General features: G+C 43.5%; 1 protein-coding gene and 1 non-coding gene across 2 annotated transcripts; one reads left to right on the top strand and one right to left on the bottom strand.

Moving 5' to 3' along the window:
- The first annotated feature begins 77,289 nt into the window (after positions 1-77,289).
- Positions 77,290-239,294, top strand: LOC120838549. The gene is made up of 2 exons (XM_040208531.1): positions 77,290-79,923; positions 239,226-239,294. Exons 1-2 carry the CDS (start codon positions 77,290-77,292, stop codon positions 239,292-239,294), a joined length of 2,703 nt encoding a protein of 900 aa, XP_040064465.1.
- On the bottom strand, positions 220,073-220,153 carry Trnas-aga. Its single transcript has one exon. It is a non-coding gene; the product is annotated as a tRNA-Ser (tRNA).
- Positions 239,295-288,358: the final 49,064 nt, after the last annotated feature.

The raw sequence follows: 288,358 nt of genomic DNA, 5'->3' as shown, positions 1-288,358 counted from the left end.
GCAATGGACGTTCATCAGAAGTTGTTTGCTTTCCCAGCAGACGACAGCCGGTTCCAGCGGGTGGTCCTTGCATATGGCGTGGTGACACGAAAGCTCCTGTGACGTGCTGCCACGTGCCTCGCTCCGACGTTCTTACTGGATCGCAGGAGCCGGAGCCTCCACAGTTCGCCAAGTTATGGTGAAACGGAGTAGAGAGTAAGTTGTCTGCTGGTGAAAGTAGCTTTGCCAGCATCCTATATTATGTATGAAACAGGGCACTTCAAGAAAACAAATAAAGCCATTGAACCTTTCTCGTGAATGTGTTTTTTCATTAGTAAAATATAGTTCAGTGGACTTATTTCATTCTATCATTAGCATGGACATGACAGACTCAGGAAGTTAGGGTGAATTACAAGTATTTCAGAGCAGTCCAAACAGTTTCCAAGTGACTCATGCAGAGCAGCTGACATGGTACCCCCCCCCCCCCCCCCCCCCCCCGGAAAGAGACGAGACATCCTTCACGAATTTACTTCAGCGAAAAGCACACCAAACCGAATAGTTCCATGGACACCACGAAAAGCTTTGGTATGAGGGTGAGCCCTATCTGTAGCAAAACCACTGAAGCCACGCACGACACCGTCACTAACACACGCGAGTTGCCACTCAGTGGCTCGCATACTTATGCATTGATAAAGCAAGCAAAGATCGCCCATAAGTGGACTAGAAATGTGGATCAAAATGGGACTGTCTTGACATTCTTCACAATAGCTACACTCTAAAAAAGAAGCCCGTGCGTCTGCTTTTCCGCACAACACTCGTAGAGCCAATCACCGCGACTTACAAAGGCAGCTCGGAGAATGACGATGCCGAAGCATATGTTTAGACCAAAAAACACAGGCTGAGTTGTGACATTAAGCAAAACGTCACGCCTGCATTGCTTAATGTCACAACTCTTTCTTGCTTTCCCAGCAGACGACAGCCGGTTCCAGCGGGTGGTCCTTGCATCTGGCGTGGTGACAGGAAAGCTCCTGTGAGGTGCTGCCACGTGCTTCGCTCCGACGTTCTTACTGGATCGCAGGAGCCTTAGCCTCCACAGTTCGCTAAGTTATGGTGAAACGGAGTAGAGAGTAAGTTTTCTGCTGGTGAAAGTACCTTTGCCAACATCATGTATTATGTATAAAATAAAGTACTTCAAGAAAACTAATAAAGCCATCCAACGTTTCTACTGAATGTGTTTGTTCATAAGATAGTTCAGTGTACTTATTTCATTTTATCACTAGTATGGACATTACAGACTCAGGAAGTTAAGGGTAATTACAAGTATTTCACAGCAGTCCAAACAGTTTCCAAGTGGCTCATGCAGAGCAGCTGACATGGTACCCCCCCCCCCCTCCCCCGCCGGGAAAGAGACGAGGCATCCTTCACAAATGTACTTCAGCCGCAAAGCACACCAAAATAAATATTGGCGTTTCTAGGAAAGTGGAATCAACCAAATAGTTCCACGGACACCACGAAGAGTTTTGGTATGAGGGTGAGGCCTATCTGTAGCGACAACACTGAAACCTCGCACGACACCGTCGCTAACACATACGAGTTGTCACTCAGTGGCTGGCATAGTTATGCATTGATGAAGCAATAAAAAGATCGCCAATAAGTGAACTAGAAATGTGGATCAAAATGGGACTGTCTTGACATTCTTCACAATAGCTACACTCTAAAAAAGAAGCCCGTGCGTCTGCTTTTCCGCACAACACTCGTAGAGCCAATCACCGCAACTTACAAAGGCAGCTCAGAGAATGACGATGCCGAAGCATATGTTTAGACCAAAAAACACAGGCTGAGTTGTGACATTAAGCAAAACGTCACGCCTGCATTGCTTAATGCCACAACTCAGACTGCGTTTTTTGGTCTAAACATATATTTCGGCATCGTCATTCGCTGAGTTGCCGCCGCAAGTTGCGGTGATTGGCTCTTCGAGTGTTGTGGGGGAAAGCCGATACATGGTTTTTTTTTAGAATGTATTTGACCACCATCTGTTGGAGCGTGTTTCTGGATGTAAACAGCCCGTCTGAGACCTAGAAATGACGAATGATGTCAGAAAGTTTGTCACTTGCACACTGGCTTTTGTTTGCTCTAGTCTGCTCAGCGAACAAAACAAAAATACATATATATTAGTCATTGTTTACTCCCGTGTCAATTCCATGGGGCGTTCATTAGCCAGGCTTGGATTGTGCGCAATCTCCGAATGTTAGCTCGATATGTGTGGTTCGAAGACACACAGCGCGACACATTTTGCAGAGAGACGGCATCGGTACTTTTTTGGCTATTCACTCGTACTGCTTAATGCGAAACTACAAATTTAAACTGTACGAGTTGGTTCACTGTATTTCACGTAAGAACTGTTGAAATTTCTTTCCTGAAAAAAAAAAAGAAAAAAGTGAAAGCCGCTTACAACTCCCTGTAACGCCGAATTAGAGCGCAGCTCTTGAGGAGGAGGAGGGAAGGGCACTGGGGGTGGGGTTCAACTAACCAGGGGGGTCACGTGACCTTGGGGGTCACGTGACCCCCAAATGCCGATGATGTCATCACTGACGTCACTGATGACGTCATCAGTGACGATGACGATGCGGATACCGATGACGTCATTAGTGACGTCACTGATGACTTCACCAGTGATGATGACGATGACGATGCGAATGTCGGCAACGTCATCAGTGACGTCACTGATGACGTAATCAGTGATGATGACGATGACGATGCGGATGCCGGTGACTACATCCGTGACGTCACTGATGACGTCATCAGTGATGATGCCGATGACGATGCGGATGTAGGTAACGCCATCAGTGATGATGACGATGACGATGCGGATGCCGGTGGCGTCATTAGAGAGTTTTAGGGAACCGTTCTTGCACATCCGATACGGTACGATGGGCCCTCCGGTACGAACTGCGCATGCGCCTGTCTTCTGCGATCTTACCGTAATGCGGTGTTGGAACCGTAAGGCACGACCGGCACGACCAATGGCCGACATGGACAGTCTCGCTTCGTTAGCAAAACGGCTATTTCGCTGGCGGAGAGAGCGTGCCGGGGCTCCAAACATGAATAAAATAAATCGTGGCAGTGCCTGGCAGGAGCGCCTTGTGTGACAGAGAGTCCATAAAGTTTGTGTCAGCAAAAAAGAAAAAGAATACAGAACAAAACGCAATAGGACTTTTTTTAATAGAAATAAATTTGTGTTTAGCGGAATCGGAAATCGTCTGCTCGGTAGCTTAGTGGATTGGAGCGTCGATTTTTTGAGCTCGTAGAGGACCGGTAGTGGAGAGTTCGAATCCCGCTGGCCCAAATGCCGTTTTTTTTTTTGTTTTTTTTTTTTACATATTATAAGTTTTTTTTTTTTTTTCTACAAACATTGGATGTGCATTTTGAGCACTTACCACCCGTTTTTTACAGCTGCTGTTATGACAGGATTATATGTAGTGGCAACAGAGTGTGCAATAGCCTTCTGCATCAAGGCTCTGGATACTTTCTAGTTTAAAAATGTTGCATGAATTAAAAATTTCTGTACCAATGCTATTCACATATATCCTATAAAACGAGCCCTTTGAATATTTGGTGATAGTTTTAATAAGTGCACAGCAGTGAAGTTACAGGTTTTCCTTTATATTTTCTTCGTGATCGTACCGTACACGGCGCAACGATCGGCACACGGGCGTACGACCGTGATCGTCTGCTACCTGTACCGTAAGAGAGCAACATGAGCGCCGCATCTACCTCCGTCCCTCCGCCTCCTCCTCGCAAGCGATTTACAGTAGTAGACAACATCTTTCTACTTCAGGAGCTGCTAGGCGCTACTTCTTTTTCGCTCCAGCACTTTGGAATGACGCAGCGTTGAAAAAGAACTTCTCGTTGCGAGGAGCGAAGGAACGGATTGACCTCCTCGTAAATAAAAATAGAGATTTAAGACGTACTGAAAGATACGTCATTTCAAAAATATACACACTGTATGGAAAGTAACGAATTCCCAGAGTCCCTTATGAATATAGAATCCACTAGGGTACTAAAAAGGAAACTAAGGAATTGGTGTCAAGCATTTGAGCTGTAGATATCGTAGCCTAACCGTTGGAGATATTTCGCACTTTTATTTCATGGTTGCGTGAGTAGACTTGGCTATAAACACCTATATTTCATGCTCTAAAGTGTTCCTTTTTGTATTTATTTGTGCTGCTAATTTTGTGTTCCTTTCATTTTTTTTTTGTGCTGCGGAGTGTTTTCTTTTTTTTTTTGTAACAACATGTATTGTAGTTGGTCGCCTGGCCCCACATACAAACAGAATGCTGCTTTTGTGGGCCAGCTCTTTATTTTGTATGACTTGATCTTAAAATAAAAATTGAATTAAATTGAAAATTGAATTGAATTAGCTTTGTACAAGAAAAGTGACCGCATCAACTTGAGAAAGTGAGTATATTTTGGTTATTTTTGTATTTTCTTCGAGATTTAATATTTCTAGTTTTATTTGTCCATAGCTTTCTTAATACTCGATCCTGCACTGGGCCTCGAGGGAAAAAGACAGGATCGCTAGCAGACGACTTCGAATGTTGATGATAAGCGCGCGCGAGCGTGTTCTTGTGCCAAATCGAGTTTGCTTTCGGCAACGTTTCAGCATATCAGGACGTGGTTGGTGTAAACATCATATTTGTTGATGTAAAACACCGAAGCTTGCCCGCTGAGAACGGATGATTTTTTAGAAAACAAGTTACCATGTACGGTCGAGGCATTATTTTATTCCCCAAGTATATAAATCTGGTAAACTGAAAGAAAAAAAAATACGCTGGCACATCATTCGTGGTATCCGCACATCATTCCTGGTATCACAACTTTTTTGTTTACTCAAAAGCTACGCCAAGTTGAACGTCCTATGCCTTGCCGCCAACAAGCGCCTTCTCTTAGTGTATCGGTGCTCGGTGGCACCCGAAAGAAATGCGACTGACTCCGTGTCACGGCAAACCAAAAAGAATGTTTATTCCCTCGTGCCCCTGCACAAGTCACGGGCCCCACGGCACGCGCGTGCGTGCCTCGCTTATAGAAAGCGGGAAGTTCAAAAGAGACTCACGCCACACTTAGTGCGCAGACAGTCGTACAAGATCACTTTTTCTAAATTTCTTTCGCTGAATAGAGCCAACTCCAAGTCATGGTCAAAAATATCGAGCGCCACTGTTGTCGGAAAGCTCGTCTGCTTCTTAGCAGACGAACAATTTAGAACTTCGCTGTGCTAGGGGCGACACGCCGTGGTGCGCCAGTTTTTGTATTACGGAAGCGCATTCATTCCAGTAAAAAAACGAGACGAACTATAAGTAGGTATACTATTTTTTTGGTTCTCTATATATTTAGGGTGCGATCTTTATTTACTTGAGTTTCTGCGATTTGTACAAACAAACGCAAATTTGTCTTTTCTCGATGAGGCGGATGCAGGTTTCCGTTGCCAGGGGGCGCGACCTGTACCGATCGTCTGCTATCGTCTGCAAATACGGTTCCCCCAAAGCCGTTTCAAGGCACACGATCGGTCCACACGCCCGATCCAAGGTATCGATCGTTTTTGTTTATCGATCGTATTTTGTTCCGGTTCCCTAAAACTCTCTATTAGTGATGATGACGATGACGATGTGGATGCCGGTGACGACATCAATGATGATGACGATGACGATGCGGATGCCGGTGACGTCATCAGTGATGATGACGATGACGATGTGGATGCCGGTGACGTCATCAGTGATGATGACGATGACGATGTGGATGCCGGTGACGTCATCAGTGATGATGACGGTGACGATGCGGATGCCGGTGACGTCATCAGTGATGATGACGATGACGATGCGGATGCCGGTGACGACATCAGTGACGTCACTGATGACGTCATCAGTGATGATGATGATGCGGATGTCGGTAACGTCCTCAGTGATGATGACGTGATGCGGATGCCGGTGACGTCATCAGTGATGATGACGATGACGATGTGGATGCCGGTGACGTCGTTAGTGATGATGACGATGACGATGCGGATGCCGGTGACGACATCAGTGATGATGACGATGACGATGTGGATGCCGGTGACGTCATCAGTGATGATGACGTCATCAGTGATGATGACGATGACGATGTGAATGCCGGTGACGTCATCAGTGACGATGACGTCATCGGGGGTCACGCAACATCGGCAGGGGTCACGTGACCCCTCCCCGAGGTCACGTGACCTCGAGGAGGGGGTCACGTCGGGGGGGTCACGTGTCCCCCCACAAGGTCACGTGACCCCGGTGGGGGGCTCGCGCGGTGCATAATGGGAAATTTCCCATGATGCACCGCGCGGTTACGCCGACGGCGACGGCGACGCCGATGCCGCTCAAGCCCGAAACGGGCCCCTAAGAGCTGCGCTCTAAAAAGATCGCGTTTTTGTGGTATGATTTGAGCTCTGTGCCTTTCTAGTGCCATGATTACAACCGTAGACTACAACTACCATACCAAATACTAAATATGACTATCCTTCGTCTCAACTAAGTGCGAACGAAGCGAAAATTGCAAGCACGAGGATGTGACCAGCGCTTGCACTGTATCGCACATTCATGGCAGCTATGATCAGAGCTCGTGACTCGCCCATGTATATTTAACTTCAATCGCATTTAAAATGAAACTGACCATAGTTTATACGGCCTCCATGCAGTTTCGAGTCAAAATAGTGAGTATGTATTCTTAAATATCACCTGCGAAGATGGGATTTCGAGGATCGCCAATACGCTACCTTCTCAGTTGTTTTCAAATAGCCCAAGCAGCTCAGAGTTGGCCAAGCAATGGCCAATGGCTGGCAATGGTCATTTTTCAAGTGGCGAGCCAGTCGCCAGAGATTGCCCGATGACTGGCCTTTCTCTGGCCATTGGCCAATGGCCACTGGCCATCAGCCTTTGGCCAAGCATTGGCAAATGAATGGTCACTCTTTGGCCACTGGCTACAAGACCATCCCTAGCCATTGGCCATTGCTTGGCCAAAATCCGTACAGCTTGGAGCCTATCGACAGCGCGATACAAGGTTTATAAAGACCTGCTAGAAGGCGATATCCGTTGTGTTCGTAAAGAAAGCACAAGATAAAAGGCAACTTACCGGCACAATTCGACGGTGGTCTCGTGGTGACCGGCGCAACCGGCGTTTCAATCGTAAGGCCAGGCCAGCGCCTTCTTTTTGATAATCCTCGCCTTCCTTATCTTAGAATCTTCAAAATGCCTCGAGCAGTCGACGGAGGAGTAATACGGGGCACAAAGCTGATCGATCTTGTGAATTCTGCAGATTTTAACAGGGCTACAGTAAACAAACAACTCACAGTCACCGCTAAAGCACGGCCGTCATTACCGACGCCGATGTTTATTTCCCACAGCGTCCCTCCCGACGTGTGCGAGGAAGGAGCTTAGTCGGAATCGTCATCAACCTCTTCTCCCGCCTTCGTGCCTCCTTTCCTATGGGCAGAACACAAAAATTAACCCATTTGCGATTCGTATACGCGAGGGAAATTTCCTGAGATTGGAGGATAAGGCCTTTTCCTAGCACGAGATAAATCGCGCAAATTGCAGCAATCCTAGCGAGCCCACGACTCCCAAGGCAACGTGGCGCTAGAATTAACAATTAACTATGCGCGGTGCACCGAAAAGATTAGCCTGATTTCGATCAGAGTTCTAGAAAACTTTGGAAGGCTCTAAAATCTGAACTAGAACAACTCAGTGACGTATATTTTGCTGCATCTTTAAAAAGGTAGGGAGTACAGTTTGATGCAAAAATCGCGAATGAGATAACTACCATAAGTAGCTGAACGGTGTGTCAACTTCCAATTGTTTTTTCTGCGTTTCTACGCTAAAAATTGTCGCGATGCCAGCTAATATTTTTAAACCACATTCCTAAAGATGCTGCTGTCTCACAGCGGAAGCAATATTTTTAACTGTTAAGAGCACTATGGTTTCAGGAAGGTGTCTCCGACTGGTGTGTTTCCCGCGCTCAAAAAAGTGATCTCTCGATTTCTGATCGATGACGTCATAAAAGTGTCACGCTGTCGCCGCCCGTGATCCTGGCGGTGTCCCAGCAGCGGTGGTGGATTTGGCATACGCCAGCTCTCCTGTAGGTGGCTCTTCGTCGTGGCAGTTCAAGGAAGCTGTGGCAGCCAGGAGTTGGGACGCTGTGACGGCAGCGACACTCTCGTTCGCTCGTGCTTTTCGCCAGCAGTTCTACGACCAACCGCCCAGGATAGGGACATCCAACAGCATGACACTCCGGTTGCTCTGACGTCATTTGTTGCCGCTTTTGGACCACTTTCGACACATGGGTAGAATACGACGCTAAGCACATTAGTTGGAACGCGTTCCAGGCACCATATTAGCACAAAAACGACCCCCCCCCCCCCCCTCCAAAAAACAAAAAAAGATTAAATGTGTTATTTTATAATTCCCCTTTAATGCCCACCGTATCATGCGCGCTACGAGAAATTCTCAAATTAAAATAAGTTTTGGTTTGCATTTCTAACCAACCAACACCCACTGTATCTCTACAATGGCATGAAGGCGGTAGTGTAGTTACCGCGTAGCCTCCACCATACATCGGGAACTGCCGCTCCTTGGAAGACGGTGTAGGTGGCGCTTCGATCCGCAGCTCCGTTAGGGTGCCTCCATCGGCCGGCAGATAGAGGCACCCTAGGGCACTTCATGACTAATATAAATACCTTAAAAACAATTATTTGTTTCCAGTGAACTTCCAAGGAAATGGTTTGTGTTTGTAGGTAAATTAAAATGTGACACTAACAGAGGATAGTGTAGTCGACAGCTGCGAATCGGCCATAGCTGGCCGGAGCAAGGAGATTAGAAGGGCCGGAGCCAACGTTACTAAAACGATCAGTTGGGAAACTCCCATAGAGACAGCCCTAAAAATATGGCCCCAATCTGTCTCCGAGCATCGAGCTAATGACGAACACAACGCCACCATTTCTCCCGCAGCGGCCACTCGAGAAACTGCACGTGGCTTCTATTTTTGGCTTAGAGAGGGGTGAACCCCCGTCTCCCCGGCGGACGCGCCGCGTCGAACTAATGAAGTTAAAATGCACCTAGGTCGGGACGCGCTACCTGAAAGGCCCGCTGAGGCATGGTTTTATAAAAACAATATTAATTGTTCCGCACAACCTTGCGAACTAAAGATGATAAAAACATCACGCGCCCATCATTTGGTACTAAACTCCAATAAATTTAATACAAAAAGAGTCTTTTCCGTTTGTTTTTACGCAAAAACAGGCTTTCAAAAAGCTCAAGGTGATTACAGTACAGACAAACGAAAAAGAGTGGCGCTGTTGTCGCATTTAGCTCGGTCTCGGTGGACGCCAGCGGCCCAGGTTTCGACGGCGAGTTTCCCAACTGAGTGTTTTAGTAACGTTGGCCGGAGCCAAGCTTATCCAAGCGGCCTAGCCGGAGCCATAGCCGGAACGACGGTGTTGCAAGCGCCAGCGCCACCCGCGGCCGGCTTCCAACGCTGTGCCACTTCTCAGGTTTCGTTCGTTACCCTTTAAGCCACTGTAGTATCGGTGATAATACACATCTCCCAAGATTTCGGTTATTTGTAGTTCGAGTATTGCCCACGAGGGGGCTTTACGGCGTATTTGAAAATGGCGGAGCCTAGCGGCAGCAGGATGGCGATTAGAACGCGTACTTTCTACGGCTGTTCTCCAAAAAAAAAGGTACGAACATCGTTTTTTGTGTACTTTGTAAACTAGGTCAGTTTTTGTAGTCTTTGTACCACCTTCATTTGCGTTTATATCCAGGTAGTGCGCAAAAAATATTTCTTGCCTATCACTGGGCATTTGATATCCTCAGCGACGTTCGTATCCTATATGCTACGAATCAAAATTTGGCGCCACTACATGAACTGTGATTTACATTTGCAGCCCAGTCACCCCGAGGCATTCTGAGATGCATGGCATCGGGCGATGAGAGTGACTTCGGGGGGTTTAGGTGACACTGAATACGTCATAGAGGCTAGTAGTCTCCCTCCTGATCCCGCCGAGCTTTCTAAAGATGACTCTTCCGAGGATGAAATGGACGGTAGCAGCTGCTCACACTGCGGTACAGGCTCCATTGACAGGGGCCATTAGAAAATTAACCTGCTGGACTATGCCATTCGAACGTTCAGTGAAGTTTTTACCATGCCAGTGACAGTAGCACCCGCTCTGACCTACTTCCGGAAGTTTATAAGTACAGAAATGATCGCACCCCTCCCTGAAGAGACTAACCTGCACAGTACCCAGTCTACTGGATATTCACTGAACGTCGCAGAGGTTGAACTGGAGCAATACAATGGGATATACCTGATGGGGCCTCTTCAAATGCCCAGCGTGCGATGTTACTGGGAAAATGGGAGGAGATCTCCCGTGGTCGCTGATGTAAGGCCACGTAACAGATTTGAGAAACTGATCAGGCTCATACACTTCACTGACAACCATCAGGCCACAAAAGACACGAAACGTGACAAAGCTTGGAAAATCCGAACGTGGTTAAATTTACGACAAGAAAACCTCCAGTCGGTCGAGCAAAAGAGCTGAACAGTGTGGGCGAAATGATGATTTCCTTCACTGGGAGGTGCCCCATGAAGCAACACATGACCGCGAAACCCAACTCCCGGGACATAAAACTGTGGGGTCGAGCTGGCTTGTCTGGTTTTCTTTATCAGTTCGACGTCTTCCACGGCCAAGCGAAACAAAACTACCGGTTTTGGTTGGGTGGTGACATCACACTTAGGATGTGCGAGTTCCTTCCACAGCAGAATGGTTACAAAATAGCTGCTGACAATTTCTTCACCAGCTTAGATCTTGGGATTGAGTTGTCGAAGAGAGGTCTGTGGTTTGTAGGAACGATCTGAAGAAATCGGCTGAAGGGCTGCCGACTAAAGTAAGAAAACAACCTGAAGAAGGAGGGACGTGGTGCGTTCGATTATCCGGTCGACAATCTATCAATTATAGCAGTTGTAAGTTGGTACGATAATAGAGCCTTGACATTCGTCTCCAACTATGTGTCTTCTGAACCAGTCGGAGCTGTGCGAAGATGGCAGAAGGAAAAAAAGTTTATTCCAGTGCCACAACCGGGAATTGTAGCGACATACAGCCACTTCATAGGAGGTGTGGATCTCCTCAACTATTATATGGAACCTTACAAGTTCCCCATAAAGTCTCGGAGATGGTATCTGTACCTATTGTATACACTGTGATGAACGCTAAAATAAATGCTTGACTTTTGTACCGGCGGCACTACTACCACTTGAATGACAAGCCTGTCGACCTCTGGCGATTTCAGGAAAGCATCGCGGAGTGTTTTGTCGCGGTATGAAAAAAGAAATCAGTCAGGAGGCCATTTTCAATGACCCCGCCTGGGAAAAACGCAATGTCGGTGGATGTGCTCCCCAGGATGATGTGCGGCTGAATGGGGCCGGTCACATGCCACGGTGTAAGATACACTCTTTAGGTGAGGACACGGCGGGGCTGAACGCGCGGCGCGAGAAATCAGATAGTGTTCGTTCGACGGGCATCCGAAAGGCTGCATTATTCCGCGGCCACCGTGCCCGCGGCTGACAGTGTCGCCAGCGGCCAAACAGCGAAAGTGTGTGAGAGCGAAAAAAAGTATCTCGTTGCCATGACACCCCGGTACACCGTGGGCTTTCTGCACGAGCGACAACCTCGCTGGATCTCTGCGGGTGTGGAGCATGAGGCGGCACGAGCCGTCTTTGCCGTGCCCACGGGTCGACGAGTCATCTGCTGGCGCCGCTTGAAACCATAGTGAGAGAGAGAAAGAGAGAGAGTGAAAAGCGAACTTTATCTGCACTGCGCGAGGAGCGCGCTGTCCTCACCTGAAGAGTATTATCTTCCACTGTGTCACATGCCCACCTGGGGCAGCAGCAGGTTGCGATCCAAGTCTTGTCTGCCGGCGCAGAACAGCTTTTCTTACACCTACTGCTGCAAGTGTAATGCAAACCTATGCTAAAACAAATTATCGTAATTGTCTTTTTGCCTACCACGGGTGAAAACGTCATTATGGTCTTGGGACTAATGCCCGCAGCATCATTAATGATACAGGATGTATCATGAGGAAATAATATGCAAATAAAATAAAACTTGCTTTCGGTGAAACCTGACACGTATTTTGAGAATTACAGAATTTTTTTAATGTTCCACAAATCACTGGGCATTAGAAGGTTTAACGTGATTAACGAGAATATAATTATAACAGACTTCCAACCAAGTCCCAAAGCTCACCGACCCAATGTTTCAATCGAGGCGTACTCTGCCATTTCTTTTTATTTCTATGGACATTGACGTGCATTATTTGCAGTCTTTTCTTTCTGCCATCTTAAACTTTTTTTTTTCTAATATGGCGAAACCTTTCGGGGAAACGGATGACAAAGTGCCGAGGAATTCCCTGCGCGGATTGCACCGATGCATGCCCCATGTTATTACGGGAAGACAATACTATCTTCGAGGCACTTGAGCAGAAGAAACAAAAATAAAACACTACGCGATGCGACGGTAGCATTCCCAATGGCAGAATCCCCCTTCTCTCCCAAGCATGTATGATTGTGTTACGGCACCTGGGCACTCGAGGCGCTTACACTTAGGGGGGGGGGGGGGGGGGGGGGGAAGAAGAGGGCGGTGTGTTCATGACACGCTACCTACCGGTATTCGCACCGGGGGTCGAGCGACGGGAGCGTCCGGTCTTCCCAGTGGATCCGGAAATAGACGCACTCGCGGCACGACGTCTTCGCCAACGCCGCCGAGTCTGCGCCGCAGAGTGGGCAGAGAGAGGCCCCCTTTTGCCCACATCCGCAGGCACAACGCTGGGGCTCCCGGAATGGTCTTGTTGTTGTCGGTCGTGCTTCGGTTACTTTGAGGATAACCAGTTTGAAGGGGAGAAAAACATCTGGGCAGCCATGCGCTCTTACGCCAGCTGTAGGGATGTGTTCACTGCTTGGTATCTTTAAGGCACCAAATTTACGTTACAGGGGTTATGCAAACGTACGATTTGGAGTAGCCAAGGCAGGTGACGCGAGTGAGGTCACCTTTAATCTTATTACTGGGTCTAAACTTTTTGTTCAAAAGGCCATAATCTTTATTTTGACATGGTTCTATGCAGACTTAGGAAGTAATCCGTTACAAGTAACGAAATACTTGTAATCTGTTACTTTTCCAAGTAATTTGGTAATTGCCAAGTTAATTTCTTTCGGAATTAATTTGTAATGTAATTTTTTTTACAAAATATTGGTAACGGATGACTTTAATTGCTCATTACTTTTTAAAAATACGAGCATAATACAGTAACTTGAGAAATACGAGCAGAACATTTAGCAGGATAAAGAGAGCAAGTTCAATAAGATAGAAGTTATCACGAAGGGTAAAATAGCTGCAAATAAAACACGATTTTATGTCTGACTGGTCAAGAACCACTAGGAAAATGGGCAAGGCATGTACAAATGTACGCAACACAAAGATCAAGCTAGACAACGTCGAGTAGGATCTCCGTCGCCTTTATTCGTGTTTTTCTTCGAAGTGAACTGTTTAGTAAAACGGGATTTACGCTAGACTGCAATACAGGCTCCAATGGGCTATATATATATATATATATTAGAGTAATTCTCAGCTGAGAGTTTCTTTATGTTGCCTTAGCCGACCCTACAGTTGCGCATTCGGCTTGAGTCATGACACGAGGGCGCCACATTACTACCTGTCCCAGTAGATTTCCGGTGCGGCGCTTAATAATTAAATGTAAAGCGATTATAGAAGATGGTTGATTTAGTGACTAATAGTTGTATTACGAACACTTCGTTATTTAATAAATGAACGCCGAACGAAAGTAAAGTAGTATTATGCGGCCTCTGACAGTGTTTTCTGACAAAACGTATATTGAGGTTTTGCTACATGGCTCTTTCATGTCTGGTGACAGATATTTTGTTATGTTAATTTCAAAGGCTTGTAGAATACTGCGTCATGTTGAGAAACAAATCCCAACATAGAAAAGAAAAACGGCGATTTATTGCCATTGCAGCGACAGTCGGTGATCGTTCCGGTCACGTGCTTCCGGTGCATCGCGTGCCTGGGTAGGAAGTCGTCTTCTTCAAGCTACGCAGTCTGCTCATAGAGTAGGTCTGCTTTTATATTTTCCTACCACCGGAGAAGGAACATACGTAAGCGGCAGTAGACGATGACACTGTGGTGGTTGTGTTCCTTATCGGCCACGCAGTGTAGCGCGCGGCTGTGCTTCGCCGGAGTAGACGACGACGAGGGCAAGGCTGCGCCAAAATGGTGGGGATAGTGCGTCCCCACAGGCTGATATGTTTTTCCACTTTTACAAAATTAAAAAAAATGAAACAGACTATTGCTATTAAAAAAAATGACCGCATCTCCACGTGCTGAATGATGTTGGTTGGGGCGAAGCTCTAGTGGTGCTGATGATACTGATTTTATAGTTCATAGGGAGTGCTGATGGTGCTGATTTTTTTTATTGCTCATAGGTAGTCTTGTGTTCCGGGTTGCGTTGGTATGGAATGTGTGGTATGAAACGTGGTTATATACGCACTTGAGCATTTGACAGCAGTGCCCTATCGTCTATAAACGTTGAGCCAATGCATGCAAGGTTTAACCCGATTATATACGCATTTGACCGCAGCGCCCTAGTCGTCCCGCAGTCGTGGCCGAGTGGTTAAGGCGATGGACTAGAAACCCATTGGGGTCTCCCCACAAAGGTTCGAATCCTGTCGACTGCGCAAACATTTTTTTTTCTTCTCTTTTTAAGAAGACAGATGGGATGGGCAATCGATGTGAGCACGGACGCCGGACAGACAAGGCTAGACCCTAAGGAGCTTCACCCATAAAAGTAATGATCTAAAGAAAGAAATAATGAAGAAGAATGTCGAGAGCTCAGGGATCCGATATTAATTGGCGATACTGAGCTTGGTTATAAACAAAGCACCAGAGAATATTCGCAGCGAAGCCATCTGGCCTATTTTGTAAAGAACTGTGAATTTCCTAAATGCTTGTGTGTTAATACAATAAATAATCTCGTGACATCAGTGAATGTATTTATTCCGAAACTAAGGTTTGCCGTTTAAAAAAAACAAGAGCAGTGAGAACCTTACTTAATAATTCACCTATTTATTTTTCACCTCGACTCGAAGGCATTACATAAATATGTAATACAAAAAGAAACAAGACATAGATACAAAAACACAGGCTAGGTAAAACACAACGTTAAACGAAATGTAATATCATGTTGTTAGTCACCTTTTGGCGGACAAGAATAGGCTGATTTAGAGAGACGATGGATTCAAGAATGCTATTCGATGTAATAACCGTACTAAAAAAATGAACTGGGGAATCCGAGAGTTTTTTCTTGTAGACCTTTCAAATTACGGCCATGGTTGAAGCGCGAAGATGACTTATAAGCCTTTGGTTGAACGGCATGATAGGTGCGAGTTGTTTTGTTATAAAATTTATGGACAAGGCATAAGCGCGCCTTGGTCATACCGTAGACCGCCACCATGTCGGTTCTTTTATGAAGTACAATGCAACTAATATACAGCGATGCTTCTGCGCGAAAAAGATAATATTAAAATAAAATAATATAAAACTAATTTATTGTCAAACGTTTAGGTACGAAAAATTAACTGCTAATATTTTGGCCCGTCGTTCAGCACGGGTTAAACATGATCAAAATGGCGTAATCATATTTTGCTGAATAATGCGCTTAGCGCCATCTACCGCTTTATAGTGCTTTTTTTATCGAATATACATAAAATAAAAACTGAACCACCCTGCAACTTTTACGCCGTTGCTTAGATTCCACGCCTGCCTTTCCAGGTAATACCGGCGCCATAAAACGTCGACTCAACTGTGTGTTCCTTTTAAACACAGAAAAACAAAGGTCGCAGTGGCACTTAACGAAATACTAGCGTACAACATCACCGTACCTTTTTTTTTTTAAGAAGGGGGGAGGGGGCGGAGTACGGGACGGAGTATACTTTCAGTCAGCGCGAGGACATGCTAAAAACGACACAACCGCATCATTAAACTTTCATAGACCGCGCAGGGATGTTCAGGGTAAAGTTAAGCTGGTAAACACAGAAGCCAGCGTTGAATGTCTTGCTCCAGGCGCCGCGTACATCGAAGAGAAAAATAAAAACGGAGCTTTTTGGGGGCTTTTGGGCGTGCCTCAAAGAGGTATAAGAGATTGATGCGTCTCCAAGGGCTTGTTGGCTTCGTGTTACACCAGGCGACATTTGGCCGCAGCGCGCGTTTTGGGGGGTCGTTGCGTAGAAGAGTGCCTCGGCTTCGATACTTTTACTATTGAAATGCCAGCCATGCTTCTACCAGTAATTAGAAAAGACTGGTGGAAGTAGTACGTATGCAGTTACTAAATGTACAAGTACTGTTTAAAAAAACACAAAATACGTTTTCTCACAACAAGCCGTTTTTTCTACTTTCTTTTTTTTTTTTAATGGGGGAGAGCTTTAATAGACACGTCTTCACGGTTTTCTAGATTTTGAACTACAACTGCTAAGTTTAAGCAAACAGTTTTAACAAGCGATTTTCTTAGTCCTGAGACGGCTATGGGTTCACGAATTAAGACGAGCTTGGAACATTAAGACAATAGTTTAAACGGCTATGGTAGCTGTACACGCTGGCTGTATACGTCAGAGTAACCCTTTAGGCTACTCAAACGAGTTAAACGTGGTTATTTAAGCGAGGATACGCGCTGCGGTGGTCCACATCGTTTTAGGTTTAGCAGCGTTCTCGTGTAAGATTTGGCGTGCTAGCAAGACATCGAATGCGTGAGCGAACAAGTGATATACCGCGGAATTGTTTACCAGAACTGGTGTTTTGGTGCTCCTTTCAGTTTACACGTTCGATCTTTTATTGGTAAAGATATATCGCATTTTAACCAACCCCATCCTCCTACTTTCTTCATCTCCGACAAGCTTGTTTAGAAATACAGATCTCTTGTTTGTTAGTAGGAGCGGGACACGGATTCCTTCACTCTCGGTCTTAAACAGCTTTCCTCCCTGAATTTATTCCACGGTGCCCTTTACTGGGATATGCTTAAGCTACGAGTAGTCGCTGAGGCACATTAGAGTTCATCGCTGAGTTCACGTGTGTACAATGCTGCCCGAGTTCATCGGGGCTGTGATTGAATACTGGAAATGTGCGTTCTTCTGCGTCATTTGACCTGCTTAGCGTTTTTCTTCGTTACTTGCAAGATGCCGCCCAAGGCTGTTCTCGCAAAGAAAACATCATTATTGTTTTCTTTGAGACTTTGCTTTATTATTGCAACGAAGATGGGCGCAATCCGAACCTCGTGCCGCATAACCGGGCACCACGATGTCCGCCAGTTTCTCGACTTTTTCGATGCTTCTCTCAAAGCGATGTCTCATGCGGCTGTCACCTCTAACGTGATGGTAAACAATTACTATTTTAGCGCCGCCCTCATATTCTTACCTCGCACTCAGGTTTACAGGACGACGAGATCGACGACTTCCACACTTCGACGAGCTCGGCCTCACCGGCGACGTTAATTTTTTCTGGAGTGTAGAAGATCCGCCAATTATCTTGGTCACATTGGTATCGCGCAGTCGCACATGCGTCGTAATAGCGGCTCGGTTTCGTTGTTTTGTGTTGTTTTTTCGCTTCCTTTTTCTCTCCTTCGTGACGGATCGCTCCATGTTTTGAGTTGCATGTACCCTATTCTAGTGACCCTATTGGAATGCCGCGGCGACAGGGACACTCACCTTCCTTCAATCTTTTTTTGTTTTTGTTTTACAAGATTTTTAGGCCCAACCTCCAGAATTGCAAAAACAAATAATGACACTTTTTTTTTGTGACGTTATTTGTTTGCCACTTCGAGCCACTTTCGGTGCATGGGTAGAATAGGACGCTCAACACGCCAGCCGGAGACGTGTTGCAGGCAACTCATATAATCGTGTGATGTGATCATTGAAAATAGATTGCGTACGATTTGTTTTCGCTTCCTAGTGAGATTTCCTGGGGCACACACGTGACGCGCTTTTGTGCGCAGATTGCGACGGTACCAAATGCCAACTCCTGCATCAGCGTAGCCCGAGGCTCTTATAAAATAAAATGTGGGGATAGAAATTGGTAGGTGCTTAGGTGTACAATGCTGCTGCATAAATGTCCGTTGAACTACGTGTGGGTGGCACAAGAAATGAGAAGGGGGGGGAGGGGGGGCGGAAGGGCTCATATAAGAGATTCCGTGCCTTGTCCACTCGTCCCATATATGTCGTTTGTGGCTGCTTAAGATACATTCACGGACTCTTGCCGCATGACGATGGCGGGTTCGCAAGAAGAGAATGCCCGTTGCTCGGAGTTCCGTGTAAGTGATGTTGCCGCCCCCCGAGCTGTCATCTCCGAGTTGTATATGCGGAATTGCGTGGCGAAGTAAGCCGACCGAGAAACCCTGGGGCCGTGAACTCGTCAAACTCAAAGTGGGAGACGAGTGTTCGCGGAGTGCGTCGATTGGACGTCGGCGAAAAAAACGCGAAGTCATCGTCGTCAACTTCGTCCCCAACTTTGTGTTCGACGAGTTTAGGTCGCCTAGGCGCGCTATTGGGCCATTCGAAACACGCGATACGAAGTTGATTGTTGTGGTTTTTTCCCGGAAGAAGCAGACACGGATGAAAGGAATAGACGGCGCCTCCTTGCCGGTCGCAATAGCATGTTCGCTTCGCCGCGTCATTGGTGTAACCGCGGCGCGAGGAGCGCATCGTCACGCGTGAGAGCTCCCAGGTTTCTTTGTGTTTTCTTATTTACGCGTTCAAAATAGCCTCAAAATTATTTTGACGTACGCGACGTCACTTCCGTCACCAAGTCTCGTGAGATTCCGTGATCCAATTTCCGTAACATCAACTTCTACACTTTGCACCCTCTTCCAAGTGCAGAGGAAAACGCAGTTTCGCGTTCGAAGGAAAAAAATAAATAAGAAAAGCGGACAAAGGTTAGTAGAAAATCAACTTCAATTACCGCAGTTGGAAAAAAACCAAAAAGGTATAGGAAATTTAAGCTAGAGGTAAGATGGGGTAAAAAATCTGGTGGCGCGGGGTTTGAGAGTTTATTGGTAAGCAAAAGGGTTTGGAAGGAGGGCTAGCTTTTTCGGGGGAGCTGTCGAATGTCGTAGCTTATTATGCTCTTAGCAATCAGTGTTGGTCCTCAATAACCACCTAATTTTACTCAAAGGTTCTCCCTAAGTTTGTTTCTAAGTCATACGTTTTTTTTGTTTTTCCCAAGTGAATTTATTATTACCTAGCGGGTCATGTTAATTTTACTCAAACGTTTCCCCTAAGTTTGTTTCTGAGTAATACGTTTTTTTTTCTCCCCAAATAAATTTATGATTACCTAGCGCGTTATGTTAATTAGGCCTCGCACTTCAGTAAAATATAATAGCTTCGATGATTACTATAGTTTGTAAAAAAAAGGAAATTAATCAATAGGATCTAATTTCGCCGTGCAGTGCACACACAGAAAAAAAAAAACAACGGAGAGAGCAAGGCAAAACAAATATTTAAAGAAATATTTATTTAGCTGTAATTCTGAAGGTGAAATAAATTTATTGAAGAATGAACAAATAGTTGCAACAAAGTTCAAGCACCGGCTCGCGCGCTTCAGGCGACTAGTTCACGTGTCCGGAAATACAAGTCTTTATGCATAACGCATATGCGGAAAAAAACGATGTCGGCATTCGCGCCAATATGTGCAAGAAGAACAAACACTCCCAAACCAGTCTTTGAACTATGCACCGATGAACAAAGGGAGAGGAGGAGACAAATGCAGCTGTAGCTTCGCGTGTACCTCCTAATCCGTCCAATCGGAGCTCGGCATTTTGAAGTCCCCTCTTGTCTCCTCCTCTCCCTCAATTTCTCGGTGCATTTTCAGCGATAGTTTAAAAAACGCGCGGCGTGGCTTATGATTGCCACGATCTTATTGGCTGCGGATCAATAATTAGATGCCTAGTTTTGTAAACGTTTACTTATTCCCGTGACTCCTCTTTCCCTCTTTCTCTATCTTTATATATATATATAATAAAAGCAAATACTAAAATGAAACCGAAAGAAAGCGAAATACTACGCACAGAAAAAAAGAAAAAAGACGAGCCATTTTCCGATGGATATTCGGAATTCGATCAAAGGACGAGGTTTGCCGGACGAGACTGACTTCCAGAGACAACCGTGCTGAGTAAATGCCCGGAGGAAGTCGATATGGTGGAAATAGCTTGAGCAGCCGATGGCTCGCGGGGAAATTGACTTAGAAGTAGACCGGTTCGGTTAACAATCCGACTCTGCTGGGCGCGATCCCTCGGCTGTTTGCTTATCTGTTTGGGTACGCTTGTCCCTATCTGAGAGCCCATCGCAAGAGGATCTACGGCGTCAAGCGCGCCCTATCCTGCGCCGACGACAAGCTGCGCGGCGTAAACACGCCTGAGTATGTTTGTTCAGGACAGGCTAGCTCTTTTCTTGGCTAGAACCACGTTTCTTCGAGAAATTCGAGGTAATATTTTTTCTCCTAATTTGTAGTTTCTAGAAATGACATCTGTATTTCTCGAGGGTTGTTGTTGTTTTTGCTCCTATGACAAAAAGCTTAAGAACGTGCTAGCGTTTTTTATTGTCATTTTTGTTTTTGTTTTTGCTGAATGTGAATTGTGCATTGATCGTGAAAGCTGCCGCTATGCTGCTTTGTCGAGAACCGTCCACCATTGTACGCCTTCCAATATTTCCAGGTCCTCAGCCCAGCGTGCGATCTCCTTATCCCAGTACGCTCATGTTCGTCGATTCGGAAAGCGAGCAAATCACACTCCATTTGAGCAAACACTGAAAATGGAACGGGCATGGAGCCCGTTTATGGAAAGGTCTATAAGGGGTATTTCCTGGATACCATATTCCAGGACGATGTTTACAGTGCATACTCAGAACGAGCTCACATTAGTAGACTGCTAAGACCTTCAATTTCGATGACGCGGAATACAGGTTGCAAAAGAGCTTCGAAATCTCGCCGTCAGCACGCGCTCAGCAGTCGCGCACACAGCTACGGCCGCCAGTGAACACTCCCTATACACGTTCGTAAGAAAGGCTCCTGTGCGCTGCCATTTTGAGCGTGGCTGACGCCGCGTAACGTTTCCGCCATGCTGGGGTGCGCCAGGGGAACGTCACTGGGGTGCGCGATGACAAGATGGCAGCGTCTGGTGTATCGCCGAGAGGCAGCGTTAGCAACACACTGTTTCGGAACGCAGGAGGAAGTATACACACAGAATCCTAGCATCAAATATCGTAGGATGGGGCAATCTAAAGGATAGTAGATGACTTTATAACGATCGCAGCCACTGTTCCAACACGTCGTGACAGCCAAAGCTGCCGCCAGCGCAGCCATCGTTGATACAACGGCCATGCGCCCTCTGGCGCATTCTGATAAGCGCGTTGAGACTTTAAATATTTTAAAACATTTTCGATTTGTTACTGGTTCGGGTATTTTATTTAATTGTTAGTGCTCTTTCGCGATCAAAAACAAATTAGTATGCTTGTAATTTTTAGAGCGCAGCTCTTAGGCGCCCGTTTTCAGGTTGAGCGGCGTCGCCGTCGCCGTCGGCGTAACCACGCGGTGCATTATGGGTAAATTTCCCCGCTAAATCTAGCGGAAAAATTTCCCCGCTAAATCTAACGGAAAAATTTCCCCGCTAAATAGCAGAAAAATTATCCCGCTAAATCTAGCGGACAAACTTCCCCGCTAAATTTAGCGGAGAAATTTCCCCGCTAAATCTAGCGGAAAAATTTCCCCACTAAATCTAGCGGAAAAATTTTCCCGCTAAATTTAGCGGAAAAATTTCTCCGCTAAGTCTAGCGGAAAAATTTCCCCGCTAAATCCAGCGGAAAAATTTCCCCGCTAAATCTAGCGGGAAAATTTCTTCACGTGACCCCCCAGGTCACGTGAACCCCACGTGACCTTGGGAAGGGGGTCATGTGACCCCCCTCCCCCCCTCAGAGCAAGTGAACCTCAGTACCCTTCCCTCCCCCTTCTCAAGAGCTGCGCTCTAATTCGGAGTTACAGGGAGTTCAACGGCTTTCATTTTTTTTTAATTTCTTTCGGTGCTCAGTGGTGTGCGCCTCAGCAAGAGACGCTTGGCAACATTCTACGACAAGGAGCGAACGTCCTGGTTGGTAGTAGGTCCGCCTCACCTCGGCGAGCGGTTGAAGGTTAAGCCGGAATCCCACTTGCAATGGTGTACACGCTTGGACAATTTTCTGTTTCCATGCAGTCAAAGCTATAGGCGGATAGGCGCTCGAGCACACTGAACGCCGACCTAAGCTGTGCACGAGCACTCGTTACTTCAGCTTGTAAGATAGGCTACTGCGCGCTCCCATTTTGAACGATACTGGTACGGCTGGCACAGCGTAACATGTTCACCATATTGGGGTGTTCCAGGGGCACGCCATTGGGGTGCGCTAATGGGGACCAACCAGGAAATGCAGTAGTTTTGACGAGAGCTGCGATGTATGGGCGTGTGAGTGAGAAAGACGCTATTCTCCGTTTCGGGTGAACACTGGTTGGTGGCAATGGGGGTCGGGAAGAAGCTTCTGGCTCATTCTGATATGCGCCTTTGAAGTTTTAGTAGATATTTTTATAATTTTTTGTTCGTTACTGGTTCGGGTATTCTATTTAATTCTTCGCACACTCTCGGTGGAAGACAACACCTGTCGGCTATGTTTCATAAATATATTGAAAGACTCTGTCCACCCACAGTGGTGTCTGCTTCAACAAGAGACACCTGGCAACGTTCTACGACGTGCAGCGAACGTCCTGGTTGGAGAGTAGGTATCCCCCTCACCTTAACTCGGCGCGCGGTTCGAAGTTAAGCTGGAATATTAAACTGGCAAAGGTGGCGGCCATAGCTGAGTGCGTAACTGCTCAGAGCGGGATGACAGGGAGAAAGCTTCCTGTCATCACGCTCTGAGCCGTGCTTTTGCAATGCGCATTCCACATCATTGAGATCGCCGGTCTTGGGGACCTATGAGTGTGAGTTCGTGCTGAGTATTCCAAATGAAGAGTACACTCAAAAATGACGTCCAGTGAATCTTGAGCGATGCTGGTACGGCTGGCACTGCGTCACGTCCTTATCATGTTGGGGTGTTCTAGGGGCACGTGACATTGCGGTGTTGTCCCCTATTGGCGAGGAGATCAAACTAGGGGGGGGGGGGGGCGCTATGTCCAGCTTGTTTTCTCCGGAATTTTGTGTTTACCAATACAAGGACTGTGCACGGGATTGTACACATCATCCTTCTCGATTGAGCGCAAAGCAAAAATTGGTCACCACTCGTGCCCAATATTTCCACGCGCTCACTCGATGAAGGTGAAGTCAAAAGAATCACGAATGGTGCGTCCGCGTTTGGCTTCACTGATTCAATACGGGCACCGGTCGAACGCGGACGCAACTTTCGGCTACGCGGGCAGAGCGATGCGGAAAAACACAAACGAGTCATCTGTGTTGTTGCGGTCCCCATCGGCGTAGTTCTCCATTTAGCTGCTAGGGGCGCGATGGTCAATTGGATATTCTTTCGCACTGCCTGCTCTTTTTACTCTGCTTTAGGTAAGCTTGTGGTGACTCCATGCTGTCGGGCCTCTCGGCAAGCTGTTCTAGTTCAGCATCTGCCGCTTGCAGGTGCAAGCGATAACCGATTTTCCTGATTCATTCCCTTGGGGCGCGGTAGGCTCTCAATAAAAACGGCTAAGGAAGCAGCAGCCGAAGGGGACCTAATAGTCATCGAGGAAGTGAGAACGGCGGAAAGGAGCTTCAGTCATCCCGCCTCCAACGCGAGCTTCCTACTGTCGACAACGCTTCGCCGTCCCATGCTTCTCGAGCGCACGCGCGAAGCCATATGCTCGGCGGGAGACATGGAGCGCTCGATGGAAACCGGACGTTCAAAAGAGACACGCTGTCTTTCTTATTTTGTTAGTGTTTATTGTTAAATAAATTAAACTTTAGTGGAAATATATGAGCTGCTACCACGTCGTTCTGTAAAGCCTTTGTTCGGCCAGGAGCGTATTTCTAAATCAGGCTCGGAGAGACGTTTTCTCGGGGAAGGTGGTTTTGCAGAGCGATACGAGGTTATGGAGAGATATAATGTCAGGAACGAATGTGACGTCGAGGAAAAATTTGATGTGCCGAGAAACTAAGGGAGAGGAGGAGGCGAGAGGGGACGTCAGAATGCCGAGCTCCGATTCGAAACGATTAGGGGGTGGGTCTAATGCTAACTGCCTTTGTCTCCGCTGCACTCGTCAAACGCGTTCGAATGCGAATGCAAAACACCGGACGCCGGCGTTCTGCGTTCTAATGAATTCCTTGAGTCCAGTGGGGACAAAGGCTGCTAGCTTTAGGTCTACCCACTAATCCTTCCAACCAGAGCTCGGCTTTCTGGCGTCCCCTCTTGTCTCCTCCTCTCCCTCTGGTTTGCGGCGCATTGCCATTTCATCAAAAACGAAGCATTCCTCTTTTAAACTAAACCAGTGTACGCTCTTTTATTAAAAATAAAGTCTCCCTATGGTACTGATGTAGGGGGGGGGGGGGGGGGGGTCGAAAACCGGACGTTTGTATTTTAATACGTGTTCCGTTTTAATTGACAAACACCGCTATCAATTATTGAATTGACAGATCATTAAGAAGCAATGTACACCACCATAAATTTAAGCAGCCCTCTTTATTTATAATCTATTTAACACTTGCGCCTTGTAGCCAGGCATTTAAAGCTTATAGAAATATGCGACGGTCAAGTGAATGATGCGTTTTACTTTACAAGATGGGCGATGTTGAAACCATCCTGCAGAAACACTGACCTGCTTATCGTATTCATACCGCTTCGCGTTTTCGTTTTTTTTTTTTTTGGCTGCCTTTTTTTTTTAAACTTCGTTATAACATATGAGTGCTTCTCAATTCGCAATGATTAAAGTAACTGCCATGTTTTTAAATGATCACCGATGTTTCATCCCTTAAGCTGTAAAAAATAAACGCACAAAGCTGGACTTAACGCTTGATTTTTTGTCTGTTCAACGTATCCACGACACTGTTGAGGACTGGTGGTCAAGATCAGTGACCCCTGGACCTCTCGGTCGACTGAGTTATTAAAATTGTTGAAGTGTGACGCGTAAGGAACCCGGTCCGGCGATACTTCATTGGCTGTCACCCAGGAGCTGTGAATGATTGATGAAGAGCGTTCAAAGACCGTCCTGTGGAGTCCCCGCGAGACTCCAGCGCCGCGTTACGGTTTTCTGTGAGAGCTGCCGTAGTGGAAGCGTCTACCTTTCAGCCAAATGAAGCGTTCAATTTGCCGTCAAAACAAACTCAATAACGTTGCTCAAAAGGGTTCAAAAGGGTTCCCTCGCGCATCGAAATGCAAGGAGGGGCACACAAATCAAGGGGAAACATGGAGAGCGCGCGGGGAGCACACGTCGTCATTGTTCGAGAATAAGCAAGAACAGGTGTGTGAGTGTTTAGGGAGTAAAGAAGTTCACCTGGTGCGCTAGAAGCAGATGAACTTACACGCAGTATGCACCTTAGAGGGAGTCGCTGACCTTCATAATATTCACACTGTCACTGGTGTTTGTTTTTTAGTCGATATCAAAAAAAGAAATTAAAAAAAATGGGGAGGAGTTATAGCCTTGATTCCTGAAAACATTCTGGTAGACATTTTCTAGTTCCTTACACTATGCCTCGGTGTGAATGGATGTAGCATATAGCGCCGGTATCAGATGGTAAAAAAGTAAAAGGACAGTGGCGTAGGGGTGAGAAACAAGCACCATTGGCAGGCACAAAAATATCTGCGTGGGAGAGAACAAAAACAAAACGCCCTGTTGTTACTTTAAAGAATCAAAACTCATAACGCGTGATCACTTTCGCGTGGTTACGGTATTTATAAAGTTGTACGAGCCAAGAATTCGTATTTTCTAGGTTCCAGAGTCACTGCAAAGAAGACCCTAAGGTGCAGATTTGAATGTTCTCAAAATCGTTGAGAATGTCGGAATCAGAGACGTCAGCAAAATGTTTTAATCATACCGTCAGGAGAAGCAATGACGCATAGAAATGGCACAATAAGAAATTATAAAAAAAGACATGTGACATCATTACAAGTGTCGCTCCGCTTGAAAGGTGGGCGTTTTAGAATTATTCATATTGGTGCGTATGTTTTAAAACCTATACGTCGAAAAACTCTGCGGCCTTAATTATCAGATTGCGTGGGGTTCGAAAGGCAGTTCTTGTATCGACTTATTTTTGCCGGACCTCTGTTATACACCACCACAAAAAGCTTCGCCTTTAAAGGGTCCCTGCAATGACTTCTTTACTAATTTTTAATTTGCACCGAACCTGAGCGCACTGAACGTAGTAACTTAGTGAAACTTTTCTTTTCTCGAAATTCGCTTTATTTGAAAAGTTATAGGCAAATTAAAATCACAAAAACAAGCAAGAAATAACCCCCCTCATGACGTCCTTGGTTGCTTGAGAGTGGCCGTGAACTAGAGGAGGGATAGTGAGCTCATCGAGCGCTCACGGTTGCCGCACTCGTGTCGACGGCGCGAGAGGGCGCCGTCGACAGCGTGTTCTGGATAGGCTGTATGCAGCGGGCAGCCAGAGCGACTCTCATTGCATTTGCTGCGTGACTAAATACTAATTCGGCATGACACTTCATTGGCCACAAACGACAGCAAACACGGGGTAACGATCAGTACAGAATGGGAGCTACTTTGCGCTGCCATACCGCGAAACGGCCGAACCACAAAACAGAGCTTCTCGTTGAAGGCCTTCGGAACGCTCGGAGCCGGTCGGATCCTCCTGCCCATACGACCGCAGCGCCGCCGCGTACATCCGGGACCTTTCCGTGTCGGCGCCTGATCCCACTACTCCTTTCTAGTATGCGCCGCCTTTTCCACCGCCTGGTGGCGGGTATGTCGACGGGTCATTTCTTGTTTCCGTACTTTATGAACTGCATTCGTTTCTTTTTTTATCTAAAATACTGAACAAAGACTACTATTATAAATAATTGAAACGTTTCACGCCACTCATATTTTGTATTTCGGCTAAAAAGAAGCTTTCAGCAGCTTTGACCAGTAGTAAGCCCAGGACCAAAGACGTCACGTTTTCCGCGTTTTCGGTACCGCGGGTCGCCCTCGTCGGTGGCCCGCGGTACCGAAAACGGAAAACGTTTCCGCGTCGTCCGGTTAAAATATGACGCACTGATATTTAGTTACTCTCTCCGTACCCGCTGGCTTGCCCGAACCCCAAGAGACGTGGAAACCGCAAAAAGGTAGACTCTCAAATATGATTGCAGGGCCCCTTTAAGAGTTGAACGTGATAGCGTTACCGCGCTCCTTTCGCATCGGCTTTCCAATCGCTTCTCGTGCTCTTCCTGCCAGTGAGCAGAAACTACGGCAGACATGGCCAGATTCTGCTTCCGGCCACCGCCGCAAACGACGCAAAATGTCCAGCTCCATCGGAGCGGCGGTAACGACCCTGTCGGGCCGTGGCGATGACGTACCCTTTGCTAAGTCGGACTTTTCTGCACATCTGCCGACAGGACCAACTGGACCAACTGTCTTAAATTCTGTTTCTTCACGGGGACATTACAAAACGTCCGTACCGAGTCGAAGACTTCCGCGATGCGTTGAGCCAAGCGGGACTGCTGGCCAACGGACTGTAATGAACGATGAAAATAATCCCTAGAGAAGGGGAACAAGAGGGACAAGGGACAAACATAAATCTGTCCAGCTCGCTTGTCCCTTTGCATTTAATTGCATATAATTGTAATGAACGCCGTCCTAGAGACCCACAGGCGTCCAACAACCATCCAGGAAGCCAACACACATGGGAAAACGTCCAGGCATTCTACGTTCCAAGAACACACAGGGCTCCAGGAAGCCCAAGAACCGGCGTCCGTGGCGAGAAGAAAAGGCTGGTGAGCGACCTTACAAGAGGCCCGCCGACGTGGGAAGAAGACCAGCCGCTCTGCCTTCCAAGAATCCGACAGTGGCCCACGAGGTCAATGCATCCTTTCCCGCACTTTCCGGGCGGACCCCTCCTGTCGGGCGCCCCGCACCCAATTACCTGCCCTTCGGAAGAGGGAGCCGACCCCACGGGGGACAAGCGGACACGTCTTTGGGACAGCTAATCTGCCTGGTGTTGGTGGCGTATGGGGGTGAAGACGGGGGAGTGTCGCTGTGTGTGGGGGAGGAGCTGACATACCCAGCCGAAATCCCAACGTGGGGAATGTAGGGAAGAGCGTCCCGTTAAAAGAAGCGGACTTCTTCGGGACTTCTGTCTTCTGATGTTGCTTTTCGACCCTGTACAAATGTAAAAGAAACCCGTTGTCAAAAGCGGCCCTGCTTCCGAGCTCCTTCTGCCTGATGTACTGGTCGGCGCCTGGCTTCCGCGGAGCCCGACAACAAGGAAGACCCCGGAGCTGTTACAGTACTTTATCTGGGCTCGTACCAGATGAACAACCTGTGGCTTACGACATTCAAAAACGACGAGAGTAAGAGGAAGCTGGCCGAAGCACGGGAAATCCTTGTGAAGGAAGGACGCTGCTGCGTGTTCGACCCGAACGATTAGGATGTACGTCTGAAAATCTACCCACTTCCTGGCGACCAGGTATGTACGTAAGACTCTGGCGCTAAATATAAACGTGACCGAAATTTCGAATGAAAAGTGGCTCGTACCAGATTGTGAGGCCATCGAGTCGAACACACGATCAGTTCTCGTCACCATGAAAGCAAATCTGTCACCATGGGGGACTTACCGTATCAGGCGCAGATTTCTGGCGCATTGATGCTGGTGGTGGCACCTGTCCGGGCCTCACTCTGCCTCAGAGGAAACCGTACGGGTCACATTCGGCCCGAGTGCCAAGTTCTTTGCTGCAACCAGCGTCGTCGGTTCGGTCACGTGGAGCCAGTCTGTAAGAACCTAGGCGGCAGTGGCTGGGCCCGTACGCGATGAAGACGAGGCGGAGTTATTCTGGAAGCTACAGAGGCCGCTGAGACTGGGGCCAGCAAGGATGCGGTCTTTGAAAGGACGCCGAGTGTGACAAATGTGAGGCCGGCAGCAGTATTCGGTGCCAATATTAGCTAAACCGGAGCGACGGCTCCAATCGATTGTTTGACTGGCAGCGACGGCCGCCAGGCTGCTGCAACGCCGGAACAACGGAAAAAAGGCATTTGTCCGGCCACTGAGGAAACCAGAACGGATATCACCATGGCTATCGCAAGCGCCCAAGCCCTTAAAAGGACGCACGAGAACGTCAAGGAGGTGACAAACGACGCCAGTGAGACCGGTGTGGCGGAACCACCGTAGAAAACAGTACCAGGCTGGTCTGCCCGTGTCGGACCAGTGCCGAAGGTCATTACCCTCAGAGACTGTATTTGGTGAGGGTTCTGTTTGTAATGCAGCGAAGATGTCACAGCTCGTTGAAGCAGCCGAATTGGGGACTCTGAATGTTCGTGGCCTTTCTACGAGGCGCGAGCAGTACCAGCTACGGAGGGTCCTTGGAGACAACAATCTTTTTACATCTTTTCTGTACAAGAATCAAAATAGAAAGTGAGAAAACGACCAAGCGGTTATTAAAGCTTTTCCGCGACAATATATGTGTTTGTAGAAATAATGCAAACAGCACGTCGGGGGGTTGCTTGTAATTTATTAGAAGAGGGTTAAATCTTCATGACTATGTTTTAACTAAAAATTATAACGGTAGGCCTATTTTGCCTGATTTTGTAATGCACAATATAAGTTGGAGAGTTGTTTGTGTTTACTGCCCTAACGAGGTACGAAATTGCTTTATTTCTGCGTGGTGCTAAAGGACTGAAAAAAAAAGGTTGACATCGGAAATCGGTTAGATTCTACGTCGCAAGACAATCGAAGGTGCAATATTCATGGCATCACCGCTAGGGTGCGCGTCTCTTATCTCTGTGTGGTGACGTCAGAACATGTGACGTCCCAACGCTCTTTTCTTTTTCTCCCCTTTTTACTTTGGAACGCGTGAAACGGTGTCTCTTGGTTCTTGCTCTTAGCGTCTTAGCTTTGACGTGTGCTTCGAATGCGTTTCGAATTTTTGTTGTTTCTTGGCATTTTCGTCGTTATCTCGCGTTCCGCACCAGAGCAGGCATGCTTCTGCATGTATTGCAGTTTGAGACGCTTAAGTTCGTACTACCCCAACCAGTCATTACAAGTCCCTTTTCCCAGCGCCCCCTGGGCAACGCAGGATGTCTATGGCGCTGTCCTGTGCGTTTGAAGCGAAACGTGTACAGTGTAGTGTTCGTTCTCGTCTGAGCTCTTCAATCAAATTTCCTGCCCTATGGCCACCCTTTTTTGTTTTCATTAAAGTTATTTTCTGCGTTCCGAGCGGTGCGTGACTTGCTCCGCGCTGTCTCGTCTCTCTCTTTCTCGTCTTGAGACACATCGAAGTCGAGTGTTGGGTTTATCGTCGGAGGCGTAGAGTTTGAAACGCAACGCAAGCGGAACCCGAGCGAACAAACGAGCCGGGAATATTCTTTCGAGAATCTGGTTAGCGGCCTGTGATATAATAAAAAAACTAGAGAAAATCGACACAGCTTCCGTTCGGTCCTAACTCATTGATACCCAGAGCTCCCACCACCCCTGGGAACGCTTAAACGTTTTATACACGTTTTGTGTTGTTCTGGGCCGATCTTGAAAATGTCATACTGATAACTTTCGCCACGGCCTAAACCAGCCAATCAGAACTGGACTTTGCGGGATTAGCTTCCGGTAAGCCGACTGAATGGAATTCGGTACTCTGGGAACATTCTGTGTCTCTAGTTTACAGGTAATGGATAGCATAATTAAGACTTTGGTTTGAGCTAGTTGGTCCAGGATGATTGAAAAGGTTAAAAACGCAAAACAAAAAAGACGAAGAAGAAAACACACACGGCGCAAACAGGCGCCAACATTCTATTCAGACAAACCAGCGCACATGCGCGAACAAATTCACCACGTGTCCAAAAAAAACATCTCTTTGCTACTCAGGCCCAGTGACGTTTGGCTTACGCAGTTCGCGCCGGCTTTGATGACTGCATGCGCCTCTAAAATTTCTCTATTCACTCTTTCCTTACCATTGCCAATGATACTAGTCTTACTGAAGATAGGTTTGCACTCACAACCATGACAATGCAATGGCAAATGCCCCCCTACAGCTCCAACCACAGATCGCAACGACAAGTCATGCTGACAAGTCATGTGACGTGGGCGGAGTTGCTGTTTTCTTTATTTTGTTTCCTTGTGATTAAATTTCAGTTGAGAGTCAGCGCTTGTCCTGTCTGCACTTCCTCTAGTCCCCGTTTTCTGCGCGCTGTTTGCCTTTTCGGCGAACAAAGTTGCCACTCATGCCTCCAATTCAGATTAAAAACTACAAACTACAAAGTTTTACACACGTGTCCAAATCCCAAGAGTCATACACTGTAGACGAAAAAGTCTAAAACAACCTCTAGCTCTGTCACTAAGGGCAATAGATGGCGTGCTCTCGCAGTTGTCACACGATGTTCTGATAAAAAGCGCCTCAACTATCTCTCTTTCCGTCTTGTTGCGGGCTCTTTTCACATACTTTGGTTGTTCTAAAAGTGGTTCACATCCGCAACGCTTCATTTTCCCCACTAAATTTAGCGAAGATAATGACGTCACATGACTTCGTGTCGCCTCATCAGTGAAAAGATTCAGTTTCTTGGCTTGGTTTACCGGGAAAATTGATGTCACGTGGCCTCAACACCAATTCAATTTCTTGCTATATTCAGCGGGGCGGTTACGCTGACGTTGACGATGACGGCGATGGGGCCGCCGACGCCGCTCTACGTGGAAACGCGTGTCTAAGAGCTGCGCTCTAAAAAAAAATTTTTCCCTATATGTAGCGGAAAAATTTCCCCGCTTACTTTAGCGGGTAAACATCTCATAATGCAACGCCCGCGGTTACGACGACGGCGACGCTGACGCCGACGCCGCCCAGGCCGGAAACGGGAGCCTAAGAGCTGCGCTGTAAAAGCTCAGCGAGGTCGCCGGAAGCACCGCCAGGCCCAATGAGCTTATCTAACCCAGACAGAGGGCGACACAGTTCTTTTCAAAGCTTTAGCACAGGAGACATTTGTAGCGTCTTCGTCGCTGCCAGCAGGTCGCATATGCGATGCAAGCGTCTAAAAACGAGCAGCACTGCTGGAAAGTTGCGACACAGATAGGTGGGTGTTTCCCGCTTCGTTACGCAGCCACTTCTCACCCCGGCCTGTCTTAGCGATTGCATGACCTGCGCACATTTACGATCGAGAAGCCGCCTGCAGGCGTGCTCTAAATTGACTGTTTGCCAAGGCGCCCTAAACACCTCATGAAATACTGTCTGTCCGACAGGTGGTCAGGTTGATGGAGGCTGCTACTGCGCCGTAGCGATGTAATCTCCACTCGCCTTTCGACTTAATCAAGAGGATGCTACTCGCGATGTCTTTTGTCGGCGACATCTTGAGACTTCTGAAACCAGTCTTTTTCGACACATTTCACAGTTCCAAGTGTGCTTATTTGACGACTCAATGCCTCGAACTTGTTTTTCCCATATATGGTGTATGTATACTTTTGCAACGTTGAAGTGAATTGCAGCAACAAATTCCCAGTCAAGACGGGCAGTGAGTGTTTTGATCTTTTTCGCTTCGTCTTAAGCAACGCCTTGATGTTGTGATGCAGTCTTGTGTTTTGGTTGTGTTATCCTTGTCTGTTTAAAAAAAGGGGCTTCTTGCATATAATAAAGAAAAAATCCGCGTTATCGTAACACCAGTTTTGTGGATGCTCCAGAGTGAAAATTTTAGCTCACTCCCACACATCACACGTGCTTTAAGTCTACCTAAAAGTGACTAGTAGGACACTTCAATGACACTCAGCAAGTTTTAGTCATAACCATATATTTTTTTAAATGTTTAAAAGTTAATTAATAACTTTTATTACAATTTTTAGCTGTTACTTGGGCTGTGTTCTTGCAATCCCCAACGTAGTCCGTGGTCGACGGTTCATTTCCGAAAATATGTATCGTTTTCATCGCCCATTCGATTGGTAGGAATTTTTGAAATTCTTCGCTGAAATACCCCGTATATTTTTTTAATGTGTGGCAAGTTCTGACTCACACACTACAATCTGATCTAAGCCCACCCACTCGGCAGGATAGACGGTGAAGTAAAGTGGGAAGGAATTTCGTCGTGTTTGAATCCCTGTCAGGATTTATAACAAAGCATGCAAAACAGGGCCGGTTTGCTAAAAACACCGTCTCAGAACAAACTGGGAAAAAGAAAGCGGTGCCAAAGGCAGCGCACGAGCTGAGCGGCACTCAAGACTCTCGCGCGCCCCAGCTTTTGTAGTGCTTTCTTTCACCCAGTTTCAGCTGAGACGCTATACAATATCCAGAGACCATCCTTAGGAGCAGTTTACTCAGTCACTCCACGCCGCGCCGGGGGAGTTACGGGAGCGGTTCGTATGGACGGCACCTGGGGATTATCTAGAGTCCCCAAGGACCGCGCTGCGTATCCCTACCACGCAGTCCAGTTGCGTCGTGGCCGTTCCAATTAGGGAAAGGATGATTAGGTGCCGGCTACTCGGAATTCGTCAGGCCTGGCGGGACCATGAGAGCTTCGTGAGCCTATGCCTTCGACGTCGGTCACGTTCATTATCCGAGTGCTTTAATCGTAGCGCTTGCATCGAAATGCCCTCTAAGCGTAGGGATTCATATTCCGTAATGGCTGCCTTTAAAGTTTCGATAACAGCTGCGGCCGCTGTTACTTCAACTCGAGATAAGGCAGGTCAGAGGGGCCTGTTGACGACGCGGCAAGTTTATTGTAAGCGCGAAAATAATAAAAATGAACGTCGTTTACAATCCCCTGTAACGCCGAATTAGAGCGCAGCTGTTGAGGGAGAGGAGGGGAAGGAACAGAGAGGAGGGTATGCCCCTCCTCCTCATCCGTACCCTCCCATCCTCGTTTCCTGCTCCCTTCCCATTTCGAGGGGCAATTTACGCTAAATTGCCCGCTAAATTGAGCGGGGAAGTTTTTCTGCTAAGTCTAACGGGGGAAATTTCCCGTTAAAGTATACGGGGAAACTTCCCATAACATGTAGCTGAAAAATTCCCCGCTAAACTTAGCGGGAAAAATGTTCCGCTAAGTTTAGTGGAGAAATCCTTCCGCTAAATCTAGTGGGGAATTTTTTTCGTTAAATAAAGCAGGCAATTTTTCCCTCTAGATTTAGCGGGGAAATTTTCCCGCTAAATTTAGCGTGGAATTTTTTTCTCTAAATTTAGGTAATTTTTATGGTTAATTTCGGGGGAATTTTTTTTCCGCTAAATTTCGCGGGGAACATTTTTTCGCTTAATTTAGCGTGGAAATTTATCCATCATGCAACGCGCGGTGACGTCACGAGTGACGTTGATGATGTCGCGTGTCACGTCATTATGGGAAACGTCCCGTAATGCAACGCGCGGTTACGCCGACGCCGACGTCGACGCCGCTCAAGCCGGAAACGGGCGCCTTAAAGATGCGCTCTAAAACTATAAATTGAACGATTGTTGAGACCTCGATCTTTCAATTTCACGATTACTCTTTAAACATTAGCGTAGCACACCCGAATATTGCATCTAGAAGTATTGTTTATCTATAATCAACATGAGGAATACCAACATAGATGCACAATGCCTATAGTCAGTGATAGCTTATTAAACGTGCGGGTTATTGCGTGCAGGCTTTTTCCTCCCTGATTCGTTCTTCGACCTTGTTATTGGCCGATTCTGAAAATTCATTGGCTCTAAAGCGACCAACAAATTCTATCAAGCCGCACCCTATGTTCCTTAAAGGAGCGGTGCAACGATTTTTGTATTTTACGCAAATACCGCTTAGAACATATGCCTGACGTTAATGCACTGTAAAATACCCGTTGGTTTTTTACACACGCAATCGAAGTCGCAGAAAAAAAAAAAAAAAAAAAGAGCAGAGTTCCCCCCTCAACTCGCAGCCAGAACAAGCGGCCACGTGATCTGGAGCCGATTATATGCCGCCAATGTTGATCAGGCACGCGCTAGGGTTGGCAAGGCACAGGACACGTGCTGAGTTCCAGACATGTTATGGTTCGGCTGTTGGCGTCATTGCAGCGGTTGGACACAGGACACTACCAGAATGCTTCTCGAGCTGCTATCGATTATCACGAGCCCAAATCGAGTGTCCACGCCATGCTCGGGTCCAATTTATGAGCCGCATTCAAATATCGTCACTTGGCGGTACTGCTACCGCCCAGCTACGTCATCAGGTTTTGCGAAGGAGAGATTGAATCAAAACACTCGATTTTGTCCTCGAAATTAGAGCGCAACAAAGGAGTTTCTTGGTCAGTGGCGTTGCATGCGAGTATCCTTGAGTCCCACTAGTGCCAGTAAGCTCGTGTAAAGTGAAAAAGATTCCAATTGAATATCGTTTCACCGCCCCTTTAAGTTTTCACTGACCATCGCACGTGTTTTTACCGTTCTTAGAACCTGCCCTAATACATGCCACCGTGTTCAGGTAATATGTGTTCAGATTCTAATGGCGACGAAAGTCCTAGGGAAAACAATGATTCATTTTTTGGGGAAATCACCTGCCATCCGGTGCTTCGTTGTGAAATCTTCATTTATAAAATTTCGCCCGTTCACGTGGTTCCCAAACGACCCATGATGGCGGAACATTACACTTGGAAACGATTTCTCGTCAGAAGCGCTTGAACGACCGGAACATTCGTGCTTGTGGCAGAAATTCAGCGTAATGTTATTACTTTTTAATGCTTCACAAAAAAAAAAAACGACAGGAAAGACGCGTAGGTGTTTTCATTTTCGGCCTATCATTAGCGTCACAGTAACCCCATAAAAATGTCGTTTGACTGGCGTAAAATCCCGGTAGACGGAGCTAACGACCCGGAACCAACATGTTCCGGAAGTCTCGCAGGAACAGACCGGATTTACGTCGGACGCGTGGCTCAGTCGGAGGGCACCGAACGTTGTCTGTTACGCCGTCAGTGGGCGCACTATATTGCCTTAATGGACCGCTTACGTATCGCCGTCACAGCGCCATATGGGCCAGTTTGACACAGAGAGCCTAGCTGTTAAAGAGGGAACAACTCAAACCGGATGGCGTGCACTTTAATGGCGCACGCCATCCGAGTGGATCGGTCTCTAGTGCGCATGCGTTGCCCTGTCGTGCGGAAATAAGGAGAGCGGCGACAAATGTAGAGACGCTCGCAGACGACCAACGCGTGCGTTGGTCGTCTGCGAGCGTCCTCGCAGACGACCTCCTCGCAGCGCGGATTGCTAAAGCTGCCCATATGCCACGTGAACCCGATAGAGGAGTTGGAAACACTCTTCAAATCCAGGCACTCCGGTTTTACGAAACGCCTTTTTCACTTTCAAGAAGCAGCGTTCTCTCGTGTTGATGAACGGCATCCATCACTTTCCCCCTTATTTTGAGTGCAGACGATTAGCGGTTTTTTTGTGCGTCGTATTAAGTGTTGGTGAAACGCGCAAGCCCTGCGGGTGGCTCCGTCCACGAAACAAATAAATAGGTTCCATTAAGGACGTATTTGTGCCGCAGAAAGTCACACTTTGTATCCGCCAACAAACTGAGGGAGAGGAGGAGACAAGAGGGACGTCGAAACGCCGAGCTCTGGTTGGAGTGGTTAATGGGTCGAACTCAAGCTAGCTGTCTTTGTTTACACTGCACTCATGGAACGCGTTCGAATGCGAAAGCCAAACACCGGCCGCCAACGTTCCGCGTTCTAAAGCGTTCGACGAGTGCAGTGAAGACAAAGGCAGCTAGCATTTAGGTGTACCCATTAATCCTTCCAACCAGAAGCTCGGCGTTCTGATATCCCTCTCTTTCTCCTCCACTCCGTAAGTTTCTTGGCGCATACTTCCTTCTGTTTCGTAGTAGTTCCGGAGGCATCAAATGAGGCCATTTTGGCCGAAGACAGTTCGTCCTCTCAAACGCCGGCTCGTCTGCAGCTTGAATAAATACCAGCAAACACAAAAGGAAGTCGAGAATCAGACGACGGCCCTTTCTGTCGCTGACTACTCGAGCAGACACCGCGGATTGCGTCGCGTAAGAGCCTCTACCCATAGAAAAGAGTGTTAAACTTTGGTAACATGGCGCCCGGCGAGATTTCATGTTGAAACTACGTCACGCGAAACCACTCTGTAAAGTCCTAGCGCAGTACCGCGATGTAATGCTTCTTCGAATTGGAAATCTCGCCTGCCTCCATGTCGGTGACGTTCGTCTGCTTTCGTCCTATGTCCTTTTATACACGGTGGCAGTAGTTTCTAGATCGCTCGAGTTATTTCATGTATTGTGCGGCGGCGCCAGCCTGAGCAGTAGGGAACATAAATATGCATTGGCTGGTGCTGGAGGCATATACATACATGTCTTTATTTATTGGGTTTAAGGCGAGCTGGCGTTAGCAATGTATACTTGTGGGCGGTCAAATTGGCGCCCGCAGACCTTCCGCCAGGCGCGTCTCCGTAAAGGGAAAAAGGGACTAGGCCTGGGCCTAAAAACAACCCCGCTCGTAGTTTGTTGGTTTTCTCATCGATGGAACCATCCGCTTGTTTCTTCGTTCTATCAACACAAAAAAATGACAATAATGACGAATTGCTTACGTGAAAACGTTGGTCCAAACGAATGATAAAAATGGCGGCGGATGATAACGGCCGGTGTAGTCCACCGAAAGCTACTATCACTACGGTAGTGGTTATTGCGAACGCCGAAATTACCACGGTAGCTATTTTGACATACGCAAATACCACTACTGTAGTCTTTTCCGCGTATCACAAATTCACTACCTTCACGCCAAATTCAATACCACTAAACATTTTGGGTTGACTTAATTTCGTGCCAACTAGCAAAAAAACACTCCTCAGTCAACCGCCATGATCGAAATGGGTGCGTACACGGCGGCCTGCGAAGGCAGAAATGTCTTTTCAGCTGTGGTGCAATTACAGGCGACAGTGTGGTGGTTCAAACAGCTCAAACGCGACAGGCAGTCAATGTCATTCTTGCGATCGAGTGACCGTGGTTTGGGCGATCGGGTTTCATATCGTTTTAGAAAAACACGTTTGAGAGGCACCCGTTTCATCAGCACTGACGTTTTGTGAACAATTGCTTCGTAATCCGAACGCTGCCACAACGTTTAGGTTGCTTCACTTCGCTTGTGGCCGTAGTTGTACCAGTAATCAGGGGTTCTCGCCGCCATGGGTTGCTTCTCTGTGGCGCCCGCGGGTCGCGGCGCTCGTCCTAGGCCAGAACCACGAATGATCTAAGTTCGGCTTACAACAGGCCGTGCTCTGCGTGGTTACCTCTCGCTGAACCACGCTCGAGAAGTTTTAGTATAATGTCGGGCTCCAGCATTTGGCAAGCAATCGAAACCCTCAGAGTTCGGCAAGCGATCATTTGGAAAAAAAGGTTTTGATGAAACGTCGCAGGCTCCGTCGATTTAACGAACTGACTCGTTTTGGTTAGGCGATTTGTTTATAAAACTTTTAGCAGTGTCGACAAAATTATCTCTCAAATAAATGTCTTTCGACAAACTGATTGCCACTGAAAAGTTCATGCATGCTACAGTAGTCCAAATAAATGTGTTTTGAATAATTTTTTTTCACGTTTACACAAGGAGTAGACTCGGCGACGGGCAGTACGTTACTCTTCTTAGTCGTCGTTCGCTCTTTACTGAGTAGTGGGTAGTAACTTCTGCTAGAAAGTAGTGGTTTGAAAGTACCCGAAAAGAACAAATAGCTACCGTAGTTGCTTTTGCGTACTCCGGGACTAGGTAGGGGTTTAGGTGTACGCAATAATGACTACCGCAGTGTTACTGGTGGAGTAGTTGGATTAGCGTACTACACCAGCATAACAACTTAACAGATAACTCGTGCAGAAGTCAGGGATCCTGGGTTAAGTATCCGCTCCTGCCCTTTTCGATCTGGACGAGCTTCAGACTGGACGTGTGGTCGCCTATCACTACTGCCTGATACTCGCTAAAGATTCCAGGCTAGCGGTTGTACTGCACTGGGTAAATTTCTTATCTACACCTGAGATAACAGACGCTCATTGTGGCTAACTATTGTCCGGCTTTCTGAACATACAAGCAACACAAACACTTTTTTTTTTAGAAAATGTGCTTGACTAGGTAAGGTAATGTGAGACTAGGTTTGAAATAAATAAATACTACCAAGGCAGAACCAAGTGGGCCGCATTTCCCGCTTTACAGAAAGTTGTTATACAAACAATATGTGGCAGGGTGGCATTTTTAACGACAGTTTCTTGACTGTGAGAAACAAATGAGCCTTTTGCTGGTTATATTTTAGCCCTTTTAATTTTTCTAGCGTCACGTGTATGTGGGTTTTCTGTGATGGTGGAAGATTGAATCCGGGCGATGCCATTTACGATGATGAATTTGGTTTCGGGTTGTTTGCTTAGGACTAAATATAAAATTCGCCGATAACGGTGTCGTCTTTCTTCTTGTGCGCTCCGGGAGATCTTGGTGTATTTGATTTCGCCAATTTAAATCCTAACGGGTGTAGCAAGAACAAAGTTCCAATTAAAAACAAAACCTTTGGAAGATGACGAAACTTGTCACGTTGACGGTGTAATTCGCTACCCCTTGAGAAAATTACTATTCACGAAACGTCGTAGGTTTTCTTATTAGTCGAGGCAATCTTCGTTCGACCTCGGCGAGACTATTTTGCTGTATTAAAATAGAACAGGATTTTGTTACCCCTTACTAAATAAAATAATGTTTTAACACGGAATAAGTTGGCACATCACGCGGGCGTCGTTTGTTTTGTACAATAGAGCCATTTTTTAATTTGTATTATACATATTAAAAATATGTACCCTTTGAGGACCATAAGGAGCGGTGATAACAAGAAAATCTTAGTTTACTTCCATTTTTTGATGCTCAAAATAAAAAATAATATAATAAAACTATTTTTTTTCACGAATGTCCGTAATATTGCAGACATTCGTGAACTCAATGATTATGTACACAAATAACGATTTATTTATTTCAGTGCATATTTTTAATCCTCTCGTTTTTATAATTTTGTGACTGTTGATGACCTGCTGGACCCGGACCCGCTGCTTATTAAGAACATAGATTAAAAAGTATGCGTAGTCTTTCGAATGCACGAAACACCGGACACATTATATTGTTTTGGTATACGTTTCATATAGTGTCTTAAAGACCTGTGTCTAACAAGTATGATAATATTATGTTTCTTGCGTTTACGGTGATGTTTGTTTTGCTTTTGCATTTGTTAGATTGACTAATACTGTAGTTTGATATGACTTACATCACTGATTACCTGGTGCTGCACAAGGTATTTCAGCTTGCTGTTTATAAAATGCAAAGATGTATCTGTTATAAATCAATAGGCACATTGAAAAACATACTTCTTGAATAAATATTCATTTTTATTCCGATATGAATCTATGAGTTTATTCCGATATGAGACCGACATGAGTCACTCCAAGGATTTTATCGAGTCTATGGAATAATTTGCCCTTTTTCATTTCACTTGCTCGCGCAGTCGTCGGGCGTTGATCATATTGCTAGATAACAAACAATCTTTGAGTGGAAGACAAAGCTGTTGGAATATAATTTTTTTTTGTTGCTAACAATTTATTATGTTTTGTGAGAAATTATATCCTATACGTTTACATTAAAATGTATAATAAGGCACGAAAACACAGCTGTAGCAGGTAAATATAAATTAGGTGCTATTGGCAACTTGTTAAAATAGGTAAGGCTAGTATTGTTACGATTAGTGTGAAAGTGCATTGAAAAGAACAGAAAGCTAGTATAGGGCGTCATTAGTATATTTATATAGCGAAAGCGGCGTTTCAGGCTGACAAATCAGGGATACACTTTAAGTTCACGACACAAGTCAGTTTGTTTGCATGGTCACAGTAGATCCTTCCAAGATTAGAACACAGGCTGGGTTACGTTTCCTGCAGTAGGACGACTCTGTTCCATCAAAATTGTCAAACCACCTGTACGTTGTAAGGCTTCGTTTGTGTTGTGACTTACACCTACTTTAACAATAAAAGAGAGCTGTAGGCCCGTCATGGTGGCTTTGACAACCATTTGCTCCAGGAGCCCGGAATATTTGTCTAAATAAATGTCATTCATCTAAAACAAAACACGCACAAACAACAATTTGGGAGTAAGTTTGACAATCTCCTTACGCTTCAGATATGTTTCTTTTTTACGTCTGACAATGGCGCAGTGAGATACAGTTTCTAAAAACCAACAGCAAATGCGTGATGTTTGTTCTGCTGATGCCAACCAAGCTAGAAGAAAACTGTCATTCTTTTGTCTCGATGTCACTTGCTTGAGTCAGTTTCGTTCTGTACTTGACACCCAATTTAATGCTTCAAGTCTTTTGCTTCAGAATGAAGGGCAAGAAATAAATTGTCCTCATAGTTTCCGATCCAGCGCTGAACGACTGCCAGAATGTAGAACTTGTTTAAGGGGAAGCTGAAGAAGTTCTTAAAAACAACGAGTTAGAAGTGAATTTTAGCGTATTTTTGTCTCGTGAATTTGAATATTACGTTCGTTTTCTCGGAATATCTTACAAAATGCCAGAAAACACATACTTTTAATCAGTGGCTACGTCATACCCAGGACTTTTGGCCGCCAAGCGCGTGTCACTCGAGTGGACAACGCGTGCAATTGCAAGCTTGCAAAGTGTATTGCCCTGCACTGACACCAGTGGTTACGTCTCTTACTGACCTTTTTAAAAATAGCAACAGTGCTTGTGCATAGATTTGATAGGCGCTGACGATGCGCGATAGCGGAGATTTCGAAAATTCTGAATACGACATTACGAGGCGGGAAGGAGAAGTTTCCGCAGTACTTTAAAAAACATTTTCTGCTGCCTTCTTGCACCAAATTGAAAAAAAAAACAACAAATATATAGGTATTCATGATCCTGGAAGCCAAATAAATACAATATAAGTGTTTTCCTCAAATAAAGGCCCGCTTCAGTTCCCCTTTTACGGAATGTGTAGCCAGCATCTAATGGATGCTTGAATATGACAAGTCTGAAGAACGCGCATGACTTCGTCATCGGAGGTTTATCGGGGAGAGTACAGACACATCGATTGTTTCAAGATTATATATACGAACATATTTCTTGTCGAAGCATAATATTGTTTTTCAATGAGCAAAGGAAAGCTTAGAGTGGTGCCTCGAAACAGCTCACCTGTACACATGACCACCACGTTAACCAATCTACTTTGAGCTCTTCACTCCTCTTCTTCAACCCGTCAAGCAATCAGTGTCGAGCCTCGCGGCCATGTTTTTATCTGGGCTTCATGAAATGGCGAACATCTAGCAAAAGAAGGTTTCGCCTTAATGAATTATGTCCAGTTATCTATCTTTATATTTCATGTTATTGAGGAGCACTTGTCTTTGCAGGAAGTGATGTACCGGGCGTCCGTGCGAAAATCCCACCATGCATAAACTATATCATATAAACCATACTACAGGGTGTCACAAATGAAAATTTACACGGTCTTTTTTACCGCAAAAATAAACAAGGCATCGCCGAACGCTCATTCTCCGCACAAAGGTAGAGCTAGAGGTCATAACCAGATGCCAAAGTTTCAGCCCGATCCGATTACTTAATCAAGAGTTATAACTGATTTTCTGAAAATTTCGATGGGAAAATGGAGCCCATTTTTGCTCGTTTTCGGTTTCTGGTGCCATAGAGCCCCATGTGTTCGAAAACTCCGTCGGCCACCATTTTCCCATTGAAATTTTCAGAAAATCATTTATAACTTTTGATTAAGTTATCGGATCGGGCTGAAACTTTGGCATCTGGTTGTGACCTCTAGCTCTACCTTTGGGCGGAGAATGAGCGTTCGGCGATGCCTAGTTTATTTTTGCGGTAAAAAAGACAGTGTAAATTTTCTTTTGTGACACCCTGTATATTGGAACCTTGGCAACTTTGGAAAGAAAAAAAATGCTTTCCAAAATCAAAATAAAATTGAACTCCAGAATTTATTCATAACATATACCGGGCGTCACCGACAATGCCCAACCCTCTTTTTCGCACCGCAAAAATAAACTAGACATCGCGGGGTGCTCAAACTTCGCCAGAACGTAGCCTCAGTCGTTCGAGCAAGATGCCAAGGTTTCAACACTTAACAATATGGGATATAAAAGTTAGAAGTGAAAAACTGACTTCGTCTATAATAAGACGCCGGCCTGAGAAGCAGCGGACGGAATGCCGCTGTTTGTGACCGCATCTCATAGATGGAGTCACCTGCCCTCGAGGCTTCCCTCAATACCGGGCTTGTCTAACCCGAACGATTGGCATTAAAATTATAATGCATGACAAAAGTATCGTATCTTTGTTCACAACTTTTTCGGTTGTTCATAAAAGGAAGCAAAATTAAATACAGAATTTGAAATTGTTTTAACTCGTTTTTTTATAAGAAGTCATCCCGAAAAACACCGAAGCAGACGCTGTCTGCTTCTGTCTTTACGAACGCCGACAGTCATCTACGCGGAACTGCATCGATTGTTTAAGCTTAGTTTTATCTTATTATCAACTTTTGTTGCTTAAAGGGCAGTTAAGGTGCAGACAACGAAGTGAGGTCGTACTGTGGTACGCTGAACTGGATAGTTTTAAAAAGCCAAGCACAAGGTCTTCTTGGTGCTCCGCTTACGGCCATCTTTCAAGTCGGTAATCTGGACTTGGGCCCGGCGCTTTGCAGATTTAAGTAGCGTCAATAACAAAGCGCACGTCTTCCTCCTTCCTCCTCAGAAGGAAGAGCTCCGCTTCGCCATCGTCGGTGCCTTCGAGGCAGATCTCCATTTCTTTTTGCGAAGAGCCGCACCTTCGTTCGGTGTCTTCAAGCACACCATGCGCAGAGCTATCCATGAGATGCGCCCCTTCAAGCTTTGCCTGATTCATAATTTATTGCCCAGTGACTACGAGAAGCGACTCGATTTTCGCCGGGACGAGCTCCTCAGGACTGCACAAGATTCATAACATCTGCAGTTTTTTCTTTTAGTGATCGGGCGACATTTCACCTGGACGGGTATGTCAACACCCAGAACTTCCGCTATTGGAGCTTGACGAATCCGCACAGGACGCTCGACGGTGCTTTGCAGACACCGAAAGGAACATTCTGGTACGCAATCTGGACAGAGGGCGTCTTTGGCCAATTTTCTTCGACTGCAACGTGTCTGGAGACACCTACATGCAGATGATGCAGGATGCGTTTCTACCCAAGTTATAGGCATTGCACATGTAGCGGGACGTGTGTATTTTTATGCAAGATGGGGCGCCACCCCGCTGGGCGACAAGTGTAAGGCACTGGCTGGACACCATCTTCCCAGGCCTCCGGATGGGCTGGGGATCGCCGAACATGCCGTGGCCGCCCCGATCGCCAGACCTTACAACATGTGACTTTTTCATTTGGGGGTTTCTGAAGTCCCTGGTGTACAAGAGCCATATCCCCACACTCGGCGCCTTAAAGCAGCGCGTCGTCTCCAACCAGTGAGAAAGATATAACATTAACTAGCTAAGCATATGGACAAGTACCGTATTGTGATCTTAGTATTTCGCGTACACGATGCCTTCTCCGCAACGAAGGATATGATATCCGTTTTCTGAAGAATGACAGGAATACCCGGTGCCCGAGCGCCAGCCCTAGTTTTGTTGCAAGATACTTTATTCGGATCCTTAGTTGGCAGTGATTGGCTTTCTGTGTACTTAGCGGAGAAGTAGACGCGCGGGCATTTTTCAGAGCGGGAGCAGAAACAGACGCCGAAAACTTTAAAGAAATTCCCACGGATATAGTTGCGCACGGAACATGAGAAAATAACAAAACAATTTGTGCGATGAACTAAAATAAGAAGTCCGAAACAACATATTTATATTTATTGGTATCTGCTCTTTTAACTTGTGCATTTTGTTTTACTTGCTGATTGACCCCACGCAGAGGAAACATATGACTCGGAACATGGGGGTCATATTTGTTTTTTAAACTGCATCTGAACTCGCAGCTACCGCGTGTAAAAGAAGAAAACAAGAAGGAACATGCTGAACTGTTTTTTTTTTAATTATTTTGTTAAATTTTGATTTTGATTTTGACTGGCACGAACAATTGAGTAAAAAAATATAGACGTAACAATGAACGAAAAATATTGATTTTCGAGAAGAATCGAACCATTTCACCAGGGCAATATCAATTTTACGTAAGTCAATCTGAATTGTACTTCACGTTGCCCATATTTTATTTATATTTATTTGCTGACAATTTATAAATTGTTTTTATGATTATTGACTGTTTTTTTGTTTGGATGTCAGTCCTAGTTCCTTGCTCAGAGTTGTCACTCGAGTGAGGGATTTCAGGACGTTATTGTTCCTCGAGGGAGCGTCTGGTGAGCACAGATAGCGCTTGCCTTCTTTCTTGCGTCTGACGCACATTGTTTACCCGCTCACTTTGCGAAGCTCGACTGCCACGACTCAACCACTGCTCGAACAGATCGCTTCTGTGAGGCCATGCTTTCAAACGTTTGGGGCTTCTTTGAGGCTGCGGGGGAAAGAATAGCTTTGCAAGAGGAGCGACGCAACTTCAATCCGAAAGGTTGACGTCGAATTAAAAAAATATATAGTAATTAAAATGTTAATATTTTTTATATATATTACAATGACGTACTTGAAAAAAAAACATTAGTGTGCGATTCTGTCCTTTTTGTTCGTTTAGTTTTTCAGAGTCTCTCTCTAAGGCACTATGGCTAGATAAAAATAATCAGCACACATTTCTGTTCCAAGAAAATAAGAAACCCCTCAAACGGTCTTTGGGGTTTTTGATATTTATCTAAAAAGAAAAGATGATAGTGTTAAAGTTTGAATCTGCGGTCTGTCAAAATGAAAAAAAAAAAAAAAAACGTGCTATCAGAATATAAGAATGCGAGAAGTAAATGGAATTTTTTAATTAAATATCATAATAAGAGCTATGAAAAAAGTCTAGTATTATTAAAAGAACAAATCGAACATTGCTTTCAAAGTTGAAGCCGCGTACTTTAGGATAAACCGCGTTCCACGTTTTTTCTTATTTGTATGTTTATTAATATCCCCTCTACGACCGACACGCAGAAAAGTCGTATGGCACGTCATTGAAAGTTTTGTAACTGCGAAACAAGCTTAATACGCTATATTTCAGTGCCTGAGAAACGGAAAAAAAAGGTTGATTTCAAAAAACATGAGGCGAGCAGCGACATTGCAAACGTTAATGAAATATTACATGGAACGTATAATTTCAAAGGATGGAGCGCGCTAAACATGTAAATTTTGTGGTACCTGATAATATTTCTAGCCCTAAATTCAGAAATTGAAACTTTGAGGCGTCGTTTCCTCGAATATTTATTTAACAAGTAGCAAACACCCGCGTCTTTTAACTTGTAATATACAAGTAATATTACTTAGGGTACCATTATCAATTTCCCACCAATAAAAAAAAGTCATTTTCATTGTTTGTTTATAATAAATGATTTGTGTAAATGCGTTATTGGGAACAAAATACACAAACAAGTGTTAGAAAAAAAAGGAAAATCCAAGCAAAGCAATGTTTATGTTTCTGAAAACTTTAGTTGTATGTAAGCGCATCAGTTTTTTTTTTTTTATATTCAGCTTATTTAATACGAAACCCGCGAATGGAGAAAGGGTGTGTTTAGAGCGCTGCGGGAGATACTTTAGTATTGATTTTATAATTTTATAATATTTGTTTTCGCGTTTCCAGAACCAAAATTTAACGGCTGTGTGCCGAGAGGACCCGGTAAAATTCAAACTGCTGTGTAAATGCTTATAATTTATTTGTCAGCATCACTGGGAATAATGTCTGTGCTGCAAAGGGCCAATTTCTGTATTTATTCACACAAGAAATATGAGAACGAATCCTCAAGGACAGTCAATTTGGACTCGATTCTTATTGGTAATAGCCGATGCTAGTCATTTTTGAAGCATTCAAAGACACAGGGATAGTTCCTTTTTTATTGTTGTCGAACTTGCTTCGCACTGGATAAAAAGCACACAAAAAAAGAAAAGAAACAAGAATAGCCTTTTGTATTGCCTAATGCCAAAATACATCTCCGGTGTGCCGATCGTCCGGGCACAAGAAGGTTTCACAACGCAACATCCATAGACAATGATCCCTCATCCAATGATTTCGCCACGCCTTCGAATCCACAATACACAACACCTTGCGAGGGAAACAGTGGGGAGACATTTCTCAAGTAGTTGGCAACTGGGATGGACGGGTTTTGGTTTTCTTATTTAATGTTCTCTGCGAGCATTACTGAGACTCTTGCGTATGTTGTACAGCATAAGCACGGACAACAACGTCGAGAAAGTTTCACAGTGTTTCCTGACTCATGTAATGAATGCATATACCAAGGCATATGCCATCGGTACTCATTGTTAGCAGTTTCTGAATATAAACACCAGAAACTTATGTGTTCAAGTGTAGTAATGTTTGGAGGTGGGCTAGTCGGTGATGCATTGTAAACATAGAAATAAAACAGCGCAAACGAACACAAGGACAAGTAGAAGAAGGGACACAGAGACAGTGCTGACTCACGGCTTACTTTCTTTCTCATCTTTTTAAAACATCATGATAAGAAAACAAGAAATGAAAAATAAAGGAAGAAGAATCCAGCATGTAGGACATCCTGTCTGTCATATGCCATCTGAGGAATTTTTTACACAAACTATACATTATATACCATTACAAAAAAAAAAAAAAATTAGAAAAAGCCAAAAACCACAGCGCGAGCCCTAATGCTCTGTGCTTCCGACATACCAAGAGTCCGCGTGCAAGACAGGTACGCACAGAGCATTAGGGCTCGCGCTGTGGTTTTTGGCTTTTTTTAATTTTTTTTTTTTTTTGTGATGGTATATAATGTATAGTTTGTGTAAAAAATTCCTCAGATGGCATATGACCGACAGGATGTCCTACATGCTGGATTCTTCTTCTTTTATTTTTCATTTCTTGTTTTCTTAAGTTGATATGTTTTAAAAAGATGAGAAAGAAAGTAAGTCGTGAGTCAGCGCTGTGTCTGTGTCCCTTCTTCTGCTTGTCCTTGTGTTCGTTTGCGCTGTTTTATTTCTATGTTCAAGTGTGTAGAATACTTAAAGTCTCGATGTGAAATGATATCGAGAATCTCTTTCATGAACCTAGATTTGTTCCGTCAGCATGTTAGACAAAAACACTACCCGAAAAAAGCACTCGATGCGTACCCCTAATTATGTAATAACCTGGTTTTATGGAAACCCTGAATATAAAACTTTCACTTTCATGTGAGCACATAAAAACAGGTTTAATTACAATTAAAATAAAACTGCAATAAACAAGTTATTTTAAGGGGCGCAGATAAAACACGTAATTTTAAACTTTTACTCAACATTTACGGTGTTAGACGCAATTTAGTTGCATAAGGTGGAAGTCGCAGCCCGCTGAACCCGTCCCCGTGCTTATATCTCTCAATGGCTGGAGAGATGATTGACGGGTGAAAGGTTGGTTGTAACCTTGTTTCTCCTTGCCGTAATAGTATTTTTATTGACTATTGGTTTTATGCTTAAGATACAAATAATCAAGATATAGTCATTATTGTTTTCAAAGTCGTCCCGAGATTGCTTCTCCCGCTTTGATTTGAAACCCTAACAAACACGGCTGCCGGCGTCTTGGGGGTGTCGAACTTCAATTTTTATGAGTGCGAGTGGTTTTAAGTTTACGGAGGTGTTTGAGGAAGATCTTATCGGCCGACATAGTGCGCAGCAAATAACTGTCGCAAGTACGCTGCTTCGGAAGTACTGTTTGGGTCCGTGTTCCCGTAGCAGGACTGGGCAAAGCCTAGCTTACCAGATCAACAATTTGGATTGATCTGGCTTGATTTCTTTGATGATAATGCAATTAATGAACAGGTACAAGCAAAATGGACAAGAATAACAATAATAATTGCTAGAGAAGGGCAAAAAGGGGGACAAAGGACGAACACAAATCTCCAAACACGGCTACGTGACTTGTGCGCAGCTGAAAAAATCCGCCTGGTCCCGGTATTGAATCAGGGACCCCTCCATTTCCAGTGGAGCGTTCCTCTAACTGATTTAACCAGGAATTAGATGTCAGTTGGCAAACGGGTTTCAACAGCTGCCACCAGTTTAACACCAAGAAGGGCGAACTGCCTGTATTTTAAATGTATGATATCAAGGCAATTATTGCAAATTTGCGAGTGAGCTGGACAACAATAACGCGTATAATGGATTATTATCACAACCTTAATATGCAAGCAGTTCAGCCTTGTTGGTGCTAATCTGAGGGAAGCTTTTAAAACCCGTTTGCTCGACTGACGTTTAACTCCTCGTTAGCTCAGTTCGTTGAGTGTTCTACTGCAAAGGGAAAGTTCCCTGGTTTGACATCCGGGACAAGCGGATTTTTGTTCAGTCCTGCACCAGTCACTTAACTGTGTTTGGAGATTTGTGCCTTTGTACTTTGTCTCCTTCGCTCCCCTTCTTCAGGGGTTATTATCGTTATTCTTGTCCAGCTCACTTATACCTTTGCGTTAATTGTAATATTATCGTAACCATAAAATACAGGTAGTTCACCCTTGGAGGTGTTAGCCTAGCGGCAGCTTTTAAAACCCGTTTGCTTTATTAACATCTAACTCCCGCTTAGCTCAGCTAGTAGAGGGCTTCACTGGAAATCGAGATGTTCCTGGTTTAATACGAGGACCAGGGAAATTTTTTCAGTCGCGCACCAGTCACTTAAGTGTGTTTCGAGATTTGTGTTTCTCCTTTGTTCCTCTTGTTCCCCTTCTCCTGGGATTATTACCGTTATCCTTGTCCAGCTCGCTTGCACCCTTGCATTAATTGCATTCTATTATAAACGTAAAATGCAGGCAGTTCACCCTTGTTGGTGTTAGATCTGGTAAAACCCGTCTGCTCTACTGAAGTCCAACTCCTGACCAGCTCAGCTGTAGAGTGCTCCACTAGAAATCAAGAGGTCCCTGGTTCGATACCAGGAGCAGGCGGATATTTCAGTTGCGCACCAGTCAACTTGCTGTATTTGAAAATGCGTGATTGTCTTTGGCCCCCTTGTTCCCCTTCTCCAGGAAGTATTTGCGTTACTGATTTCTTTCTTTGCGCGCGTTGATGCTGCATAAAAATGTTGATTCCCGTAAAAGCATCTCCGCTGCTCTGTAAATTGTAGAACCGCCTTGATTGCTACCATGGTTTTGATACCGAGTAGATGCCTATAGAGGTAAGAATTTGTCAGCCACTGGGGTAGAGGCAAGCGGGCGTTCGGCTTGCATCAAATTTATCTAGGTATGTCCCCGTCATTGAGCCTCGAAAGACAAGCCCTCAAGTTTTGTACTGCTCCTGGCCTACCAAAGCGAATATTTTTCCTTCGAGTTTTAATTGTGCGTCATGACGCTCACCCACCTTGGTCGCGAATACAAAGCAAAAAAAGGAAAAAAATTACAAGATGAGTGAAAGTAGAAAGACGGCATATTTACTTTGTTAATTTTTTTTTTTAGTTCTCTCGGTCGCCTATTACGCACATCAATAGACGCTGACAGTCGCTTGTATTGGACTGTGGCTCACGCACGATGGAACGCTAGAACGCCGTTTTCATGGTCGCGTCTTCTGAGCGTTGCAGGAGTTTTTAGATGGGGAATGAATAGCAGACGGACGAAGGCGAAAACGGAAGCCAACGGGCAGCTCTCGTGTTCGCGTCTCATGGCATTGCAGACGACAATAAACGGCCGTGAAATAGCAGACGTTGCCGGAGGCTGCCGCTCGTCTGCTCGCACGACTAGCAGGCGGTGTTAGACTTGCAGACTAGACGCACTGGATGTCGCAAAAGGGAGACACTACGCTCGTTAGCCTGCTTGGTCGAGCAGCCAAACCAGTTCAGAAGTCATGGGCGGAGCCACTGATCTGTGGGTGGGGCTTAGAGCGGGCTGTAACCTCCACGTAAATTACTTCTAACGGCGTAAATATTGCGCCAAGAAAATGTTTTAATTTCGTGGAAAAATTAACAAAAACGTGTTCCAATTATGTGCTTTAAACGTGTTTTTTTTTCAGTGCTCCTTGAAATACTGTGATTTTCATGTGATTGAAACAGTCGAAAGGGGGCTTTGAATTTAAGCATACGTAATTATCAGTGTTTCAAGAATGTGCTGTAACCTTTTTGCCATGCGTGTTTTAGCATGTTTTTGGTGAATGCATTATTTTTTTAGTCTGGTTGAGCCAACTTTAGGCATCGTAATCCATGCGCTTAAAAGTTGCTTCATTACTCTGGAAACAAAATTTTTCACAGTGGACCTGTTAAGGGCTAGTTTTCCCAGGATCGCGTCCCCCGCAAAGAAATGAAGACACCCTTCTCTGGACACCTACCGCCATCTATGAGCGACGGCGGAAAACCACGTATCTGGTTGCCGCCTTTGCCCATATATGGCGGCAGCCTTTCCACTCTGGCTTGCCGACTTGAGGCCGGCCATTATTTTTCATCGTACAGCTCCGCTGGTCTTCCTTTTTCACCAAAGTGGAAAGGCTGAAAGTTTTTTCCCCTCTCTGGTTGATTGAGCGACCCGAGAGATTCGAAAGGACGATATACGTTAATTAAAATAGTATTGCATCTGAATATTGAGGTTCGATTGTACGTAACGTTTCTGCGCACGTTAACATAATAAATTGGTTAACATCTCAGTGCATTACTGCCGAGAAGTCACCCGCGCCATTTCTTCCATCGTAAGCAAATGCAAGAGGAAACAATCTAGTTTCTTTTGAATGTCGCTCAGCCAAAATTACAATAAAAATAAAAATACGACTTTTTGTGTCTTTTGCCATGGTATGCTACTGTTATATCGCCATCTCATACGAAGGAAGATGGGAAGTAATAATGAACTTGTACAAAGTTGAAAATTGCAGCTTGTTTTCTTCCCCGAGGTATCGGATGAAAGTGGAGAACAAAATACAAAAAATTGTAAGGGTGCAGGCGAGCTGGTGAATATTAACCATGTTGAATTAACCTAAGACTCGAGTAGAGAAGAAACATCAAGACGTAGAAGGGACAGAAAAGAGACAGGACGTCCTGTTCATTTTCTGTCCCTTCTACGTTTGGATGTTTCTTCTCTACCTCAGTCTCAGGGTAATTCAACATGGTTAACAAAATACCTCAATGTTGTACAAAATTTAGAAAATAGAACTGCACAATTAAAATATAAGTTTCTTACAAAATCACATTTCCGCACACCTCGTTCTTTTACTTTAGATATATGAGAACATTTAATTAAATACACAGAAGTGATAAATTAACTTCCAGGTTTCCTTGCAGCACTTACATTCGTTTTATCTGAAGCACCTAAATAAAATAAAAAATGTGTCATCACATCACTTTTGTTTTTGGTATCTCGCACTTGCGTCTGTTGACTTCCAGGATATGACGCGGCATTTTTTTTTAAAGCACGTAATTTCCTTTGTTTATTCGGAGACTGTAGATTAAACATGCTTTAAAACGTATAATCATTATTTGTGCACTCGTATTAAGGAATATAGCTTCTGTAAATGAAAACCCACTAAAGTGCTTTGTCTTATGAAGTGTAGGGGTTCCAGAAACTCCCGTCAATCGTGATATCAAGAAGTGTATTAATAAGATATTAGTCTCCATGCACCGAAGGGTAAATGGCCTATACTTTTATAATTCTTGTGGTTACTGAGCTTATATAGTCCTTTAAACCTATTTCTTGGGGGGTATGTGATTTCCTGTTTTTTTTAAAAACCATCGTGTACTTAATTTTACTTGTAATAATGAAGATTTGTTAAGTTCGCCATATAATTGTTTTGCGTTTAAGGAGTCAGTTTTAGAAAACAACGAAGCCAGTGGTGTTCACAGTGGCTTAAAAGACACCAGACAGATTAAATTCTAAGCGTACTCCTTTTCAATATTATAAAAAAACATGACAAAAACAACATCTTGTTTGTGTTTCCACAAAAATCCTTAATGCGGCCACAGCAAGATTTCTAGGCACCAATAAGAATGCTAATATTTTATTACGTAAACATATCAAAGTTCTACTTCTAAAGCACGTAAAGAACAAATAGTTCTTAAAATTTAGTGGTTCGATGATAAGCGGATTGTACCCTGGAGAGGCAAAACAGCTTTTACTGAAAACATGCTTCAGCTTGCTGCAGCGCACGCTCGGTTGATGCCTAAATTTCATCTGCACCTTTTCAAACCTCGAAATCAAAACATTATTAATTGAAAAGTGAACGCCTTTTTATGAACGGAGTGATTGCTATGAACTAATAAGGGGTATTGGCGATTAAGTTGTAGCAGCAATATTGTTCAAACTCGCAATATTCTCAGAGCTTTGAATAAATTTTATTCAGAACCCAGCCCGTGGTACGACATAAGTTAAACGGCGTTAACCGGGAACGTTTTTCAGCGAGGATGGCTCGGAAAATCTTGCTAAGCAACTATTTAAACTCGAACAACGCAAAATCCATGTCCATATATTTACTCAATCAGTCGAGGCTTCGGAATGTGCACCTTCTTGAGGGGTTTCGCGTAGATGTAGATAGGGAACACTCTGCATCGCATGTTCACGAGACATCGTGCTCCAGAAATGTGTTAAACTAAAACTGTTAACTTAAGCAGTGTAGACCTTTCCGTCGATGTGCCATGTTCCATGCCTCTAAAGATAGTTGTAAGGAATCGCATGTTTTAGAGGAGTGTCTATTTCGCCCTCCCCGCTATCTTGTAACCGATATTATGGGATAAATGCATACTTGTACAGTGCTAATCAGACTTGTCTATAACGCGCGAGCGTGCGGCTTTCTCCGGGGAGCGCCAGACTGCTGGCATTCGCGGAAACTAAGCTAGTCACGTGGCGCGACATGGAACGGCCCGCTCGAGGGGTGTCCTGCCCACTTTATCAGCTTGATAAGCGATAAAAGTGAAGCACTTTACGATATATTTTAGTTTTTTGATAACGACATCGTTGATACGCCTTCATGCTTTAGTTTGTTTATTGTACGAGCAATGTTTGTAAAAAGCGTGCGAGCAGCTTTTCGCGTTCGCCGCCAGCTGATAGAGTGGGCAGGACACCCCTCGAGCGGGCCGTTCCATGTCGCGCCACGTGACTAGCTTAGTTTCCGCGAATGCCACCAGTCTAGCGCTCCCCGAAAAAAGCAGCACGCTCGAGCGTTATAGACAAGTGTGATTACCACTGTACATTGTGTACCTATTTTGAAGTGAAAGGAGGACTTACTCTTTTGCAACAGTAGCCTTTAACACGTACATGCCAAGCGCAGGGCGAACTAGATCATAACAAGGTTGATTGTCTCCCGTTCGATTCCAATAAATATCCTTACGAGGGGGAGAGGGGGGGGGAGGGCATGAATAAATTTTGAGGTCCCTGTATATTTTCAAAAAAACGAACTCGGGCTCATAAAAATATGGTGGTACATTGTTGATTATAAACAAAATGATGGGATTACATTTGTTTAAAGACGACCGTCTGTTTATACTGTCGTTTCAAGGCAAGGAAAGGGAGGTTCTGCTGTAAGCTGTTTAAGCTGATGGCATAGGCGTTCGTAGTATTGCCTTTTATTTTTTTTCTAGCTTTATGAACGGATGTTGCAATCTCGGACGTTTTCTTTTAGAAGAACACTCACTTTTTGTCAATATTTAGTTATTTCTAATTTTAATAGGCTTTTGTTTCCGTCATTTCAACGCGATATATAACCCCATTTATTCGAATCATTCTCTCACCATTGAGACCAGCCCGGTAGCGGTCATAATAGCCCAGAGGCTGTGCACACACACTTATGCGAAGTTAGCCTAGCGTATAATAAGAAATACGTAAAAGTTACATGAACATTAAGTTATATAGATCTTGATGATGAGGACCGCGTCGCAGATTTCCATGCAGAATCTAAAACCAAACGTATTTAAAAAAAAAAAAAAACATTTTCTTTTATGATAGCTCGCGCGCGTTCTCTGCTAGCTTGGATATAGGGAATGAGCAGGTTATATAGATATATACAATTTATCTGAGCTTTGCTTGCGGGCCCTGTTGTTTCGGACGGTGAAAAACTACACTATGTCTAGTGCAGTCCCCAATGACGCCGAATTCAACGAAGATGTTGTGTACGCAGCACTCCAGGAAACTTAATTTACATCCAGAAATACTTGAAAAAAAGTATTTACGTGTTATCAAACGTTCAACGGACGATCTGTGCCTTCTTATATCGCATTGTTCTCTTAACTTCTTTTTATATTAACGTAAGAGGACTATATACGATACATTACAAAAACGTGGGTGAACTGCGCTTCGATTTCTTCTGCGTTACGTATTCAACACCTAAAGGGAAGATAATATCTTCGTGTATTTTGTTTTTAATTTATTCAGAATGTCGACGTACATAACAATTGCTATAAACCAAAATTCGAAGAGAATCGGACTCACGGTTCACCGTCTGCGTGCCTGTAGGGTAGGCATCCAAGGTCTTGAAGCGCAACGATTATCTTACCCGAGCAGTTTCGAACACACCTTTGAAAGTTATTGTGGAGGTTTTTATCCAAGGTACTTTCCTAAAACATAAAAGATTAACCATGAGTATCTTGTGCTCTCTTCAGAGTAGCGCAATTATTATTGCAGAGCTGCAGCGACTTACGCGAATTCTCAGTTTAATGCTTCCGTGCACATAATAAGCCTTCCTCCATCCTCCTCCCTCGTGATCACGCCTGCTACTCGTCCTCCCCACATCCTCCTCCTCATCCTTCAACCTCCTCCCCTCACCTCCTCCTCCTTTTCTCTCCTCCCTTCCCTCCTCCACCTCCCTTCTACTCTAGGGGAAGGCCGTGTGACCTGGAGGGGTCACGTGACCCTTCCAGGTCACGTGACTACTAACGTGACTCTAGGTCACGCGATCGTTAAGTGACCCCTCCCCCAGGTCACGTGACCTGGGGATCACGTGACCACGCCGCTCAAGCCGGAAAGGGCGCCTAAGAGCTGCGCTCTAAGATAGCAAATCAGGTTTTGATCGTTAAAAGATAAGTCCCGCCCAAAGGGCTCAGTATGTCGTTGCTAGGAATTACGTTTTGACGCGGTTTAAACCAAATTTAACATCTGACTTCCTTTTGCTGATTTCTGTTTTTTTTTTCTGCAATAAAGCGACCCTTTACGAATTACTGAAACTAATGAAGCCGCAAAAATAGCGAATGTAGTGACTGTGGGCTTCGTCTGGCGCTTTGATCATCCCCATGGCAGTGTTGTGAAACTTGGGCTGTTCGTGTTACTTCTCGCAAGTGTACCAATGCCATCCGATGGTAGGCGGTACAAGTACGAACACAACCGAGAGGTTTATCTTTACTTCAAATACATTGTCACGAATGACAAGGTGAAACAAAAAATAACTGGGGAAACTGAAACGTTTAATGGGGCGAACTTGTGCCCAAAAATAAAAAAAGATACAGAAGAAACCAGAGCGTCGCGGGTGTCGAAGTCGGCTTGACAGCGGAGTCGAACGCTGGGGCGAAACTGACTCCGGCTCGACACGCGGACCACATTTTGTACTCGCGTGTGTCTCGGGAACATTCAGCCTAGAACTTTCGGAACTCGATCACACGAGAGTGTTTTCAAAATTATGAAAACGCCAAGTTGAAATAATAAATAAAAGGGCAGTCCGCTAACTGGAATCGAACCTAGACCATTCGCGCGACAGTCAAGCAAGGTAACCTTCGGCCACGTACACGTTCACTCAGCGACGCGCGTGGTGAAATATCGGCGGAACAATAAAAGATTGCAGAGCGCTTGCGCCGAGCCGTGAACACCTGCTTGAAGGGCTAATGTTGGTGCTAGATAAGTGACTATTAGTGTTTCCGGAACTAAGGTCCTCGGCTCGCTGTTTCAGAGACCCTTACACGAAAAATCGCTTCGAATGGCGCAGCGAGGATTGAAAGAATAAATCTTTAATTACCTTTTGGTGTCTTTTGTTTATTTAGCGTTCTAAAGCGCTTCAAGGGCGGAATGTTCCTCACAGGAAAAGCAGATCATATAAAAACAAATGCTAAATGCTCTTTAAACCTCAATGTCAGTTACGAGAACACTCATGTCTCCAGGGATGTAAACGCAAACGTGAGAGGTTTGCATACGTAATATAAAATATTGTTTTTTGTTGGGTTGACAACGTACCTGCCAGTGCGCAAAACGGTGATGATATTTTTTGAAAGTGTATATCTGAGTGGATGCTGCTTAATGTTGTGGGACTTGAGTGGAAAAATAAAGCTTTTAAGGGTAAGAATAAGAACAATCAAGTCAAGGTGCAGTTCAACAAATAAACCTTATAACTGATTTCGAAATATTCACCAGCGAACAATGGCTGACAGTAAAATATACCCTAAATGTAAGCGATCTACGAAAGAGGATTTAGGAATTTTTGACCGAAAATCATATCACGTATTGATGGGTCGTCCCAAATTTCGTCATCAAAAATACCATTTGCTTATATACTGCATCGCATTTAGGAAGTTAGACTACAGGTCACCAATGGCTGCTATTATGGAAGTAGTGAGAGACATTAACAATTATATCCTTTTTTTGTGAGAAGAGAAGCAACAAATTGACAGATCTTCCGCGCTTCTGGGATTAAGTTTAACAATTCAAGTGGTGCATTTGGCACATTACATATTGACAACTCCAACGGAGTTAATATCATATGAACTAAAAAAAAATAAGAATACATAAAAGTGCTGTAGTCGGAAATCAGGCGTTTCCAACACTTTCTATTTCAAGTTACGCTCCCGCGACACTTTTGGAAAGAAACACCTCGGTAAATTCTCTAGTGACCGAGGCTAGACTCTAATTAAATAACATCAAATATAGGGTCGGCTTAATGCTAAAACATGGAGATTGAAGCAGAAACGACAGAGTCGTCTTTCGTTGCAAAAGGCTAGGTAAGGTGAGAAGAGAAAAAATAGCAACAACAACAACTACAACAAAACTGTACAAGCTTCCTAAATATTCGGAACCCCGGTGAGGAATTCCACCGGCGAATCCTTTCACTAGGATCTCAGAAAAAAAAAAACAAATAACCGAGCAGTAACACGTTTCGGGGATCACATATTGGGGCACGCGAAAGTCTCTAAAACGAATCCATAAATAAAGCAAAACAAAAATAAGTAAATGAGTACCACTAGTTCTGCTGTCAGGGCGCCAGGCAGCTCCCACCCGTTTAATTAACTCCTGAAGATGGTAAACATCAACGACTAAAGAAAGCGGGGTCGATAATTCCTCGAGGCTATTGTGCCGCGGGTTCACATCCGGGCAAGACGAGCAAGCTACACCGCGAGCAGGCAGCTTTAACGCGCACTCAACGATGCCAAACCAAGCTGTAGAAAACTTCCGCCTGTTGTCGCTTCAAGGAACCGTGATGCGTGTATGTTTTTGTTTTGCTGAATACTTCTCAGACGTCGTCACTAAATTTGATCGTAACGTAACGAAGTAGGCGACGATGCTGAAGCAGTAGGGCGTCAGGGCTGCTCGCTCGACCCGGCTTAGGAACACTTGCTATAGGAACACTTGTATAAAATATTAGTTTATTTGATCTCTATTTGCACATTGTTACAAAAAACACCGAATATAATTGAGCGTCGTCACCTCCTCAAAACGTGGTATCTACGCGCTTCTTTCTCTAAAGAAACTTCAAGATATGCAGATCAAAGTAGTGATAGAGGATTATAGCAGGAAACCTCACACTCAAGCGTCTAAAGGAAATGTTACTGTCCAAAAGACCTAGCACCACAATTGAAGTTTTCAGTAACCGGTGTCACTATAATTAAAACGCTCATCACAGGACCAGTCTCCTTTAAGGTTGGCTCTTCCTGTGAAATAATAATCTTGCAGTGGTGCACCCTTTACAGAAAACGTAGCAAAACATTTTTTTTTTCTTTTCTACACAGTTTAACAATTTTTATGGCTGATTGCTTTGCCGTTCCATTAAACGAACTAGTGTTACAGTAATATTTTAGAATTTGTTTTCCAGGAATTCACCGGTAACTGCCATAACTGTGCGGCGGCTAATATTGTGATCTAATGATACATGAGCTGCTGGCCCTCGCGTTTCCGTTCAACAACATGTCGTGGTAGAGCAGTTTTTACAGGAATGAGCTAATAGGATTCCACAAACAAAAATACAGATAAGACTGTATTTCTTAAAGGGGCACTGAAGTCAATTCTGAGATTGTCCTTTTTACGTGACAACTCTATTTAGACGCTCTAAGCATCCCAACAGACCCTAAATTGCAATCGTGCGTAGCTTATTTCCTCGTTAAAAGCGTGCTCAAAGATCGCGACACGCCCTTTTTGGGAAGTATTTTGTTCCGAGTGAAGTGGTCGACGAAGGGCGCCTGTCGGCGAGTTGCAAGCGATGGCTTCGCTCGCGGAAAAAAAGAGGCGTCTTATTCAAATGCGTGCCTAGCAGACTTTCTTCGAAGCGAGTTGTAATAAACTAATGCGGAATATGCGTGTATTGTAGGGCTTTCTTTGGTCCACACACTGTAGTCCGCGAGAAAAAAAGAGTCCACATGTTCCTCCATTGCCGTGAGATGAATAGGCGGTTTTGTAATATAGGAATTGGTACATGCAGGATATAAGATCAAAAACTACCTTTTCAAAGATGACTTCGTTTTAGGAGTGTAAAAATCTGTTTCGTAGTTGTTAAACATTTATTGATTTTTCGGGGTTTGAGTTGCGCGCATACCAAATCACGAAAGTGACATCTTGTGACTAAAAAAAGAACAAAAAACTAACCCCTCCCCCAAATAATAATAATAAACAAATATTAAATGCAATTGAAAACAACCGTCAAAAGCGTCTCATCAATTTGAAGCTTCGCTCCATTCCCTTTAGCGATGATTGGTGCCTGTGTGTGTTTCCTTTCCTTCGGTAAGCCGGAAATGTTCCGTGCACCATCAGCGGCACCGTGGCAATCGATTCTTCGGAGGCACTTGTTTGCTTGACGATCAATCCCCAAGGAGACGCTTTGACGCGTCAACGTGTCTCCGCGAGTCTGCGCTTCTTACCGATTTGTGTTCTCGTACATGAGGGCCATGCATCCTAAAGGTACCCTAATGATTTTGGCCCAATCACTGACTGAATCAGAGCGGCAGGGTTTATTAAAATACGCTAAAAAGGTTCACAAATAATAATAATGAGACTAGAAAGAAGACGCGAGACACATAAATAGGTGTAAACAAACCACTGTTTATTTTTCCTTCCCCACAAAAGCGCAAATATAACAAAAAAACAAGAGAGCGAGAGAAAGAAAAAAAGGGGGAGAGTAGCAAAAACCATAGGTAAAGATTGAAGAACTGTTTATCCCTTTCGGTCGTTAGCTATTTGTACACTCATATTTTCCTCCTTTTCTTTCACTCTTCCATCTCTTTCCGCCTTTTTTCTATCTTGTGTGGAAGTATGAAACAGTATGAAAAGCGCCTTATCATGGCGTTCTTCAGATTTCTGTACATGTTCTATCATCGCTGAGCCAATCATAACCAAAAAAAGGCCTACACTCTAAAAAAGCCCATGTGCCTACTTTCCCGTACAACACTCGGAGAGCCAATCACCGCAACTTACGGAGGCAGGTCAGAAAATGACGATGCCGAAACATATGTTGAGACCAAAGAACGCAGTCTGAATTGTGACATTAAGCAATGCAAGCGTGACGTTTTGCATTGCTTAATGTCACAACTCAGACTGCGTTTTTTGGTCTGAACATATGTTTCGGCATCGTCGTTCGCTGAGCTGCCTCCATAAGTAGCGGTGATTTTCTCTCCAAGTGTTGTGTAGGAAAGTAGGCGCACGGGCTTTTTTTAGAGTGTAGCTACTTGCGATTTTGACGCTGCCTAGATTGTTATCATTAACTCGTAGCGTGGGCTGAGTCTGGGCTTGGGCGGGAACAAAATATTGCCCAATCTTAAGCACTCTCAGACATTAAAACGGCCGCGGCCTTCAACACGCGCTAGTTGCCTTCCGCTGTGCTTCGGTTGCGAGCGCTCGCTCGAGAGACATCGAAGGATCGTCAAAGCAAGAATTTCGTGCTGGGGGCGAGTCTACTGAAGCTTCTTTCTAACACTGTCACCTTGTCCGGGACTAAACTAATAAATCCTCCTCGATCGCTGGCGTTATTAAAAGACGCGTCGATGGGTAACCACAAAAACCTGCGCGTATGGTCAAAACTTATTGCGCTTTATCACTTCCGTCAGTAGCAATATTGCAACACAACATCCACGACAGGTCGTCAGTGAACAATTTGTGTAAGTCGCCGAAGGAGTGGGGCGTACGCTCTCATTATAAACACGCCTATTTCTGATGTATTGGCAAGGGCTGCATGTTCGTGTCAATTGTTCATAAAAAAAAAGACAGGCTGGTTTATTGCACAATCAGCTAATTCACGAATAACTTTGTGAAAGATATTTCATCAGAAAGTTGGAGCATATAGTCTCTAAAGAAATCAAGCATTAATACCAGATGTTTGAGAGCATTGTGCCTAGTATTATACTTCGGTTATTTTAACTGCGAGATAGGGCACTTTCCGCAAGCACTATTAACATAACAATATGACACCTCCGGGATGCTTTTCTAGCAAGAATTCTTGAAATTAACTTTAATATTGAAAAATGCCCTTACAAATTTTGTCAATTTAATAAATCTGGGCCTACCCAACATTTTGATGTACAGATGTGTAGCCATTGTTTAAGCTTTCACAAAAATTAGAATCAAACCAAGCGCACACCTAAGGGAATGTTTTTTCATTATATGGTCAATTGATTCCTATAAATTAGGAAAAAGTTTGCCCTTATTTAAGTTCGCCCAAGTAAGTTAGCCTGAGGCCGTAAGCCGGATAACTCAGAGAAAAGTTGGCGAGATCGACGACTGCCGCGACTGACGAGCCCTAAGGTCAACCGACGTGCTGGCGACCACACCGACATTCATACGGGCGACCACGTCGGCCTCCCCGCAAAGAGTCCAATTTAGAAGCTCTGGTCAGGTGTGGTTCAGGCAGCGGTTGTTTTAGATTGGCCGCTCCGTAGGAATGGTCCATTTGTTTTTGGCATCGCCAGGTATTCATTCGCTCGATACCCATGAGAAACAAACAAAAAAAAAAAAAAATACCAAAAGAAGAATAAGAAACAGCGGAGAATAAATTGTACCAAAGTTCTTAAAATAAACTAAAATCAAGCTTTAAACTTTAAGATTTGTTTACGGATAGGTGTTCCAAATCCTTTAAAAGGGGACTCACGTGGTTTTTGGGGAAGCTACTTTTTGATGTGATGGCGTTAAGGAAGTGTCAGTGAATGAGTATCTTCAGTTTTAAAAGGCAGAACCGCCTATTAATCACGCAAAAATGAAATACCTGCGGACTCTTTTCTGTTCCTGCGCCGACCAATGAAATTATTGTATGTTTGAAAATTTTGGCGGCTATTGTAAAGTTTCGCTAAAGAAACAATTTTCAGTTCATTTAGATATGTTCTGCACGATAATTTCACAATACGTTAAATAGTTCTAGTTTAAAATACGCAATACTGCAATTATCGTTTCACAAACAAGGGGGTACATTTTCTCCTTGCCTCTTTCCGCGGGGGGGGGGGGGGGGGGGGGTGAATTCCCCGTTCCCTCGGGATGCGCGGAAGCGCACGTATCATGAACTCGCGCCTCGTTGCATGCCGGTCGGACTGGGCTCCTTTCTGCAAACATGGCGTCGGTGATGATTGTCGACGTGGACGGCGTGGTGAAAGCTCATTGTTCCACATAAAAGCGCTATCCTTGGCTGTGAATTTTCGTCGTGTGTCGCTATGATAACCCAGCACGTAATAAAAGGGAAGATCCACCTACTCGTGCGGCGATGTCGTGGCGGCGCTCTCAAGCCAGCAGAAACACCCGTGCCGTCGTGTTTGTTTACTTCGACTACAATGGTGCTTTCTAAGCATTTGTTTCCTCGAGCATCGCCCGGATTTCTTAATTGGCGCATTTCGTGCTTGTGCCCAAGTTCAAGGTATTACTGGCGCGTGTCGTATACAGGATGCGAATTTTCACGCCTTCGTGAAATCACCGGAAAAAAAGTGGTTAGTGTTAGCAATCCTTAACGCTCGCAACGTCCATCCGATCACAAAATTATTTTTTTACGTTGCTATATCGCTGCTAAGATTACATCGTCTTTTATAATCGTAGAAAAGACGTGTGGCGAGGTTTGCACTGTTGGCAAAGTTGTGTATTAGAGTCTTGATCGTCCAAGACGGCGTACTGCATCGTTTTTTTTTTCATCCCCTGTACCTTGCAAGCCTATCATGAAAAAGAAATATTTAGGCTATAGGAAACTGTCTGTCTATATTTTGTTATGGTATTGAGTGGGAGTGCGTCCCCATATTAGGGGCGCTGCTGAAACAGCTGACGGCGGCGTAGAAGCTGTCGCCGTGCTGCCGACTCGCTGCGCTTGTTGCAGTGGTTGCAGGTGTGTGTACGCGCTGCGCAGAGCGGTAATTCCGGTCACTCCGGTTGCAACGGACTCTGTCGTGGGTAACGCGCTCGTTGCACATGTCTTAACCAGCCTTCCCCCCGTCCTCCCGAGGCGAAAGTCAACGTGGCGACATTGTTTGACATCACGTACCCGAGGTTACGCTGCGATGCCAAATGTTTGTTTGGTTACGGCTTGCCCCAACCGCAAATCGAAGAAGCAGCGCTACCATCCACACCGACGTGCGATGTGGATGGTAGCGCTGCTACCATCCACATCGCACGTCGGTGTGGCGTCATAGGAAATCATCCCCAGGTCGGCTGTCCGCTGAATAATTTCAATCTTAATCGGCGTCAGATCCTCGAGCGTCGAGAACTCCGCCATGATCGAGGCTCGAATGACAAAGAGGTTGGGCCGGTGCGGCTACCTCGGGGATCACTGCTCGACGGAACGTCGTCCAACGCCATTGGCCCGAGATCCTTTTGATATGCGAGCGGTGACATTTAGCGTGGTTTCATTTTCGAAGGAACCCGAAGTTCGGCGGCCTTCAATTACATTTTTATTAAAAATAAATATCACGGTTTGACTAAATTTTTTTTTTTGGTTTTTAGAAATACTTAGGGAGTTTAGATTCAGTGGTCATCATCAAAACACGAACTTAAAAACCACTTGAGTGCTCCTTTAACGGCTACCTGCGCTTTCGCAAACCGAAAAGTGTGAAAAAAACATCGCCGTTATATATTTTCCATACATTCTATGGCGTTTCAATCAATCCTACCAGCTGAATTAGTTGTTTCTAGCAATATCTTTCGATGTGAGGTATGTCCGTGCCTGTTGTACTACGGTTCAGAACTTCGAAAATAAAAACAATAGAATACTCAGATTTTAAAAAGCACTAACTATGTTTTTTTTGTTTTTTTTGTTTACGAATGTTAGCAACGGTCGTCAATCGGCCTGAATGTTGGGGAAATCACGTATAAACATCGAAAGCTCACGTTTATGTTTCTGAGCTTCAACAAAAGTCGAAAAAGTGTTGGGTGATGAAAGCCGGGCATTCAAAACCGGTTCAGTGCTTTTAACTGAAAGAAGAGAGAGCGCTCAGGCGAGATGGTGAAAGTTGATTAACCTAACTTGGGGCAGAAAAGAACAAGAAACAAACAAAGACGTGTTTTATGAGTCTTTTTTCTTCCATATCTCGCTTAAAGTTACCCAAGTATTTTATTCGCGCTCGAAATTTCTTTTTGTATCACAGCCGTTGAACAGTAAAGCCATAAAATATTTATCAGAAATATTTTTCCTGACTTTATCAATGAAAAGTACACGCTCTTCGTTTTGTCACCCGATTATATTGTGAGAGCCAAGGTTATGTAAGGCGACTCCCATTTGAAGTGTACCTCCTCCTGTTTCTGCGGAAGTGGTCGCAATGCGGACATGTTCTATCACCAGGCAATTCTTCATCAACAGGTAACGGGTGAGTTGGACTAACAAGACAATATCAACTTAGGTTTGCAGGGATGCAGCGGCATCACACGCACTCTGATTCTGAGGTCTCCTGCGTAATGATGACGAGACGTTACAGCGACGCCAGACTCTTTGACTGGAACTTCACGATTTTAGGTTTATTTGAAAGGCCTTGTTGTAAAGCTCTTTAGTAAGGACTGTTTCAGTGAGTACGTGTGCACCTGAAAAGACCCAGCTATTAAACGTTCAGACTGCCCGGCCTTTTGTTTGACTTGATACTGACTCATTAGTTCTCGCTATCATCTGCTTATGACGTTGGGAACACACCGAAGCTTATAGTCAACTAGCATTTTAAGCAGTGACATACAATAACGCAAATTAGGGTCGTTAGGACTTGATATTATTTCAGTATCTTGGCTCGTAATATTGCCCCGTGCGAATAGGTGAGTCAGCAGCGTACTGGACTTCCATGCTGCTGGCTGGGGATGATTTCTGCCAGGGCTTGTCTGTTTTATCATTATTTGGTTGGCATGACTGAAATGTTCAAGATAACTCAAGAATATTGTTGTTCGTTCGAGCTCGGAAACTTCTAGACACCCACGCGCTTACCAGAGGAGCTTCGCATGGCTGCTTGAGGGAGTCGTTCCCCTGTCACCGTCAAAGTACGGTCTTTGTTACTTATGTTCCACGGCATAAGTTCGCCGCATTAAACGTTCATTTTAAGTTTTAGTTATCAAGTTTATGTCCTTATTCCTGACAATATCTTTCACTTCAGAAAGGCGAATGTTTATGGTAGTACAGTGCTTTTATGTGGGGTTATCACCGTTCCACAAATTAGTTACTCTAAATTATATTATATGATACGTTTATTGCTATTAAGTTGTGAAAATTACTAGCTGCGATTAATTTCAGCTACACCCAGATTTCGTTTATTCTCACAAGTAGGTCAAATAAACTTTTACAAGTTCTCAACAAATTCTTACTATAGTTAGGGTTCGGCGGTTTCTGTTTAAACCGATAAAAACCGATAAAAGTACGTCTAATCAGTTTTCTATATTTCAGTTTTAACCGAAAAAGGTCAGTTTTTTAGGGCCGCGTCGAGGCGGGTGGGGGAGGGGGGGGGGGGGAAGAATACAGAGAGAGGGCTTTGCAAGTTTCGACATTGTGTGACGTCTTCGTGATTGCCCTCTTCCAAGGCTCAACATGCAACAAAAGTGGTCTTCGATTGGCCTTCACAGGACATCTGTGTCCTTTCTCTGATAGGGCTTAGTGTGTCAAGTTGCCGGTGCCCCCAAAAAAGTTTGAATATGGGCCACTATGAGGTTTTTCGCTTCATGTACTTCAGAGGACATTGAGGAAGCCGTCAATACCTTTCTTAACACCCCCTCCCAAACCTGTTTGTGGCTAAAAACATAAATACGATAGATTATTTTTTTTTTGCCTTTTTGCTTGGTTTTGTACGGTCATCACCTAAGACGGTCACGTCGTCAAAGTGGGGAAGGAAAAAGAAGCGTGCTGAAGATGCCCGCGAATTTCGCGATTTCGAGGTGTGTCCTGACGGAAGTTGTCGCGAAGACCACGTATGTATATGTGCCGTTATTGTTTAAGTGATCACAAATATCACAGATACAAGGATCATCTGATCCGGTGTCCCGATGGTGTTTCTTTGATATTCACAAAAAAAAACAACAAAAAAAACGGTGAACCTTATTGGGAATAAATATACACCGAAAAAAAAAATTGAATTTTAAAATAAACACCAAAAAAGAACGCTGAATTTCGAAAAAATAAAACCGAAAAGGCGGAACTTTAACTATAGTTAATAAACAAACGGAATTTATATTGCATGCATCAAAACAAGTAGTTTTATATCATACGGATACCAGAAAAGCTGGACTGACCTTAAAAGCTATCTTGTTTATGTCTGTGTCTGAATAAAAATGGTATAAAAATAATAACTACGTTTTTGTGTACCCGTTAACACTTTTATTCCACTGTAATTGATATCTCTATAAGCAATGTGCTTGTCGATGTCCGCAATTCGAAATTTTATTTATAGGGCATACCTGATGTAACCTTAAACCGCTGCGATTAAATCAATGATTGAAGTATAAAAACCCCGCATTTTATTTTGCAAATATAATAAACGAGGGATACCTATATGTTTTATTTTTGTCGTAATGTACCTATGAGATTTCGTTTGCAAATTTATCTTGACCCCTTCTAATCTGCGCTAACAATTATCTGCGCTGTGCAATTATTTGATTGCTTCAGGGAGCCTGGTATCTGTCTATGTAATACATTGAGTAGTTTGTTCTAGTAACGCGCAAACACGATGAAGACCGGGAAGATTAGACACAATGGTGTGTTGAACACACCATAGCCTAAATACGATAGCTATAAAGATCACATAAAAACACTCTGCCGTGCTGCGCCCCTTGTTCCCGCGCAAACAACGCAAGCACCACCGTGATTTACTCTGCTGTCATGCGGGGTAGTGGTTCGTTTCATCGTGAATTAATCGAATTATGTCAGGCACTGTTTACGACATAAACAACAGTCAGGTGTTTGTTTACATGTACCTCGTTCAGAACTTTCGTAATTGACTGCTGTTATGACCCATTTTTTGTTTTTGTTCAAATCGAAATAATTAGAGCGATTTTTTTTTATTTCGACTCCATAAAACTGTATCTTGATTTCACGTGCAGTATGGCGTGAGTTAATGGCGGAACGATTTAAATTGCGCATAAAAAATATATAGCAAACTTGGTTTTGATATTTACTCTTTACTTCTGAAATTCGTTAAGCAGACCATAATTCACAAATTTCGGCGGCAGACCTGCAGCGAGATACCGCGTTATTATTTTTTTTAATGTAGGGCTGCAAGATTCGCTAGTCATTATACAGGAAAAGGAGTATGCTATCTTCTCATTTCGCCACATGAAAGTTCTGTTCAACCCTGAAAATAGGGCTGAACGATGCCACCGTGGGTACGGTGGTATCGTCAAGATGAAGCTTCTTAACCACTACGTGTTTATTGCACAGATGCTGCTTCTGCCGCTGCACCAGGATATGGTTGTCTCCGAGCACTAACAAGCGGCTGATCATCGCGGCGGCTTCGACGTTCCATCCGATAACGCGGAACCAGGTGTAACGGATGGGGACAACTTTTTTTTTCTGTGGATCTTCAACGGACATTTGGATTATCCGCGGCCAGTATCGATAGCGACAGCACCTACTTCAGCGCCGCTCGGCACTGTAAAAGACTGGCCGCAACCTACACTTATTTCTGGACGCGGTGGCGTCGTCAAGATGACGCTTCTGGAATGAGACAACAAATGCTCGAAAGCTCGAAATCGAATTAGCTTGCAAGTGGAAAGGTCACTTTGATGTACGACGAAGTTCAAATAAACGGAAAAGTGTATACTTGGGACGACGTTAAAAACGACAATACTTTGACAGGTGATGTTGCACAGGCTCCATGACTAAAGCGTAGCCGTATCAGTAATGATTACGAGTTTCACCTACTCAACTTAAACGCGAGGAGTATCGTTCATAAATCTGATAAACTATAAACTACTATTCTGAATACCGAACCTGATATTGTTGTAATCACCGAAACGTGGCTGTTAGACAGTATACAAGATTGCGAAATCACGCCTCCCAACTACACAATCTTGCGCAAAGATCAGGTAGCGGCGGAGTTGCGATTCTTGCTCGAAACGGGATATTATGTACATTGCTGCCAGGTTCCCAGGGAATTATGGTGTAAAATTATCTATGAGAAGAGTTGCTGCTTCATTGCTGTGGCCTACAGGCCCCCAAACACAGCCCCAGAGTTCTTTTGTAATATGTATCATTATGTGCGTAAGAATCTTAACTTGAGCAGCAAGATCATTATAGCAGGTGACTTTAATTTACCTGTAGTTGATTGGTCCTTTTCTAAACCCCGAAAATTCTCTAATGGTGTTGACATTCTTTCAGAACTATGTTTTCATTATAACCTAACTCAAATTGTTACTGAAAAGACTCGTATTCAAGGCTCGACACAAACAGTAGTTGATTTGGTTTTTGTTGGTTATCATTTTCTGAGCCACGAGTACAGTATCAACGTCTTAGATGGTATATCTGACCACGAAATGGTTTTGTGCTCTTTTAAAACGAACTCTGTAGTTTCTGGTACGCCAAAGGTTTCTACAGTACTGGACTATAGCAAAGCAGACGACGTTGGCGTACTGGATCACTGTGATATACTTTGATATGAATTTTGATAACTTCCAATCGCTCTTCTCAAACGATCTTACCACTACCGATACCCTTTGGAAAATATTTAAAGAAGCCATTCAGGTCTGCATTTCAAACTTTATACCAACTAAGACGAAAATAGTTGTGAGAATAACGCGAGAAATCATTCACGTGAAACGTAACATAAATAGGCTGCGCAAATATGCAAAGAAAACTGAAAGACCTTTAATAAAGATAAGTTGGCACAGCAGAATACAGAACTTTGCCTCAAAGTTAGATCAGTTAAGCATTAATTTTTCAATGTGACACTTCAGTCGTTTATTAAATCGTCACCTCACAAATTCTAGAGTCACGTTAACCCTAAAACTAAGTCACACCTAGAATCACTCTCAAATAATAAAACCAATCTAACAAAGACGTGTAACGAGTATTTTCTTTCTGTGTTTACTACGGATAATGGAAATATACCTTCTTTTGGTTCTTGTTCAGCTCTTTCCACATTGGGCGATGTAGTTGTTACCGAACAAGGTGTCTTGCAGCTCTCATTTAACCTCAATAGTAAAAAGATTGCTGGCCCTGACAATCTACCCAATGAATTTTTAAAAAGGTACGCGGAATGATTAGCAAAGTATCTTGTACTCATCTTTAGACACTCCCTCAACACAGGAGAAATTCCTAAGGACTGCAAATTGGCTAAAGTAATCCTCAAATATCAATCTGGAAACAAAAACGAGTTTACTGATTACAGGCCTACATCTCTCACTTCAGCATGCTCCAAAATACTCGAGCACATTATACTAAAACACATTTCAACCTTCGTCTAGAGCAATACTATAATAACCCCATTCCAGCGCGGATTCAGGCGTTAGTTATCGACTGTTACTCAGCTGACCGAAAGCGTTCATGACTTTTCTAGTCTAATTAACAACAGGGGTCAGGTTGGCGTCATGTTCATAGGTCTATCGAAAGCATTCGACACACAAAGCTGCTATTCAAGCTAGAAACTATTCTGGGAGTAGGCAAAATACTTAATTGAATAAGAAACTACATTTCTGATCGCTATCAGTTTGTGACAATTGACGCTCATTTATCGACAAAGGGAAAAGATTCATCGGGTGTTCCACAAGGATCGGTACTAGTACCTTTCCTGTTTCTAGTTTCCTTAAATGACATAGTGCAACACGTTAATGTAAAAATCCGTCTTTTTGCTGACGATTGTATACTCTACTCACAAATGAACACCGAAGAGGATCAAATTGACCTTAACAATGCACTTCAATATATTGTGCAATGGTGTCACGACTGGCAGATGTTGTTAAATTGAGATAAAACTGTATCTATGACCATAACTAACAAAAATCATCCAAAATTGTTTTCCTACTACACAAACAATAAACCCCTGGGGAAAGTCACAGGGTACAAGTGCCTTGGCTTACATATTAGCCATTACCTCCGTTGGGACTTACACATAGACTCTGTAACTCAAAAAGCGCTTAGCAAACTTAATGTTTTAAAAAGAAGCTTAAAAAGTGGATCAACTGAGACGAAATTATTAGCCTACAAAACGCTAGCCCGCCCTATGCTTGAGTACTCCAACGTCGCCTGGTTGCAAGGTTTATATCTAACAAATATAGTTGACATGATCCTCCTCCGAGCTATGTAAGCAATTGGAACTGTTGTCACTAGAATAAAAGGCGAAAATCGCTAGGCTCAAATTTCTATATGAATTAGCTAACAGCTACTTCAACATCACCACTGAAAATATCTTACTCCTACTAGAAAACGGCTAACAAGATATAACCATGGTAAGCTTTACGAAGAACTTCCAACCGACAATAATTGCTTCCAATATTCCTTCTTTTCCTGAGCTATCAATGAATGGAATCACTTGCCGCGAAAGATTTTACCTTTCACTAGAGTAGAGCAGTTTCTCATTAACTTGGAAGCGCACTATCGACATAGGCTTGCATTCCATTATCTTCAAATGTGTATTAAAAAATGATCTTCCTGTATGATGTACCACCCTACAACAATCCCGAAGGGTATTAGTAGTATTGGAAATAAATAAATAATAAAAAATGTCGATTAACTTGAGGATAAATGAACTCACGACATAAATGTAGTCCACCGGTATTTGGTATCTGTTCATTTATTGCGCTGGATTGAATTAGAAAGCACGTACTCTTTGAGCAGAATGGTAGTAGAAACATCTGCGAAAAGTTTCAAGGAACAACTAAGCCCAAAAATGATGTATCATTCGGACGCCACAAGTGTTACTTCATCAATTGTTCCTCGTCATGAGGCAGAAATAAAACACTCTTTCAACCCTGTTTGTTTATCAGGTAAACACTAAGTGCCGCCTTTTTTCATAGCCTAGAACGTCGACTTAAATGAGCTAGAATGAAGCCCTGTATTTCTCTACAGCAACCATATCTACACTTCAGAGACAAGAAGAATTGCCATATTTTTGCTCTATGCCTCCAAACTAGTAAACAATTGACACTGCAAAGCTGCGATGCCTTCTAAAGGGTTATATCGAAGAAATGAAACCCGGTTGTTTGGCCCGTATAATCTACGCATCGCTGAAAGCTGAAACTCCGTGAGAATGTGGCTCTAGCGGTGGTGACAAAAGGCCAAAGTGTGAGCGCATGACGTTACCTGGACTAAAACGCCCAAAAATGAAACGAAAATTTCTTTATGAGTTTACGTCCCCCTAAACCTAATATTCTTCAAACAAATATTAAATTGAGGGCGCCGCTAGCATTTGTTTAGGTAAAAAAAAAAAAAAAACTTGTCAGTTAGAGGATATTGATTAATTTCTTGATGACAAGTTTATTTACTGACATGATTGCTAGAGGCACCCGCATTCACAAACTTAGATTTGATAAATCTTAACGGTGGCTCATTGAAAAATATAGTTTTTTTCTTGTATCTTTTGATCCAGAGATTGTCATGCGCCCTAACTTTCTGATTTTCCCGCCTCCGCTAGCGTCGCATTCTTCATTAGCTTTAGCTTTCTGCGATGCGTATTATGATCATACGGGGCTGATAAATCGGGTTTTAGTTTCTCAAGCTATGACTATGATTATGCCCTTTACCGCGTTAAATTCATGCTTGAACGTCTGTGTGTGAGAAATATGTAATATTATAAAGTTTAGAGCAGTGGCGTCAATACTACTTTTCTTGGATAGCAGGAACGAACTTCCCGAGCCCCTAACGTACGAAATTTCGGAAAACAACAAAACATCCCAAGTAAAAACAAACAAAAACATTCTTGATAAAGTACATTTTATTTAAACTTAAAGTTACAATAAGACTTGCTGTGAAGACAATGTGAAAACACAAAAACATAGACATCGTGAGCTCCATTACCATTTCCTCCGCTCAGTGGGAATAATTAAGCGCTCCTGATAACGTTTTAGCGAATGCTTATCTTACCAGAAATGAAATTGAACCATAATCAGTAAGAAGTTTATTTTGCTTCTTTGGCAGCCCAGATAATTGATCAAGATTAAGTCTCATACCCGAGTAATGTTCAGTCAAAATTTGCCATAAGATTTTTTTTATTATCATTTTAAAGAAAGTCATATTAAGAACTACGGCCGCGGTCGCCACTCATCCCCTCATGACGACAGCTTCTTTTCTAAGATTTCATCGGTCCCTTAACTCGGTAACATTTCGCCAAATAGCAAAATTATTCGTGATCACCCCCACCCGATTTATAATAAATGCGCCATGGAACGAATTCTATACTTTCGCTCAATACTACTCGCAATCACTCCCTAACGTTAATAAGCGAAGAAAGTTGCCTTAGGTTTTCTTTCTAAGCAATGACAGTCAGTGAATAAATTTCAGAAATGTGAGCATGGTTCATCTTCCGAACCCGGAGCCAGAACAATTTTCCACGTAGCCTGGTGCCTAACCAATGCCGCAAGTGGGCATAGCCGCCCACTGGGGTTGGCAGAATAGAAAATCCGTACTGAGCTCCAGGCATCGTTAGAGTTCGGCTATTCTCATCACTGGAGTGGTTGGATACGAGTCATTATCTGAGTGTCCGCCGAGGCATTGACTGTTACGAGCCGAAGTCGAGTGCTCACGCGATTCCCGTGTCCAATCCATGAGCCGCGCGCGACTGTGGTCAGGTGGGTTGTCTAGATTGCACGAATACGCCATCGAGCTTTGCGAAAGCAACATTGAAAGAGTATACTTGGGTCAGACGTGGGCCAGCATGCCTCTGTAAGGTCATGAAGATTTATTTATTTACTTATTTTACTCTCAGGGCCAGAGGCATTACAGAGGGGAGTGGGGAAAAAATAAAACAGTACGACAAGAACAACCAATAAACAAATAGTTAAGAAAGCAGAAAAACATGGTTACTGATACTTGAACAAAGAAGAGCAAAACCAACAATTGATGCATTTGATGCCGGCAGCTGGTTCCATTCCCTTGTAACTCTCGGGAGAAATTAGACAAAATATTTGTTATAGCGGCAAGAAAAAACACCTACTTTGTCAGTGTGGTCAAGACGAGCTGAAACGAATGATAGTGGGGTTATTAGCTGATTTCAGAGTGCGAAGTTGTGGTGGAATATTTTATGAAAAAGAGAAATGCTAACCAATCTACGGTGATGTGCAAGACTAAATAGAAGTAAAGTGCTTTTCATAGACGTCACACTTGCGTTGCGGATATAATTAGCCAATATAAAGCTTGCGTATTTGCTCTGGATGGATGATTATTCCAACCCGATATTGCTTATGATCTATAAGGCATAACGTACTATAGGTGATATCCTTTACGTACCATATTTAGGTCGTGGTATTACGAGACTTTAAAAAACAAATATTTTAATTGACTGAGATCATCATAGCAAGGGCAAGTTATGACGTAACTACAAAATTTATATTAAAAATATACGAAGTTTTTTAAAGTATAGTGACTGACAACCTAAGAAACGCAGGTCATGGCGAATACCGAGAATTTAATTATAATTTTGCAGCTAACAAGGTTGTGACATCACCCAATCAGAACGCCCCAAAAGGAATTACAAGTCAAGTAGCGCGAACAAGATAAGCCGCCCCTTTGTTTCTTAGCGTGTCAGAAACCATACACATGTTGAATATATCCACGTTGTTAATAAAACAAATTTCTTTCATAATCTCCTCCGATTCGAGTGATTTTGGTCCTCGACGAAATGATCTGTGATGTCCCAGATTAGATTCCGCGGTTTACGTATTTGACGACTTGCTGTTGAACCGCGCTATCGCAAACAGCCTTCGATCGCGGATGCCACCGACGACGCCGTGGAAGCGGTGGCGATAGCTACATTATTTGCCATATCCGAGTATTTGTAATCATCCCCGCATATTCTGGCCTCTTTCCTCGGGTGAAGAAACAGAACGACAGGCAGAAAATCGAATCGCCAGTCTCTTGACTCAATTCCTGACGCGGTCGTTGGGCACTCCCACTTCTCGAAAGCACAGAAATGTTGACACGACGTCGAGATGCGCCATTTCACACCCCAGAAAATTGAATGAGAAAATTTGCCGGTTGAATGGGACAAAATTTGGCGCCCTGAGAATTATTCTGAAATATTTGTTTTTATCGCGCGCTTTTATTACGGACGTGTGAAATAGGTGGGGCGTGAAGTTTCGCGTTTACCTCATTTGCTTTTCGCTCCATCGTACCAATCGGCATAATTGATGTGCGCAGGTTCAAGCGGAGAGTCGTCAAGTTTGGACGAGACTCGACGTTAGAGAAACTCGGCGCCTGTCACGGGAAATGTATTGCCAGGTTAGTTCCCATGTGGTTAGACTTTGACGCTCGCGTGCTATACGTGTAGAAAGCGAGGAAGAGGAGGAAACGAGGGCGCGCGGGGGCGTCAAAACACAGCTCTGGTTGGAATAATTAGTGACTCAACTTCACTGTTCGAACGAGTTTGAATGCCGGACACCGGTGTTCGGCTCTGGAACTCGTTCGAAGAGCGCGCAGAGACAAAGGCTACTAGCTTCGCGTCTACCCACTAACCAGTCCAATCAAAGTTCGGCGTTCTGACGTCCCCACGCCCTTTCATATTCTCCTCTCACTCATTTCCTAGCCGTGTAGCGAGGGTTTAGTTGCATTCTTACTATCGACCAACACATTGTTTCCAAACACGCTCGTGTTTGCCCACGCCGGGTGTGGGCCCTGCGCGTGAGCAGAAACCAGATTTGCCCGTGGCATCTGCGCATGCGCAGTGCCTACAGCAACGCCATCGCAGTGGCGTGACGTCAGATGGTTGAGTTGGTCTATTCTTCGTTTCACCTCAAGTCTAGACGCAGTCGACGCTACGAGCCGATGGGACCAATCAGAGAGGGACAAAAGCGTACTATAATGGTGTTCGCCATGTTTCGGTAGCTGTTCTATTGTCGCTCGACCAATCATAAACAAAAAAGGTCCAATGACTTGCGCTTTTGACGCTGTCTGATTGGTTTCATTAGCTCGTAAGGTCGGTTGCGTCCGGGCGTAAGCTGGAACGAAGTATAGAAGGACACGTGCTTAGTTAATTCCAGTGCAATACGAGTTGCTAGGCATCTGTCGTGCTACAACAGAAAAAAATGGAGTAGAAGAGGAAAACATCGAGGGAGCAGGCCGGAGGAGAAGGGAGCAAAAAAGAGGAAGAAGAGGGGTTCTTGTTCGGCGGTAACCCGACCAGGTGGAAGCACACCCGGCAACGTCCCGAGGGTGCTACTGTCGGGTGAAACATCAGCTTGGCGGTGTGCAACCAAAGCGGCAACATCCGGCATGAACATGGCATTCGGCAGCGATCCGAAGTAGCCGCTGGTGGGAAAGACTATCGACTTCGGCGGTGTCCCGGAGCAGAACGTCCCAGACCAGCCCCAAGGAACATCACGGGAAACGACTTCGGCGGTGTCCCGGAGCAGGGCATCCTAGACCATCAACAAGGAACCACACGCACCAACAACCAAGCGCTGCTGAAAACAAGACAGCACCAAGACCTTCAGCCACACAAGGACGGACTGAAAGTGAGACAATTTCTGACCTGTAGATTTGTGTATAGCTAGAACGTTTCTTATTTTTTTTGTTAATTTTTTTTAATATATATATATCTTGATCAAACCTCACGGTGTAACTGAATTCCTCATTCGGCGGTTTTACCTGAACCTATAACATCACAATTTGGCGAGCCTGCCAGGATACAAACCGCAGAGTGAGGAAAACCAGTTGTACCGGTGAACGGTTCCCAACAAGTTTGAAATGGATTTTGAAAAGATAATGGCTTTGGGAAGCTCCCTCGGACTAACAAAAGAGGAAGCGTTGCATCTTCTGGAGGAGGAAAGAAAGCGTGAGAGAGAGGAGAGAGTGCACGCTAGAGAAGATTCCAAACTCGAACATGAGAGGGAACAACAGAAGGCTGAGAGGGAGAGGGAGGACGCCAGACTGAAAGCGGCACATGAGATCGCTATGATAGAGCTTAAGATCAAGCTCGCGGAAACAGAACGCGCCAGTGGAGCGACAACAGACGGAGGGAGCGAAGGTCAGTCAAGAGGACGAGCGTGCTTGAAGAAATTGATGCCGCCCTTTGACGAGAAACGCGATGACTTAGATGCCTACCTGCATAGATTTGAGAGGATTGCGGTAGGACAAGGATGGGCGAAGGAGGAATGGGCGACGTCCCTTAGTCTTTGCCTGGTGGGTGAAGCTTTAACCGCATTCGGGAGGATGACAGCAGCTGACTCCCTAGACTATGAGAAGGTTAAGATCACCTTGCTCCAACGATTCAGACTAACTGCAGACGGTTTTAGAGAAAAGTTCAGACGAAGCAAGCCGGAGGAGGCAGAAACTGGACGACAATTCTGTACCAGATTGAGTAATTATTTTGATAGGTGGCTCGAAATGGCGCAGACAGAGAAGACGTTCGAGGCAGTGAGGGACAGGGTGATTGCCGAACAGTTCCTTAGTTGCTGTCACCCTAAGCTGGCCATTTTTCTAAAAGAACGTAACGTGAACGCAGCGCAAGAAATGGCAGAGCTAGCTGACCAGTACCTGGAAGCCCAGGGAAAATGCAATCTGGGTGCTATGAAAAATGGGGGTTGTACAACAGTGAGACCAGACGGCGAGAACAGTAAGGGTACTGGACAAACGGGAGGAACCCGAAGACCATCGCCTAGATGCTTTCTGTGCAGTAAGGTTGGTCATAAGGCAACTGACTGCAGAAGCGGATATAGACAAAATCAGGCAGGAGTACGATGCTGGGAGTGCGGCAAAATGGGACACAAAGCTGGGCAGTGCGCCAATCACTCACAGAACAAAGCAGCGTGTGTCCTGGATAAAAGACAGAAGGCATTAAAGAGGGGCAACAAAGAACAGCAGGGAGCGATAACAAATACAAGATTTGAACATGTTGCTGACACTGACTTAGTACACAATATCGACATAATGATGCCGGTGGTCGAAGGGAGGTTACATGATATTAAGATATCAGTGCTGAGGGATAGTGGAACCAACACAGTACTAGTAAGAAAAAGGCTGGTACGAAGTGAGGAGTTCACAGGGACGTCCACTGGGGTTATCCTGGTTGACGGCACCATGAGGGATATGCCTGAAGCGATAATCAACATAGATACACCTTATTACACGGGGGAAGTACGTGCCAAATGCGTAGAAGAACCGCTGTATGACCTCATACTGGGTAACATCCCAGGGGCTAGAAAAGTGGACTGCCCGGATGCAGGGTGGGGCACAAGTACGAAGAAAATACGTCACCAGGGAGATGAAGTGTTTGGCGAAACGCCGTCTAATTCATTGAACAGCGTTACATCACATGCTGGGAACGACCGACTACTGCAAGAAATCGGGGAAAAGGAGGCGTTGAATGCAGAGCAGATTCATAACGAGGTGTCATTTGCAGCAGGAGCAAAAAGAACGGACAAAAGAGAAGAGAAACAATTGCCCCAGCTCAAGGCGCCGGTTATAGAGCTGCTAGAAGTCACAGCTCTTCAAATAACGGGGCAGCAAAAGTCGGATGAGAGTCTGCAGAGGTGTTTTAGAAGTCTGAATAAACGAGTGCGGAAATGGAGATGTGACGTAACAACGGAATACGTCGTGAAGGATGATTTGTTGTTCCGCCGAGTCGAATTCAGCGACGGGGACGTGAGACACCAACTCATTGTACCAACGGTATTTAGAAAGACTCTAATGGAATTGGCTAACGATGGAATAATGTCGGGCCATCAGGGGGTAAAGAGCACGGTCGCTAGGGTAGCGGAAGAATTCTTTTGGCCTGGTATGCAAGGCGACGTGAAACGTTACATACGGTCTTGTGATGTGTGCCAACGCACTATACCAAAAGGCACCGTGAAAAAAGCCCCAATGATGAGTATGCCCATAATTGAAGAACCCTTCCATCGGGTAGCGATAGATATCATTGGACCAATAACCCCGAAGTCCAGCAAGGGAAACCGATATATCTTGACAATGGTTGATGTAGCCACGAGGTACCCGGACGCTGTGGCTTTGAAAACCATTGATACCCCGCAGGTGGCAGAAGCCCTAGTCGAGATGTTCTCCCGGTACGGAGTACCTAAGGAGATTCTGAGTGATCGAGGTACGAACTTCACTTCCAATCTTATGAAAGAGATAGGACGGCTATTATCCTTTCGGCAGTTGTTAACTACGCCATATCACCCAATGTGCAATGGGCTCGTAGAGAGATTTAATGGTACCATCAAGCAAATGATGAAGAGAATGAGCCAAGAACGACCCACGGACTGGGATAGGTATATCCCGGCACTCCTCTTTGCCTATAGAGGAGTACCACAAGCGTCGCTAGGATTCGCACCATTTGAGATGTTGTACGGGCGAAATGTGAGAGGTCCTTTGACCATCCTTAAGGAGCTGTGGTCCAATAAAAGCTTAAACCAGGAGTTAAAAACATCATACGGATACGTGATCGAACTCAAGGACAAACTGAAGAAAACATGTGAAGTGGCGCATGAGATCATGGCAGAGGCGCAAACAAAACAGAAACGGTTCTACGACCGGAAGAGCCAGGCTCGAAGGTTCGAGCCAGGCGACAGAGTGCTCATACTGCTACCCAGTGACCACAACAAACTAACCATGCAGTGGAAGGGACCGTACGAAGTTGCGAGGCGAAAAGGCGATTTAAACTACGAACTGCTGGTTGGCGACAAAAGAAAAACGTTTCACATAAACATGTTACAAAAATATGTAGGTCGCGAAACTAAGAATGAAAGTTGTGGGGTGATGGTGGTCCAGGATGAGGTTGAAGACTTAGGGGAGATCACGACACCCAGTCTAAAAAGGCAGCAGGGTGCGCAGGATGTGGTCATCAATCCTAAATTAAGCCAAAAGCAAAAGAAAGATCTGGCTGACGCGATCGGGGAGTTTCAAGATATATTCTCTGACGTACCGGGCAGAACAAATGCATTGCAATGCAAACTTCGATTGATGACAGAAGAGCCGGTGTTTGTAAGGCAGTATCCGTTGCCTTTTGCCATCCAGGACGAGGTGGAAGAAGAAGTGGAAGAGATGCTAAGATTAGGCATCATCGAACGATGCACGTCCGCCTACAACGCACCCATAATAATGGTAAAAAAGCCTGATGGCTCTAATAGGCTTTGTGTTGACTTTCGGCGATTGAACGCAGTCTTAGTGGCTGACGCTGAACCTATACCGAGGTCGGACGTAGTGTTTGCAAGAGTCGGGCAAAAAAAATATTTTTCTAAATTGGATCTAGCAAAGGGGTATTGGCAGATACCGATGGAAGAATCAGCCAAAGAAAAGACTGCCTTCTCTACAAGAACGGGCCTTTACCAATTCCGGTTTATGCCTTTCGGACTGAAGACGGCTGCTGCAGTGTTTACCAAGTTGATGAGGTCCGTCCTGGAGGGGGTGCCCAATGTACATCATTACATTGACGACATTTTGGTGGCCACTGACTCGTGGGAAGACCACTGCCAAACATTACGGCAAATTTTTGAATGTCTCAAGAGGAATCATCTCACGGTTAAGCCAAACAAATGTGAGGTTGGGTTTGACGCGATAACATTTTTAGGTCACAAGCTTGGTATGGGCCAAATCGCACCGAAGAGGGAAATAATAGAAAAGATTCAACAAGCATCGGCGCCAAAGACAAAAAAACAGGTGCGAGCCTTTCTAGGTCTTACAGGGTATTATAGAGAGTTTATACCCCGTTATGCAGAGATAGCAGCCCCACTTACTAACCTCACAAGGAAGGGACAAAGTAACACAGTAGAATGGTGCTCTGAACATGACACAAGCTTCAAAGAGCTTAAAAGAAGGCTGGCAGAACCACCCATTTTGTTAGCGCCCGATGTGTCTAAGCAATTTGTCCTGCGTACGGATGCATCAGACGAAGCTTTGGGAGCAGTGCTGTTGCAAGAGCACGAGGGCATGCTGCACCCAGTGTTATATGGCAGTAGAAAACTTAGCGCGAGCGAAAAGAACTTTGCGGCTATAGAACGTGAATGCCTCGCACTCGTGTGGGCTATTGGTAAATACGCTATTTACCTGTACGGAAAGGAATTCGTAGTTGAGACGGACCATCAACCGCTAGAATATTTGAATAAGACGAAAGTCAACAACGCGAGGGTAATGAGGTGGAGTTTATCTCTGCAAGAGTTTACATTTAGGATTAAGTATATAAAAGGCAAAGACAATATCGGGGCGGACTACTTGAGCAGAGTTTGATCGACAAAAAGGGGTAGGGTGGAAATTTGTTTTGTAGATATGGTAATATTTATACGCATGATAGAAGTATACCGTGATACAGTAACGGATAGAAGTGCTTTAGCGGCGGCAGTGAGGTGCAGCTGATGTGCTGGTGTACCTGAAATTGTGAACTGGGTGCGGGCCAGATATAAAACGTTCAGGGTGTGAAAGTGATGCGCAAACTGGTGAATCAACACAGGGACGTAAACAAAAAAAAGGGGGATGATGCATCAACGTGGTGTAGAAATTTAGTACGACTAAATTCTGGAGGAGGGGGTAAATGTCGTGCTACAACAGAAAAAAATGGAGTAGAAGAGGAAAACATCGAGGGAGCAGGCCGGAGGAGAAGGGAGCAAAAAAGAGGAAGAAGAGGGGTTCTTGTTCGGCGGTAACCCGACCAGGTGGAAGCACACCCGGCAACGTCCCGAGGGTGCTACTGTCGGGTGAAACATCAGCTTGGCGGTGTGCAACCAAAGCGGCAACATCCGGCATGAACATGGCATTCGGCAGCGATCCGAAGTAGCCGCTGGTGGGAAAGACTATCGACTTCGGCGGTGTCCCGGAGCAGAACATCCCAGACCAGCCCCAAGGAACATCACGGGAAACGACTTCGGCGGTGTCCCGGAGCAGGGCATCCTAGACCATCAACAAGGAACCACACGCACCAACAACCAAGCGCTGCTGAAAACAAGACAGCACCAAGACCTTCAGCCACACAAGGACGGACTGAAAGTGAGACAATTTCTGACCTGTAGATTTGTGTATAGCTAGAACGTTTCTTATTTTTTTTGTTAATTTTTTTTAATATATATATATCTTGATCAAACCTCACGGTGTAACTGAATTCCTCATTCGGCGGTTTTACCTGAACCTATAACATCACAGCATCTCACCTCGTCCACAAGACTACATTCCAAGGACTCCCCAGCTTTTACCGCAGTCTTATGTTTTCTATATCATGAACAACTTTCACCAGCTCGCCTGCGCACTCACTGTTTTTTCGTGGCTTTTTATTGTTTGCACATCTTCCAGATTACATCTTTCAGATAACGGTACATTCAAAGCTCACATTTTAACAGCGTCCAGAGCCTTAGAAATCAATTATTTGCATTAGACCTGGGCCCCTCTGCGCAACTAAGAGTAGTTAGAATCGTGTATCAAGCGATTATATGCCGGGGCAAGTTTGCCCATAAATAGACACAATCTTTTTTTTTACGCCAGAACCGTTGCCATGTATCGTAGCTATAATATATTTTTTATTCCGTCTTCGACAAACGGCGTGCACCTTATTGCTTTGTCAGCGTGTATCCCCCGTGACGTGTCAAGTGAGTTCAAGTTAGAAAACACCCCAACAGTCAAGGTGGCAAATTCAAATTTAACGGTGCATAACGTTTCTATGTTTATTGGGACACACTAACATGGTCGAAAAAAATATAATCATACACGCTGCACTGGAATGCTTACTGCAATATATGTGTTCAGATTACGTGTCTACGCCCCTTGAATACGATTGTTGAAAGAGTTATCAAATGTAAGATGAGCAAAACCATTGCGCTGAACTCATTACTAGGAATTTGTATTTTGTAAATGTCTGCCTTTATTCATATTTGGAATATGCTAGTAATTCATAAGCAAAAGCTTTCCAGATGACCACCCTTTCTTGGAAGAAAGATGAAATGATTACTGTAAAATGGTTATTACAATGTAAGCTAAAATAATTACGATGTAGAGTGATTTTGAATAACGCGTGTTCTAACTAATTTATTAATTTATCGGAGAATGATTATTTGAGGTAAATATTTTCGTGTTTGTAATAATGATTCTCAACGTCTATGTGCACGCCTGACAAAAACGTTTTATGAAAATTACATATTTTATTTTAGGTTCGTGGTAGTTGGAACTTATTTTGTTGATCCTTTTTTTTTCTACACTTTGACATACCTTGTCCCGCCTGAACGAGAAAATGAATAAAGGAACACGGCTGGCATTGTTTTGTATAATTTTTTTTTCTGTTCATTTTTTAGGGTATAAAAATAAAATAAACAAAAACAACAAACAGTTTAGGGTCTAAAATAAAGCACACAGAAAACAACAACAACGATCCATTCACATCTGCAACCAACTTCCTGGTTTTGCTGTGTTATGCTGCCCAGTGAGGCGAGATTTGCATTCGCTCCTTCGAGCCATTTTACTATCCCTCGCTGGTTCGCTCGATTGTTGTCCTGGCTTTACGGCTTTTCTTCCGACCCACTTGCATTTACTGCCGATAAAAAATGCACCGCGCCTTCTTCATGCTTTTAGTGTTCTGCACAACTTTACACCGTTGTGCATGGCAGCGCTTGGCTTAACGCTGAGCATGTACATATTTTCTCGGTTTATGTGCAAGTCTTATTCGCACATCAGTGCTGACTTCATATTAAGATCAGCGCTTCCTCTTATTCATTGTAAACCAGTATGTTGTAACTACTCACTCAACACTTGGAGTTAACAACGCAAAGGATGATTCCGGTGTATAAAATTTTATAAATAACAGTGATTAGTTATAGTTGCCTTCAATACAATTATATTGTGTAATTTTGCACTGTCATGGTAATATATATGGGCTTTGGAGTGTGTCTGTCCTCGAACACTCTTAAGGTTTAGGTCCTTGGTTAATAGCTCTGAATATGTGTATGCGATTGTTTGCTTGAATTTTTGCTGAATATCTAAAATAATTCGGGTGTATTTGTCTGCGAACAATTTCGAAACGTTTGAGGTCGTTTCAGCAGAACTATGACAGTTTCGGAGATTTCATAGAGGACAAATCTTTCGTCTCTTGAATATTTATTCCTCCCAGCTCAAAAAAAGTTCTTCCAGGTTTTTATTTTATATTTTAGGAAATATATTCGTTTAAATAAAATAATAATAAAACAGATCGTCTGCTAACATTTACGGAATTTCAACTTTTTTTTGTATATCTTGTTTTACATGTCTATGCATATTGAATCAAAAGTGCCCTTAGAACTGATTAAATTACAAATAAAAGAAACAAACAACCATTTGCAACTATACATTTGTATCCACTAAAAAAAACAGAATAATGAAAAAAGCCGTACCGACATAAAATAATAAAATAAAAGACGCTTTTACCTTGCTTGGGCTTAAAAGATTTTTTTTTTCTTTTTCTCGAATATTTGTTGCTCTCATAATTTATTCAGCAGCAAAAAGAATCCTCGTTGATTTCATCGTAGGGTCCTCTAAGCCGCCTGAAAAAATGGCTGCAACATTTTTTTCTTTTTAAATCACACGAAAGTATTCAAGGGGAGCTTAAATTCCGACCGTCTGGTTCTTGTTCACTCACTTTACTGTGTACTTCCCATCGTTTCCTCGCTATTTCAACCGAAAATTGCCAAGGGCTTACACAATTCTCTAATCTTTCGTTTTCGCTTGAGCCCGGGGATCAAAAATCACTGATTCTATTCCTGCTGGCTTCAAATTCTAGATTGAAATTGGATAGACCATGTATCCTAAAAATACGTGCAAGTAGTTTAAGTTGCACAATTCAAATCTCAATTTCACTCCAGGTAAAATAAATATTCATTTTGCTGTATTTTTTTTTTCTCCGAAAGATTCATTGCATTCCTGAGGACGATAAACAGAATTGGCTTTGGGGTGCACAGAAAATGCGTATTGGCTTTGCAGGCTAGAATATGTGGCAAGCAAGGATTGTTGAAGTTCTCAGAATCGGTAAATGGCTGTGCTGCCTGTAGCCTAATCCAACCTGTATCTTTAACTTTCCTTGAATCTGGGGACTGGCCAATGACTGAGTCAGAAGATTTCGTGGTCACCTCCACGTATAAGTAGTGTTCCGTGTTTTCGGAGTTTATTTTTGGTCAGATTCAGAGGGTGTTTTTCGGAGTTTATTTTGTGCCGAAAATTTGGAGCTTATCGGAGTTTATTTTAGTTTAATTCTCCAGTTTTCGAAATTCGAAGTTTCGCAGTGTTTCTTAATGAAAATAAATAAATTACATCTAAAAGTAATCGTATGCTAGACCAAAAAAGGCGATTGTATCAAATTATTTTTTTTTTCAGTTGTATTTCGCGTTAGTGCCATTACTACTGGCGAAACTAATTTGTACTACGATAAAAGTTCAACGCAAGTGTTGCTTCGGTAAATGTCTATACCTTAAAATCAATAAACACTGGAGGTAGTCGCTCAGAAGCTTGTATTCATTACATACTATTCCATCCACCTACCGCGCGGCCGGGCGAGGCAGAGTAGTAAAGGATGTAATGGAGAGGTTTCAACTGGTCCCTTGTCCCCACTTTATGCAATCTGTATGATTCATAGCTTTGACTGTTACATAAACACGACCTCTCCTTTCTCTAGAGCGCAAATAGTATGGCCCAAACTGGAAACATAAACAGTGACTTTTGTCGTGACCTGCCCTGACCGAAATTTGAAACATAAGTGTTGTGGCATTTTCCCAGGACCATCTACTCTACGCGCTGATCAAACCATGAATTGTAAAATACTTGCGTGTGTGCGGTTGTGTGTGTGTGTGGGGGGGGGGGGGGGGGGGGGATTGGAAGATTGAAATTCGGAGTTTATCGGATAAATCCGAATAGACCAAAACTTTACCGGCGGCTGTTTTTCGGAGTTTTATCGGATTTATCTGAAAGCACGGAACCCTGTGAATAGGCCAGGGCGCTGTTTAGAAGCCCACGAGGGGTGGGCTTGTAAATATGCCCACACGAGCTTTGCGTCCGTCTGCGCGTGCGCCCTGCCGATAGCAGCGCCACCGCAGTGGCTTGGCGTCAGCGCCGCGCGTTGGTCTGCAAACGTACATTTGGTCTTCTTGCGACGAAGGCAAGGGTGAACGTTTCCAGAAAATAAAATACAAGAAATAAATGACGAGCCCGTAATCATCTTAATTTTCCATCAAGTGCGTAACTAAAATACAATCTGAATACTAACCAAAATTGTGATGTACTAAAGATGTCATAAGAGGCTCTCGACGGAAAAGAGCAAATAAGTTCAAAACACCGAGGCGGGAATCATTTTTAACTAAAAATGTGCGCTGTCACGGGTTAATGTTTTGAAATTTATTTAATGTTTCTAACGGCGAACGCCCGAAGACAGCTTAATGAACAATTTTAATAATAAAGTGATTATCGTAAATCCACGTCTTTTTTTTTTTGCGCAGTTTTGATCTTTAGCAAAAACCAAAACTATAACAAAATAAAATAATTACAAAAATCATAACAGACGCATTACCTCCTATATAGAAATAGCGTGGTGACAAAAGTCCTACATTGTCTACAGTAGGCCACCGCGAGTCTCGAGTCTGACAGCGGTGCTGCGTGAGCCTTCGTGCTCTTCCGGTCTGAATGCGACTACCAGTAGAACGCTGACACAGTGCTCGAGTTGAACCTGTGCCCGTGCTGCCAAGTGACTTCATAAATTGAGCACAGCGGCTTTGGGATCTAGACGTTCATAAACAAGATAACCCATATCGTTCCTCGCCCTTTTGCTTGATGTATGATTCTGAAACATCGTCTGCTTTTGGCACGACCGGCCAGTTGCTGAGACGCCGGGTTCACTGCCGTCATCTGTCGGTTGTTCCGCCAGTCAGAGGGCGCGCGGATAGCAGACTGGCGTCGTAAGTAACAAATCAGTCATCTTTTTCTTTTTTTTTTTTTTTACTTTTTACTCTTGTAAGTTTGTTCTTCTAAATAATAATGCGATGCTTCCACCACCTTCATGAACCTTTGTGGTGAGCACTTACGCGACCTTTGCCAAGCCGATTTACGCGGTCACCATTAAATGCTTTTTCCGTATTCAGGACCGCGCTGTATACTCACAGACATCTTAAGAAACGGAGGGCCTGGCTTATCACGTTCACGCTTCAAACATCCTGATATTTTTTGTGTTCTTATCGGCTTGTGTCGCAATCTTATTGGTTGCGGAGTGATAATAAGTGATGCTCGTTATTTGCCGTGCCCGCACTTGATAAGCCGTCAGCGGGTGTGCCCGAGGCGTGAAAGCGGCTGTCGTACAAACGTGGTTGGCTCATTCTATACTAAAATGGTGACAACCCTTTCCTCGATCATTGCTTCGAACTGCGTCGCATGCGTCTAGGTATCGACCACCCTTTTCTGATTTGTAGCAATCACGGAAAAGTTAATGGGCGAGTTGGACTTCCTTACTACCTTCCGTCACGTCATCTTGCATGAGGACATGCATCTGATAAATCTTTATGGAAACTCTCGCCTTCTTCTTACTCTAGTCGCATCTAACAAAAAATATCAAGTTCTATCGTGTTGAACATGGTTGGCGCTCTATGACGAAATGCCGCGCGTTTTTGTGGCAGCATTCGGGTTTCTTATTTTCAAACGTTCTAGGTATGGCTTTCCCGAAAGAGAGTAGCGTTACCAGACGGTCACCCCCTCTAAACGAAAGCAACGTGAGCGCCACTCCTGCTTGAATTTAGATGTGTCCGCAGTATTATTAAGTAAATCGATAATTCGATAAATGAATAGAAAGCTGGTAGTCTCGGAGCGCCATTCATTACCGAAAAAATTAGGTAGAATATTTGTTCCGTCAATTGAATACTAAAAAGGACCTAATAATTGAGTGAAGAGGTTGCACCGCGGATAATAGTAGCCGAAACATCATAACGGACTTTCTCTGCCTCTGGCGTTTCACGAACAGTTTAGTCTGTAAACTTATAGATGCGCTTTAAGAACGGGTCTTAAACTTTGCGTCCCATAACTAGTTTGAACCAATGAACTTCCTGAAACCGGCAGATACGAAAAAAAAAAATGAAGGGCTGTTGCAGCTTATATTGCCCGCAATACTACATTGTATTTTTTTATAGTGCCATCATTAAAAGATGGGCATTGCCTATCGTCTTCAGAATAGAAAGCCTTACATTAAGCCCATTCCGCGTTGCGTTGGACTAAGCGCAAAAATAAATGAAGCATACAGAACTAGTCCGTCATCGTTATTCTGATAAGTCGTTAGCAGATCGGTGTTTTGCTAACTTATCCTGGATTACCTGGATCTGGGCGCTGTCTTTGTTACAACGTAGGTAGCCAAGTTTCAACCCTAAGCGGAAGCACGGTGGATCAGGTCGAATCCAAGTACATTAAACGACAAAAATCCACTAACCGACTTGTTAACCAACTATCGGAAGTGGTTGTTGGGAGCGGTCGTAACTTCAGTGCTCTAATTCGACATTTCCTCAGAAGACGAATAATATGCGGTCTGTGTTCTAACACGAGGACTCTTCAGTGGAAGCTGCTGCGAGAAATTTCTGCAACAGGATGAAGCAACGTTCATATCGACCCCGCGGATGTTTCGCACGTTCCCCTTCTGCACGGAATTGATACACACGAAACAAAAAAAAACAACGTTCGCTACACTTTTTTCGCTAGCCTAAACTTTCGCACATTTTGTTGGACGTCGGTTAAACATAGGCTGTCTGATGCGCTAATGACTCTTGGCTTTTAGACATGCGCGTAGTCTCGTAGCTTTATAATTCTATAGATCAACGATGGTTATAATGTTAATAATGGTCTTTGGATGTGCTGATTACTTTACCCAATCATCAACACCACATGTGTGTATTAGATGTTGGAGTTATCACTTGAATCATTAATTGTAACATGAAGTCAAAGGGCTTTAGCTTGAGTACGACAACACTATGACAACCGCAATATACAGTGGTTCAATCAAGACTGTATTTGCCGAGGCGTCGCGTTTTGCTTTATTTGAAGTTTGCTGACGTTCCCAAGTTATAAATTGCATTCCTTCTTATCTCCTCGTTCAGAGAAATCAAAAAAAAGTTTAGTTAACTCATACACCCCTTTGTATTTTCCGTATTTTGTCTAACTTCTAGCATATGAAACAACATGCGTTCCAAAGCTAACTTGAAATATTGATTACGACCGTCAGATTGCGGATTTAGTAAATAAGTAATACAATGCCGTTTTTGTACGCTTTAATTGATACTTTTGGCTTTTTTATCCTGACATGCAAACTATAAAAATGTCTGCAGGATGAAAAATAATAATCATATCTAGAGGAGTTTAGTCTTTGGGATTCTACTTCCAAAGTATATGCCGACATAACTGTTGTTGTACGGGACATCGGTGTGACTAGGTGAATTGCCAAACATAAAGCGATTTTACATTATCACGAAATAATAATTTCTTAATGTGAAGTGACTATTTGTAATATATTTTTATTTTTCGGTAAAACCCTGTACACAACATTAGCCCAATAAATAAATTACAAAAATAATCAGCAGAGCGTTTAAAATATAGCAATTGGTTTTATTACGATTTTATTAACTATATAACTTTCTCTTATCTTGCCGTGAAAGGAATACAAAATCTTTCGCGTCACGTGCGCGGGAACCTTACGACTTCAAAGTTCCCCGTAGGGACTGCATTGTGTTCCGGCAGCGGACGAACTCAAAGAAAGGGCTCATTTACTCGCACAAAGGCAATGCGTACAATACTACGGAGCACCTGGTTACACTTGTTGTGGTAATGCGCGGAGTAACTACACCTTCCGGTCGCATGTCGCTGTCAAACGAGTACAAAAGGTTTTTTTCTCGTATCTTTTTCTTTTTTGGCGACTTTAATACAGCAAAAAATTTGAACATGCTACGTGCAGTTGTTACCCGGCTCAACTTGGAGCAATAGAAATCCTTTTTTTTCAGTTGTGTAGTTCCAAGATGCGTACTAAACAAGGAACGTGCAGGCATTTGTAACTCGAGTCGGACCCTTTGTCACTGATGCGTTATGCCCGTAGTGCCATACACCTAACTTTATGAGATTTCCACGAACGAATTGGCTACGTTAGACGAAACGTAATTAGACAAAAAACTTGTGTGTGCTTTATAAATACCGGATTCCTCTGCAGGTCAGGAACTCTGCTCAATGGACACCTTTGCTCGAGCCGTTCTTTAGGCTGTGATGTCTCGTTTTCAGACGTTGTTTTATGGAACGCAGCATTGACTGCGGTTTCCGAGGGCACTACGGCCTTATTTCCTTACATTTGATGCGAGTGACATTCAGCTATTAGATGGGCATTTCTTTGTCCTTACGAAAACATTGTCGTAAAGTGAATTAAGGAGAAAGAAGAAATTGTAACTAGCTCCACCGGATCTTGTTTTGTAAACCGCTCAAGCAGAAAATTGTAGTAATCGACTCTGTTCAAAAATAATCCTTAAGGAGAAACGCGCACGATGTAATTGGCGTTACTAATTAAGAAACAGGCGTAGTTTTAGTGAATGTGCATATTACTGCTGGCCCTAGACTCTGCAATCTTTCGGTACCTCAGAACAACTCCACATAGTTTGTTTCAACTTGACGGTTAAAAACTCCAGAAGACATTAAATATCATTCTTTGTAGTGGCAGTACGTTGTGTACAATACGTTTATTAAGATTTAAGGGTGAGGCGTGTCAGCTGCATCTATAGAAACACGCATGTTATTTAAAAACAAAACAAATAGAATGCTGTGTATTGAGCTTTCATCCTTCAGACGTTTTAGTGATGTAAACGAATACCATAATTTGACATCAAACTTCTCAACCTTGATGTTTTCTTCACCAGAAACACAAGGAAAGAACACAAGTTAGAGCACCTTCAGAAGCCTACCTTAGACTATTGTTCAACCTTGATGTTTTCTTCACCAGAAACACACGGAAAGAACACAAGTTAGAGCACCTTCAGAAGCCTACCTTAGACTAAATACTGAATGAACAATTTTTATTGTTCATTCAGTATTTTTTCACAAAGAAGTCTTGGCTTTTGTTATTCCGCTGGTAAGAGTCTGGATATGCCTTTTATTATGTATGTATTTTTTTTTAATTTTCATGATATGAAGAAGTTGCATCTGAGGCAAAGTTCCTGACCTTTCATCAACTTACAAAAATGATCGTTAGTGAGCAGTAATAATTTTGATGATACTCCTCTTTCAATACTTTTTGTTTATTTTTTCCTTTCATGAAAGTTCTGGCTAGCCGTCGCGTAGCTGTGAACTCCGAAGTTGTGTACAACACCGTTATAGCTTCTGGTCAAGCGACAAATTTCGTTTTGATGAAAACTATAACTTCCTTACTGCATCGCTTATTATTTCTGCAGCAAGTTTACCATTCGGCTGGAAAGGAACCTGTCACCCTGATCGTTTTATTTGTTGCCTAGGGCAATTATTATCTAGCTTAACACAAATAACACGCAACAAATTTTGACCTGTCTAGAAATGCGTGTCGCGCGACTTGGTGTAGGATTAAGCCAAAATGGTGTTTGATATCGGTGTCACATTACAATTTCTGTGTGTTTTCTTAGCGTCAATACTCAGTTTTAAATTTCTGCACGTTGTTCCGCAGTTTCTTTTAAAGGGGAATAATCTGATGTGACAATACATCACGGAGAGAATTGACCGTCGCAAATCCTCGTCGAGAAAATAATTTATTTAGTGAGTTAATTAAACATATTTATAGGCACAAATTTACATATATTAACAATACATTAAGAATGCATAAAGCAGGTTGCCAATAAGCGCTCAGAATTTCACTCTAGCTTTAAAGATGAACCTGTCATCGGTTTGAAATGCGATTTATATTTAGTTCATGATCAAAAACAGCGCCAAACTCAAGTACACAGAGGAAAGCAATACACAGAGGACAAGGCGCTGGCTATCAACCTTCTTATTTTAAAAAAAACGCGGGTATGGGGTCTTCTTTTTCGTTCACTGTGGTGTCGCTTCTTTTTCTTTCACTGTGGGTCGCTACTATTTCCTTTCTTTCGAAGGAGAAGTTATCTAAGGTCCAAAAAGTCCATTTCACTGTTCCTGAGGTTCACTGATGGTTGGCTCACGCACGTTGTTTTCTTTTTGCTATAAGGTAGGCATCAATAAGTTCCCTAGACAACTGAGTTTGGTGTTTGCACAAAATATTTGTGCCTCTGAAACGTGGTTCAGAGTCGCAGTCCCGACAATGTATTGCTGAATGGGAGCATGCTCCGCCTTTTTAACGAACTGTGATGTTTGCGAAGTTTGATGTTCAAAACTCCCCGTTTGACCGACTTATGAGTGTCCGCAGGGGATTGGGATTTTATAGACTGTCCCCTCTTTGCAAGGAACGAACTTCATGCCGTGCTTAATGTGGAATTCGTTGTTGTCTGTCTGACTGCTCATGTTTACCCATTTTAGCAATGCGTTGTCGGGACTGCGGCTGCGAACATCGGTTCAGGGACACAGATAGTTTGTACAGACACCACACTCAGTTGCCTAGGGAGCTGACTGAGTCCTACCGCATAGCAAACAAGAAACTAAGGTGCGTGAGCTGACCATCAGTGGACCTCAGGGACAGTGAGATGGCCTTTGTGGGCCTCGCATAGCTTCTCCTTCGAAGAAAACGAAGAAGAAGCGACCCAACAGTGAAAGAAAAAAAAGCGACAGCAGAGTGAAAGAAAAAGGAAGACCTCATACCCGCGTGTCTTCAAAAAGGATAAAGGTGAGCGTCGGCGCCTTGTCCTGTATGTATTTGTCTCCTTTGTGTCCTTGTGTTTAGCTCTATTTTTCATCATGAACGTTCACGAACTAGCACAACTCTCCATTCTTGTAAGGTGAATTTAGTGAACGACACCGGGTTATTTTTGTTCTGTATTTGTTTTCTACATGTCTTTGTCGGACACCTCAGTCGCGTAGAATATGCCCCTGAGACAAGGCAAGGGTCAGTTAAATTGAAGCACGAACAGTAGTCGAAACGTTTGACGTGGCCATGGCCGTTCTAGTTAGATAAAACGAACGCTTACTACTACTAGAGTTCATACCACCCACGCTAATATTGGCGATAATAAATCCGACGCGAAATGACCACGCAAACTAACGTAAAAAATGCACTAAGGTAGACCGATACAATAAGAACTTGCATTGTAAACACAAGGTTTTTTAACGCTCCACATTTAAATCATCGTAATAAGCAGCCCTACTGGATTTACACTTTTAGACTGCCATTCAGGTGTGCTTGCTTGAGGCAAAATGTTGCGAATGTATCCAACAACTAAAACGTACCTTCGAATTCTTTTTTTTTTAAGTTCGGTGACAAAAGACAATAGCGCGAATGCTCAAAAGGAGGTCTAGCAGCCTGGCAGCCAATAAACTGGGCTTTTAATTGCCAGTGTTTCATTCCGATTGAAGTTTTTATCTATGTCTCTAAACCGTGATATGCTTATGAGCCACTTTAGAACCTTCGGAGTGACAAAGAGACGATTGGCCTTATGTTGACGGTTATAACGAATACAGGTGCGCACACTTGGATTTTTGACGCGTTTTGAGATATCACATTTTGACGTGTGTTTGAGAGAAAGTCTCTTCGCGAGTTGCGCCATATCACACCGTTAATGTGATGGGAGTTTAACGGTAAAAGGCAAAAAAATACATTAGTTTAAGGACACAAAATGTCGCTATAGAACAGGGGTGGCCAGGCTGACCCGACTCAAGAGCCGCAAATAAAACCACGAAACGTTCGAGAGCAGCGAAGAAAAAAAAAGGGGGGGGGGGGCAAATTTTTGTTTAGAGCAAAAAACAAACTTCGGAGTACTCTCAATCTATCTGAGTCAAAAGCACTCCCAACTGTACGTAAGGTAGCAGTAGCAAAAAACTACCAAACCACAACCTGTCTTTCGCTTTAAAACGCGTTTCATTTGTCTTCTTGGGGAAGTGCTCATGTGACCGGGGTGGAGGCGGGGGAGTGTGTGTGTGTGTGTGGGGGGGGGGGGGGGGGCGGGTACGGTAGGGGGCCGCGAGCCGCACTTTAACACGCGAAGAGCCGCATGTGGGTGGCGAGCCGCAGCTTGGCCACCCCTGGTATAGCACGTCATAAAGCAAGTAGAATTTTTTCTATGAGGCACATATATAAAGCTCAGCTTTTTTATATATTGCAAATATATATTAGGCTGTCAGGAACGATTGGTCGTTGTGCGTGGTAGTAAGTTGCTACAAAGACCTGGTAAACAAAAGTAGCAAATTTGTGCACCACCGGCAGCTTGATTGCTCGCGCTCACGAATAAAAAACGGGTCACGTGTCGTTAAACGCGTGTTCATAATGGACAATGAACTTGTTTGTCACAGCTTGTTTTTATTAAACAAATAGCGCGATGAGTCTCTGGAATGTTTCGGTGTACCTTGATATTGTGTGGCGCTTTCGAAACAAACATGTTAATGTACAACTTATGAACTGGCATATATTAGTGAAATAAATATTTATAAATAGACATAATTAGCAAGCTGCCTCCAAGCAAAAAACAATATTGATTGTAAAGTTTGTTTCACTTCGTTGGAGGCTTCAAAGTCACCATAATCACATTCTTAATGTTTCATAAAAGTTTTCCTACAAACAAATTTCGAAAGAAAATCTAGAATGTAGCTTGGGCTCTAGACCCACCTAATGACCGCGAAAAATACCCGATAATTGAGATAATGTGCCATGCAATGTGTGCGTGAGTATTTGACGGTCCCTGAATGTTGAGCGCTACGTGTTTATCCTGCACCCAAGATACAAATTACTCTTTGTATTGTTTGATTTCTCTCAACAAAAGCTTCGCTTGTTTCAGCAGACTTTTCAGTACCATATCGGTTGTTTGTTTGGGCACTATAATGATGAATATTATACAAATTGTTCATAGCATTCGGTCCAATGCTATGCTAGATAATTGAATGATGTTCGCGCTTTTCACCTAGTATGCTCACTTTGTAGAGCACTTTTTCTTAGATCTTCAATTTTAATTTACCATCAATAAATTTGTGTGTAATCCAGTTCGACCATTGAAAATAAAACGCAGTGTGAGTTTCGGAAGAGAAATGTGGCGATAAATTGAAGGAGACAAATAGACGAGAGCCCGCGGATTAGTCCAAAAGACGAGCCCTGGTTGGAGTGATTATTGGGTTGACCTAATTAACGCTAGCTTCCTTTATCTCCCCTGACCTTGTGGAACGCATGAAAGCGCGGACGGCCGGCGTCCTGCGTCCGGCTGTCGGATTACAAAAGAGTTTGATGAGTGCAGCGGAGTCAAAGGCAGCTTCAGGTCAACCCACTAATCACTCCAACCAGAGCTCGTCTTTCTGACTAATTCGCGGGCTGTCGTCTCTTCCTGTCTCTTAGTTTCTCGGCGCATAACAACCCTCGACGCATTGCCTGCTTTTCTTTTGCACATACATTTGACTACACCCCCCCCCTCCCCCCCCCCCCCCTAATTTTTGTAAGACATTACGTCGGAACTGATTTCATGCATAAAATAACAGCTGCCAAAATTAGACTTCGTGCGCACCGTTAATGCATAAAGTAGGAGCGCGACAAAAGTTTAATGCTGCTCTTTGGCATAAATTTTAGTTTCCGTTTTCTGAATAGCTATTCTAAATTCAGAAATAATTAACAGCATACCTGAAAGAGTAAAACTTTGGTATTCCGGAAATGTTTTAGCTTGGGTAGCTAAAAAAGTCACCTTTAACCATTAAGGACAACCCAGTTGTAGCGCATATTTTTGTTCTTCGTTGCATCTTGGCGCCTCAAATTTTAGAATATATAGAGATATATATATATATAAACATACCTTTCTTTTTACTCTACTGCAAGGTGGTGCCCACAGCTTTTGTCTAACCGGTGTTTGGCAGAAGTATTAAGGTACAGCACTATTATATTCTAAGTCGGTACTTCTAATTTATCTGTAGTACTGGTGTTTGGCAGGAGCATGAAGGCCCAGCAATGATAAAAACTGATTCAGTACCTCTACTTTACCTGGAGTGTTTATCACGTTGAAATCACCGAAACTCCGTTTTTCGAGTACTACCGGGTGATTTCGAAAAAATTAAATCGCTTTTCGGCTTACGCAAATCAACTACGCATAGCAGAAATCTGAAACTCGGAGAATGTAACGCTAGCGGTGGCGATAGAGCGCGTAAGTTATAGAATATTATATGGCGTGGATCAAAAGGCACAATAGAAAAATAATATTTATCCATGCGCCGACGTCCAGCTAAGCCTAATATCGACAAAACAACAGCTGACATTTTTTGAGCTGTAGCTTGTAGTTAAAAAAATGCTTGTCAGCAAAATCAAAATAAAAAATTAAAGACGGTTACAGCTCCCTCAAATGCCAAAGTAGAGCGGAGCTCTTGAAGAGGAGGAGGGGAGGGTATGGAGAGGGGGATATGCCCCTACTCCTCCTCCTCTCCCCCTTTACTCCTCTCCCTCTCCTTCTCCTACTCCTCCTCCCCTTCTCCTTCCTCTACCCCTCCTCCCTCCTCCTTCTTCCTCCTCCTCCTTTTCTCATTGTCCTAACCTCCTCCTCCTCTAATTCTCCCCTCCCTCCTCTCTCGTATCGTCACTCGTGACCCTCGTGACCTTAGTGACCCTCGTGACGTCACTCGTGAAGGCCTCATGACGGTCGTGACCTTTGTCGTGACGTTCACGACCAAACTTCATGACGTCACTTGTGACGTCACGCGTGGTGCATTATGGTACGTTTCTCATGATGGCGTCACAACATTCGCGACGTCACTCGTTACCATAGTGACCCGCGTGATGTCACACGTGACGTCACGTGTGACGTCAATATGGGAAACGTCCCATAATGCACCGCGCGGTTATGCCGACGGCGACGGGGACGCCGCCGCTTAATTTGGAAACGGGCGCCTTAAAGGGGTACTCCGCCGTTTTCTTCATAGTCCCCGATTTGCCTAAAAGCTTGCTAAAAACACCAACAAACATCGTTGAACTAGTAACCCAAATATTTAGACAAAATAACTTTTTTTCGTGAAGTTACAGAATTTACAATTTTGGTCCTCATCGTGTTTTCCAAAGTGAAAAGCTCTACTGGCAACATTGAAAAAGTGACGTCATGAGTGTGCAGGGGTTCACTCTTTGGGCTGTAGACTTTGTTCCCAACTGATTACAAGCAGTTTTATGGTGTCAAAGGAATGCTTTCGAAAGTCGGTCCAGCTCCCGCGCAGCAGCAGGATACAAATGCTCGGCATAGTTCATTTTAGACTGCCCGCTCGAACCGCAAGCCGGCACATTCGTGACGTCACGGCAATGAAAAGCGCGGGTATATTCGAATCTTCGTTTTGGCGTCATTTTCATTTGCCGATTTCACAATAACTATTCTGAATTTCTCGATACAAAATGACATATCAGAAAGAGTAAAGGACGGCGATTTCAAAAATATAGTTAGTTGGGGTTGCCCAAAAAGTCGCCGGAGTTCCCCTTTGAAGCTGCGCTCTTAGAAGGAAAATTATATCCTCACCATTCCGGCCAACCGTCTTCTCCTGGCACAAATGTCACATCCGTCCACAATGTCATTTTTCGTTTTGACAAACTAAGCGTAGGTGAACGTCAGATCCTAAAGAAATTTCGTAATTCTCTTGTTTCCTTTTCTGTTTTTGTTTTTATCCAGCTAACATCTCGTTCTGAACTTTTCGTGCTCAGTCACCACCCCTAGCGTCACATTTTCACGGCGTTCTAGCTTTCTGCGATCTGTAGTTTTTTTTATGCGGGCCGAAAAACTCGGTTCCCATGCTTTGCTAACACCCGGTACTTTATTGAATACATTTACTTGGTCGCACACTGTTGCTCTTGATTTCATTCTCATTACTATTTTTATGGTTTTAATCTTCTTATTGTACCCTGCATGCAAAGTATATAAAGGTCCTTTCGCCTTCTTTTTGCAATTAAACGAACGATTGTCTGTTTGTTCGCGGCAATTAATAATTCTCAGCGCCACTGTTCTCGAGAGTACTAATACCACAAAAACTCTACGACGCATCGAGAATATCCTTAATCGTGGAGGATGTGGAACGCACTTGCTGAGCCAACACCACCTCGAAGACAAGGCTTGCGCATGACGTCATCATCAGTGAATCCCCAACCCGACCCAAGCGGCAAACACGCTTCAGCTCGACGAGAGAAGCCGCAAACTTGCTGACGCGTCCGCCTCGTCGTCAACGCGTGCTGGTGTCGTTCACGCGAGCTAGTCGACGCTGCCTGCATCCACCTGGAGCCCTAAACTCGTCAAAGAAAAAGTTGGAGCCGAAAGTTCGCGGAGCGCGCCGATTGGATGTCGGCGACAAAAGAGCGAAGTCATTGTCGCGATTGTCCAATCGGTGCGCTCCGTCAACTTCGGCCCCAACTTGGTGCTTGACGAGTTTAGTCCACTAGGAATGACGTTTGTGTGTGTGTGTGGGGGGGGGGGGATGGGGGGGGAGAGGGCACACGTTTTGTCTTCTAGGTGGTTGTAATCCAAACGTACACGCTCGTGTACGTTTGGATTACAAGAAGCGCTTCGATCGTCTCTTCTACATTCACGATTATGTATGCAGATTGCTGGCGTTCCCTTTAATCGTGCGCCAAGGACAGCCTTATACGGTTGCTCGTTGCTTATGGTCGGCAAGGCGTGGCGAGGTTGTCCTCCGTCACCAACTCGGAAAATATTCTTATACTTAATAGTGACTTCAGCCTACATGTGCTCCTTTGGGGCAGCTGAATATTCCCGTGATTGAAATACCTGTTATAGTTGTCACTTTTATTGACACTCTATTTTGTATTTTACTCGCGCTTGATGTGTCACAAGTTTGCACCCCAAGTGGCTCTTTTATGTACCAAAATATCACGTTACGTAAGAAACTGGAACCTTTACAGAAATGATTAAGATTGGACGGAATGCGATTCTCTTATGATCATAGATATCAAACAAAGACCACGGGAGTGTCTCTTTCGCAGTCATGGCCGTCGCAACGTAGATCGGCCTGAACTTGACAGGCCCAATTCCCTTACGAATATATTTTCGCTCGCATATGAGCCGATTCCCTCGCACATAATCGATAATAAGCACCAACGGATTTCGCGGCCAATTCCTTTTCTTTTTTATTGGCTAATTTTATTCCCCAAAGATATCGATCCTGAGAACTTGCAGGGCACGACCCAAATACGTATCTTTGCGGAGTTCTGGCGAGTTCGCAGGTTTGTTCGGGCAGTGACTCCACACTCGCCATTGGAATAAAAATATCGACATGTATGTAGTAAAAAAAAGTATAACAAACATTTAGCGCGTTGGTGGGGGTTAGCTATGAGAGCCGATTATTTATTAGAAGGGTCTTTGGATCGCGTTCGCTTATGTGGGGGCGAAGGATTGCGAAATCTCTCGCAGTGTCTTCTAATACGAGTCTATGGTGATTTATGCTTAAGAATATCTTTGTCGTTAGCGAGCACTGCATGGCCTCTGGGTTGCGTTCGGGTTGGTCAATTCTCCTATTAGGCGTTAGCTCCACAAAATGGACGTAAGAAATTAGAAGGCTTGTATCTTCGAGGTTGATCATATAGCATTCACGTCCGACGGGTGTCTCGGGCTGCGGTAGCATGATTCCGAAAGGTGGTGATCATTTTGTGACGTGGTTCTTCGGGTGTATGAAATGATCGCATCCATGGGACCACGCGCCAGATGCCAAGTTTTATACAGATAGCAAATATTAGTTCAAGTGGCACGTGTCCCAGTGGCCTTCGCTGTATCTTCTTAATTGTTTTACTTTTTTAGTTCATCGTAACGACAGATACGAATAGAAATGACCCCATTCTTTTCACGTAGTACCGTTTATGAATGTCAACATATGTCACGGACATTTTATTACATATTTGTATTACTTTAATGAGTAGCTCTGTCTCCAACGTTTATGCATCTTAAACCTAGAATCGACTAGGAACAGCTTTTATATTTTGCAGATAATGTTGAATCTATTATAATACTGCGTATTTGTCGTTTTTATTAAATATTATTAAGACAAATCAAGGCGTGCCAGAGGCGTCTGAACTCGGTAAACATCCTCCAAGGTCAACTGGCGTTGTATGTGAAAGTATTCGTAAACAAATGAGCTTCCGAGCGAGCAGCCGGGGTGAATTTTAGTGGCGCGTGGATTAAGAAAGAACCGACGGCCGTATAAAAGAGATTTATTGCCGCTTCTCTCGTCGTATTGTCTCGTGTGTGCCATTCATCGACGGCTGATGCATGGGAAGTCTTTGAAATAGAAAAATGTTCCGGGCGCTATGCCGACTCGTCGTGCTGCCGCCGCAGAGATCGATGCCGACTGGAACAATAAAGGAAACCGTCAGAGAACGAATTGTTTTGGGACGTCTATAGTAACTAACAAGAGGAGAACACATGCCAAGCCTTACGTCGTGCTTGAGGCTCACCAGACGCCGAGGGGTTGTCGACGGGTGGAAACTCCCCCCTGCTTTTCTCGGCCTGTCAGTCACTAAACCTGTATGTATGTGTTTGGCGAAACTCGAGCCGGTCGATTAGCTTGCACTCTTCTGCTCCACAGGGGAGGAGCTCAGCGTTTGCGACTCGTACTAGATCGCGCAGTTCAACAGCGACTCGTATCGACAGACGCGCGGACCCAGTGCAAAGCGCAGGTTCGTCTGCCACTTGGACAGAGGTTGCGACGATGTCAGAACGCGGAGCTCTTATTGGCTGATTAAAACAACCCCGAGGCATCTAGCATCGAGGTCTACCCACTATCCTTTCAATCGAAGCCAATCAGAGCTCGGCGTCGTTCTGACGTCACCACAACTCCTCCTCAAGAAGCAGACGACTTGCACACCGCATTCTCTCTTCCGGGCATTTGACGTCCTTACATGTTTGCGTATTAGTCTGGCAAACGTAACGTGGCGTAGTCCGCGGGCAACGAGAGTGCATCAGTAGTGTACCAAAAGCCGCGGTCAGACCGCTATACATTATGCAAAAAGACACGGTGTCGGTCGAAGACACGACCAAAGAATCGTCCGCGGACGCGCTTCAGACTTGCTCGAACCGTGTTTGTTCCATGCTTATCTATATGCTAAGAACATGCCTGTAGACAGTGTTTGTGGCAAGACCGACGTACAAGGAAGACGCGGACAAGTCAGAAGTGAGTTTTTGAAGTTTTTGGTGTGAAAATGGCGGCCGGCCGAGCTCTCGAATATACGAAGCTCTATGGCGTCAGTTACCGACGGCGGGCGAAAATGGGCCTTATGTTCGCGTTGAACGTTTCAGAAAATCACGTAACTTTTGAGTGAGGTACCGGTTCGTGCTGAAACTTTGGCATCTGTTTCGGAACTCTAGCGCCAAAGTTGGGCGGAGAATGAGCGATCGGTGACGCATAGTTTATTTTGAAAAACAAAAACAAACACGGTATTTTTTTTTTAGCACGAAATGTTTTACAGTGTGGTCGCGGCTTATAAAATTATTATCAGTTGACAAAAATTGAAGCTCGATTTCGAAGGTAAACCTGGCGTGGGTTGTTTTAAGGTGGGAATGTTTCGGTGCTCTCATTTTATCACTGTTCGCATTGAAAAGTTTTTGCGAGGAACTAGAGGAAGCTTTATCGAGAAATAAGTCTCTTATTACGCATTCAGCGTAACGTGGGTCGATTGTGTAAATCTGTTTCGCGCGCATGTCAAGCGCGCAGTCTATAATTATCAAAGCATTAAACCATTTCCATTGTTGTTTTTGCATGCGAGTTCACTTCGTTGAGTACGCAGAGAAGTGTGCGAGCCATTTCTGCTCTCCGTGGAGGCTTAAACTTGAACGTATCGAGAGAAGATCAGAGTACAAAGGAACACAAGCAGAGCATCCGTCCCGCTCAAAAGTAGATGTATTTTTTTCCGTATCTGCCATTGCGTTCAACGCTATATATACCTTTTACTGAGGACTTGTTTTATTTACGTTCTTTTTCTAGCTTTTCTTTGTAGTCAGCTGCTAGTGCTGATCAGAGAAACTCAAAACGAAAAAAAACCTTGCTATCTTGCAATTCGTTGTGTATTGCAAGTGTGGTCTTGTTTATTACCACAAAGGCCGGGTTTCGTATTTCCGTTGATGTGTCTTTAGAGTGGGCGATTTGTCAAACTCAATAAACTGGCGCGATCAGCTGCGACTGATATACTGAGCGTCTTCATTTCAAGGGGCTGCCACGACACCTGCCTTTTTTCGTTTCCGATTTTGTATATATCCCTAACACTTTTTTGTCGACCTTTTTTTTTTTTTGTATACGTCTTCGCTGACTTTTTTTGTTTTATTTTTTTTAATTTGGATGTATATTTGCCGATGTAATTGTTATTCAGAGCAAAGTATACAGTTGAGAAATTCGAACGACACTTTCATGGAAAGAAATCGGTAGTATTGCCAAGACATTCATTTTGAGGTCTATTAAAGTCTCTTTTTCGTCTTTATGCCTCCATTCAGGTAAAACAATGCGAGGCGAACCAAAAAGACAATGATAAACATTACTCGTTTCAGAAACAAATGTGGAGGAATAATTTTTGTTTAGTACGCAACACCTACATACAGTGGATCCAATTGAAAAACACACCAACTGTGTCTCCTCATTATAATTTAAGAATTCAGGCGTGAGGTACTAAATAACAAAACGTCATTGTGTCCGAAGTTTTAGATTTCGCCAGGTAGGTCCCATTGAACCCAATTTTTTTTGCGCTGAATGTCCATACACGCGCTTTGATAAATAACAGTAAGTTGCAAACCACCTGACACATTTTTTGTTTGATTATTTTTCAACGAAATACGGCTTCCTCCAGGACTTACTGTAGTAAGAATATTTTGCGAAGATCAAGACAACAGAATGAGAATCGTGGTGACGTTTGTTCTCCCAAAATGGTGCCACATTTATTTTTTGTGATTTCTCACTTGATGAAAAGTATATCTTTTACAGCATTTTTGTTTCTTTTTTTAATTGAAAACACCTGACACTATTTTGGCAGCAACGTTTGTGGCAGCTGTGCTTTTGGAAATCCTTACCCTCAGTTTTGAGTCTGGGTTCTGTTCTCTCAGAGTAGTTTGTCTTTCTATATGTATTGTTTCAATATTTAGGATGCCAAATGTGATTCTAGGACCACTTCTGTTGGCCCTCTACATTTGTTGGCCACTTTTAAGGTATTCTGTACTTTAATGCCTTCATGACGTTTAAGGTGCATAATTTTTCAACATCTCAAAATGCTTTTCAGAAAGCTAGAAAAGATGTGTGTTCTCTGTAGCTTATGTATTTACTTTGTTTACTTTAAAATAAATATGAAATGCTCTAGGGCCGTTCGTAAATCTATGTATTATGCTTATTGCGTTCAAGTGTTTCCAAGTTTGATGCATCCGCCTAAACTTTCGCTTGGACTCGGACATTTCTTTCTTGCGTTGTCGTTTTGTTGAAGTCTTGAGAACGTTTCAAGTTTCAAGTTTGCTGTTTCAGACGACGTTTTTCTCTCATAATACTTTAAGTTCTCGACAAATAAAAAAGAAAAAAAGAGGCTGAGAAGTAGAACGAAAACGTGATGTGGACACTGCTCAGTCGTGAACAAGGAAGCTATAAGCTAGGAACGAATTGTGTTGCCTACGTTGTGCATATCAGCACATGTTAGCAACGAAATTTGTAAAGTAGTTAGGCGTGTGTTAAAAGAAGGTGTCAGAGATTACATGATTACTGTATCTCTAGATTGGGGCAGTCGAAGAATTTGTTTACAGTTGAAAGGAAGAGGGACAAAAGTGTCTCTAGCTCAGCTAATAATTTCTTTCAACCAGCATCCTAATCTACATAACTACTACCCCCGCATTACCACCGAACATCCTATTTTTCATGGTCGCGCGCAGAAAACTTATCCACATCACAAAAAAAGAAAAATTAAGTGATGTGGATGATTATTACATACAAAGCAGAACTACCTTTCGGTTGAGACAAAATACCTTTTACAGAGCTAGAGGTCATTAAAAATATACAACGCTTTTGAACTACGACACACACGCACACAAACACACACACACACAAACAAACACACACACACGTAGTGATACCTTTTTGGTGGATCTAAAAGAAAAGCTTCTGAGCTACTAGCTCAAAAGACCAGACTAACAAAAACAAACAAACATGTTCGCTGACACATGCCAAGATATGCACCCATGACGCAACCTCTACACAGTGATATTTTCAATAGATACTTGACTTAAAATAACTTTTTCTTTTTAGGACGAAGAAGGAAGAAAATCGAAGGAGACCCAAAAGCATTGAACCTGATCTTTAAAAAAATGACAGGACAATCAAGTCTGCTTGCGTGTAGGAAGGCGAAAGCATTATAGTCCCGCGGGAGAAATGTTTTCGAGTAATAATTCTACACGTATTAAAGCTTAGGACGACGTCCTAGAGATCGACGCCAGGTACGGTGTCTAGGACGACCTCTAGGACGACGCCGAGGACAACGTCAAGAATGGCGTCTAGGACGACGTCGAGGATGACGTCCTAGAGGACGACGACAAGAAAGACGTTTAGGACCACTTCTAGGGCGACTTTAAGGACGACATGTAGGACGATGTCAAGAGCGACGCCTAGAGCATGACTCATAAGGAGGCTGTGGCATATTCACGTGGGCGGCCATGTTTGCCTGTGCAAGCCGCCGTAGACGTAGACGCTGTTGCCGATGCCGAGGATGTAAATGTAAAGGTGGTCATCTCACAGGCCATCGCACGAAGCACACAACAAGCGCAGATGTAGTCGGAAGCGCACCTTCTGCACACGGCGCTCAAACGGTGACATCAGGCTCCCGCACTTGAGCGTATTTTTATACTTATGACGTATTTTTATGGCCATCTTTGAGGCACACCGACACCACATATTCGCGTAAGGGTACAAGTAAGGTCGCCCTAGAGGTCTAGGACGACATCTAGGAAGGCCTCAAAATGGCGCTCAATCGTTTTTTTAGACATATACGCCAATTTTTCGCTCAATAAAACAAGTAAGGCTTTCGCCTTTAAAAAAAAGGAGGAACAATCACTGATAAGGGAGGCATAAAGCTACATGTTTGAATCAAACCTTGCAACCCCGAATTCTAGAACACAGAAACGTCTATCCAGTGGACGAACGAAACACTTACAAATAATGAACAGCTAAAACACTGCACAGCTAGAGCTACAAAAAATTCTTCGAGGTACTAGCAAGCCACAAAGGGGCCTGACTGATAGAGTTTACTGTTGTTCTTATCCGGATTGTTTCTCTTACGACACTCTTTATGTTATCTACCTGTTGGTGTAAGTACTATTTCTGTTCCTGAACAACGTGCACTACATTTATTGCATTCGTCCACGTGCTTAGCTAATTCCGAATTTGCAGCATTATTCTTTACGTTGCTTTTAAGCTTCATCAACTACCATTGATACACCTTGAAGTTTACCTTATGTACTTAGAACCACAAGCTATAGGTATCTCATGGACCACTGCCTTCTTGCAGGGAACCGACTTCTCACTTCGGGCTTTTTTTATTTATTTCTTTTTTGCACAGACCCAAATCTGTGTGAAATTACGCGAGTCTACTTAACTTAAAATCTGAAATAAAAACGTTGTCTACTCCAGACTGTTTTGCAATTGCTTTCATAATATGCGATATTTTATGGTAATACGGAATTACAGCAAAGTTGTTTGCTGAGTTCTGTTGTGTTTTACTTTTGTCTGCAATTTGTAGATATAATTTTCTTTTGATGAACTGATCCTTATAACTGGCTTCGTTCAAACTTTTCCACTGTCTTTACAAGGATTGAGTCATAAAATTAATAAGACTTGTCTAGTGTCTAGGGCATTCCTGGGTAATGATTTAAAGTCCGACCTACAGAATTGTCTTCTACCGGGAAGAAACCGGTTCCCAGTTTCCTTCTCTCCATTCCCACTCGCCCACTTCTCCCCTCCTCTCCACACAAGAGCGAATCTCTGAACTACTCCTGGTAGAGAGGAGGAGAGTCTCCTTCTTTCTCAAATGGAACGAAGTAATTGAAGGAGAGTTTCCTTCTTTTTGCTTGTTGGTCGGCCTTTAACTACTTCCGCCTTCGCTATTTTCGGGCAGCGACTTAATTTTGATAGCGGTGGTTTTTAACCCTTTTCGCCTTACTTCCAGCACAACCGTTCTTTAGTATGTATTAACAAATCTAAAAACTGAACGGCTCCATTCTTGGGTCTTTATACAATGAACTGAAGGTCATGTTCTTCTCATGTATTCAACGTTTTTAGGCTGTTTGATAAACCTTTGCGAAAAGAGCAAATCACTATGTCATAAACATATCTTTGACAATGCATATGTCTGACGACTCTTGCAACCTACCAAACACAACACACTCCAAGGAGTTCAGGTAAATGTGAGTTAACGCCGGTGCGACAGACGACCCTACGCACACTCCCTCTTTTTTTATATACTTTTAATGCGAAAACATCAACTATCTCATGGAACGAAGCGGCACTGTCTGTAGCCGTTGCTTGTAGCCGTTTTCGCAACGAAAACGGCACCTGAATTTTTATAGGCCAGAAGCACAGCAATGCAGATGCTTCGTCTCAGAAGCTGGCGGGGCGTTAAGCGGACGCGCTTCAGAAATAACACAAAAATAAAAGCACAGCAACGCAGCTGCATTGTCACGGAAGCCGTGGAGCCGGCATGGCGCCGCGCCAGCGCAGTGTGTAAGTGTGATGTCACCGCCAGAGCGCCGTGTGAAAAATGAAAACGTGGCTCTCTGTCTGTAGGAATGCGCCGCGTGTACGAATGCGAAAGCCTTCCCACACGCAGACTTGGGAGGCTCGACTGGGTCCGGGGGTTTCCGACCACGCGCTCGAAGCGTCATTCTAGGAGCTTAACGGGCGCGTTTGGCGGCTTCCTCTTTCGGCCCTTTTTCCTTAGTTGCGGCGCTTGCAGGGCCGGGAGCCCCGTCGAGGCCCCGCTTCCTTGATTGGCTGGTCGTGTCCATGCCTTCGTCCTCCCCTGAGTTCGGCCGCCCTCTTGGTTTACCTTGTCCCGCCGTTCTTCTTCAGCCGTCTTGGTTGACTGGTCAGATGTTGGAGCCTCTACAAGCTTACTCCTACCCGGCTGTGGGTTCTTGTCGGCTTCCAGGGTTGCCGCTTCCACGCCTGGGAGGAAGGTGACACTTCCATCGGTTGAAGCTGGCCTCTGTGCCGACGCTGGAGTGATTTGATTCGCGTCCTTTGCCTCCACCTCATCCGCCGTGTGCTCGCACGTGTGTTCCTCAATCACAACAGCTACCGCCCTGGCGTAGGTCTTCGCGCAGTGTTCGCTCTCGTGCCCAAAACTGCAACACCTTAAGCAGCGGGGCACCCTGCACTCTCTTCGGATGTGGCCCGTGCGTTTACATCGCGGGCCAAGCGGGGCGCGCACCGGTATATCAAGCAGCGCATTTCCACCGAAGAACTTGAGAGCCGTCGTTCTTTCTCGAAGGCACATACGTGCAATCCTCGTAGTCGTTTCGATGTTCTGAAAATCCTGCGGTACGCCACTTGTTTCTTGACATTTCCGCAACTTTTCCCAACGGCTCCAAAAGCTTTCCAAATGGCGTAGTCGGATACGAAATACGGCACCCAATACATCTTAATTCGGACCTCTGTGTCGCAGGGATCGATGTCAAGGCACTTGAAATTCTTTACCTTGAGATCCTTAGCCGCCAGAACGCGCTTCTTCGCCGCACCGGACTTGAGCGTCGACGTCCACACATGATTCACACAAAATGAACCGAGAGCGACGACTTCGCTCATCACGTTGCATCGTGCGAGCTCCTCCCTGAAGTCGGCGCTACGGTACGGCCCTGCGCAGAAGTCGCAGTAAAAAAGTGGAGTTTAATGCCTCGTTTCCAGTTTGAGTGGCGGCAAAAGAACTTGGTACTCGTCACTGGTCGCATCAAGAAAAAACACGGCCAACAGGGACCGTTGATGCTGTCCCGCCGGAGCCCATTGGTAATGTTCTCCGAACCGCACGAACACCGGAAGCAGAATTCCAGGCCACGCAGACGAGCTTGCACTACTTAATAACGCGCGTGGGCTTCTATATGTAGGTATGACGTTCCACTCTTAAAGGCGAAGCGTAAGCGTCCAGTGGCACTTTCTTTTTAAGCTGTTCATGAGCATAAAGAAAAGTAAGGGTTATGCAGCTCAGACGTGAAATAGGGACAGCATGGTCCAAAAAGCATTGCTTTTCAGCCCTTCAAAAAGTGGCTGGAATCGCCAGGTTCAGGTTTTGGGCCTGCATGTCCCTGACCGAAATCAGCAAAGCACGAAGAGAAAAGAAAACTGCGGAGTGCGTAAGAGGAAAAATCCATATCGGGCAATAACAGGAGCGCTCAAAAACAAAACAAAAAGGAAATAAAAAAAAAAAAAAAACAAGCTGGGTGATAGATTTACGCCTTTTTACAAAATACACTTCGATAAACTGAAAAACAAACTCTGACTTTAAATGTAATATAACGGAATTGACAAAAACCTAGCGAAACTCGGCAGGCTAATTTCAATAAATAACTTTTTCATTTAAACTGCTCTTATGAACCGCTATAAAAATGTCACATAATTCTCCACTAGTTAAATCGTTCTGGACAAAATATTATCGCTAGTATGTTAAAGTAGAAAGCGCATTGGTCTAGAAAAAGAAAGGATGATTCCATTTAAAACCTAAACGCTTACGGCGGTTTTGTAAACCTTTTCTTTAAAAAAGAAAAAAAAATTCGCTGCACGGTAATTTTTATTATGACAGGTTTTAAGGAAACATAAAAATACAAGCTATATTTACTAAGTCTCTGGTACGTGTTTTTTTTTTCCCAATTCTCGCAGCAGATTTCGGGGAAACGCGACAAATACTGAAGTCCAGTATCTCGGGCATACACAGCATTCTTAAAGGCTTCAAATAATCGCAATAATGCAGCTATGTCAAACAAAACTCGTTAGGATGGATGCTTGGGCAAGTTGGGTATTTATCATGTGGGAAATAGCGCAAATTTAAACGCATTGACACTGAAAATACATGCACACCAGAAAAAAAGATCACTCAGTTGAGTGACCTTTTTTCCGGTCTGCGTGTATTTTTAATGTAAGTTTAATTTCGCGGTATTTTCTACATATCAGATAGGAAAACGCTGGAGCGTTTACATGAATATTTGGTTTTAAAAACACATAGAACTTTCTCCTCTCCACAATTTGTGTTTTATAGCTTACACTTCCCCGCAGTTTTAGCTGTCGAAGGGCTGCAGTGGAAGAAAGGAGCATTTCATCAGCTTTTGTTGCCTACACCGCGTTGCAAAGAGAAATGCGGCTTCTACCTTGTAATTTTCTTAGGCCGAAGAATCGACCCAATCTGAAACATCCATTTTTCATCCCGGCTAAACGCGTTGTGGCACAAGACATCTTCAGTGGTGCGCGATGCGTAATGTTATTTGTTACTGTTCAAAAAAAAAAAAAAAAAAGCAATGCCACTGCAAACAATTGTAACAACAGCCATGTTAACCACTTTTTAAAATGATCATTTTGCTTTTTCACACCTGAGCAAGATTGTTGCGAAAAGGATGCCATAAAATGTAGCTTTTATTATAAGGAAGTTTTTAAATCGCCAGAGGTTTTGTTGAGAACACAGGTGTCAACGTGCATCAGCATCAAATGTAAGCCCTGCAATACAATTACCCTTCAATGTGGTACGTCGGCATTTGTAGGTTTCGCTTTATTGCGAAAAGAAAGATGTGTATTCGAAGCGAACGTTACAATAGTTGCCCAGAGGACGCCACTTCTAAGCCAGAGCGACTCCGTGGAGAGGCGGTCGGTTCTCATCTTAACCAGAGAGCTCATGCGGACTAGATTTTTCCGTCGACCAAAGCTCCCGCGGTCCTTTCTATTAAAACAACAACCTGCATATTGTTGTTGTTCTTAATATCGCGGTGTTTTAGGCGTATTCTATCGCTTTTCTTAGAGAGTTCCTTTTAAAGACGTCGTTTTTCAAACCCCGGATGTATAAGCCGGGAAGGAGAAGCCAAACTGCGTTCAAATGCGTGACCGGGCATGCAAAAACTAAACCGCTTGAAAGCGACGGCGTCTGTTTCAAAAAAAAATTATTTGTGTGTGCCGTATTACAAGATTCACTTGATAAAAGTAAGCCTCCCAACACCATAAGAATTATAGCCGTCGTTTTTTTTACTAACCAGGTGAATTTTCTTTTCGAGGAACTCAGCTTTCGTAGAATAAATGTTCACCTTTATTTCGAGCCCTCACTGTAGAAGAAAGAAGTTAGCTTCTAATTAATAATTCATAACCGGAAGGTGGAAAGGAGCTAAGATAATAGATAACGACTTCAAACGAATCGCTCTCTATCAAAATGTGTATGGCCTTTGGTGAGTGTTGTATATCAGTGTTAAGTATTTCCTAAGACGAACATAAATAGAAACAAATAAAAACTCCAACATTTTTAACAAAAAAAAAAGTGTCCGTTGAAAAAAAGACAAAAAAAACCTGCGTCTTGCTGTTAATCGACTTGATTTCAAATCGAGGTCTTAGCGGTAACATCAGGTGGTTCTTTGAAAGTCGCCTTTTTAGAGCGCAGCTCTTAGGGGCCCGTTCCCGGCTTGAGCGGCGTCGCCGTCGCCATCGCCGTCGCCGTCGCCGTCGGCGTCGCCGTCGGCCTAACCAAGGTCATCCCAAGGTCACGTGACCCCCAAGGTCACGTGACCCCTCCAAGTCACGTGACCCCTCCCAAGGTCATCTCAAGGTCACGTGATCCCACGTGACTCCCAAGGTCACGGGACCCCTCGAGGTCACGTGACCCCTCCCAAGGTCATCTCAAGGTCACGTGACCCCAAGACCCCACGTGACCCTTTGAAGGTCACGTGACCCCCAAGTCACGTGACCCCTCTGAGGTCACGTGACCCCCGAGGTCACGTGGTCTCCTCCCCAAGGTCACGTGACCCCCAAGGCCACGTGACCCCTCCCAAGGTCATCTCAAGGTCACGTGACCCCAAGGTGACCCCCACGTGACCCCCAGGTCACGTGACCCCTCTGAGGTCACGTGACCCCCCGAGGTCACGTGACCCCCCTCCCCGAAGTCACGTGACACCCCCTCCCCCCGAGGTCACGTGACCGCCCCCCCCCGGAGCATATTAAAGAATGAGGGGAGGAGGAGGGGTCTACCCTCCCCTCAGTACCCTTCACTCCTCCTCCTCAAGAGCTGCGCTCCAATTCGGCGTTACAGGGATTTGTAAACGGCTTTCACTTTTTTTTTAACACCGGAACGACCATGTCAAAGGCACGGCAGGAGTTAAAATGCACGTAGAATTCCTCTCGAATAAACCCGATGCGTGCGTTGTAGGTTAGATGTACAACCTTTTTATGGGGCCCCAAAATATTCACTTGTGGGCATAAGATGACTCCAAACACAAAACAAACAGCTTACATAATATTTCGGGGCAAACGATAGCGGTCACGTGTATTTTAAGCACTACCAACTCGCGACCTAAAGGTTCCAGCAATCAAGTTAAAACAAACAAAGCGTAAAGCGGTCGACAAAAATAGACAAATTCATCAATTAGCGAATCGTTCTAAACGACATATGATAATTGCATTTAACCTCCGAGAATAACCCCCGAAAGGTGTCCGAATGTAGGACACAAGTTTACAAGCAACCCGTAATTGCGTTCGTCTGTAACAAAGTGTTGTACACCGCTCCCTTTAACGACGACAACGGGACGTTTGTTGCATAGGAAATTGGGTTTTCCAGCGAGTTGCTGCCCCACCGAACATCACCGGAAGCCACCGGCCACGATCGCCGCACGCCCCAAACATGCCACCCCGCTTTCTTCCTTCAAAGGTGGAACGCGCCACAGCAATATTTAACACGCACAAGGCCGCAGCTTAAGCACATCAATGTAAACTTCGTTCACGTAGAGCCACTTCACACGTGCGCAACATTTTTGTGTAGGTTTTTGTATTCATGGAAATTCCCCTTTATATTTTTTTTCTGTAACTACCGTGCCGCACCCACTCGTTTTTGGTGTAGCTCTTCTATCCTTTTATTATCATAAAAGGGTACAACAACACTACCATATTTTGTTTGATTGCAAGTTCGAGCGGGGTTTGAAGGTACCAACACCTACACAATAACACACATAATAAATGCCGAAAGTAACTGGTTTTCCACTGCCCATCACTGGGATAGAATATAATAGAACATGTACAAAAACGTGACAGCACTATGACGTTGTGTCTTTGAGGCTGTTCTACTAACGCCATCGGCACGTAGCGTCAGCTGTGTTTTGGTTTAAGGTGAAACAAACGCATGGTGACCGAGGGCCAATGGAAGATTTTGGCAGAGCTCAAACTCACCAATGAGCGGCCGGTAGCCGAGCTACACCGCCATATAGTGCCATCTTTTGGTGTGACACAAATGACGCAGTCTTGTCGTTAATGGTGATTTCCTGAGTCAGTTCCCTCACCGATACATTTGATGAGGGTGTCTTCAGAGTGCATGCTCTCCCAGTAGAGAGCTGTCATGTGTTTAACTCCGTTGTTCTGATTTGTTCGAGAGTGTTTCATTGTTTTCTCTTTGCAAAGTTATGCTGATATGAAGTAAAGCAGAAGTTAAGAGATATCGATGCTCGACTTAACAGATTGTCTGGAGATTCATAAGCTTTTGAAGCTTTTACTGAGTCAAGCATCATCGATAGAGGGAACTTGTGCTAGTGTCAACAGAAATTCGTCAAGACACCGCTGCCTGTCCGTCTCACATGGTTATGACAAAACTTGACACTCGATGAAAGCAAACTTTGATGCTCAATAGTGTATTTTAGACAGCAATCTGTAAGTTCTGAAATAGAATTGGTTACCATACAAGCGAAATTAATATATTAAGTGCTGTGAAGATTTCTTAAACACAAAATGACAAATTTTACCTTCGATACTTTTCAATGTCGCGAATTATTTTTGCACTGTTTAATGCCGTCAGCGACGTCTGCAGGAACAGTATGTATTAGGACGAAAAACACGGGTTACAAGACCAGATGCTTCTAAGGATCATGCTATTACTTACCAGCATCATGCTGTCTCCCTTGGTAGCGTCCATCCAACTCATAAATGATGCCATTTGCGCACACGACGGATCGAAATTTTATAACATGGTGCCGCTTGTGCCAAGAGAAGTACTCAATTCGGGACTGCGAGTTTGTCAGCGGGGCTTCCTTGGCATGCACTATCTGCAAAAGTGCAAAAGGGTGGCATATTAATGCAGTAAAATACCAATTTTATTATTGATTGATTTGAAGTACAATGTCTATTTGACCCCATAGCTGCCGTCTATTTTTACCAAAATTCTATGAATCTACATAATTATTTTAGCACAAATGCATGCTTGCAACGACATGTTTTTTTAAACAAGACGGCTACTAGCAAGCTATGTTATTTGGTGACCCCGCAGTAGAAATAATTTCGTTATTAAAATGTTCATTTGATTATATATAGGTGGTATCATACTTATCCCTTCAGCCTAACAAACTCCAGAAATTTCAATATCAGATTAAACGTCAGTCTGTTCATGATTTATTAATAGTTTCTAGCCCTTTTTCACGGCGTCGCTTACACAACTCCGGTTGCGCTTTCATCACCAGAGCACTCGGTCGAGGCAAGGTCATCTTCACTCTCACTGGACAGGAGCCATTTATCTTCGCTTGACTCAGAATGAAGCGGGTGAATATTGGTTCGCTTATTATCCCCTCGAGTTCGACTTCTGAGGAAGCTCGGAGCACGAAACATTGAGTAAATTAGGGTTTTACCGAGAAAAGCTTCACGAAATTGTACTTTACCAGTCAGAAAGTGTTATGATAAGTTTTCTTGCAATCAGCAGTTGCGGCCAAAAGTCGAGATGGCAATCTGTCTTGTCATTGGCCGTTAAGCGGTTAGTGCATATTGCCATTCCACTACTTCCTGAGGGTTACTTTAGCCATAAAGCTAATATTTTTATTTCCGACGAACACTATGGAGTAATTATTTTAATCGAGAAAATGGTGTCATATCAGTTTCATAAAGAAATTTCAGCAACCATGTTTTATCTTTTAATTACGTAAAATTTAGTCATCGTACCGCTTATATTTTTCGATTATTTGTGGTCGATTGAAGACTTCGCTAAATCATATTTATAATTTTGTGGTGAACTTTAAAACGCGATTATTTCTACTTCAGATATGTCTGAAGTTCAGAAACGTGTACAATATTTTCTGGAGTAACTTTTACAGCACTGGGCACCTAGAGATGGACATTCACATTGACGTTTTAAAAGGTCACTGAAGTTACACAATGGCCTCTGAATGAAAGAGGCCATCGTCTTCAGCAATCAGACACCAATACGTCACTTCCTTGACCTTTTAAAACATACATGCAAAGATCGAACCTAGGTACCCTGCTGCCTAGGTTCTTACCTGGGACATCCGCTCTAGTTCGGCCAAGTCCAGCCACCTGTGAACATTGAGATCTTGAAGGAGGTGACCAAACGTTGTGTCGATATGCTGCAGGACTTTCGTGACTAGGCTCGAAAGCGTCGACGAGCTTCTCCCGAATGGCATCTCGAGGTCGACAAACTTGTTTGGGTGAGTTGACCTCGGCGGAGGTTGATACACGGGGCTTCTTCCCCGGCCACCATAGCCCCCTGGGCGGATGTCACCCTATCAGGGATGCGAAGGCACTAAAGGAGCTTTCCGCTGCTTTCTATCTGGAAGCGAAACATACTTCACAATTTGTGGTCTTCTAGCTGGTCGACGACCAAAAAGCCGTGTTCTGATTTAAACCGCCGTTTCTGCAGTTCCTAAAAAATAAAACACGCATCCTCTATTTCACTCCAATTTAAACTGGGTAATAAAAGTTGGTCCTCAAGAACGCTGAGCTGTTGCATCTTCAGGAATTTGCGGAGAACGCGTCCACGAACTTAAAAACGCTCGAGAAATACAGAGACGACTGGCCGGATTGGCTTGGCCAAACTGAATCTGGCTTTAAGGAAAGCGTGATTACCGCAATCAGCCAAAATGTGCTACGAAGCATTCATCCGGCAAAAAGATTAACATTCAAAAGCGTAAATTATACAGTATTGTGTTCTCAAAGAGGCACTCTGATGAAAAAATACATAGTTTCAGTAATATTATGCGTTTATTGTTTTTGCTAGTGCTTTTTGGGACCGCTAGTGGCGCTGCCGTAGTCACACTCCCGTCCCTTACAAAAAATTTATATCTGGCCAGATCTGAAGATTTCAGATATGGCCATATCAAAAATTGGCCACATATGACCTGATATAGTATATCTGCCAGATATAGCCTCATAATGCCAGATATAGCCTGAAAATCAGGTATGGAAATTCCAGATCTGGCTGAGTAAGGAAATTCCAGATCTGGCCAGGCAGTTCAAAAAGACACACGCCTGAAATCAGCACTCTATATCTTTTTAATGTCTACAACTCTCCCAAGTGCCCCGGCCTGCACTCGAGGAGTTATGGAAACGGTGATCCTTCAGCACCCTAGTGATCGCTAGTTTTAACCAATTCCATGGTTACACAGTTTTGAGTATAATTCGTAGTCACCCTCAACAAGCGTCCGAAAGGGCTCAAGTACCTGTCATATCACTTTTATATTTTCTCGTCAATGGCAGCGTTTATGATACTGTGCATTCTGTCCAACCTTCAACCAAGCTGAGCCGCCGAAATCTCTTACCATATTATCATTCTCGTGATTGTTGTTTTACCAAGAATTACTTAAAAGCCGAGAAATCACAACAACCAAAACCGGGATTTAGCTCGGATTCAGCGGAGCTGTTTCCGAGCTAAATCTTAGCTAAAACTTAATATCAGCGTCTTAGAAGCTGTATGAGAATGATAATAATGTAAGAGATATGTCTGCAGCTCATCCAGGTTGAAGGTTGCACGGAATGCACAGTACTAACATTGGTGGGACATTTTAAAAGTGGTATGGCAGGTATTTGGGTTCTGTACGGCACGTGTTCAAGGTGACTCCGAATCACAGTCAAATCCGTGTAACCATAGAATTGCCCGAAATTTTTGATCGCTAGGCAGCCGAAGAAACACCGTCTCCATGATTCCTGGAGTGGAGGCCGAGGCGCTTGGGGGATTTAGCAAATTGTCTATTCGGGCGTAATGTCAACACTTTGAAATAATTAAGCTACATTGAAATCCTCGTGAAAACTAGCACAAATGATCTCAAACTTAAGCTTGTCAAAGCTGAAGTTTGGGATCATTTATGCTAATATTTAGCTCGCAAACAATGAGTCATTTAGAGTTTGCTACCAAAGAATTTTTTTACTTTTTTACTTTTTTAATATATTGAAAACCGGCCGGCCAGATAAGTCTGTATATACGCCATATCAGGCTGTATATATGCCAAATAAGTCTGTATATGCGCCAGATAAGTCTGTATATACGCCTAATCAGGCTGTATATACGCCAGATAAGTCTGTATATATGCCAGATATGGCTGTATATAGGCCTTATATAATCATATAATGTTTGATATGGCCAGATATGGCCCAGATATAAGATTTCCATACGGGGTAGCCCGCAAAGAACGATCTATGAAGACACTTTTTTATGTCTCCGCTATGCGTCTGTTAGCCGGTCTTGTAGAGGGTTGCGGATAGCTTTGCGGAAAGGCGAAAACGATCTACGAAATCTCCCTAGTTTGTGTAGAATACCGTTATCGTGTGGTAACAGCACATTGGACGATCTGATAGACGTGTCAATGATCGAATGACGGAGCGCTCATTATCTGTGAGAACATTTGGTGATTCATTATGACACGTGTGGGTATGTCCAAAAAGTTTAAAGAAACCACAATATTGATGCGCCGCAACGAAAAAACAACAACAAACAAACCCGGCGGTATGTATGGAATACACGTGTGTCAGTGCGCCCTCTGTAGCCCTCTTTCAGAAAGAGATAGAGTATCTTGGCCAATGGGAGCCTAGTGTGTATTGACGTCGGTGTGATATATTATCCAGGAGTTCCGCGAATTTTATGTTTTATTTGAATAATATAATTAACTTCTAAGTCAGCGTCTGGCCTATCTCTGTCTTCCTCTGGTTCGTCGTCATTTTGCGCATTTCTTTCATTTAATACGTCAAAAACTTGGCCGGATTTATGGGCTTCCCAGAAAGTGTCTCAATTTTTTAGAACCCTGTACTACATTTTGAAGATAGACCGTCATTATGAAATCCGCAGAAACCGCGGAACTCGCGCCGATTATATCGCTCTACATTCACCAAAAGAAGTTGCAGGCGCCCCGAGCGTGACGCCCGTTGGATGATATCGTATTCATAAACCTTTGGGGAGAATTTCCCGTTCATCACGAGGACGTGCGAGAAACCCGACCGGATCATTCATCTTTCATAGACTAGGTCGGGAGGTTCAAATAGGAGCAAAGGTGGTGACCGCAAAAGCCAGTGTTGAATATATTCTCGCTAGCGACGTCGAGACCGCAATAGAGCAAAGTAGAACAAAACAGAACATGGAGCCGCCTTTTTAGGCTTCCCCAGGATGCTCAAAAAAGGTCTGAAAGATGGATGAATCTCCAGGGTGACGTTTTATTTTTATGTTTGTGCCTGTTACTCCCAATGACATTGGCGTCGCTTGTAAGGGTGGCTGTGAGCAAAAAAAAAAAAAGTGCCGCGGCTTTTCTTCTTTTTTATATTGCGCCGACAGCTGCTAGCATAGGGGAGACATGATTAAAATCCTATTTGACCGAGGGTGGTCATAGTTCCGTTTTAGGTATATAAGGTGGGGCCGTCGAAGCCGTAGAGATGACCGGCGTCTCTTTAATGTATTGCTAGACTCACAAAATTTGTGTCACGTATTGTTTTGCCACACTCGGTTTTAGGTGAAATATTTAATAACAGAAAATAAAATGCAACAGTGCACACTTGGCAGGTGCAACTGAATGTGTCATTAGGTTATCAAAATAATGAAAGCATCGTCGACGTATAAAAACAAACTGTTTTTGTTTCTACGACTGCTTCGGCAAAAATAAACACGCGTATTCAAGTTACTCGAATAATATAAAACAAAACCCTAATATTGAACATATTTTTTTTTGTCGGATGCCATTCTAAACGCGAGCGGCAAGTCATGTTTGGGAGCAGCGGGAGTTCTTGAAAATATATTGAGTAAAAGAAAACGATTAGTTCGAAATTTACAATAGGAGCGGATAAATCATCTGCTCCCAACAAAACAATGCAACAAAAAAAACATAGAAAAATATAATTATATGTTTCTTTCTTTTTACAATTGGAGGGATTTTAGAGATTTCACTTTGTCTGTTCCCGAATGGACGCCCATTGCCTGAATATGGCAACGCGATTTGTTTTTAGTTTAAGCAATCTATGATTGTTCCTACTATACATATGCACCATTGTGAAGGTTGAAGAGTTGGTTTTGGGCACAGAAAGGGGCATATAGTAATTATAATAATGGTTAGTATAGGCTTAAAAAAGAGCCCTGATATTTTGAGCATTCTTGTGCGAAGAGTAAAAGGTGACCGCCGATATCACAGTTAAACGAACAGAAAGTTCCCTTTTGTTGTTTGTAGCTTTCCGAAGCCTTACGTGTGTATTTCGCCGAGTAATGCTTTAAGCTAACTTGAATCTATTGTGAATTTCTAGTTTTAACTTAAGTAAGTATGTTGAACCGCCGCACAACTCGCTGGTTCTGCACGACCGTTCGGTCCGGTGAGTCTAAGCACGGCTTGCTACATCCGCATAACCTGAGGGCCCTCTTTGATTAAAACGGGCAGGTAATAAAAAAGACAAAAAACTGTGAATGGCCGAAGTCGGTAGAAACCAAAGAAGAATAGTAATTGGAAAAAGGGTTAACCTGGGTAGAAATATTGGGGGGCTGAGGTTTTTAAGTTACATTGACACTGAAGGCTTGCAAGGAGCGTTCACTTTTTATGCTTCGAAAATCTACGCAGTGCGCTAAAAAAAGTTTTAATTTTCTTTGTTAATTTAAGTTAAGCGAAATCCTCTTTTTCGTTTTTTCTTCTTCTTCTTATAATCTGTCTGCATACCGGCTAGAAAAAATTTTAATATATAAAAATATCACTTCTGTTATTTTTCTTTGCATGTCCTATTAATAACAGGGGTGCCTGATGATGCAAATAAGCGCTCTAATTGCACATAAATGTTTTTTTTTTATTATTACATGTCTGAACTATATCATTTTTAATATAAATCTTCTATCGGGCAGTGCGTGTTTTAATTAACCTTTTCATATAATTGGAAGTAACTTTTTAGAAGAAAAAACACGTGTTATGATTAAGGTTGAGTCCTACGTATTTCCAATATTTACATAAATTTCATTGCTTAAATTAGTGCGTCGTTCAAGAACCTGCCAGGACCCCCGATCGCCTCGCTCGTCAGTTTGTCTAGTGAACTCTGACCTCTGGCTCGTCGTCTTCTTTTATCTATTTTGTTTGGGCGATGAAGTCCAAGACAGGCATAACTATGCTTTTATGCATTCTGCTTATATAAGTCTTGTCCCGAACAAAGTTTCGGGAAAGGAATAATAGCGTATTGAAGACATTTCATTTTAACGATAAATATGACAAATGTAAAGCACTACATGAGAGTGATATCTTTGCCTTCATATGTTCTTAACACATTTACAAAGAAAAATAAATATATAATTCAGTTAAGAAACGGGCGGAGTGTTACTACCTTTGTTCGCATTTGATTTTGTAATCTGCACATCTTGCCTTTTAACACATTAAACAGGATTCCAATACACATTTTTTTTTTTAACTGAAGGGTCAAATATCGGCCAAATGTGCACTCCAGAAGAAAAGTGGAGGTTGGCTGAATTAATTATTTAAATCAGGTACAGTTTAGTCATTTTTTTTATTAACACTTTATTGAAGCGAAATAAGCTACCTAAAAGCAAGATAGTCTAAAGAAAATGAGAAGTGAGCGTGTTATAAGGCATACAAATAGAAACTTAAAGCGAGATAGAGGCACCGGTATACAGTTTTTATTAGGAAATACAATTTTCTGCGCCCATTTTTTCATTACATTTTTATATGAGGAATTGTGCTTTGGTTCATAACCTCCTTTTCTACAGACGTTCTCTTCCAATATGAAACACAACTGCAGACCTTCATAGAAACGAAGACAAATGACTTTGGTCCGAGAGTGTTTTATATCTTTTTGTCATTACCTTGATGCTATTTAGTTCTCTGTGCAGTGAATGGATGGATGGATGCTAATGGTTCTAGCCCTCATAGCGGGCGGTAGCTTGCGCCACCTAGCCTAGAAACAAAAAGTATAATTTCTCTCCTGGACCTTCTAAGGCAATTTGCTTCCCTTCCGCTTTTTTTTTTTTTTTTTAATACGAAAAGACACTGAGGTGTATCGCCAAGAGGACCCTTTGGGGATCGGGCGAAAAGCTAAAAACATCACCCCGCCTTCTTTACCCGGCAAGGAAGTCGCCAATTTTCCTCTTGTCAAAGCTAGTCGGCGCTACCTCAACACCGGGCCCACAAGAATCTATGTTGAGACTTTTGGGCGGAAACCGTTCGGAAGGAATCGAGTCCCAATTTTTCTCTCTCTCGTGTGTCCCGACCTTTGCCAGCTATTTTACTCTATTCAATTTTTACTCTATTCTACTCTATTTTACTCTATTCAATTTTTCTGAGACTATTTTCACTGATCTTCTAATCTCCTCTTTGTGCCTGTAATTTTTTTTCTCCTTCATTCTTTCAATTTCACAGGAAAAACCCAGCGTCCCCGCCAGATTCGTTAACCCTTCAAAGGGTGTCTGCGTGTGTGGGGCGGAGGGGGAGGAGTTGGAGGGGGGTTCTCGCACTCATTTGAATTATTGCAATCCAGGTGAGTACTTTGCGGAATTCATCAGTCTGGTTAGAAGAAGGGCTAAAAACTGACTTCTTGAGACGCCCTCGTGCTAACGCGAGCAACTATAGTGCGCTCGACGTCTTTCTCGTTATCTGTTCTTGTTTTTTTTACTTTTTTATTTTTTTCTTGTAGTAAAATAAAAAAAAATTACAAATGTTTTAGATATTAATGGACGTCTTACTGAAAGTGCCAGTGAAGTCGCAAGTTTACATTGGTTAGCCGGAGGTACAACCCTCATGAACAGCAGTGTAACAAGCTTGGTGGCTCAAACACTCCCACTTCATCGCGAATGTAGGTATACACGAACTCAACTCTGTGACGTCACGGCTCGGTGGTGGCACGTCGGTCGCACTTCCGGTATGGGGCTGTGGGCAGAAGTCTCCATGCCAGATGTGTATTCCCGCGTTGTTTTGAAATGAACCAGACAAAAACCTCTTTTCTCGTCAAAACGCCGTGAGTGGAGCCGTACCAAAAGTGTCGAGAAAGGTTTGAAGCAGGCACGTAGCCAGGGGGGCGGTCCATGGGGCCCGGCCCCCCCCCCCCCCCCCCCGAAAATCTTCGATTTTGCTGGGACCTCCTCTCCCCCCTCCCCCTCATACAGCATTTTGTAATAAGCGGGCCACTCGCCCCCCCCCCCCCCCCCCCCCCCCGAAACAAAATCCTGGCTACGTGCCTGGTTTGAAGGTCAGTTTTCACGCGCTCGGTTCGCCCGAGAATGTGGATATGTGCCGTGAAAAGGGAAAAGCAGACGCCGTCGGACAACAATCGCTTGGGCGGGAAGCACTTTGGGTTGAATTCATCGATACATGTGGTCGTCAGATTTATTTGTTTTGTTCAAACATGAACGCCAGAAAACCGTCAAGTTGTGCGGACCACCTGCGGACTACGTTCAGTGCGTCTTCAAGTTCAAACGGCCGCCTGATCGTTCGAACTGTCGTCTGCTCTTTCAAACGATTCTGCTTGTCGTCTGCTGTCTTAGACGACGCCGGCCCGTAGACCAAATGTTGGCCCGGTACTTGCGATAAGAAGTAAGTACAAGCCTCAAAAGACTTAAATTTGAAGGTTGGTAAGCAGGCTCGATTTAAACAGTAGATACAAAAAGATGTTGATCATTGTTATTAGTGACCATCACCGACTTGTTATCCCTAATTCACTTGGTACGGTTCTGCTTGCGATTTTCAGTATCGACGATCACTATCTCATCTACGGTTCACGCTTTTGCAGCCTGAGAGGTGTCGCGACTGTAAATTGCGAGCGAAATCGTATCATGCGAATCAGGCTTTAGCGTACATACTGCGGCGTCCACGCGGAATGAATCGCCACACATGTCACATTATTCACGCGAAGTTTTGCGGTGTAACGAGTCTCGGTAATTTCGCTGATGCCACTCAAATAGTCAGACATCGCCAGGAAAATGTAGAATCAACAATTCGAACGCAAAAAAGGGCAGGGGACTCACACCGACGCCGACAACATCGCATTCCAATGTTTTTTTAATGGGCAACGGCGAGCTTCTTGCCCACACCCCCATCGCGCATGCGCGGCGCAGGTGGCGACCGCTAGGGGTCCTCCGGTTTGTTTGTAAACATAAGTGCTGTATAATTATTCGCCTATAACTTCCACCACTTTACTTTTTTTTCTGTTACTTTCTGTAAAAAATATATATATAGTCGCAGCGATTAAGTTTTCGACCCGCTTTTGTGGAAAACATTCAGCTAAAGGTCATTGAACTTGTCATTTTAAAGGGCATACCAGGATTATAGGCCCAATTAATAAAAAGACGAGCTGCGCGGGTATTGTTTTAATTAGTAGAATACATCAACTTGAGCCCAATCCGCGAAAACAGCAAAAAAAAAAAATATATAGTCATAAAAAATACGGAATTAAAAGATAATCTTGTCCGTGGCATTGGGAAAAAATGCCGGCGTGGAATATAGATTTTGACGCACTGTAACTTTAAAGAAAACAAGATGATGCAGCATGTTTTTCAAAAATAAACACGAGAGTATGATGGAGAACTAAAACTAAAAATTTTAAAAAAATCGAAGGCTTTTTTAATGTTTCTTTTTACATTTCTTAACTTGGTAATGTAGGACAAAATCGAAGCGATACAAACATTTCAATCATAGAGAAAAAAAACAATGTTTTATTTATCATTCTAAAAAAAACAAAAAAGTATCAACAACAATATGTGGCGGCGCTCGCAGCTGTCCATGTAGGCAACGCGCCCGTGGCCGGACGGTTATCGTGTTTGGCTCTCACACAATGAGCCGAGGTTCGATGCCTAGTAGCGGGGGTACCTCTTTGTTATTTTTTTAATTGTCGCGTTCTGGTAAATTCCAGGAATTCTGTTGCTTGTTCGAGGTCAGAATGTTCTGCGCACCAAATATTCTACGCCGATTGTTCCAGAAGTCCTCGCGTGTACAAAAAAGGTGCTCCGCGTGGTGAGCCGGAGTCAGTTTCTCTCCAGCGCTCGATCCTGCTCTATTTCCCCAAACCGACGGCTGCGACGCCAACCTTCTTCTATTTAGTTTTCGGACACAATTAGCCCCAAAAAACGTTTAGTTTCTCCAGTTATTCGCCTCTTCATTATTTGTCGTTCATGACAATATGACATAAATTTAAATGTTGTATCCATTCAATTTTTGTACAAAACGGCTCAGAGATCTCGTGACAAAACGTCAAAAGAGCCAGGTTTCCGCAATTTTGACAATACATTTATGACCTCCACAATGCTGTAAATATATCACTCAATAGCTTCTATGATCTAGTAAAGGTGCAAAATATTTGAGATTTTTGGTATTTGCAATTTGCGTAGAAGGTGTCACCAAACATGACATAAACGAAAACTTCAAAAATCGAATATTCCGTTCTGACGTACTAATTTCGTTTTCTTTTTAAATAATCTACTTTTGCTTTTGAAAAATCTTGTTTGATTACCTTCCCTACACATGTTGAGAAGGTAAATATAGAAAGTAACCAACAAACAAGCAAATGTCTGTACTCACGTACATGATCTTATCTGAACAGGGCTTATCGATGCATTAATACGTTTCGTGCCCACAGGGTATCGTTCATTTCACTTGTCTTCCAATTTTAAACTAATTATTTTGTTTCTGCTCTGAAAATACGACCAGCCCATGTCCGCCTGCAGTCGTGCGCAAGACTGTGGAGCGTATTTTTTTATTTATTTTTTGCTTTGCAGACATGGTATAGCTGACTCAAAAATAATGACCTGAAATCCAAAGTTCGCCCTAAGGAAGAACAACACCTAAAAGGGTCAACATTTGAGCCTCCGACTTGATATTAATGAAATTTACAGAATATCCTGGCGGTTGCGAGCCAGAAAGCAATGCAAAGCTTCATTTGTGTAATTGAGTTGTGAAAGTAATTATAGCGGTTTTTATCGGGAACACACTGACATCGTTTAGAAAAACTATAGTTAGAAAACGTAAGTAATACCCAACGGTTTTCTTCACTATATACGCAGCAGAATGCCTATCAGTGCTGCTGTAAAGCAAAGCTTTCAAAATGTAATTTATTTTATGCTAACACCACACTGCAAAATCAAATAAATTTCTTGCCGTTTATTTTGTTGACAAAATCTTAACATATTTTATAAAACACATTCACAAAGTAAAAAAAACAAAAAAAAAACAACGCCACATACGCATTGCCGATTAAAATTCGCTTAAGAAAAACAATGAGTGAGCCTTTCCTTTTGTCCCGTGACGGAACGATAGTTCTTCTAAAGTGAAATTTATGCCAAAAAGTGGAACGGATAAAAACGTGTTCGAAGTGCTCGAACCTCTACCCTTTCTTTAGCGACGGTGATTGGAAAATATTTTATAAGTAAATAACTATGCAGTGTAAACAAATGGTACTGTTATTGAATGCTATCTAGATGTTTATGAATGTAAATATGGCATTTTTCAAAATATATCTTCTTTTTTTTTCAAAATAAATTTGCTTTCTGATTTTTGCTCCCCCTTAAAGACCCTTCAAGGGTTTTTAAAAAGGGTTTCTCGTTGTAACGTCTTGGTTTGTTAAACCAGGAAGCACGAACAATGAATTCTTAGCGGGGGGGATCGGTGGCCGAGTGGGCTAAAGCGCACACCCAGCTCGACGCGCGTGGAGCGAAAGCTCGCGCTGCAGAACCCAGGGATCCTGGGCTCGAGCCCCACCCCTGCCCGTTTCGATCGGGATAAGCATCGTACCGGCGTGCGGTGGTGTATCACTGCGTGGTGCACGTTAAAGACCTCAGGCTAGCGGTTGTACTGCACTGGCTAAATTGCTCGTCTACAGCGTGTGACTCGTCGCAACTTTAATGGCTGACCGACTACACGCTGTGTAAACATCCCCATAACCCAATTTTTACCTAGGAGCAGGTCCGACTTGATTTATATTATTATGCGATTTTGAACATGATAAATATACAGCACTTGGGAGGAGGGGATCTTCCGCAGCAGCGTTATTGAAAAGTTTGGTTTTGCAAGAGTTAAACGAACAATGGGTTCTGCATTAGAGAACAAGTGTCTTACAGCTATTTGAATGTAATAAAATGCAGTCTATCAGTCTTCGCACACCGAACAAGATGCACTTCAAGGAAAACTTGAATGTTGCAAAGTTTGATAATGTTTTGAAGTAAGAAGGTCTTCCTGCTTCGATTTTAAAATTCATTCGTTCTCCCAATAGGATGCTCAACTGCCAAAAGCTATTTCTTTTTAATCTGCGAGAAATCGCCCCAGGGAACCTTTCATACCGAAGGCAAATATCTATATATTTTGCGGTTCTTCACTTTAATATTCTCTTGGATGGCTCCATTTTTATTGAATGGCCGTTTTGACAACGACACTGGCGTTTCTTGCGAGGAGAATGGCTGTGTCATTCTTTACCTTTTGATCAAAATACTGGAAACCCAAAATCCTTACAACGGGAAGAACGTTGCTTTTCTCTCCACTTGAAATAAGAATAGAAAAATAATAATCCTTAAGAATAATTCTTTGAACTGGCCAACATCTGGTCTTTTGTCCCACAAGGTCCCACAAGAAGCCTTATTGAAAACGCAATCATGTCCAAAACGTTAACAAAAATAAACACTCAAATGCACACGTACGCACATACACTCCGGGAGGCGTAGCAGGCGCCTCGCCGGCTCAGTGCAGAACTAAAGTTAAAGTTGTCTGTCTTTACATAGTAAAATAAAAGCCAAGTAAAAACAAACAAATAACTTTCATATCGAGTTGGATCGTGCTCTGAGTGTGTTGCCTATGTGTTCTTTATGCCTTTCCGCTTTGGAAATCTCCGCGCGGGTCGAGCGTAGTCCTCTCGAACATTCCGATATTGATTTTTGCGGGGAAAACCAATAGGTACAAAGCGCGACACTGTTAGCGCGATCAAGCGATTGCCGGTTTTTCCAGTATTTCTCTTCGAAACCAAGGGATGTCATTCAAGTAATTATTGCTACGGAAAGAGTTCATTTATTTATATAATGTAAGCCATAAAATTTGCTGCTCGGTAATACTATTAAAAAAAAATGCGAGAATGCGCCGACGTCCTGTTTGCGCTAACAGTGTCGCGATGTGTACAACTAGTGCTGGCGATCGATAGATTAATGTACCTTAATCAAATATTATGTAATATAGATTAATTTTTAACCGGTAAATCGGTCAGATTTGAACGAAATAAAGAGATAAAAACTCAAAGCTTTCACCACGCAGACGTGGGCGAGTTTACCTGTATAAAAGGACAAACGCTAGGTGAAACTTTAGCCTAAAGTAAAGTGTAGGGGAAAGCTTTGTAACTCGGGACAATTGTAGATTGTAGCACGTGTTCCGTCCACTTCAACGCCGTTCGAGTGTTCGTTTAGCACAACAGAGACTATTGTGAACAAGGAAGAGAGGTATCTTTTGACGGAGAACACAAATGAACCTCTATGTATCATGCAGCTCAAGTAAAAATCCGTGAGTGTGAGTGTCTTTGAACTGTTCTGAACAACACATAGAGGCTGATTCAAAATTCCAATTGTATTTTGCGTCGCTTGTCACATGTTCAAGAAAGACAAAATGAAACAAATAAAAACGTTTTTTTTTTCTAATATTTTATGTATGGAAACGAACGAGACCGATTAATCGACTGAGTAATCGATTGAAGGGTGGAGATCAATCTAATTGGTCTCCACCCTTCAATCTGCCTTATTTATTTTTATTTTATTGGTTTTATATCGCTTATACCACTGATGATACCGATCGAGGACTATTATTTTTTAGTCCGTTTAAAATTTCTCATATCCATTTATGTGATTTTTATGGGCAATTTATTAGCCTAAAATGCGTCACCCAGGGCGGATCCAGGGCTGAAGGCTCAGAGTCTTCCTATGCCTACGAAAAATTGAACGAAGCCCAAATCCATTGCGGAAACAAGTCTGGTGTCATCCTAGCAACCACATATATTGTTCCAGTTATTTTTTTTAAATATTTTTAAACTGAGAGTCATGACACTCCTAGCGGACAGCAGAGCCAACTTTCTTTCTGTTTTTCATTTATCCCTCTTGTATATCATTTTTGCCGAGATTCTGCCTCGAGCTTCTCTCTGCGGTAGACGCGTCCGTCTTGCCATCGCGGCGGGCTAGCGTTTCGTTCGTTTTGAGACGCTGCGAGACACGCTGACGGCGATGCTGACTCAAGCTATAGGCGGCGCTACAAGGATTTGCAAGTGATGACGTCTGGGGAGAAAAAGTGCGGGCCTTTAGTTGATATTGACGAAACGCGTTGAAGAATGGGGCTCAAATTAATTCGTCAGCCGACTCACATTTGCCAGATACTGCCACCGGCAGTAGTGTTTTTTGTTCTATCCTTGCTAGACAAACGTCGCTGCACCCACTGAAAAGAAGAGTTGAACGGCGTTTTTGACCCTACGTTTTACGTTTAGAAATGTATCCTGACTTTTTTTCTCGGTGCCAGCTTCGAGCGGCGGGTTCAGTTCATATCGAAACGCGTCAAACAAAGTTAGAATTCAAAAAAAAAAAAAAAAAGGCTAGGCTTCATTGCAGACGAAGCCGCAATAGTGTATGTGAAAAGTCATGTGCGTGCTGCAGAGGGATATGGGCACTAGGGTAGAGAAATGACGCAACCAAATACGCAACTTCTATTTATTCACGTATTAAAAAATTCATACGCTTAACTTACGATACAGCTAGTCAGGGGTCTTATGGTCTAATCGTGCAATCGTCCTCGCTCCCTATGGAGATCGAGACGTTCCGCCTTGGCTAAATGGAGAGGGCGAGGATTGGCATTTCTCCCTTTTTTGCTGCCCGAGTTTCTTCACGCCATTTATGGACAATTCGCGTGTCGAACGCGGGGGCGCCATAGCCGAGTAGCCGTCAAATGTCTGCGACAAAGTACGCACTTTTAAGCGTTACGACTCCCGAGTTTGATGGATTATAGCTATTATAATAGAGTGAGCTTTTTTCACACGAGACCACTCCCGCTCGGATCGACAAACGTACTGGCGAACGACGCCTCTGTAAACGCCGCGCGCGAGGCTAAATTTAGCTCCGATTGCTTCATGCGTGACGCGCCAACAGCACCATCTGCGCACACGGTACATGCGTGATCGAGTAGTGGCCTCTTTCCCGTACTCAACGATACCAAAGAAAGGCGCGCGGGTAGTTTAGTTGAAAATATAAATGTACATGTTTCGTTTACATGCGGTTTGAGCAAGCGACCTTCTAATGACCAAAAAAAAAAAAAGTTTCACGACAAAAAAAAAATAGAAACAGAAAAGTATTTCTAAAAGGTTTGCAGAACTATTCTTTTTTCTCTTGTAGCAGAGGAATGAAAGACGTTTACCATTCTCTGTGATGCCGAATTAGAGCGCAGCTCTCCAGAAGGAGTGGATGGTACGAAGGGGAGGGTATGCTCCTCCTCCCCTTCCCCTCCTCTCCTGCTCTCCTCCCATTAGCGGAAAGTTTCGCTAAATTTCCCGCTAAATTTTCCGAAAATTTCCCCGCTAAATTTAGTGGTAACATTTCTCCGCTAAATATACCGGATAGATTTTTGCGCTTAATTTAGCTCTGAAATTTTCCCACTTGGTGGACATTTTTTCGCTAAATTTAGCGGCAAATATTTCCGTTAAATTTAGCAGGGAAATTTCCCCACCAAATTTAGCAAGAAAATCTTTTCGCTAAATTTAGCGAGGGTTTTTTCCGCTAAATTTAGCGGGGAAATTTTCTCCTCTAAATTTAGAAGGGAAATATCACCGCTGAATTTAGCGGGGCATCTAAATTTAGCGGCGAAATGTTACCACTAAGTGTACCTAGCAATTGTCCCGCTAAATGTAACGAAAAGTTTTCTTGCTTAATGTAGCGGAAAACGTTCCCCGTGATATTTAGAAGAAAAATTTAGCAAAACCTTGTCCGCTAAATTAAGCGGGGAAGTTTCCTCATAATGCAACGCGCGGTTAGGCCCGTTGCATTATTCTCAGAATGCGACGTGCGCGGTTATACCGACACCGACGGCGATGACACCGCCGCTCAAGCCGGAAACGGGCGCCTAAGAGCTGCGGTCTAAAATACAGAAACACAACGTTAATCCTTCGTGGCTCGACAATATTCTAGGTGATCCGGGTCAACGTATTCCGAATCGTAAATCTACGTAGCCTTGCAAGGAACACGCAAAGCCGTCTTTTTGCATCGTCCCATTTAATTGTGACCTTGAGCACTGCAGACGAAAACCCAGCTTTTGTACAGAAACCACGAGGACGTCATCTTAAGTCAGAGCAACTGAACAAAAAAAAAAATGTTGATATAAAAAGTTAGGGAGATTCGATCGAGACGGAGATACGTGATCGAATGATTGATATGATTTTATCTTTGAATGCAACATTTTCAGTTTAAAAGTTAAAACCGATTCTCACAGCAAAAACCGTCGTCTTCGATTTTTTTTTTTTTTTGAAGGGGGGAGGGGGTGCAGTAGAAGAGGCATTGGTAGTACTTTTTGTCCGCAAAGCCTCGTTTTCCCATTTATATTTACTGAAGCATAATATCGACGGTGTTTCTAATTCAGCTAATATTTCTAGTGTATACCCACTTATCCCTTTGCGTGCACGAATGGCTAGGCTAGGTTCCGCCATGCTACACTTCACTCAAAAACGTTCGTAGTAGTTCTTTTCATTATCCACATTCTAGGCATGCTCGCGCCCATTAATCCAGTCACGTTCGCAGATGTGTCGCCACAATACAAGGTAAAAATACCTTAAAACAGCGCTTCCAACTAGAAGAGTAGTTAAGAGCTAAAACGTGAACTTTTAAAGAGATTGGAGCGTGTACCCAACGTCGATTCCAAGTCCCGTCAAAAAAACATCGCTTGAAAATTCATCTCAACGTCCTCGTGCGTTCACAAGGGGCCGGAAACTCAATAAATGTTTAAGATTGTTTTTTTCTACCATGCTTTCAACATATATTATAAGAATCGGCCGATGAGAATGAATACAAAATTATCAACATGCATCGAGAGATGCTTTTGCGAGGCTTGGCTGGTGCGAAGATATTTTTTATAGTCTTCCGAGCGAAATCTTTCAAACTAAAATCACAATAAGGAACTCCTGTAAATCACATTAATACTCCTGCAAATATTGGTGTATTTACAACATTATTTCGCAGATCACTTTTTAAATCCGTTTTATTCTGACGGGCCCTTCACATATAAGGCGTTCGCTTAACAACCCTGTGTGCGGTTTCTCGATTCGCTCGGGCTTTAGATAGAGCTATACTGCTGAGTTGTCTTAAAGACCGACGACCAGACTCGAGATTCTGCAAGGCAGAAGATCCTCCTCATCATGGATGAGGAGGAAACAGGCAATAGTGAACAAGCTAGGAGGGGAAGAGGAGGAAGGGAGGTTAAAATGGAAAGCGCGAACTGGTCACCGGTCTTTAGGCTAGTGTTTTTCTAAGTCTTCTGTAAACGACGAACCCAAAGTTCGTCTTTTACAAAAAAAAGGGTACAAGCAAATATTTGTTTAGTTGTAAAGAAAACACACACAAAAAAAATCTGAATCGCGAAAAAGAACGTCATGGCAGAGAACATACTGTCTGCTTGCGGTTCATGAAATACGGAAAGCCGGAATGTACGTATGTACGGCAAAACATGACTGTGCCGTAACCGTGCTCTGCCATTACCATTACGACAAGGCCTGTGAATGACGTCATCGCTAGTGGTTCCCGACGCGACCCAAGCAGCAAGCCACGGAGATAGGAAGATTTTTGGAGGCGACATTACGCCACGTAAGCTGAGCATTCCGGTTTGGAGGGACAAGACCCCAACGACGACCAAAAACGAACAAAATTAAAATACGTTATGGACAAAAAGGACAGCTGGTTTGGCGCAAACGGCCATTTTGATTGCACTCTGCAGTGTCCCCACTGACCGCGACATCCACTTCCGGCTTCACTGGGTCTTTTCTCGTTTGGCTGGGTTAAGCCTACCTCCACGCACCAAGTGGATTGAAGATCGATGAGAGACACAGCGAAGCGGCAGACATGTTCGTTTTAGCGGCGCTGGTTTGATGACATTTGGGAAGGGGGGGGGGGGGGGGGGTTACGGTGCAGGCATTTTCTTATGGGTGGTATTTATTGTACTTTCATTCGCGGTGGTGCACGGTGGTCATCAGAGCTGCGTGGAGCTGTGTAACAACCGGTGTTAGTTATGAACCGGAACCGGAAGCGGATCATAGACTTCCGCTTCCGGTTGCCACAAGAATGCTGCGATGCAACGGAGCCCACGAAACAGCGCATCTAGTGGATCGTCCGGACGCTCGTTGTCTTTTGTGCGTTGGGTATCTCGGGCTAAGGCGAGCACGCACGTTGAATCCGTCGTTTCCTTCGGTTTTTGTTAAAATGGTTTCTTTCTGTGGCCGTTGTCTCCGAATTTATTTCAAGATACAGCTAGGAATACACGCTTAGAAAAATAAATAAATAATACCTTCCGGACAAAGAGCCGCCTTCGTAATACACTGACACGCAATTTGGTTACTGTTGCCACGTGCCGTAGTGTTTAAGTTTTTTTATTAATTAAAAGAACAGCGAAGGGGGGCGGGGCAGCCAAGATTCGTTATATGATTAGCTGTTCCCGATGTATTTTTGTAAATAGATAGGAATAGTGTGATGTCACGCTACTTAGTTTCCAGAGGTGTATCGTTTCTACATGAAACGTGGTATCTTCACACATACTTGTTCGATTGTTTGCACTTGTCCATCTTCCACCTTGACCATGCCCTGAAGAAATCCTTTTGAAATGTTTGTTTAGATAAATATAGGGAAACCTTGGTCATTTCGGGCAGATACGGGTTATTACATGCGCACAAAATAAACAGTGAGAAGAAAAAACATACGTAGTAACTTCACCGTGAAGTAGTATGAAGCCGACTTGAGTATTTAATGAACTACCCACAATTTAAAAATCCGAAATTTCGAATATATATATATATATATATATATATTTTTAATTGAAACACGGTGGCACATGTATTTATGGCAAACCGCCTTTATCCGGCTTCGTATGATTGGGAGTTAATCTGCCTGGTTTAAACTTTGTATGAAATATTCCCGAGATGTGGAGCCGGAAAGGCATGTAAAAATTACGTGTAGTCTGGAGTGTCTTAAATTAAGAGAGCAAGTTCAAAACACTGAAAGTAATATAAACATTATGTAACTGTTAAATATAACGCTTAAAACATAGACCCCTACTAGAACGTATATCTGGGGAAAAACTTCATATGCGCTCTTTTCTTTCAAAAATCATTTTCTAACTAGTACTTCATTAATATATTCTAAGCGCCTAATATTATGTTCGTGCGCATTAAAAAGCGTGCATTGTGACGGAACTAATGTTCGCTGCTTCACTTAAAGTGACATAACCCAGGGAATATCCTAATTCTTTCGAAGCATGTCGGGATGGCTCGTTCGTCGATCCTTGCTAGAATCAACCCAGCGGGAGATTTACGTCAGAGCTCGAGTCAAGCTTAGACGCCATCGCTGTTTGCCCTTTGTTCATCTTTGCGTTTTCAACCGAGTTTAGCCACGTACGGAGTCGTCTACACGGAAACTCACTTGGGCGGACAAAGCCCAGTACTCCGGTCTAGGGTTTCTGAAATACTTTTTGCGAGGTTTTCCGGAGCATGCCTCGCAAGACAGACAACTTTGTGGCACATATACCCAAAGCACACCCACCGGACTCGGCTTAATAAAGAGGAATGCCGCTCTTTGAATATACAGTTTTTGGCTGGGTGCAGAGGATTCCTAATATATGCATGCCCGTTTCGCACGAGCTGGGTTTTTCTGAAACCATCTGATATCTCCTCATATCAACGCAAACAACCTATTCTCCGTTTCACTTCCGATCCCACACGAGTCTACGATTTGAAGGAGTCAATAAAGCAGAGCCAAAAGTGCTTCGTCATTGCACGCAACACCTTTGTAAATCATCCATCGCTGACTACATCAATGACGCGCGGTGTATGCGCCGACAACTTGCGTTTTTTCATGCGTAATTGGCCTGTAATTGCAGACCCACAAAACCACGACTTAATTTATACTTCTCCTTAGAAGCTCAATTTCGTGAAGTATTTTTAACGAACGATGCGAATCGTAAAGTAACGGCTCTCTCTCCGTTCAAAAGTCATTCGAGAGTCACACTAGAAAGGAGGGCTTCGAAGCGCGCTTACGCTTGAAAATGCGGCTGAGTTATGGATTCACGGGTCATCCCGTCGGCACTATTACAACCCACGAGTTGCAACTTGAAGACACAACATGAAAAGGAAATGTAACCTCAGCAAAACGAAGATCAGATACCCGTCAGCTGACATATAGGATTGGAGAAATCTTAAAAAAAAGCACAGGATCAATCTTTCAATAAAATATAAAACAAGAAACAAAAATACCAAGACGGAAATTGAAAAAAACGCCAATGAGCCTAGTACCATGTTTGATTTTGTGCGGGCGCATGACCTGCTTCACCGCTGATAGAAAACAGAAGAACCATATCGGGAGTGTAGGCGTAGTCTGTAAACAACTTCTCGTCATGAAAACGAAATCGTGCTCGATTCCCGTTATTTTTTTTTTTTTCCGCTTTCCGATGAAAGCGTTTATGGCGCCAAAAAAAAGGACAGCAGCTGTTCACGTTTCGAGCCTGTTGTAGGGCTCCAGCAGTCCCACGCAGCCAAGGTGGAATTCGGAATCTATTCTTACAGCCTCGGTTGTCGCAGCGATGGCGTCAATATTTGACCGCCGAGGGTAGCTGGTTGTTATTCCTGCCGCCGTCTCTGAGTTTCTAAGCGTACATCACAAAAAGATTTCGCCGAGGGAGCCTACATATGACTACGGCAAGGACGGTGGCTGTAATCAGCTCTCTATGATAACTAAAGGTTTGAAGCGTGTATAATAATCCTTATGATGGCGTTTTTTTTTCCTTGTACCTGAACAACGAACGTAGAAATTATTTTGCGTTTCAATTTAAAGCCTGGCTTTTTTTTATCAAACCATTTATTTTTAATTAAAATGGTGATTGTTTAGTGAACGAAACAGTGTAGGGTATGAAAACATGGCTTCACACTCTCCACAAAACAAGGAAAAGATTTAAAAATGAGAGGTGGAATTATGTGGGTAAAAAGCAAACAAAACATGACGGACATTTGTTTCACATAAAGCTAAAAACATGTAAAATTGAAACAACCAAACGCCTGTCCTGTAACTGATAACTAGAACGTTGTTTCCTTTTAGAGGTAAGTTAGCCAAACAGCCTCCGAACTTTGGCTTGGAATTCTAAACACCAGTAATGTCAAATGACGCATATACAATAACATGTTTTCCACTAACAATGCTTAGTGCACTATGACATGTAAAAAAATAAAGAGTCCGCTGGACCGAAATCTAACGCTTTGGGCAGTATTGTGACTATTTTTGCTTTATTGTATTTTACCTTCTAAAAACAAATAGGAAAGAGTGTCACACCTAGGTACCGGTGTATTTTGTTCTTGTCAATGTTTTCTTGTTTAGCTCTTTTATTTTTTAAACCCCTCAATATTTGTAACTGTCTTCATAGATAGCCTGATCCTACATTGATCACAAAGTATTAGAGTCTGAGTGTTCGAACCAGCGTTTGAAGAAATGAAAAGGTAATACAGAGAGTTTTGTTTTCTTTTCTTCACTATAGTACGTTGCAGCTCGCGAAGGTAGGGAGAAAGGAAGGAAGGCCGGGGAGGAGGAAGCAGACGGAACGCTGGAGAAGAGAGGGGGAAACCTGCTTCTTTCTTTGGCGTTCCGTCTGCTTCCTCCTCCCCGGCCTTCTTTTGTCTCGCCCTGCCGTCTTGACTTGCAACGGACTATAGTTATGTGTAGTTTATGCTCTCACTCCATGTTTTAAAAGCGATGCTCGAACTTGAGAGTTCACTTCGCTTATGTATTTCTTCGAATTCTTCTTTTTTTTTTTTTTTTTTGTACAAATTTTGTACTGGTTGTTTTGTTAGTTTTCATTTTTCTGAGGTTATGCCTTAGCTTTGAAAAGCCGACTCAAGCTTCTTGCATCAACAAACAGTAAAAAAAAAAAAATCTTGTATCTTTTTGTTTTGATACGTTTTTCGGGCTTCCTTGAGATCCACAGCCCCCAGAGGAGAGATACGCCCCGTTGAAAAAGAACTGCGGAGATTAAATTTCCGGTTTAATATTTTTTAATTTTTTCTTAGTATATATTTTGCTTAATTTTCGCTGCCAAGAACGTGGCAAAGGCCGTTGTTAAGTCGCCGCACGAACGATCCTAAACGGAACAGCCGTGAACACTAAAAAAATCTAGAAAGAAAAATGCGAAGAAGTTTTTGAATAGAGTTTGAGATGAGCCTGAGGGTTTTACCTAGTATTCGCGGTGCCTGTAACTCTTCAATCAGTAAAAGGAAGTGAAAAGGCAAAAAAAAAGAATATATATATAAATATATGAGTGTGGTGCCTGATGCCATAAATCAGTTGAAAGTTAACGCCTTTTCGTATTGCACGTGTGCTTTCTTTGTACATGTTTAGTGTGCGATTTTGAACTTTTAGGTTTCCTTTTTCTTTTCTTCTTTCATTCTTCGTTTTCGGCTCCGTTTCTTGTAAGAAAGCATTTTTTTATGTTGTTAGAACGAACTTTTTAGTTAAGGTAGATATAAAATTTTGTTATATACTGCTCGTAAAATAGATCAAAATGAACAAAAAAGAATATGAATTGTATTCCTTGAGCTACTCAGCTGTAAAGACCTATCTCTCGTAATGTTTTCTTTTGTTTATCGTGAATCACTTGCATATGATTGAGTGAGTGAAAAAAATTGTCACTGCGTTAAAAAAAATAAAAAAAATAATTCAGTCTGGCGAATTGTTGTCGCATCAGAAAACAGTTCTCGAGTTCAAACGTAAGCTTCCTTCCTATTTGATACGTCAGATTGGTTTACATGCAAATTTCCTCCGACAATGGCGCCGCTACAATATATATATATATATATAACAAGCATGTGTATGAAACACTCGGGTGACACATGCTTTCCTTCATAAAAAATAATAAAAAAGACTCTCGAAGCCAATCAAATGTTTTAAAGTTGAATTTACGCATCTCCCGAATGCCTTACAGTGTCTATTTTTATCGCAGCGTGGCGTGGCGATATAAACGGGGATAGAAACAAAGGCGTCATAAATAATAATATAAAACGAGCGATAAGACTTGGCAATACAGTGCCCATGAACACCGTTTTCAGCAGCAAACCTTCACACCTTACTGCGCTTTTTATAATGCGTAGAAATTGTCCAAATTTAGAGTTTTGACTCACCAACAAACGTTAACTGAATAATAAACAATAAAAAAAAACCTTTCAAACCTTACTGTTTTTTGGTATTGCTTCTCGAGTGACACACTTTTGAGGGATGTTATTTCCGTCTGCTTCTTCATACAATCGCTCAGATCCTACTAGGCTATAGACCAACAGCTGTCTACAGAGAAGACCGCGTTTGCCTACACCGGGTGCGGGCACTGCGCGCGTCCAAAAACCCTATTCGTCCGAGGCGAAGCATCTGCGCATGCGCAGTGCCGACAGCAGCGCCACCTCAGTGGCGTGACCTCAGAGAGACGAGTTGGTCTATAGTCACATCAAGTTCGACTGCAGCTAAGGCTCCGCTATGACGGAGCCAATCAGACAGCGACCAAAAGCTCGACGGCGTGGCCCCCGTCGTGGCTACTTGTTGGCTACAGGATCGGCTAAACCCAATCACGCGCAGGGGATGCGGCATATGATCCTGCTTTTTAAAGTTTGTACGCGATTGGTTTTGGCGATTATATCAAATACATGAATACCGTAACAACGCAGTATTGTTGCTGTTCGACTGAGCCCATTGGGTTGTCTGCTGGAGTTGGACGTAATAGTGAGGTTTTGGATGTAGTGTACGCAAAAGTTTGGCGTACGCGAAAACAAAATAGCGTCGTCGCGATGCACCAATATTAAATACGGTTTGGGCTTGGCGCATGCGCGGTAGTGACAACGCTATTCATTTGCGTGCGTTATTCTAAAACTCGTGATGCGAAACTGAGTATAGTAGTGGTTTACGTACGAGCTTTGAAACGAAGAAGTGTTTAAAGGAAGCCTTTTTCGTTAGGAAACGTTGGCCTGCTGCTACGCGTTTGTAATTGGTTATTTTAGAAAACCTCGCCTGGTTCTTCCGCTTCTTTAACAACATGTGATGGCAGATAATTACGCTTAAAAAAATAAACATAGTGAAAAAAAAAACCAGCACGAAAAGGTGACAGATTAAATTGACAAGGCACAATGCTGACTATATCCTGAATGTTCATTACAAGAACGGAAAACACACCACTTCTATCTCAGATATTCGTCACTTTTGATCTTATACGATATTACGTAACAAACAATAGCAACGTAAAAGGCCCTTGCCCTAGTTATATAAAAGGCGCCTCAGTGTCCAGCATGTTGATTGACGGTTAGCTGACACAAGATACTAGTTTCTTTTTTTATACGCCTCGACTATCTTCTTTCGATAGTTGGTTCTTAAGATTGAACATAATGGCGGTGTCACCAAATTGACAATCACAAGCGCAGTACCCTTTCCCTGCCTGCCTGCCTTTCAACGGCGAAGCAAATCCCGTTCAATTTATGCAGTGCCGAAAACATAACATCAGCACCATACCACGAAGCAGCCCCTTTCCAACCCTGCGCCACACACTGAGCGTACGAGATGGCAGCCACCTTTTTGCGTTTTTTCGCGGCCTTTTGGCACCGTATGCTTCCGGAGTAAACTCTCTACTAATTGTTAGTAGGCCGAAGCAATTAACGAGTTATCCGCTTTCTTTTAGTCTCATAATCTCACGATCACAACATGGAATACGGCGTTCACAGCACGAAGGAAAGTTTCGTAGTCCAGACTGTGAGACTAAAACAAAGCCATGGTAATTGCTTCGGCCTGCGAAAAATTAGCTACAAACATCGAAGGAAACCCCGGGGGAGTGCGGCGCCAAAACTCCGCCGAAAAACGCAAGATGGTAGTTGCCATCCGGTATCTTCACAGTGTGTCGCACGGTCTAAAGGGGAATGCTTCGAGGTATGGCGTGGACGCAACGTTTTCGCCGCGCCATATGCTAAGTAGGATTTTCTCCGCGTTTGAAAGGCGAGCAGGCGGGAAAGAGGGAAAATCTGAGAAAGGAGAATGCATCATAAAATACGAAACAAAAGCATGTGCCTTGTACCATCGGCGTAGTGTATGAGATCCCTTGCACATTCAGTCATAATTTTTTTTACGTCAGACAAACCGGGTGATGCCTTAACAGGCAATTACGAGAACACCGAAGATCGTTAAAAGGACGTGCGTACTCACACCCCACATTGCACTGCAGAGACGTTGCGTCTGGAGCTCGATTAGGTGACTCCACCATTATTTTCAGTCATGGTAACCAAGATTTTTGAAACAAATAATTGAGGTATATATAAAAAATGAAGAGTATTATGAGTCAGCCAACCGTCCATTACCCTGCTGAACAATCATGCAGGTTTTTAGAGCGCAGCTCTTAGGCGCCCTTTTCCGGATTGAGAGGCGTCGGCGTCGCCGTCGGCGTAACCGCGCGTTGCCTTATGGAACGTTTCCCCGCTAAATTTAGCGGGGAAATGTTTCTGCTACATATAGCGAGAAAATTTCTCGCTAAATTTAGCGGAAAAATTTCCCCTTTAAATTTAGCTGGAAGATTTCGCCGCTTAATTTGACGGAAAAATTATCCCGCTAACTCTGGCGGGTTAAGTGTCTCCGCTAAATTTAGCGGAAAGATTGACTTCACGTGACCTCAACAGTTCAGTTTCTCCGCTAAATTTAGCGGAGAAAATGACGCCGCGACTCCGTGTCACGTCACCCCTGAACAAATTCACCGGCAGAAGGAGAGGACGACAAAATGAAGAGAAAGATTAGGAGGAGGAGGATGAGGATGAGGAGAGGAGCATGAGAGGTGAAAGGGAGGGAGAAGGATACGAGGAGGAGGAGGAGATGAGGGTATGGAGGAGGGGCTTACCCTCCTCTCATTACCCTTCCCTCCTCTTCCTCAAGAGCTGCGCTCCAGTTTTGCATTACAGATATTTGTGGATGTTTATTTCTTTTTTAGATTTACTTTACAGGGCGTTTGACGTCGGTAGAGCTTGTCATGCATTATCGTAGAAGATGTAATCTGACGATTATATAAGAGCAGAACGCTTGTATTTTGTGTTTTTTTCAATAAACAATTAGTTGGAAGTCAACGCTGTGTCTCGTCACCTTTCGTTCTTTGTCCGTCGTCTTTTGGCGATGTTTTTTTTTTACTCAATATTTCGTATCAGATCTCCAAACTATCCGTCATTTTACATACTTAGGAAAAGTTTCCTTCTGAAAGCGCTTAAACATGCAGAGATGCAGCGAAAGTTTTGTGTTGCTTTGTCACTTTTTCAAAAAAACAAAACAAAAAAACTCCGAATTAAGCCTGCAGAAGTAACGAAAATAAAAAAAATAAAGGTCGAGGTTTTTGTTTAATGGGCCTTATTGTTTTCCCAGTAAACTTCCCGAATTTTGAACACTATTTCAGTCAAAACCCGTGAGGCGGAGTTTAACACCCTCAGCGAACAACTTCCGGAACTCTGGCAGACAGGGATGCAGTGTACGCCCAACGCCATCCTTAAGTCTCATGGGCGTATTGAAGGTTGGAGACATTGTCGCCACTTGGAACATTAAGTAGTCTTAATGTTCCGAATGTCGCTCGTGTTGTCGACGTGGCACCAGGCGCCATCATTCTCTGAACGTCCGACGTAAAGAAAAACAACCTAAAAAACAACATAAAAAGTTAAAAAAAACCGCAGGGCGTGGATAATTTTGTTCACACTTCTCACTTCGCAATTGGTTGTTCTGCGTTCATATCGACAAATGCCGCGATCTGGCAGGCTTTCTTAGTATAGAGGAAGCTATGGCTCAGCACTCTGGCGTACCCGCGCCCTTTCATCTCCTCGTCACCCTCAGTTAACACCCGTATAGCTAAGTAGAATACAGGTCTGATAGCTAATAACATACATAATGAGTACACTGCAGTGCTAGAACGTTCAAACGGCGTCCAGGTGGTGAAATAACCGCAACTGAGTTGACATTCAAGTCTGAGTCATGTCGATGAATATAATCGTTTTTTTTTTTTTTTTTGTGTCAGTACGCTCGACTCCATCTCATATAAAGTCCGGGTGTTGCCGACACTACAATCTGCTGGGGACAGTTGAGGTTTTAAAAGATCGCCTGATCGCGTCATTTTTCGTCTTATTTTTTGGGTGTGTTAACGTCTGCGAATCCAATCTAAAGCAAATATTGTGACGCGATATCGGGTTTTTATTGTGGGCGTCTGTTTTTATGCTCCCAATAGGTTTTGGTTCTGCTCCCACTTAAGCCGAAACAGTCCATAATTGAAATAGGACCAAACAGCCGTGATATTTTATAACATGTTTATAGTGGGTGCTCCTTGATAGAAAATAGTAGCGTCAGATGAGGTTTGGAAAAATGAATGTAAATAAAACTGAAATCACAGGACCGCTTTGCACGCTCCATAGCGTGTGATTAAAACACAGAGACATCCTGACATTGATATCGGCTGCTTTTTCGCTGAAAAAACGGTGAGCGTTTTTGAGGTTTTTCGTTCAGACTTTGTCAGTTTATTTTCCTCTCGAAAATATCAGTGCCATTTTGGTTTGCAATCCAATTTGGAATCGAGGTTTTGATTTCGGGCGGTCGACAAGAAAGGGGACGTGGGTTTGGTCAATAACAGTATTGAGTTTTCCCCACACGCGGATAAGGTGGCATATAATTTGGTAGCCCTGTAAGTAAAAACTATTTATACAGAAACCCACACACACAAAAAAATGGGAAAAAAGGACATAGGAATTCGAATATTGGTGAGCAGTGTCGCGTTGACGATGTCAACCAAAACGCTCTGAGAAAATTACCATTTACGAAACGTTGTTGGGGGGTGAAAAGAGAAGCAAACTTTAAAGGCCCGGTTTCACACTTGCAACTTCTTAATACCATAGAAGCTAAAAGCCTGGTTTTAAGCCTTCTGTCACGGCTTACAACCACCTACGCAGCAATGCAGCCGGTCCTAAGCTGTTACAGAAGGCTTACAAACCGGTCTTGTCTCAGCCGGTCGAGTCAAACGCAAGTGTGTGAACGGGTCCTTTCTGGTGGAAATAAAAACGAAGATTTGATTCCAGATAAAAACGAAGAATGACTTCAACATTAAAATCTAGTTTTTCCGTACAATTCGAGACATTTGATTATATAATTTTAATATTCATAACGTTCGATTACTTTTTTGGAGTGCGACAATGTAGAAAAAGAATCTACATGAATTTTACATTGCGGTGCTTATTGAAAGATTTATGCTGCACATATGTGTGGTTTGATTGGTTGGATATTTGTTTGGACATTGTTGCCCTCATCTTTCCGTGCTTTCGTCTCTAGTGTCGGAGTGAAGTCGACATACATCTGAAATTGGTGTTTTTTGCCTGACAACACGAATACAAAAGTACAAGAACCGGTGTATTATGGCAAACGGGTTAAGTTGATATGAGAGTTGTTTTATGTGCACCTGTTTTAGTACCCGGAACTTAGGAAGTGTAATGTTAAATTTTTGTCGTGATAAAAATTAGTAAAAAGAAAAAAAAACACACCGAATTGCTGAAGCATATTCACGAGGACGAATTTATGCAGATATCGGTTTGGGGGGATATGTTAACTTTCCAATTACTATATATTCAATGTGCAACTAACGTGAATATAGATTAGTTAAAATTTTTGTACACATAATATTAGATAAAAAGAAGCATCCTATGTAATGATGTCCCGGAATAAAATTCCTTGTAGAGATGTGCACGACAGAGAAGTAACTCTAGAGGGAAAACTTTTCCAGAGAAGTACCACGACAAACCAAGAGTTTCTACTGTTGATCAACTAATTTAAAAATTGGCAGCCTCAGTATATATTCTTATTTCTGTGCCTTTCGAGTCAGCTTTAGCTCACGAACATTGAGACGTGGGGCGTTAAGTGCTTTGCATTTTCATTTTAAACCATTCGCAGAATGTGGAGCTCTTATTCCGTGTCGCATAGTTTTGACGGCATCAAATCGCAATGCTTGCACCCCAAAACAATTCTTACGATCGTAGGTGGAGTTCCAGTGTTATCCTTACTAAAAAATATCAATTAATTGTTTCATTCATTCATTGCTTCATTTACAAATTTGCTTTCAAGACGCACTACAACTGTTTGGACCCATAGCTGTTGAGGCAAGTCCGGGGTCCAATTATAATATAGCGACACAAAGACTCATGCAATGCGCAAAACAAAAATCACGTTCTAGAATGTAATTAGCGTAACTGCATTTTCTAGTCATAAAAACTAACTTTCTAAGGAGTGCAGAAAGTTATTTTCCAGCTCTATATTTATAGTTATTTCATTCCAAACTAGAGCGCCATCAAATTCAATCAGCCTTTTCCCATATACATTATCGCATGGCGGTAAATTAAATATATAATTCGCTGCAGCCTTTGTTTGTCCTCTGGGAGACCGAAATAAGTTCACAGAAACTTGTTTCTTAGAAAGAGTTAATGATTTTTCAAACAGTTTGAGCTGTTTCTAATTTGTAAATACAGCTGAATGGCAACACGTTTAGGGATTGGAAAAGAGATCTACTAGAGTTAGTTGGGCTTGAAAATGTTATAAATCGTATCGCCCGTTTTCTTAAGCGCGTTACCGGATCTAAGTATGCAGCGTAAGTATTACTCCAGGATTCAATACAATAATCGTGAGATATCGATTCAATACAACAACCGTGAGACATGAGATTTGTGTTTGCTGAACGATGTGTCGCCGCTTAATCTCACGCCGCATTGCATCTTTGTATCGACCTCTCGTCAGCTTATGGGAATAATCAATTAAAAGCTGGCCTAACAAAAGTATAGGACAGTCAGCGTGTGCATTAATACCTGATTCCGGGTGTGTACCGAGCTGCGGTACAAATATGTAGCCCACCGACTGCTGGAATTTGATGGAAAAGAAAACAAAACGTTCATTATGCCGCACTCAGCAATTTGCACATAGAATCAAATATTATTTTTAAACAAATCTGAAAAAAAAATGCAATGGCTGAGGAGACTCACAAAGAAGAATGTGACAACGTAGTGAGAATTTGAAATGTCTTAAAGACAGAGAATTTAGCGCCTGGGGCTGTATAGAGTCTAACTTTTAGCTCCCCAGATAATTTATTTTTTGTAGGTTAAAAAAGGCCCGATTCTTGAGGTATGAATATTTAAATCTAATAAGTTGGTACATCTTATCAATGTGTCAGACAGTAAAGTATCACTATTGACCAGACGCAAAAAAAAAGTTCAGGAAAATGTTTGTAGCGTGAAAAGAGAAAGCCGGACCGTGGTGCACCTGCAGCATCAAAGGCAGGGTGCTTTATGCATCATTATGCCAAAAGGCGTAGTGTTGTGAATGTCCAAAGCAGCACTGCACGTCGCTTTTTTTTTAACGACGTCGTCGAGCACATTGGCGATTGCAGCCTGGCCAGCAAACCGGAACGAAAAGCGAACATCAATTCTGCGTCAAACTAAAAAAAGTTCTGTAACAGAAACCTTCGAAATAATTATTCCGTCTTACGGCAAAACGCAGACCTGTGTGAGCGTTTTGAATGGCATTCGCGTTTTATGAGTGACAGAACATTATTAAAAGACGAAGATAGGTAGGCATACGCACCACGACCTCTCCTCGTCTTTCAGGCACTGTCTGGGCAAATGCAGTGGTAACACAGAATGTGATGCAGTGCCAAACTAGATGCGACCGTAGTGCCACCGTCTCGTGCACCGCGGAAACTCCGGCACAATAACTGCACAAATAAGGCATACCGAAACAGGGAAGACAAAAAAAAGTTGTGCCGCAGTGTGCTCCCAAACGCGCACCGCGCCGAAAAAAAAAACATAAAGTTTGGGAAAATCTTTAAATTCGCTCCTTTAACGCGTTTAGTAGAGCGAAACACTAACGAATACAAAAGCAGTTGCAAAAGTCATCTAGATGTGCACATGCAAACTGCTCCAAGATATAGGCCGCTATTCGATCGAGACGACTCGAGTCTCGCGCTGTCCCGCGCATGTCGAGAACAACGAGACGGGAACTCAAAGGAACCGCTGCGTACGCACGCAAAAAGCTACAGGGAGCGTACGTTCCTTAAGCTCGCTACGTTGAATAGTATGAAGAATGCACCGTGCGTATCACGCATTGCTAACACAAACTAAGAGTGCTTGCCTTTGTTCATATACGTAATAATAATATTAACTCTCAGTCAAATGTTCTTAAACCTGTAAAAAAAAGAAAAAATCTGTTTGTTTGTAAAGCTGGCTTTCCCTCGCTAAGGACATATCTGTGGCGCTGCATCCTTTACAGGGTGAGGCATTTGGGGGGAGCAAGTTAGGCGGCTCCTCATCCGAGAAACGTATGCGCCTCTAGATCGGGGAAATGAGGCAAGGTTTCTGTGGTCACTGAAAGGATGAAAACAGCGGCGAGAAGCTTCATTTGTTCCGCCTCCAGTTCTCAGTGGAAGTGAAGAAATTATTTCCCCAGAATAACGTCATTAAAACGAAGGACATCAGGGCAGGAGCATAAAATTTGTTCTGACTGCCATTTTTCAATCCTTCAGACTGATATAAGTCGGCAGTAATAATAAATGACAAAAAAAAAACAAAAAAAAAAAACGGAGACTTGCAGTCAGTCGTTAAATGGCCAAATAAATTTATAGAAAAGAAAAAAATTCAAAATTACATGGGGACGAGACGAAGACGCGAAGAAATGCAAAACGCCCCAAAAGATCACTGTTCCAATGTTCTTTGGTCGTCTTCGGGAGCCAATAGCACTGCCCTCAAAATCGAGGCAGTCTGACACACTGTCCGATTTCGGGGGTCGTGTTTCTCCCCTCTATGACACAAAGTCATTGCGCATAGCACTCCATACAACAACGAGGTGCATCTGATAATAGCCCAAGAAAACGCTATTATGCAAGCGAGCGGGCTGTTTATTGGTACAGTGAAACCCGAGAGGGAGGCAAATCAAGAACAAAACACAACGTGTCATCCTTTTGTCTTGTTTTTTTTTTTCTTTTTTTAAATTTTGTCTGTCTCGGGTTTTACTATTTTGATAATAGTTCTTGGCCAACTGAGCGCCCGAGAGAAACTGTCATCAGCTCCGCACCGTTGTCATTCCACCTTGGCGGCCTGTAATGGTGTCACGCAACAACCTGCAAGACACCCATAAGGCTGTTGCACCGATATTTGCGGTTTTGTATGCGTAATTGTAGCCGCTGACAGCTTAAGAGATAGTGAGCGTCGCGTATAATCTTCACGCTTCTTGATTTGTGATTGGCTCTTTGACTGCGACCCAATAAAAATATGATCAGTGTTCGCCATACCCTGCCTTTTGATTAAGCTAGAAGTGACTATAGTCGAATTGTAAACTAATATCTTGAAAAAGGGCCAGGTTGCGTGGATTCTACAAGACGAAACATTCTTAAGATACAACCGCCTTACAGTAAAAATAAATACAAGGGCTCATAAAAATAAGGACACTACCCATCTTCCGCTGAGGGCTGTGAAGCAAGCTTTCCCTGCACTCCTGTTATTTCTTTTTTCGTGTCCGGTACGACGTGCGGTGGTGAAACTGGTTCACAGATCTTTCAGGGAAACACCAGCAAATGCAAAGGCAGAACAGTTCCTAGTCGTGGTCAACCAAGCTAGAGATAAAGTGTCCTTCGTTGTTTCTGTGTTGCTCGTGTGTGACGGCTTCCTTCTGCGCTTGACAGCCGATATTGTACTCGGGGGTTTCTTGTTGAAGAACAAAAAAAAAAAAAAGGTAATGAAAGTTTTCTATTTGTTTTTGTTTTTTCTGGAGGCTTTTGTATTTCCGGTCGGCTGCTCGGTTAACACAAATAATACTTTCTGAGGGGACTTGAGGGGACTTTCTCAATATTTGTGGTTCCTATGTAATGCAGACGCTAACACGGCAGATGAGAAGAATTAGACATTTCCTGTGGTCAGCTTAATTCTAATCGAAGGAAGCTTCCATACATCACCAATATTTTAAAAATTGAACTAAATGCGTTATGCGGAGAATAGTACGAAATGAATAAGCACGTCGCGTACAGTTTCTTTATTGACGTTAAAAATACCGGTTCTATGCATATTATATTTTAATTTACGATAGGACATAACAAAATAAATTCGACGTTTGTTGTTTGTACGGCGAAAGTTCAGTCTGCCAGAACAAAGCGATTTTGTTACCCACTGAAGAAGAGATATTTATCCGAAGCAGTGCGGCGCGTAGCCTGTGGTCCTTAACGTGCATCACTCAGTAGTGATACACTAGCACACGCCGGTACGATGCTAATCCAGATAGAAACGCGCCGGGGTGGGGATCGATCACAGGATCCCTGGGTTCTGCAGCGCGAGCATTCGTTCATGCCTTAGACGTGCTCCGATCTCTGGTGCGTTAGCACAATTGGCCACCGATCCCCTCAAAACAAGACAAAAAAAAAATTACGTCTTCGAGTACATAACACATACGAAGAAAAAGTAGTGAAATGTATTACGACTAAGACGTAAACCCGCTTTTCTTCATGTTTAGGCAGCTTTTTTTAATAAGAACAAATGACGGAAGAAATTCGAGCTATCTTCTTTTGTTAAATGCTCGAGGTTTAGTATCGGTCTTTGTGACAGGCTTTTTCTTGTCCACTGGAAGTGCACGATTAGTCCAGCTCCTCTTTTCGGGCCTCCATGGTAAAAGCGTCATTCGATTTTTTCCATGTATGCATGTGCTCCCTTTCATTTTGAGAATTTGCTGCATATTTCATGTCTTCTACATTCAACCGTTATTCTACTCTCTTTTTTCTTCTTTTCTTTTTTTGATACTTACTTGAAATGGTTATAGTGGGCTGCCCTTCCCTAGTTAAGGACGTGATGGTTTTATATTCACCGACAACTTCAGAAACGCAGGGCGTGGTGTGTCCTGCGCATCTCATTATCGCTCATCAGCAAATAAGATTGATGCATTACTTGGTCCAGCCTCCGAAGATCGAATCTCGAAGCAAGCAGGAGTGGACGTAATATAAATCGCTCTGCGCTTCTTTAGCAGTTAGGGACTTCAGTTATACATGACTGTGTATCTGTGAAACTGCCGAATATGTTGCGATTATATACTCGGCCTAAAAACGTAACATCGTAACGTTTTTTTTTTTTTTTTTTTTTTTTTGCTTTGCTTTGGTATAACGTGAAAGTTCTGCTTTTTCGAAACTCTTTTTTTTTTCTGGCATACGGACGTAAACAGTAAAAGCATACGGGCGTAAACAGCTGGAACTACGACATATAAACACACTTTTCCGCTCAGAATAAAAAAAAAATACTTGTACGCACATTTTGAAGCGGCGTGAAAATATCTCTGAGCGTGGCAAGGAAAGTCTTTATTGCTGCAAAGTTGGTCTGACAACCAAACAGACAACATTGGCATAATTTACATACCACTAAATCCTGCGAAATTAGTTCGGCGAGAAGCGAGTAAAAATATAATATTTACGCTTTTAGTGTATCGCTAAATAACGTAAAGACTATTTTACCATGGCGGCTTGTCTTTATTAACATACATATATATATATATATATATATAGTGTTTTAATGCTGGACCAACGAGGGGTATTCAGCAAGACCTTCCGGTGAATTTAATACCAATTTATACCCGATGAAACGTTTTTTAGGTTCAACCGAAGTCCTGCCTCTGAGACACATTCTGTCCAATAAAACTAGGAGCCCCGTGATTTCCCGGACACGTCATCTGCATAGATTGATTCTCAATCTACCGCGATGAACTAAAAATCCTTCAGACGTTGATTTAGATATAACGTTACAAAACAAAAATGCTATCTTAGCTTATACATTGAGCGCTACGCGTTTACTCTTGACTCTCCACACGAGAAGAAGGTAAAAAAGCAGCACGCTGGGCTGAAAAGAATAGTACAAAATCAACCGTGTGCCTCATTTTAATTTTCATTATACTTGGTTAGTTTCTATTTCCTTGTAGCTTAGGTCAGGTAGAAAACATAGTAAAACAAAGAAAACAACACTGGCCAACTTTTTATATGTTTTTATATTTGAAAAAATTTTGCTTCTTATCGCTTGGATGGTCCATAGGTTATTTTTTTAGTTTGGCTTAAGATGTCAAAACAGTTAGCGCGAAAGAGAAGGAAAATGATTAGACTGGACAGGACAAGCGATTAGTCTAGAACTACTTATACTTGTTTATATGTTTCGCGCTATCTGTTTTTGAGATGCTTAATCAACTAGGACATCAACTTATATTGGGGTAGGGTGGTGGTCTAGTTTCACAGATATCGTTGTGTATACGTTGCGTATAGACACAACTCGGCTCTGTAGTTTGAGATTAGTCTGATTGATGAATAGTACAGGAATAATAAAACATTAAAAAAAATGCATACGGCTGACAAAATGTTACTTGCAAATTTTGGTTTGGAATCGATGCATTTTTAATCAGGCTGATACGGACTTGTTTTAGATCGTTGTGAAATATATTTGTTTCTTCTCATTTGTGTTTCATATTTTTTCGCCTTGAAACGTTCGGTCCTGTTTTTTTATTATTCACTTTTTTATGTTATTTCGCATCTTTTGTTTTGACGGGCCACTCGTCCATGAGGAATCATGAAACCACACCCCTGAAAAGGTTTCTGCGTAGCACTGACAGTTCTTGGCTGTTTTCTTACGTTTGTCACAAATGATTCTCCCGCTGACTCGGATTGTATCGGCCTCGCGGAACCAGCACCTCTCTAAAGAATTGCCGTCATACACTTAGTTTCTTTCTTTTACAGACTGAGGGTCAACAAAGCTCTTTCAGGCTTTGCTTATGAAGCGATGGCATTTCGACTCGGAAGTTTTATGTTTTAGGTAAAAAAAAACACACACACACGCAACCACGCACACGCAAGCACACACGCACACATCTTATACATTGCCTTGACAAGGGGGCAATTCAGGAGGTGGAGGATAAGATCTTGTATCTTTTACAGCGTTTTCATAGCAGACTCTTTACAGTCATTTCGGTACATTTCTTTGTAGTTGTAAAATTGCTGAGCATGGCACATTTGCAAAAGATTTTTTTTTGCAAGAACAAAAGCTGAAGTTACATAAAATGTACGTAAGTAGCTGTCATTCTAAAAGGGAGCAAAGAGAAAACAGATGCTGGTAAGCGTTTGAAATTTAGCTGACATTTCGTTGAACGTTTTTGGTGAAGCGTTGATTTTTTATTCTTTCCAAAAAATATATTTTATTCAGAAAGTGGCGTGCGGCACATGGAGGAATAACGTTTGGGCACAGATTTTTTGACACACGAAGAACGCGGTCGACGCTATGTTTGTTAAACGCACCACCACAATAGTAACAAGTATTGTGTGTAGTGCGCAAAAGCGTCGTTTAAAGAAAAATTACTTACAACAGGGTGTTCTTTTGCTGCAACACAATTTAAAGCTACGCAAATCAATACCCCTTTTTAACATTGACTCGGTAGTTCGGTTGACCTTTTTTTTGAACAAGTGTATATTGTGTTAAACAAATATTTTATATTTTGCAAAAACAAAAATGTAACTATGCCCCAATAATGCATTAAGTGAATTCTAATTCATGGGTTCAAAAAAAAAAGTGTAGCTATGCCCAAAATGTTGTACTCAAGGTCCTTCCCTGCTCTAATGCGAGTTTGGTAAAGCTTTTGCAGATCTTTTGGTATCATGTTCATAACACCTGTTTTATATAATACTTGCAGAAGTTTTTTCTTTTTTGTTTTAGAATTATTTAGGCTTTATTTCGTCAGAAACACGTTTCCCCTAAGTTAATTTTCTGTCAGAAAACTGATAAAAATGAGCGCAGGCCCCTTTTTTCGTGAAACACTTTCTTAGAAAATTCTTTGTATGCTCTTCCTTGTGGTAAAAAATGAGCAGCGGTATGGCTAACGATAATTAATTATTAATAAGATGTAAAGTTTCAAGCGGCGGAGTACGGATCAATATATTATTTTTTGGTAAACCTGTAATTGATTTCAACACTTTATGACCCGATGGAAATTTCTATATATCGATTAAAATAATCAATAAATAGTGAGTACGAAGTGTTAAACAAAAGATAGTGCGCAGCGTCGTGTTGCCCCTGCCTGACTCTAAGAAATAAACTGACCCTTCGTGTTTTCTTTTAATTTTATGGGAGCGACAATACATTAATATTTATTTGAGCTCTGGGTATGTATATATTGCAGACACCCGACATTTGTTTCAAGCGAACATGCGGCAACGCGAAAGCAGAAATAAGAACGTAGGCGTTGCTTTGAAGGCTTTGGAAAGCAGTTTACTGGAAATTAAGGCTCTGAAAACACGAAATTAAAAATGGTACAGAAAGGAACCAAAAACAAAGTAACCTTCTAGTGCGCTAAGTGCACTCAAAGTGTCCTTCAGTGCCCTCAGCGCACTTGAAAGTTTCTTTCTTCTGCTTCCATTTTTTACTGACTTTAATTTCGCGTTTTTATAACCCTCATTTGACTTTGACTTTGAGGAAGTATCTACGAACAAAACGCGAGGCGCAAGTGAGCTGGTGTAAGTTCAAAACTGTAAAATTACCCAAGACTGCCATCACTATAGAAAAACGACAGGTAGAAAGAAAACTTTTCTAACACAGTTTAAATTTGATTGGCACAGGATTCATTTGTATATGGTCTGAACCAGAAAGAGGGAAAGGAGAATCTAGAAAAAAAAGGGAAACCCTCAAATGAGGCTCTCAAGGACAAAACACACGTTACGTAGATGAACAGAATCTGTCAGTTTGAGGTGAAAAAGATGGTGAAGCTGGGTTTCTCAACCGATTGTTCACAGATTCAAGGGAGGTGACCTCAAAGCCGTGCTTTGTAAAATAAATTCATGTACATAAGGACGTGATCTTTTTATGCAACTTCAAATCTATGCAACTTTTATTATACAACTTTAAATCTAACCACTTGAGATATATATCTGAGAGAGCGGGGGCCGTCGCCGAAGTTATGCACGCTCTCTGACTTTGGACCAACTTTTGACCACCATAAGTCACAACCGCCTACCAAAGGTACAACTCAAGGACGTTAACAAAATCCAACACGTGCATCCCTGACAGAGATTGGAAGATAGCTAAATTATGTTCCTGAAACTGGCTGACTCTCGAAAGTAGAATGTCTGGCGTGAGGAAATAGTGCAAGTCCTTGATGTCTAAAGAAAATACTTTGCATTACTTTTCATGAAATTGCGGTCAGTCTAAAATCAAATCACTGCACGATCTTAAAGACAAGGAACGCTTGACCTCCAAAGAGGAGATTGCTTTCTACAGGAAGGGAGAAACTCTCTTTTGCCATGTGCAATTTTCGTTGACAACAACTCTGAGAGGATAATCCCGTTATGATCCTTAACGAAGAATTTTTATAGAGATTAAGTGTGTTTGGTTGTTATTCAATTTGGTAGCCAAAAACGTAAAATCCCCGTCTCTAAATGTTTTCACTACCTCCGTATTGCGACGTCTCAAATCTTCACCGAAAGGTATAAATGATTTTGATGTCGCAATGTCACATTTCTGTTGAAACCTAGTGCTGGGCAGTGCAGCAAAAAGCCCTGGCTTGTTTGTTTCAACAAGCTTGAACTCTTTTTCTTATAACTCTTTCATTTCTTTCTCTTTCTTAACACTATTGTATGTTTAAACTTATTGGTGTCAGTCTTGTACCATGAATGAGTCCACCATGGACGACATCCTCTTAGAAGTGGTTGGCACTACTAGAGGTGTGTTTTCTTCCGGGTCTGCCACAGAATTGGACATTACATCCATTGCAGCGCAATTATCAAAAAGAGACGGTTTGACATTTGTACAAAACTTTAGACCGCTGGACAAAATGCTCTCAGTAGCCTCAGGACAATACAATTTCAAACGAATTGACATGTGCGGTCTTTAGCGGCTCGACTGTTCATGAACTGTTTGGTTTCTCGGGCTTTTTCTAGAGGGTCTTTTGCATAAATGAGCTGAATACATTATTACAGTCCTTCCTTCTTTGATCCTGCCAACGAGTGAACAAGTGGAAAACATGGAATTATTCTTCAGTTAGTCTAGACCCAAGCTAATCCGTAAGACGGATCACAGTTCGTAGTTGATCTCTTTTGAAATTCCGGTAATCGTTGAGTACCCTCTTCTTTCCACGTCAGCCGACTTAAAAGGGAGCAAGGCGACTGAAGCTGTCCGAGTCCACAAACTTTTTTCTCAAGAACATGCCGATATAGAAAATGTCTGCTTCCATCAGGGACATTTGGTATCCGATCTTGTAGATAACCCATAACGTAGGGGCGTACGTTTGGGGGAAGCTGGGAGGATGCAAAGATGAGTAGGTATCTCTTTTATTAATTGCGAAGTGTTGTATATTCGTTTATGTATTTGCATGTTTTTTTTTAAAGCCTTACTTGGAATGGCGTATGAGGTTTGTGCTTCATTGGAGCAGGAAACCTAAAGATTATTTCTTTTGAATATTCATTCTTGATCGGACGGGGTACAAACACGATATCACTTGATACTGTACACAATAGTAAACTTGAAGAAAGTGTTCTTTGTAATCTAATAAAGATGTTTCAAACTGCAGAAAGGGCAGGGGGAAAAGGAGCAACTAGTATTCCTGAGCACCGAAAAAACCTGCGGTATGCCGGCCGTCGAGATAAAAATATATTTCGTTCGGCCTAATCAATAGTCGGTAGCCAGCTTTTCCAATATTATTTTGCCATAGGTCCTATCGCAAACATACAATTCCCCTCAAAATAAACAGTGGCGAGACGACTTGCCTCAACCTATTCGTGGTCTGCAAAAAGCAAACCTTGATTTTTCCTCTTATGTATAGTAGTCGTTTTAGAGGTAATGTATATTTGTTTCGTCTCGTGCAGACGCAGCAATGTCGGAAACGTTAGACAGGGTTTGTTATCCCAGGAAAGCTACGCAGTAGTAAAATTTGTACGGTAGATACTCTTCATTAGTGGTTTCTGGAGCATTCATTTAAATAATCATGTTTGCACGTTTCGATGCAGCAATTTGAAGATATTATATCGCCATTGAAAACCGGCTTGCATAGCAGCAGAACGAATATATATTTTTTGTTTATTGAAATGTGAACAAAAATTTCATAATCGCTTGAGGAAATTTCGATAGAGCTCTGTTTTATTATACGGAAATGTGTTTTAGCAGATTCGTTCATTACACTCATTAAAATATTTGTATGAATAATGAAACCTGGAAAAATTAGCAGTCACGCCCGTATATGAATATTTCTTCTAGCAATTTTATCGAATTTATAGGTGGTACCATTCCAGTATATATTCCAGACGTGTGCTCTTTTTGTGATAATCAAATGGTACCCAAATTATTAATATTTTTTTTTTATTTCAGATATCTAGGTATCAAGGAGAGGCTACGGCGAAAAAAAAAAGAGACCAAGTTTTAAAACGAGGCCATTCGCCTCGTTGTAGCAGTCAGCAGGAAATTTTAGGCAAAATGGAAAACGTAAGGGAACATAAATCGTTAACTAAACCGCCGTGAATGTTGCGTGTAAATCAAAAAAAGGCTATACTTTTGAACCACCTTGTTTATGCGAGTAATTTTTTTAATGTTTCGTAAGTATCGCAATGCACCGAATTCCAGAATATGGCCCTTAGTAAAAAAATGATGCTAAACATCATGCTTTAAAGCAGAAATTTGTAAGGAAACCCCTTTCCCCGTAGTCTGTACTGACAAAGCCTGATGATTCAGAAGTTGCCGGTTCTGTATTTAATTTCTGTATTCAATTCAATCAGCGCAATATGTTTCTGTTCTGGCTCATTTGACACATCATGTGTATCATAATTTTAAACTTAAAAGTTTGCCTTACATTATCGTTGTGGAATAATTACCATCGGAAAATAAAAGTAACAGAAGAGCTACCAGGTGACATTCCTCAAGTCGTCATGCCTCTTCGCAAGTTTTCTTTTTTTACACTTTCTATTTCTTTGCCTCTTTTGCAGTCCTTTTCTTTTTTTTTTTGTGGTAAAACCTAAGAATATATTAGCAACGAAATACGACCAGCAATTACCCAATGGCACAAACCTGCTGACACGAAACAAATTGAGGTGGATTTAGCTACCGCTGATAGTGTTTGTGAACGCACTCAATAAGCCACAGTAATTATCAAGGCGATGTTCATGAAGCTTGACATATTTACCACAAACGTTTCTCGCCGTATTATATAAATGCATCGCTGGAACCCTTCTGAAAGTGCTCTCGCCTAGTTTCCCACAAGCCTCTTTGCAGCGATTGTCTGTGGCGTGTATCCTAAGCTGGCGAATAGGTCATTTAGAGAAAGCACTCAGTCCAAACGACCTGGGGTAATTGCTTCACTACCCCGAATGGCCCCTACTCGGGCTCATTCGAGCCAGTCCTCCAGCTACTGCTGGCTCAAGCACCTGTTGATTCACCGCAAAATAATACTAATTAAAGAAGTTGGCTGATGTATTTATTTTTTAAGGACATGCTTTAATTTTCGGATTCAGTACCAGATGTTAAAAAACCGTGATTTTTAATTCAGTGTAAATTAATGATATCGTCTCTTTTGCACTGTGTTATATGTGAAATAATGAATTTTTTTTGTAATTATATGCAAACGTAAAAAAGGCCAACCGCAGAAAAGCTTTGGACGTGGTTTTTACCTTCCTATTAGATCCTGGTTTTATTAGTGGAGGTAAGTTAAACGTCACACTTAAACATTGTGCAAAATCTCGATTGTAATATTAAACTAAGCATGACATTAGGCTTGCACGTGTTATGATTATACTTTGTTTTGGCTTAAATCCAGACGCAACCGACGCTATGAGGTAATGGAACCAATCAAGAAGCGTAAAAAAACGCAAGTCGCCGTGCCTTTTGTGTTTATCATTGATTCAAAGATGACAGATCACGTGCAGAAACAGGACAAACACCATGATGGTGTGTTTCTGACACTTTCTGATTGGTCCCTTCAACTCGTAGTTTCGGCTGAGTCTGAACTTAAGATGAAACGCAGTATAGCTACACGTAGTAATCTTCAGTTCTAGGTTCTAACAACACTTTGCGACTAATCATTCGTCCAACTGTCTAACTGAACATCGAGTTGACTGACTCTCCCATCTCATTGTGGTGAAAGCAGTCGTGTAGGAAGTTTTGAGAACGAAAACCCTACCTTGCCCAACCTATATATTCGCAGAAATATACCAGCAAAAATTCACCAAGCAAATATGAAAAAACAAAAAATATCAGACGATAAAATAGATTTTAAATATGAACTATAAAAGTTAAAACAGAGCAAAGTCCTCACGTAGAACCAGCATGACCTACGGTGGGGTCATCTACCGGCAACGTGCCTGGGATGGCTATCAGAAACTACTTGACGGATAGACTCGGCTGAACGATTGATCGTGTCAGACGAGAGATCTTTGCCTTTATCTAGCAGAGGTGAATGACTGCTGTATTAGGACTCCGTTCCCTCTCGTTAATCTGAGTGGAAGCGTCAAAAATGTTTGGTGGTAGCTGACAACCTTGCTCAGTAAAAAAAAATTGTGCTAATAATAGCTATAGGATTCTCGTTATTTTGACCCGTTCGTGGACCGCTAATACTGTGGGGCCAAGAGAAAGACAATGCATTCGTAAAGAACGTGTTGGTGTAAGTGGAGCAAGTAAGCAACTTGGTATAAGTGTACACAACATTACATGTTTACGGAAAATAATTTTGACGAATTAGTAAATAAAATAATAAAAACAGACCCAATTTGTCTGTATATGTTTTGACCGCTATTGTTGTGCAGTATTAATAAATATTACGTTAGTATATCAGAGCGTATATTTCTGTAGTCATCTATCTTTGTAACTATGACTCTGCTGACTACAGCCAAGTACATGCAGTCACAAAGCTTAACGTAACATATTAAAATATTTATAAACTCAATTGCTTTTGTTTCGCAGATTTTCATGAATGATGCTCTTCTTCTTTGTGAAAAGTCCTGGAGCATCTCAAACCCTTGTAACGGCACCCGAAAGATATTCATTCGCCAACTTGAAAGAAAAAAAAATTACATGAACAATTAAAACAAAAGTCAATTATTATTGAAAATGAAAAATCAATATAACATTAACATAAAGCAGGCAAAGAAACGAAAGTATATAGCTTTTCACAAGGTAATATTGCTAGCCAGAAAATATCGTTTATATCTATAGATAATTTGTACGAATAATCATTCTAAGTTTCGACGCTTTTAGATTTGGCTTAGGAAGAGAGACAAACGCGAAAAAGCACATGTTCAAATCATGGTCATAAAAAAAAAGAAACTTCAAAAGCACTGTTTAAGAATAATCGAACATGTTAGTATTTTATAGCAGGCGAATGAAGGTGTTCCAGAGATCAGTACGGATTTCTTCAAAGTTGTTTAAAGCTGTCACCCTACAAAGATCTTCAATAGACCCCTGTAATTGACGACGAAAGAAAGATAACTTTTCACAACACTTCAGCGTCATCTTCGGCTTTTCAAAAATGCTCATATATTGCTTATGAATATGAGCGAAATACGTCGAGTGCTAGATTCTCTGTTTCTTTTTCTTTATTTTATTAAGACAGTACAAGTGATCAGTCAGTATTTTTAGACAACAAAGCTCCATTGCTGGTTATACGTTAGAACATTGCGTAAACATTTTAGATACATATTTTATAACACTAATTGACAAAAAGTTTTTAAAAAATGCAGCATTTTCTGGTTTAGACATTAAACCATCGCACGCAAAATTGGGTTTTACCAAGAACGCAGCGGACGCTGATGCCCAGTCTCGACCTTCCCGGCACCGATGCCGTCTCATTTTCGGAACGTTGCCGAGTCGTCTTCAACCGCTTCCCTTGTTTTCGCCGTGAAACACATGCCCAGAGTACGAAGAAGATGGGCACATTGAGGTTAGGGGCAATCGAAAGCCTGGTGGGGTGACTCATAATGCGTTGACATGTGATGCGAGTGAGGACACACAGTTTGTTCACCGCGCAGACGTTTAATAGCTGGCAAACTCCTTTCACTAAGTAATGCAACACACGAACAAACCCGAGATATGCGAGTTAACTTTGCTCAGAATGCGGTCCGAAATAAATTTGACAAGAACAAACAAAATTGCATGTTGTTTATTGCAGGGTCTAAATTGAGACTCAACCGAATCAGCACAACGACCAAAAGGAAAAAAAGAAATGAGTTGAAATCGCTTACGGAAAAAAATAAACGGATTCTATTCAGCAGTATTAAACTTCGTGCACGACGTGAAGTAATAAGGAGCGGGAACTGAAGTGGCTACACATGCGCACTTCCAACTTCTCCGCAATATCGCGTAGTTAAGCGCGTGTCATTAACTATCTCGAGCGCGTCCTACACTCAAACACGAAACGCCGGAGACAACATGGACTACGTGTGACATGATTTCCCTTGGTCCGTGGTGTAATTCATACCACTGCCTGTGCCATAATATATGTTGCGAGCTTAAACAGTGACATAAAATAAACTAAAAAGTAAAAAAAAAATGCTACGAGCGGTAGTAAAAGCACGCAAGCAACAGCCGGGAGTTGCAACGAAGCCACAATAGAGCAAGGCAAAGCACGGGCCGGGAGGACATGTTTAAAATTAATGGGAAAGCACGGTTAATCTATCTGAGCGTTCGTCCACAGTGCGGTCGACACTCCTGCTCTTGTTTTGTGTACCAACGTCAGTGGCCTTGTCAGAAATACGAAAGTGCATTCGTTTTTTTGTTTTTTTTGCCACGGTTGCATTACGTAACCTGATCCACGACAAAAGATGAACGGCCCGAAAAGTTTCACAATTGCCTAGTCGTGTCGCTATTATAACCATATCAAACTGTTTTCATATTCTAATTTCTAAATTTGGGACTATGTGGGAGGTGTTGTCAAGCGGTGATATTTCGTAGCAGAAAAGCACGTGGGATGGCGTTGCACCGAATAACGCTTTCTACTGTGCTTCTCTAATAAACACATCTACAGATGGGTGAAGAAGGTTTCATTTAAGACACTTCAGCTAAGCAGCATGTGCAGTGAACACCCCATATGCGGAGTCCGAAACCATGAAATTCATCCTCGTTCATATTGAGTCACATTTGGAAGCGCATCATGTACCGGTGCACATTTATATTACACTTATACATTGTGCAAGGTATGGAGAGTGGCAAAAAATATTTATTTACATAATCAGGCTTTCCTTCTTAATTGAAGACGAATATTTTCACATTTAAGGGGCAAGCTGACTTACAGCGCTAAAATGAAAATCAACAAAATTTTACTTGTCATAGTAGAAATTCCTAGGGCTCGTTTTATGAACGAGTGAATTGACACGGCCGATTCAGAAAATTACTCAAGAACAGCCACCGAGTCTGTCAGTGTTACATCACAAAACTGAGACAGCTATACAGATGGAAACGTACACATTACTTGCCAGAAGGTAATGCACTCACATATACTATTGTTACTCATTCATGAAATAAAATCAAACATGTTGAATATATCAGGAAAAATACCTTGGGCGCTTTGCAAAGATCGCGGTGGATGTACAGGGAGTTCCACGTAAATTTCGGAAAGCTTTAAAAATATTTTGGTGTGTCTTAGCACGATGACACCAAAGAAGTGAGGTTGTTTATTGTTTGGAGCAATGAAGCTATTTTTGTATTTTGCCTAATTAACAAAATAATTATGTTTAGCTAATTAACTTGTGAAATATTCTGTTTAAAGTAAAAGTTTGAATAACGAAGTTGTAAAGCGTGCTAAGAAATATCCATTTCAGTGGTTTTATCGAGACATTTTTGGACAATTCTTTTGTCTGGACTTCAAAAAAAAAAAAAACTCGCGAATTACGAAAAAAAATACACGCAAAGAACGTGAACCTGTCAACAGCGCACTGTCAACAGTGCTTTATTCAGAATGCGGGCCAAGTTTATTCGAGCCACGGCTTAGAGCGCTGCAATACAATGCGAGCAAGTGCAAAGTTACGTGTTTTTTTCGTAATTGGCGGGCTTTTTTTAAGTCAAAAAAAAGAAGGAACGCGTTAAGGTTTCTTGAGAAAAATAAGTGAATTGGATGTTTCTGAGGACGCTCTACAACCGTTGTCGTCAGAACGTTTGTTCTATATAAAGTATCTCGAAATTTTAATAAATTATTTTGATTAATTTTTTAATGCCGAAAATACAAAAAACCTGGCTTGCTCCAAACGATTCACAAACATTCGATTGGTTTTGTCTTCTTAAAATACACCACAATTCTTTTTACACTTAGCTAAGTTTACGTGAAACACTCTGTATTGTGGCGAAAAAACAGGTGGACAAAGAAGTCAGTTTTCCTGACACCGCCATCGTTCAGCCATATATCACCCCATGAAATCAATTTTTTTTCAAGTCTTACAGAATGGTGGAGGAGCGAACAATTTCCCTCCTTCTCGGTAACACCCTGGAGCTCCACTGTGGCCGAACTGCGCAACTTACCATGCCCGAAGAAAATGAAAACGGTACCGACCAACCAGCCACGCAACGCGTCGCCCCTGCCCTTACTGTGAAACGCCACCAGCGGGGTCCTCCAACCATCTTCAAAACTGCAGATGAGGACGTTGATAACTGGTTTACAAACTATGAACAGATGAATCACCAGCACCAAATTGGACAGTTCCTTCAAACTGGCTAATGTTTTTTTGTTTTGTTTTTTCCTTCTGAAATTTGCGAAGTTCCGTTGATTCGACAACCACGAGGAAACCATAAACTCCTGGGCTGGGTTCAAGGTCCAGTTAGCCGGAGTGTTCGGCAAACCTAAACATCGCAAACAGCAAGCCAGGAACCTATTGCTCTGCCGCTACCAAACTCGAGCTCGGTCTTCTATCACCTACACTGAGGACGTTCTTTGCCTTTGCCGGCAAGTACACCCCCAGATGACCGAGGACGACAAGGCTCGCCATTTGCTGAAAGGACTAAGTCGAACAACTTTAAGAGTCAGCCACCATTACAGCAATCTTCGATGAACCTTCGCCGTCATAGTCCAACAGCCCGCCGCCTTAGAAGCTCAACGTCGACCCCGAACCGCCCGCCTTCGAACGGCGACGGCTAGTTGTTCTCAGCGAGTTCACGGAGTGCTTTGCGAGGCCATCAAGGCTGCGATAAAGAAGGGTAGCAAAGGACCGTATCGTTAGTAACGACGACACACATCCTACTCACTAGTCGCCGTACCGGGTCTCTTTAAAAGAGAAGGACGTGACAGGAGAACAGGTCCAGGAAATGTTTGACGATGATATCAACCATTCTTCAAGTGGCCCATGGGCGTCCCCAGTTGGACTCAGCAAGAAACTGTTAAAACGTTACTGCGGATCGTAAACGGTACTTCGTCACCTCGGGGAGCTCACCTTCGAAGTGGTGCCCGTCAGAATGCAAATATGATCACGACGCCGATCACCACGCGAGATAATTCCCTTCGTCCGACTCAAGCCGTTCTATAACTCGGTAGGGCTGCGGAATTCTCATTATCAAGAGGACTCTTTTAGCTTAGCATTATTTTGTTTTGTTTTGTGTTGCATCGGGGCGCTGCGATTTTAAAGGGGAGAGTAATGCCGCGTGCATGACCAAGAATATACGCTCTCCGTCCATGTAAAATGTTCGCGTATACCCTTACTTCGAGCGTCAAAATTAAAGAAGCCAGAATTACCTTGCATAGTCAGACTCCCCTAGCACATTCCAGAACATTCTAGGTCGAATATTCAAGATGACGAGCATAGTAGGTAAAGAGCAGAGCGCCGTATTGCCGATTATTTCACTGATTTTCTCTCGCGATAGCCAGCTGTTGCGCCGACCCACGGTCACTTGCTGGTGCCGCCGTCGACGCTGTCGACGGCGGCAGCAGCAGCTCGACGCTCGCTCTTGCTTTCTTGACGTGTGGTCTTCCTTTTTTTTTCGCGTCTGGCACAAGTTCACCTCCATAAAATCTTTAGTTCATTCCGTTTTCTCCTGCCTAATCGTTTGTCATTTGTGACAATATGCATTCCTGTCAGCTGGAAGATGATGCACTAGACCATTAGTTCACCATCTTCAAGGAGTTCCTATGCCCTCCACCATTGCACGCATCGAGCGTGGCGCCCTTGCCTTCCACCTCCACAACGGTGTCCTCTACAGAAGACATTATCAGACACAAGGACGACCCTGGCAAATTTTGGTCCCCCTCCGCCTCCAAACAAAAATTATAAAAGCAAATCACGAAGACCCAACCACTGGTTATCTAGGATTCGCCAAGACGTACTTCACTACACACACGAAATACATCTTGAATGGTATGCCCCGCTCAATTAACAAATATGTCAGGGCATGCCACCAGTGCCAGACGTAAAAAAAAACCCGCCTGCTGGGGTCTTAGGACACATTTCCATACCAAACCATTGCTTTGAACGCTTGGGTATCAATTTTTAGGCACTTTTGTTCACGAGGCACGAACCAACGATGGATAATTGTGGCCATCCACTATTTTGCACCACACGCTGAAACTAGAGCAGTCTCAGCCGCAACAGCCTCTGAAGTCGCTGACTTTTTTCTACGTTCCCTTATGCTCCGGCACTCCCTTCCTGGTAAAAGTCTTCTATGAACTTTGCGGCCTCACTAGCACTGTTTATCATATCACAAACGCTTACCACACTCAACCAAACGGCCTCGTCGAATGCATAAATCATACATTGGCCGACGTGATTTTTATGTACATTGCAGATGATCACGATGATTGGGACTCCATTCTGCCCTCCGTCACGTACGCATTCAACATCGGTTTCCAAGCTGCTACCAACTATTCACCAAATTATATTTTTTACGAGCGTGAACCGCTGTCAAGGATAGATGCACTATTGCCCCATCTTGATTACTCATCCTTGGATAGCTACGCTGAAGACATATTATGCCGTGCGAAAGAAGTCCGTCAACGTTCACGCATTTACACATTGAGGTACCAACAAGAGCAGGTTCTCCGCTATTCCGATACTCATACTCTAGTTGGATACAAGGTGGGTGAAGAGGTACCCCTCTGGACGCCGTCTCGAGTGCCAAGCAAGTGTGATAAACCGCTCAGAAATCTCAAGGGACCATACCACATACTTCACCGAATTTCTGCGACCAACTACGGGTTCGCCACTTCTTCAGCACATTCTGACAACCGATCAAAACAAACTGGCATCGTTCATGTTGTGCACCTCGGGCGTTATCACCGTCCACGGGGGGAAAACTGTGGTGAAGAAAGACGTGGTGAAAAAAATTCGGCAGAGACACTTAAGTACGCTTACGGGCAGAAATGCGAAAGCATTCCTACACGTAGCGTATTCCTACAAGCAGCGCGCTATGTCTACCTTTTTCACACGGCACTCCGGCGGTGACACCTTCACCCCCCCCCCCCCCCCCCCCCCCCCCCCCCCATTGCGCAGGCTCGGCGAACGTCGCCGGCTTCACGACGGCTTCAGTGACGAAGCGTCTGCGTTGGTGTGCTTTTCTTTGTGTTTTATTTATGAGGCGCGTGCTTGATGACGTATTGGTGTGACCACATTTCGAGCACGACGCTGCCGCTTTTTCGCGTAATGGGACAAGTAACACTTTCGTCTTAGTAGGAAGTCAGTTTTCCTGAGACCGGCACCGTTCAGCCACCAATCACCCCGAATTAATGAAACCCTCCTCAAGTCTTACAATATTCTTAAAACGTAAAAAAAACAAAAGTGATTTCATTCGCGTGGAGAGAAACATCTATTTCAAATGACGTTTAATGCCTGAACGGCGGACGAACCATAACGTAGTGATAGAACTAAAAGTGGAAAGTTTAAATGCCAGCCAATATCATTTCAAAGTAAACCAAAAAGAAAACCGAAGGCGCGTTTTGTTATTCGTGCGCGTAGTGTAATACCTTATTCCGTATGCATCTTTTAACGTGTGTTATGAACTGATTTTTTAGTTGAGTTTTTATTCACGTTTGATCTAAATGCTGAGATACATCGCAATTGCAAGAATGCGGTGCGCAGTAAAGAAACTTCCTCTGCCGCATCTGTGCAACGGCTGATGAGACAACTAAAATCTTGAAGAGGCGCACTAATCTCGGACATCAACTTCAACTACGTCTTTAAGTTCTTATTTCGATTGTAGTATTCAGTACACGTCTCTGGCAACGACGAAGCAAATGCATAAATGCTACCCCGAGAAGAATAGTTTGGAGCGCTGTGCTGCCTAACTTAAGCCGAAGCTGAATGCTCCGGCGCAAATTACGACACAAGCGCCATTGCTTTTCATTACCAAAATATTCCGCGACAAGAATATGCAAGAACTCGACTTTTCTAATCTAAACGTGGGAGAATGACAGCTGAACGTTCTAAGATAAAGTAAAATAAGTTTAAAGCTAGAGAAAGGAGACGTTAGAAGAAGTCTGAATTGTTGTAGCAGATGGAACTACAACGGATTACGAGACGCGAATACGGAGATGCGTTCCTCCTTTCAAAAATTTAATGGTCGTGTTTCTTGGCTTTTCTCTGCGATTAGAAAACAAAAAACCGCACCAATAATTTTAACGGCTCTAGAAAAATAAAAACACACACGAAATTACAGTACTCTAATAATTGCTATTGTAATATACGTTTTTTTTTCAAATTCGAGGTTTCCTATTTTAGTGACTGCGCCTAGAACTGGAATTATTCAAAAGACTTCAATTCTTCTTCGTCAAAGTGCGCCACACAATCATAAGTCTCAGGTGAAATTCGTGAATAAATGGAGATTGCTAAAGTTCGTGCGGATTGCTGTTCATACATTGTGAGAGGAGTTTCGAAATTGAAACAGGTATTCCCCGTATTTTGTCTCGGTATATTCTTTTTTCTACTATAGCGCAGTGGGCATTTAAACTCACCGGAGCCAATCAAGTACCGGTAGCCTATCAGGTGACACAATAGAGCCCTGCTGTGGACTTTGATTTGTTCGTAATTTCCTTCAACCCTGTTCCAATGACAAACGAGGGTAACTGGCTCATGTACAAGCCCGTATACGTTCTTTAACAGTTTGTTTCCAGCAAAACAAATTTAGGAGAATCGCGCCAAGCAACCAAAACCTGCTTGAAGTGCCGGTCTCGGAGCTAACGCTACCGTTGCCTGGACGAGCGCTAAGTGGGAATTAGTGTCTTCGGCGTCAAGGTCTTCGCCTCACTGTTTCCAAGTTCTTGACACGAAACATCGCTTCGAATTACGTGGTTTAGAATTTCGAAGCGGAAATATTTTATGTCGTTACTTGTGACGGACTTCGCTAACTTGCAAAGGCAAACGTTACAACAACAAAACAAAATAAACAGAGAAAAGCACAAGGATCTTTTTAAATAAGGGTGAGAGCTTTTCAGACCTTTTTTGACATGGGCAGGAACAGATGTTGGCCGTAGAGCCTGCACGAGCAAAATTAACGTTTCTTGTCGTTAGTTTTGTTTTAACAACTATCACACCACGGTAAAACAAGTGTAAAAAATGTTATAAATAGAAACACTAGTTGATGCCGGGAAGCGTTGTTGTGCTTGTATGATCTGATGATTGTTGTGAATGCCTAGTCTCGTAACCGCTATTTCAGTTACCAAGCAGTTAACCAAGAAAATCTCATTGTTCACTTCGTTATCTTCATCTTGATAAAGAATGAAGAAAAAAGAAGCTAGCTCAAAATATTGCTGATACTTCTTAGGAGGTTGGAACTGTCTTTACATTGGACTTAATCTGCTTTCCTTAACCTTGAAGTGCAACTAGTACGACAGAAATGTCTGATTGAATTGCTACGTTACAGCTACATAAACTATATCCCAGCAATCACTGCACGCTCAAAAATAAGCGTCCAGCCCTATAAAAATAATAAAAAAAAATATTGTGGTGCTTTACGCTTATTCTAGGACCTCAACCAGATTAATATAACAGACACATTTTGTTGATGTGTGCAAATAAATCAAGAAAAAATCATTCATACATTTCTTCTATAAAAATGTCTTTGTACAGCTTATTGAATAATATACCCAAAAACATAAAACATAAGCCAGCCTACCAGTCCTTTTGAAATGCACGCAAGCTACCCAACATAACTAAATCAGTTAAGAAAAGCATATTCCCAGTTTTAATTTAAAAAAAAAACATCATAAGACAAATCTTGTAGGGTTTAAAATTATGTATTCACACAAAATGTCACAATGGAAATATTACTCGAAATATATTTAAAAAAAAATAGCAAACATAAGAAAAAGATCACAGAATGGAGGTGACTCAAAATTACGTACATTTTAAAGACTTAAAAACTTAAGACTGATAATGGCGGCGTGCATGTGCAGCACATGCACGCCGCCATTATCAGCCTTAAGTTTTTGTTTCTTCTTATTCTGTTTACTTCACTTCATCATGACCATAGCCTGCCAAGTTATTGCCATTCTAGATTCTACTGCGTCCTTCTCCCCAGCATCGGTCTTTGTGGGGCTCGTCTACGCCCGTTTCAGTCGGTCGGTATCTCGATAAGACAAGAGAAGGTCCGGAATGGCGGCGGAAATCTGCCGTGTGTGCGAGGCGTCTATATCAATGGAAGCACCAGAGTATGCGAGTCATCGAAGAAACAAAACGAATGCAACATTCCGCTGTCTTTGAAGTCATTTAAGGGCAGCGTGACAGCGAGTAGTAAAACAGGTGGAAAACTCCCAAATATTCAGAGCCGTGCCGAGAAAGTTTACCGGAAAATATTTGCACGAGGATGCCGAAAATAAATAACCAAATTCCTGAGGCGAAAATATTCGGGCACGCAAAGGTTTCCGAAGTATGCCTAGAAAAAAAAAAGACTTATCAAACAAAAAGCAATGAATGTCGCTGTCGAGACGCCAGACGCTTCCCGCTCGTTTAATTAACTCCCTTGAACAGTAAACACACATGGGTCGGGTTCTTCCCCGAAACTGTGCTGCCGAAAACTCGCAGCGCTATGCAATCCAGCAAGCGTGGCGTTCCTCGAGGGCTAGGAATGTTAACACGATCTCAGCAGTGAAGAAGAAGCTTCGCAGTCACTCAGTTTACGTCGGCTTATTGGGCCATGGAACGTTTTAGAGCGTAGCTCTTAAGCGCCTGCTTCCGGCTTGAGCTACGGGAAACATCCCATAATGACGTCATTACGGGAAACATCCCATAATGCAACACGCGTAACCGCGTGTTGCATTATGGGATGCTTCTCGTAATGACGTCACACGTGACGCCATTTGTTACTTTACGAGGGCAAAATTTTTCGGCTAAATATTGTGGGAATTTTTCTGCTAAGTGTAGCGGTAAACATTTCCCTCTAAATTCGGCGGAAAAATTTTATTCTCATGATGCCACTCAACCCGGGCAAAAGTTTCCACTAAATTTATCGGGGAAACTTGTCCCTCTAACTGCAGCGTGCGGAAAAATTTTCCCGCTAAATTTCGCTGGTAAATATTGCCCTCGTGACGTCCCACGTAACCCTCCCCTCCGTACCCTCCCCTCCTCCTCCTCTAGAACTGCACTCTATTTCGGCATTACAGAGAATCGTAAATGTCTTTCCTTTTATACTCGATTTTACAAAAGACTGGTTATACGAAATCAGTGAATTTCATAATATTTTACCTTTACTGCAAAAACTTTTGCCCATTACACCGTAGAAAAAGCTCCAAATACAAAGCATGGCTAGGTCCCAAATATCTGCTCGTGGAGAAAACTATAAAATAAGAAAGAAGCAAGTACCACATACACTGAAACAACACGAGCGTACACTGTATTTTTAGTTAAGCAATGAGAATCAATATGACCGAAGACGAAGTTGTTAAAAAATGGTGGAAGGTCTTGAACATGCGAGTATTTTTTAGTTACCACATGAATAGAGAACGGTAAAAGAATGAAACACGTGTACAACTCTCTCCAATGCCGAATTAGAGCGCAGCTCTTGAGCAGGAGGAGGGGTGGGTATGCCCCTCCTCCTCTCCCGATCCCCTCCCATTTAAAGGCAAATTTTCGCTACGTTTCCCGCTAAATTCAGTGGGAAGTTTTTTTCGCTAAATTTCGCGAGGAAATTTTTCAACTAACTTTAGGCGAAACATTTTTTCGCTAAATTTATCGGCGAATTTTTCCCGTTACATTTAGCGAGACAATTATTCCACTGAATTTAGCGGTGAAATTTTTCGGTATTATAGCGGGGAAATTTAAATTTAGCGGAGAATGTTTTTCGCTAAAAGTAGCTGGAAAAGTTTCCCGCTAAATATGCCGAAAAATATTATGCGCTAAATATAGCAGGAAAATTTTGCTGATAAATTTACGAGAGAATTTTTCCGCTAAATATAGTGGTAAAATTGTTCCGCTGAATGTAGTGGGGAAATCTTACCGCTAAATTTAGCGGGAATTTTTTCCGCTAGGTTTAACGGGGAACTTTCTGCGCTAATTAAAGCGAGGAATTCTTTTTTGCTAAATTTAGCGGGGAAATAATTCCCCTAAATTTGACAGGAAATTTTTTTCGGTAAACTGACCGGGGAGATTTTCCCGGTACATTTAGTGTGGAATGTCTTCTGCTAGGTTTAGCGGGGGAAATTTTTTCGCTAAATGTAGCGGGAATTTTTCTGCTAAATTTAGTGACCAATATTCTTTCCTCCACCTCCTCCTCCTTTCTCATTACTCTCGTGACGTCACGTGTGACGTCATTATAGGAAACGTCCCCTAATAAAACGCGCGGTTACGCCGACGGCGCTCAAGCCGGAAACTGGAGGCTAAGAGTTGGCTTCAAAATACTTCGTGCGTCGGATACTGACGAAACCTTCGCGTTTAGTGAAGTTTAGAAGAGGAGACAAAGAATAAATGCACCCCAGACATGAAAATAAATGCCAAAAATAATGAACGATACAAAACTTTTCTGCCAAATTGCTAGGCGATTGTGCTGCATACCTAAAGCGATCTGGCATCACAAGCGTTTAGCGATACTCTGAGTTTCCAGACGCCAGACGCCTAAGCTCACAGCGCTCTTCATCGAATAGTTTAACGCTTCCAATGTGTACACTTGATAGTTGTTCTTAGAATAAATCGATACCACCGCGAATCGGGCTGATAAACATGGCGATCTTCCAAAGCCTTTCCTTCCCGCGAGCTCCTCTCTCTCAATGGGCAAAGGTTGTCGAACGCCTCCTCGCCTCACTCACTCCTCCTCCTCCCCCCCCCCTCTGGTCATATCACCTATCCGTTAACCAACTAGCATCGAGCACCTCCCTCCTCCTCTCCCACCCGTCAACAAGACAGTGTCCAGCCCCGCAGCGAGGCTTTTATCTAGGCTTCACCACATACCAAACTCCTAGCCAAAGAACGTTTCACGTTAATACAAGGCATACGCCTGTTTTCAGTTCCACGCCTTACTGGAAGAGAAACCCTATATGTATAGTAAAGATAGCGACATAAATCTCCTTAGCTTCTGCCCGCAACAAGTTATAAGAACCTTCTGACGGCTCATGCCGCTACTGCTTATTACACCCACGTGCCTGGGTTGGTAATGCTTAGATAGTTTCGATTTCTGGGTCTTCTGCGCCCCAATATTAGTTACGAATGTTATCAGTCAATCAAATCGTTTGTTACCAAGCTCAAGCCACCGATTAGGCCTGCTGGTTTCTGATGCCAGTTGAAATTTCGGCCACCTGTTTCCCCACTGTCATCTGTTACCTGTCGAAGGCGTCGTGACGTCACCATAATGGCGCGTTCATGGCCATTGCTAAGTCAGCTGAAACGCGATAAAATTTTACTCGATATCACTGATGACGTCGATGTCCCTAGTTTTCCCCATTCATCCCTTCTCCAAACATTAACTTTAGATTTGGCGTTAGCACAATTTCTTTGAAACAAAATAGTTTTTTTCTAGAAATTTAGGGCCATAGAAAGCCAGAATTAGCCTATGCAGAGAAAAACCTGACTTTCTTTTGTCACAGCCTGGTTATCGTGGTCCACGTTCTTCAAACAAGAGCCAGAGTTTGGCTTCACATCTGAGTGTTCGGTTTTCGTGTGGAAAATTTGGACCTAAACTGCCAAACAAGTGCCATATTTAGGCTCACTGCTGTACCGGTGGTGAGCCTAAATGTGGCAGTTGTTTGGCATCTTTAACTCGAATCTGGCACTTTGGAAATGATAGTACGAACCAGAGAAAAGCCATAAAAACGGCAAATAAAAGTATGATGAAAATAATCCATGGAGACGGGGAACAAGAGGGACAGAGGACAAAGGGCAATAAAAGTACTCGGGCGCTAACTGACACCTTGGAGCAAACCCGTACTAGGCCCAAATTGGGTCCCTAAGATTGCCAAGATTGTGCTAAGTTTGGCATATTTTTTTTGACATGCTACCTGGGTTACGACGTTTATACTGATATGATTTTAAAACTTTACTTTCATAACTTTATTTTAAGTGCCGACTTCTAAACTTCCAAAATTGATTGATTTCGAACCAAAAACCATTCTAAACTCTTCTTAATATTCCACTACAACCCGTACCAATGCCCCAAGGCGAAGGGTCTAATTTGACGAACTTCAAATTCCCGCTTTAGAAAGAAGGAATGCCAATAATCTTCCTTCGTCTCATCTCTTGGCAGCAGAATGGGTCGATTCTTACAGTCCGCTTCAAAAGGCCAGAAAACGGTCGAAGCGAATCGCGCGGGACAATCTCTGCTCCGGTCATGATTCCCCTGAGGTGGCTTCTACTCTCGTTGACTGTATGTACCTCTGGAAATATGCCACGTCTTTAACACGTTTGAATAAGATTGCGCTTAGCTTTGAAATTTTGGCATCGATTCGGATCACTAGTGCTATATTTGGGAGGAGAAAGAGCGTTTGGCACTGCGTTTTTTTTTTTTTTTTGTAATGAGAAAAACACTAAGTGTTGTAGTTGTGACACCCTGTGTATCTCTAAAAGTATGATATGCTTATGCGTGGCATTATTCAATACACATACTGAAAATGGGTCTCTAGAGAGCGCTTTGTATAAAAATTCAAAAAGTTTTTTTGAGCATCCTTTGCAACAGTTTTATACGACCATCTCAATAGATATGTTTGTATTCGCACACGGGCGATTCTGGCCTTCCTTATTGTTTCCTTAACTTTTGACAGACCACTAAAGCTCCAAGTCAACAAGGCCACTCCGTACAAATAAGGATAATTGGTTTGAAGCTGAAACTTGGTCCAATTATATTTTTTAATTGGGAATATTAGCACGTACTTAAGGGTTTAGGTAAGGTTTTCAAGTTACGATTTATAAAAATAAAATAAAATAAATACTTTCCCCAATCATGCTCCTGCGTTCCTAGCGTTGCCTGTTTTTCGTTTACTCCAGTTTGCAATCATGTCAGAAAATTTTATTTCAAGATAATAAAACCAGAATTCAAAATACTGTTGCGATAAGGTACTGATCTGTTTACAAAATGGATTTTATACTGCCCTTGCTCTGTGTTAACAATATATAGCTTTTTTTTTATTGAAATTTTCTTCAAGATTTAAACTATCAACATGAAGGTGGCACAAAACCGCATCTTTTTTTTAATTTTCTGTCTGATATCCGGAACACCAAGGTTACATGCGTGATCACGAGTATGAAACACTAACTAGGTGTGGTGAGGTTTAGCCGTCCTTATTCGCTCCGAGTCCCGCCGAACTGTATAACTTCTCCTGTGTGTAAGTGCGCTGGAAAGTCATTCACCGAGAATTGAACAATCTCCACACGACTCTTCTTTCCACCACGAGAAATCCTATCCCTCAAGGTTATTTCCCCTGCGGGACCGGGTCCGATGTGCGCCAGCGGAATATATGTCAAGCAGCGCGTTTATCACGTTATAAAAGGGCGCCTGTCGCCAGGCGAGATGTCTACAAAAGTAAACTTTATTTCCCCCAGGCTTTATTCTCCCATAGCGCCTGCATCTTTGCTTTGAAGCTTCAAAATGGTGGTGTGCTTTTTGTTTATTGTCGTTTTGAGCGAAGAGCTACTTTACCTTCTATTTAAGCCAGCATCTAGTTTGCTTTATCTCCTATGAATATATTTCAGCAAAGCCGTTTGCACGAAATTTTATTTAGTTTTCCTCTTTAAATCGAACAGAGTTGTTTCTTTCCCATTTCCTGTTTCCTAAAAAAGAAAAAAAAACTAAATTTTTTTTTAAACATATATTTTTTTTTAATTTGTACACTGGGATGTCCCTTGATTTATAAGGTTTTACGCCTGTTCGGTCATCTTAGGGACAACGGGGATATTTTTTTCGCTGTGCTACTAAAGCGATGTAGATATATTGATTTAACCATATGGATACAGAGGTGCGTGAAAAATAAATATTAATATCTGCTCTCTTTATGTCCAGTCGAAGCGCTTTTAAGGTGACAGAAGACTGACGTGCTTTAGTAAGATGGTATTAGGTATTTTTAGGACCATCTGCCTTTTCTAGTTCTACATTCCTAACATCGTTACTATGTTCATGACACGACGTGCATTGTCGCGGACGATATTTCGACAATAAATGCGCTATTTAAAAAGAGTCAAGCACTTAAAATACGTATGGCGTGAACCGAATGATCTGTCTTCTACGCCTAATTTAACCCAATTTTTTTTTTGTACCTGAGAAGTATATTTAAAATGTCCTGGATATCAGGTCTGAAATAGTCTGCAATCCAAAGGCGTCGTTTACGGGTGTGTTTATCCGAATCAATAGTAGAAGTATACAGCGATCCTAAGTTATTCTGCATGTCAAGCCTATTAAATAGAGGAGCTTTGGCAATCGGGCTAGTCTGAGCACTACCGGTATAGTTTGGAAGCTTTCAATTCCCGCCGCAGAACAAAAATATAAAAAAGAGAATCACTTTTAGAACTCTAAAAAAATATTTTCCCTTTTGTGTTTTCGAAAAATATCGTTGAACTAAGCACTTGGCTCCGCGGATTGAGTTCTTCGATCGATGAGGTCAGAGACAAAATGCATTTAACAAAAGGTGGCAGGTGATGAGTAGGGCTGCGTGTTTTCGGAGTTTATTTTTCGTGAAATTCGGAGGGTGTTTTTCGGAGTTTATTTTTTATCAAATATTATGTGATTATCGAAGTTTATTTTTCGTAAATTCCCAATTCTTTAAAATTCGTAGATTAATTTCGTAGTGTTTCCTATTAAAAATAATAAATAATAACCGGATGCAAACGTATGTTAGCTAAAAAATAAAAAGCGCTTGTGTGAATTAAGATTTCTTCAGTTGAATTTGGCGTTGGTGTCATTGGCAATACTACTAATTTGTCCCACGACAGAAGTCGCACAGAAGTGTGGCTTCAATTAACGTCGATACCTTAAGATCAATAAACTGCCGGAGGTAGCTCCGAGGAAGCTCGTAGTGATCCGATCAATCTATCCCGCGGCCGCTTGAGGTGGTGTGATTAACGATATAATAGAGAAGGTTCAACTGCCCCTCTTTCCTATTTTATACAATCTCTATGATCTATAGCTTTCACTGTTACAGAAATATACCCTCTCCTTTCTCTTAATCCCAAATCCCATGGCCCAAACTGGAAACCAAAAGGGTGGCTTTGTCGTGACACGAATGTACGATGACCTGTTTCCTTGAACCAACCTTGACGAGAAAAGCCGTACGACCCCCTTTTGACAACGGTCTGAGGCTTGAAAGATAATTATGGTGTCATTTTCCCAGGACCATTGATCCTGCACTGCTGAAATTGTAAAAAAGTATTATTTTTTGTTTTTGTTGGGGGCCGGGGCGGGGGGGGGGGGGGGGGGGGGCGTGGCATGGGCACATAACAATACGGAGTTTATCGGATAAATCCGAATTGACGAAAATTTTACCGGCGGGTGTTTTTCGGGATTATCCGAAAACACGGAGCCCTAGTTATGAGGCACTGCTAATGATGTATCAATTGGTCGGGTAATGCTTAGTGTTTTGTAAATTTAAAGTGCGTCCTCAAAGTACGCGAACAGGTTTAGCTTAAAGATCCCCGATGTGCAAAATTAACGACATCCTTTGAAGAATCCTCCAGTTATCTTGGGAAGTCCAGGCATCGCCACCACATTGCCGCGCGCGCAGCTGGCCAAGAAGGCAGCGCGGCCGTGGCCTAGCGGTTACCGTGCGTGCCTCCCACGTGAAGCGCCGGGGCTCGATTTCTGGGAGCGACGGGTCTTATATTTATTCTTGCTATTTAGTGTTCTGGTAAATTCTAAAATCCTCTTGCTTGTTCGAGGTCCGAACTTTCTACGCGCCGAACCTTCTACGCCTATTTTTCCAGAAGCCCACGCGTGTACATAAGGGGCTCCACGTGCCGAGCCGCAAGCAGTTTCGCCCCAGCGTTCGATCCTGCTGTTTCGTCGCCGTCGTTGCCTGCGACGCTATCCTTTATCTCCTTTGTTTTGGGCAAAATTTCGCCTCCATTTAACCTTTAGTTTCTCCAGTTAACTTATCGCCTCATCCTTTGTTATTCGTCAGAATATCGGGAGTGCGATAGAGAGACTAGAGTTTAGAGAGGGAGCAACTCAAACCATGAAGAGCGTTTGCAATTTTGACTTCTGCGCCAACTGGTGTCAACCGCGCATACGTTGCGAGCTCTGGTGGTGATGAGCGAAGCGGGCGGAGAGATGGAAACGCTTGCGCTTCCGTTCCCTCCTCACAGCTCGTACTGCAAACGCGGACCATAAAATCAAACCTGGGGGACGCTGAAAGGGGCACTGACAAAACAAATCATATTTTTGTTTTGTTTATTATCTTAAACGGTTGGAAACGATGCCTGGACATTACTCCGAAATTCGGAGCTTGGGAGCTCAGCATTTGTGAAGTAGAAAAGCAATTTCTAAAAGCCCAATTCGAAGTTCCCATGCGATCCGTGCCAGTGCAGTGACGTCAAAGATTGAGTCGTCCTGCAACTCGAGTTCCTCTCGCACCTCCGTCTGGACCCGGAATCTCGTGTTCGCCCGCGCCCAGCGATCAACCGCTCTTCTCTGTGCGTGCCGCCTATCGCTGTGAGCAGATCACTTTTGTGTTTTGAAGTTATTTTAGGGTCCTTTCTGCGATCTAAAATTCTTTGAAACGGTGTGAGGTCGAAGAAAGCGCGCAGTGCACTTATGTGAGCGACATGATAGGCCAGGTCGTGCAAGTTCTGCGTGAAAAGCTGCCCAGGCGCAGTCACAACCGAAACTACGGTACAACAACACCAAACTATAAGATTTTACAGTTTGAACATTTCCTTTTCGAGTCTCAATTTCTTATTTTCTAAGTAAAAGCTACAAAAAATGAAATAGAATGTATATCTCTGCCAGTTGTAAGGAATGGCGTTCTAAGAAACGGCGTTCCTGGAACGGGTTCTTTTTAAGAGGGACGAAGGAACTCCGCCGTTCCGTTTTGCACCGGAGGACCTGGAACGGAAACTCGTTAGAATTTGACTGAACTGAAAAAAGAGCCGCGTTCCTCTTTTTTGCGTCCAGTGGCGTAATTTTTCTTTATTTCTAAGAGGGAGATTCTGAAAGTATAAAATCAATATAATTTACGAAGAGCAGGATCTCGTTAACCTTTTGGTTAATTAACTTAGGGTTTATTTTTTGTGGTCCTCTCTTGGTAAGAGTGGGGTACAGGAGAGCTAGTGGACATTGAATATTTTTCTTGGTGCCGAAGACTGCAGTTTAAAAAGCAAAATATTTAGTCAAATCAAAAGACACTGAAAGAGGAACCTTTTAAACTGAGTTACTTACTTTGCTTCCACGAATCCTCATACACCAAAATTCTAAGGCTGACTACAGCTATCACTGAACTTCCCAAAAGGAGACCTACAGTTACAACAAAAAGAAAACAGGTTACGAGACATCGAACACACCCTCGCATAGGGAACAATGGTCCCGTAAAAATACACAAAAAAATTAAGCTTTATTAATTTTTTTCTAGTCCCCCACCTTCAAAATTAAAAGCGAATCACACCTTCGCGAAGAAGGACTTGTAGTTTTCAAGACTCACCTTCCAAAGGCCCTACCCTTTTCTTGACTTGCTCGTCTTGCGGACAAAAGCATCGAAAAGCAACAGTTCTTCAGTTCAAATACGGGACTTTGTTAAATTGTAACGTGCGAGGTTGTTGTAAAACGCTCCTGCAATGTGGGTAACAGTGTATTTGACTCGTCTAAATCGCCCACCACCAACTTGAATATGATTAAATGCTGAATTTTAAAAGATGAATATATCAACAAATGAAACACTGCTTCCGATTTTTGTATCTTTGGAAGCGGTGGAGAAGAGAAGATTTGTTGCAGTGGCGCCCGCCCGCACCGGCACCACAGCAACACTGCTTCGACTACAGGTCGGTGGCGTGCTCATCGTAGAAGGCGACAACGCACCTCTTCTGCTATGAAAACTTGGTCGAGTGACGAAGATGTTTCTCAGCAGAGACGGCGTGACTCGAGCATGCGCACTATGACTCTCCAGGGGCTCGGAACTACGCCGTCCTGTTCAGCACATTTATCTGCACGAGGCGGGATCATCTCCTTCGTCGCCGCAGGGGGTGGGGGCGGGATGTCGAATATTATGAGAAGACGAAAGCCGACAGGAGCACGAGCTCGTGGGCCAGCGCACCGGGGAATCTGTCGATCTGAGATATAAAAGGGACGTGAGCGTTTCGGAGCGGTTCCAGTCCTTTCTTAACAGGCACACTTTTGACTGGTTCATCTCCCTTCAGGTGCGCGCACGATAAACCACCCCACCATCCGAACGGAGCGCGCAGACTCATGCCCGACATTTTTTAGTCCATTCTTTCCACCCTTCGCTTCCCTCGCTCGAAGACCTGAGAGGAGGAAAGCCTTGCAGAATATCAGATTTGGTCGTTGGGTAGTATGCTAATTTTTTATAGTGTTCTTGTAATGCTACTTGGCAACAATGGATTTTGTTTGTTCCTTAGTATAGGGTTTTCAATATACTGCCTAACGTGTTTATTTTAAAGTGGGTCGATTTGTTTTTATAAGCAGACCTGTATGTCTGTTTTCCTGCAGACCCTACGGAGACCAATAATTAAGACTCCTGAAATGAGCTGTCAAAGGACTACGCAAGGATAACAATTGCAATAACGGAGTATGATCACACAGATCTTATTTCTGCGTTGTGACGTTAAAGGTGTCTCCTCATTCGCCGCGACTCTTCCATAAATCGCAATAACTAGCTCTTTTTGAGCCTTGCTCAGAAATACACACGCAGGCATTGTTGATAAAGAGGTCGACTTTATTTCGTATAAATACGTTAGGTACGCTTTCATTTAAGGAACAGTTCTATTATATTGTTCTTAAGCGCAACATTTTTTTTTGCTGCAAATCAATAAGCATAACTAGCTATCTACTGAACAAAGTGCCGGCGTGTTTTGTTTTTCTTTTTTTACGTTGCTATTCTTCGGGGACGGACTGAAAAAAAAACCCGTCCTTAAGAAAGTTCCTCAGCCAAACCACGACAAGAGGGAAGAGGAGCACAAAAATATTTATTTTATTTGACGTTAACTCTCATTGAAAAATTTTATATCAGCCGATATCCTCGCAGAGTTTATATTCTATAAAACCGAATCGATCCAGCCGAATCTCTCATGCGCATTCCTGCTTGTCATGGGCCCTATAGTTGCAAAGCATTGCTTACCGTCGCTAGAGAAAATGAAAAAAGAAGAGGGACGGAGCAGTGAACTAATCACGGATACTCTCAGTCAAGACACGGTCGATGCTAATCACAATAATGGCTGCATTGCAGATTGCGTTCCTACAGCAGAAACACCGGTATCATGTGATCGTAAACTCTTTTGGAGTAGATGGCACTGTGCGCTCTTACTTCCTACATCCCCCGGTGGTGTCGGGTTCTGTATTGTGGTTTGGGCTTTGTACACCGACCACAATGAGACGGGCGCAAATTTCTCCAGTGAAGACTTTTTTTGCGTAGATCAATTATGTATTGTCTCGAACTCTCATATAGCTAAGAAATGATTGTCATTAATACTTTTTTGGTTTCTTAGGAAACATTCTGAATGCGATTCAATAGGGCCGCCCAGTTTGCTTTGGTTTCAATGAAATGACGTCAGCAGACGGTAGAAGTATCTTCAGACTTTAGCGTGGAAGCATTCTGGACTTTCGAATTCCTTAACATTGTTACAAATAAAAAAAAAACAGAAAAAGAAAACAAGAAAAAAAAACGGACAAGTGATATTCATCATGCGAATGTCAAAGATTCTTAATTTCTTCGTGTTGTGAATTAGTGAGTGTAAAAATTATGTGGGCCCTCAATGTATTTATGTGTTTTTTGTATACATATAGACCGTTTATAAAGTCACCCTGATCAACGACCTGTCCGCCACCCTGCGTAGCCACAACTGGCTGCTCTGGGTAGCGTCGAACAACGCAGGGTAAAGGATCAAAAGCAATATGATTTAAATCTTGATTTAAATTTTGATATAAATCACAATTTAAATTTTACTTAGATTAGGCCAACTTTATATCAAAACATTTCCTGAAAAATTTTTTTTAATATTTGCTTTTTGTTAATTATTTAATGCTTTCTCTGCGGATTTGTACTGTATTTAGATCAAATTTAAAAATAAAACAGATTTATATCCGGCTGAAGACGAGCTAAATTAAATGCTCTTTTGAGCAAGTTGAAGCTGGAGCGTTGCGCTTGATTTATACATTGAACTTCGTTCGCCAGTTACTTAACGTCCTTGTTGAATGTTAAAGGAGCAGGAGATGGTCGAGAGCTCGAGCGCGTGTATTTGGGCTACAAAGAAAAGAAGCAAGAATACGACATGGCGGCTCTGGCGACATCAAATTCTACCGAATGGAAATGCTTGATATAAACTCCTCTGTTATCGCTCCAAGGCAGGTCCGAGTCATGTTTATTGTACTAGAGTCCAGTTGAAAAAAAGCTAGAACGTAAAAGAAGGAAATGAAAGCTAGAAAAGTAATGTCCTGCTGCAGTCTACAAAGAACTCGAAAGAAGAAGATGGTAAAGAGTTTTAACTAATAAAAATCAAGCTGTTTTTTTTCTAGTAGGGCGGGTATTACGCCGATAGCATAGTTGATAATTGAAGTGTACATTGCATTTAAAGTAATTCTTTTTTGGGCTTTGTTACCAGTGAACTCATCAATCGATTGCTTTATTTAAAATACACCGAGTGGTAAAATATGTCTAGACTTTCATACCAAATGTATCATATAAAATGATTTATTATAAATTAAAAACAAAAGGTTTAAACAGCATAACTCAATTACTTAATCTGCTTTGTAACAAAATTGTTTTCCACCCTGGATGAAAGTAACATTTGCGTTTTGTCCAAATGCGCACACAACAGGTCTCCACCTTGAAGTTTTACTCCCAAAGCAGGAGACGCCAGGAAAAACATAATCGAGATTCAACGAGCTTACGTTAACTTGTGCGCTTGCGTTCGCAAAATGTCAGCCGTACGTAACCGAGAGGTCAAGTGGCCTTTTCACAACGAATCCTGTCAGCTGCGAGACAAAAGGCCGTAAGTGCGGCCACTTTCGGCGGACGGAAATGGACGCAACTCCCGGAAGGCCACCGACGATGAATCAGCTGAATCGATTCGGTAATTTTCCTCTGTATAAACGCAAAATACAGCCAACAGAAGGGTCTATGTGAGCAATTCGACGACCTCGAGCAATACCAAATAGAAAATAAGGCCTGAACCTTGGTTCCCCTGGCCAAACGTCACCATTAGTTTCCCCACGCAGTACCAGCAACCATGCGTCAGTATATCACTGCCATTGCGTGCCGAAGCGTCTCACAAAAGCGCGACGCCAAAACGTAAGCGTCTGTCGCTTTGCGACGTACTCGCGTCGAGATTTTAGCGTGCCCGACTCTTGGGGCATTCGGAGGGCCACCGGCGATGACGTCATGCACGGGCCTTGTCTTTTAGGTGATATTGCCTCAAGACGACTCCTTCCTGAACTGAAAGCGAGAATTGTATTCAGATTTGTGCGGGTTTTCGAGACGCCTAATCACAATATCTAAATACTCCGGTCGTAATAATAAACCCATAGAAAATATCGCTAAGAAGAAATTGAGGAAGTGATTTTCGGGGGAGCCTAAGAAGGGCAGCAAACGCTTTGATAAGTGACTCACTTTTAGAAATATCGGCAACGACTATCAGGCTTTGGAAATAGCTGAAAGGATAAAGAAACAATCTTAAAAAAAGTTAATCTCACGCCGGACTCTCTGCCCGCACTCAAGTATTGGTTTCTGCAGAATATCAATGTGGCAGTCCACAATTTTTCACGAGGGCCCAGCAAATCGCGTCATCAAGAAAATTACGATCGATATTTTTCTAGAAATATTTGTAACACGGATATTATGATGATGCGCCATATGTAACGAAGAACAGTCACCTGGCTATTTTCATCTTTGTGACCTTTTCATGCTGAATCACTTTTCTTAAATCAGACACTAGCCAAGTGAAGTAAACGCAAAACAAAGCAAAGCAAAATTAAAAAAAAAAAAAAACTTGAAGGTGAAGTAAACGAAAAGTAAATGCAAAACAAGCGCCCTTTAGCGAAAGTTGAAAAAAATTTGAGTTTATAAAAGTGTTTTATCTACATAAACACCAAGACAAAAATATCGGCCGAGGAAAAAAACAGTATATTAATGTCATAGACGACCGTTTGAAGTATCAGTAACGTTTTTTTTTCTTTGTATTTCATTTATGTTTCACGACAGTAGTTACACTATAATCTAGGAAATGGTGCAGATTTTTTTCCTTTTTTTTATTTCTTTTAGGTTGTATTAGTTTTCAATGCTGAAGAACAACGCTATGCATTTGTTTGCTGGAGAGCTCGAAGACGTCAGCTCGAATTCTCTGTGGAGCCGCAGTGTGTATTTTTGTTTCTTTCAATGCTGGTCGGTACGGGGCGGTCTATCTTTTCAGTTTTGTACATCCTCACAGTGTTCAGAACGGTGCGTGCTGCGAGCTCACAAAGGGCAGCTCACAGTAGAGAAAAAGGTTCACGTCGCTCTGAACGTTTTCAACGGTTGAAGTATAAAAAATAGGTGCATGACGAAGCACACATTTTGTTTCGTACAAAAAAAGAAAAAGAAACTTAGGGGGGGATTATTTGCTAGGTTTCATCGTAAGTATAATGAATTTGTAAGTCGCGGACGTTTATTGACGTTGTTGTGTTCCTTCGGCTGTGTTCGGTCATGACAGACAGAGTTTTTTGCATTAATGTCCACAACGTACCTAACGCGCCCGCTCAATAGAACTGGACTGGGAAATGCAGCACAGGGTATATTCTCGTTAGCACATACCAAGCAGAATTGATTACACTAACTCCCACCCGCAAAACATCCATTCAGAGAGGAGACCTGGCAGGAGTCAGCTTAAATACTCTAGACACAAGTTGCTGTCTTAGAGGCGTAATGAGACTAATCACAGCGCCAGATTAAAAGGGAATTAATATTACTACCTATCTCTCTGAATCAACAGGAGCTTGTTAAAAAAAAAAAGTCATAAAAAGACATTCCTTGTAGTTGCTCAAGTGGGAATCAAAAGAAGCTTTCAGAAGATAACGGTCTGGGTTAATTGGCCAGCCTCGCTTGGAAATAGCGTGTCTCTAACAGAGTTAAGCGTTGCTAAATAATTCATTCCTCGGTAACGTAGATCCCACCTTAAAAACCCCGGCGAGGAAGCCGATACGGGAAAATTGTGCAGAGTGAAATAACAGGCCTATCTTGTGCGTCCGGACTCAGAGCCAAACTTTTGAATTTACATGAATCACGGAGAATACAGCGAGAGTGTAGGAGCATCTTCTTCGTGCGTTCGGCAATTTAAAATATGCGTGGTAGAACTTGTTTGGATAAAATACTGCGTTCTTGTGCAATTTGGCGTGTTCGCACAGTCGTAAGGACCTTTGTGCAAATACCGTGCTTGGTTATGTGCCGCTAGATAGGCGTGAGCTCAAATAAATTTAGAAACCGCTCCTGTTGTGCACGACTTTGCAGTAGATAATAATATTATAAAGATTAAATCACCAGAACTTAGGGCCAAATGTTGGGAGTAGAAAACTAGAAATCGTCAAGAATATTTATGCAGAATCTTAGGAATGCTGATAGGGGGTATCTTAGACCTAGCTCTTGAGAACAAAAGGTTGGGTGAAAATTACATATTCACCCTCCTTCGCCTCTTACTTGTCTTTTTCGCTCAAATGCTGTTCGGGTTGTCAAATGTTACTCTCAAATATTTTTTTCCACTTGAGGCGTACCTTAAGGATCGATTCTTGGTCCTCCTTTGCGTTTGTCCTTAATAAATGATATGACGTCTTGTGTGAGACATGCTGAGTTGCTTCTATTTGCTTACGACATTAAGATGTTTAAAGTGTAAATTCTATTATCGACTGAGATACCATAAAGTATGATGTGTTACGCATTTAAGAGTTGTAAACATAATCCCTTACTGCTTAATTATATGCAAAGAAATGTGATATCCCCGTGCAGACGACATGCTACCTGATATTTTATAAATAATCTGTATGAAAAACCGATGGAACGAGAATTATTTTTTGAAGGATCCTGGCGTGTTCATTGATTGTGCTTTAACTTTAAAAAAATCATGTTTCTTTTGTAGTAGACAGTGCAATACGGGTGTTAGGAATGATATTCCGCTTGATGCAGCGTCTTAGAAAGTCTCGCTACTTGATAAAACTTTTAATTATTTAGTCATCTCAAGGCATGATTTTGCGTCTGTAGTTTGGAATTTATTATAGCTAACTCAAGTTCTAGCCATTGAACATGCCCAGAAAAGGTTTATTCCTATTGTTTACGACAGATCGATTGGACTGCGCATTTATTATAATTACGAAAATTTACTAATACGATTTTTGTTTAAGCGTTTGTCTGAGCGGAATAATATTGTTCGTGACATTTTTTTTTCGTTTTTCTTTCACAGGATTATTAATGGTATAATTGATCATTCTCAGCTTCATAGCAGAGCTTATTTCTATGTTCCTATTTGACCCTACGAGGCGTTTTATTTGTTTCGACTTTTGTTCATCTTACGTACTTTAACCACTCAGGCGTGAACAGACGCAACATAACACCATTGTGTCATCTCGCACTGTCATATGTACTCATGCTTCTAGGTATTGCCATCCGCTGAATGATCTTTATGCTCACATCATAGTTATTTTCATCTTTTTTTTTTCTTTTTTTTTTCTTTTTTGGGGGGGGGGGGGGTTGTAGTTCTGTTTAGTACCAGGTCTCTGTTAGTATATGTAGTGCCTGATTGCTTTTTTCTGCTTTGTGTTAGCGTTGGTGCACCCAAGAGAAGGCTGTCTAGCCGTTTTGGGGCACCAGAAATATAAACATACTCATCATGAAATGAATAAAACCAGTTGAATTGTACGCATGGGCGTTTAATTGTTTTTTTTTTATTCCAAAAGAGTTGTAGTATTGCGTATAGGAGCAAACGCAAACGCTGTCTGTTCACCTGAGTATTCGCTGCTCCACTCTACGCATGCGCGTCATAGACATGCGTCAAACCTCGACGCAGTTTGGGCTCTAACGCACGCGCAGTATGGAACACGCAACGCTGAAGCGAACGCAAAGTGTTTGCTTTTGCTAGAGAAGGCACAGGAAAGTAGGTGAGTATTGAATTTACTGCTAAAACGAGAAGGAATATGCAGTTGTGAAGTACAAAAGATTTTTCACGTACGGATTTTAACTAGGAGGATTTGTACTTATATTATCATAGCTTATTTGTAGACCCGGCTGAACTTGAAACACTTTTTTTTTTTAATATACCTTGGCGTAATACAAAACAATAAATATAGGTAATTGTTTACAAGAATGTAGGGCCCTGCATACTGGTGTATACCTGAGAGTAGCTTCCTTTGGTTTACTTGCACCCGGCCGTATCACAATACATATACCGGAAGTACACTGCCCTGCACCTTTTTGTGCCGGTGCAAGAAGTGCGAGTATATCAAGCGAGTCTACTATTTGACGGCCGCATTCACGCCTCTAAAAAGGTCAAAGATCGTACCATTTTGTTTGTCACTCTGAAGGAAGGTAGTCTGTCAGGTCCTGACTCTGCTGCAGAATTGCGGCGACATCGCTCTACAGAATGTAAACTAAGGCTTCTAAGGCATTTGAGACGACTAGCAAGAATCGGTTTCTCAAGGTATCGCGCTGCAATTTACTACAAAGGTGGGTACAGGAGATGAAATCTTACAGTGAAAAAAAGAAATCAAGGAATGAACTTACTTCGTACATGAGTAAAAAACAAAATAAAAATCCTTTCGACAAAAACCCCGAGACTGGGACAAAAAGGGACGGACAAACACGTTTTTGTCGAAATGTTTAACCACCACCAGCTCGTTTGCGCCCTTACCTTTTGTTTATAAAAATCCTCTCTGGGCAGTCTACGCCGCCACTACGGAGGTGATGAACACGTAGAGAGAAGTTTTGCCGACATGCAGATGGCGCACGCCTCGTGGAAGGAGCGCCGGCCGATTCGGGTTGATAGCGGAATATCTGGCAAGAAAGCCCGAATCGGCTGGCGCTTCCTCTACGTGACGTACGCCATCTATCGGCTTCACTTTTCTCTACGCGTGCATCGTATGCGAAGTGGCGCCGTGTATCACCCATAACACATTTTTTTTCTCTCTCTTTTAAACGAGGTAAGTTAATTTCTTGATACCTTTTTTTTACAGTAAACTTCCACCACCGGCCTGTAGTAAATTGCAGCGCGATACGTTGAAAGACTGATTTTTACTGGGCGTCTAAGGTACCTTAGAACCGTTAGTTTGCATAATAGAAACCGCAAACTGGCCTAAGAAAAAAAAAGTTTCGTTTTTTTTTTGTTTTTTTTAAGTCTTTGTCACGTAGGGTGTGGAACATTTAGTTTTTGTTTCTTGCTTCGTGATTGGTTCTTCGCCGTTTTGATGGTCTAAAGGCTCAATCTGATTGGCTGCGGAGGTGCTCGGGCTCGCCACTCTCCGCGTTCCCTAAACTGTCGGTGACTCTAGTTGATATGACAACGAACGGAAATAAAATGATTTCAGTCACCTAATGTTTTGTTTTTAGGCTGGGGGTTGGGGGGGGGGGGGGGTTGTAACAAAAGAGTGGCTGATATTGTGTTTGCTTAGATGACCACTCGTTCGGGCTCCTAGGATGGCTGTGAGCAAGGCTTTGTTCGAAAGAGTTGGAGTCGGCGAGCGCCAAACTTCCGGCTTCGCCCAAATATTGACTCGGACAGGGCGCCAGAACTGAAGCCCCGGAAAATTGACTTCCGGTGCCCACAATGAACGTGGGAGCTGCGCGCCCACATCGAGGACCAGAGAGCCCAGATTTAAGAAGAGAGAGTGCAACTCAACCCACCAAGACCACTTGCAGCCTTGCACACGTTACTAGAAAAAAAAAGAAAAAAGAGTAACCTATTACAGTTACAAGTATGCTGTCGCTTAAAACGTATTCAATTAGATCACTCGAATACTCGAGAGAAAAGTATTTTTCCGTTACTTGAAAAAGTAACCATTAGTTTTTCGATTACTTTAGATTTTCAAAAGGTCAATCTTTTCAGCCAATTTGAAAACTATTCTTTATTTTTTTTTTGTACAGCTCAATATTAGATTAGAATCCCTCAACTCTCACAGCATATCTTCTTAGTGCACCAATTTTGGTAAACCATCACCCCGTCAGGGATTATAAGTTCAAGGATCTCTAGGTAGAAAACTTGCAGAAACAAAAGACGTCATCAGGAAGGCGATTACTTCCTAATAAACCCATTTAAAACGATCACTAAACTCCTGCGAATTTTAATCGATTATGAGTAATTTTGTCACCCGTAATGAGTACCCCGTCCAAGTCTGGGCAATTGCAATTTAATGAAGGGGACGCCTCCCGCGGCGTATGCACCGCTTGCGCGCACGCGTCGCGTTGTCACATAAAGCGGGCGGAAAGACAGAGAGGCTGCAGGCAACTGAAAACGCTTTTGTTCCATCCTCGCAGCTCGTGTTGCAAAACACGGCATAGAAACCATGGGACCCCGATCGAACTGTTGGAAACACTCTGAAATCTAGGCACTCTATCATGGACCGATAACGCACACTGACCATCTTTTGTTTCGACGTTCGGCGCCTTCACCGGGAACGGAATCCGTGAGCCGTGCCTGCTTTCGACGATGACACGTTGTTTACTCACGTCGCCCAATTTTTTCGGGTGTGGCCCCTTTGTTTTTTTTATATGTTGTTAGATGCTTTTCTTTTTTTTTTTACAAGAAACAAAGCCGTTGGCAATGGGTAGTGCTTTTCGTTCGGAATTTTTTCGTGCTCATTGTGCGGTTCGGTAGTTTTTGTATGTTTCGTTTTGGGCTATGAGCAGGAGTGAACTTTTGCGTCAAGTAAGATTCTTTCATGACTTTGCTTTTGCTTCCTAATTTTTTTTTTTTGTACCGGCGGTTCTTGTTTCTTGTTGCCTTTTTTGTAGTCCATAGCTTTTGTCTCGAATAACGGTTTCTAGTTTTGTGCGAGGTGTGAGCAGGATAGTGGATTTATCCTCGTGTTCATGCTTACAAAGTCACATTAAATGCCGGAAGTATTTATTGACTCTGTCATTGAATGAACGCCGATATTCCTGCTTTTAATTTTCCCTTTTTTTTGCGATGGTTTTCTAGCTTTGATTTGAAAAGGTGTCTTCGCAAGTAGCACGCCAGAATAACATCTATCTTGGCAGAAGCTTGGTAGTCATTTGTGCCTAACCTAGGCATAAAACGTTGTTGTTGTTTTTTCTCCGAAGCGCTTGCTAGTGCTAGAATGCTTCTCTTCGGCATTTTTTATGGCTTTTGTCCCGATCGCCACAGAACTGTCAATGTTTCTGACTTGAGCCAAAAGATGCCACGTGTGAATTGAAGAACCAGCAGTAAATCCTAAACCTGGCACTCGTTTGGCAATCTATCGGTCAGAAGTTGCCACATATATACCGAACAGCAAGAAATGAAGCCGAACTCTGGCATTTGTTTGGTGATTTATGGCCCAAAGGTGCCAAAAGAAAGCCAAATTACCGGGTGTAAAGCCTGACTTTTCACTTGCTTGGCAAATTAGGGTCAAGATACACCGACTCTAGCCCAAAAAAGTCAAGCTTGGCTCCTTCCTGGCTTCTGGCATTTAAGTCCCTAAATTCCTGGACAAACCCAAATGTTCGCACATTAAACTGCTCTAAATGTCATAATTTTTTTTTTAAATCAAAACTTGATAGCTTTAATGGCTAGACGTTTCAGTCTACCTTATAGATTTTTTGATAGAATATATTGATCACCTTTTTGAACAAAGACACTTTTGATTCTACTAAAACTTGCAAGTCATCGGACGTTCGGAAACCAGGGTACGTCTTATGAAACAAAGAAAAACCCGGTCATATTAAAGTAAAATATGGGCAAATGCTTCGATGAGAGCAGGCTCACTCTCGAAAAAAATTGTCTTGCTCTCAAGAACTGCTGTTTAATAAAAACCAAATTGTGAGGTATTTATGTGATACCGCATCTCCAATTTCAACAAATACATTACTAAAACGAGGAAAAAAAACGAACACACACATACAAGAACACACTAGTCGTTATATGATAAGCTGTCGTTTTGTGACACCGAATCTGGAGTTTTACTAAATTTTATTAAAAAAAACAATAATCGGTATATGATAAGCTTTGAATATTTTACGGAAATGAATAGATATTGACTGACACAATCTGGTAATTATACTTGAGAGAGCAACTGAAACTTAAGTCTTGTCCTTCTGTGTTCCCGCTTCTTGTTTCGTGGTTTGTTCTTCGGCGTCCTTATCGGCCAATGCAGCTATCTCATTGGTTCTTGAGCGATAATGAGATGCTAGCCACGCCCTGCATTTTTTTTAAAGTTGTTTCTGGTTTTGATTTGTTTGTTTGTTTAATTTTGCATAATGCTGGCCCGTTCGCCGTGGCAGGGAGGAACTCGCGTTTAAGAAAATAATTAAGTTCTTACGTACAATAAAGCATTAAACGACATAATATCTACAATATTAGATAAAAAAAACGCGCCCGGAGCGCCAAAAATAAATAAATAAGGAATAGAGAATGCACGTAAAAAGAGAGTGATAACCAATTTAATAATAACCAAATATTTACAACAATAATCGAAGGTACGTGCCGTGTACACTACAATACCGCACCCGATAATTCATATGTAACTTCAAAGAGAGGGACCGGAAAGGAAATGACATCGAGGCGATGTGCTCACATTTTAAGCACAGCAAACAAGTCAAACACCATCCTCAAACATCGAAACATAATTTTTAGTGCACGCAAGATATATTGAATAAAAAATATTTACAACAAAAAGTCGCGTCTTTTTCTTCTCGCGGAAACTGCTCCGCACTTCCATGACCAAACAATTTCAAAATAAGTTTGAGGGATCCTTTTTTTTTTCTTTTTTTCCCAGCGCGACAGTTTTTATACTTAAAATACGAAGAAATGAAAAAAAAAAAACAGAATTTTGTTTTGAATATGCTACACTTTGAGAGGTTTTCCCTTTTCTGGGATTTACGAAAATTGTGCCGATGTTATTTTCATGATTGGATAAAGGAAAGTTTTATTCCTTTTGCATAAAAACTCGCTACAAAAAAAAATTTAAAAAAAATTTGGAAGGCGGAAAAGGTACAACACCCTCAGCCGCTGTTTCAGCGTCCCGTTCAGCCACTCGGTATTCGAAACTGGTATCACGCAGAACAAATGGCTCTTGGGTGAAAAACGTTGTCGCTTCAGCCTACGTTCGTTCTTACGCGAGGCGGCGCGTTTGTCAAGCTGAAGCTGTGATCCTGACACTCGCTGCGCCTCCCTCAAGGCCTGGCTGTGACTAACAGCTTTACTCGTTCCAGTGACAGTGAACCCCCTCCCCCCCCCCCCCCCCCCAAAAAAAAAACAACATAAAAAAACACCCATCGCATTCTTTTGTTTTCATTTACGAATAGAAGGAAAGAGGGTTTGGCTCTAGGTGTGTCTACTTTTACCAAAAACTTTAGTTGGATGCGCTTTTAAAAGTGGGTTGCTTTTAATAAAAAAAAATGTGTTTATTCATTTAAAAAGGGTTTTATTCTTTTTTTTTTAGTTTCTGACCTTTCAAAAATCTGGTGCCAGGAAGTCACGCGACAGTTGTTCGTTGATACCTACGGGCGATTTTCTGCGCCCAGTACGAGCATTTTATTTCCGGTCACACTTCTTCTCCAATATTTGTTGTAATAACCTCAATTAGCCTCGGTCGCGCTTGGGTAAATGGACCTGGGACACTTGAATTTCCTCTATATTATTTGTTTCATTTCTGCCGTAATGAAGATGCCATGGCCAATACCAGTGTGAAAACGACAGGGCGTTCTGATCCTGGCAGCGCCTCCAGCGGCGCTCGTTGCCTTCCAGTGTGCTTTGGCTGCCCTTCAGTGTGCTTTGGCTGCCGTCCACTGTGCTTTGGCTGCGCGGGGCCTGCTGGAGGCTCGTGTGACGCCAAAGTGTTATCGGAGCTTGGAAGCAGTTCACATCTTGTCTGTAACATTATAATAACAAAATTCTCCCTATTTAATAAGAATGGAAAGATTTACTCTTTAAATTCCCAATGTGTGGATACCAGCGTTTTCCAGAAGATAACCATTTGGTAACCAATTGATCCGTGTCTGTAAATTTCCATTAACAGCGGGTCATTTTTTACCATCGATATACTCGCTCACTATTCACCAACATCGAGATGTGAAGAAACGCGTTTAGTAAAGAAATGCGCTAGTACTTTTTTTTGCACTTGTTCCCAGCTGACAGCCTACACTTATTCAATGTTCTGCTTCTATAAGAACTCGATTATAGTCTTCTGATATGTTAAGTGTACCTTACGTGTCTACGACTGTCTTTACGCCCCATTTTTTTATTTTTTTTATGCGTGTGATCGTTGCTAGTTGTCTATTTTTGCGCTCCAGATATAAGACATAAACGTTTCCCGGTAGGAACCCCATATTGACGCGCTCAATGCCACTTTGTTAATATTCTTTTTTTTATTTTTTGGCTCTCACAAATTTGCGAGCGTATTGTTTGCTGCTCATTCAAAATAAAAATAATAAGCTACAAAAAAAAAAAAAAAAAAAAAAAAAAAAAACGCACGATGAACGGAGCAGCAAGCAGAGAGTCAGGCAAATTCCCTCCTCTGGTGCATGAACCGCGAGCAGCCGGCGGTAAACCTGGAAAGCCTATAATTTCGGTTTGACGCCAACGGAGACGGTGTTTGCCAAGCCTTCAACGAGGATCGAATGGCGTTTCCGTTCTCAGTATCGTTAGCTCAGAAGGTTTACCCTATTTGTCTATCACTCAGGTGGTACGAGAATGATCAGCAAGCGATTATATACTACACTTTATCGCTCCTTCAGCTTCGATATACGATTCAGACTCCTTTTATGTAATATTATTTTTTGTTCCGTGTATGAAACGCATGTGCAGGCAGGAGGAAAATGGCGGGCGTCAAAACAGATCTCAAAAAGCCGAGGTTACACCGCTACTACATCGTACGAAGAGACATTCTGGAGACACTAGGGAGTTTTCGGGAGCTGTTTTTACCCATCCGATATGGTGCGAACTGCGCATGTGCACATGCGTATGTGCATGTGCGCATGTGCACATGTCGAAATGCGTATGTGCGAGTTTTCTGCGGTAGCGCGTGCGCACTTCGTGAGACAGGAAAGAATCGGGCGAAATGATAAGAAGGTATGAGATGTATGATGAACTTAGCAATATATCGATGTGCGTCATACGGGGAATGGTTATTTCAAGTGTTTATTTCGAATCGAATTGTCCGCGATCAACGCTAAAATCTGTTGAGTTGCTGTTTTCTTTCGTGTTTACTTCAGTGAAGCTCTAACTTTCTGTAGATGTTTTCACAGTTCTGTAAATTGCATCAATAGGCTTCTTATCTTGCATAGCGTTTGTTCTATTTTGGAATAGGTTTTTCATATATGTAGTGCACATGTCATGTTTTATTTTTGTATCATTTCTTTTGCGGCCTGCGTCGCCACTGTTGGTTTGGGTGGCTCGGGGCTCCTCAAGCTCTTTTTGACAGCTTTTTTTGCCATGCTACGTTTGCAACATTGTTTTCGTTGGAAGACATTAAGGTACTATTGTTATTATACAGGGTGAAACGAGCAGACGCCAGGCTCTTTAAATCGACCGAAAAATTCGATTTCTTAACCTATTGCGCTACGACTTTATGCAACGTTGCCCATAGATGGTGCATTTTTTTTGTAAAATTTGCAAAGACCGAACTTACCTGAGGAAAAAGTAAAGAAAGAAAACGGCTTAGCTCCTATGGAAACGCACCGACGCCATCGGTCTGCGAACAACACGGCGCCGTTTCTCACGGGAGACAAGAGATGGCGCAAGCGGTCGGGACGCCAACTGCCGCCAATGAACGAGCAGACGACGCCGAGAGCCGGCCCTTTTGCAGACAAGGAACTGAAGTTCCTTGCTGTTACCGCGCCTGCCTTTTTTGTTTCCGCGACAGTCGCCGCCTGCGGAACGCGCGCCGCTTTTGAGTCGAAAAGATCGTCTGCTAAAAAGGCCTGCTCTCGGCGCCGTATGTTCGTTCGTTGGCGGCGTTTGTTGCGCCATTTCTTGTCTCCCGTGCGATACGGCGCCGTGTTGTTTGCAGACCGGTGGCGTCGCTGCGTTTCCGCAGGAGCCAAGCCTTTTTCTTTCTTTACTTTTTCCTCAGGTAAGTTCGCTCTTTGCAAATTTTACAAACAAAATGCACTATCTGTGGGCAACGCTGCACAAAGTCGTAGCGCGATAGGTTAAGAAACCGAATTTTCCGGTCGATTTAAAGAGCCTGGTGTCTCCTTGTTTCACCCTGTAGATGCAGAAAAATAAATCATTGCTTGTCTTATCAGTCGGGTTACACAGGTTTGTGTTTCCCCAAGTGAGATAGAACTAACGTATCTAATTGATACATGTAAATTAAACGCTTATTTTACAAAAATAAAATTAAAAAGAAAGCAAGCCGGAAAATGCAAACGTTACATTAATATAAGTGAGTTATGGCACCGGTGTCATTATTTCTTAACTGAAAAATTAAAGATCGGGATATTAATTTAACGAAATTAATAAGTTACTTCGTTCATTATTGTCTTTCGGAAAACTAGGTGATTCTATTATTGAAATCATTCCTTTTGTGATTTTATGAAAAACAAAACACGTACGTGAAGTCGAGCAACTTACTGTAATATATCTATCTATCTCTCTTTCTTTCTCTCTTTCCCTCTCTAGCTCTCTCTCTCTCTCTCTCTCTCTCTATATATATATATATATATGTATTAATATATGTTTCAGAGAACTCGGACCAAATCGCTTGTGCGAAAACTACTTATCGCAACGAAAAAAGGCTTGTGTCCTTTTGGTCCTTGGCCAAGGGCCCAATTAGGTAAACTATTAAAGTCCGGGATAATTTACATGTTAATTATTTTTGCGTAATTACGTTTTTAATATTATGTTTAAGGACGTGGTTTCAATTAGAAAATTGCTCAGCATCATCAAAAAACACTAAATCAACAAATTGCAGAACGATAGAAGGCACGCGGAGCATTTTACGGCTTTCTGAAAAACCGCACAAGTTCGCCGGGCTTTTAAGTTTCGGTTTGCTATCGGAGCGCATCTCGGCCCCGACGGCACCACGCCCCGTGGACGGAAAGTGCAACCAACCTCTGCTGCGCCGTCATGGCGCGACGCAGCAGAGGCTGGTTGCATTAGGGAGTTGTAGTAGATCGTTTTTTTCCTCCGCTATGGTATCCCCGAAGAAAACGTCGCAGCTGCGCATGCGCGCCGCTAGCCTTGTCTGCATAGTTCAAGGTCTTGTGGCGGATTACAGAGCGCTATGCGGGTGCTTAGCGGGCTGCGGAAACGGTCTACTACAATTTCCTATTATCTCTCCACGGGGCGCGGTGCCGCCGGGGCCGAGATGCGCTCCAATAGTAAACCGAAACTTAAAAACCCGTCGAATTTGAGCGGTTTTCCAGAAAGGCGTAAAATGATGCGCGTGCCTTCTATCGTTCTGCAATTGGTTGATTTACTGCTTTTCGACGATGCTGAGTAATTTCCTAATTTAAACCATGCCCTTAAACACAATAATAAAAAAGTTGATTACGCGAAAATAATTAACAACTTAATTACCTTGGACCTTAATAATTCTTCTAATCGAGCACATCGCCCGGAACCAAAACGACGCAAGCCTTTTTTTTTTTTGTTGCGATGAGTAGTTTTCGCAGGAGCGATTTGGCCTGAATTCTCTGAAACACCCCGTATATATATATATATATAGGGTTAATAGATATTATTTTTTTTATGTTAACCGGCACAAAGCGCAATCCAGTCAAAACGCGCGAGTTATTTTGTTTAAAATTTAGACTGACATCATCGACAAACGCTAACAAACTCAAATGTTCCCACACACGATGAAAGCGCTAGTTTTCCGTTAGAATTCTGAGCAATATATTTTTAATTGCGTTTGTGCAGATACAATTCCTCGAAGTCCCTCTAGAATCAATGTGCAAGGTCGAAAATAATTACTCTGACCTTGTGTTAATATTTTTTTGTTTTTTTGTCTGGCCGCTTCACCGCGGTTTGATAAGCCCCTTCATGTGAGCTACAGCAGTAGCGACGTGTTCGTCGAGCACGCCAGGCTGCAGGAACACCTGCCGTCACTTCGCTCCATGCAGTGGTTTCTTTTACTATGCACGGAGAGATGGAACTTGAAGGCTCCCTCAAAGGGCGTGGCCGACTCTAGTAATCGTAGAACTGGAATGGTCTTTGCGAACATTAGTACGTTATTTCGGAAAAGGACTGGAATCGAAGGAAAGCCAGAGGTATCTCCAATTTGACATTGAATTATTTATAATCTTCAGCTCATGATGGCGTGTTTGTGACAATCAAATCGTGTTTCGTTTTATTGTAAATATATATATATATATTTTTTTGTAACGATTAGGTATAGGTAGAGGTCATGTGTAATGGGCTCTTTCATACACTTATAAAGAAAACAAATTAATATTAAAATATATATACGGAGCCGAGGAAAAAAGAGATAAAATATTTTCAATCTTTAAAATTGTCTCAAGGTTTTGGGGTACTAAATGAGCAGGTTATCAAAACTGGGTGGCGTGAAAGTCCGATTGTAGCAATGGTCAATGAAAAAAAAAAGCAGAAAACATTGCGTTTTAGAACAATTCATTTTATTTGAACCACCATTTATATCCCCATGCCACCGGATAAAATTAAGGGCCAGGTATGAATTGAAGCCGAAAAAAAATCCCACCGCAACATACTTCTTTTTCTACACAAAGTATTTGGGATAGTGTTCGATGAAATCGAATTCCCTAGATGTTTCTTTTTTATTATTATTTAGTAACACGATGAGATTCTTTTAGAAACGCGGTGGGCCATTTTAATTACACCTAGCATAAATGTCGGCGTCAAGTTGTCTAGTGGATCATCGTCGTCTTTATGTAAAGTCAACCAAGTATCTATCACTTCTTTTAGATAAATGTCGTGATTCCTAAGTAAACCCTTTCAATACAGATGATGATCAAAAAAGTGACTCAAAGTAGGAATACGATATCAAGGGTTCTTACGTGTTTTTCTCACCCTTTCTAGAACAGTACTTAAGTGAAAACGGTGTGCAATATGCAATTTCGTGTTGCTGCTCTAAAGTCGCATCAGCTTTAGGAATGTTTGTGAGAATGCAAAGACCAATGTGTATGTTCAGAACATATTTTTGACCACGGAGGGGCCTATACATATTCGTTGTAGAAGGACGGTTGAAAAAAAGAAATGCAAACGATCACACAAACAGTGCTCCGATTTGCAGCGGTAGGTGTCGCGTTGTTAGAAGGTGTTTCAGGATATACGCTTTTAGTCAATCTATGTGCGCAGGACACTTGCCTTGACAGATCTTCGGACGGAGAGCAGGGGTCCTAATGTCAGCAAGATATCTGGCGGCCGTGATTGGCCAACGCCGAACTAGACCTTGGCGCCGGCCAATCAGAGCCCTCCGAGGCGGTGCGGCGGCGGCAAAAGGAAGAAGAGGGGGGGAATCGAGAGAGGAGAATAGAGAGGAAGAAAACATTAGTGTAGTGAACTAGTGCGACATCTCTATAGATCACGTGGTTGCGTGAGGAACGAGGGCGATGGGAGAGGGTGATAGATAGACCACTATCACCCTGTCCCAGCTTGGTGGCCATACTTTATTTCAGCTTAAGTCCAGGCGTAGTTGACGCTACAAGTTAATGGGACCTATCAAAGATCGTCAAAAGAGCAAGTCATTAAGCCTTTCCTGTTTATGATCGGTTCAGCGATGATAGAACGCGTACAGAATCTAGACAAACACAACGAGGGTGCGCTGTTGTCGCTGTCTGATTGGTGCCATCAGCTCGTGGCGTGGGATGCGTCTGGACTTCAGGTGAAACAAAATACAGAAGAAATAAGCCCTTCGTTGAATTAATGTAATTAAATACCGCCACTCGTTACTTATGCAAAATGTAAACTCGTTCCTACGATTTAAAAAAAAAAAGCCGCTTACAACTCCCTGTAACGCCGAATTAGAGCGCAGCTCTTGAGGAGGAGGAGGCAAGGGCACGGGGGGGGTAAACTAACCAGGGGGGGTCACGTGACCTTGGGGGTCACGTGACCCCCAATGCCGATGATGTCATCACTGACGTCACTGATGACGTCATCCGTGACGATGACGATGCGGGTACCGATGACGTCATTAGTGACGTCACTGATGGCTTCACCAGTGATGATGACGATGCGAATGTCGGTGACGTCATCAGTGACGTCGCTGATGACGTCATCAGTGATGATGACGATGACGATGCGGATGCCGGTGACGACATCAGTGACGTCACTGATGACGTCATCAGTGATGATGACGATGACGATGCGGATGCCGGTGACGTCGTCAGTGATGACGATGACGATGTGGATGCCGGTGACGTCATCAGTGATGATGACGATGACAATGTGGATGCCGGTGACGTCATCAGTGATGATGACGATGACGATGTGGATGCCGGTGACATCAGTGATGATGACGATGACGATGGGGATGCCGGTGACGTCATCAGTGATGATGACGATGACGATGCGGATGCCGGTGACGTCATCAGTGATGATGACGATGACGATGCGGATGCCGGTGACGTCATCAGTGATGATGACGATGACGATGTGGATGCCGGTGACGTCATTAGTGATGATGACGATGACGATGGGGATGCCGGTGACGTCATCAGTGATGATGACGATGACGATGTGGATGCCGGTGACGTCATCAGTAATGATGACGATGACGATGCGGATGCCGGTGACGTCATCAGTGAGGATGACGATGACGATGTGGATGCCGGTGACGTCATCAGTGATGATGACGATGACGATGTGGATGCTGGTGACGTCATCAGTGATGATGACGATGACGATGTGGATGCCGGTGACGTCATCAGTGACGATGACGTCATCGGGGGGTCACGCGACATCGGCGGGGTCACGTGACCTCGGGGGGTCACGTGACCTCGAGGAGGGGGTCACGTGACCTTGAGGAGGGGGTCACGTGACCTCAGGGGAGTCACGTGACCTCGGGGGGGTCACGTGACCTGGGGGGCTCGCGCGGTGCATTATGGGACATTTCCCATGATGCACCGCGCGGTTACGCCGACGGCGACGCCGACGGCGACGGCGACGGCGACGGCGACGGCGACGCCGCTCAAGCCGGAAACGGGCCCCTAAGAGCTGCGCTCTAAAAGAACGCGTCTACCTCACCTTAAGATGAAAGCCCTAGTTTCCCCGCTCCTCTGGATTGCGGGGTTCTTATGAAGTGGTAGCAGCGTTTTAAATTTGTCGCCGTTAATAATTCCTCTAATTTTAACGCCTTACTACAAGTGTAGTGGTGGTTACAATACTGACATAGCTTTGTCTATTTTTATATGGTCTCTGTAGCGTTGTTTCGTCGTGCAAACTATCGGGGCGCGAACTGGGGGCGACGATTAGGTTGGGTAAATGTGTTTCTATACGTTCCCCTGCGAAAGTATCTCAATACTGGTTCGACTTAAAGCAATAAGAAAAGTAATGAATTACTCCTTCATTCTCTTAAAGGCCGGCCCGCAAGCAGAGAGAAGGAACCCGACCCTCACTTTCCTTCTCGCCACTGTGAAAGGAGGAAACCGCCTCTCGTTTCCTCCTCGCCATTTTCCGATTTTTTTTTTCTGCCAACTGCCTTTTCTTTTTTTTTTTTCTTTTTTTTTTTCCAAGTTTGGGGTGGAGGAAATGAAAGCTTCAAGGATTTGAAAAGATTATCCAGAAGCCAGCCGGCACACCTGCGACAAGGAGCTGAACCAACCGAGTAGCTGTTTTGAGCGCTTGGCACTTGCTCTTCCCAACGAGTTGCATTGGCTCTATTTTAGCATTGATTTGGAAGACGATTCTTCGCTGTTGTGAGAGCACAAATGCCTTGTTCTGCTCAAAGAAGTAGTCATTGAAGTATCAATTTTAATATAAATATCTGATTTGGCAGCTTTCGTTGTTTAGGCGGATTCATGGCGACAACGGGAGGTACGAGCAGCGTTTTCTGTATATCAGGGATGGCGCTCCATAGACCAGTGGTTCTGAATCATCATGGTTCGTAAACCGGCAGAGGTGACGGAGGATCCCATCCGTAGTGGGTCTAGCACTTTTCGGTGTAGAGCGTTTTGCTGTAGGGCATTTCGGTGCGGACTTTTTGGTGCACAGACATTTCAGTGTACGGACTATTTGCTGCAAAGACTTTTCTGTGTGGGACTTTTCGGTGCGCGGATATTTCGGTGCACGGACATTTTGATGCATGGACATTCGACGCTATGGTTTGCTCGCCGGTATATCTTTTCCAACGTACGCAGACACGCTTCACATCGTGTTTGTGCGTTGAGTTGATAGAGATAGTCTCCTCTATGAGGTTTTGGCTTTATTATTGGTCCTGCGTGTAGGGAACGACCCAAACAGCAAGACGTTTGAAGTTGTTTGTGTATTCAGAACAATTTTGAATATCTTTAAATGCGCCTCCTCCACGTGATCGCATAGCTCCGATTGTTAATAATAAATTGTGATGACCTCGCACGACAAAAAAAAAACAAAAAAAAACAATGTAATTATTACTTGTAACTCATTAGGGAATAAAGTAGTCGTGTGCGGGCACAAAATAAGTGTAATCAAATGAAATATCGATTTGAATCAAGTAAACAAGCCGAATTTGGTGAATGCTAAATCTATTTTATTTGGTATCAAATGTTTGCTCATTCTCGTACGAAAAACAAAACAAAAAACAGTGACCACAGATCATACACAGAGTATGATCCGTGGTCAACGTCTCCTTCCATGTCGTAATGATGTCGCCGGACGTAAAGAACTGCCTTACAATCGTGCTTATACAGGGTGATTTTTTTTTTAACGACGAGACATTTTTCTAAAAAGGACGTCAGAGTTACGCAATTGCGGTTTGTGCCTTATCTGTAGTCATCAAAAACGCCAAATCATTCATTTTTAAAGAGATGTAGTGCACGTGAAGTGGCTCACGGCGTCCTAAAAAGCCTCATTTGGACGCGAATCGTGTTACCGCAATCTTTTCGGCCGCCGCACTCCTCGCCCCTTTTACAGTGGCGTTGTCACAGCGATGCGCATGATTTGTCGCTTTGTCTTCATGGCGTTAGGCTGTGCCACGCGGAGATGGAGCCCACATAAAATCAGAACTATATTTTCGCGCCCAAATTAGGAGGACGCCGTATAATAGTGCACGCGCGTTACATCTTTTTAAGAATGGACGGTTTGGTGGCTTGCGATTACGGCCAACAACTTTCTAAATACAAGATGCTGTTTTCGTTTCTAATTAAAAGGTTCATTAGCGAATTTTAGGCAATCGGTCGGTTTTAGTTGCGTTCGTTATTGAACCTGATCCTCGCCTGGCCGTATAGCTCACCTACACAAACAGCAATGACGCTAATTTTCACTGGACAATAGGGTGGCTTTCGATTACGCCCAACAACTTTATAAATCAACTATCCCGTTTTCTTTTATAATCAAAAAGTTTATTAACAAATGTTAGGTAATCAGTCGGTTTTTGTTGCGTTCTTTCTTGAACCCAATCTTCGCCTGGCCGTATAGCTCACATCCACAAAACGCTAATTTCCACGTTTTTTTTTAATATCTAGCGAGTAAACAAAAAAAAAACAAAAAAAAAAACAGAAAAACAATAAACGTTGTATATAAAACAGAGGGCAGTTCTTTTCTGATATAAATAAAGCGTGGGGCACGTGTCTTGCATGCATCTCTTTTTTTTTTTTTCCGGCCTATGAAAACAAATCCCGGGACATTCGAAATTGAGTTTATGATGGGGCGGGCGCTTTATCACGGGGTATTTTGTCATGTTCCATAAGCTTTATTACTAGTCAAAAGGAAGCCACGCGAGCCGTATCACGTTGCAAACAGCTAATCGGGTGTTTCTCAAGCAGCTCTAGAACTTTCCAATTGACATTTTGGTTCTTAATACATCTAAAAAAGTTTGGTACTTAGTCCTAAACATTTAATTTATTAGGCATAATTAAAATACTGCAACTCTCGCAAGACGTCTGCCCAAAGCATAAAGTTGGTTTCATTGGCGTAAAGTGGCTGCGTCTTTCATTTTTATGCTTGGTCTTTAAAGATTCGTGAAAAGCATTCGCGACCTTATCTGTCAAGCCGCGTACGCGGACAGCGCGGCCTCCTCGGCAAGTTGTTCCCTCATCGAAGACGACAATGAATAAAAGGTACGATCAAAATTTTAATGCCTGAATAAGGCGCAAGTTTAAAATAATTCTAAGGGTGTCAGTTGATTTTATTTCTACTATATTCAAATTTCAACACTCGTCGCGGGCAGCATGAAAGGAAGCACTGCACTCTTGGCGCAAACCAGTGCCCAGTCAACGGTCCTACACTCAAACACGCATCACCACCCGACATGTTTGAAAAATAAATAATTTCCAGTACTTTTGGTAGAAAAGGCGAATTTTCTACTGAGCGTGATATTTTGTGGACCCAAAGTCCTGTATCCGAGATCGGTAGTTTATAGCTTCAGGAAGACGAAGAACGACGGATGCATTATTTCCCGCGGAAGTACTGTTTTGACTTTGAATTCCCCATAAAATTGTATATGCACAAAGTTTGGCACGATACCGAACTTGCTTGATTACTTTTCTTTTAAAGACAACATAACCAGGCATAATCTACAGATATTGCAGAATTCATTTTAATTGGCGTACAGCGCGAAAGACGAGTATGGACATAAAGAACACAATAGAGCTCTGCATTTCTACTGCATTTCTTTCCGTACTTGTGGACAGTTAGTCCGCATGACAATATTTAAAAACTGCCAAATCGTTTAAGCCTACCCCTTTTTATAGCTTTTTCGTAGATGAATTGTGGCGAATCCCGGCTGGGTTCGGGTAACGATCTCGCACGTGTTCAAGGACACAATTCGGCATGATTTCCCGCTTGGTTACGACGTTGAGCTGACCGCTGTTCCGCTTCTTCTCTAAGTAGGCGGGGAACGCCAGACGCCTAAATCAGCCAAGCAGCCCCAAAACTTGCGGTAGCACACCTTCCGAACTCCTGGGTTTTTTTGGAGATGACCTTCGCCCACCCTGACAAAGCCCCAAACAATTATGTAAGGGCTGCAGAGGCTATCTGGGCATTCCATTTCTTCATCAGCGAACAAATGCGATCAGAAGAGAATGAAAACTTCGTAATACCTGCTGTCTTTTAATAAATGGCATAATATGCTACTATTGCTAGTTGCACTATTTTACGCGAAGAAAATTGTGATTTTCCGGTTTAATCTCCGTGTTTCCCGTTCTCTTTGCTGATACGCAAGATATTTGTCGGGTGTCAAGTTTTCAGTTACATTTGTTGGCAGAAACTAAATGCACGTTTGGCCACGAAGAAATTTTTTTCAAAGGCTGAAGATAGATTAAATATACCATAAACCGTTTCAGTTTTTATTGAAGTTTCTTTTACTCTTCTTAGTAGCTCCAACGAGGCGGCCGTCACTCTAGAAAACACCTGTAGTACGAACCTCTATATTATGCCCCAGAAATGGTCAGACTGTGTCCCTCTGATTGCAATATCTTTGACTTGTAATTACTCATGATTATTAGTTTGTACAAAAAACAAAAAACAAAACGAAAACACAATAGTGATACGATCACTCTTCAGTGTGCCGTTGTTAGAACGACAAATTTTCAACTCTCTGGGTAGAGCTCAAAGTTCGGATAAAAATACCCATCTTTTTTCCTTCTGCTGGGATGTTCAAGTTCCGTTCACTCGAGATAAATATGCGGTGTTGTAGCGTGTGTGGCCGCATGCGGAAGTATCTGAATGTAAAAGAACTTGTTGTTGGGCTAGTTGGTGTTGACAATCTGAGTGTGTTTTAGAACTGCAGAAAAAGAGCAAAAAAAAGAAGAAAAGCGAGCCAGCCCGAACCCTTCCGAGCTCATATCCAGCCTGCTTAACTAATCCCTGGTGTTTGGGATTGAATCAGAGAACCTTGAAGGGTTACAGAGATTTTGTCGGGGGGCCGGTAAGCCCATTAGCACTCGTGCGAGAAGGCCGTAAAAAGCGAGGAGGAAAATGGAGGAGGAAAGGGGAGGAGGAAAGGGGAGGAGGAAAAAAAGAAAAGAGGGGGAATCTTCTGCCACGCTGAAGAAAATTTTGAGCGCCCGCCTTTAAGAAGTAACTGAGTCGTTACCTCGTCACCAAAGAAATTCGGCAGTTGTCTGTTGATCCACAGTATACGACGAGAGCGGCAGCTGCGACAAGTGAAGGCGGAGTCGTAGGGCTTCGGCGTCTCGTTCACGCACCGCGAGGTTCGTGAACAAAAGCGTTCGGAACAAAGTGGACATCTGACCTTTTTGTCCCATACGCTGGTAATTGTTCTTACCTATTTTTTTTTTTTCCGGAGCACGTAAAAGTCTCTCTCACGGGACGAGCTCTTGGCATTGATAGTGCTATGACGGCATTTTGTTATCGGATATTTCGTCGTACTTTTTTAGGGAGCGCGTGCAGTATGCATCGGGTACTAGAAAAACTCTAAGCATAAAGGGGGTGTTTAACGTTGTGGGGCCACTCAGTTGTAACGCCTCCGCTCGGCACGCAGCGAAGCCAGGTTGAATTCCCGCGGGCGGCGAGTGATGCATTTTGAGGAGTCTGCAACATCGGCAACGGGCGCACTACGCCCTCCTACGCCGATTGCAATTTCAACGAATGACGTCACTTCCACTGGCGGGAAGGGCCCACGAGAGCTATCGCTGTGAAAAATGAAATTCTTGTCGGTGACAGGAGAAGAATCCAGGACGAGAAAAAGGAAGGCTGGGGAGGAGGAAGCAGATGGATCGCTGGTGACGAGGAAACATCCCCCTCCCTCCAGCGTTCCGCCTGCTTCCTCCTCCCCAGCCGTCCTTTGCCTCGCCCCGGGTTCTTGACCTGTCACCGACTGTAGATACAAGTAGCGCGTTACTTGGAGCACGTTACGTACAAATCTGGCACCTATTCCCCGCAATCAGATTTTTTTTTTTTTTTTTTAGTTTAGAACGGGTTTTGCCGCATTTTACAACAATACAGCTCCCGCTGTATATTTGTATTCGAACGGATAACCTGTAGAGATTTTAGTTTGAAATGAGCCACGAACTTTGGGAAGTTTTCGACCTCATCAACTGCGAGGGGAGGACCAAAACAGAGAGTTGAGGGGAGAGTCGCACACGGCATCCCAGTCGTATCTCTGGAGACTGATTGCTGAGCAGTGACGCCGAGAATTTTTCATCAATGCTCCGGAGCCTCGCAATCCGGTACGACGCTCTTTTTGTATTTTCTGGTATCTTGGGTTTTGACTGGATCGCCGGCTAGAACGCAATACAGCCTAGAAGACAAGGCTTGCGCATGACGTCATCATTAGTGGATCCCCGACCTGCCCCGAGCGGCAAATACGCCGAAGCTGTACGAGAGACGCGGCAATGCGGCAGACGCGTCCGTCTTGGCGTCGCCGCCTCATGGCGTCGTGCTCCTTAGGAGACGCTGCGAGACCGCGATGGAAACGACGCTGACGCGAGCTCGGAGACGCTGCGAGGATCTACTTGTTATGACGTTTGTAGGGAGAAAAAGCGGGCCTTGTCTTCTGTGTGTAATTGCTGGAATGTACGGTTATCTAGGAACACTCCGTTTCAAACTCGCCTCGTGAAATGACAACTCTTCGTTGTTTCTGTTGTATTTTAGTTTTCTCACCAAAATTAGATTTTAACGAGGCGAGCCAGACCAGCCCTATTTTCTAAGTTCCATTTTCTGAGCCTTTTTTCTTCATGGACGACAGCCTGGGAAGTGAAGGTCATTATCTATTTTTATTTGTTTTTTTATCTACGCGTTAAGTTTCACTTTTGATTCTAATTTTACCCGAAGAGGCTCTGCGAGCCGTTTCGTTGATAACCACGTCAACGAGGTTTTCTTTTCTTTTTGTTTTTCACTAATTATCATACTATTGGATTCGTAATAATATATTGTTTTACGATTTAGCTTTGTTTCATAACGCGCCTCTTGAAGTTGAAGATCATGAAGTTGAAAAAGAGACACGACCCTGACAGCAGATTGGTGAGAACTATACAAAAGATGTTGCAAGAAAGTTCACATCCTCACGAGAAAACTACCAATCTGCCGCAATTTGTCCCATAAAGACAACGTCGTTTCCTCTGCTACTTATGCATTCGGATTCTGCTAAACCTGGCATCAACGAAGAAAATCTGAACCCGGCCCTTTTGTGAGTATCCCAGACAGCATGCCGGACAATTCGAAGCGAGCCGTGCACAGACATATCCTAATGCCCCTAACTATTGTTGTTGCCTCTTTCTCACTTGGCCTGCAAGGATGTCTGTCTTTGGAATTGTTGAGATGTGCTCCTGATGGCCAAGACGTCATGGGCAGTGAGAAGGCTACTGCACCTCCTATGCTGAAGGCGAGTGCTCCTAATATGTGCTTAGCTAATAAAGTCCTGACCTAAAATGTCGAGCAGTATTTGTATCGGCGGTGCGACCCGGAAACGGTATTTAATGATGAAGCAGCATATTATGTGTCATCCTTAAAAAATCGTGTCCTATTACTGGCCTGATTGCTTGGCGCGATTGTGCAAACATATATACCGTATTTACTCGAGTAATAGCCGCACTCTTTATGAGGAAAACCTGAGGGTTCGCCTTTCCGTGGAGCACGCAGATTGCCAATCACCGCGATCGACAACATGACTACTGCTGTTTACAGGACAGAGATAAAGTCTTCGTGCGAAGATACCATCTGTATAGATTGCATTTGTATGGTCAATCTTGTTCTCGATCTGGTTATTGGCTATGTTATTTATGCACAACGCAATGATTGGTTGTATATTTGTTCTGTGGGAAAGTAGACGGAAGGGTCTTGTTCATAAATAGTGCGACTATTACTCAAGTAAATACGGTATACTCCTTTATATAGTGCATGATGTACTGTACTCTCGAAGCTCACAGCGCGAGCTCAGGGCTCTGTCTAGCGATTGCTTTACATGTGCGCTCGTAATAAAAGTGACGCGTGATGAACTCACGCGCTTATGCGAGTACCTTTGACAACATTGTGTGTAATCCTTTTTTTTATGTCTTGGTGTTGAATATTGGATTTTGCTTTATTGTTATGTTAAAAATATCGTTGTGTATAAAATTTTTATTATTTCATTCGCAGGTTTGTTTTTATTGTTATAGGAACCAAAAAAAAATGCAGAGTGACTTTTCAATCTACCATATTGTAGGAAAGGCTCATGTACAATTATAAATGAACTGACTGTGTTGTTTTGTTCATTGCTGGCAACCATGAACCTAACACTCTAGAACAATCTCGGATCTCACACTCTACAATAAAAAAGCCAGGATGTTCAGTACGGTCTTAAAAAAATATGCTCAGTCGCGCAAAAGGCACTTTAAAAAAAAATGCGTAAAAAAACGCACTTAAAAGAAAAAGAAAATCCGAAACGTACTCAGCGAGCTAATTCTCCAAACAAACAATAAACAATAAAAACATTTCTTCGTCCCTAAACATCTAGCAGCGTGAGGGCCTTCATACGGTAAATGTATGTGCCCTGCAGCTCAGCCGTCATTGCTCTTTCGGTGGGTGCGAATCTCGACGCGTTGATCTTTTCAGGGCAACCATGCATCGCCAGCCTTTCAATCTACAAGCTATTGCACGCCTGCGCATCACAAGGTTTCGCAGATTTTGTTTCGCACAGGTTATAAGTTGGTTGACTGACCCTCGTAGTGCAAGTGACACAGCTTCCAGTGACAGCGCGCGCAGCCGTTATGTAGGCGGTGGTTATTTCCCAGGTTGTTGGGAATGCTTCAGTTTGTTGCCTAAGAAGCGAGAACTTGACTTCATGGCATCAGGTGACGTAATAAAGTCACGTGCCGTGACATTATGATGTCACGTCATAGTGTAATTTGACGTCGGGTGATTCCATTACGTGACATCGTGATGTCACGGCAGGTGATTTTATTACGTCACAAAACGTATTTCAGGATTCGCCAGAGAAATCTCGCCAATAACTCATATTCACGTAAACATAAACTGCGTGCACATTTTTTTTCTGCTGCAAAATAGGCGCGTGAATACGATCATTTGTTTTATGGGACTAAATCAAGAAAATTAGAAATAGTGCCTACTAATAGCAAGTTACAAGACGGTAAGGCTGAAATCGAGACGCACTCCCCAGAAATACTTTATATCAGCCTAACTTTATAGAACTATTATTTACCGAAAACAACTTCGCGAAAACCCCAGTCACCGCATTTTGACCTTTAAAAAGAATCAGTAACCATGTGCGAACCCATGAACACATTCGTCATTATTCATATGTTGATCCTAACAAATCGTCGATTAATACTGACATATCCTTTCTTAGCGCTTTCTATGATGCTGTTGGTAATAATTAACTTAGGGTGTGTTCAGATAAGGACGGTCATAGGGGTGTCACTCCTACATTTTGAATTCAAATTTTTATGAGGTACAGAAATGTGTTCACACAACGGTAAAAACCTTATTTTTGAAAAATACTTTTTGTATTAGTGTGAAAAAAATCGCACCGAAGGTGAGTTTAAAAATAGGACTTTCCCGATTGGGTGTTGACGCAAATTTGAAGGCACCTAAAATAAAGAATGCACTTGTCTACGTTATCAATTTTTTTATGCCGAACGCCCACAAACATTATTACTGGAGTGAGTTAATTTTGTTTTGCTCGTGCACATAAAAAGACATAAAAAGGCGAACGTGGCTTATTGAGCAACTCTTTCGTAGTAAGGCAATTTCAGCGAAATTTTTAGAACACTTTAAATTTCGACCTTTAACTTTACATTTTTTTTTCTGAGTATACCATTTCATGTACAATTTCAGAAAACAAATTTAGTGTTTTAGTACTGTAATAATATTTTTTAATCCGCCCAAAATCTTTAAAGTACGTTTAAAAGTAAAAAAAAAAAAGAATAAATATAAATTTTGGGCTTCAATTAGAAGGCAATAACCATCCTCTATTTTGTTTTAACTTTTTTCAGTGTATCCCTCACAATTGGTAAATAAATATCTGCAAAAACATATTGCAGTATATTATTTAAAAAATAGTGTTACTACGTCTATGTCGAACTCGATTAGGGTTGGTTATTTTTCTGTCTCAACGACTAGTGATAATCGAGCAGCGGATACCACGGTGCCCATATTTTGTCGCTTTAGTTCCCAGGCACAATTGAGAACTGCAGAACAACAAATGCATTTTTTTTAAAATCAATGTTGTTGATATTGTTTATGAAAAGTAACGTTTGCAACGCGATCGGTTCTTCCAGTGTTGTACTCGGTTGATTATATTTTTATCAGGCTACCTTTCCAGTGTAATGCTTTAATGTAGGTAGTTTACTGACCAAATAGTTTGATTTGTTTCACTAGGAATCGCTAGGAAAGGCCGATCTACAACAAACCTCTCCTAGTAAAAATGCCCTCTTCCTTTCAGCGCCACTAGGTTTACTCCCCAATCACCCCGTAGAACACCCTGCAACACCCCCAGGTGTCTTGCCTGGAGGCATGTCGCTCCTCCTCTTAACTTTAAACACAACATTCCAAATGATAGTATTTTTAAAAAATTCAATTTGTGTTGAGGATGTTTGAACAGTGAAAGGTTATTCTGCCTCAGAGTGGCGCCAGGATTTCCGCTGTAGATGAGAAATTTTAACAGTGCAGTACGACCGCTTGCCTGGGGTGTTCATCGTGCGTCACACAGTAGTGATTACACGAACGCCTGCCGGTACGATTCTCGTCTAGATCGAAACGGGCAGGGAAGTTTCGAACCCAGGATCAATCGGTTCTGCAGCGCAAGCTTCCGTGAGCATCCGTGAGCAGGGCCGGCATGTGGACTTTGAGGTTCGCCAGCAAAATTTATTTTAACATCTCCACACACGTTTCCGACCACTTTTTTGTTACGGGCACAATGAACTTAACATGCGAGTCTCCGTTATTAAATCTGGTTTCCTTCGCTCCCGCACTTGCAAAAGAGAGGACAACCGCTTGATATTTTATCTTTGCACTGAATTCCCAACGGCTCAAAAATAATAGACTCATTTTCGGCTACTAGCTCTTTGGCCGTCTTTCTTTTTAAAGGAAAATATGTATTCGAGAGATGCTTCGATGGTCCACATCCTAGTCCGAGTAGGAAATGTTTTCAATTATCGGCCTTGCTGAAGTATTCATTAGAAGCATTTTACAACGGTGACCTTAGTAAACTATTTGCTATACGGATATCGTTTTAGAACATACTTTAATACGACATAAGAGACTAACCGGTCTATTTAAGTCTAACGTCTGTGTTTCTCTTTCATATAATTTGCAAAATAAACTTAAATGGCGCCACAGAATAGACTTTCAAATGCCAGGCATCACATCACGGAATTGTGTAGACAGATCTATTTTTTTTTTTTGAAGACAAAGCTTCATTTTTGTGGCAGCGTTGACAGTAAATCCGGTATGGACAGCGCTGCGCTCGAGTATATTCATTTCATTTAATTTATTTACACCTTAAGGGTTTGTGATAGGGGCATCACATAAAGGGGGTCGGGGTATTCAAGATTTATACAAATTAGAAAACGCACACACATGAAAAACACAAAAGGAAACTGAAAAAAACTTAACAGACTTAACACCCATCGTAAACCGGAGACACGGAAAAATAAAAAAAAAAACGGACAAAACAACAAGTCTCAAACACAGCTTCTGTGTTTGAGACAAGTCTCAAACACAGCAGTTTCAAACACAGAGAAGCTGTGTTTGAGACTTGTTGTTTCGTCCGTTTTTTTTTTATTTTTCCGTGCCTCCGATTTACGATGGAAGTTCTTCACCAGCTCGCCTGTGCTTTTACCCTTTCTACACTTAACACACTCAGGACTGCTCATAATTACACAAATAATAAAACTAGTTAGAAGAAAAATGAAGTTGAATGCAAGATAGAAAATTATTCGGGCCCAGAGTGGTGACAATGAATGATGGGAGGTTATTCCAGTCGCTGATGGCCTGAGGAATGAATGATCGATTAAATGCGTTCGTTGAGCCTGAAATACGTTTGATGGGACGTTTGTTGTTAAGGCGGAATGATGTTCGGTCGGGGGGTTATGATAGCAACTCATTTTTAGGGTCTGGAATGTGGTAGTAGATATTACGCAGAAGGCAGAGGTGAGAGACTTTCCTGCGGAGTTGCAAAGAGGACATGGTTAGTTGCCTTTTTAAGGCGCAAACACTGAATGAAGTATCATAGGTAGACAAGATGAATCGGGCAGCCCTATTTTGAACTGCTTCGAGGTTATTCCAAGAGGATGGCTTCTTTCAACGTTACGTTTTTTGTACCACAGGCGCTTTGTCAGGCACTCACCAGCTGTCTTTGACACTGATTTTACACGGGAAGCCCAAAGTTTCGTGTCTAAATAAATTAATTGAATTGGATACCTTACGAAAATACAGTGGCCGTAGACATGCGACCTAGCATAATATATATTTTCTGTAAATGCATAAATAAACAGCTTAAGCGGAAGTTTCTGTCACAAAAATGATTCCCCGATGAAATCAAAAGCTACTCTTTTGGATATGTTTTGAACGCAGAGCACGAGGCTTTCAAGAAACACAGATAGTGACTCCATGCCTTGTCTATATGTTCCTTTCTTTTTCTGATCATAAATGTGTGGTCATAAATATACCTCGTGCTTCTTATTGTGCCACTATGACATAAGCGAATTTGCGTTGTCGTAAATAATTGGGCTCTCAACCTCCGTGTGTCTTAGAGTCATCTACATACCCAACATGCGCCAGTGCTAACGCTGATTCCTTTCCTCACGTGGAACCGCTACGCCGACGGTTCAAATTGTCAAAACGTGACATAAAATCGAGCGCAGAAGTTATGCACATAATGATGGCAAGCGGCTAGGTAGTATACCTAAGTGTCAGACGACACTTCAGAAAGCAAAAGAAAAAATCAATGTCAAACATGTCGAAAAATATGAACATGTTTTTGTAAACTCCTCGCTCCTCTGTCCCCTGCGCCCTTCGCCAAGGCAGGGAGGGGAGAGAGGACCGACGAGTTAAAGCTACCTTAGGGAGGCCGCGTCACGTGATTCGAAGATGGCAGCGCACATGCGACAGAGAGTCAAAAGGTCTTTAAGAACACATCATAACCCTCCTCACCCCCTCCCTCCCCCTCCCTCTTCCTTTCAACCCGAACTTACTTCTCCTGCATGAAGACTTTTTTTGATGGTGAATGTAGGTTTCGCCAGAGGTTCTGCGGGACTTTTATATGACAGCAAATAGAGTTGCCCCCAAGCGCACACGGGCAAGAAGAAATACCGACGTTGAGTGACCGCCGCTACCTAAGTTTCCTTTACCGTTTCTTCTTTTTTTTTTGTCTTGAAACTTAATCTGTTGTTGTTTCGCCCTCACAACGTTTGACATCGGTCAGAGCAAAAGCTTTTGCAACGTCACACGTTCCTAGTGTCGCCTAGAGAACAAAATAAAACTGTTTTGTCAGTAAACCACAAACATTCAATTATTGCAATGGAAAAGTAGCACAGTGACCCTAGCATCAACCTAATACAACACCCTAAAGACCGAACGTGACGGAAAGCTAAAATTTCGTTGGCAATACGATCCACACAACCGATAAAAGAGCTCGTGTGTTACAGTTGAGATCTACCAAGATTGTCTTGTATAAATGCAAGGACGTGCTTACTGTTTCGGTTACGAATGAGGCGAACAAGATTTAAAGAAGTGCTTTGGGCCACTTGGGTGGTGAGCGACCGCGCCGGCAACTTCCTCACTTCCGGTCGCTCCGCTCTCATGTGTCGGCTTTCCAAAATGGCTGTCGAATGGCATCCGCAGGCTCTTTTGGATGTTTAATCTAAATCGGCTAAGTATGCTTAAGAGACGGCAGGTGTCTACGTAGCATGCCTCTGTGTTTATAGGGCTTCAGGCTGTCTTTGCGTTCATCCGAGCAAGTTTAAGGGGAATATCCCTCTCCCCCCCCCCCCCCCCCCCCCCAAAAGCAGTGATCGAATGCAGCATTGACCTGGGTACACTATTCATTTTTTTTTTGAGAATGTAATGCATCATGCTTTTGCAGATATGAAGTACTGTTTTTGAAGGATCCAGAGAATGAAGTTAGGAAAAAATTGAGGATTATTGTTTTTAATTAAAACACTAGCTTGATGTTTTTTTTCTTTTCTTGTTTTACTTTTTTTTATTTGGGCGCAACAAAAAATGTAGTTACAGTGTTAGAACGCCATATTTGTCTTCAAATTTACAAGAAACGGTGTACTTAGTACAACAAACTTCAGGTTTACGTTTTTTATATTAAACTGTGTTTAAAAATGCGCGAAAAATGACTTACCTCGAAAGAGTTGTCCAAGGCGCCACAGTCACCTTTTTGTTTCTTTTTTTAGTATCTGATCAACTGAAATAAATTTGACTAATTATAGTAGTAATGTTTGTGTGCGTTCGGCAAAAGCTTTTTTTTTTTTTTTTAAGAACGTATTTGATTGCATTTTTTTTATTCCAGGTGCCTTCAAAGTTGCATCAACGCGCAATTGGGAAAGTCCTGTTTTCAGCCTCCCCTGAGGCGCGACGTTTTCTCACAAATGCAAGAATGTCTTTCGAAAAAGTAAAGCTTTCGCTATCCTGTGAACATATTTCTTTGCCTCATAAAAAGTGCCATTGAAAGCAAAAAATCGGCGTGACACCGCTTTGAACGGCCTTATCTCAACACACCCCTTATGAGAACTAGTATTAACCCCAGATTGACTAGGTCAAGTGAACCGAGGACGTGCTTATTTCTATGCTTTCTGAAAGAAAGAATCTCCTGGAATGTTTTTTTTTACCCCACCGCAACTAAAACCGAGCTTTTTTTCTTTCTTTTTTTTTTTTTTTTTCAAAATAGCTTGTAAAGAAAACGTCGCCAATCTCGATTCATGCCTTTTTCGCGTCGAAAATGTAATTCCGTAGTTTATGCGTTTATTCAGTCGACATGAGACCATGCTAATGCGGATGCCTTCCTATCTGCTCCGGCGATGCCGTAATGCTTTGCATTGTGTTCCATATTCCGTCGCATTTGATCTACTCCGACATGTAACTGTGAGAAGATGACGTGAATCTTGTTCGGTCTAAACCTCGGGAATACTGCTATTTATTTGTGTATTCCCGGCAATTTTTCTGGCCCCGATAGTGTATTCTTCAATGCCACTGTAAAAACAAAAATAACCATGGCACAAAAATAAGTTGAAATCTCGATTTGTTTTACTCGATTCCTGAATCGTTCGTTGCGCTCGCCGACACCGATTCCAGGCATGCCCGTTCGGCATGAATGCGCCAATACTTTTTTGCATTACTTCGGGAAATAAAACGACAAAGGTTCGTGCGCTTCCAGCATTTGCATTTTTATTTGGCGAAACGTGTTAGCCGCGACAAATAGATGGGGCATTCATTTTCGCGTTTATAAATTTATATATTTTTATTGGGTTGAATCGCACAAGCCCTCGTTATGATGTGAGTAGGTACCGTGACGAAGTCTTTCAGGTTGTACGGGCATCGAGGTTAGGCGGGCTCGGCTTGCGTGCCACGGAGCAATTCACTCACACGTCACTTCCTAAAGAGCTGAGGTCACAACGCTCACGTACTGCATCAATCTAAAAAAAGCCCGTGCTTCTGCTTTCTCGCACAACACCGGAACGTACGGAGGCAGCTCAGCGAATGACGATGCCGAAACATATACTTAGACCAAAAAGCGCAGTCCGAGTTGTGACATTAAGCAATGCAAGAGAGACGTTTTGCATTGCTAAATGTCACTACTCAGACTGCGTTTTTTTGGTCTAAACATATGCTTCGGCATCGTCATTCGCTAAGCTGCTTCCGTGAGTTGCCCTAATTGGCTCTCGAGTGTTGTGCGTGAAAAGTATACGCACAGACGTTTTTTAGAGTGTAGCGAGTGTGCATTTCTACGCGCTTTAGTTGCTCGACACGCATGTTGTTGATAACAATGTTACGCGAAGGTGTGCATCTCGTCAATGTTAAGAGAGTATATTTTATAGTGACTTGCAGCGTGGGAAGCGCAGGGTGTGGGGAGTTCCGAGCAAATCTTCTTATCCTTCAGCAATCATTGACACTGCGGCATTAACCGAAAGGAAGGACGGAGAACCAATCGTGGAGAAAGAAATATGAACACAATAAGCTACACCCTTAGTTTCTACCGTAGATGATTCGCATCACTCTTGGCGTATAGTAGCCACTAGAAGCGACTCTACACGTTGTCTCATCCTACGATGGACGAGAGGCCAAAGCCATGGGCCACCAGGTCCAATTCCATGCCACGCTATACTATAACTCGCTTAACATTGATTAGGGGTGGACGAATAATGCTCCGAATTCAAAAGTGCCGCTTCATTTCTATAACTTCAGCGCTCCAAACAGCCTATATGTCGTGGCTTTCTTTGCGATGTAAAATTGTTGAGTCACTCAGTGCTATTCGATTCTAGCCACTGCCCACCCTTCCGCTAATCAGTGATCCAAGACGCGGGACCCGATACGTGCAGGGAAGCGAAATACCGCCCAATTTCTAAGGGGCTCGTGATTGGATCTGGCGGTCCGTAGCTTTTGCCTTTAGAGGGTGAGACGAAGTATAGGCTGGACGGCTGTTGTGTGTTATATCTGTGTCTCGGTTTAATCACGGGTGACGTTTAGCGAAATCCCCCGAGTTGCCCAGTATCCATATACACGATAAGTGGAGCTCGCTCAAAAGTTGAATGTTCAAAACTTTAAAACTTCTAAGCTTCGCGAGGAGTGTTTATTTTTTTTAGCTGACTTGCATTTTTACGTAGCTTCGGCCTTCTGGCGATTGTAGGGAGAGAACCAAATGTCATAGCAAATGAAGTAAAAAAAATAATAAAAAACGTAAATAATGAGTTACTCCACTTTTTATTAAAGTAGGTAGATAAATGCATAAAAAACGACTAATTTAGTTATATGCATAAGAAGGTAATCGAACCCCATGCGCAGCTTGCAAACGTGTAGAAGTGGAGTAGAACAACGGGCCCGCAAACTGTTTATGCCGAAACAACGCGCACTCTAAGTATACTTACGAAGGCTGCATTTCGAGCGGGAGAACTCGATATATGGTGTAAAAATTCGAAATTATTCGTTGCGGGTGGTCAATCAATTCCAGACAGTAAATGCTAAAATTTCTTTCATGCTGCATTTTGATCATCGAGGAAAATATTAATCAAAGGATTGATTGTAAGACTACAAAAAAAAAAAAATCCAAGATCGCCTTCTATCCTCTTCTTTTTGTATATGTGTCTGTGTGTTTGTTATAGACGCTGCAGCTTCTAGCCAAAATGTAGCAAGTCGTAAAAAAAAAAAAGAACAGGAAAAACACTGGTCGTCGTATTCTTTTGTAAAATTTTCGAAAACAGCCCCCTTAGCTCCCTCAAGTTCATTTAAAGCAATTTTGCTCGCATGAAGCACCAAATACCTTCATTGAAGTTGTAGCGTTGAAGAAAATAAAAATGGATGATTGTCCCACTGTAACGATTTTTTGTCACGAAACCTGACGTGAGTTTGCATCCATTTCTTTGGTTTGTAAGTGTGTGTGCTTTCACAAACATTTCTTACACTTCCCTGATTTAGGTTTTCGCTCCACGAACATGTTTTCGATTTAGGTGACATCACGATTCACTCACTTTAAAACACAAGAGCAACTAAAAAAAAGGAAATGCGGTTCGGATTTTTGTTTTTCAGATATACACAAAGAGACTTCCCATGCAAGTTCGTGTATGTCAAGTGACTTAATTTACGCCGCTTCCGCCCGAAAACGATTGGCATAGCAACACTTGAGCTGCGTAGGAAGCTCTCCAAGCATTTTCTTTTATTTCGCATGGTACGAAACAGTGTACGGCTTGGAACACATAATCACCTCATCTCGTTAATGACGTACTCGACCTACGAGGCACCATAATCAATATTTATTAACAGTAATCTTTGCGCCCACTAATCGTTTCAAATTTTCGTCTTTCCCCACACCACCTCGGAATAGAACTCTCTTCCTTGTAGCGTTTTTGAGGCTGCCGATTCTTGCGATGCTATTGAGAGTTATTTTTCATTGATGTGCTTACTTTTTTTGTATCTTGCATGTTAGTATTTTTAACGTCACTCTCTTTTATTGCAGTTACTGATGTATTCGTCGAAAATGTATATCGAGGTGTTTTATTTTTGGTTTCAAATGTGCGTATTTCTATATTATCCGTTGTTCTTTCCAGTCCTGCTTGGGCCAGTCTATGGTCTGCAGTATGTTTTAAAAATATATATAAATAAAATGAGAAGTGTTAAACGAGACGGATGGTAAGACATAAAAAGGAATGCATACCAAATTCTACCAAATGGTCACTTGTCCGCGTGCACAATATAATTCCGCCAATAAAAACTAAAAAAAGCTAAAGTAGGGAAAATGTTCAGCTAGATTTAGCGGGAAAAATTTTCAGGTAGATTCAGCGAGAAACGTTTTTCGCTAAATTTAGCGGGAAAAATTTCCTGCTAAATTTAGTGGGGAAATTTACCCATCATGCACTGCGCGGTTACGCCGACGGCGACGGCGACGGCGACGCCGACGCCGACGCTGACGCCGACGCCGCTCAAGCCGGAAACGGGCGCCTAAGAGCTGCGCTCTAAAACAGAAAAACGATCGAGTTGCTTTGTGACACATAACACAAATACCTCTCAGGAGCTCAATTGCATGCAACCTCTCAATAAACATAAAACTAGACGAATCCCACCGTCAATAGTTAGTATTGGGACTTGTTGCCCCAAGCTTCCGATAAGGTTTCTGCTATCGGACCCACGTAGCGCTGAAGATCCAAAGCTTGAAATGGTCTAATGAGCGTAGGTATTATATCGACCCCTGACTTGGTGAATGCCTTACTCTGAGTAAGGCTTTCACCAAGTCAGGTGTCAATTAAATACCTACGCTCATTAGACCATTTCACGGTTGGGCTCTTAGGGGCTACGTGGGTCCGATAACTGTAACCTTCTCGGAACCTTGGGGCAACAAGTCACAAACAAGTAAAGTACCCGCTCTTCGGAAACGATCGCCTTAGCGAACTACCGGGAGTAATCGTTCGTGGCAGTCGTAATCGTTAGAACGCTCATTATCCCGGCCCTGAAAAGACGAGAATTGCTTGTTCTATGTTCTCGAGGGAAGCATCTGCTGTACTCCGTCTCACCATAACCTGGCAAACGGCGAAGGCTACGGTAGCTGTGAGCCAATGACCACGTCGAAAGAAAACACCTTACTATACCACAAGTCTTGCCTAGCTCCATTAAAGCCACAGGCGGGAGAGATAGTAACGATGATTTTGTGCGAATTTTGAGCGACGAACTAACCTGTTAGGTGTAGCGAATCGACGTTTGTGACAAAAAAGAGGGGATCCTGATAAGAGCGGAGTTCCTCTTTCTCTCTTCTTCGACTACTTGGCGTACGCTGTCACCCCTCTACCTTTGGTAAGGGCTGTCCCGTGCTTCGACTCCCTCGCTAATATTTGGCTCGAAGGGGCCGTAACGTTCGCTCTTTGCCGCGTTCTTGCGAAAAGAAGTGCAGGGACCGCCTCTGCGAGCAATTTGTGCAGCGAGGTGTTTACCCTCGGTCCTGGGGACCTGTAGCGCATTCTCTTTCAGCTCGTGATTGATGTCGGCAAAAGAGGTCGCTCCGCATTGCTCGCTTTCCGAACCACCGTTCCCATCTGGAATGTCTGTTCCTCGTCGGTTGCTCGCTGGGCCGGAATTTCTTGTTCTTAATATGTCTGATAGGTCTCTTCGTACTCTTTCGACATTATACGTGGCTCGCGAAAACGTCTCTTCGGCCGTTATTGTGGTGACCTTACCGCTGAGCTCGTATCCTTCTGCCATACGCTTTTCGGTCCGTCGGATGTGTTCTTCTAATCGAGAATAAGCAGGAAAAAACCGTAACATTACGCGATTATCTCACGCGCAAGATACGCATGTGTATCGTAAAAGATAATGTCGGCATTTTTAATAGGTCAATTCAGAAGTGAGTGCACAGGGGGAAAATTACATAAAGCCATCTTCTGTGATTGTGATCCTCGCGTTTTCTCTTATCGACTCTTATCTCTTATCAACGAGACTATCCCAGGATAGTCTCGTTGTATTTTCGAGGGTTGAATAAACTCTACTCTTGCTTTGCAAACGGAGGACTTTTGCAAAGCTGGAAGGCTGCAAGGTAATCTTGCGACGTACTCTCGCTATCTACGCTGTGTTGTTACGTTATTGTAGTCACCATATGTTCCCTATATACACTTACACACTTTAAGAAAATATCCTTTCTTTGAACAAAATAGTTTTCTGAAATATCATTACAGGGGCCCCCTAATGACATTTGAGCTTTTAACTTGTTTATGATATTACTTCTTTAGTGGTTCGGGCTACTCGGATAAAACGTAGTAGGCACGAAATATTAGCGCATCATATTTTAATTTAATCAGGCAAAAACAGCTCAACGTGTTGAAAACACGTAACCGGTCGCATCACTGGTGACCATTTTTCATTGGAAATCCTCAAGAGCCGTCAGAAATTTCTTGATGCAAGTGAAATAAAGTGTATCAATCCGTAAACCATTGTTATTCCTTGTTACAGAAAGAATAAACAAAAAGGACGAACAAGCGCGAACGGGGGACCATTAAGTAAATTTCGTTGCGTGTACGCGCGCAAGGTCGCGCGCCACTTAGTATGGACACTAACATATTTGGTTCAGTATCCCTTAATAGCTGTAGTTCTAAAAAAAGAAACGCAATGTTTTTTTTTATGTAATGATGAAGAGATGACTTGTCTGCTGTCAATGATTGTATTCGTTTGAACCGTCCTGCATTGTTAAGGATATTTATCAACTGAGTTCAAACTTTCTGTTTGTATCGAAGGTTTTGCATAAAAAGTGTTTTATTGGTTCAACTTTTTTTTGCGACTGAAATAGCATCACGTTGCTGGTATTACAGACATAAATTGAATGAATTATTCAACATTTAAAGCTGTATTTTTAAAAAAAATATTTACAAATATTAAGGATATTTTTTGTTCATATAAGCACTTATTGTTTAAATATATTTTGTAATATCTGCGAACTGTGTAGTTAATAAACTGTTCGTTTCGTAGTTGGCAGTGTTGAGTCAAACCAAGTGCATTGCTTAGCATAGATCAACCACAAAATGTTTATTGTTGTTAATAAAAAGTAAAAGTAGTCCCTCTATGGCTCCTCATCGTCGCTGTTTGACTATCATTTACAATTTAGAACGACTTTCTTGTTTGTTTTATTTTTACAGTTGTGTTACAGACGCCTCTTAGAAGCCAACCCGCGGATCCGGCACAAAGACATTATTTGTCTTTACTGAACCTGGAGTCGTTTGTTATACGCCAGTGTTTCCTCGTTAACTGGGTGACGAAATAGCGCCAAGGGAATGTGTTTCGCTTTCTCTATTCTTGGATTCTGCGCAAACGTCTGGCTGAATTGATTCCTTTGAGACTCATGAATTCTGCAAAGGAAGAAAATAATCTGCCCTCCCAAACAAGGTGACAACTAGGATTGATACGGAGAAAATTTTGCCCGTATATGGTATTGAAGTCAGGCAAAACTACTGTTGTTTGCTTGCAGCCTTGTAACATATGATAGACACACTCAGCAAGCCTGCAGAAGTGTACATTGAGAAGAGATATACCCACACTTGGTAGCAACCGCATTAACTATAGTTTGTTACTCGGTGCTTTTTGGTCATGGAACAATCCATAATGACGGCTCTCCGGGGAACGTGGATAAGTTAGTAGCTATGAATGGGAAAATCATTCATGACTAAGACTAAGGTAGAAATAAAAAAACGGGTTCATCTTATTTTTTAAAGAAAAAGTAACGTTATAGCTTTAAAACTGGATTCAACCTTAAGCTTAATATCTGACGTAATTTTCTAAAATTGAAGCCTATCCGGCGAAACCTCTGTCATAAATGTTCCCCTTATGATACCTTTTTCTTAAAATATATACATTGCGGCAGTTCTTAATAACGTGTGTAATACTTCAATATTTTTGAGAGCATGTGAAACTGTTCGCTTTTTTCTATCTGTTTGATGATCTAGCGACTTGAGGCAACGTCTGTTTCACAACTTTTCACGTGGAAGACAATCGAGCCCATACTCAGCAATTGGAAGAAATTCAGATTGAATTTTCATGTCAATTCTCCAATGCTTTGCTGAAAAAAAAATCTTGCTGCCCTGCTCCAATGTCTTAGCTTAAAGTGAATTTGCTGTGTTTGCCAATAATATGCATTAGTAAATCGCTAATTTGCGTTTTAAATTTGTATTATAAAATATAACAACTGAAATTTTTATTCGATAGGATTTACGTTACTAAGGGCCAAGTACCCATTCAGCTTCTTTCACCTCGCGCACTTTAAAATTTGCAATTTTTAATCTCACAAGGTATCGTTTAAATCGCAGTCGTTGGTCATTTCGAGTCGCCCATTAAATATGAAACACAATGCGACTGTCAGCAAAACAACTCGGAGCAAAATGAACGCGCCGCTCTAAGTAGAGTATTGAGTGGTAGAATGAGTTTTCCGTTCCGGCATTTTAACTGTTCCAGTTTTGACGCAGAGAAGAAAATTGAAACCATTGCTGTATTTTAATGCGCCTTTCCACAATCTCAGCCTCATCGTCTTTGTCAGACGATAAATAAAAACAATGTTTTTTGCGCCAAAAACGTAAAGCAGCATGAGTTACGGGCTCCAACGTGAAACGTGCGTGACAGACATTCGCTCATTTAAAACAAAACCAGAAGAAGTTTTCATCCAGTACTCTTGCCTTTGTGCCCCTATCCCACACTTGTCTTTATCTAGGAAACGCAGCATGAACTCAAAATTATGAATAATGGTTTCACCTTTCGCTTTCTTATCAGGCATGAGGTGGACAAACAACCTCAAAGGGAAAAGTGCGTGCATTTTGCATTGTTTTCATTGGAGAGACTATCACGCCCAAAACTTATATAATACAACGTAAATTGCAAAAAGAAAAAAAAAATGAAGCAGTGCGCGGTTTAATCAACTGTTCAGAGCTTTCTGTTTCTTCTTCGGAGGCCTGAAATGGTCCATTTGTTTCCCCAAACGCGGTTTTAACTAAGTTTGTAATGAGCCATTCAGCGCAAGTTTCATTCGGGTCACTAACTTTAAGGCTGGATTGTCCCGACCTGGTTTATAAATGCTTAATGATGTGGTCCGGTCCTCACCACGTACTAGCAATGAAAGCAAAATATAATCAAAAGATATATTCTGTTCTGTTTTGGCAAGACAGTGAAATAGTGCGAGGTTGTGTGAACTACCGAATGTTGTGCGTGATTTTTTATTCCGTATTTCTAAATGCTGCTTAACAATAATAAAAACAGGGAGTAAATAATACGTACAGAATCACTGAAGCGTTGTGCATAAACCCGCTTAAAGAATACAAATATTTCTTGAATACACATGACATGGGTAGAGAGAACCAAACAAGCTCAATTTCAATGTGAAATCATTATTTGTATGACATTCAGGAGCTAAAAAAAAAAAATCACGTGAATGCGATAATAGCCCGAAGAAACGTTTTTTAGGGGCGAAGCTTCTTAGGGTCTAGCCTTGTCCGTCCGGCGTCCGTGCTCACATCAAATGCCATCCAGTCTGTCTTCTTAAAAAAATAAAAAAATGCTTGCGCAGTCGACAGGATTCGAACCTGTGCGGGGAGACCCCAATGGATTTCTAGTCCATCGCCTTACCACTCGGCCACGACTGCGGGACGAGTAGGGGGCTCTGAGATGTGGTAGTAACTCAAGATCTGGGGTTTCTGTCAGAGATGAAACGTTGCATGTAGCCGCTCAACGTTTATGCAGTTGAGGGCGCTGCGGCCAAATGCATATATAATCGCGTTAAACTTTCGTCTACGTTTGTAGACGAGAGGGCGCTATGGTCAAATGCTGAAATGCGTATATAACCACGTTCCATACAACACATTCTCTCTCTGACATGGATGAAAACGAACGAAAAGCTCGGCATGCGGCGGCTCAGCGTCTACGCAGACAGCAAGCTGCTCCGGAGACCAGGGCGCGAGAAGCTGCTGCAAAGCGTCAAAAACGCCAAGCGGACTAAAAAATCAGCACCATCAGCACTACCTATGAACAAAATCAGTATCATCAGCACCACCAGAATTTGGCCCCAATCAACATCATTCACTAAGTGGAGATGCGGTCATTTTTTATAAATTTATTATCCCCCACAAAATATACCTGCTTACATATTTTATTAGGTCACTAGTACAGGTGAGGATATCCGACTGAAAGAGGAATTGTGATGTATTTTGGATGAAATGCATAGAGGCATTTAATCTTAGTAATTATGATCTGATATTCACATATATAATACAGGTTTAGTTTGTTTCTCTTTCGTAAAAAAAATCGCCAAGGAGAGGACATGAAGGTCTTTTTTACCAGGCGGTGGTGCGATTGTCCCTTTTTCTAGTGTCCCTCTTGTCTCCGGGTTTTTGTTTTTTTGGTATGATCCCTCACCAGCTCCCGTGCGCGACCACCCTCATTTCTGAGAATTTGTCTGTTTGTAAGATCACAGTTTTGCCCATTATTGCACGAACGTAAGCCGAAACTCGGAATTTAAATCTATATAATATTTCTATTTTACCTCACTGTTGAATATACTGAAAAAAAGTGCATTTGACATGTAAAAACAAGATCTTCAATTTAATCTTCGGGTTTTCTGTTTACAGTATTTATTCCTGACGCACGTTTACGTAATGAATGGGATTTTATTTACTATGATATATTATGTGGTTATGAACATCTATTCTTAAAACTAGTGTTTATAAACTGGGCAAAAGACAAATCACGTGAAGTAGCGTCTAGTATAGCGTAAACGCGGGCAATGAGTGTCGAAGTTTGGTGTTTTCTATCATTTTTAAATTTTAATAAAATTAATAAGTGTTAACATGACACTATTAATGTCCATACCTGTTGTGTAGTACAGAATTACAGACTAAAAGAAGTTGAAGTATTTAAGACCTCAAGTTGTCACGTGTCGGGCACCTAGTGCACATTGCGATGCTGGAATTGAATAAAATACCGTTCAGCTTACATTTATCAAACTTTTTCCATATATATACATATATAAACTTCCGCAAGTTGTTTTATAACGGACCATATACATGATAGTAAGTACGCCTTCGGTGCCTGTAATGTGCAGTGCCGATATTTGACCTGGCCGCTCAGCACGAAAAGCCGTGTTGCTACAATGCTCTCGACGACAGCAGGAGAACCTACCGACCCAAAACGTAAGCGGTGGTGGCCATTAAACTCTTAAGCCTCTCGTTTTGCGTGGGAACTGCCGAAGGCATGCAAATGGCACGCACGTGTTAAGCCGTTTGGACGCAGCCCCCGTTTAGAGCACTGGCTCACTGAGCCAGCGCTTCATGCCCTCCGACCGTTAATGACGCGCAACGTAAAATTACGTAAACTTTTAGAAAGGTACCCAAACGCGTTTCACGTAATTTTTTTCTTCTTCAAAACTTTGGGCATTGTACACGCAAAGAACAAAATAGAGCGAGGACGGTCTTCGAGCTGAACTAGTTCGCTCATGAAACGCCGTAAATGCGACAGCGTTAATGAGTCCAATCAAATATAAAGGAACGTATACGAATAAGAGGAAGTTGGCGTAATGCAGTGAAAAACAGAGTAGCCGGAAGTAAAGTAGGCTCATGATAAAGACTTCGGGGATGCAAGTTTCCAGGAAAGCATACGGCTCCCTGAAGACTCAGACAACGTACGACATGCTGGCCTAGCTTGTTATGTACGAGCGTCTTGCTTGGTGATTCGTTCTTCGGTGTCCTGAAGGGCCTGTGGTGCAATGTCATGAGCGGCGGAGAGACTAATCAGATGTTCGGCAGTGGACACACTCTGCGTTGTTCAGCTCAGTGCACCAACGCAGGTATCGCTGTTTTTTGGGCTAATACTTGGTCTTTGTCTCGGAAGGTCTTAAAAAACTACAAACTAGCCAAAAGAAAGTCCAACTTAACCTTCTTTGGCCAGTCTGGGTACCTTGGCCCCTAATTTCCCACGTAAATTCCAACGCTTGGCTTTACAATGCTGGTAGTTTGGCTGTCAAACTGGCATCTTTGGCAATTATGTGGCTACACTTTCGAGCAAGTTCCAGATCTGGGCTTCACTGTTGGTTCTTTGGATAATACTTGGAACTTTGACTATGATGTGTCGAGTCAGTGAAAGATTTTAGAAACGCAGTAGAGAAGTAGTCTCGCACTACTTGACTTCTGAGGGAACACCCGCATTGGGCTGCAAGTTAGGCCCGTAGGATGCCCAAGGTTTTGACAACTTAGGCGTTTCTTTTGCCTACATGCATCCCCGAAAATGCGTTACTGTCGAAACAAACCGGCCACATGATCAACGAGACTCCATATGCTTCGTAGGAAATGAATTGTTTTCCGACGATTGGAAAAATTTAGACCGAGTGACTCTAGAGCCTCTCAATGTCGTCGTGTTATTGCTATGTACTGCTTACAACCACAATTTACGTTCGTTAATTCGTGGCCTTTCACACCGGATATCGCCTGGATATATTTTTGTTGCTTTCAGCCGACACTAAATAGTTCTCACTTTTTCTAGAAAAAATAATTCGCGTTAAATATATAATAGTCGGTCTTCTTGTTTTGTATTGTAAGTTGTATTGCATTATATTGCCACCCGCAGAGCCGAGAAGGCAACGCTCGGTCACGGTTTTTTAGAAGAATCCCGGTCATTCTCGCAGCAGACGTAACTTTCCTTCTGCTTTGTTATTCTCGAAAGTGCCAGTTCATCCTCGCCCCGAGCGCGCGACGCTCGAACCTTCTTTGCCGAACTTTCGAGATAGTGACGCAGGGTAGATAAGCGGCTCCCGCGACCTTGTCGGGTCAGTCTCAGTCTCGCTCCCGCTCTGCTTCGCCGCCGAATCGCCGCCTGCTTTTCTACTGCCTCGACGCGCTTTCGTTATTTATTTTTGGTTGGCACAAGTTCGCCCATTAAACCTTTATTTTCAGTTTACTCTTTGCTTTCTCGTCGCCTTAATTCGTGACATTTCTGGTGGAGGTGCGGAGTACTTTGCACGGGTTTCATACGGTCTACTGCCGAAGAAGACCAACCAGTCGACGAAGCCGACCATGGACCCCCAGTCGTCGCAGACCCCGACTGTCGCCCCCGTCGTCTACCTGCCCGTCGCCCCTCGTACACCGACGTCCTTCCACGGCGAGATCTACGAAGACGTCGAAGATTGGTTGCAGCAATACGAACGGGTGGCGCTGCACAACCAAAGGACTCCGGAACAGCGTCTTCAAAATGTCTATTTTTCCCTCGAGGGAACGGCGCGACAGTGGTTCGAGAATCGTGAAACCTCGATTACGTCATGGGACCAGCTGAAAGGAGAGCTCCGAGGGACGTTCGCCAGTCACCACCGAAGGGAGAGAGCCGAGGACCTCCTTCGGACGAGGACGCAAGGCCCCAACGAAAGCGTAACCAGCTTCGTTCAAGACGTCCTGCGGCTGAGTGCGCGTGCCGACCCACAAGCCACTGGTGACAAGAAGCTGCGTGTCCTCATGCGCGGGGTGAGGGACGACATCTTTGGGGGCCTCGTCCGCTACCCGCCGACCACCGTCGAAGCGTTTGTCACGGAAGCAACGAACATGGAGCGTGCCCTCCAAGCACGCGCCTCCTACTACCAACGACATCCCGGCGTCGTTGCCTCCACCGACATCGGCGCCCGCACCCGGGACATACGCGACGTTATCCGGGACGTCGTCCGAGAGGAGCTCCGAAAGCTGCTCCCCGCTACTGAGCGCCCGGCGTCGCTGTCAGTCGCCGAGATCGTGCGCGACGAGGTACAGCGGGCCTTGCAGCCTGAAACTCCCGTCAACGAGCAAGCCCCTGAGGAACCGAGGCTGACCTACGCCGCCATGGCCAGACGACCGCCGCAAGCTCCCCGCCAAGCTACGGTGCCACCACGACGTCAACCTCCAGCGCCACAGTACTACCAACGTCGCGAAGAACGACAGCACGTGCGCCCGGAAAAACCAGCACCCAGGAAAACTGACGTGTGGCGAACGGCCGACCGACGCCCGCTTTGTTACCATTGCGGGGAAGCCGATCATGTCTACCGCCGTTGCCCGTACCGGCAGCTGGGGTTACGAGGCTTCCACCCCGACGATCCGCGACCACGCTACGGAGAGCGACCTAGGGACATCGACGAATACCTCCGCCGTTCGCCATCCCCAGGACCGTCTCCCCGCCGCGGTTACCGATCGCCATCACCGCAACGCCTTGCATCGCCTCATCGTAGGTCCCGCCGAGAAAGCCTGTCCCCCCTGCCTCGCCGGGAAAACTGAGTGCGGCAATACCGGGAGGTGGTATTACCGGTGACGAACGACGCCAATATCCTCCACAAACGTCGGAGGGCTCCCACACTAGCGACAAAACGGATAGGAACGACGCTTCTGTGACGGTGTCGAATAACATCGACGTTACCATCGACGGCCACGACGCGAAGGCACTCGTCGACACCGGAGCAGACTATTCCGTTTTAAGTGGGAAGCTCTCTCGCCGCCTTCGGAAAGTGATAACGCCGTGGGATGGCCCAAAAATACGAACCGCCGGCGGACATCACATCACACCAGTGGGAAGGTGTACTGCGCGCGTGGACATCCATGGAGAGACCTGCCCCGTGAAGTTCGTCGTCCTCAAAGACTGTTCGAGAGACGTCATCCTTGGCATGGACTTCCTCTGTGAGTACGGTGCTGTGATCGACCTTGGAGCAAACAGGTTGACGCTGCGAAAGCCCATGCTACCTCCGGAGGAATCCAAAACGTCGCCAGCCCCCGTCCGAGTCATTGCGGACCACGTGAACCTGCCGCCACGGTCGAGTGTTCTTGTGCCCGTCGTGACCGACGCAGTTGCCAGCGGGATAGCCCTTCTGGAAGGCAACGTCCAACTGCTTCTCGGAAGAGGAATAGGCGTCGCAAGGGGCGTAGCAGAGCTGCAGGATGACGTTGTGTGGTCCTCGTGACGAACTTTCGACCGGAGGCGCAGCATCTAACGAAAGGTGCCACTATAGGACACGTCGAGGAACTCCGGGCCGACGCCGAAATCGCCGCGATCTCCGACGAGCCCTCGCCATGTCAGCCGTCCAGTACAGTGCCGCAACAGCTTGACGTTAACCCCAAGCTCAGCGCCACGGAACGAGGACAGCTCGGAGACCTCCTCGCCGAGTTCGGCGACTGCTTTGCGACGACGTCGAGGGTGCGCCAGACAACAGTTGCGAAACACCGCATCATTACCAACGAGGACGCGCTCCCTGTGCATCGGCCGCCGTACCGGGTCTCCCCAAAGGAACGAGAGGCCATTCATGAACAAGTACAGGAGATGCTCAACGACGACATCATTCAGCCTTCGAGCAGCCCGTGGGCCTCTCCAGTTGTGCTGGTAAAGAAAAAAGACGGAACGCTTCGATTCTGCGTTGACTACCGGCGGCTCAACGCGGTCACGAAGAAAGACGTTTATCCGCTCCCCCGCATCGACGACACGCTGGACCGGCTGCGCCACTCCCGATACTTTTCGTCGATGGACCTTAAGAGTGGCTACTGGCAGATCGAAGTCGACGAACGAGACCGAGAAAAGACTGCCTTCGTCACGCCCGACGGACTGTTTGAGTTCAAGGTGATGCCCTTCGGACTGTGCACGGCGCCGGCAACGTTCCAACGTGTCATGGACACCGTCCTGGCAGGCCTCAAGTGGCAGAGCTGTCTCGTTTACCTCGATGACGTCGTGGTATTCTCGGCCAACTTCGACGAGCATTTACGACGCCTTCGGGCCGTTTTAGAAGCAATCAGGACCGCAGGACTCACCCTCAAGCCGACGAAGTGCCGGTTTGCCTACGGAGAACTGAAGTTCCTGAGCCACGTGGTGAGCAACGAAGGTGTAAGTCCTGACCCTGAGAAGACTCGCGCCGTAGCGGCCTTTCCACCGCCCACCGACAAAACTGCCGTCCGAAGAATCCTTGGACTTTGCGCATACTACCGGCGATTCGTTCAGGATTTCGCCAAGCTTTCTGCGCCGCTAACGCACCTTACGAAAGACGCCGTGAACTTCGACTGGGGTGAAGAACAACAACAAGCATTCGACGAACTAAAGCGACGGCTCCAGTCACCACCGATTCTCGGCCACTTCGACCAATCAGCCGAAACGGAGGTCCACACGGACGCCAGTAATACAGGACTCGGAGCGGTACTGGTCCAACGACAAGACGGTGCGGAGCGCGTGATCGCATACGCTAGCCGGACGCTGTCGAACGCGGATCGCAATTATTCAACGACCGAGAAGGAATGTCTGGCCGTCGTCTGGGCCATCACGAAATTCCGCCCATACCTGTACGGGACTCCTTTTCGGGTGGTCACCGACCACCATTCGCTGTGTTGGTTAGCGAGCCTGAAGGACCCATCGGGACGCCTCGCTCGATGGAGCCTACGACTGCAAGAGTACGACGTAACCGTGGTCTACAAGTCAGGCCGAAAACACAGCGACGCCGACTGCCTGTCCAGAGCCCCTGTCGAGTCAGCTGCCGGATGTGCCAAAGACGACGACGACGACCACTTTCTTGGCGCGGTGAGCATTCGCGGCATGGCAGCGCTCCAGCGGGACGATCCTGAGCTGCGTGCATTGATCGACCACTTGGAGGGACGAGGGGGTACGATTCCCCGAGCCTTCTCACGTGACCTGCCAAGATTCGCCGTCCGGAGAGGTATCCTCTATAAAGAAAACTTCGGGGACAACAACTCGACGTGGTTGTTAGTGATTCCTGCTAGTCTTCGAGAAGAGATCTTCCAAGCCTGCCACGACGACCCAACATCTGGTCACCTTGGCTACAGTAGGACTCTTGCTCGAATCCGAGAAAAATACTACTGGCCCAAGCTTCCGAAGACTGTCCACCTCTACGTCCGTTCGTGCCACGAATGCCAACGAAGCAAGAAACCACCGACGAAGCCGGCAGGTCTCTTGCAACCGATCGCGCCCCCGACTGCACCATTCCAGCAGGTTGGAATGGATCTTCTCGGACCTTTCCCACCGTCGGCGCAGGGAAACCGGTGGATAATCGTGGCAACTGATTATCTCACCACGTACGCCGAGACAAAAGCACTCCCGTCGGGGACCGCCATGGAAGTAGCCAAATTCTTCGTGGAGTCTATCGTCCTCCGACACGGCGCTCCCCAAGTCCTGATTACGGACCGAGGATCCTCGTTCATGGCGCAACTGACACAAGAGATACTCCGCCTGAGCCACACCGACCACCGCCGGACCACGGCATACCACCCGCAGACCAACGGGCTGACGGAGCGACTAAACAAGACCATCTCCGACATGATTTCTATGTACGTGGACGTGGAACACAAGACGTGGGATGAAGTGCTGCCCTACGTCACGTTTGCGTACAACACGGCGATTCAAGAAACTACCGGCGTTACACCCTTTCAGCTGGTGCACGGCAGAAAGGTGACGACGATGCTCGACGCCATGCTGCCCCACGACCCGACGGATGACGGCACTGACGACGACCAGCTGGTCACCCAACGAGCAGAAGAAGTACGCCAGCTAGCCCGTCTTCGAATAAAGGACCAGCAACGTGTGGACGCTGGCCGGTACAACCTTCGCCGCCGCGACGTGGAGTTCCAGCCCGGAGACAGGGTATGGGTGTGGACGCCCATTTGCCGCCGCGGCCTCAGCGAGAAACTGTTAAAACGCTACTTCGGACCCTACAAGGTCATCCGCCGCCTTGGGGACTTGAACTACGAGGTGCTCCCCGACGGAACTCGCCCATCAGGACGCCGCCAGCCACGACCCGAAGTCGTCCACGTAGTTCGACTCAAGCCGTTCTACGCGCGTTAGGATTGTGAAACTGCATGTTTGTTTTGTTTCGCCGTAATTGTTTTAGCCATTTCCGTTTTCCTTTCGTTTTGCATCGGGGCGATGCACTTTTAAAGGGGGGATAATGCCACCCGCGGAGCCGAGAAGGCAACGCTCGGTCACGGTCTTCTAGAAGAATCCCGGTCATTCTCGCAGCAGACGTAACTTTCCTTCTGCTTTGTTATTCTCGAAAGTGCCAGTTCATCCTCGCCCCGAGCGCGCGACGCTCGAACCTTCTGTGCCGAACTTTCGAGATAGTGACGCAGGGTAGATAAGCGGCTCCCGCGACCTTGTCGGGTCAGTCTCAGTCTCGCTCCCGCTCTGCTTCGCCGCCGAATCGCCGCCTGCTTTTCTACTGCCTCGACGCGCTTTCGTTATTTATTTTTGGTTGGCACAAGTTCGCCCATTAAACCTTTATTTTCAGTTTACTCTTTGCTTTCTCGTCGCCTTAATTCGTGACAATATTGCAAATAAAAATACCGTATGAATATTTTTGTCTTGATGTTGTTGGGTGTTTGGAGTTATCCCTTTAGATAACATATTCAATCATTCCTGCATTTTGTGTGCTTCGTATTGTTTTCTGTCCATATATACTATATATATTTATAATATCGTGAAGATGCTGACAGTTCGGTTTGATATTGTAAAATTTAGCTGAATGTATATTTTGTGTCTTTTTACATAAAGTACTTACGTGAAATATAAGGAATGAGTGCCTCTTCAAGATTCTGTGCCTTCTGCACTTTCCCCTTTTCCGAACCCCCTTGAAAAAATAACAAAACGAAAAGCACATATTCATTAACCAAATTGGGCGATATTCTCAAAGTATGGGCAGTGCTTCCGAAAGTTAACTGCGCCATATGATGGCCTCTTTTGTCAAAAATCACCGAGAACAATTTATGTGCATTTATGTGCGCTTTCGTCTGTTTATCCTTCGTGTTCCTGTCCCGTGTTGTATTTCATGTTCTCGGCTGTTTCTAAATTTTGGTCTACGCAGATTCTGAAGCATTACTATTTGCGCTTTAATTATCTATTTTTCCCTTCGTAGTTTTGTTTTCTGAAGCTGAATTTGGAGGAGGAAGAAATCAATTTGTTTCAATACGTGCAAATACTGCGAGGCGTCGCCTGACTTTTTGCTAAATTAATTAAAACTTCAGACCCACCAACAAAATTCGCGAATCCCTGTAATATAACTTAAAAAAAGCCACTTCTCTCTTGGGATATAATATGTACCGTATGCACTCTGTAGGTTTAATTAACTTTCTTATGCGTATTTTTCGCATCACCTGGTTTTGTGGAAAAACTTTGTAATATGTGGGATTAATTTTTCGTTTGTTTAAAAATTGGTTTGGATTTTGAACCTTGGGAAATCAAAGTCAATTGCATTTGAACGAGGAGCTTTCAGAAATGAGCAGGCCACTCTCAAGGGAGGCTCTCTGAAAATATTTGCATTCTGCCAAAATAACGGTTTATAATTTTATAACATAAGTAAGTTTATCTAAAGACATAAATATATCTCGGCTATTTTAAACAACAAAACATTTTGTTTTATTCCGGAGGAAGTTGGTGTGTCTTGGTCACTTCATATCTTGATATTGTATACAAACAAGGCGTGACTTAATAGTAACTATATTATAACACACTGATTTCCAGCAGGGTGAAATATTTAGGGTAAATATTGAGCTTCGCGAAACCGCAAAGCAAATGTTATTTATGCAGAATAACAAAGCGTAGTGGTTTGTATCAGCGCCTTGAGTGTACAGCACTAAGTGGGGCGTCAAGAAGGAAAACTACAGATTTCGTAATGGCATAAATGGGTAAAAATATTGAGCTCTAATTATGAGAGCAGCAAATTAGTGATATAATAAAACATTTCAACTGTATCTAATTAAATGTTGGATTACTTAGATATCACGACAGTCCATAATACTCATACAATAACGAAGAAACTGCGCGCTCGCGACAGTTTGTGCGATCTGAACACCAGGGGGGGGAGGGAGGGGGAGGAAAAGGGGGGGGGGGGCTGAGCACCAGTCAAGCTGCTGAACAGCTTTTTTTTTCAGCCTTCAACGTACTTATATATGGTAAATCAATTATCATTGTTATTATTATTACCGCTTAAGATTTTGTTTTTTAGTGCTGCCATAATTTTTACCTGCAATTGACACTATATTCTGTCGACATTATTTTTTAGTAAGGTTTTTAGCATTTGGAACTCGAAATGAGGTTTCGCCACCCAGGAGATAAGACATGAAGGAGAGAAGTTGGGAGGTACTTTCTATCCATAGTTTCGTGGATAAGTAACCCGGCCTGATGGCTGAAATGTAAAACAGGAGAGAGGGGATAAAATGGCACGCAATCGCTCCTCCCATTATCTACAGTGTACATCGAGAGGTAGACGAAGTTAACAATGGTGTTCCTTCTCTCCCCTTTTTTACTTTTCTCATTACTATTCCTGTATTCATTGCCTAATAAGCTTGTTTATATCAGACTATTTCCCAGTTAGTAAACGCGCACGCCTATAAGCAGAAATAAATCAAATAAAGAAAGGTTATTTATAGAGCGCTGTGACTTCACTCCTAATGTATTTGTAAAGTACTAATTGGAGGTTCTGTATTAAAATATTACAGATCTGGGAAAGGAGCGTACTTTGAACCTTTATTGTCTCTCTTCATTGACTTGAATATACAGGGTGCGGCCGTAAAAACTTTCACATTGGGCACGCCTAGCAAAAATCGAATTTCAAACATACATACCTGAAATTGGGCACACGAACGTCGATTATTCCAAAGTTTTTTGCCTATTTTTTTCAGACATCAACTCTGGAGTAGCGAATTATTAGAAAGATAACAAAAATGGCAGACGTGCATTTCCTATGGCCTATACCCGCCCGTTCGCCGTCTGCTATCTGGTTCGCGACGCCGCTTCCAGGTGGCGCACTGAACGCAAAAACTCGGGAAACCCGCTCGAAAGGCTGGTGTCAGGCGAGATAATTGCGATAAAAAGTGATTTGAACCAAATATATGAAGAATTGTTGAAATTACCTGTTTCAAGTCAAGTTCTGACAGATTGTCATGCAAGCAAGAAGACACCATGATGCGACGAGATCATAAATTTATTTACAGCTGCTCGTCTTGTTGAAAATTGCGGGTCGCTCTCGAAGACAGCAAGCACCGCTTCAATGAGCTCCTCATTTTTCAGTAGGCTCTCACGTTCACTGACTGGATTCTTCTTTTTACAGTCTTCTTCACTCACAAAACGATCCGCCCAACTCAAAACAGTTGGGCGTGAAGGCGGGCGTTTATGAAATGCAGTGCGAAATTTTCGTTGTGCTGTGGCCACCGAGTTCCGCTCTACGTACCACTTGACTGCCTGGGCACACTCACTTGCCGAATATTGTGGCATCGCAGGGCGGCGCGGAAAATATTTTGATAATAACTGCAGAAGACAGTGCAACAAAAGCAATAAATAGGAACAATCAAGATGCCTCAGCAGCGGCACTCTTGATTCCAAAGTTGAGCTTTCACCGGGAACGGACCCGTCAACAGATAAGCAGACGACAAATGAAGACACACGTTCGTCTGCTTTAGAACATATTTTTATTAAACGAGGGCGTCCGCCAGTTTCTAAATTTCAAGTAAAAGGGCATAATCGTTCACATATTTCGGTAAAATCACTTTTTATTGGGATTATTTCGCCCGACACCAGCCTTTCGTGCGGCGTTTCCCGCGTTTTTGCGTTCAGTACGCCATCTGGGAGCGGCGTCGCGAATTAGATAGCAGACGGCGAACGGGCGGGTATAGGCCTTAGGAAATGCACGCCTGCCATTTTTGTTATCTTTCTAATAATTCGCTACTCCAGAGTTGACGCTTGAAAAAAATAGGCAAAAAACTTTGGAATAAACGACGTTCGTGTGCCCAATTTCAGGTATGTACGTTTGAAATTCGTTTTTTGCTAGGCGTGCCAAATGTGAAAGTTTTTACGGCCGCACCCTGTACAAGACTCCGATAAACCTTCAAGGTGTCATAAAACGTAAAATAGTACTTACCATGAAAGGAATTCCAAGCTATGTTGAAATACAACTTCAACGCAGAAGGCGGGTTCCCGGTTCAGAGGGATGGCAGTACCACTTTTACTGTAGCACAATTCCTGGAAGCTCAAGGAGATGGTGTTTCTACACACGCAATGTCTTTCCTTAAATTATTTTTTGATATTTGTCGCTTTGATTTTCGCTTTTCCTAATGGCTCGTCCCATTCGTTGTAATAAAAGTGGAAACTGTTTGAAAGCGGTTTAATTTCAATAAATGCTAATTTCACTGAATCTCTCCGCTGTCGAACTGAATGGAGATAAGTGAATGTGCAAAGGGTACCTCAACATCTGTAGGATTTATATATATATATATAAATATATATATTTGCATGCGCATGCTTTATTGCAATGTTCTCTGACCTGTGTTAGTGCACCATATCGAGTATTTTTTGCTTAGTCAGATTACAATAGCGCCGCGCTCTTTCCCACATACATTCCATAAACAGATGATGATAATGAGTATGATGATATCTTTCTTCTTGAAGCTATAATTTGTTTCACTATATATCAAAGCGCAGTCAAAGGCTAGGGTTCTTTTTACCTAAAACGAAAACACTACAAACATTTAAGTCATGGCGTGTTCACAACACTTGACTGCTCATCCGATGGTAACACACGCGCAAAACCACAACGAAGCTTGATATCAGGTTTTTTTGGCGCTCCGTGAATGGCCCCACCATCTCGTAGCAACCAGATATGCTTAAAAACCGGTTTCGCGCCTCTTACGACCGGCCGTAAGCATCCACAAGACGCTTAAAAACCGGATGTGTCGTATTCGCTCGTGTAGTCAAACGTAAATGTGTGAACTAGCCTTTATGGTGAAACGAATTATAGTTAACAAAAAAATTGTCTTTCTTTTAATTTTCTTTACCAGTCTCAGGTGTTTAACATCATGATCAAATTATAGTTAATTTTTCTTCACGGGGCTGACTTCTTGCATTTCTCGATCATCTGTGAGTTGTTGGAGCTTACGTTTTTCGTGACTGTACACCGTGGTGTAGACCGTAACGAAGATATTTTTGCGTAAACGCATTATTCACAGACTTAAACATCACGATGCATGTGCAAATCACGTAAGAGAGTCTATCGGAAGATTGCGTCCAAAGACTGATAGGGACGGTAGTTGAAGCCGGAACCGTTCGTGTTTTTCACGAATACTCTGGGCCGAACAAAGTGTGAGTGCGCCTCGGTGGAGACGAGGTGTCGCCAGGAGAAACCGTCGAGGAAGTTCGTATCGGAGACGACGGGTGAAAAATGCCGTCCCGGGGGAAGCGCTTTGTATTCGCGTCATGTAAAATGCGGAGGAAAGCTTTTTTATTTATTTTTATTGTAATTTGAGTTTTGCTTGGTTCAGGTATCAGAAAGCCGGGTACGGGGGGAAACTCTCGGGAACGTAGGTACTCCTGAGTGATGCAGCAGCTTGGAACGCTGCTGCGCTTGCAAAACGTTGCCTATGTTTTTTAGTCGATTTTTTCTTTCTTTTTGATATAAAGAAGGGAGCTTGAACGCACTTCACAGACAGGCGTGACAATAAGGTGGAGGAGAAAACCTAGTTTTCTTTGCCACAAGATTCTGCAGATACTGCAGCAGCATGTCCGTCTGTGCACAAATGCGTTTCATTTTCCGAAGACAGCGACGCAGTTATGAGAAGCAAACGATAGATCACCGTTTGTTTTGAATTTTATTGGTTTACCTCTGGAATGTCGTCACATGAAATTTCTCTAAACACTGACAGCTTCTCAAAGGCAGGACGTGACTTTTGCGGAAAGCATGTCGTCTGCTTCATGCGGAGGAGTTGCGGTGACGTCAGAAAGAGGCCGAGCTCTGATTGGCTTTGACTGAAAGAATAGAGTAGACCTCAAAGCTAGATACCTTGAGGTCCACCCACTATTTTTTTTTAATCAGCCAATTGGTGCTCGGCGTTCTTAGATCATGGCAACACCTGTGGAAGAAGCAGACAGGCTTCCGCTCCGCCTTACGTTCCTGCTTTTTGTTTCGGGGCTGATTTTTTGGGGTGTTTTTATGGGATAAGGGCAGATCATTGGCCACACATAGATTATATGTTGTGCACTCGCCACACCCTGCGCTTCGTATGTAGTGAGTAACAATAGAATACGAAGAGGAGCTTGTTGCGCAGGAGTTGCGGTGAAGTTTGAAACGGCGCCGAGCTATGATTGGCTTTGAGTGAAAGGATAGTGGGTAGACCTCAAAGCAAGCTGCCTTGAGGTTTATCCCAATCCTTCATTCAGAGCCAATTAGAAAGCTCGGCGTTTTGACGCCATCACAACTCCTGCAGACGAAGAAGACGAACTTGCGCTCGGCCTACCCTCACACTAAAAAAACACTGCCGTAAAAAAAAAGCATTTTTTTTTTAAAGTTTAGGCGGAACAAGTTTTTTTCTTTTCTTTTTGTAAATTTTTCATGAGAAGAAAAAACAATTTCGCACAATATTTACTCCGTTAGACTCAAATTTTGCGGACGTCACGGCCCGCTCTAAGCCCCGTCCACAAATCATTAGCCCCCCTCATTACTACTGGATTGGCTTGGATGCTCGACCGAGCACGCTAACAAGCCGAGTGTCTTCCTTTCGCGACATTCGGCGTTTTGTAGGTGGTCTGAAAACGGCTGCTAGTTGTGTGAGCTTTACGCGCGTGATCCTCCGGCATCGAATGCTGTTTCACCGTAATCTATTGGCGTGTGCCATGCCCGAAGGACGCGGACAGGTACGCTGCTCGTCCGCATCCGTTTTCGCCTTCGTCCCTCTGCTATTTTGCTTCCGTCTAAAAGCGTTTTCAACTCTCGCAAGAGTCTACCATAAAAGCGGCGTTCTAGCGTTCCATCATGCGCTGGCGACGGTCTCATAGGAACGATGTGGCCAACTAGGTGGCGCTCCGAACGTGCGACGGCTGCGCCCGGGTCAAAAAATGGTTCGCGTGTGTGGCGTTTCGGCGCCATTAGCCTCTGCGAAGCGCACGTGTGTCTCCTTCTTTTGCAGGGGTTGTGGTGACGTCAGAACTCCGAGCTCTGATTGGCTCTGATTGAAGGATAGTGGGTCGACCTCAAAGCAACGTGCGCTCCGCATTTGTAAACAAATGAGTACTACATGTATGAACTAAGGTGCGGTTTTGAAGAAAAAAGAAAAAAAAAAAGAAAAGATTGGGGGATTTCTTTCGTGTGGAAAGTAAGAAAAGAGCGAAAAGCTACGGCAGCACGTTTTAATGTTGAAGAAGTATTAGACGGCCCGAGCAACGAAGTTAGAGAGAAATGGTTATCGCAATTTCGGCCGAATATCGCCTACGACATCCGTTTACAGAGCGGAATTGTGTTAATGCAGAGTGTACGGCTCTCGCTTGCCTTAGTTCGGTCATGTTAAAGAAATGTCGTGCTGTGGGGAGAACTTTTTTTGTGGCTCGTAATAATTATAGTGGGGACAAGCTTGGCCAATAAAGCCAAAAGAGTGTTTTGATATTTTTTAGATCCAAGGGTTTCGCGAAATATTCTGAGCGCAACCTGCACATGCCGGGTTGGTGTCGCGGGCCGGCGCAAGCACGCTGCCGCAGTTATTTTTAGTTTCAATATTAATACCGCCGAAAACATCTATTGCATCAGCCAGCCTCAGCATTACAAAAACCAAGCAAGAAAACCGTGCACAACCCGAACAAGGACTTCGAGGATTTTTTTCCAGGTTATCTTTGCCCCACTTCACACATTCAGTAATTAGCCCTCTAGTCCATTGAATGAGTATCGGCTCTTGGAGATACTCATTTTTACGTGAGACTTACGAAATATGTCGAATAAGGGAACCCCACAATTTAGTGAGAATTCAAAGAGAGAATGTCATTTTTTACAATCTTCTCAATTCCCTAGTGTATTAAATGAGTAGAATTCGTTTTAATTATGCGATTGCGTACAACACCTTTTTTGAGTCTCCATATTGTTCCAGGTGGTGGAAGCACATGTCCGGATGCACGACCTGCTTCTCCATGTGTCATCCTAGAAAGCAATCCCGATATCAAAGGCCCCCTAATGAAAGTTTTAAACTTTCTAGCAGGGGTTCCAGCGACAGCAGCTGCAGGAATGTGCTGAACCTCATGATTCACGAGGTTTCCCGGGCCGTGGAGAAGGAGAGGCTCGCGGGGCTCCTTGTAGCCATGAACGAGCTTGGACAGGTGCACCTCGACATTAAAGCTTCCTTCGATCGTCAGCCTGAGGACATGCCTCAAAGCGGTCGACTATTCCTTCGATTACATTTTTTATTGCGCTTTAGTCCTTATGCTTTCCTCCACATGTCAAGTCTTTGTGGGGCATGAATCTGTTTAAAACATTATGCCTCCCGCCTCCCGCCAATTGCATGTCTGTGAATGGGGCCCTATCAGTTTCCACTATGGTGCATGCTATACTCTGCACAGTGTTCCATGGTAACTCAAGTTTCATGAGTTGTCCTAACAGACCAGAAAAATGATATCCTAATGATTCAAATATATTGGAGGCATTGGCGCACGGACAGATTTGCCATCGTGGTAATTTGGCGAATTCAAAAAGAATTGAACCTAAGAACATGCTAACGCTATAGCATTTTCTCTGCTTGGGTGTCAAAAGCTCTTGTCCGGCTATCACTCCGTCCATGTTTCATGAAGAGCGCCGCATTCATTATTAACACTAGATGCGTAGCGTTTTTTTTTTCTGCTTGAGTATTGGTAGGAGCACTTGTCTGCTTTCTCTGATCAATGCTTCCAGGTGGCATGAAGAGCGGCGCATGCTCACCATGAGCACAAAGGCAAAGCGCATGCACAAAAGGGGAGGGAATCATGATGCTTTAGACTTGAGCATGTGCATACAAAAGCACCGATCAAACAAAGCTGCACAGTACGGTAATTCGCACATTCCCATTTTGACCACAGCTGTGCATGGTATGACAAAGTCACCGAAAATATATCAGAGAAAAGTAATGTGCAATTTTTCAGAGACTTCAGTAATGACATCAATAAGCACATAGTACACATGGTGTCTACCAACCTGGACAACCTGGATTTGTCAGAAAGGTTTCTCGTAAAATCTGTACCAATACAAATATTTTGACTTCACCTACTTTTGCCCTATGCTTTGGAAATAGCCCTTCTCTCTTTTTCATTTTCATAGCACATCATACGTATGTCAGTAACGAAAACATAAAACATAAAAGAAACATGTAGGAACGGAACCGATGATGATGATTTTTGTTAGCACTGACGGAGACATTTTATGCTATAGAAAAAATATTCCACAGTTTGTGCTGTTTTATCAAATAAATTTCTTGTTATAGAAATCTCGTGTCAACAGTCACATGCCTGCAAATAACCTTAAGCTGCTTGCAGTACCCGACAAACTTGCCACACTAAAGAGCACAGCAACAGCTGCGTGAATATGCTTAACTTGCAGTTCATTTAGTACGACAACCATAAAAATTTAGTTTTCACAAATGTTAAGTTGGCATGACCATAAATTCAGTATGAATAGCAAAGCCACTGGACTCAACATGGCAGTGTTAATTTCTTTCTACTCAATGCATATACACTTTTAGCAGTCATAACGTTCAACAACGAAAAAGAAACACAATCGCAAGTCGTAAAAAGAGCTCATGAGTCCCCCAGCAGCACAAAACGTCCGATGCATCTTACAGAGTGACATTCATTCATACCTTGAAGAGGTCTGTCCGGTGCCATGCGCAGTGTTCGTGCGTATGGCACGTGCTTCGCTCGCTTTCCAAAGCAACAGACATGCGCATTGGGCTCTGGAGATTGCACGCTAGGCCGTGGATTTGTAAACATTGGAAAAGGGCGGCGTCACTGGGGTCAGCGGCACTCTAAGCAGAACCCCCCCCCCCCAACCCCCCCCCTCCCCATTCCCTTTTCGCCCCCAGGTCTACCTTTAGAAGGGGGCGACTCTGGATCATGGCAAGCATCGCAAATTCTGCAAAAAATAAAATGCAACTAGTAAGTGCAAATAAGTGATCCCCCGGCGCGAGGTTACAGAACTACTTCACTATTAGGCACAGCCTCGGCTGTCACGTCGACGAGAGTCTGGAATGGGACCCAGAAAAGAGAAGGCCCATCTCCGTCACTTTCGCCATCTGCGCTTGACCCCGCCTCAATGATCACAGCAGGAACAGGAGCCTCCACTTGTGGTGGCTGTAGTTATTGGCAGCGTCCAGACGGCGTAAGCATCGTAAAACGTGATCCAGAGTTGGCACTGACAGGGAGCTGAGTTGAAATATTACACTTACAGGTCCTCTGCGTTTTGGAGGCAATAATTTTATTAGACGACAAACGTTTTAATTCATTGTAACCTTTATCTGAATGGTGCCTTCTGGATAATTGGTTATTAAAGAGACGTTGCAGCTATGCGCTCGTGCAGGCGTCAGTGTCCTTCGCGGTTGTCCGAACTCAACAGCACTTCATGCCAAACGAATTCCAAAACGCGCTGAGAGAAAAATTATTGAACGACCGTTTTTCTCTGCTAAACCCTCTTGGTATATAGCTGGTGTCATGTTCAACGCATTGTGCGCCACTTGTAAGACTTAATTGTTGTAGTGATGTTGTCATAAGCCAAGCTTAGTTAGAAACATAATTTGATATTTCACCGTATTTTATGGAATTTATGAACCCTTACGTGAAAAAAATTAAATTGTTAAGATCATCTTATACCTTGCCCCCACGCATCAAAAAAAAAAATGCACTGGCGCAATTATTTGCGATAAAGGAGTTCCGTTAAAATTTGACCTGTTTAATTTTTATTTAAAGATATTGACTCGGAAAATTCAAGTCGTCCTCAAAATGGTTGGGATTAAAGATGGTTTACTGGAACAATGACATTACGAAACGTTTCTGGGGTTGCCAATGGAATACATTAAAAGCAACTCATTAAAGAACACTGGGTTTTTAGTAGAACGTTCATGAACGCTCTAAAAATAAGGCTAACATTTTAGAGTAAGAGTTTTACGCTCCCAACACAATTTTGAAAAATAAATATGGCGAACGGCGTACATTAAATAAATTCACTGACGTTTAATTCTATTTATTACGAAGGTACCAAGGGAATATATGTTTCATTGAGAGGTTATGCAGTTGTTCTAACGACGGTACATGTCACTGAGCAGCCTGTGTTGGATGCTTTTAAAGAGCGGATAAAACCAAATCCATAACACTATTATTATCTAACATCCTCTGGAAAATTGTTTCCACACATGAAAGAAAAACGTCCATTCACTTTTTTATTTGTTTTATGACTACTCTGATTTATGTGAGGAAATTCCGTTTTCAATTTTGCCTTCTTCTGACCTAGAAAACTTCAAATAATATTTCTTTGCAGGAACGCCCCGCCGGAAGTTTATTTATGCCATTATACGTTTTTTACTACATTTTGCTTTAGTTTTAAAAGCACCGAGGCGTGTTAAGGAAATTGAACTTTTCCGTGCGTTTGAAAAAGCTCTAAAACTCAAATCTTACGTCTTTTCTTGGATGGGGAACAAAACTCCGAATTGATCTCAAAATTGTATCTGTTTCTTTTTTGTTTTTTTATTACGAATAGCAATCCATTTTTTTTAGCTCAAAAGATTGTGTTTATGGCGAAATCATATTTTAGGCCTTGCTAATGAACGAATGAATCAGTAACTTAAGATGAGTCAAGTAACATAAAACACTGTTTATGGGTAAGCTTACATGACCGTATGGGCTTGTCGCTGCAGGGTTTGCCAGAATAAGCGATCGTATGTTTTATTTTCTGTCATAACTGTATCAATTCTTTTAGACAGGACTAGTGTTCTGGAATCTGCTAAAGTGAGGCACAAACTTAGGTGCGGTGAAATTTTGTATTTTACATAAACCTTCACAAATGTTTAGCATAGTGCGCGCACGCATTGACGTTGCGTGCTTAGACCACATTCCTTAATTTCAGTTCGTTATATATAAGTCAAACCAGTTTATAGCGAACTGTATAAAACGCCCGGTTTCGTTTGATACATCCGATAATTCGTTACAGCAAAATCCACTAATAACAATTTTTTACAATCTGTTCATTATACGCAGAGGATGCTTAACGTACTCCTAGATATGTTGAAGGTGGCGGCAACGTCCGATTTTATTCACCCCGCTCGACACTGCGAATATTAATGTCCGACAAAGAATTTCACTATTTGCGGAACCGGTGACGCTAGTATCCTAGGGAGATGTTTAGACCTTACCTTATAGTTTTCCGCAAGTACGAGTTTATTTTTATTTTTACTTGTACATTTCCCTAAATAAATCATTCACTTGAAAGTTACGGCTCGTCCTGTCTAGATTTACTTTGCTTTTGTCACTGTTGTTTCGGAGTCTTACCACTGATCATATCCAGTCTGCCCGATAGCTGAAGAGCGTGCTGCTGCTTCAACGTCATCTTCAACCGTGAGCCCCACCAGTATGTAGAACAAAATGGAGAATTACTGGAGGCTTATGGAACGAAGTTTACGATTCCGTCACTCGGTCTGCAATGTGTTGAAACCCGTGCGCGCCCAAATTATGTCTGTTCCGGTAACAACAAATTTACTGGCTGAAACCTGAAAAACTTAAATCTGAAACCTGATAGGGCGCTAGAGCGCTAGGACGTGAAAAGCGTGGAGGCTTCATGGCGGGCGAGGAGGAATCTCCGTCTGCATTGCCAGAAAGCCGAACAACGGATGTGCCGGAGCCCGCGTGTTTGCTGGTCGTCGTAGGCCCTGGAAATTAGACACATCCGTTGCGCAGTTCGTTATGCTAGGTATAGTTTGCATGCATACTAATAAAACAGTTTCGTTTGTTTAATATAATGGTCAATTCGCTGTAGCCGAGTTCGCCGTAATCGGTTTCGACTTGTTGCGAAATTCGTTACAATATTCTCGTTAACACTTAAAACGCATATCGTTATAAATTTCTATGCAGGGCTGTGCGTCGATTTAAAATTTTTACCCGATTAACCACTAGTCCTCAATCGATGAATTAATTCAGTGATAGATTTCTTCACCTAGAACTACGTGTAATATAAAAAGTGCCAAATGACACCTTTTTCTAACTATATGTCATGAATGTAAAAATGTGAAACCTAATTTAAAGTATGACGCTGCAGCTACAAAACAAAAGTTATAATGAAACGTGCGCACAGTCTGAAAAATAAATTATTCAAGATTATCGCCGGAACTTGGCAAGTCTATATATAGTTTGAAGTTGAAACTCTATTACATTTTGTCTGAAGTGTGGGACGTATTTGTAGTCATGCTAATTTGTACATTTGAAGCTGTGCGTGTGCTCTGTTTCTTCTTTTTGTCTTGTGTGCGCCAATGTGAAGACCCGCGTGGTTGTTTTTGGGGACATTAAATAAACAAATTATTATTAATATTATTTTTATTATAATTTATCCTTATGATTTTCCTGGACGCCAGTCATACGGAATGACGAAGTGCTTTACAGAGAAGGGTATTGAGAAAACCACAGTGCTGTCTGCTAAAACGGAAATTTATGCACACACTTAAAAAGCCTGCGTTGTTTTTTGTTTTGTTTTTGTACGCCAATTTTTTTTTTATTTGAGTCAGCAGATTAACCTGTTAAGAAGCTGATCATGATTAAAGTTTTAATTAATTAATTGTAAGGTCAATCGATAAATATCCCAGCCCTAGTAAAGAGTACTTTATTAACTTACTTTTGATTTGTCCTTTCTATTATACTACTCGAAAAAGCACCCTATGTATTTACTAGCACTTTACTTAACACTCTAAGTAGTATACCTCAAGTACGTATATTCTGCGTCATAAAATCTCGTATAGCCCTAACATGTCCGTTATGAGTTCTCCTTCTTTCTGTACCACTTTATTTCTTTTTTCACCTTTTTTCTCGCTCAATATATTTTAAACGCCTTCATCCCCATTGCTCTTCTCCTCCATAAAAAAGCGCGGAGGGAATATTTTTTTTTGCCAACAGTCAACCAACATATCGAACGTCAAATCGCAAATGATAATTAATAGTACTCAGGGCTATCATTCTGAATCATGCTGAATCTAGATAAACCAGGTGTCAAACCACGTTAGTCCTTAATACGGGAGAATGCAGTAAGCCAGTAATTCCTATGGGGTTCCATGAAAACGTGTGGATTATTATTATACCTCGGTGTTTTTTTCTTTCCACTATAATTTATACACATTACTGGAGATCGTTTGTCTCATTTGACAGTATGCGGCTTCTGCTATTGCCGTAACTTAATAATCAACAAGGCATGACAAGTTTGCCCCCTTCAATATATCACATGCAATAGTTATAAATAACCGCGATCCAAGGTAACATTTTTTTTTTATGGCAGAAAGCTCATGGTGTTTGATAATGCTTAGTTCTCGAGCCAATACAGTTCTTTTCAATGTTTTATTATTTCTTCATTTCATAAATTGGCTGCTGTTGGGAAGCCTCCAGTGTTGGGTGGTGATAGGAATAACGCTACGCATACTAGGCATCCAATTAAAAAGTGTAAAAAAAGCCTGCAATAAATTTTAAGTGTTAACAAGGTTCTACATCACCATAATTATTGAGATTGAACCACAAACAACTAAGTCTATTATTGTCGCTCTTTTGTTTTGTCTCTCTTCTCTCTTCAAGGCTACCAAAACTTAGATGGGTTCTGAATTGATGGTCACAAATCCTTTCCAAATATATTTTCGCTCAAGAATGACCTGGTGCCTTTGCAAAAACAATCGATGTTTCCAAGCATGAGCGACGCCAATCGCTGCCACAAGTGTCTATAACCCCCTCTGATTTATCGAATTCACCAAAGATATCGATTTTGAAGGCGGACAGGCCGCGAACGAAACATACGATGGAGCGCAACTCTAGAGCGAAGAGATCCGTTCGGGTGATAACCCCACGTTCGTGATTGCACAAAAATACCAAACAGATGGTAATAAAAATATTCTAAAGAAGCAGGCTTCAGCGGGTATGTGGGAGTTTTCGCGCAAAGAGACGATTGTTTCCTTGGAAGGGTGTTTTCATCACGCTCGATCATTTTGCGATCTCATCCGATATGACCTTGTGCGAAGACTTAGCAATGAGACGCAACGGAACAAAGACTTTTAGTGTCGTGGTTCAAGCTTCAGAATACTGGGGTCTTGGGCAATATTTGTAGTCTATGTGGGTTATCTTCGGATCATGTATTCACCCCACTAGCGTTCTGCATGTGTTACTGACTGTGGCAATTAAACCTATAGTTTGAAACCGTGGTTAACGCTGGGTCCTGTCGAGACTGCGATGTACTACATATTTTCGCCAATAAATTTAGGTGTCAAATGTGCCGTTTGCAGTGATCCACCAATGTCTGATATCGCCCGTCTGAATAATCCATGCCAGAAATGCGATGCTTTTTTTCGGTTCTCTAAATACGCTTAACATAATGCCGCATCCAAGAGAAATTTAAGCAATACGTGCTCTTCTCGTAAAGTGACCTTATGAATCTCGCTATCTCACGTTCATCTGTGTTGTACTTGTAATATCCTAAAAAGCACTTACCTGAACAAAACGTTCTTAGCACATTATTCGTTTTTTTAATGCCAAAGCATTAACTGTCCCATGGAGCGAGCCGACGTCATCTGTTTTAACGCCGCGCCAAAGGGCACTTAAACTCCTTTCTCCAAGTGAAACCGGCTCGCAGCTTTGAAACCACGTGAAAAGCCTAGCCAAATGGCACCTTGTTGCCCCCACCTCAAAGGAGCGGAATGAAGCTGATGGATTACGGCATCGCTCCCATTGGCTGGCGCGCGTCCTAGTTCCAAGAAACTAGGCTCCCATTGGCCGCTGCACGTCAGTTTCAAGGACCGCCACCCCATGGCGCTGCGTGTTTGCGAGACAGTAAGCATGAAAAGTATATATTAGTTAAGGGCAACAGAAATGCAGCTGTAATGAAAAATAGAGCACTTCGGAATTACAACAGGTATGAGGTGTTGGGAGAAATTTGGAAAGGGGTCATGGTGCCTGGCTTGACTTTTGGAAACGCAGTGCTATGCATGAAATCCGATGTGCATGCAAGACTAGAAATAAAACAGCGCGGAGTAGGTAGGCTGGTTTTGGGGGCACTTTGCAAAACGCCAAACCAGGGAGTACAAGGAGACATGGGATGGGCGTCTTTTGAGAGCAGGGAAGCGGTGAGCAAGATAGAATTTGAGGATTGGTTGAGGCAAATGGATGGGGACCAATGGGCACGAAAAGTTTTCAGCTATTTCTACATGAGGAGCATAGACACAAAGTTGACACAGCGCACTAGGAAATCAAGAGGAAAGTTTTTAGGCTATAGCGGAGATACGGTAAAGCAGGTCTCAGTTAAGAAGAAAGTTAAGGCCACAGAAAGAGATCGGTGGATAGACGGAATGCAGACAAAGACGGTTCTGAAAAGCTATAGATTAGACAAAACGGTTATTGCCAAAGAAAGCATTTATGACAGTTATAGGGGAAGCTCATTGTTGTTTGAGGCAAGAACGGGTGTTCTGCGAACCAGAACATACAGAGCGAAGTACCAGGAAATGGATACAGTGTGCACTGCTTGTGGAGAGGATGACGAGACGGCTGAGCACTTGATACTCTACTGTAAAAGGCTTCACCCTATGCCTACCGAAGACAACATAGATTTAATAAAGTCATTGGGTTTTAGAGACAGCGAAGGGAGAGCGGATTTCAAGACTGTAGAGGTTATCAAGCAAAGATTAAGTGAATGGTGGCAGAAAGCGAGAGAAAAATAGGTATTTTCTTATGAACTGATGGCAAGGGGGTTTTATAGCCTCACTTTCTTTGCAGTGCGGAGTGAATATAGATTTCACATTTAAATATTTTAAGCTTAAATGATAAAACAAAATGGCTAGGTGGCGTAAGCTTCCGCCCGATCCGAAGGGCTCAGCCGGATTCATCCATCCATCCAGCAGCAGCTCCACCGCTCCACGCCCAAGGTCAGCGCGCCGATAGGAGCGCGCGCTTGACCGTCGACGCAAGTACGCTACAGGGAGCGGGAAAGCGGAATGCATGCTTTCACATTCATGACTCATAAGAAATGCTTAGATGTTCCACGAGCCTTTTGTTTTGCCAGTACGTTGTCAGCCGTCAGGCGACAATTTTGTTTTTGTATATTATAGAGTATCAATTATCTTAATAACATAACAACTCATAGCAGAGGCTTGTGAGTCACTAGGCGGCTTCCAAGGGCGATGTCAGTTTGTGTGTGATCATTTTTAAATCGATGAGCATCTGGTACAGTAGCCCTGGCGAATTTTTAGGTAAACGCATATTGGGTGAAGCGAAGGTCACTAGAAAAAAAAATTGACTTCCCAGTGCCCTCGTTGTCTCGAGTATCGGTCTTCTCAACTGCTAAAGCATATACATATACTTAATAAACATAGGTTTAGGGCAACACGGCAACTCCTTGGGTCTCGTAGATAGGAAGAAAAAGAAAACCGTCGGAATAGAAGCTGCATAAAAATAGAAATACATGCAGCAGAAAAAAAAAATCTGGTCGTGCAATCCACTAGAGTGGCGCCGTATAGGTTGAGTTTGCAGGTTTTACGTTTCATTATGTAATGAGGAATACATCCTGTTTGACTTCTTGATTGTTTCCGTTTTTCACTTGCTTAAAGACGATTTTTAATTTCTGGAATTCGACGTTTTTTTTTTGTTTTTTTTTCAGATAATTAGGCGGTATGCATCGTCATTCCGCCTTGTTTTTTGGCGCAATATAGATAGGTTATTATATTTTTATTGGTTTAACTGTCGCGTTGTGTTTCACAATGGAAGTAGAAATACGACGGGTTCGACATCCTTCAAAATGTTGTCGAGTACGCATATCTTAGATTGAACCATGAAACAGAGAGAAAGATGTACCGAAGGGATGTTTTGTGTGTTGGAAATAACATGGTGGATTAAAGAGCGAGGAGAGGGTGATAGTAAAAAGGTCACATATATTAATTTCGGCTTCCGTGCTGTATTTAATATTCAAATCTGAGCACATGGTATGGCCAACGGGATTTCAATTATTTTCCCAATTACAGAACTTTTCAAGGAAGCGTGAAAATTCCGTAAACACCATGGAAAGGTTCAATTATGTGTGTCGGTATTAAGCTAAACAAAATGGTTTATTTGGTTTTTTAGTGATGCTACATTCCTGCTCTTGGAGGCTGACTGATGATTGCAATTACCTGGTGGAAAGCTCAAGATTCTTGGGGAAACTAAACCACGTTTCACTTTGTTCTGCTGCCTTAAAGAGAACCTGAAGCTTTTTCCGAGAAATATGAGTTACGGGCTGACCCCTATAGCTTTTTATCCCGTGAATTCAGTTGCCGCACTTCTCTTGCGCAGAAACAAGCGTAAACCGCGTTTATTTTGATAAATATGTGCAGCGAGTGCTGCCGGGCGTGCGGCAATCATCTCTGCCGCCTGTTATCTGTCCAGAGAGTCGTGAAGTCATTGGACGACATCCACGCACCAGCTTAGCGGCGAGCGAGGGTCATGTAACCCCGCTGATGACGTAACCTTTGTTAATTTTTCTCCCCGCTTTCGCGCTCTCGTATGGTAAGCTCGCCGCCACATGCGGGTCTACGTCGAAATTTTTACTGGTTGTTATGACGCTTCTACTAATAAGATCGAAATCAAACTTAAGACATACTTTTTAAGGTGTCTACAATACAAATTCCGGTTTTGTTGAATTGAAGTATGTCTTCACCTTCCTTTTAAGAATATAAATCAGCCTAGCTACTGGAGCAGCGGAAGTTATCTGCACATAGATGACAAACGCATATCTCCACAAAATATATTTTTTGCGATTGTTTAGTTCATCTAATACTCTCAGGGAAAGGCACGTGTGTCATATCGACATCACCAAATTGAAGCTTCCTGTTTCTTCTACACTCGACATCCTGAGCGCACACAAACATCTGTCAAAGATGGAGAGTTGTGCTACTCATGTGCCGGTTGCCGAATAGCATATTGCTCACTCAGACGTGAATAGTTGCTTTCTTTTTTCTCCAGAATAGTTCGGAGAGGCATCACGAGCAGCCGCGCTGTCAGAGAGTGCACTTTGCCGGCTTGTTTCTTATGTTGACATCACCGTCAAGGAAACATTTTCTTGTAGCAAACGAGAAAACCACGTTCCTGAAAGTTCCCGCGAAGTTGCATGCAAATGTGCCTTTTCAATATCCTGCGGCATAGAAACTATACCGTAGCAAAAAAAAAAAAAAACGTCCTGGAGAAAAACAAAAACAAAAAAAAAAACATTTGCGTTGAGACGTGGCTTCTGGCTTCGCCTGTTGTTTTTGATGTTTCTATATGTGTCCATGGACGCATAAAAACAAAAAAAAGAGGAAAAAACCGTCGAAATAAACAACTAAGCTACCTAGAACGTTATACGAGACTGGTCTGAAAGGAATGCTACTACGGTGTTCGTACTTCGTTTAAAACTGATATCATTATATTAGGTGCCTCTGTGTACTGTCGCATTTTTGGCACGTATAAATGTGACAAAATACAATGTAAGATTCTTCTACTTCAGTGTCTTGTTTTCTTTATTCGTGTTTTGTTCTTGTTTTCTGCAGGAGAGGTTTATTTCTTCCTCCGCATTAACCGTAAAAGGCATCAAGTAAAGAACGAGGAGAGACTGCCGGCAAAGATAAGTGCAGCTATTCCTAGCTCTGCTTTCGATCGTCGTGCGGAGAAACTGGCAGTCACCTAGGCCGGCTTCCATGATGGAATATATTGAGATGTCAAATATGCTGTTTCGCAGAAGTATACTGAGAAGCTCTTACAAGTTGGTCTAAGGAATATATATATATATTGTCACGGGTGGTGACCAATAAACAAGAAATAAACAGGAATAAATAAACGTTTAATGTGGCGAACTTTTGCCAAAAATAAAAGAGTACAAAAGATAACAATAGAGCGTCGCGGGCGTCGAAGTCGGCGTGGCAGCAGAGTCGAACGCTGGGGCGAGACTGACTCGGCAAGGTTGCGGGTGGCCTCTTATCTAGAGTGAGTCACTATCTCGAAGATTCGGCGGAGAAAGTTCGAGCGTAGCGCGCTCGGGGCGAAAATTAACGCGCACTTTCTAGAACAACAGAAGCAGGGATAAACGATAGAAGGTATGTCCGCAGCAAGAATAAACAAGAATCTTCTACAAGTTAGTGACCCTGCGCGCGGCATTATCCCCTTCTTTAAAAGCGCATCGTCCTGATGCAGCACAAACCGAAAACACCGAATTCACAACAAAAGGACAGTAGAATCGCGAGACACAGTTCACGGTTTGACGAGAGTCCGAAGTTCTATCGTTCGTAATATGCCTTGAGGCGCACGACGTGGACTACTTCGGGTCGCGGTTGACGTCGTCTTGATGGTCGAGTTCCGTCGGGAAGCACCTCATAGTTTAAATCCCCGAAACGGCGAAGCACCTTGCAGGGTCCAAAGTAACGCTTGAGAAGCTTCTCGCTGAGACCGCGGCGCCGTATTGGTGTCCACTCCCATACCCGGTCTTCGGGTTGATAGTGGGCGTCACGCCGGCGAAGATTGTATCGGCCGGCGTCGACATGTTGCTGGTCTTGAATTCGTAGTCTTGCTAGCTGGCGGACCTCTTCTGCCCGTTGAGCAACCACCTGGGCGTCATCGCTTCCGTCGTCGACTGGATCGTGCGGCAACATAGAGTCTAGCATAGTCGTCACCTTCCGGCCATACACCAGCTGGAAGGGCGTCACTCTTGTGGTCTCATGTACGGCCGTATTGTAGGCAAATGTGACGTACGACAATACCTCGTCCCATGTCTTGTGCTCCACGTCGACGTACATGGAGATCATGTCGGCGATGGTCTTGTTAAGCCGTTCCGTCAACCCGTTTGTCTGCGGATGGTATGCAGTTGTCCGACGGTGGTCCGTCTGGCTTAGACGAAGTATCTCCTGGGTCAACTGCGCCATGAACGATGACCCTCGGTCTGTGATCAGGACTTCGGGGGCGCCATGCCGGAGGACGATGGACTTGATGAAGAACTTCGCGACTTCGACAGCAGTCCCCGACGGAAGGGCTTTCGTCTCGGCGTAACGCGTAAGATAATCTGTGGCAACGATTATCCAGCGGTTTCCCAGGGTCGACGGTGGAAAAGGGCCCAGTAAATCTATTCCAATTTGCTGGAACGGTTTGGTTGGAGGGGGAATCGGCTGAAGGTGACCTGCTGGCTTTGACGGCGGTTTCTTGCGTCGCTGGCACTCATGGCACGATCGCGTGTAGCGATGGACGGTCTTCGGCAGCTTGGGCCAGTAGTGTTTTTCACGTAATCGGGCTAGTTTTCGGCTGTAACCGAGGTGTCCTGAAGTTGGGTCGTCGTGGCAGGCTTGAAAATCTCTTCTCGAAGGCTGGTGGGGACTACCAGAAGCCACGGCGAATTACTGGTTCCAAAATGTTTCTTATAAAGTACACCTTTTCGAATAGCGAAGGTCGGCAGGACTCGTGAAAAGACACGAGGAACGGTACTTCTTCGTCCTTCTAGATGCTCAATCAGGGCGCGGAGCTGCGGATCGTCTCGTTGAAGTCCTGCCATGTCGTTGACACGGCACCTAGGAAACACTCGTCGTCATCCACGTCGGTACAGTCTGAGGTTTCGACGGGGGCTCTGGACAAGCAGTCGGCGTCGCTATGTTTCCGTCCTGACTTGTAGACTACGGTCATGTCAAATTCTTGCAGTCGGAGACTCCATCGAGCCAGGCGTCCTGAAGGGTCTTTGAGGTTTGCAAGCCAACAGAGCGAGTGGTGGTCTGTGACCACCCGGAACGGGTTCCCCTATATGTACGGACGAAACTTTGTGATCGCCCATACAACCGCCAGACATTCTTTTTCCGTCGTGGAGTAATTTTTCTCCGCCTTTGACAATGTCCGACTTGCGTAGGCAATGACTCGCTCCGTGCCTTCCTGTAGCTGTACCAATACCGCACCAAGTCCGGAGTTACTTGCGTCCGTGTGAATTTCGGTTTCGGCGTGCTGGTCGAAATGTCCGAGGATCGGAGGTGTCTGAAGTCTTCGTTTCAGTTCGTCGAACGCCCGTTCTTGTTCTTCTGCCCAGTGAAACTTCACGGCGTCTTTCGTAATATGTGTGAGGGGCGCCGAAATTTTTGCGAAATCTTGAACGAAGCGTCTGTAGTACGCGCACAGCCCCAGGAATCTGCGGATGGCCTTCTTGTCCGATGGTTGAGGGAATTCGGCTACGGCGGATGTCTTCGCGGGGTCAGGGCGTACTCCTTCGCTACTAACGACATGACCAAGGAACTTAAGTTCGCCGTAGGCGAAGCGGCACTTCGTTGGCTTGAGCGTGAGCCCTGCGGTCTTGATGGCTTGGAGCACGGCCCTAAGCCGTTTCAAGTGCTCGTCGAAGTCGTGCGAAAAAACGACGACGTCATCCAGGTAAACGAGGCAGCTCTGCCACTTCAGTCCCGTTAGTACGGTATCCATGACCCGCTGGAAAGTCGCCGGCGCCGTACAGAGTCCGAAGGGCATCACCTTGAACTCGTAAAGTCCATCGGGTGTGACAAAGGCAGTCTTCTCGCGGTCCCGTTCATCGACCTCAATCTGCCAGTAGCCACTCTTCAAGTCCATCGACGAAAAGTATCGGGTGTGGCGTAAACGGTCGAGGGTGTCATCTATGCGGGGAAGCGGATAGATGTCTTTCTTTGTAACAGCGTTCAGCCGCCTGTAGTCCACGCAGAAGCTAAAGGTTCCGTCCTTCTTCTTCACCAGCACGACTGGAGAGGCCCACGGACTGCTTGAAGGCTGGATAATATCGTCGTCAAGCATTTCTTGAACTTGTTTCTGGATGGTTTCCCTCTCCTTTACCGAAATTCGGTACGGCGACTGATGAATAGGGGGCACGTCATCATCAGTAACAATTCGATGCTTCGCAACCGCTGTTTGGCGTAGCCTTGACGATGTGGCGAAGCACTCACTGAACTCAGCGAGAACGTCAGTCAACTGTCGTCGTTGTGGGGCTGGGAGGGATGGGTCGATGTCGAGCTGTGATGGCGTGGTTCCCTTGTGGTGCGTCGGAGAGGCGTCTTCTGAGATCACGGTGATGGCGGCCGAGTCCTCAATTTCCTCGACGTAGCCCACAGCTGTACCCTTTGTAAGGGGCTGCGACTCTTGCCGGAAGTTGGTGACAAGGGCTACGGTACGCCCATCCTGGAGCTCGGTTACGCCTCTTGCCATACCAATCCCTCGTCTAAGGAGAAGTTGGACGCTTCCTTCCAACAGTGCTATCCCGCAGGTGGCTTCGTCGGTCCCGACGGGAACAAAGACACTGGACAGCGGCGGCAGGTTTACGTGGCTGGTAAGGACTCGCACTGCAGCTAACATCGCTTTGGGATCTTCCGCCGAGGGAACAGGTTTCCGAAGCGTCAGCTTGTTCGCCCCAAGGTCGATGATGGCGCCGTATTCGCACAAAAAGTTAATTCCGAGAATGACGTCTCTTGAACAGTCTCGCAGAACGACGAGCTTGACAGGGCAGGTTTCACCGTGGATCTCAACGCGAGCAGTGCACCTGCCGACAGGCGTGATGACGTGTCCGCCGGCGGTTCGTATCTGTGGTCCATCCCACGACGTCATAACTTTCCGAAGGCGACGAGAGAGTCTCCCACTCAAAACGGAGTAATCCGCTCCGGTGTCGACGAGTGCTGTCGCGTCGTGGCCGTCAATGATAACGTTGAGGTTATTCGACACTGTTACAGAAACGTCGTTTCGGGACGTTGTAGCGTTAGAGTGAGAGAGCTCCGACGATCTTGGAGGATCTTGGCATTGTTCGTTTTCGGCAACACCACCTCCCGGCATTGCCGCGCCTAGTTTTCCCGACGGGACGCGATGGGTGACAGGCTGTCTCGGCGAGACCGGCGGAAGGGCGATGGCGAGCGTCGAGGAGATGGCGAACGGAATACTCGGCGGGGAGACGACTCAGGAGATGAAGATCGGCGGAGGTAGTCCTCGATGTCCCGAGGTCGCTCTCCAAGACGTGGTCGAGGGTCGTTGGGTGCGAACCCTCGTAGGCCCAGCTGGCGGTAGGGGCATCGTCGGTAGATATGGTCGGCTTCCCCGCAGTGGTAGCACAACGGGCGTCGATCAGCCGTCCTCCACACGTCGGTCTTCCTTGGCGCAACTTGTTCTGGACGAACGCGCGCCCGATCTTCCTGGCGTCGGGGATGCTGCGGCTCTGGAAGCACACGTCGGGGAGGCGCCATGTACAGACGCTGTGCTGATGGTGCTCGGCGGAGCATTGCGGCGTAGCTCACAGCGGGCTCCTCTGGTGCCGCAACGGTAGCAGGAACCTCCGGTTGGATTGCCCGCTGAACTTCTTCGCGGACAACTTCGGCTATTGACAGCGAAGCCGGTTGGTTGTCAGCAGGCTGGAGCTTCCTGACCTCTTCTCGGACGACGTCTCGAATTACCTCGCGAATGTCTGGGAGACTGGAGCCAAGGTCGAAGCTACACGGCGCAAGGGCAGCGAGGCCGGGTGGTCGATGGTAGTGACTGGCTCGGGCTTGCAGGGCACGCTGGATGTTAGTCGCCTCGGTGACAAAACCTTCGACAGTTGTCGGAGGGTTACGAACAAGGCCGCCGAAGATGTTTTCTTTCACGCCCCGCATGAGAATTCTAACCTTCTTCTCTTCTGTAGCCTGAGGGTCGGCGCGGGCGCTCAGGCGCAGAACGTCTTCCACGAAGCCGGTGATGCTCTCGTTGTGGCCTTGAGTCCTAGTACGCAGTAAGTCTTGGGCTCTCTCTCTCGGCGGTGCTGGTTCACAAATGCCGCCTTCAGCTGGCTCTTGAAAATGTCCCAGGATGTCAATAAAGACTCGTGGTTTTCGTGCCAGCACCTGGCAGTCCCCTCGAGCGAGAAATACACGTTTTGCAGCCGTTGCTCGTTGGTCCAGCCATTGTGGCGGGCGACGCGTTCAAATTGGTCGATCCGTGGAACGGAGCAGCAGTCCGTGGTGCGACGTGCAGGTAGATGACAGCAGAAGCGGTCTGCGTCTCCGACTGGTTGGCCATCGTCGGCTGCCCGTTCCGGGTGGTAGAAGTCCGTATTCCCGGTGTAGCCCTTGGGTGCGGCGACTTGATCGAGTCTCGATCTGGTCTTCGTTGGGTCCTCGGGAGCTTGGGTTCGGACTTGTACTGCGGGAACTCGGAGGGCTGCGCTGCACGGACATGCGGTACCCCGCACCTGGACCAAAATGTCACGGGTGGTGACCAATAAACAAGAAATAAACAGGAATAAATAAACGTTTAATGTGGCGAACCTGTGCCAAAAATAAAAGAGTACAAAAGATAACAATAGAGCGTCGCGGGCGCCGAAGTCGGCGTGGCAGCAGAGTCGAACGCTGGGGCGAGACTGACTCGGCAAGGTTGCGGGTGGCCTCTTATCTAGAGTGAGTCACTATCTCGAAGATTCGGCGGAGAAGGTTCGAGCGTAGCGCGCTCGGGGCGAGAATGAACGCGCACTTTCTAGAACAACAGAAGCAGGGATAAACGATAGAAGGTATGTCCGCAGCAAGAATAAACAAGAATCTTCTACAAGTTCGTGACCCTGCGCACGGCAATATATAGAAAAAGTTTCAAATCAAATTTAAAAAAGTGGCTAAGATGCGAGTGGAGTCAATACTCCATCACCTTAAAGCTAAGACTAGGATCTCGGCCTTCGGCGCGAGTTTTCTGCCCGTGCTCACACAAGTGTCGAATCGCAGGCAAGCGCAACCAAAGCAGTGTTGAAGCCAGCGAGCTCGCGCTGAAGGCGGAGCTTCTAGTCTCAGCTTAATACTGAACGGAGTAAATAAATACTTGGGGTTATATTCCCCGTAATACACCGTTAAAACATTTTTATAAAGCTGTCCAAATGAAAACGGCGATTATATATATATATTTTTTAGACCATACTATGAGCTTTAAGACAACACCCAAAAGAGCTAGAGTTAGCCCATCTGGAACCGAGACTGCACGCGTGATTATTAGAGTATGATGTCTGTCGGCTGCCTCACTGGTGAATCTTCATAGTGGAAAGCCGTAGAGTGGTTTTTCGAACGTGCTGCAGAGCAGCCTACATGCAGGTGTTTACAGTAGGGTTGATACCCGGAACAGAGATCGCATATTTCAAGAAGAGCGGAAGATGCGAGCCTTCTTGGGAAAATTAGTTCTGGAGATTAAATTCTCCAGAACTAATTATCTTAGCACGTTGTCAGTGAATGCCTCTTACAATATTTTGTTTTATTTGGCTTGTTTACAAGACGAAACCTCCAAAACGTTTCTAAAAAGTTATGATGTTTTGTTTTAATTTACTTAATGGGACGCTCCGCATTTTTATGGGGCTAAAATATGCAAATTGATTACATAGTGGTCTTACCAAACACCTGAGATTGGAGGCAAAAAATTAACAAAACAACAACTTACGGATTAAGGGCGACGTTAAATTCTTAATTATTTCGTGCGCCTTTTTTATAGTTGGCTTAATCTTGTATTTCTGACAGTGCGCGTCGTTGGCCAACTTTTTTTAAATATTTTATTTGCACTATTTTTTTTTTTTTTATTTCTTGTGCCGTCACTGCATTTTGAGTTTTTATTCTACAGAGTCTTCCGAATCCCAGTTCGCGATTCATATGCCATTTCCTTACATACATTTCTCTCTCTTTTTTTTTTTTTTTGCGAGAAAAACATGAAATTTTGGTTTGAATACCCGCTGCTTAAAGTATCACGCTTCTCTCGTTTCACTTAATTTTTTTTTTTAATTTTTAGTGTCACGTTAGATATTATATTACAGCTCAAAAATCGGGCGCATTTGTCGATGTTCCTGATACGGCGGGCGCTCTCAAAGAGCGTGGTAGTCTGGACATAAAACCTTTTTTTTAAGAGCGAAGCTTTACGATGTTTAGCCAAATAAAAGCGTTAGCTATTATAAAAATTGACGTAAATTAAAGTAGTGATTTTATGGTGCCTGGAGATCGTCTGCGACTGGTATGTTTAGCCTCCAATTCCGTCCAAAACGTCCAAAATAGGTCTCGAAGTGGCAACAAACGACGTGAAAGAATCCGGAATGTGCGGCTGTCGGATGTCGCGATCCTGGCGGTTGGTCGTAGAAATTCCGGCAAAAAGCGCGAGCGAACGCGAGTGTCGAGCTGTCGTCGCGCCGTCCCAACTTCTGGCTTCCGAAGCTTCCGTGAACTGCCCCACGGGAGAGCGACCTGCAGCGGAACAGGCATCCGCCACATAAACCACCGATGCTAAAACGCCGCCAGGATCGCGGCGGGCGACAGCGTGACATTTCCATGACGTCACCTGCCGGAAGTCGAGGGATCACTTTTGTGGACACGGTAGGCACTCCAGTTGGACACGGGTTCCATTCAACATAGTAAAACCGTAGTGTCTTCTATAGGAATGGGCGTTTTGATGGCGATTTCGTGAGAATGCCCTAAATAAGCCTCCCCCCCCCCCCCCCCCTTGTTTTTACGCGCGCAAGCTTCAATTGTATGTAATGTCTTTGACAGCTTAGGTGGCGCATGTCTTCTTGAATCCCGAGAATTTTCTCATCCCCGCACAATCAATGAGATTGCTGCATTGGCCGATAAGAACGCCCAAGAACCATTCAGAAAGCGTGAACATCCTAATCTACGGCCCTCTTTTGTTAAGCTGTCGGCGACTGTGGTACGCGCATGCGTACAAGTATGAGGCTGTTTGGGCAGAAATGGAGGCAGTGGAAAAGAAGAGTGTGCGCGGGAACGCCAGAACGCTGAGCGGCCGAGCTTGGGTTGGAAAGATTAATGGGTCGAAGCAAAGCTAACTTCTTTTGTCTCCCTCCACTGCACTCGTTAAAGGCATTAGGGCGTCCGGTGTTCGGCGCTCGAACGCGTTGAAGGAGAGCATTGCCATGACGTTTACTGCGGTGGGTAGCAGGCCTTGACTTCTATTCTCCGCGACAACTTTTCTTGGCAATGCAGCAGAAGGTACGTCCCGCGTCCCGTCTCCCACTTTGAGTGTACGCAGGCTCTCCTCCTCTCTCCGGAAAAGGGGGAGGAGGAGAGCCTGCGTACACTCAAAATGGGAGAGGGGACGCGGGCCTGTACTTTCCACTGCATTGCCAAGAAAAGTTGTCGCGGAGTATAGCTAGCATTGGCTCTGGGTGCATGCACAGCGTCTGATATTCAGCGGAACAAACATGGCGGCACAAAGAAGACAATTTGCTCGAATGGTGCATAACTCACAAGGAGTATCAGTGTCTTGCAGAAATCACTCTTATATTTCCTTTTACCTTAAGTTCAGACGCAGCCGACGCTCCGACCCGGTGGGACCGATCAGAGAGCGTCAGAGGCGCACCTTCGTGGCGCCCGTCATGCTTATATACGTGTTCTATCATCGCTGAACCGATCATAAATAGGAAGTGCCCAGCGACTCGCGCTTCTGACACTGCTTGATTGGTTCCATTACCTCGTGGCGTCTGCTGCATCTGGAGCCGACGCAACGATTTGATAGAGCATAACCTCCTCTATACTCACGAAGGCTGGCAGTTCGATGACGAAGCCATAGAGTGCCCGGTGGCTGATTTGGTGGGGCGAGGACCTGCTTGCACATAGCATCAAAGAGCCAATTTTCGGGGAACCTGGACGACAGCGCACAGCTTTTGCAGTGGCGAGGACTGGAAACACACTTGTTCGCTAGGTAGAAGTGTGTTTCGGCGTCTCGCCGCAGCGGGGCTCCAGTCACGTGGCTCTCCTCTGATCCGTTGTGTGCCGCTCCACCTTTACCATTTGGGAGGCCGCTTCTTGTGGCGATCTACCACGCTTTGTCTGTATATATTAGGCTATGGATGGAGTTAATCGAGCAGCACCAAAAGTGTATCGTCATGCCGCTCGACGTCTGTGTACAGTCATCACGAAAAGAAACCCGAACGCCGGAAAGCGTGGCCGTTATTGATACAGGCTGCTTCACGTGGAGGGCCCCAGACAACTAATGAAAATGTGCCGGGGTGCGAGGGTGCGGGTCCTACTAAGATGACGTCGACCCTCGCGTGGCGCGTCTGGGACTTCCGCGTTTCGCCGGTGGCGTGCTGTAAGCGCCGTCACATCCGATACATTTTGAAGCGCTATCACTCGCTTTGTGTATCGGATTATCAGCGATATCGCTTCAGCGCTGTCATTCGTTATCGCTTTGTGTATCACAAGGGCGTAATGAAAGTTGAAAAATGTCGTGCACAGAAGACCCGTAGTGCTTGATGACGTGTCACTGGGGCTCCGGTGAACAACGTGCCACGCGCGGTTTCTGAGAAATAGTGAAACGTCATAAACGCGAAATAAAATATTCGTTTATTTGCACGACCATACTCTTTATGAAAAAAAGAAAAATACTGCAACACACCGACGCAGATGCCTCGGTTTTTATGAGCAATGCCCATGTTTTCTTGAGAGGTTATCAGTCGCTTCTTAAAAAGCGAGGAATTGCTTGCTGACGCTCTGTTTGGTAACCCCCGATATGGCAGGCGTATCAATTCCGAAGCGAAATAAATTCATCACCCTGCCTGAGCAGGGCCTGTTGCAAAGAGCTATAGTCAGTTTAAGCGGTCGAATGGTGTCGACCGGGCGACAGTGGGGCGACAGTGCGGCGACAGAAAAGCACCCCGAGTGACGGCGCTTACAGCGCGCCACCGGCGAAACAAGAAAGTCCCAGACGCCCCGCGCGAGGGTTGAGGACATCTTATAGCGAGTTCGTTTCACGGCACTCGTGCCCACGCGTGCCCACTCGCAGCGTAAACCGGGTTCGTTTCGGTCGGCACTCCACGAGTGGTTGCACTCTCCGAGTTCGTTTCAGCGCTGACACCCCACGCGTGCATGCACTCGCTGCACCGAGAAAATCGGGAGTGCGCCAAAATGCAATCCCGTCATGCCTCGCTCCGATGTGGCAGGCGAGGAGCGGGAGCAGACGACGAGGTATCCAATAACCCTGAGACGAAGGGAAAATAAAAAAAAACTACAGTACAACGAAGTTCGTCTGATACGAGGCGCGTGCTGAGGCCCTTCCCGCATGCTTTGCAATGCGCGGAACTCGAACAAGAAGAGTTCGAAACAAGGACTTAACGCAGAAGGCTGGTTTCCTCCAGCGCCTCATAATTTAATGAACCTTTCACGAAATGCATGTTTTTAGACCGCAGTTTGAAGATAGTTATTTTTTACAACAACATGAGTCTGAAGAATCAATGTGACTAGGGAGTTTCAGGGAAGCGTTTTTGCACATCCAATACTGTACGATGGGCACCTCCGGTACCAACTGCGCATGCGCTGCCACAGTAGACTCGCATATATGCGCAGTTCGTACCGAAGTACCCGTATTAGATGGGCAAGAACGGTTTTCCTAAAACTCCCTAATGACACCATAGAACGTCTCGAAATATGACCTAGTGCGAGTAATCTCATCATTAAAAAAAAAAACAAAAAAAACAACAAAAAACAAGATTACCTTTTTTAGCTTTAAAACTAGGGATCTTGACCTTCTAAGTGATATATCTTTAGACTCCTCGCCCATTTGAAATAGAGTGTTTAAAACTTTGGAGGCGATTTTCTCAAATGACTCGACTAGGACTGAACATGTGGAAAATTTTTAAACTCGTACGTTATCAATGGTACGTTACAAAGACTTCGTCTTGTGCTTCTAACTGGAGTTTGTTTGCTTTTATATAACTCGTCATTTGCAACCTCTCTGAACTACCGTAATTTCGTCTGGAGTACGACAACCAAAACTAATCTCCAAAAAACTACTCGTACTGTGGAAAAGGGTGAAAATAATTGTGTGCGGCGGGCCTTACAGTCATCGTCCTAACCAACTTTTTTGCGAGGCTGGGTGTTTTTCTAATATTTAAATACTACGAATTTCGACTTTGTAAAAAGTATGAGCAGCAATGTTTCGAGACGCATAGCTTTTTATTATTTTTTTGGCATCACTTAGAAACAAACCTACAACATCCTCTTTTCTTTACTCTGATCTTTGGGTAGCTGAGACATCACGCGCAAAGAATGGCCTCCGGGATGTTTGAAAGGACCTTGCCGACATTATAGCACACGCTTGTGCGCTATAGTGTTGATATTGGATCTTGTAGCACGAGTGAGACGAGGAAATATTTTGTTTTATCAAAATAAACATTTTATACTTTGGTTAATTATTGCGCATAATTTTTTGTATTGGTTTCTTGTTTGCCAAGTATTAGCATTATATAATTTCATGTGCATGTTTTTTCTGAACTGCTCTGTACCTGTGAGGGGGTGGGGGGGGGGGGGGGGTGGGCTGAGGATTAGTCAGGTTGTCCTTTTTCTTCCGTTCCACCCATATTGATATGATAAATCAAACATATATTAGCCATTCCTTAGAGCGAAAGGAAGAAATCTTTCTTCGTCGTTTTATTGCCAGTGAGAAGGCGGTTCACGTGCGTTGAATATTTGTAGCGTCTAGGGTTTTTTTTAGGCGGGGAAGTACTGCTCACGCTCTCTCCCAATAGTTTAGAATGAGGTTGTATTTACGTGAGGTTATCCCTTCTAATAAAATGTACCTTAGGTAATAGTTGACAATGGTAATTTTATTTTAGCGAAAGGATAGCTGTCACTCTGAAGCTGCAAACATTTTATTTGTTTATAAATGTCAGAAATACATATAAAAGGGGAAGTAACGTCTAAAAAATAAAGACACAACTAAATTTTTTTAATGATTTTTTTTTTACTATAAACATTACGGAATCAGAACCTTCTTCGTGTTTTTGTTTGCTCTTCGAACTATCTATTGTTTAATATGAAACAAAATGAACAAGTTGGTAAGAGTGAAAGGAACCGATTGCGGCAATGCTACTTGGGTGAATTTATTTTTGATATCTGCACAGTATCGCGTATTGCACATATGGTATGTGGGTTCATCGCCGCAATCGTGTATTGCACCACACAGACGAAATAACTCGAAGTACAGTAAACCACCTTTCCGAACCACACCCTTCTTTCGCCACACATATTGATCAGCCTCCCATTACTGGTCATGACCCTATTTTCATATCACCACCCACCTACGGGGACTACGCTAATGGAAGCTACGAAGAGCCCGAACGTAGCCCGGAGGCCCTGCAAGGTTCGCCCACGACTCCGATCTCCTGGAGCAAGAGCCACGGCATGCTGGTTCGTTGTTCCTTTGCGTACCGTTGCTTAATCTCCGCACGGACTCATGTTATTGAGATCGCAAGAGGTTTCGGAATACAAAATGGCGGCTCTATTGAAAGGCAGTACAAAGACCCGTTGAAGTAACAATTGCATCTCCGTGCGACCACTTACAACAACAACAACAAAACAAAAATACAACCTAATGTTGTTTTCTTAGTTTGTTTCCTTTACGTATTAGAATTATGTCGTTTTGTTCTCTTGTAATAAAGAACGTGATGTTATTTTCCATACGAACCTCCACTGTTCAGAACTCTGATCCCCGCTGGAGTAAGACATCGTAGCAAATGCAGGACATGGCGAGTTCAGGCATCTAATTATCGCTCCGCAGCCAATAGGATTGCGGAATTAGCGCGTCACAAATCGAAACGCATGAACAAAGTAGTCCACACCCTACGTTTCTAGAGCTGTAAATTGTTTCATTCGTGGCCTGTCAGTTCTCACAATCGACACCCTTAACAAGACGATTTGGCCAGTAGAAAGAATGTGACGGCCGCGACAGTCACACTCATGCGATTGCCAGCAACGGTTGCCACAATTGCCTTCACCGATTGCCTGCAACGATTGTTGGCAAAAGAATCAAATCATTCATGTGAAAACAACTTTAATGGTAAGAAATATGAAATGTTGGCCGCTCTGAGTGGCTTCAACCAAAAAACAACAGAACAAAGGGTCTCCCCGAAAAAGAAAAAAAAATCGCCTTTTGATTTTTTTGTGTGTGATTTGATGGCGAATATTTCCTATAGTTGGCAATGAATCAAGACTTAATATTTGCATTCGATGCTTATTTCTTATATTATATGTAAGAATTCATGATTATCACCCAGATGCTGAGGCTTACGAACTACACCTTAAAAAAAATTAAATAAAACGATGAAAAATAAAAGGATGTCGTCAAACATGACGGACTTTATAGTCGTGACGAGAAAACTTCAGCTACTCGTAATCGAAATGAGGGACATTGGATCAGGGTTGTTTATAGCAGTCGTTTGTAATAAAGTGAAAACAAAACCAAAAATCAGAGCCGTTTACAATTCCCTGTAACGCCGGATTAGAGCGCAGCTCTTGAGGAGGAGGAGGAAAGGGTACTGAGGGATAGGATGGAACGGTACTTAGGGATAGGTCACATGAAATCAGGGGGGTCACGTGACCTCGGGAGGGGGCACGTGACGTCAGGAGGGTCACGTGACCTCAAGGGGGTAACCCTCGTGACCTTCGTGAGGGTAACTCTCATAACACTTTTGACCTTTGTAAGGGTAACCCTCGTGATCCTCGTGAGAGTAGCCCTCGTGACCCTCGTGAACCTCGTGAGGGCAACCCTTTTGAGGGTAACTAACCCTCGCAACTCTCGTGAGGGTAACGCTCGTGACCCTCGTGAGGGTAACCCTCGTGATCCTTGTGAGGGTAACCCTCGTAACCCTCGTGAGAGTAACCCTCGTAACCCTCGTAACCCTCAAGTTTTCCGTAATGAGTTTCCCGTAACTTATTACGGGGAACTTCCCATAATGCAACGCGCGGTTACGCCGACGCCGACGGCGACGCCTCCCAAGCCGGAAACGGGCGCCTAAGAGCTCAAATAAACGGAACCATGTTTTGTGCGACCTAAACTCTCAGGAATGGATGAGGCTGTTTTCAGAACAAAATTAACTCATCTCCAATAATTGGCGTAACTTCTCGTGACGATGGAAAAAGTAAAAAAGAATCTATACGTTTTCTGGGCTGTTTAACAAGCGCCTTAAACATCGATTGAAGATTCATTAAGCAAAATCCCCGTCGGCAAATATTGGCTTACCACAACCTCCAGCATTAACGATCACCCCGGCATAGTGCGTGGTTTATGTTGTAGTGTTACGCTCGAGGAGAACGATGCTGAGTATTATTAATGATCCCAAATGATTTGACGGGCGATGCATCGGTTTTGTGCTGAAAAAGAAAATCATTCGCGTAATCTCTTCTATCCGGGGATTATTCAGAACGAGGTTGGTAAGAAAAATTGAAAAGAAGAGTCGGAAATACGGAAATAAGCTTAGGCATCGGAGTGCTCCGTGTGGATTTACGAAATCACTAACGTTTGCACTGCACAGAGCGTTCGATGGAGTACTAGATGCAATATGTACAAAGAAGTGAGAAATGCTTATTTTTATATTTTAGCTTAAAGTACGGCTAGAAAATATCCTGAATCAAGAATGCATTAGACATCTACATTAAGCAGAGTATAATTTCGGAGTTAGGGAGTACCCTCTCCGCAAGTGATAACTTCGAACCCTTGCTGTCATGCTCGTGCCAAACAGTTATCAAGCAAAAGATGATTGGAGCAAGTAGGGGTACAATAAAAGCTGCTGCAATCATTTTTTCTTAATTCGAGACGAAAATACAGAAAATAAAAAATTGGGTGTTACCGTCATCTGCAGAAATATATAATGCATGGAATGTAGTATTTAGAGAACGATATTTTTTTTTTGTTTTTCTCAAAAAATTAAACGTTACCTGGCGTTATGGAGTTAAGTCGTGGTGTCAAGCGACGTGGTCGCGTGACGTAACGGTGTTAGCGAAGAGGTGATATCACGTAACCTTACGTTACCTTTCGTGAAATTACCTTACTGGCACGTGATGTCACGTGCCGTGAGCATACCATTACTTTAAAAATGTACTTTAATTACATTTACAATTACCTTGCTTCAAAAGTAGTTTAAATACAATTACAATTACTACTATGTGAAAAGAAATTAATTACAATTACAAATTACTTTTCAAAAGTAATTACTTTGCAATTACATATTTTTTCGAGCGACTCGACTTGGGCCATATAACTTTAAACGAGTTGTATAGAACGCAACGTATTTGTTCATTTCTTGCCCCAATGTTTGAGGAGGCTTAAGCATCGCTGCGTAAATGTCAAGTATTGTAGTTTCCTTTTATGAATTTTGTTAAATTCATGATAGAACTTGACGGTTTGGGACAATTAAGTACTATGTTCTTATATTTTTAATAAATAATAATAAATTAGTTCCTATGCTGGAAGACGCCAGACGGCTAACGAAAAAATTGTGTTCACATACTTTTGTTAGCTCTGCAAATAAAATGCGACAATTAGTCGTATATGAATATTTTACAAATATTAATCGACGCGCGCTAGTACGACTGCATTCACATACAAACATCATGTTATTGTAAATTATTAACATTGAGTTGAAAATATACCTGAAAATATACCTGACGCGCGCTAGTACGACTGCATTCACATACAAACATCATGTTATTGTAAATTATTAACATTGAGTTGAAAATTGAAAATATGAGAGGGCATGGCGGCACTCCTCCGGGAGCAATGGCTAACCCTATCATGCTCTACGTGCAGTTTTTGATCACCTTGGCTGAACTGACGGGGTCGCCGACGCATCAGGGCGATTCTTCGGAACGCCAAGTCATCATGTCGCCGCTGCAACTGAACTGGACAAGCGACGCCCATTTTCAAGCCAGCGAGGAGCCTGGAAACATCTTCAGGAAACTCGTATTCGCCAAAGAAGCCAGACCGACATCGACAACTTGTCTCGCCCACGAGACTACAAAAAGGCAACGACAGCTCTTCAGCGTCAGAGGGCATGGCGGCACTCCTCCGGGAGCAATGGCTAACCCTATCATGCTCTACGTGCAGTTTTTGATCACCTTGGCTGGACTGACGGGGTCGCCGACGCATCAGGGCGATTCTTCGGAACGCCAAGTCATCATGACGCCGCTGCAACTGAACTGGACAAGCGACGCCCATTTTCAAGCCAGCGAGGAGCCTGGAAACATCTTCAGGAAACTCGTGTTCGCCAAAGAAGCCAGACCGACATCGACAACTTGTCTCGCCCACGAGACTACAAAAAGGCCACGACAGCTCTTCAGCGTCAGAGGGCATGGCGGCACTCCTCCGGGAGCAATGGCTAACCCTATCATGCTCTACGTGCAGTTTTTGATCACCTTGGCTGGACTGACGGGGTCGCCGACGCATCAGGGTGATCCTTCGGAACGCCAAGTCATCATGTCGCCGCTGCAACTGAACTGGACAAGCGACGCCCATTTTCAAGCCAGCGAGGAGCCTGGAAACATCTTCAGGAAACTCGTGTTCGCCAAAGAAGCCAGACCGACATCGACAACTTGTCTCGCCCACGAGACTACAAAAAGGCCACGACAGCTCTTCAGCGTCAGAGGGCATGGCGGCAGTCCTCCGGGAGCAATGGCTAACCCTATCATGCTCTACGTGCAGTTTTTGATCACCTTGGCTGGACTGACGGGGTCGCCGACGCATCAGGGCGATTCTTCGGAACGCCAAGTCATCATGTCGCCGCTGCAACTGGTTGGACATGCGACGCCCATTTTCAAGCCAGCGAGGAGCCTGGAAACATCTTCAGGAAACTCGTGTTCGCCAAAGAAGCCAGACCGACATCGGCAACTTGTCTCGCCCACGAGACTACAAAAAGGCCACGACAGCTCTTCAGCGTCAGAGGGCATGGCGGCACTCCTCCGGGAGCAATGGCTAACCCTATCATGCTCTACGTGCAGTTTTTGATCACCTTCGCTGGACTGACGGGGTCGCCGACGCATCAGGGCGATTCTTCGGAACGCCAAGTCATCATGTCGCCGCTGCAACTGAACTGGAAAAGCGACGCCCATTTTCAAGCCAGCGAGGAGCTTGGAAACATCTTCAGGAAACTCGTGTTCACCAAAGAAGCCAGACCGACATTGACAACTTGTCACGCCCACGAGACTACAAAAAGGCCACGACAGCTCTTCAGCGTCAGAGGGCATGGCGGCACTCCTCCGGGAGCAATGGCTAACCCTATCATGCTCTACGTGCAGTTTTTGATCACCTTGGCTGGACTGACGGGGTCGCCGACGCATCAGGGCGATTCTTCGGAACGCCAAGTCATCATGTCGCCGCTGCAACTGGTTGGACATGCGACGCCCATTTTCAAGCCAGCGAGGAGCCTGGAAACATCTTCAGGAAACTCGTGTTCGCCAAAGAAGCCAGACCGACATCGACAACTTGTCTCGCCCACGAGACTACAAAAAGGCCACGACAGCTCTTCAGCGTCAGAGGGCATGGCGGCACTCCTCCGGGAGCAATGGCTAACCCTATCATGCTCTACGTGCAGTTTTTGATCACCTTGGCTGGACTGACGGGGTCGCCGACGCATCAGGGCGATTCTTCGGAACGCCAAGTCATCATGTCGCCGCTGCAACTGGTTGGACATGCGACGCCCATTTTCAAGCCAGCGAGGAGCCTGGAAACATCTTCAGGAAACCCGTGTTCGCCAAAGAAGCCAGACCGACATCGACAACTTGTCTCGCCCACGAGACTACAAAAAGGCCACGACAGCTCTTCAGCGTCAGAGGGCATGGCGGCACTCCTCCGGGAGCAATGGCTAACCCTATTATGCTCTACGTGCAGGTGAGCAGAAGTCACTCCTTGCATTGTAAGCGTACTAGCAACGTTTGTCTTTTCTCGCCGCCATGCCCCCGGACGTGTGTACTGCTGTTCCTTGAGTGTATTGCTGTAATTCGTGACCTGTTATCATGCGGGGATATCGAATCCAACCCGGGTCCGGATGATGATTGTATACCTACGATGGAGGAAATGGTTAAGGATATTTTGGCTAAACAGAATGTGATCCTAACTGAGCTTGCTGGGATAAATCTAGTCAACAAACATTTGAGAACAAATTTGACAAACTGGCCAAAAAGGTTGAACAAATTGAAGTCACAGTCGAAGAAACAAAAGAGCTTAGGAATCAAATGACGAGTATTGAAAAAAATGTTTCGTCCGTACAAACCGAACTTACTGAATGCCAAAGAAAGTTGGTCGACTTAGAAGATCGAAGCCGCCGCAATAATCTTATGGTTTTTGGTGTTTCCGAGGACGCCGGTGAAACGGCAGATATATTTCGATCAAAGGTACTCGACGGTATTTTCGTAGAAAAACTTGGAATTCGTACTAACTCTGTCGAACGCTTGCATCGGGTTGGACGAAAGACAAATAGAAGCCGGCCTATTATTGTTCTTCGACTACAATGAAAAGAATAATCTTCTAAAAAAACGCAGACTTCTAAAAGGTACCAAAATAACACTTGAGCACGATTATTCATGGGTGACGCTTCAAAAGCGCAAACTGCTATGGGAAAGTAGCAAACCAAATCGTGATAATGGGGAAACTGCTTTTCTGATACACGACAAGATTAAGATTGGAAACGACATTTTCGAATGGGATGACGCCAAGGGGCAAGTGTGCAAAGAAAAAAATCGGCCAACAAACCGAAGGAATCTGAAATGACGCCAATTATCTCTGAAAATGCATTATAAGGAATCATTGAAGATCTTGAGTTTTAATGCTCGGAGCATCGTGAATAAAGTGGATGACCTGGAACTTATCTTGTTGACTCATGATCCCCATGTTGTTGTTATCACCGAAACGTGGTGACACAGTGGTATTGGTGACAGCGAAATTCTTCCCCCTTCATACAGGATGATTATAAAAGATAGAGGATCGAGGGGCGGTGGCGTTGCTGTTATATTTAAAGATTCAATAGAATTGATGCCAATGATATGTGTTATCAGTGGAGAAGTATTATGGTGTAAGTTAACATTCCACGGAAACGTTTTTGTTGTAGGCGCCGTTTACAGGCCACCAAATGCCCCGCCAAAACTCTTAGAAGATTTACATGATTACATGGCACTGCACTTCACCGATAAAACTAAGGTAATTTTAACAGGAGACTTCAACCTGCCCACTATTGATTGGACGTCCTGTAAAGTAGGTAAAGCAGAAGTCGCATCCTTTGAACGTCTGTTAGATATCTCTCTTTGTTTTAATATGCGACAGTTAGTGAGCGTCCCAACTAGAGTATCCGGCACAGGCCAAGCAACACTAGACCTGCTTTTCGTTAGTAATACAATCGAAGCAGACGAGGTCGGTGTTATTGACGGGGTCTCTGATCATAAAATCCTGGTATTCATTATTCAACTCTCTAAATCGTCGTCCCAAAATTTTTGTCCGGGAAGTGTTGTTCGAGATTTTCAAAACTCCGATGATGTGTCTATTCTCGACTACTTGGAATGGCATTTTGATGATTTTTGTCAACTCTCCGACGTCGGTGAGCTATGGGGGAAATTTAAGAGTATTGTATCTCACTGTATATATCATTTTGTCCCTTCAAGAAACGTCAGAGCAAAGAGGGTCCATCCTTGGATTACGAGGGAAATCCTACAATTAAAACGAAAAATAAAACGCCGAAGGAAAAGCAAAGTTAAAACTTCCGCGGAGATAGCAGAATTAGGGAGAAAGCTAAAGAATCTCGTCACGCAAGCTCGAGAGAGCTACTGTGGTAACGCGCTCTCACGGTTCTTGAAGGAATGCCCACAAAAATTTTGGCGTTTCTTTTCATCACCTAAGGAGGTGACCTCGCAAATTATAGTTAAGAGTGAAACTGTTTCTTCTCCTTTTCAAATTGCAGAAGAATTTAACAAGTACTTTCAGTCCGTTTTTACTCTGTCACGTGACCCGTCGGGAGACCCTGCCTATGTTTCTTATCAGTCACAAATGCCGGAGCTCGTTCTGTCGGAAAGCGGTATCTTTAACTTGATTTTGAGTATAAACGATAAAAAGGCATCTGGCCCAGATGACATTCCGAATGCTTTTCTAAGACGATACGCAGAGTGGGTGTCTCGGTACTTATTTGTAATTTTTCAAGCTTCACTTCGGCAGAGCAAGCTACCGGCAGATTGGTTATGTGAGCAAATTGTGCCAATTCACAAGTCCGGAAACAAGATGGCAACTGAGAATTATCGTCTTATATCCTTAACATCGACATGTTGCAAACTCCTAGAACATATTATATCAAAACATATCAATCACTACCTGGAAGAAAATAACTTACTGTATAAGCACCAGCATGGGTTTAGGCAGGGTCTGTCAACGGTCACGCAGCTACTTGAATGTACGCATAAGTTCGCGTCTGTTATAAATGAGCGTGGTCAAGTTGATGTAAAATGTATGGATTTTTCGAAAGCCTTTGACCGTGTTCCTCATGACAAATTGCTCGAAAAGCTACGTAAATTAGGACTGAATCGGAGTTTGCTATCATGGATGCGTTCATATTTAAGCAACCGAATGCAGTATGTCTGTTATAATAACGTATGCTCTCCCCATTAGCAGTCTATTCAGGAGTACCCCAGGGTTCCGTTTTAGGGCCACTCTTATTCTTAGTCTATATCAATGACATAGCTTCGAATCTGCCTTCTTCTGTACATGTTAAGCTTTTTGCGGATGACTGTATGCTATTTTCTAAAATTACTACAGTTCAGGATCAGGAGTTACTAAATGAGTCTTTGGGGGTAATCAGCTCATGGTGTGCTACATGGGGCATGGTTATTAATTTTAATAAGACGGTATTTTGTAGTATTACAAACAAGAAGAAAGTGTTAGATTTCCGCTACACTATAGGGAGCACAGAACTTGCAAAAGTAGATGAATTTAAGTACCTAGGTGTGATTTTTTGTAATACGTTGCGCTGGAATAGTCACGTGGACTATATATGTGCAAGGGCATATCAAAAACTAGCGTTCCTTAGAAGGCACCTAAGACATGCAAATAGAGATGTTAGATTAACTGCATATAAATCCTATGTGCGTCCGATATTAGAGTATGCAAGTTGCGTATGGGACCCGTACAGAAGAAAACAGGTCACACAAATAGAAAGAATTGAGAACCTTGCTTTACGGTTTATTTTCTCGGAATATAGGCGTACGTCGTCTGTTACCCCAATGAGAGCTGAGGCGCGGCTGGATCGCCTAGAAAACAGAAGAAAAATTTCTAGATTAAAAGAATTATACATTATAGCAAACGGACTGACAAAAATAGATCCTGAAACATATCTGCTACCTTCGACGTCTCGTTCCCGGAGAACGAGCAACACTAAAGCCATTTCACCGTATCAATACAAGAATGATGTATTCAAATATTCATTCTTTTGCAGAACAATAATTGAGTGGAACGCTTTACCAGAAGAACTTGTCAGTTTCTGCAGCCTTGAGCTATTCGGAGCCAAATTGACCGAATTTTTTAATTAAGTGATGCATGTAAAGAATGCGCACGAACTGCCTGCGCACGCTTGACCCGCACAGAGTGCATGATCATGTATTTATTATGTGCTTTTGTACTTCCTCTCCTGCGTAGACCGAAAGGTCCGCAGTATTGTAAATAAATAAAATAATGACTCAGAAATCTATAAGAATCGAATCCAGGCTTCCGAATCACTGGTGACAAAATTCACAGGTGCAGGTCAGTCTCCAGAATGTTCATCAAAATAATATCCGGGGTAAAATCAACAGGAAACAAAGTTAAAAAATAACACAAAGATACAAATATGCGACAGTACTGGAAAAAAAAGTATAAATCTGGCAGAAAAAAAAAGAAACAGACAATTAAAATTTCTAAGCTCAGCTAAAAGCTGAAGCTTATTTTTTTTTTTTTTTTGCAATATTTTGGCATGTTTAAGCTATTGTTTATCGCTCGCTCCGCAGACGGCGCCACACGGCGCCGTTGAGGTAGACTCCAAAGAAGGATTGTCTCTGAGCCCGCAGTGTAAGCAACAAAACAACAAACCACAAAGTACTATTTTTGTAGTGCGTGTATGTGAATGCGGTTCTATGTGTGGCGAGTGTGTCACCAAGCGCTCGGCCGCTTGTGCGAGCGAGCACTGAGGCTTTCAGAGAAGTTCCGTCGGCTCAGCAAAGTCTTGTAAAAGTAATTGTAATTGCGCCTGAAATTTTCGCAATTACTGACACTAGAATGCAATTAAATTACAATTACAATTCCTTTTAGTCGAAAGTAATTAATTACAATCGCAAATTACCAACAAAAGTGACTAAATTAGAGTAATTCAATTACTGTAATTGAATTACTACTCAAGTATGGCTGTGACGCTGCGGGGCCGCAGGGACGCAAGGACGAGCGCCCGCAAGGGCGCACGGGTGGACACATTTGTGCCAGTAGGGGTTTCGGATAAAAACCGAGAAGCTTGTTTTTTGTCTTAACGAACCGGTCCGTTTACATGCTGTTCTCGCGCTGCGGCTCGTTCGTGCTGTCTGTATCGATCAAGGGTACAAATAGAAAAATATTCGTTTTCGCTCTTTGGTTCCCACGAAATTCAATCACCTAGATAGTTGAGTCCCGCAATAAACGACATACCAACTACTCCAGTTGTTTCGGATTTATTAGAAACCATGTCACGGAGCGTCCTTAGCTTGTTTTCAACGATATGGCTTCAAGTCTCTGTGCAAAGTGTTTCCTTCATTCACTGTGCACAAGAAAACAAAAAAAAAAAAAGCCAAACAAAACAAACAAAAAACAGGATGCGTTTGTTGAGAGCGACAGCGCTCCAAGCTGCTGCATCTTCCACGTGTGCTAAGTTCACCCAGAGTTTCCGCTCGAACTCAATTCATTCAAACACGAACCAAAAAAAAAAAAATTAAACAAGTTTAGGAGAAACTTGCTCCGCCTTTTACATTACGCGAAATCCAACCGCTCCTCCGGGGACGCATTTTTCACGTGTCGCAGCTGATACCATCTTTTCACCTCTTTCTTCTCGGGAGATCTCGTCGCCTCCCAGACGCACTCGTACTTTGTTCGATCCTAGACTCTCCTCCAAAACCCGACAACTTCCGCTTTATTTCTTGTATTTTTTTTCCGTCTTCGGCTACGGTCGTTTGATATACTCATGTACCGTACGTGACTTGCACTGACGTCCCAAAGTGTATGGTAGTGAACAATGCTTCTCCGCTGAAATAGCTTCGTCGCTGTTAGTGCCGTCTCCTTCCTTCACGAGGGATTGCGACGATGTCGAAACTCGGAACTCCTCTTTACTGATTGAAGGGAAGAAAAAAAAAAGAAAGCGGTTTACAACTCCCTGTAACGCCGGATTAGAGCGCAGCTCTTGAGGAGGAGGATGGAAGTGTACTAGGGATAGATGACTTCCTGAGGTCACGTGACCTCAAGGGGGGGGGGGGGAGTCGTGTGACATCAGGAAGATCACGTGACCTCAGGGGGTCACGTGACCTGAGGGGGATCAGGTGACCTCAGGGAGGTCAGGTGACCTCACAGCGCCGTTTCGAGGATTCGCTCATACGCGCCAAGAACGTTCATGTTCGAGCGTCGTCTGTTAGTTTCTTCTGCTGGCTCGATACCTCCTAGATGGCAAGGCCCTCATTACGTCATCAAGAGTAGATCTCCGACCCGCCCCAAGCGACAAACGCGCTGAAGGTCGACGTGAGTAGGACGCAAAGCGGCAGTCGTGTGCGTCTTGGCGTCGCCGCGTGCTAGCGTCCCGCTTGTTGTAAGACGCCGCAAGACGCGAACGCGGCGACGCTGGCGCAAGCTAGGCGACGCCTCATGGTTCTACTGGTGATGACGTTTAGGGAAGGGGGGCGGGGGGGGGGGGGGGTGAAGGCGCAGCAGGCCTTGTCTTGTCGGTGGCATTGACTCGTTGCCCACGCCCCTGGCGGTTTCAGCTAGCAGATAAGGAGCAGGGGATGTGTGCAGTCAGCAGAAGATCCTAGCAGACGTCGCACATACATGAAAGCTCTCTGAGCGCTTACGGCTCTCCGTAAGCGCTCTGAGCGCTTACGGCGGTGCGGCGATGTGTTTGCGCTTACGCAAACACATCGCCGCACCACGCCATGATACGGCGCTGACCGGCCCGCCGGTTGACACATTCGTGATAATAGGGAGTTTTAGCAGGTCGTATCCACACGAACGGTTCGCCCTCCAACGCATCCGCGACGCCACTGCGCATGCGCGCGCGAGTCGTTCGGGGAGTCGGGAGGCTGTTCTCGTTCGTTTCTCTCATTCCAGCCGCTGGAGTCGTCACCGCAACGCAGCCAGCACCGTTCACGACTCGGGTAAAAAAAAAAAGATGGCGGTCGATTCGGCGACCGCCTTCGCCGACCCAGCCGAGCGTTAGGCTTAGGACAGCGGGAGGCGATTTGCCGTCCTGTTAGTCTGCTTCATTTGAGAGCTTGAACCAAATCATTTCGAGGACTGCTCACAATGGTAAGCGATCGTGAATGCTGTAAACTGCGCATGCTAGTAAATTTTTGCGATCTGCGGGCAGACTCTGCCGTGCCGACCGCGAGCAGACGAAATGATTTGGTTCGACGGCACACAACGTGAACGATCGTTCAAGTTCACGATGACGAAGACACACCACATACCTTTACGGTCGTTCAGACACTTTTTACTCTATCTAGCTTCGCAGTTCTTGAAATTCCGATCGGCAAATGTTACGTCGGCCGTCTTGTTTACATCAGTCGCACGCCGGAAACACGAGCCGCCACCACGGTGCCCGCCACCGTCAAGGAGGGCCACCGTCGCCACGGATTCACACGTTGCAGAATGTTTCACATGTTTACTAGAAGATGGCGCCACCGTTAAGCCCGATCATCATCATCGTTTACACGGTCGCGCCACTTTCACGATTCGCTAAAGTATGTCAAATTTGACGTACGGTTTCGCGGAACGGACCAGCTGTACCGTTCGTGATTTCGGAACCGTGTGCTTGAAAAACGACTTGCTAAAACTCCCTAATAGGAGGTTTTAGCCAACCGTTACCATGTTCCGCGTACTGCACTAACCGGAGCCTTTAAAGCGTGCATTTAAGCGCGCGCCCCACGGTCACGTTATCACCCCGGACACGCGCTTAAATGCATGCTTCAAAGGTGCTGGTAATGTGGCACGCAGAACACGGTAACCGTTTGCTAAAAGTCCCTTTTATTTAAAAAAAAAACAAAACAACTGCACACTAATTTTTATGGAAAGAGTACTATTAATTGATTGTAACATTTTGCACGCAGGCAGATTGGCACGAGTCTGATGTTTCTCGTGCGGGTGCGCTTTTGTTCTGAAGGATATAATTTACCGTATATTCGAATGAAGCTAGCTTACTTGAACATCTTGGAAACCCCACACCAGAGACAAAAAGAGGGACGAGACGCCCAACGGTCGCTCTTTTTCCCTTTGGTCTTGGGTTTCCAAGGTGTTGCAAGTGCACCAAGTCGCCTGTACATTCCCTGTTATTTTCGGTTTATTTCTATCGAAAGCCTCGCTAGTCAGAGTTGGATTAAGTAGAGTCCTGCACGTATGATAACTACACACAAGTTGCTATCGACTTAACAACAAGTTTAGCGAGCTTCTTCACAAAATATATGAAGTACTATTAAATGATCTTTTTGTGATGCGAACCAAATGTCCTGTAGACTCGCCAGTAGTGGAATGTCGTTCGAGTAATAATCCTTAGCCAACACTGCCTCCCAACAATTCTAACGTTTCTTGCAATAAAAACAAAAATAAAAATAGTATCAGTTACTACTAGAAATAAGTGGCGTTGACAAACTGAATTACTTTGTGGAAAACTAACATAAGAGTCTTAAAGTCTAATTTTACGGCAATACACGCAGATATATGGACACGAAGGAAGATAGGGTATCCTGTGGTAGAATATTTTTTTTGTAAGATATCGCGGGCACTTTTATTATCGTACGTAGTCTCAAAATAATTAATGATAAAAGATATATGAAAATATATGAACCGTACTTGATCGAAGGCATCAATATTTACGAAGTTACCGAAAGAGCAAAATCTTTGGCGGAGACGGGATTTGAAGTCCGGGCTTCCCAATGTCCGGACGGTTTCGCTAACTACTCCACCACTCTACCTTCTCCTTCTCACGTTCCCTATCTGTCTTATTAAAGAACGTAAACGAAATGTATCTAATCAGAGGTGTTCTGGAAGCACACGCCGCCGTGTGGGACGCAGTATGACGCTTCGTGGCACGTGGTGTGGTCTCGTTGTGCTCCAGTATTCCTCTCACTGTTTGTTTCGTCACATGTACTTGTATTTTTTTTGTTTTGTTTATAAGCTTTAGAGACACGGCATCATCTGCGAGAATTAAAAGCCAAAAGCTCTGGACCGGTTTTTTTTTTTTGCCCCAGCTGTACGGTTATTTTTTTTCTCCTTCCTAAAGAACATGAAAACAACAAAAAAAAACTTTTGATATATGTTTGTTTTTTAGAAACACCGATAGAAATATATTATAGCCAACTCCCTTTCTGAAAACAAATTATACGTTTTTCATAATATAGGCAGTGTCACAGAGGCAGGAATAACGCGGCAAAACTGGAGAAAAATAAGACCCTGTAGAGGTTGTAGATTTATTTCGCAGATCGAATTCCCTCGTTTCAGTTGAAAAGCGAATCTCTTCCGTCTCCTTTTGCCTCGAAGCCAATTTCGTCGAGAGAAGGCCTACTGTTTCGGTTGCAGTTCCATTAAATGGGGAAACGAACCAAAAATTGTCTTAGAAGAGCCAAGCGATCGCCCAAAGGAAAATGTAAAGAATCGCTTTAGTAGCGGAAAGCGGAAGTTATTCTTCTTGATATGTCTTCATCTTGAGCAGCCGTCAGCAGTTCTAGAGTGAAATCGGCATTGTGCGAGTCGGCGTTCCTCTCCATCCTCTTCTTTCGTGCGACGACAAAGAGGATGCGCAAAGTGAGACGAGGGAGCATCGCATAGAGATTCCTCACGTGATTTGTCGACGCGCACGGGGTTAGTAGTCGACCGATAGAACACGTAGAGAGCAACACGTGCGATGTCGAAAAGGCAAGTCAACCTTCTCTGCTTTTATCTCGTTCCCCCTTTAGTTATGGCAGGCCATGCGTAGCCACGGTACACAAGGCTACGCCACGCTACGTCACGCTACGTCATGCTACGTCATGTTACGTCACGCACACACGCGAAATCTCAGTTCGCTTCCGTTTTCATGCATTTCTCCTCAGCAGAGTGAGAACTCTGTCTACGTTCCAGTATTTGGGTCGCCTTATTATAGTCTGATGTCCTACTTTGTTCAATGGATTGGCATTTGGAATATAAAGACTTAATATATTTGCTAAGAAAGTCAAACTACTTTGGTCATAAATCCAATTCCAAATATTTTATTGATTTGTGACGTTAGTGAAATTAAGTTTTTACACACTGAAGCGCAGAGGGATGCTATAAATAGCTGGAACGTATACCAGCCTACACTAAATGTTTATTGGCGGCATCGCAATTACATAAAAAAGTTTTTCAACCAAAGCGATGTCAATGAAATATTAGAGTTGTCGCAGTTAATAATTTAGATCTGCTGCTGATGAAGCATTCTCAGAAAACATATTTGAAATTGCTCGTTGTCTGTATCTTGTAAACAACTGGGAAATGGCAAGTAATAAAACAGAAACAAAAATCTGTCCAGTTTACTTTGTAAAATAAATGTATTTTAATACTCGAATCAGCCACATCAGAGCACGAATTACATGACTATGCAAGTTCCCATTTCTGCATAAGGTAAATATAATTATAAGAGTCTCGCCTTGAGAATCGCCTGGGCATTTCTAGACGTCTATCCTTCAAAGAAAACCCTCTTACCGTAATTCCCCAAGCGTCGTACACACCATATCTTAAAATGAATTAAATAAAGCCCTACAATCTATATGCCAACATACTTATCTACAAATCCAGCCGCAACAATTTACAAGTTGATTAAATCTAGAGCACGAAAGGCGCAGCGTGTTTCAAGAGAAATGATTTGTTTTTAATCAAATTTAACTTATGTAGATATAGTTCTCGTGGCACTGTAATTTTAATTAGGTTAACCCAGATCACGTTGCATGCTAATCAGATTCACTCGGGCGGATAATCAAAATGCAGTTGGAGGGGAAAAAATAACACTGTATGGAAATTTCTCTTTGAAACGTGAAATATCGCTTTTTAATACCTGAGTTAAACCAAGCAGCAGAGTAGAACCAGTAATCTGTTTAACAACAACCCTCCCCCTCCCACCACACGCACACCTGCACTCACACACACGCACATCCACATGCGCATGCACATGTGCATGCACACACGTAAACCCACACGCCATCGCACGCACGCACGCAAGCAAACGAAAGCTGACACGAGCAGACGCGCACAGACGCACACGCACACACGCAAACAAGAGCTGTGAATTGACCCACTGTAAATAAAAAACCCAATATTAAAACAGCAGAGCGCGTGCTTTAGCCAGTCGTCGAAAGAGTTCAATGAAATGTTTCACAGTTTTCAGTCGCATCCTCATACACGCAGAACCAAAAATAATATTGAGCACCAAAAACACCCTGTCAACAATAAAAAAAAAATAATCCTGTCATGCGAACTGATATTTAAAGTATGAAGGGCCCATGCGTCAACAGTGATATGGTCTCCTATAAAAAAAAAATAGAGGCTGAACTTAATACATCTATGCATAATAATTCAGGAAGAGTAATATATGCATTTTTCACTGTGATCAATTCTACTGCTCAATAAACAAATAATCCTACAACAATAACAACAAAAACGGTGAAAAATAAAAGAAACGAAGAGGATATGGAATTCGCTTTCTGGACACCAACTTCGTTTCAAGCAAAACGCTTTTTTTTCTTCTCCTTTTTCAAGAAGAGGGCGCTTTACGCGTCTGAAGCTCGCGAAAGATTTTTAATACGAATCACGGCAGCGTAACTCAACGTAAAAAAAAAAAAATCGGATAAAAAATTTTCTTGTTTGTTAAAAAAAAAAAACGAAAGAAAAATGAATATGTGCAGGCGATATTCTACTTTGGTCAAGGGTGAGCCTGTTATTATAAATTCCAAACCTACACAATGTATACTAACAATAGCCCGACAGCACTCGGGGACTTGGAGAATCTCTCCGATCCGGTCACGGTCGAATAAGGTGACAATCACTTTCTTTAAAAAGTAGGCGACCTTGTTAATTATGCATTCAATCGATCCCGACGTTGACAAGATTTGAAGACGTGGCCTCCGTGTAGGTTCTTTGCACACGCACCAGATTACAGCCGCCTTTGCTGACCTTCTCTTCTCTTACCGAGATACCCAGCCACTGAAGCGGGCTTTGACGAGCCTCCACAAAAGCCACTGCTGCGGAGAAAGACGCAGTCGTATCTAAAAGGTCCATATTTCGTCCTTCTCTGGTAAAGATGGAGCGATGTCATGAATGTAAGAGGAAACAAAAGAATGAAGGTCGGGTATGGCGGCACCTTTTCACAGCTGCAGCAAAGCGTCTTTATTTCTCCGGAAAATTGAACTTGTGATGTCTTCATTCTCGGCTTACCTACCTTCGAGCCGAATATACTCTTTACACGCGGTTCGGGAACTTCCTTCCGGGGTTTATATATAAACTCGTAATTTTAAATCTCTCTGCGGCAGAAGCACTTTCCTGGTCTTTCACGGCGGCACGGCAGGCGTTCGGCGGTTGCCGCTGCGAATTTTCGCTTTTTGGTATAACTGTACGATGTCCGCCTGTTCACGTCAATGGCCCGCTTAAAGTGATTCGCTTGTTTTCATCTTGTCCAAGTTGAGATAATACTGGCTCCGTATCGTTAATCCCTCTGAATGGTGCCGCGGTTAAGGACAAATATTGCATTCAATGGTCCGGTGCTGAAGGCACTCGGCAGGCAACTCGTTTAACTTGCATACAGCGTGTACGGGATAGAAGCGCTAACGCGAAACAAACAAGATTCCATACAGGGTGTCATAAAAGAAAATTTACACGGTCTTTTTTACCGCAAAAATAAACTATCCATCGCCGAACGCTCATTCTCCGCCCAAAGGTAGCGCTATAGGTCACAACCAGATGCCAAAGTTTCAGCCCGATCCGATAACTTAATCAAAAGTTATAAGTATTTTCTGAAAATTTCAATGGAAAAATGGCGGCCGACGGAATTTTCAAACACATGGGGCTCTATGGCACCAGAAACCGAAAACAGGCAAAAATGGGCTCCATTTTGCCATTGAACGTTTCAGAAAATCACTTATAACTTTTGATTAAGTTATCGGATCGAGCTGAAACTTTGGCATCTGGTTGTGACCTGTAGCGCTACCTTTGGGCGGAGAATGAGCGTTCGGCGATGCCTAGTTTATTTTTGCGGTAAAAAATACCGTGTAAATTTTCTTTTGTGACACCCTGAAGACTTTGCAACTGAATTTTGGGTTCTTACACTCTTCGCATGGCGTAAGGAGCGTCTGAGAAAGAAAGTGTATTGCGGAAATGGTTGCGATAGCTTCATTTTCGTTTTTTATTATGCGTAAAAAAAGAAGCGTTGTAAGAGTTGATGAAGAGAAGACCTATACACTATTTTATGAAGTTATGTTCAATGAACTCGCATATAATGTTTCTTCTCTCTCCTCCTGGATCTCAGTATAAAAAATAAAGAAAAATAAAACCGGAACAACATTTCATTCAGTTTATGTGCATCGTAGTTGAATTTCAACTACAATTTTAATGTTCGGTGTCCAATAAACTGAATTTTTATGTTTATTGGACAACTCTTTATTTTGTCTACTCTCTATTTTGTGTGTATTTCAATTGTTTGTGCTTAACCCAGTAAGCTTTCGAGCTGTTGGTTAGCACAGGAGAAAAATAAACATTGATTGATTGATTGATTAATGTTGCATACTACTACTAGAGGATTACGTTAATCGTAGTCATGTTAACCGTTCCAGTAGAAGTGAATGTATTTTAGACCTTTCAATCAATTAAATACAAGAGTGGTTTATATCCTTATACTACTCGTTAATTTCTCCACTCATTTGTTGAGGTGAATACATGAAAAATGGTTCTAAATAAACTAGTTACTGACCATGTTAGATTAACTTAAGACAGGGGTAGACAAGAAACATCAAAACGTAGAAAAGTCGTTTTGATGTTTCTTCTCTACATTTTCAAGTTAATTGAATATGGTTAATATTCACAAGCGCAGCTGCACCCGTAGGTAATTTTTTTTAAACTAGTTATAAAAATAAAAATTTGCGCTTTCAAAATACATGGTCCATTATTATTCCCAATAAAAACCTCGCTACACGAATAAAAAGTTAAGCCGGAAAAAAAGTCCCACGTGGCCTTTACAATTTTTCTTAGCTTTGTCGGCAGTTTGTTCCTAACACATGAATTCCCATTCAAACAGATGTACGAAATTTTGTAAACATGCTCAATTACCTGAACTACAAACGCAATATTACAAACGGTATAAAATTTATTAGTGAAAACACAGCCCTTTCAGATAAACTAAACATGCCTCAGAGTTTTGAATATTACGTCTTTATCCCACAGTTCACCCGAACTTCTATCAAAATATTTGCAAATGTTCTTATCATTCGAAGGTAATCCGGAGCACAAGTTCGTCTGCTTCTTTCGCAGCGGTTGTGGTGACGTCAGAACGCCGAGATCTCATTGGCTCTGATTGAACGACAGTGGGTAGACCTCAAGGCAGCTTGCTTTGAGGTCTACCCGAAAGAGTTACACATGTATAACTGTTTCGTAAAACATTGTATATTACGCATGCGTATATCTTTCGCCGAAAATTGTATGCAATACCAACGCGCTCCTTAAAAAAATTATATTTTGATTTGTTACTCTTTTTTCTGAACTATGGTCATTTTTTGAACCACAAAAGTGGTCTGACTCATCTTCTTTCCTTGCAATGCATGCGTGTAAGGTGTATTTTGATGAAATATGTTGTACATATTTGCAATTGTACAGAAATTGCAGAATTTTACAGTGCTGCTTTTTTTAAAAAAACTTAAATATTTTGTTATTTTTATTTTTGTCTGAACCTTTGTGTTTGTGGCCTCTACTCCAACATAATAGCTAACCTGCGCCAACTAACTTGTAAAAACATAGACAACAGCAACAACATCGAAGTGGCATGTGAGGTTCCAGAAAAACTCGAAATATTTTCATTTAAAAGCAACCTCTCCTGATCTTACATCGAAACATGATGAAACACATATTTGGTATTTATCTCAGGCATTGATTACGTCGATGTGGTTCAACACATCTACGCACCATTAAGCTGTTTCAAACCGCATCAGGAGAATTCGTGCGTCCAAGAAGATTACCGGAAGGAAACTCGCGCTAAGTGTTGTAGGATTTCCCTTGCTCGTCTCGGAGGATGACACAACGCACCGGTTCGTTAACACCAAGCCATTTATTGACTCTTATCTCCACGTGCCACGACCCAAAAAGCCCCTGCGCATATGATGCGACGGACTTTTATCAGCAATTCGCCACTCGCGTGGCCAGTTTCACTTGGTCACTTCGCGATGGAAATGACCACAGAAGAACTGGCATGCAGGCAAACAGTTGTAACGGTTTCGATCTTCAGGTTGCCCACACATGTCCCATCTTCAAATGAATGAAAACAAAACATGGGACGGCTTAGAAGGCCATGGGGTGGCCTTCCTCCCGGGTACCCTAGGGTCGAGTGTTCGCAAATTGCCGAGCGCGGGTCCAACGTCAGTACTTCCGGACGGTACCATTGCGGCAGTAGTGGGTCTGATAAGAAAGGCTACGTTGACTCCGCTACGTCTCCGGCACGAGGCACTAGAAATTGAAAACAATATGAGGCCATGGCGCTGGAGGAATAAGTTGCTGATTCCAATAATGACGCCATCCCAATTGCAATGCCGGAGTACAGCTATTTTTTCCCCCCTCCAAAACAAAGAAACGAGGAGGCATGAATATATACTGCATTCAGGCTCGTGCTCCTTCTTTCATTATTTTCACCGCCATCGCAGGTTGTTTAGTGGCAGGGTCGGTGTGGAATCTTCTCGAAGGTGGTCCGGATCGTTGCTTCTTCTTACTAACGCCATAAAGAATTGCGATAGAAATTTTGAAGCGGAATTTAGGTCTCGGGAGAACTCTTCAAAGAGCTTTGAGAAATATCTAAGTCCCCTAACTGCCATTTCTGCGCTTGTATACTCTACAGTGGCCAGCATACGTCTCCGGCGCGATGGGAGCTCTGATGAAAAAGAGTCCACATTCGAGTTCCCCATCTGAACAACTGTCTCTACGCGAAAAAAGAAACGAACGACAGAAGTATCCTTTAGGAGGGTACGTTGTTGGGCTAGTTGCCTCATCTTAGTAAAACATTAAAATAACGCAACAGAAAGACAGGGACAAGAACTGTACAGGACAGAAGTATCATTTATTTAGCTGAACCCCCATTCGTTTTCCTTTTTTTCTTCTTTTCTTGATGGGTGGGGTAGAGTGTCGCCGAGATATAAAGCCCAACGTTCATGATTGGGCTAGGCGGTTCATCCTTTAAAGTGCGAAAATCCCGACGAACAGAACAGAAAAAAGAAGACTGACAGCATTGATGTCTGTCAGGTTTTTTTTTTAGTTCCTTATTGTAGTTAGGCTGTGTGTACTTTTAAAAATAAAGCATAGCGTGAAACTCCATCACTTGTTTGCTTTTTTTTTAAACCAAGTAAATGTTTGGCGAACACTTGAAGCCATATTTCTTGTCGCTTTATTTTTGTTAAACGGAAATGGCTTCGAGTTATTGTCTTTGACAAAGACAATGGCTTGGTCACTGTGGACTTTGGGGCATTTTAAGCCCCCAGTTTCAGTTGGGTTGCACAGCATCTACTTCAGCTTTATGTTCTCCTCGTAATAATCAACATTTGTCTTGAAGTGACACACAAAAGTCGTCGTAGTCCTTGCTGTTGTTCAGACTACCTATTGCAAACTACCCTAAACTTTAAAAAGAAGACCAGCGAATTTTTTTTCGCACTGCAATTTGACAGTTATATGCTAGAAGATATAGACTTAACACGGGTATATTAGGTAGAAAGCCTACGCACGTTTTGTTCGTTGACCCCACAAATGTTTTAAACGCTTCTTTAATAAAAGTTAATAATGCATTGGTAGATGCAACTTTGTTGTAACTAAGTACTGACGAAGGACGCAACAAGGTATAACTCAGGCCTCGCGGAATGTTGCATAAAACTCATTGCTTGACATATTTTAGTTTTCTTTTTTTTTTCTTCTACGTGGTATGCGGTGTCTAACTATGCTTGTGTTAACTCATCGGAAAGTGAACTAAAAATTAAAGAAGATGACTCGTATCGCATGTCCTGAACAAAGTGAGATGCGTCTGCAGCGAAGGACTCCAGGAACGTAAGGATGTCTGGCGAAAAAGTAACGAAATGACCAACCGGCAAGGTAAAGAAAATAGCGTTCTGGTTCTATCATGATCTCGCCGGGGAATCTTATAGCCCGAGCTCAGCGAACTCGGGCTCGCTCTTGTGCTCCTTTTGCCCTTCCCTATTTATAACTGAAAACATGCTACAGTGGCGTTAAAACAGAAAAAAAAAAAACACACACACCTTGAAACAGCTCGAATATTAAGGGAACGGAGGAAAGAAATGGGCGGTAATATCGCTTTAGCGAGGCGTGATTGGCCCATGGGACCTTAGCCTTGGCTACGGTCCAACTTAAGGTGAAACGAGTTATATCTACAAACTTTCGTTGAGTTTTAAGTTAATTAATGCGACTGAATAACACAAAACAGCTTTATCAACCACCTTTTTATAAACCAAGGTCTGCGCACAAACGCAGGGTAAGGGGAGGTGGAGGTCAAAAAAACGGCACTATTAGATATGAAAGAAGCGATTCCGAAGTTTAGAGCGTTTTATTTCCTTTACGTTTTCGTATATTATGTGTAGCATAATTAAGATAGATTAAGAAAGTGTAATTAGTCAAACAAAAATTTCCCAGAACTCCCGGCAACCCAGAAAGGCGTACATTTCAGCCATTTTTGTGTGCGCGCTTTTTAGCTCAAATTGTTGGGTCGCCCGCCATGAAATCTGTGTTGAAAAGTGGGCCTATCTTTCTCCTCTCTATCGCGATTTTCTATAGCTTCAATTTTCTAAAACGAAAAAGATTAGCAAAAATTCCTTTTTCTCGCCGTGAAACAGTGTTGCTAAATACTTTGTTAATATGAGAACACGCTTTTTTATGTAGTTTTGGCGCATCTTTTCAGTTTGCGCACCAAAATATTTAGTTTTGACATTGCCTTATCAGTATCAAATTTGGCATGCATATTCCTTATGATGCAGAGAATGTAACTATGCAGGTTTGGCGATAATGTTTAAGCTTTTATATTTATGCAAATTTTAAGAAACTTTCGTTAGCCCTTTGGAATTGGCGTTTTTGTAAGTTTCAGTTATGTATAATAAAGATAGGACTGAGTAACATTGCTATGTTCTTCATTGCACTCGCGGTTTAAAAGGAGTAAATTCGTTTTATTCACTTGGCTCTTTTAAGTGTGTTCCCATTTTTTTCATGTACTACGTGCATTCTACCCATAACGTACAAATCAAGCCGTATTAAAACTAACACCAGACTTATTACATGGACATCAAGCACTATAAACTTTGACAATATCATTCAGTTGTCATAAAGAATGAAAAAACATTTCCCCTGGCGCATGTCGCCTTAATTGGGAACTAAGTGCTTTTTGCAGAAGCTTGTTTTTGATGGCATTACCTTTTTTAGGCTTTAGTCGATAAAAATGACCAGTTCTAGATCGCAAGAAGCCCAATTAGACCAAGCTTTTGCCTTAGTAGACACACATCAATAGAAATAGACGGGCACTATTTTCTCTGGGGGTGGAGGGGGGGGGGGGGGGGGGGGCGTGATCTTCAGTCCCCACCAATTCCATATTATTTGAACAATTGAAAATAATTAATTGCGTGGATATTCCGAAATTTATTGTTATTGTCTTTTTAAGGCTGGTTGGGCATTATATTTTGGCGAAAACATCGCATCTTAGTATGTAGGATACGGTGTAATTGTTTGAAAATGAAAGAACTATGTTTTTTCCTCGCCTTGTTTCGGGGGGATGTGCATTAGCGGGTCCTTCGTGAAGTGTCTTTCCAGCCCAGCCTTGCTAGCGGCTCATTTTTCCACGAGACCGATAAAGAAAGGGTTTTCTTCCAGAGGCTCGCACTTCTTCCCGTTCTCGAAGCAAGCTTCACGAAGAAGCGAATGGTTAAGTTGCTCCGGAGGAGGAAACGACACCGGGGACCTGCTTTGGATTCCTCGTCTCTGTGCGGACCACTTCGAGGCAGCTGCGGTGACCGCAGTTGTGGACGCTGTCAAAAACGCTGCACTACCGACGCTTCTGCTTCCTGTCGCCGGCAGGACCGAGCGAAGAGCCACTGAAAAGCGCCAGCATCCTGGTGAGTGTTTGGGTGATTTTTTTTTTTGTGAATTTCATAAACGTCGCACTGTGCAGCAGTCAGCATGGCATACGTGTTCGGAACTATGGGTGCTTGCCAGAAGAAAGAACCGTGTTTTTCAACCCGCGTGAATAAACTACGCATTGTTGAACGCTGAATATCGCTAAGACGCTTGAGCTGATGACAAAATGCGAAAGTTTAAGAGCATGACGTTACCTGAATGAATAAACTGAAAGCAAGATTAAATGTGTCTACAAGCCGATGTCCACCTAAGCCTAATGACACCACAATTGTTTGACACAATCTGGTAATTTTCAACACGATAAACATCCACCAGCCCGCCTGCACGCTCACTGTCATCATGTCCTGCGTTGCAGTTTATTCACTTAGACCAAAATGCATGGCTCCGTTTACCCAAACAGTAGCAACAACTGGCAAGCCACTGGCAGGGATTCTTTTTCTTGTCCCGGCCTCCCGGCTTGAGCCTTATAACTAGCAATACGCTTCGTCTTCTCGTGAGCTTGGAGCGTGCATGCGAAGCCAAAGCACGGCGGAACGAGGAAATGTGAAAACCGGATATACAAATAAGACGTCCTAAGTTTAAAGCCTCTTCATGTTTTAAAAGTAGCGCAAGCTGCGGCGATGCACAAAGCACGTCCAACGCACAGCCCTTGGTAATATCATAGCGGCACAGCGCAGGACTGAGCTAGATTCCAGCCGCCATATTTTTTCCGGGAGTGGAGCGTGGCACTTGTCTCAAGCATTTCCACAACAATGAATGTCGCCACCATTCCAGGGATAGAGGGGTTTTACCTGTGCTATGCCTGTGCTTGCCGTTTCGGTTCCCACAAAGGTCTGGCGCTCTCAAAAAAAATTCCGACACTGAACAGCCACTTGTGCGAGGCACGATTTCGTGCTAGAAGCTCTCAAGATAGCGAAACCAGAACCCCCAAATCATTAGTTCAAGACGCTGCAAGTGGCCGTGAACACAAGCAGGCACAAAATGACTTTCTCACCAAATACCGGGTTTTTCACAAATTTGCGAGGATGATGTTGTGTATATATCTGTTAGATGCGTGAACAATGCTCTCCAATATTGACCGTTTTTCGTTTTTCAACGGCTCTTTATATTTGAACATTGATAGGTCCTGGTAAAATTTTATCTTGATTTCGCAGCACAACTGTGCACTTCACACAGCGACTTGAACCATCCCTGCTGCCAAACTGTGAACCGTTGTTCTGCAGGAGCTTTGCTTTCTAATACGCAGAGTAAAATGATCAGTGCAATGCAATGCGTTATTTGTTCTGGCGTTGCAGAACAAAACACTAAAACGTGCAGTCCCATAAACGCTTACAGTTGCTTATTTTGAGGTCGATGATGTTAGCAACTGCCACTTATATCAAAACAGTGCCACGGGCACATCAAATAAAGTTAGTCCAGGGAACACCAGGCCTCTTTTGTGAGAATGGAAGCTTGCTTTTTAAGTGCAGAGCCTCTCCTGTAGATATTGTGTATGTTGCGACTAACTACACACAACAGCAAACATAGTGTCGTTATTTGGTGCCCTATGCTTGTAACCACATGTATTGTGCACATGGAAGCGGCTTCAGCTGGCTCGGAATGACAGGTTCTTACTTTAAAGAAAAGACATTGCTCGGTTACTGTAAAATACCGAGCATCCGCCCATTCCACCAGTGCCCCCTCATCAATTTTGCAACACTTGAAAATATGCAAAGGGTATATTTTTCTAGGAGGAGGGATGAAGAGGAGGAGGAGGAGGAAGTAGGAGGAGATGAGGAGGGAGGAGGATAGGAGGAGGAGGAGGAGGGGAGATGCCAGCTACTCATTGCGCATATAAGTGATATCACCATTCATAAATCACAGCGAGGCACGTCTGAAAATGGGGTGTGCTCGTTATCCAAGCGGCCATCTGTATGGGTACGGTTTCGTGCTGTATCCATCGATCCCTGTAGCACGCCAGACGAAGCTGGTAAATTGTGTGCCGTCAGGGTCGACAACGGCTTGCTCGTGGTAGCTCTGTTCTCCCGCCTACAGCACTCACCAAATATTTCGTGCAAGGCAAAGAACTTCATACCAGTCTCGCAGGAAAACATCTCGTTCGCCCCGAGGGATGTGCACTCGCTGTTTTGCTGTGCCATCTCGGGAGACCACGCTCAAGACTAATGCTGAGGAAATCAAAAACGCCGAGTTGTCTTCCACAGAGCCGAGGGCAAGTAGAATGACATTGAGAGTATCACGTGCTTCGTCAAAGTGTTGGCTTTGACGCTGTCTCTTTCTCCCGCTTTGTTCCTGCTGTCCTGTTTCCTAGCACTGTAGAACTTAGAGTGGAGCTTCCAGATGTGAGAACGATATTTTTTTTCTCCGGACAACCGGTAAGCGAGAGTACCACAATGCAAAAAAAAAAAAGTTTTGCGCTTTGTTGGAAACGTTCATTTCTTAGCCCACACAGAGGCTCTATTTTCACGATACAAAATTAGAAATATACATCGTTTTTATGAGTACCTTTTGACTCGATCATTTCTTTTTTCTTCCCCTGAATCTATTAATTTTCTGAAACAGACATCGGGATTAATCAAAAACATACCCACCATTTGCACCCGCTACTCCGAGGAATGGAAAGTGTTTCCGTTTCGCACGAACTACAGTTACCAGTCTTTAAAACATAATCTACCCTCATTGCTAAACAAATATTGCGTAGATGACGTGGACATCTACAATATAAACCCTAAGTCATTGTACTTACTTTTTGTATAGAGCTGTTTTCGTTAACCTGTGAAACCTAGGTCTCTTTTATATATGTATTTTACGTATTGCTGTAATCTCTGCAGTTATTTTTGTATCGCCATAGCTGTCTGCCAAGTGCACGGGGCCCGGACCCCGTCAAGTCAACATTTGTTGACTTTTTGTCCGTGGCTCCGGCGTCTGTAACCCATACGGATGCAAAAATAAAAATTATTATTATTATATATCTCTCACCCTCACCCTCTGTCTCTCTCTCTCTCTCTCTCTCTCTCTCTATATATATATATATATATATATATATATATATATATATATATATATATATATATATATATATACACACACAGGGTGACTCAAGGAGAGTCCAGGCTCCTTAAATCGACCGCAAAATTCAGTTTCTTAACGTAATGCGAGTTGCGGCACACTCGGATGGAGGCACAGCGTGGAGAAATCCAGGTGGTTCGTAACGCAGGTATGCCGGCCATGCTGCTTGTGTACGGCGGCAGGGTACTTCCCGCAGAAGACACACAAGACGACGGTCTCCATCGGCCTGCAGCAAACACATTGGCACCTTAAAACAGAAAACCGGTATTAACTGTGCATGTGAGTTTTAGAATACAGAGCGTATCACCTATAGGTCCGTTTTGCCAAGCCGCTTGGTACCGTTCGGGTACGTCTTCTGCCAACGGTGCCGCCGTTTCAACGCCGAAGACACTTCGCGCGCCGTGGACCGCCGCCGTCTAGTCGTCAAAGTTTGCGGCGCGTTCGAGGCGTCGCGT

This window comes from Ixodes scapularis, unplaced genomic scaffold, assembly GCF_016920785.2.
Source record: "Ixodes scapularis isolate PalLabHiFi unplaced genomic scaffold, ASM1692078v2 PGA_scaffold7__128_contigs__length_106722199, whole genome shotgun sequence".
Taxonomy (NCBI): domain Eukaryota; kingdom Metazoa; phylum Arthropoda; class Arachnida; order Ixodida; family Ixodidae; genus Ixodes; species Ixodes scapularis.
Note: the sequence above shows the minus strand (reverse complement) of the source record. Positions and strands in the feature narration are given on the sequence as shown.

Excerpts from the sequence above, each read along its gene's own strand:
- LOC120838549 (XM_040208531.1), top strand. The coding sequence starts at position 77,290 with ATGGCGCAGACAGAGAAGACGTTCGAGGCAGTGAGGGACAGGGTGATT. Across the intron at positions 79,924-239,225 it reads CTTTTGCCATCCAGGACGAG|ATATTGACTCGGAAAATTCA; the intron begins GTGGAAGAAGAA and ends TTTTATTTAAAG.